Source organism: Sciurus vulgaris, assembly GCF_902686455.1.
Source record: "Sciurus vulgaris genome assembly, chromosome: 8".
Classification (NCBI taxonomy): domain Eukaryota; kingdom Metazoa; phylum Chordata; class Mammalia; order Rodentia; family Sciuridae; genus Sciurus; species Sciurus vulgaris.
In genome coordinates this window covers 146,024,649-146,243,810 of record NC_136468.1, presented here as the reverse complement: position 1 = coordinate 146,243,810, position 219,162 = coordinate 146,024,649, and the positions used below count along the sequence as shown (strand labels likewise).

Genomic DNA, 219,162 nt, shown 5'->3' with positions numbered 1-219,162 from the left:
CCCCCCCATAAGAACATGGTGAGAAGACAGCCCTCTGCAGCTAGGAAGAGAGTCCTCGCGAGAACCTGAACTGACCAGTACTTTGGCCTTGACCTTCCTAGCCTCTAGAACTGGAAGAAAGTACATTTCTTTTGCTTAAACCCCCAAGCTGTGTCATCAGAAAATGACTAATTACAACATCTAAGAAGAAAATGGATATTATTCCAGAACCTTTGAAGAGATAACACAATTGTTGCCGATTTTTTTTTTCTCTCCCTACTATCATTCTCGTCTTGGCCCTCTTACACTTCCCTGTCTTTTCCCAAATAACAGATCTTTTACCTAAAATATTTTTCCTGATCAAATTCACCTAGTCCACCCCGTTCCTCCCCCAACTCTGGAATTGAACCCAGGGGCACTTAAACACTGAGCCACATACCCAGACCCTTTTTTATTTTTTATTTTGAGATAGAGCCTCACTAAGTTCCTGAGGCTGGCTTTGAACATGGGATCCTCCTGCCTCAGCCTCCCAAGCCACTGGGATTACAGGCATGCACCACAATCCGTGCTATATCATGTTTTCTTTATCCATTCATCTGTTGATGGACACCTAGGCTGGTTCCATAGTTTGGCGATTGTGACCTGGATTGCTATAAACATGAGTATGCATGTTTCACTGTATGATGATTTTAATTCTTCAGGATAAATACTGAGAAGTAGTATAGCTGGATCATATGGTGGTTCTATGCCTAATATTTTGAGGAAACTCCATGCTGATTTCCATAGTTGTACCAATTTATAATCCCACCAACAATGTAAAATTGTTCCTTTTTCTCCACCTCATCTCCAGCATTTATTATTGTTTATGTTCTTTTTAAAAATTTTTTGGGTGGGCTGGGGAGATAGCTCAGCTGGCAGATTGCTTGTCTCACAAGCACAAGGCCCTGAGTTCCATCCCCAGTACCGAAAAACATTTTTTTTTTTTCGGGGCTGGGGAGATAGCTCAGCTGGTAGAGTGCTTGCCCTGCAAGCACAAGGCCCTGGGTTCGAGCCTCAGTACCACAAAAAAGGAAAAAAAAATTTTTTTAGTTGTAGATGGACACAATACCTTTATTTTTGTTTATTTTTATGTGGTGCCGAGAATCGAACCCAGGGCTTCACACATGCTAGGCAAGCGCTCTGCCACAGCCCCTTATCGTTTGGATTCTTGATGGCTGCCATTCTGTTTGGAGATGAACTCTCAATGAAGTTTAGATTTGCATTTCCCTAATTGCTAATGACATTGGACATTTTTTCATGTACTTCCTGGCTCTTTTGTATTTCTTCTTTTGAAAAGTGTCTTTTGAGCCGGGCCCAGTGGAGCACACCTGTAATCCCAGTGGCTAAGGAGGCCGAGACAGGAGGACTGTGAGTTCCAAGCCAGCCTCAGCAATGGTGAGGTGCTAAGCAACTCAGTGAGACCCTGTCTCTAAATAAAACACAAAATAGGGCTGGGGTAGGGCTGGGGATGTGGCTCAGTGGTAAAGTGCCCCTGAGTTCAATCCCCAGTACCAAAAAAAAAAAAAAAAAAGAAGTGTCTTTTGATTCATTTGCCCATTTATTAATTGGGTTATTATTTTGCTTTTTTGGGGGGATTTTTTTGCTGTTAAGTGTTCTTAGTTTTTAAAAATATATTCTGGATATTAATCCTCTGTCAGAAGAGTAGCTAGCAAAGATTTTCTCCCATTCTGTAGGTACTTTCTTCACATTCTTGTTTCTTTGCTGTACAGAAGCTTTCTAATTTGATGCCATCGTATTTATAAGGTCTTTTTTGGGGGAAGGGGTGTCTGGGTTCCTTCAACCTGATTTTGAAAGAGACTTAGAAAATCTTGTTCAATTCCCTGGAAGAGCAAAAATGCACACTAGTATCTTTTTTTTTCCGCCTGGTACTGGGGATTGAACCCAAGGACACTTTACTGCTGAGCTACATTCCCAGTCTTTATTTTTTATTTTGAGGTAGAGTCTCATCATGTTGCCAAAGTTGGCTTCCAACTTAAAATCCTCCTGCTTTAGCCCCCAAGTCACTGGGATTACAGGCATGTACCACTGTACCCAGCAACACATTAGTTTCTTTTAACATGAAATAAAATCCCAATAATTTGTGTTGATTGGGAAAATGTCTATCTGAATTAGCGAAAAGTCTGAATTATGATAATTTTGAAAGAGACGTGATTTTCAGCAGTCAAGTTTGTGCAATAACTCTGAGTTATTCATGTTCAGAGGGTTAAAAAGTTGCCCAAGTCCCACACAGTAAGTGGGAAGGCCAGGTTCAAACCCAGGCAGTCCAATTACATGGCCCCTACTTCTAAGTACAACATGAAAAGTAGTTCATCACTGATTTCAGAGCAGAGATGTTGCATTTTGAATAGGCTAACAAGTTGCCTATTCTGGCCTGGTTTACGTGGTTTAATTCCTTTTATCTACTTCCCAGGCAGGGAGGAAAGAATCCTCAGAGCTGACAGAATCCTTGGAGCTACACACGTAGGGTTCACAGACTGTGTTAATGTTTACCTGTTTTCTATTTGAACATATTATTATTTTACATCTGCTGATAGGTTGTTTGCTCTAATGTGACAATTTTGTTTCTCCAATTAGATTGCAAACCTTGAGGAGTAGATTTTTTTTTTTTTTTTTTTTTTTTTTTTTTTTGGTGGTGCTGGGGATCGATCCCAGGGCCTTGTACTTGCAAGGCAAGCACTCTACCAACTGAGCTATCTCCCCAGCCCCAGGAGTAGATCTTGATCTTTGGTTTCTTTGCTATGCAATAAAGTATTGTGTCAAAAGTGCATTGTTGTGCTGGGTCTGTAGCTCGGTGGTAGAGCGCTTGCCTCACACATGCTGGGTTTGATCCTCACCACTGCATAAAAATAAATAAATGAAGATATTGTGTCCATCTACAATTAATATATATATATACAATTTATATACATATATATATATATACATATATGTGTATACCCCATTGACTGAAAACAAGCAGGACTCAGGGAATAAGGAATCTAGGTTCCTCACCATGTATACCTTAAATTGTTTCTTAAAAGATCACCAGAAAGAGACTTTAGTTAGAAAGTGCAGATGTCCATATTTTCCTGCCATGGTAAAATTCACATAACATAAAGTTCACCATTTTAGCCATATGGAGTGTGCAATTTGGTGGCATTTAGAACCTTCACAGTGTTGTGGAACCGTTACCTCTATCTAGTTTCAGTTCATTTTCATCTGGATATGGAATACTGTGTCCACAATAGGTAAATCTGTAGAGATGGGAAGCAAATTGTTGGTTGGCAGGGGCTGGAGTGAGGTAGGAATGAAGACGTTTATTTACTGGGTTATGAGATTTCCTTCTGGGGTCAAGATAATGTTTTGGAATAAAATAGAGGTCATGGTTGCCCCATACTGCACTAAAGGTTACTGAATGGTTCTTTTTTTTTCTTTTTTCATTTTGGTATTGGGGTGCTCTCATTGAGCTTTATCCCCAACCCTTTTTAAAGTTCTTTTTTTTTCTTTTTTTTTTTTTTTTTTTTTTTTTGAGTTAGAGTCTTGCTACATTGCTGAGGCTGGCCTTGAGCTTATGATCCTCCTGCGTCAGCCTCCTGAATAGCTAGGATTACAGGTGTGCACCACTGCATTTGGCTGAATTGTTCATTTTGATGGGGTTAATTTGGTCTGGGGTTGTAGCTCCCTGACAGAGCCTGTGCTTAGTACTTGCAAGACCCTGGGTTTGATGCAGCACCATTAAAAATAAAATGATTAATTTCATGTTATGAAAATTTCACCTCAATTCAAGAAGAGATGAAGAAAAAGAGAAAATAACTATGTGGCTTTGTCTGTTCATTAGCACTTCAAAAATGGACAGGGGCTGGGAATATAGCTCAGTTCGTAGAGCGCTTGCCTTTCATGCACAAGGCCCTGGGTTCAGTCCCCGGCACCACCACCAAAAAAAAAAAAAAAAAAAAAAAAAAAAAAAAAAAAAAAAAATGCACAGAGATGATTTAGGTCAGTTAAAGAGATAACTTAATATGAAACCCAGCCATATGAAACCCTCTATTGAATCTATAGCACAGAACCCTGAGGTTTTTATTTATTTGTTGTTTTAATAGTAGACATCAATTAGGCTATTCTTCAGCTTTGTGTGATAGTACCTTACTTCTCAAATTTGGTCAGAGAATCAGCAACCTCAATATCACCTGGGGACTTGCTAGTCGTTCACAATCCCAGCCTATCCCAGAACCACTAAATCAGAATCGGTATTTTAATACACTTTCCAGGCTGTTCATTTGCACTTTAAAGTTTAAAAATCACAGTTATCAGATGACTGAAGTAGTTCAACCTTATCCCACCCTAGACAACCCAATAAATATAAATTCAGGCTTTTACAAAAATTTTGTGTTGCATCATGATTACCTACTTAACTTTCCATCAGTCATAATTTGTGATCTCCTTCAGGCACTGGAAAATGTATTCACCATCAAAAGATCTGTCCATTATCCTTGAGGAGCTCAGCTTTCAGAAAAAGAGCCTTGATAATCCAAATCATGCTCCAGAGTCCAGAGAAAGTTAAAGTAGCTTCCAAATCAGCAAGAGACTGTTTTCTTGTGTGAGCTACAGCTTGAGTACATTCAAGAAAGTACAGTTCTGTGGTCTCAGCGGTATTCTCAGGAGGCTCATGCAGGAGAATTGTTGGAGACCAGGAGTTCCAAAGCAGCCTGAGCCACACAGCCAGCCCTGTCTCTTAAAAAATACCATATTAAAGAAAAAAAGGAAACATTTTAGAGTTCCACCTCTGAATAGGATTCTAAATGAATGAATTTTACCTGGGAGACCAAAGAATTACAAATGTGAGGCCAGCATTGGCAATTTAGCAAGACCCTGTCTTGAAAGAAAAAAAGAGAAAGAGGGGAATGTAGCTCAGATGGTAGAGTCTCCTGGTTCAATCCCCAGTACAACAGCAAACAAATAACTTCAAGAAGACTCCTTCCTTGGCACGGAGTACCCCCACCTCTTCTGTGTGTCCTGGGCTTCTCTCTAGTACTTCTTCCAGCCTGTGAAATTGAAAATCAGAAGATCCAAAGTCAACACAATAATACTTATATTCCAACTGCCTTTATAGTAGAATTTGCTCGGTTTAGCTTTCCCTCAATAGGGATCCAATAACTAGTATCTTTAACAAGTAATCTTTGCAAGCCAACTGTTAGATTGGAATTTAGGCGACTGTAAGGGGCAGAGCAGAGCAGCTGAGACAAAGGCCAGCCCACCAAATGGTGACTGATCAAGTGGGCTAGAAAATTCCACTGACTCTTAACATCCACCTGTCACTCAGCAGCCCCCTCCCATTCCAGCCTATAAAAACCCTGGGCAGCTGGGGCCAAGCGTGATTTTCTCCGGGTCCCTACTTGAGCTGTACCCCGGGGGTCTGGGAATTTCAACCGAGAGCCAAATTTCAATAAAGCTTGCTTCGGCCACTTTCTGTCCAATTTTATTTGGCCGCTAATCATGCCAAGCTTACACCAACTGCATGCTAGATGCTGTTATAAGTGTGCCCCCGCCCCCCGAGCTTACACCAACTGCATGCTAGATGCTGTTATAAGTGTGGATGTGAAACACTGAGCAGAGGTAAAGGAAATATCAGGACGACATGGAATTTATCACTGGATTGTGGAATGATAGTCAGTTTTACTATTTCTGCTTAATCCTTTCCTATATGTCAAAATTTTTTCTTTCAATTGTAGCTGGACACAATACCTTTATTTTACTTATTTATTTTTAAATGTTGGTAGACCTTTATTATATTCATTTGTTTATATGTGGTGCTGAGGATGGAACCCAGTGCCTCACACATGCCAGGTAAGTGGTCTACCACTGAATCACAACCCCAGCCTCAAATTCACCATTTTAAACTACACAGTTCAGTTACCTCTAACTTTCAGAACATTTTTCATCAACCCAAAAGGAAACATTGTACTGTTAGACAGTTTTCCTTTCTTCCATCCATCAAAAACCCCTATCTAGGGCTGCAACCATGTACAACTATGATGCACCGATTAAAAAAAAAAAAATGGGAAAAAAAAAAAAAGAAAACCCCCGTCTGCTTTCTATCTCTATGGGTTTGCCTATTCTGGACATTCCAAACAGTGGAATTAAACAGTATGTGCTTTATTGTGTTGGCTTCTTTCATTTATATAATGTTTTGGAGGTTAATCCTTGTTGTATGTGTATCAGAACTTTCTTGTCTTTTTGTTCCTGAATAATAATCCACTGTGTGGATTGACCCCACTTCATCCATTCCTCTACTAATGTGCAGCTGAGTCATTCCTGTTTTTTGACTATTATAAATAATGTTACTGTGAACATTCATGTAAAGGATTTTTGTGGACATATGCTTTCATTTTTCTTTGTTATATACCAAAGAGTGAAATTGCTGTGTCAATTCTATGTTTAGATTGTAAACTCTACCTTTAGCTCTATATGTGGCAGGGGTGTGCTGGGGAACTCAGGGGGCGTTACTGCTGAACTAGATTCCCAGCCCTTTTTATTTTTTATTTTGAAAAAGGGTCTCACTAATTTGCTGAGGCTGGCCTCGAACTTGCCATCCTCCTGCCTCAGCCTCCCAAGTTGTTGGGATTATAGTGCGCACCACTGCATCTGGCTCTGTGTTTAGTTTCCTGAGGAAATGATAAACTTTCCCACAGTACTACACCATTTTGCATTCCCACCAACAATATACGAATGTTCTAGTTTCTCCACATCCTTGCCAACAGTTGTTACTATCTGCATAATCTACTTTGGTCATTTCACTGGTGTGAGTGTACCTGTTTATGATTTGTCCATGTCTGAACTACATTGTGAATTCAGTGAGAACCTGGGCTGAACTTGGCACCACTGTTTGACAAGCCGTGTGTGTGTGTGTGTGTGTGTGTGTGTGTGTGTGTGTGTAAAATCCTCTCCAACACACGTATATTTTGCCAGGACTAATCAGAAATATTTTAAAACATAAAACAGTTGATGAAAGGAATGAATTTTGGCATTAAAGTCACCAAATCCAGTTGGTCATGGTAGCCCACACCTGCAATTCTAGATACCTGGGAAGCTGAGGCAAGTTCAAGGTCAGCCTGGGCAATTTAGTGAGACTCTGTCTCTAAATAAAAAAAATAAAAATTAAAGCTCAGTGGTAGAGTGCCCCTGGGTTCAATGCCCATTACTAAAAAACAAAACAAAAAATAACAAAAACAAAAAAATACCACCACCAAATCCAGGTCTTATTTCATACATTCATTCCTTATAAAAATATTAGTATTATTAAATGTATTTATTTAATGATTCCAAAACTGTTTTTTCAGTACTGGGGGTTGAATCCAGAAACTCTCTACCACTGAACTACATCCCTAATCCTGTACTAGAAAACTAACATTTTCTTTTGCTCATTAAAATTTATCAATAAAGCTTTTGCCCTGAGAATAGCTTCCCTGAATGTCTGTTCCCAGGATTATTCTTCTCCAGACATGTGGATGGTGGAAAGCCAGGCTGGAAGGATTCCATAAATACGAGTCCATCTTTAAAGCACTCTCTGAACAAATTAATCTCATTTTTTTCTCCCCTCTCGGTTAATGAGTTCCTTCTCTGAAGACTTTCTCCCTTTTTAAAAAATGTTCATTCTTGGGGTGAGAGGTGTAGCTGAGTGGTAGAGAATTTGCCTAGCATGCATGAAGTTCTAGATTTGATCCACATCACTATAGAAGGCGGGGGAGGTGTTCATTTTTTTATTCATCTATTGACACAAATTAATTTCCTGAAACAAAGTTCCCATCCTTTGAGCTTTACACACAAAATGAATAAAATACCTCTCAAAGAACATAAAATGAGCACAGTACTTGAAAGGTTCTCTGGCAACTTAATTGCTTAATTTGTGGTTTAAGACCATTGGAGGTGTGAAAATAAGCAGTGAAAGAATCATTCAGGTCTTTTTCTTTCTTTCTTTCTTTTTTTTTTTTTTTTTTTTTTTTTTTGGTACTGGAGATTGAACCAGGGGCACTTTACCACTGAGCTACATCCCCAGTCCTTTTTATTTTGAGTCAGGGTCTCTCTAAGTTGCTTAGGACCTCTCTAAGTTGCTGAGGCTGACCTTGAACTTGTGATCCTCCTCCCTCAGGTTCCTGAGTCACAAAAATTACAGATGTGTGCCACATGCCTCACAAGAATCATTCAGCTTTGAAGATGGAATGAATAAAGCTCAGAGGTTCCAGAACCTTATGAGAAACAGGGGCTCCAATCTTTGCTTTGGAAACATGAAATCATTTTGAATATTCTAGTAAATGTGACTTCACAAGAACTTGTTAATCATTCCCTCAAAATCAGGTTAGGCATTAGATCAAGCACATATTAGATCCTGAGTGCTATAAAAATAAGGGTGTTTTTAAAGACTATGTATAAAGGGCTACGGACACGTTTCCAATTTGTTCTGATTTATTACTAAGACTTTGCAAAGTTAAATTCTGACTGATTTCTAATATTATGAAGTTTTATTCACAGCTGACCCCAATTAGAAGTGAGGAATATATTTGGGGGAAAGAATCAAAAAGGAATTAGGACAGTAAATCTAAAGTGATGAAATTTATCCCACAAATCTATTTATGCAAATGTTTTTGTGATTAAAAAATAGTCTCATCTTTTTCTTTTGGCTCCAACCCTTTGCTTTGCTTAAACCAGCTGAGGTTTAAGAATGGACTAACTGAGACTCTGGAGGCTGAGGCAGGTGCATAGCAAGTTAGAGGCCAGCCTCACCAACTTGGTAAGGCCCTTAGCAACTTAATGAGACCCTGCTTCAAAATAATAAATAAGAGGAAAAAAAGTTCCATTTTGGGAATCAGCAATGAGCGGGGGCTTGGGATGTAACTCAATGGTAGAGCACTTGCTCAGTGTGCTGGAGGACCTCGGTTCCATTCCAAGCACTGCTAAAGAAAAAGAAAAAAAAGATGAAAAGGAACTTATCTTGAGTATGTTGGACTTTTGACAATTCTTCATCTTTCCCTGTATCTGGGCTTTTTGCCATGTGACTTTGCAGCTCCTCTAGCTAAGGACACAGAGTCTGTTTTCCCAACCCTTGAATCTGGGCTGACTTACACTTTAAACCAGAGAACGGCAGAAGTGTGGCTGGACTGAGCCGCCTTCACCACAAGACACTCTCTGGCTGGAGGAAGACAGCCACCCCAATTGTCCCTAGCCACATCCAACCTAGATCATCCAGTCAGCCAGCCTCCAGATCTGTGATCCAGTCCCCCCATCAAGAGCAGCAGGGCTCCCTTGCCAGCCACCCCAGATGTGTGAGCAAGCAAGCTCTTTGTTATATCCCTGGCGTTCGTCACGGCTGTTACACAGCATTATTGTGGGAGCAGAGAACTGACATGTTGCCACTATTTGGCACTAGACATTCACCAGACTTCACAGGTCCAGAAACTTCCAAAGTGAAATGTCTAAAATTTTTACAAACCAGGGAATTAACATCCCATAAATAAGCAAAAGCAAGGATCAAATAATGCTTTTACTTCCACTGGATGTTGCCAGTTACTCTAATATTGAGAATAAGTCAGGATGCCCATAAAGAAAATTGTGAAAATTGTGAATTCTCTTTCCCAGATGTTCACTGAAGAGATACTGGAAGGGGGTTCAAATAAGCAAGTGACAAAATTTGACAGTAGAAATGTAAACTCGACTCCAGCTAATTGATTTGTGCATTGATGTGCATTGATCCTCCCAAATGCAGATGGCGATGTCCACTTTGGATGAAATAGGAAGTCCAGAGACAATGAGGAGAGTTCTTTTCCCCAGGAGTGGGGTCCACTGAGTTTGAGAAGCTGGAATGTTACCTTGGATCTGGAAACACTTAGTAACACTTGCCAGGCCAGCCATCAAGTTTCCCTAGCAGTTCAGTTAGTCATCCAGAACTTTCTGTATTGATTGAGCCATGAGACTCTGCACGACTCCCTCAAAATCAGGGCTCATTTTATTCAGTAGGAGTTATTTTCTTCCCTCTCAGCTGGGTTCTTTTGGATTATCAAAAGGCAGCGCTTACGTATGCTCGCAGGAGAACTGGCTCACTTACATTCCCCTTGTTTGGAGAAATCAGAGCCCTGGCCCATTTTCTCTAACGTGATGTCTTAAAATTGCACAACATCGTGGGTAGAGACTGCCACTCTCAGAAGTTTTAGATCTGATTAGCAGAAGCTAACGCGTGCTGTTCTGTGACGCTGCTGGCTTGCCATCTGTGGTGGGAGCTGCATGTGTCATGTCAGCATTCAACTTCTGGCAAGCAACAGAGAAAATGGTTTCTACTCGCCACAGTCCTCGCCAGGATATACCGTGTTCAGAGATACATGAGATCATGACTATAAGCATCCATTACTCACAATATCTTTATTTTTAAACAATATTTTTTCAATGTTGATAGACCTTTATTTTGTTCATTTATTTTTATGTGGTGTTGAGAACTGAACCCAGTGCCTCACTCATGCTAGGTAGTGCTCTAGCACTGAGCCACAACCCCAGCCCCTCAGAATATCTTTAAATCTTTGATAATTTTTATTTATTTTATAACCATGACATTTCTGAATATGATGCATGATTAAATAGTGAGCTAGGTTCCTGGTCCTCATTAAAATGCAGAGGAGGCAAATATAGAGAGACAGAGCGTAAACGTTCAACCAACAGGTACTGATTGTCTAATATGTGCCAAGGGGAGGGTGGTCTAAAGGGTATCCAAAAAGCGCCATCCCAATGGTTGAAATTCAGCCATTCAAATATTACATTTTTTTAAGCACTACTTTCTTTTACGGCCCTTTGAGAAGATTAAATATTTCTGAAATTTGTAGAAGTAGCTTCATAGCATCAAAATTCACAAATTTCCACCAACTAATAAGTGCATAAACAGAATGGGGTCTATCCTCACAAAGGAATATTATTCAGCTACTAAAAGGAATGAATGATGTACTGGGTATGGGGTACTCCTGTAATCCCAGCTACTTGGCTGAGGCAGGAGGATAGCAAATTTGAGGCTAACCTTCTCACAACCCTGTCTTAAAATAAAAATAAAACGGGTTGGGGATGTAGCTCAGTGGTCGAGTGCTCCTGGGTTCAGTCCCCAGTGCCTGCCCCTCCTACACAAATTAAAAAAATCAGACTCCCAAGGTCGCATGTTGTAGGATTCCGTTTATACTAAATATCTCAAATAGGCAAATTCATAGAGAAGAAAAGTGGCTCAAGGTGGCCGGGGACTGGAGAGTGGGGAACACGGGGAGTTATTCCTAATGTGTATGATTTTCCTTTGGGGTGTTAAAAACGTTCCAATAGTAAGTAGTAGTGAAGGTTGTACATTGTGTGAAGGTTGTTAAGTGAGGCTCAATTGTACACATCAAGGTATGGAAATGGTAATTTTATGCTACATGTATTTTTTCACAATAAAAAGTTTGAATAAAAATAGAATAACGAGGGCTGGGGAGATAGCTCAGCTGATAGAGTGCTTGCCTTGCAAGCACAAGGCCCTAGGTTCAATCCCCAGCATGGCAAAACAAAACAAAACAAACAAAAAAAAATAGAATAACAAGTCACAGAATTTTAGCACTAAAGAGGATTTAACATATCATTTAGTCCAAAGCTTTCATTGTTAATGTATCTAACTTATATTCAAGAGAAGACTAAGTGGTCCCCTGAATCAGAGCTAGTTTCAAGACCAAGACTAAAACCAAATGGTTCTGATTCTCAGATGGGTTCTCTGCTCTCTCATCAGTCAAGGATCTATGTAGGTCTAAAAAAAAATAATAATAACCTATGCAGACCTGTAATCCCAGTGACTTTGGAGGCTGAGGAGGAAGATTACAAGTTCAAGGTTAGCCTTAGCAATTTAGCAAGCTCCTAACAACTTAGTGAAACCCTGTCTAAAAATAAAACATTAAAAGAGGGTTGGAGATGTAAGCTCAGTGGTAAAGCCCCCCCTGGGTTAAATCCCCAGTACCAAAAACAAACAATAAGAACAAGAAAACTCTTTGAATCACATTTTCTCTGAGTATGCCTGCTTTTGTTTCTCTTTGTGGACTGGCCTTGCTCTTTCTATGGTAGGTCTTTTTCAGGCAGCAAAGAATATGGCGTCTATATACCTGCTTAGAAATCTCAGAAGAAAGAGAGCACTTCTTTCTCCAGAGTCCACAGAGCAATCCCAGAGAAATATCTGATTGACTGTGGTAGGGCCACATGCTCATCCTTATATCCAGAGGGGAATATTCTGGAACTATGTGAATTAAAGACAACACATTTTCAAGGAGGATGGTAGGGCATGGTAGGCAGACAAAACTAACACACGTTAAAGTCCACTACCAGTTGCAAAGCCTTATTTTCTTTATTGCCTTGGAGAGCTGCTCTGGCAGCAGGTCCTCCTTAGGCTTGTGGAGACAGAGACTGGCTTGTCAAGGCACTTTTGGCTGATGTCCTATGACAGTGTTTTTCCTCTGTGAGGTCAAGTACCTAGTTTGTATATTCACTGCTGTATTCCTAGAACTGAACACAATGTCGAGCACGTAGTATTTACTCCAAAATATTGGTTGAGTGAATAGTGAGGATTTGTAGCACATCTGACTCAAAGGAATCTTGGCAATAGTTGAGCGTACCCTAGATGCAAGGACTGAAAAGCAAAAGCAAAAACAAAGTTCTCACAGTCCATCAGAGGAGGTAGTTACTTATACAACCAATTTTATAAAATTATGCACATAATAAATGAAACATGAAAAGATTATAGAAAGATGCTCAATAATCTCTAAGGAAATAGAGTATATTTCTAGGAGTTAAAATATTTTCAGAGTTTTTTTGGGGGGTGGATATCGGGAATTGAACTCAGGGGCACTCGACCACTGAGTCACATCCCCAGTCCTATTTTGTATTTTATTTGGAGACAGGGTCTCACTGAGTTGCTTAGCACCTCACTAAGTTGCTGAGGCTGGCTAATCCTCCTGCCTCAGCCTCCCGAGCTGCTGAGATTATAGGTGTGTGCCATCACACCAGGCTTTTTTCAGACTTTTGATAATATTTAATGTTCTTAAAATCAGACCGAAGAGTCTCTACTTACCTGTGGTTTTGCTTTCTGCAGTTTCAGTTACTTATGATCAACCATGGTTTGAAAATACCAAATAGAAAGTTTCAGAAATAAACAATTCATAAGTTTAAAAGTGTGCACTGTTCTGGGTAGTGTGATAAAGTCTCTCACCATCCTGCTCCATCCCAATGGCAGCATGAATCATCCCATTGTCCTGGGTATCCACACTGTGTAGGCTACCTTCCTGTTACTAATATAACAGCTGTCTCTGTTGCTAGATCAACGGTCAAGTATTACTGTACTTGTATACTTTGTTTGGCAGTATCTGAGCTTTCAGGCATCTACTGGAGGTCTTGATAAAGGGGGGGCTACTGTATATACAAACAGAGAAGTATAAAACAGGAGTTACCAACTCCAGTGATGGCTGGTGAAGCTGAGTCAGTGGGTAACATAGGGTAAATGTGTGAAGCAAGCTCTCTCTTGGGGAACCATAAAGAATAATGAGGACTGTGGTCAGATGGGAACAGGAGCCGTGAATAAAGATTTCTTTTACAGCTTATATCAGTCAATTGTTAACCATAGAGAAATGAACCATGTTGCCACATTTTCTAATTTTTCAAGTGAAGTTGGACATACAGATCTGGTGGGAGGGGAACTGAAATTTCCCAATTTTAAGTGTTGGAAACATTATATAAGGCAAATAAAAATGTTGAATAGGTCACATTTGGTTCAGAGATCACCAGTTTGCAATTTCTGATCTAGAAATTCACTCCTTTTTGGTCCCCAACACCTAGAACAGACTTGAATACAATAGAAAGTCAGCACATATTTATCGATTAAATGAGTGAATGGCCAGGCCGGGTGGCCCTTGCTTGTAATCCCATCTCTGGGAAGTCCGAGGCAGGAGGATCGCAAGTTAAAGGGTGGCCTCAGCAATTCAGCAAGGCCGTAAGCAATTTAGTGAGACCCTGTCTCAAAATAAAAAAAATTAAACCTGCTGGAGATGTAGCTCAGTGGTTAAGCACCCCTGGGTTCAATCCCCAGTACAATAAATAAATTAATTAATTAAGTAATTAATTAAAAAAATTGAAAGTCTTACAAGTGAGTTAAAATTGTTTAAGATTTTGTAAAATTACTTTTCTCTTTCCATTTGTTAAGTGTTTCTATTCATGATTTTAAGGCTGCCTAGATGTCTGTCCCACAGATAATTTTTGTCAAACTTTATTTAATGCCAAATACAAAATGCAAAGAGGGGGTGGGGGGAAGGGAAAAAATAACAGAATGAATCAAACAACATTGCTCTATGTAAATTTATGATTACACAAATGGTATGCCTTTACGCCACGTACAAACAGAGAAACAACATGTATCCCATTTGTTTATAATAAAAAAAAAAGAGACCAGAAAAAAAAAATGCAAAGAGATCCTGAGCGCTGTGAGTTTGTATGCTTTTTTCATAAAAAGGGGAGGGAATTAAACTGAGGTTAAAAAAAAAAAAAAAAAAAAAAAAAAAGAGGTTATTTAAATATTTAATTTCCTGCGAAAAGCCAGCTTCTCCATTTACAAATAAAAGACAGTTATATCATAATTGTGTAAGGTAACTAAAATATAGAGTTCTCCAGATATGGAAGTTCGCTTGTAAATTCCAAGCCATCACGGCTTGCTTTCTGTGTGTTTTAGCCCATATGTATTCGCCTCCTTTTCTGTTGTTGTGAATCCCACATATCTGTCACAGAAGAGTGGGAAGCTGAAGCTCCAAATCTCAGTTCCTGTGTCCTGAAGAAAGAACACTTACAGTCAGACATGAAAAGAGAATTTTATTATGAGTGAAAGCAAAGGCCAAGCAAAGAACAGTCAGCTGAGAGCCACTAAGGAAACAATGCTGCCTCCAAGTTTACTGCTGTCTGATGCTAGTCCCGAGAGCTGGGTCACCTTCGGCAGTCTTCCCAGCCAGAGGTATAACTTCTCCTTCACATGCATCTAGGATCTTCTCTGGAATTGTCATGGTGACCTTCCTATTTAGGAGGACTTCATCTACAAGTCAATTCTATGTGAAGGTGGGTGCTGGGGTCAATGGCCAGGCAGACTTTATCTTACTGCTCCTGCACCAATAATAAGATTTCGCTTCTGAAATTCATTGGGAAACCCAGGGCCACAAATCCTGAATTTTCAATGACCTCCGCAGACCCTGCCAGGAATTAGCCCCACTGATCTTTTTTCTCTGAGTATTTCTTAATTGTTTCCCCTTGTTTATTGGCAGGTTAGTACACCTGTTTGGTGTTCTACAGTTACGCCATTGTTCATTAAGGGCTGTGTTATCAGTTCACATTTCACTGCTCATGATAGTTATATCTAAATTCTTGATTCATAAACAAATGGGATTGAGGCGACAAAAGTCAGGCACAAGTGTTTGTTTGTGTGTAGGCCAAGTCGAAGAGTCCATCCTTTTTCTTTCAAGGGCCATGAAGACTATTAGGAAAGGTAAAACATTAGTAGTCATAATTCAGGCTACAGAGAACCAAGAGTCTTGGGAAGTGCAGATGAAGGGGAATTACGAAAAATGGGATTGAAACATTGGCTGGGGCTTGATTTTGGAGGATTCTGAATACCAGACTAAGAAGTTTGTAATTTGTTAGGCAGGAAACACGTATGACAGGGAGGTGTTATTCTTTCCCTTCACTTTCATGTAAAGATATATGATGTAACCTAACTTGGCTGTGTGCAAATGACATTTGTGAAATACTGAGAAAAAAACCATGTTTATTCATGCCTTTAAAAAGGCAAATAGAGTCCGGCATAGTGGCGCAAGCCTGTAATTCCAGCAGTTCAGGAGGCTGAGGCAGGATCGGGAGTTCAAAGTCAGCCTCAGCAAAAGCGAGTTGTTAAGCAACTCAGTGAGACTCTGTCTCTAAATAAAAATACAAAATAGGGTTGGGGATTGTGGCTTAGTGGCAGAGTGTCCCTGAGTTCAATCACCGGCACCAAATAAATAAATAAAATAAATAAATAAAAAGACAAATAGTGAAAGAAAATCCCCAAACTTATGAGCGTAAAGATTAACAGAAGAAACTGTATACATAACTTAGAAGTACAAACTTAATTTCCTTATTCCCCACCCTCGCACCCCCACTTCCACCCCCATCGGAGATTGAACGCAGGGAATGCCGCCCGCTAGGCAAGTATTCTACCACTGAGCTACACCCCCAGCCTTAACTTCTCCATACTATCCTCAAACTTTATTTATTTTTGTGGGGGAGTGTTTACTGGAGATTTAACCCAGAAGTGCTTTACCACTGATCTACATCACCAGTCCTTTTTTTTTTTGAGACAGGGTCTCACCAATTGTTTAGGGCCTTGCTAAGTTGCAGAGCTTGGCCTCAAACTTTTGATCCTCCTGCCTCAGCCTCCACAGTAGCTGGAATTAGGCCTGTGCCACAGCGCCCAGCTAATTTCATTGTTTCTAAACACAGCCGTTTTAAAGTTGAACTTGAACTGTTTTCATGTTAAATGAACAAATGGGCAGCCTCTCAATCCTTTCAGTCCGAAACTACAAGCAACAACTCTTCCAACTCTTCTTTTCTGTCCACGTGGACCCGGAACTTGCTCTCCTTTGGCAACTGTTTTTGTAGGGAATCAGCCATCTGATGCACCATGTTTGCCCCACCCTTTCTGCACCACCGGGCATTCTGATTGGTTGTAGCCTTCCCATGTGCCCTATGATTGGCCGACCGCCTGCCGCGAGAGCGAGGATGCTAGTTTCCTGGAATACCGCGCTGGCGGGCGGAAGTGTAGGTCCGGTGGAGGTATGCCCTGAGGCGTCGGCTGGGCGCTGCGCGTGGCGGGTCTCCGAGACTTAGTCTCGGAGGGCCGCCATGGCCAGCGTCCACGAGAGCCTCTATTTCAATCCAATGATGACCAATGGAGTCGTGCACGCCAACGTGTTCGGCATCAAGGACTGGGTGACGCCATATAAGATCGCGGTGCTGGTGCTTCTGAACGAGATGGGCCGCACGGGCGAGGGCGCCGTCAGCCTCCTGGAGCGGCGGAAGCTCAACCAGCTGCTCCTGCCGCTGCTGCAGGTGAGGGGCGCCCGCTAGCTCCTGCTCATTGAGCAAACTTCGCGTGCATCTGCTCTGTGCAGGGCTCTGCCCCGGCTCCGGGGACGCGGGTTTCATCAGGTACTCTTTCTGCCCCAGAGGAACGTGAAAAAACAAAGACAGCAAATACCGCCAACTAACACTTGTTGAGCGTCTAGTATGGGCCAGGCGCGTTATATGCATTATTTTGCAGATTCTCGTCTGGCACCAGTATTTACTATCTGAGTGACTAGGGGAGAGGTATATAGTCTTAGATCCTCCGTCTTCTGTAAAGTGGAGCTACACAGTCCTGAGCGTTGCAGAGCCGGAGATGAATCATAAAGGCTGAGGGGGCCGTAATAAATAGTAATAACGACATAGAACTAATAACGAGCAATGACTGAACATTCATTGTGTGTTCAGCACTTTATATGTCTTATTTCATTTTGCAGACTCAACGCCGTGGAGTGCCACAACTTAACTAGCTGCCACTTGGGCAAGTTCCTCAACCCATTTGGGTCTCAGCTTTCCGTAAAATGGGAACACTAAGGGAAACTTGTCATTATCACATAGTAAATGCTCGGTGTTAACTAATATTGCCATTTAATGTATTCTCCCAGGGCATGTATCTTTCCCTATATTGATTGTGGGTTTTTTTCCATTTATTTGTGTGATTATGTGATTGATGTCTGTTTCTCCACTAGATTGTAACCAAAAACAATACTTAGACCTGTTTTTATTCACCCTTCCATTCCCTAGCACCTGAGTAGTTATTTCTGGGAGGAATGAAATGTGCTCCCCCCCTCCTTTTTTTTTTTTTTTTTTTTTTTTTTTTTTTGGTACCAGGGATGTTTAACCACTGGTCCACATCCTGAATCCTTTTTAAAATTTCGAGACATGGTCTCACAGAATTGCTGCGGGCCTCGTTGTTGAGGCTGGCCTCAAACTTGCTATCCTCTTTCCTTAGACTCCCTAGCCCTAGGATTACAGGTGTATACCACCACATTCAGCTTGATTTGTCCATTTTTAGAGAAGATGGAATGTTAAGCTGGTGGACCTTGAAGGATGAACAACTGTTGGTTGAGAACAGAGGTGGCAGAAACAGATCTGCAATCCTAGGCCCCCAAATGTTAAGATCTTAAGTGATAAGCCTAACAGAATTATACTGAATTGCATTTTTGTCACTCAGTATACTTTATAAAGGGTTTGAAAATCCATCCCAGCAGGGCATGGTGTTGCTGGCCTGTAATCCCAGTTCTAAGGCAGGATCACAAGTTTGAGGCCAGTTTAGTGAGACTCTGTCTCAAAATAAAAGAAGGACTGGGAATGTAGCTCAGTTGTAAAGCATCTCTGAATTAAATCTTCAGTAACACACACACACACACACACACACACACACACACACACACTAAAAAATCCCTTCACCTCACTGTTGCTGAGGCTGATTTTGAACCTGCAGTCCTCCTGCCTTAACCTCCCAAACCTCTGAAATTACAGGCATGCACTCTACTGCATCTGGCTTTAACTCTTTATTATAATAAATTAAGTCTTTTTTTTAAAAGTTTATTTTTATTTTTTTTTTTAGTTTTTGGTGGACCTTTATTTTATTTATTTATATGTGGTGCTGAGAATCGAACACAGTGCCTCACACATGCTAGGCAGGCACTCCACCACTGAGCTACCACCTCAGCCCCAATTAAATCTTTTTTTGACTTATAGGTTCTTTTCATTTTTTCTTCATTTCGAAAAATGCATGCTGAATATAACTTCCCCAGAAGTAGATTTGCTGAATTATCCACATCTAAACTTGTTGTGTATACTGTCAGTTTATGCTCAAAAAAGACTCAATGTTTGCTTTTAAAACACAGCTAGATTATAATCTTGATAGCAGAAGTTTGATGCTCTTTGTCCTTCGTGGTACTTTTTATGGTCTTAGTACATACTATGTGAAAAATGGTACCTGCATTTGTATAGTGTTTTCCAGTTTACAAAGCACTTTACATTGTTTTACCTGATCTTTGCTGCAAACAAGGGAGATAATTATTATTACCTCTGTTTAACTGATGAAGAAAACAATATACAATTTTGAAGTATTAGTTTAATGTTTTAGGTAGATAAGAAAATTCTGATTTGATATTTCATGTTTGGAATGATTGTTAAAGCAGAGATTGGTAAATGAATTTATGTTTGTAGTTCTTTGTCAGTCTACAGCTCTTTAACATTTATCTGTAATCTTTCTATTTCTTCTTTTCACAGGGCCCAGACATTACATTGTCAAAACTATACAAGTTAATTGAAGAATCTTGTCCTCAACTGGCAAATTCAGTACAGATCAGGTAAATTTTATTTTCTTCTGTATATGTGAAAAGGTATCAAGGTAGATGAAAATTACAAAAGGGCTTATGGTAATGAATTATTTAAAAAGTTATTTTTAGGGAGTCTTAAGACAGAAGGATGGAAAGGTTGTCAGCCTGGGCAACTTAGACTGTTTCACAGAATAAATTTTTTTTCCCTCTAAAATAAATTTTAAAAGGGCTGGGTTGAAACTCAGAAATTGAGCAGTTGCCAAACTTGTGCAGGACCCTGTGTTCAATTCCCAGTACCACCACCATCACCAAAAAAAATTTATTTATATTCTAAGGGTTGTTTTCCTAAGTATCTTTAATGAATTTTAAAGAATATTGATACATTAAACATACTGCTTTGCAGCTTATTTTTTTTTTTCAAGTTTTTATTCTATATGCATCTACCTTGTTTTTTTTAATTCATTCATTCATTTATTTATTTTTAATATGGTGCTGAGAATTGAACCCAGTGCCTCACATTTGCTGACAAGTGCTCTACCACTGAGCCCCGTGTTTTTTTAGTTGTTGCAGATAATTTCATTTTCGTGGGCTGATACTTGGACAGATTTTATGATCAAGAAAACAGCAGTGAAGCTGAGGGTGGTGCACATGCCTGTAATCCCAGCAGCTTGGGAGGCTGAGGCAGGAGGATCATGAGTACAAAGCCTTAGCAACTTACCGAGGTGCTAAGAACTCAGTGAGGCCCTGTCTCTAAATAAAAATATATAAAAAGAGCTGGGGTTGGGGTTGTGGCTCAGTGGTAGAGCACTTGCCTGGCACTTGTGAGGTGCTGTGTTCAATCCACATAAAATAAATAAATAAAATAAAGGTATTATGTCCATCTACAATTAAAAGAAAGGTGCGGGGGGAGCTGGGGATGTAGCCTAGTGGTTGAGCACCCTTGGGTTCAATCTCTAGTACTAAAAAAAGAGAGAGAGAGAGAAGAAAACAGCAATGATACTTTTCAGAAATGTGGGAGTGACATTTCAGATTATGAAGTTTGTTTTTACATGCTACTGTTTTATACAAATCTCTGAATCACCTTTAAAATAGATTTATTGAGATAATTCAGGAAAGTGGGAAGAAATACTTAAGAAATATGGAACATGGGCCTTCCTAAAATATGCACCTCACTTTTCTCATTCAGAATCAAACTGATGGCTGAAGGCGAATTGAAGGATATGGAACAGTTTTTTGATGACCTTTCAGATTCTTTTTCTGGAACTGAACCAGAGGTTCACAAAACAAGTGTAGTAGGTATGACACTCTTGTAAGAAGAGCAGAGTATTTTCATTGAAGTGAGCAGCTTTCTAAGTGACACCTTTACTTTGCTTTATCTGTGAACCAACATAGTAGGGATATTAGACATATTATGGTTTGTATTTATTGCCTTGCCATATAAGAATCTGTATTTAAGAATAATTGTGGAAAAGTACCCTCTGTTTTTTTTCTGTAATAGTAAGAGTCCGAGCGTGGTTCTGGGGTTTTTAGGGTTTGCCAGCTCTTTCTTACAGTTCTCTGGATCACTTGCCTGCATTGTGCAACTGTAAGTGAGGGTCACCAACCAAACTTACGAAGAGAGGTAAGTAAAAATATATTATTGTTACAGTATATAAAGTGAGGACATAACTTTTTTTTTTTTTTTTTGGTTATACTTCTCTGTTAGCTTTGTATCCATGCTCCATCTCTCTGGGTTTTTTTGCATGATAATTTTTGTATTATTTAACATCAGGTATTTATTGATCTCCTTTGTGCCAGGCTCTGGATATACACATTTGACATGGATTTTCCTCTAATGGAGGTCATGTTCTGGTGGGGGAAACCAGATGGTAAAAAGCAAAGAAATAAATAAGATGATTTCAGATAGTTAGAATAGCCATAAAGAAATTAAAACAGAGGCTGTGAGGGATGAAAATGGAGTAATGGGGATGGGAGGACAGCCCCAAATAAAAAGAGACCAGTTTTGTAAGAATGAGGGAAGAACATTCCAGGAGGAGGAAACAGCACCTACAAGTGTTTCTTTTTGGTTCTTGTGAAGGAAGAATTGTGCCAAATAGTCACTGCCATTTTGTAGCTGGATTTCAGTTAATGCTTTCATCTTGTCTGTGATCTTATTTTCTAGGTTTATTTCTGCGTCACATGATCTTGGCCTACAGTAAACTTTCTTTCAGTCAAGTGTTTAAACTGTACACTGCCCTTCAACAGTACTTCCAAAATGGTGAGAAAAAGACAGTGGAGGATACTGATATGGAACTGACGAGTAGAGAGGAAGGAGAAAGAAAAATGGAAAAAGAAGAACTTGATGTGTCTGTAAGGTAACTTGGGTTTTTCTCACAAGGATCCTTTTCCTGTGAAATAGTGTAGTGTCGAGTATATACGTCCTCATTGATTTAGAATTCATGTGCTGGCTATCCCCTTCAGATCCAGAAGGGCTGCATTAGTGGGCTCCTTTGCCTCTGTTTTGGGATTGACAGTGGGAGACACAGTAGGGAATTCCACAGGGCCAAGGAGAGTGAGGCCAGAGTATGGATTCACTGGCTTCCTCCTTTTGTGGTCATGGAGGCTGGCCATAGGGTAGTAGCTCTGTCAGGTGACCTTTTCTGCACTCTTGTGGGCATCTGGTAACTAGGAAGAGATCATCACAGGCCTGAAGTGTAAAGATACCCCATTGTTATCAGACCTGGGGACTCTGTTTTCCATATGGCTTCTCTTTCCCCTGCTCCTACTCTTGTAAGTCGTCCCTTGTTAAATTCTCCTCAAATTATCCAATTTAAATGTGCTTTTTCTTTGCTGGGAGGCCCTGACTGGTAGCATTCTTTATATCAACGTGAGTTAACGGGGCTGAGTTTGTAGCTCAGTGGTCGTGTGCTTGCCTAGCATGTGTGAGACCCTTGGTTCAATCCTCAACACCACCTAAATATAAGTAAATAAAGGTATGGAAAAAAAAAGTGAATTAACAATTGATAATTTAGTGAAATTTTATTGAATGCCTCCTAAGGTCTAGGCATTGGGGAAGTGGTATCACTGCTCACCTAATCCTTCAGGCTTGAAACTAGGGGTGTCTTTGGTTCCTACCTCTTCTTCACCCTGAAATTCAGTCCCTCTGCAGGTCCACTCCGTTCTTCCTTCCCATCATGGTCTGATCATCTGCATGTCTCTTCTCCACCAACGCCCTGAGAGTCAAGCTCCACATCTGTCCTGCATGTCCTCACTGTCTCTTGTCTCCCTACGGTCCATCCTTCATGCAGTCCCAGGGAACCTGTGAGAAGGTGAATCAGGCCATTGCACTCTTCTGCCCCAAACCCTTCATTGGCTGTCCTTGGAATTCAGACAGAAATACAAGCTTACCTTGGCTTCAGGGCCTGCCTGACCTGAACTCAGGCTTCTTTGATCTCTTTCTCTTTGTTCTCCCCCTCACACTCAGCAGTCTGACTGGCTTTCTTTTGCTTTCTGCAGTGCTCCAGACCAATCTGTCACAGGTTTCCTGGAATGTTCTTCCTTGGTTTTTTACCTAGTTTGTTCATTTTACCATTCAGCCTAGATGTCCTCACACAGGCCTCCCTTGAGGAGGTATGAGTCTCCCCCAGCCTAAATACTCTCAGCATTACTTCCTTCATAGTTCTCATCACCAGATAGCCTTTTTTTTCCTTACTTGTTTAACTCTTTCTTCTGCCTTCTCACCCCTTGAGAGCTAAGATCCTTCTCTGTCTTGTTTTACCACATTTTCCCCAGTGCTTAGCATAGTGTCTCTACAATGCTTAGTGCAGTGTCTGTGAATATGTGGTGGATGGATGCAGCAGGGAATAAAAATTTATAGTCCATCGCCCACTCTGGTACTGACCCTGAAACATGTTTTTTATTGACTTCGTTCCCTTTGCTATCATACTTGCCCTCTCCCAGGTCACTGGCACCTGGGATCACCTTCCATATAAACTCCTGGTGCTTGGAGGTGAAGGCATTTATGTGTAGGTGCACACACGCCCACTCACAGAGGCATTCCCTGCTCTCAAGGAGCCTACAACTGTTGAGGAAGACTCCCGAGTAAACAGGTGGTTATAATGCAGTGTGGACAGAGCTGGGGATAGGGAGCCCCTCTTGCCCTACGTGGGCTGGCTAGCCCTGAGTGGCTGGGAGATGCTGTGTACAGAGAGGAGCACTTCAGCAGCGCTTCTTTTCCATCCCTGAGTGGCCTGTGTACAGGCATATGGTTTGTTCAGCATATGCTGGGACCAAGAAGAGAGTAATCCTAGTAAGTGCTTCTGAAAACTCATTCCTTCCCCGGTGCTTACAAGTGCTTCTTATAGTGGAAAGAGTGCAGCTTAGGGCTGAGTCTGGCTGAGGATTCACACCACTGGGTGTGAGTGCTGGCTTCTCTGCTTATTCTCTGTGAGATGCTGGGCAAATTACTCACCTTCTCTGTTCTTCAAATTCCTCATCTACAAAATGGGGCTCATACCTCAGAGAGGTGTTTTAAAAATTTAATTTATATTAAGTATTTAAAACTACAGTTAGTAAATAGAAAATATTCAATAAATGTTAGCTATTATTATTCTAACTTCTTCTGTTAATTCCTCTAAGCAGTGCCTCTGCTGCAGTGTGACCCTTGTTCTGGCTACTTTGTTTGCTTAAAGTAAGAAAGTGTCACTTCTTGGGAAATATTAAAATTTAGACTTTTCTTATTTTGTTTTGACTTTTTCTTAATCTGATTTAATTAGTTGTTTGTTGGTCTTGGGACTCGAACACACGGGTGCTTTACCACTGAGCTCCGTCACCAGCCCTTTTTATTTTTGTTCTGAGACAGGGTCTCACTAAATTGTCCAGGCTGGCCTTGAACTTTAGCTCCTCCTACCTCTGTCTCCTGAGTTGATGGGATTACAGGTGTGTGCCCTGTGCTAATTTAATAAGGTTTAACTGCATCTTTTTTTTCCCCCCAACTTAAGAATTCATCAGGCTGGGGAGATAGCTCAGTCGGTAGAGTGCTTGCCTTGCAAGTACAAGGCCCTGGGTTCGATCCCCAGCACCGCAAAAACAAACAAACAAACAACAACAAAAAAAAATTTATGTACATATAATTCAGTGTATTTACTATCAAGATGCATGCTTTCAGAAAATATTGTTCCTTTAGTAAACTGAATTTCATCATGGAAATTAAGGAAATATATTATTTAAATATAAATCCAAGTATAACTCTTTGTCCCAAAACAGGACTTTTTAACTGTATGAGAAGGAAGATTTCAGTTTTTTCTTTCTGTGATTTTTTTTTGGGGTGGGGGTGGGGGTGGGGGGTTGAACCCAGGGCCTCGTGCATGCCAGCCAAGTGCTCTAACTCTGAACTGTATTCTCAGCCTTTTTGTGATCTTTTTTTAGGGCAGTGGGTACTGGGGATTGAACTCAGGCACATCCCCAGTCCTGTTTTTTTTTCCCCCACCGGGGAACTGGGGGTCAAACCCAGGACATTGAGAATGCAAGGCAGATGCTTTGCCACTGAGCTACATCCCAGCCCTTCCCAGTCCTATTTGTGTATTTTATTTAGAGATAGGGTCTCACTGTGTTGCTTATTAGCACCTTGCATTTTACTGAGGCTAACTTTGAACTCGAGATCCTCTGATCTCTACCTCCCAACCGCTTTCTGTGATCTTTTCTGATGTTTTATTGCATTATGAGAAGCCTTTTTTTTTCCTCCTTCCTTTCCTCTTAGAGTTCTTAGAGCTATTGGAGTGTTTTTAACACTCTTCAGGGAAATTATTTTTTTGCCTTAGAAGTTTGTATTCAAGTTAGAAAGGTGAAGAATATGCACATTAAGTAATTCTGCATAGCTTGCTGATCTCCCATCCCACAATGAAATTATTAAATTATTCTTTGAAAATAAGACCCCTCAGAGGGGAGGAAAAACAAACCACACACACACCAAAAAAAGAAAAAAGAAAATGAGAATCCAACTGTGTAGCAGTGAGGGGATAGTCAGTAAATGTCTAAATACAGTATCTTTTGAAAATCCAGTTACAGGAAGGACAGACTGAGAGTTAGCTTGCGTGCTTTGTGGGCTGCAGTTCTTGAGTCCTGTAGTAGAAGCACAGTCCTGTGGGATTACGCCGCACGAGCTGTCATAAAGTCTGGTAGGCTACAGGCTATTCCAGCCACCTCTTCTGTAGACTTTTCCCTTACAAGAACCTCACAAATGTAGGAATTCTCTAGTATTTCATCAGTGGTTTAATATCAGTCTCCCAAACTCATTAATTTATTCAACATAAATTTATTGAATGCTTCTTATATGCAAGGCACTGTGTTAGGTGCTGTGTGTCTGCAGAGAGAAGGAATTTCCTGTTCTCATGCAGTTAGGTAGGATTGGACAGATAATGGAGTATACATATGTAATTTCAGAGAGTGTCAATGCAGTAAAAAAATGAAATGGGAGATGGATATAGAGTGACAAGGGGTAGGGGTGCTGTTAGAGAGGACCTCTTAAGATTGGGAGCTAGGTGCCCCAACACAGGGACAAACTGGCGTGGCTGGAAGAGAGGACGGTGCAACCTGAACGTTGGAGATTTAGAGGTTTTTTTTTTGGGGGGGGGGCAGTACTGGGGAATGAACCCAGGACTGCTGTACCACTGAGCTACATCTGCAGTCCTTTTTATCTTTTACTTTGAGACAGGGTCTCACTAAGTTTTTTAGTGCCTTGCTAAATTAAATTGCTGAGGCTGGCTTTGAATTTAGGATCCTCCTGCCTCAGCCTCCCAAGTTGCTGGAATTACAGCCATGTGGCACCACACCTGACCTGATTTTTTTTTTTTTTTTTAAATACTTACATAATCCTGTACAGAGAAACATTTCTTCAGAGTCATGTTACAAAGGGGTATTTTTTCATACTTTGCTCTCTCAATATAAGATTATTTTATTTGTGCAAATATGGACTTTGAGTCCAGGTGTTTTTTGTTTTTTCAGAGCTGAGGATTGAAACCAGGGTCTTGTGCATAGTAGGCAAGTGCTCTCCCACTGAACTATGTCCCCAGTCCTGGAGTCCAGATTTATAATAATACACTTCTTGTTTATCAGTTTTATGTAATGTAAACTTCTAAATAAATGGTGATTTTTGGGACTGGGGTTGTGGCTCAGTGGCAGAGCGCTTGCCTAGCATGTGTGAGGCACTGGGTTTGATTCTCAGCACTGCATATAAATAAATGAATAAAATAAAGGTCCATCAATATCTAAAAAATATTTTTAAAAAATGGTGATTTCTGAGGAAAAGCCTTTTTCATTCTCTTTCTAGCAAGGAGTTATAAACTCTTCATTTATTTATTCATTTCCCAAACATTGAGTGCCTGACGTTTGCTGAGGCACTGGGTCTGCTGGGTGCTTGCCTACAGTGCAGGTGAGGAACAGCTGTGGTGGTGACGCGTAGGTTCCATGGTGGGCATCACCAGGAGAGGTGGCAGCTCAAATGAGGCACGTTGGAAAAAATTCTTGGAGGATGTGATGTTTGAGTAGTCCTGAATGGTGGATGGTGACCAAGTCCAACAGTGGTTGGGAAAGGGGCACTGAGGCCGAGGAGGCAGTGGAAGCATCTTGTTGGATTGGGGTGCATGAGGGCTGGAATGTTGGGAAAGGGAAGAGGCAGGACCTCTCCCAGTGCCCCGCTCCTGCCTGATGCAGCTTCATTTTGGAAGGTAATGGAATTTTCCTGAAAGATCTTATATCACAGGTGGCATGATAGATTCACTTTTTAGGAAGGAAGCTGTATAGAATTTACATCTGAATTTCTATATGATTATCTTATACAAATTTTGGCAAGTCATTCAACATCACATTTTTTTTCCAATACATTTTTATTGTAAAATACACCTGGCATAAAACTTGTCATCTTAACCATCTTAAAAGTTGTATAACCATCACCAACGTCCATTTCCATAATTTGGATTTTTGGTGCTGGGTGTTGAACCCTGGGCCTTATGCATGCTATACTTATAACTTCCATAACTCTTTTCATAAAACCTATACTTATTAAATAATAACCCTCAATTCCACCCTCAAATCCCTGGGAACTACCATTCTTTTTTTTTTTTTTTTTTTTTTGGGTGCTGGGTATTGAACCCAGGGCAAGCACTCTACCAACTGAGCTATCTCCCCAGCCCCATGGGAACTACCATTCTGCTATTATTTTGATGATCCTAAGTACCTCATGTAAATGAAATCATACAGTATTGGTCTTTTCGTGATTGATTTATTTCATTTATCAAAATATCCTTAAGATATTAAGATATTGTTGAGGCACATGCCAGAATTCTCTTTTTAAGGTTGAATAGCATTTTATTGTATGTATGTATTGCATTTTGTTTATCTGTTTGTCTGTCATTGATATTTGGGTTGCCTCCATGTTTTGACGGTAGTGAATAATGCCATTGTGAGCATGGGTGTGCAAATGTCTGCTTTGAGTCCCTCCTTTCAGTTCTTTTGGGTATATACCTGGAAGTGGAATTGCTGGATCATATGGCCGTTACATGTCTGAGAAGACTAAATTATTTTAAAGTTTTTGAACTCTTTTTATGCAAGAATCTGTGTGACTCTGTGTTATCCTTTTTGCTCTTGTTTAATTTTTTACTATTTTTTTTTATTTTCCAGAGAAGAAGAGGTATCTTGCAGTGGGCCTCTATCTCAAAAACAAGCAGAATTTTTTCTTTCTCAGCAGGTATGTTAATTCTGTAAATTAACATGAACTTAAAAAATTTTTGTGACATTCTGTGTCGTGGCATATGCCTGTGATGTTGGTAGGTTTATCCTTGACTGTGGTCTTACCTTTTCCACTAACAGTGTAGTTGTAGCTGTGTCCCTTCTTTCTGTGATTTTATTTTTCTATTAACATTATATTGCAGATTCCTCTAGTAATGGTTTGGGACTAACAGCCCAGAAACAAATGAGTTAGAAGACTGCTTCCCTTCTCCCAACATTTATTTATTTTGTTTTATTTTTTTATTTTTAGTTGTTGGTGGACCTTTATTTATTTATTTATATGTGGTGCTGAGAATCAAATCCAGTGCCTCACACGTGCCAGGCAAGTGCTTTACCACTGAGCCACAACCCCAGTCCAACGAACATTTATTTTTTATGGACATTTTCCTATATAAAGAAAAGTAAAAAAAGCATTATATGATAAATACCCATAAGCCCTTCATCTTTATCCCACAGTTAATATTTGCTCTGTTTACCAAGTACCTACACATCCTCTAACCAGTTATAAATATCTAACCATCCTCTATTTGATTTCAATAAGATTTTATCTTTTATTTTATTATTATTATTATTATTTTTTATTTTTTTGCAGTATTAGGGATTGAATCCAGGAGTACTTTATCACTGAGCTACAGCCGCAGCACTATTTATTTATTTATTTATTTTATTTTATTTTATTTTATTTTTTTCAGTCCTGGTACACTAAGTTGACCACGCTGGCCTCAAACTTGTGACTCTCCTGCCTCAGCTTCCCAGATTGCTGGGGTTACAGGCCTATGCAGCCATACCCAGCTTTATCTTATTTTTTGATGTATTTCAGGTATATTTGCAGACATCAGTATATTTTAATACAAACATTTCTCTTTTTTTAAACATATCTTTTCATTTTTGTTTATTTACTTCTATGCTGATCAAACTCAGTGCCTCACATGTGCTAGATAAGCACTCTACCACTGAGCAACAACCCAGCCCAGAAATAAACATTTCTTGTTGCTCCTTTTGAGCCTCATGTTTTCATTTTCTTGGTAACATAAGCTGAATATTTTTTCTCCTGTTACTTTCAGTATAGAATTTTTATTTTATTTAAATTTTTTTTTTAGGTGTTGATGGAACTTTATTTTAGTCATTTATTTATTTATACAAATCCAGTGCCTCACACATGCTCAGCAAGTGCTTTACTACTGAGCCACAACCCCAGCCCCTAGAATTTTTATTTTTTGCCCTACTTTTCTAGCTTACCCCAGTTTTGTTAATTTCATTCTGGTTAGGTGCATTAGTACATGCCTGTAATCCCAGTGATTTGGGAGGCTGGGGCAGGAGGATGGCAAGTTTGAGGTCAACTTCAGCAATTTAGTGAGACCTTAAATGACTTAGTGAGACCCTGTCTCAGAATAAAGAATGAAAAGGTCTGGGGATATGGCTCAGTGGCAAAGCACTCATTCCCCCACCCCTCCTCAAAATTTTGTTTCTGCACAAAGATGTAACATTTAGATCTAGATAAAATTTATGTAGTCACTTCTGCAGATTAATTTCAGACAGATTAGAAAAGCCCCCTTGCACGATGGTTAACTCAGGAAAAAGTGCTCGTCAGTTGGATCCTCCCCTCACCCTCATGTCTCATTATATTACAGATGGATTAAAGAGTTAAATGTGAATACTTAAAGCTATAATTAGAATAGGAGGAACTACATATTAACTCTTAAGTGATCTGGGTGGGGAAAGACTTTCTAAACATAAAAGCTGTGGAAGAAAATAAGCAGATGATTTGCTTTTTCAGCATAAAAATTAAAAATGTCTGCCTGTCATAACATGTCCAAACAAAATTAGAAGACAAGCAAAAAATGTGAAAGCATTTACAATAAGTGTGAATGAAAGGGTTAATATTTTTACTTTAGAAACCATTTTCAAAGACTGTTTGATGATGAAACAGTTTAAAATATTATTTGGAGCTGGAGATACAGCTCAGTTGGTAGAGTGCTTGCCTTGCAAGCACAAGGCCCCATCTCCAGCACCACAAAAAAAAGAAAAAGAAAAAAAAAAATTATTTGGGCTGGGATTGTGGCTCAGTGATAGAACACTTGCCTAACATGTGTGAGCCACTGTGTTTGATTCTCAGCACTGCATATATATAAATAAAAATAAAGGTTCATCAACAATGAAAATATAAAAAAAGTTATTTTACAAACAGGAAGTAAAGTTATGTTATATTCTAATCTTGTTAAAAAATGTGTGTGCATGCACATCCACATATGCACACATAATCACATACAGATAAAAGGATAAAATGCATTAAAGTATTATTATTTTGGTGTGGTAGGATTGTAGATTTTTGTTTTCTTTACCTTTTCCATAGTTTTGGAAATTTCTACAAATGATATAATGAATTAAAAATAGAATGAGAAATTTTTACTACTTTTGGAAACATAGGTCTAGACAAAATTGGAATAAATTAGGCATTTAGTTTGAAACTAGTTTTCTACACATGTATTAGCTTTGCACCACTGTAATGAAGTACTTGATGCAGGCTACTTAGGAGGAAAAGAGAGGTTTATTTTTGTTCACAGTTCTGGATTTTCAAGTCCAAGATCAGGTGTCCTTATTGGTTTGGGCTTCTGGTGAGGGGAGCACATCATGGTAGGAATGTATGCTAGTGGTCACATCTTTCACCAGAAAACAGAGACTGAGGAAACAGACTGAGAGACCAGTATTCTACTGTCCTCTTCAAGGGCATGCCCTTGAATGACCTAAGTACCAGGCCTTGTCTCTTAAAGGCTCCCTGCAGCCCTGCCAACCTAGGGACCAAGGCTTTAACACATGAACATTCAACATCTGAACTATTGTAACTTGATTTGTTTAATTGTTATTGATATTACCCATATAAAACAACTGGGGGTGGGACGGGGCACTTGGGTACCACCGGGCACTTTGCAAGCAAGCACTGGAGTTAGAAGGATAAGCAAATGGGCTGGGGAGATAGCTCAGCTGGTAGAGTGCTTGCCTCGAAAGCACAAGGCCCTGAGTTCGATCCCCAGTACTGCAAAAAATAAAAAAAGAAGGATAAGCAAACACATTTGCATGCCTGGAAGGAGCTTACTCTCTGGGGAAGGTCAGACTGGCAATTTTAATGTGGTCTAGGTGCTACAGGAGGGGAAAGTGCAGAGGGCTTGTAAGATCTCACCGAGTCTAGAAAGTGATAGAAGCAGGTAGCTGAAGTCTAAATTGGGACCTGGAGGGTGAGCTGGACATGGGCAAGGTTGGCTAGGCCTGGGAGGGGTGTGCAGATAGGGAGTGGTTTTCAGGAGACTTGGTGTTTTGAGGAGAGGAGGCAGACTTGTGGATGGTGAGGATGAGAATGTGTTCCAGTCAGTGCCTGGAGTGAGGGCTGAGGAGACCAGGGCTGGACCTCAAGGGCTCTCTGGAAAAAAAAATCATCAGGTGATGCTGGTTAGTATGTATTTTCATGTTTCATGTTTATTAACTGTATCTTTTTACTGAGTTGACATTTTTAAATTTCAGGCTTCTTTGTTAAAGAATGATGAAACTAAAGCCCTCACTCCAGCTTCCTTGCAGAAAGAATTAAACAACTTGTTGAAATTTAATCCCGATTTTGCTGAAGCGGTGAGTCTTTTCTGGAATTTGTTGCTGTGTTGGAAGAAGGTCAAGGCTGTTTGGGGTATTAAATAGCCACACAAATGAGGATCAATCTTAATATTGGCCTACGTTTTTGAAAGAAATGTTGGCAAGAAACAGCACCAGTTGCAGAGCTCCTTCACCCTGCCCCTAGCTGTAGGGCATTGCTTAGCTTTTGATGTTCTCTCATTCATCATTCCGATGATGTGAGCTTTGGACAGATGATAGATAGACTGATTAAAAAAAAAAAAAAAAAAAAAGAAAAGGTTTTGGGACTGAAAAACTGTTTTCCTCAACATTTTTTTGTTGTTGTTCTTGTTATTTGTTTGTTACTAGGGACTGAATCCAGGGGTGCTAGCCACTAAGCTATATCCCCAGCCTTTTTTATTTTTTATTTTGAGACAGGGTCTTGCTAAGTTGCTTAGGGCCTCACTAAGTTGCTGGGTCTGGCCTTGAACTTGTGATCCTCCTACTTTAGCCTTCTGAGTTGCGGGAATTGTAGGCACACACCACATCATCATTTTTTATCACCCCCTCAGTACTAGGGATTGAACCCAGGGGTGCTCTACCACTGAGCTACATCCCAGCCCTTTTTATTTTATTTTGAGACAGTCTTGTTGAATGCCCAGACTGGCCTCAATCTTGTGATCCTCCTGCCTCAGCCCCCCAAGTTGCTGGGATTACAGGCATGCACCACCATACCCAGCTGGTTTTTTTATTCTTAAATTTCCAGTAGTTTAATTCCTTAGGATTTTTAACTCGGAAAACTTTTCTTAGTGATATCTGGGTATGACATCAGAGTATTTAATGTGTGGAAATATGCCCATTTTGTTGTAAATTAGCAACAAGGTTGATTCAGTAAATGAAAGTAACTTTAATTACAGTAATTCACTGTGTTTTAACTTGGGTATTTAGAAAAATTAATTTTATACCTTGCAATGAATTCAGGTTTCAAGATATTTAGATTTGAGCTCACAGTGTGCTTCAATACCTGAAGTTGGTGAGACCTGCTGCTCTTGGGTATTATGGATCCTAATGCAACCAGAGGCTTAATGGATGTGTATTTAGGATAAAACTGGCACAAATACTAATATAATTCCCCATTTTCATTTGTTTACTCCCTTTGGGGCAACTGCACTAGGTCCTATAGGGAAAAGATTAAGCTAAACCTTGACTTTTCTCAAGGGTAGGGGAGATAAAGGTGTCCAACCAGTGGTATTCTCCACTGTAGTCTTGCACCCGAGGAAGAGGAACTTTTAAAAATACATGGATTATTTCGTGTTTTAGCATTACCTCAGCTACTTGAACAACCTCCGCGTCCAGGATGTTTTCAGCTCAACACACAGCCTCCTTCATTATTTTGACCGCCTGATTCTCACTGGAGCTGAAAGTAAGAGTAACGGGGAAGAGGGCTATGGCCGGAGCTTGAGATATGCTGCTCTGAACCTGGCTGCCCTGCACTGCCGCTTCGGTCACTAGTAAGTTTATAGATTTTTGTCCATGTAGACATTGAAAAAAAAATCTCAAACGTTGAGATGTGCTTTAAAAAATAAGGAGAAAGAATGTCTTCAACTTAATTTAACTTTTCACTGACTTCAGAGTGAATGGACCCTGTACCTGAGTAGTCTGCCCCCTGGTGTCACTATTTAGCATTACTCTCTTAGTGTCCAGCCTCTGGATTCATTACTTCTGAGAACAGCACAGCCATTCAGTGAAAAGGAAATTAGGTAATTAGACCAGAAATCCCCAGAAGGGATTTTTGGAAGTAATAATGGGCTTTAAAAGCTATTTTTAGTATTTTAAAAGTGAAAAGGAAGTTTTTCCTCTATTGGATGGAAGACTGCACATGCTTGCTCAAAGCGACATGTTTGCTTCAAGTGGAGTCCAGGTAACCAGTAAGGTGACATTGGTTGTTTTCCTTACTAAGCTATATCTGTATTTTTTGTGTGTGTGTGTGTGTGATGCTGGGGATTGAACCCAGGGCCTTGTGCTTACAAGGTAAGCACTCTACCAACTGAGCTATATCCCCAGCCCTATATCTGTATTTTTAATGAATAAAAATAGGAAAACCGATTATCATTTAGTAAATAGAGTTAGATAGATTTTAATAACTTTCAAAACACAGAGGCTATATTGGAAATGAGGAAATAACGTGAATAATGATGAAGGAAATTATTAATTGAATGAGTTATCTTGTCCCCAACCCCTCACCCTGTGTTTTTTTACCATTTAAGAAAACTATCATCTCTGCTATAGGCATCTTTGATTTGAGACTCTAGGGTATGTTAATAGAAGAACGGTATCCAAAGTTAAAGAATTGAAATTTACGTGTGGGCCAGGAGGTACGCAGGGAATTGTTAATTTCTGGTTAGGTTTTATTTATGTTATTTTGTGGTACTGGGGATTGAACCCAGGGCACTCTCCCACTGTGCTACATCCCTGAGACTTTCAGTTTTTAAATTTTGAGATAGGGTCTTGCTGAATTTCCCAGACTGGCCTCAGACTTGGAATCCTCCTGTCTCAGCCTGGGATTACGGACATACACCACCATGTCCTGCCTGGTTGTCAGGTTTTAAAAGAGATGTAGACAAGCTGGAGCTTGTATGGGGGACAGTCTTAGGGTGTTGAGACATTTAAAGCCAGGACACATGAAATATGTGGGAAAGATGTGAGAACATTTAGCCTGGAGAAAATGTTAGCCAAGCATCTGTTAACATCTTCAGGTGGTGAAAGGTCTTGTGAAAAGACTTGAATTGACTGAGGATATGACTGCCAGATAAGGTTGAGAGCTGATAAGTGCAAGTTAAGGGCCTCGTGCTTCATTTTAATGTAGAAGTGCCAGGCACCATGGTGCATACCTGTGATTCCAGCTATTTGAGAGGCTGAGTGAGACCCTGACTCAAAATAAAATACATGAAAGGACTGGGGATGTAGCTCAGTGGTTGAGTACTTTCCTACCATGTGTGAGGCACTGGTTTTAGCCCCCGGTATGGAAGTGTGGGGCAAATTTCTCTGTATAGAACTTTCTGAGAAAGGTTTTAAAGGTGTACTCAGGCCTAGGCCAGGAATGTCATCGAGGGAATTCAAATAGCAGATTGATACCTGCAAATGTTTAAGGATACTCCAAACTCCACGATTTTGTGATATTCCATAATATTTTATAATAACTAATTTTTCTTTCCTTTTTTTTTTGGCACGGTACTGGGGATTGAACCCAGGGCCTTGTGCTTGTGAGGCAAGCACTCTACCAACTGAGTTATATCCCTAGCCCAGTAACTAATTTTTCTTTGCCTAGGTTTTTTTTTTTTTTTTTTTTTAAGTTGTAGATGGACAGGATACCTTTACTTTATTTTTATGTGATACTAAGGATCAAACCCAGTGTCTCACAAGTGAGAGGCAAATGCTCTATCACTGAGCTACAACCCTGGCCCTATTCATTTTATTTTTATGTAGTGCTGAGGTTTGAACCCAATACCTAACCCATCTAAGGCAAGCGCTCCACCACTAAGTTTCAACCCCCACCCCTATCTGCCTAGCTTTAATAACCTCTTGATCAAGGTCTTTTTTTTTTTTTTTTTTTTTTTTTTTGTGGTGTTGAGGATAGAACCCCTAGGGTCTTATATATGCTAGGCACACCTTCTACCACTGAGGTATATCCCTGGCATCAAGGGCCTTTCATTACTTTATGTGTTCATAAGTAATAGTAATACCATTTATAATATTTACTAATAACTTCTTTCTTGGTTTCGTTTTTTGTTGCCAGGGGGAGGCTTCTAGAGATTGAACCCAGGGGCATGTAACCACTGAGCCACATCCCCAGCCCTTTTTCTTTTTTCTTTTGAGAAGGTCTCACTAAATTGCTAAGGGCTGCACTAAGTTGCTAAGGCTGACCTCAAACTTATGATCCTCCTTCCTTAGCCTCCCAAGCTGCTGGGATTATAGACAAGTTCCACTACACTTGGTACCGATAACTTAATATTTCTGTGTTAAAAACTGCTTTCCTGCCAGGTGCACACCTGTAATCCCAGTGACTTAGGAGATTCAAGCAGGAAGATTGCAAATTGAAGACTGGCAGAGACCCTCAGCAATTTAGTAAGATCTTGTCTCAACAGAAAAAGGGGCTGGGAATGTAGCTCAGCTGTAAATCATCTCTGAGTTCAAGCCAAACATTATCCAAAAGTAAATAAATAAATAAAGCTTTTCCTAGTGTTTAGAAATTTGTATTCAGCCTCTGGGATACAAATAATCTTTTGGTCTGCATAATTTCTTTGTGTTCACAATATTGTCAGTGGATAGACAGCGGATGACTTCAGATGAGGAAAGGTTTTTATTGATGTGTCTATTCTTATTATCAATTTGCTCAGCTCCAGTCATCTTTTTTTTTTTTTTTTTTTAAACCAGTCCTGTATCTGTGGGCCTGTGTGAATCTGTCACTTGGCTGAAAGAATCTTGGGAATTTCGTGAAAATCTTGGTCTTTGTGGAGCATCTGCCATGTACTAGGGCTGTTTCAGCTGCTAGGGACACAGAAGAGATAAACTGGTCGTGGAGCTTATCATGGAGGAGATGGACACTATACACAGTCAAGTAGCAGCTCAGATCAGCTCAACCTGACCTCTGCTAACCTAATATTGGAACTAGACTTAAAGGACTTATGGGAGTCGAGTGAGCTGTGGTGGAGATAGTGTTCATGCGAGTGAGAAGAGCCTGTGTAAAGGCCCTGAGGCAGGGTTTATGTGGCACATTTGAGGAGCAAGCAGTGTGGTTGGAGTCCTGTAAGTGAGAAGAAGGGGAAAATGGCTAGGGAGGTGGCAGAATCAGAGCAGTTAGAGTCCTGGAGGCCAAGAAAGGACTTTGGCTTTAAGGAAGCCATTGTTTAGAGGCTACAAACTTGTCTGCTCTGGCATTTGGAAAACAGCAGATGCTTCATCCGTTTCAGATATTATAACCAATTTGCCTCTTCTCTTTTACTGAAAACTCTTTTTAGGATTTCTTGATTAACAGCAATGGAAAACTAAAAGATCCCTTTAGGATTTGTCTGACTTTCCTGACATTTCTGTTGTTAATCTGCATTTTCTTCCTCTCTTGGAAAAAAAAAAAATCATCTCTTCTTAGTTCTGTTTTAGCATACTCTCTGTACAGTTTCTCTTAAAGTCCTTTTTTCCCTGAGCATAACATTATTTGATCATCAATTTTCTGTGAAGTTAAATCAACTGATATTTGTTAAGGACTAATGTGTAGTTATCCTTCTTGACCTTAAGTAGCTTATGTTCTAGAGCAACAATAAAGAGGATTTATAAGAAATACAAAATAGGTAAAATGTGTCTGGTTTCCAATTTTTTTGAGACAGGGTCTCCATAAGTTTCCTCTGTTGGCCTTGAATTTGCAATCTTCCTGCCTTAGCTGGGATTTTGTGCAAGGCCCCTGCCCTGACTTGGTTTCTTTATTTGAACAAACAATTATTGAGGAAAAAAATCAGCACTACCCAATTAAAATTATTTGTGTGAGGTTATTGCTAATGTTGAAAGAAAAGACATTGTGTAAGTCTTTCCTTAAGTAAGTGACAACCAAGAATTTCTGGTTCTGTTTTTAGATCTTCAGTGGCCCAGTGTTTGTAAAGCTTCGCCATTGGGAAACCCAAAATTTAAGAGTGACTTTTGCCATTCAGAGGTTTATAAAGTAATAAATGAAATAAAATTAACACAGGTTTAGCAAATAGAAGACAGTACACAGTAGTATTTAATGAAACATTGCAAAGTGAAGGTACAACTAGAATTTCTGAGGGTGTTTCCAGAAGTAAGCATTCAGCAGGGCTGAGAATAGCTGGCTGGACTCCACAGAAACTGAGAGGTTGGAGGAGAAGTCAGATTTGGCAGGGAGGCACATAAGCAGGAAACAGAATCTTAGAAGTGGGAATCCTCAAAATACTTTTAAAAACTAGTTTTTAAAAAATAAAGCAACAAATGTATATAGTTTTTTAAAAAATCAAATAATGCAGAAAGCAATGAAGTGAAAAGGAAAATATCACCCCTCCCTTTGCCTCTCCCCTCAGTGGCTGACCACTGAAATTAACATCTTAGAGACAATTCATTCCCTTTTTAGTAGACATTCACTTTAGAAGGCACATGATGTGTATCTCTGTAGTTGGAATTTCCTACTGCAGAGGTTGGGGCACACCTCCGAGAACCAACCATAAATAGTTACAAACCTCTGGCCCAGAGTCCTGCTCTCCGATGACTTGTATATAGATGACTTCCTGCTACCATTGTTTGCTCATGTTTGTAATTGTTAATGGTTATTAATGTTTAGTCTGTCATTAGTCAACAGGCAGAGCTCGCCCTGCAGGAGGCAATTAGGATTGCCCAGGAGTCCAACGATCACGTGTGTCTCCAGCACTGTTTGGTGAGGCCGTCCTCTGGTCTTGGGATTTTGCTCATGGGTCGAGGTGGCCTTCCAAAGGCCTCATTTGAACCAAGTTGTTTTGCGTTTGGAGCAAAGGTCTTCAGCAATGAAGGGAAACTACTTAGGTGGTGGTGGGAGGTTCAGAAAGGGCAACCCATGTTTGTTTACCTTTCTCGATTCATGATATCTGTTTCTGCTTTGGGCGCATTTCCTGTCTACAAATTTTAATGCAATTTACTATGATAGTAAACATTAACTATCACATTTAATGTTGGCATTAACAAAAAGATGTATGCTACACCTAGTAACTGCATGAGAAATTTCTCTAAAAACAATCACAAAGTACAACTGGGACACAGAAGTCATTTGAGGATCACCTTTGAATCTCATTTCTCAAAGACTGCATGGGTGCTTTGTCCTTTTCTCTGAAACACCTGCCACTCAGCTACTGTCAGAGGAAGCTTTGGCTTGTTTATTTCAGTCTGCTTTTAACATGATTGATAGATTTCATTTAGGTTCATAATTTGTGAGAGTATTTTAGAGGGGTTATTTTTCCCTTTTTAATTCTTTTGGCCACATTGATATTTCACTAGAACATTAGCCATGTTATGATATAATTTGGTGATTGTCTCTTGCCAGAGCTGGCTTTATGTGCTGGGGCAGAAGAGATCCGATAGCTATGTTCTGCTGGAGCATTCTGTGAAGAAAGCAGTACATTTTGGGTTACCGGTAAGGCTCATCTTTCTGTGAGATTGTTTAAATAAGTGGCGTTGCGCCTTTGTCTCTCTTCCCACCCACCTTTTGTCATGAACCAGTGATAGGGTTAGGATGGGTATTATGGCGTATGGTTTTATTCTTGGTAGTTTTCTGCAACTTTATTAACCAAACTACTAAATTCTGTTTGGTAGGTTTCTCTCTGTTCCCTTTATTAACAACATCTGTGGAAGCTCTATCGATTTGTTAAGAGATCTTTGTTTAGTTTATTGAGCAACATTTACTTAGTACCTAGACACTTAGAAAAATTTTTAGGAAAGGTGTTTTTTAGTGGTGCTGGGGATCAAATGAGGGCCTCACAAGTGCTAGGCAAGCACTACCAGTACCAGCCAAGGAAGCTTATTTTTAAACCAGGGATTGGCAAACTTCACAGCCTCTGGGCCAAATATGGTGCTCTGCCTGCTTATGTATTGCCTTCAAGTTAAGAATGGGTTTTGCATTTTTAAATGGTTGGGGAGGAGGGGCGAAATAAGTATGCAAGAGAAACCAAATATGGCCTGCGAAACTTAAATTATTTGCTTTCTAATCCTTTAGAACAAGTTTGCTCATCCTTGTTTTAAACCATAAACAAAGCCAGGAACCAGTAAACCTGTTAGGCAGATTTGTCCTTTCTCATTTTGAGTGACAGGGAAGGACCTGAGTTATAGTCCTCAGTGACCTATACTGAGGGCATAGTCTGTGTCCAGGAAGTAGTAATGACTGAGTTGAGATTATTGCTTAAAGAACCTCATTCTGTCTCAGAAACATTTACCAAACACCGGATCATAAGAAGTAGGACTGCTTCAGCATCTGTCTTAGAGTTTGCAGCAATCTTCAGTAAAAATGAAAGCCATTATGTACAGTGATTTAGCGTACATGCTTGTTAAATCTGTAAATCGTCCATGTGATTTACTTCTGAGAAAGGAAACTTACATGGAAGAAAGGAAGTGGCTCCTTGAAATAAATGATAGATTTCTTAAGTACAATTTTTGCTATGGATTTAAGCTGACTCTTTCTAGTTGAGCTTTCATCCCTGAAGATTATACCAGAAGTTAATGAGAAGATAATTTGTTGCTCTTGATAGGCATCCTCTTTTGATCTCCTATAACCTAATGTGCCTGGCACTGTTTGACATATTATTTCATTGTAATCCTTACAACAATTCTTTATGATAGGTTTGATGCCCATTTTACAGATGAGGAAGCTGAGGCTTAGCTAAGAAGCTAAGTGACTGGCCCTAAGTCACACAGTAAGTAGCAGAGGCAGTGATTAAGTCCAGGTTCACCTAATGCCAAAGCCCTGGCTCTTTCCCATGTATCCTCTGCTTCTTTTCCAGCCCTAGTTTTTCAGCAACACATCTCACATGGGTCAGGGTTAAGGTCAGGTTGTAGGTACTTTCCTTTTAAGTAGAGCTGTCACTGTGCATGTGCTGAAATGTGAAATCCACCACATTTCTGAAGAGCAAAGCAAATTCTGTCATGTAATCTCTATCTTGGGTCGTGGGTATATCTGTCCCCTTAGTACCTCGCCTCCCTGGGAATACAGTCCCTTGTTCAACAGAGAGCTTTTGCTGGGAAGACGGCCAACAAACTGATGGATGCCCTAAAGGACTCTGACCTCCTGCACTGGAAACACAGCCTGTCGGAGCTCATCGATATCAGCATCGCCCAGAAAACGGCCATCTGGAGACTCTATGGCCGCAGGTAGGTCTTTAGGCATACTGCCAGGACCATGGCGGTGTGAATCCTTTAGTAGGAGCTAGCTCACTGGTTCTGTGAAAGGCCAGACATACAAGGTTTTCTTTTTCTTTTTCTTTTTTTTTTTTTTTAAAACCACCTTTGGAAGCTGTTTATGTAAGGGATTAGATAAAATGCTTTAAAACATTTTGTAGTTTGCACGACCTCTGCAAAGTTTTTTCCCCATGCACGTTATTTGCTCTTGCCATCTGCTCTGTGAATAACTGGTGGGTGATCTCCATTGTGGTTTGCACATCTGATCTGCCCAAGATCACAAATGTAGTTGACCAGTGTCTCAAACACAGGTCCTCTGATCCCAAGCACTATGCTCCTTTGCTTTGAGACAAAAGCCTCTCTTCCAGTTCGCAGGTTGCATGGCCTTCCTTCCTCAAGTTGAGCATCCTCCATTCCCCGCAGCTGTTGTGTAGAGAAAGTTGTTTTTCTGTTACTCAAGGTGTTTTCTCTGGACTGTTTCTAGCCTCATGTTTCCTTTTCCACTTAGCCACCTTTAGCTTGGAAGTAAACTTCTGAAGTAGATTGTAACCCTGGAGCCCTGTCACTAGTTCACCTCTTACCTAGACAATCTGCTGTTTCTAGGAATTCAGTGATGAAAGGAAGTGCCTCTTTTACCAGTCTTGTTTTTGTATTTCAGATAATTTTTTGGCACGGCGTGCTCTGAAACAGCTGCCGACACTGGCCACTGCTTGCATTGCCAGAGCAGCCGGTGCCAGGATGGCATCGGGTCTGCATTTACCCGTGAAACCTAATTAGCATTCTGTGACCTCAGGGGAAATCGAGGGTGGGGAGGTAGGGGGTGGGGGATCAGGGAACTTGGAGCTCCCAGCTCTGCTGTAACCACTCCATGTTTCCTTGGGGGCCTCACATCCAGGATGCTTTTCTGCTCTCCTTGACCTGAGGGCAGGAGAGTTGGTGTTGGGAGGTAGCTGCTTCTACATGGCCTGAGCCTGCAGAGGGATTAATTTCCTTGCGTTTCTACTCAAGATAACTGTAGGTTATGGCCACGGGGTAGTCTGGGTCTGCTGTCTGAAGGGACGTCCTGTTCCCTCTCCTCACCCAGCACTATGGCGCTGCAGCAAGCCCAGATGTTGCTGAGCATGAACAGCCTGGAGTCAGTGAATTCAGGAGTGCAGCAGAACAACACGGAGTCCTTTGCTGTCGCGCTCTGCCACCTTGCAGAGCTGCATGCAGAGCAGGTAGGCAGGTTGTGTTAGCCTTCTGTCTCTGTGACAAAATACCTGAGATAATCAACTTAAAAGGAGGAAAGATTTATTTTGGCTCATGGCTTCAGAGGTTAAGACTGGGGTTGTGGCTCAGTGGTAGCTTGCTTGCCTAGTGTGTGGGGGGCACTGGGTTCAATCCTTAGCACCACATAAAAATAAGCAAGTAAAATAAAGGTATCATGTCTATCTACAACTAAAAAATCTATTTAAAAAAATAGAATAAAAAGGAATCATTGAAATGTGAAATACAGGTGTGTGTTTATATGAAAGGGGAGAATACCTAATGTATAGCTAAAATGTCAATAGCTAATGTTTGTTCACATTTGTTCTGTGCCAGGCCTGTGCTTTGTTCTTTTATGTGTGGGTTGTGTTACAGAATCCTTCCAGTAGCTTCACGAAGTGAAGCTGTTTCACAGAACAAGAAACTGAGGTCTACAGCCACTCCACTACTAGTATGTGTCAGTCTGCTCTCCAGTCAAGTCTGGTTGCCCCAAAGAAAAGTGGTGGGAATTAGACATAACCTTGACTTACAGCCCAAATGATTTTACTTGATTCTTTTTAAAGGGGACGGATTAAAGCATCTCTCATGCTGTGCTAGCAAATTTCCCTTTGGTGAAATGTTTTTTGGAGGGAAAGAAAGAGATCAGGGAAGCTTTCTTTCTCACTGAACGTACCGTGTCTATAAGCACATTTCCATGATCACATTCTTTTTCTTCATAGTTTTGTGGTGTCTGTTATTGTTCAATTGTATCATAATGCTCAGTATTCCCTCATCTGCAACATACAGGTCTCAGGGTGGTTTCCACCCTTTCCAGAAGTCTAGAAAACCTTCCCCTCTACTGAACCTATTTGAGCATTTTACAGTCCTTTTAGTAACTGGGCTCTGGCTCTTGGGTGCCACTGTGCCCCTGGGCTGCCTCCTTCCTGTTTCTGGGGACACATCTCAGGCATTCCCAGGTCAAAAGAGCACAGACCAGCTGTGCTTGCTCTTCATTTTTCCTCAAGAGTGTTGCATGTCCACCTCTTGTTTTTTCCCTCTTAATGGCATTGGAACTTTCAGTACCACTCTTTTTCTCTCTGTGTCCTGGTTAAGTGGAGCATTTGGTAATGAAGGAGTTAGTGAACACTCAGGTGTTTGGAGTGAGCCTCCTGTGACTTTTCCCACAGCTTTATTGAGAAACAGTTCACATGCCACTTAATTTACCTTGAAAGTGTTGTTTCAGGACAGTCCTTTTCTTCCCTTCCTCTGCCTGCCTTAGAGTTTTCTAGTTTTAGAATGTCAAGCATGTGAGTATGCTCCCTGGGTTGATGATGACTGCCACATCTTGAGTTACACAGGTTAGATTTGCACCTGTGAAATTAAGCTTGGCCTACAGTGGAGGAAGCAGCTTTATGATGAGTCTCTGTTTTGTTTCCTTTGTCTGCTTTTCAAGCTCATCTCCAAATAAACTGCATGCTGCACTGTGTTGTGGTGTGGCAGTGCTTGGGTGGAACCTTGGGTGAACCTCTGAACTGCTTTTGGAGCTCCTTACTGCCACCCAGAGCGAGTGGAGTGTGTTCTTTTTCTAAGGTTGTCAGCCCCCTTTGTTTTCTCTGAGCAATTTCTGGGTCCTCTCAGCCTTGGGAGTAGCAGGGTACAGTGGGAATGTTTTGGTTGTACAGTGCAGGGCATCTCTGCTTGACCTGAAGTGGATAGCCCACCTCTAGACCCTTAGCTCCTTGTGGCAGTCATGAAAATAACTGGTGAGGCTGGCCGATTAAGACCAGCCTCCTGGCATACCTGTCATCCCAGCCACTTGGGAGGCTAAGACAGGAGGGTCACGAGTTCAAGGCCAGTCTGGACAACTTAGTGAGACCTTGTGTCAAAATAAAAATGGTTGGGGTTGTAGCTCAGTGGGAGAGCAGTCCTGGTTCAATCCCCAGTACTGCCAAAATGTACAAGCAAAAGGTTGGCCGGTTAAAATCAAAAGAACATAAAAATTAACATAAAATGAATCTTTTCAGTGTAATTTCCACTTGTAGAGAGTGCATTACCTAATAAGAGTTGGACCAAATTCAAAAGCTTTGGGGTTGATAGTATATGAGTATAAAAAAGATAAGTAGTATTCACAGAAAAAGCATAAATGGCCAAAAATCAGTTTCAACCTAGTTGTTGAAGAAATCAAACAGTGGAATAGTAGTTTTCAATATCAGATGAGCCAAGATGCAGAACTACGGGGGAAAAATTGAAGGGATAGTGTACTGGTACGGGAGCAGTACAGCCGTACAGCTCTAGAGGGTAATTGGTAACGTATCAACTTAAAATTCCCATCAGTCCTACTTCTCTGGTTTAATCCTAAGGAAATGATTGGACATAATGCATCAAGATATTCATTGTAGTATTTTTTAAATAGAAAAATTGAAAACAACCAAAATAGCTAAACCTAAGAGGTTATTTTGATGTACCATAAGTTATTTGCCTAATAAAATACTATGATAATACAGATATATGGACACTGGAAAGATTTATTTATTAAAAAAATATTGATATACATAATTGACAAAAATAACATATATAAGTATTTTGGGAATAGTTATGTACATAATATGTATAAACATAAAAGAAGCCTAGAAGGAGGTATGCCAAAACATTAACTGTGATTAGCTCTCTTGAAATTAAAAGAAACATGTCTTATATGTGTAATTTTTTAAAGTTTTTGGAAATGAACAAAATTCATTAGAACCTTTAAAAGAGTGGCCCTTTGAATATGCAGTTTGACATTCTGCCTAGAGTCTTCTCACTGGCTATGTCAAGAGTGAGGGATCACATGGACCTGCCTGTGGTGTGCAGATGTGATTTCAACATGGGTTGTGAGAGTCAAATCCTGTCCTTTGATTTTAGGGCTGTTTTGCCGCAGCTGCTGAAGTGTTAAAACACCTGAAGGAACGATTTCCACCTAATACACAGCATGCCCAGGTAACGACATGACCTTGCATGACATTGGATTTACTTTTGAAAACAGTGTTTTTTACCATAACAGAAAGCAGGATATTCTAGACTGTTCCCTCATAAAAATAATATTGGACTAAAAGGGAAATTGTCAAAGGACACATAAGGGATGATGTTATTTATTAGAACAAAGCTCAAAAAAATACAGATTCCCTGGTTTGGTGGTACAACCCAATAATCCCAGCACTGAGGCAGGAGGATTGAAAGTTTAAGGCCAGCCTGAACAATTTAGCAAGACCCTCTCTCAAAATAAAAAATACAACGGGCTGGGGATGTGGCTCAGTATATGAGGCCCTAGGTTCCATACCTAGTGCCACAAAACAAAGACCCAAAACACACAGGCTTACGCTGTGAGTATTTAAGGTATACATGACATAAAAGAATAGGAATAGGAATGGCAAACCCGGACCGAGTGCTTGCTGTGGAAAAAGTGAGAGGGAAATGGGGTTTGCAAAGGACTCCAATAAGATGTCACAGTACAGTTGAGGTTGTGGCTCAGAGGAAGAGCACTTTCCTGGCCTGTGCGAGGCACTGGGTTCCATCCTCAGCACCACATATAAATAAATAAATAAGTAAGTAAGTAAGTAAGTCACAAGGATTAGAAGTAAATAAAACACCGTGTGAGTCCGTAAAGTTGATTGGTGACACATATTTGTTAAATGTTTGTTGTTTTGTTCTTCAAGCTTTTGTGGAAGCTTGAAATATTATAACTTTTCTTTAATCTCAGAAAAGAATGTGTGTGAATTATTGGAAGGATATTAGCTATATAAGCCAAAATACTTTTATATCCCCATTGATAATAATGTTAACATTTGTCATTAATTTTTTTTCTTATTAGTTATGGATGCTATGTGATCAGAAAATACAATTTGACAGAGCAATGAATGATGGCAAATATCATTTGGCTGATTCACTTGTCACAGGAATCACAGCTCTTAATGGCATAGAAGGTGTATATAGGTAAGAAAGTTGGGAAATTCCAATCCTAGAACAAAATAATTTTTAAAGGGCTTAATTTTCCTGCATTTTTATTTGTTTTCTGTATGCATTGGCTTATTTTAGCGTAAGAAAACACTTCTTTACAGAAAGTAAAAAATTTCGATAAACAAAATGAAGAAAAAACAAATATGTCCCAGAGATAGTCACTAACATGTGATAACTATAAATCTAAACTTTTTTTTCTTGTGTTTTTGTGTGTGTGCGCATATACACACTTTTTTTTTTTGGGTGCTGGGGATCGAACCCAGAGCTTTGTGCTTGCAAGGCAAGCACTCTACCAACTGAGCTATTTCCCCAGCCCCTTTTTTTTCTTTCTTTTAACAGAAATTAAAATTGGCAGTTTTCCCTTTGGGAGGTTACAGTCTGAGGAAATACTCACTCCTGAAGTGGCTATAGTTAAAAAACACTTGGAAACATCAGCACAATCACTTGTATTTATTTTGAATCTGTTTCAGAAAAGCAGTTGTACTACAAGCTCAGAATCAAATGTCAGAGGCACACAAGCTTTTACAAAAATTGTTGACATACTGTCAGAAATTGAAGAATACAGAAATGGTGATCAGGTAAGGGGTCTCTTGTGCCTTTCATGGAGGTGGTGTGGTGGATCTTCTCATCCTGTGTTTTCTGCTTTGTTGTCAGTGTCTTGTTGTCGGTGGCAGAGCTGTACTGGCGATCCTCCTCCCCTACCATTGCGATGCCTGTGCTCCTTCAGGCTCTGGCCCTTTCCAAGGAGTATCGGTTGCAGTACTTGGCCTCCGAAACTGTGCTGAACTTGGCTTTTGCCCAGGTAAGCTGATCTCTGTTTTTTTTTTTTTTTTTTTTTTTTGGGTGCTGGGGATCGAACCCAGGGCCTTGTGCTTACAAGGCAAGCACTCTACCGACTGGGCTATCTCCCCAGCCCCTGATCTCTGTTTTTATAACACATTTGTGCTTGAGAACTAGTGAGTCTGTTACTACTTTTTGGTATTGAAAAGAGTATATTGAGCTTTCAGTTGTTAATATTGGAGTCTGGAAAGGAAGCCTCCACATGCAAGCCCTTGGAGGACTCCTGTAGAGTTGTGAACTTGTTGACAAGATGACACTTTTCAGCGGCACTGCCTTTCCTGATCTGTGTGTTTAGTAAAGGGGACTCCCCTCTTCAGTGAGGATACTTCCATCATATTAATTACACAGAGCCATGCTTGGTGTAGCAACAAAGGAATGTGAATATAGAGAAGAGGTACAATGGCCCATGCCTCTAATCCCAGCTAATTGGAGGTTGAGGCAAGAGGATCACTGAATCAAGGCCAGACTAGGCAACTTAGCAAGACCTTTTCTCAAAATAAAAAAAGGCCAGGGATGTAGCTCAGTAATAGACCACCCTGGGGTTGGATTCCCAGTATGGGGGCCGGGAGGGGGGAGGAAATCAGGTGTATGTTGAAAGTTGTTTTATTTGGTTGGGTTTTTTTGGTGGGGGCGGGCAGTGCTGGAGTCTCTTGAATGCTAACTAAGCAAATACTCTACCACTGAGCTACTCCCCTAGTCCTACAAATTTTTCAGAAGCAAATTATATTTTGTGTGTGTTTTTCTCACCTGGTAAAGTCCATGATGGACTCTGTTTATTCCTGTCTGTATCCCTTGATACCTAGCAGGACCTACACCTAGTAAATATCATTGAGCAGTTGAATCAATCTAAAACCCACTTGAGGCCAGGCATGGTGGCACATATCTGTAATCCCAGTGATTTGGGAGGCTGAGGGAGGAGGCTTGCAAGTTCAAGGACTTAAGCAATTTAGTAAGACCCTGTCTCAAAAAAAAAAAAAAAGGTGGAGGGGCTGGGGATGTTACTCAGTGTTAAAGCATTTGGAGGTTAAATCCCTGGTACCAAAGAAGGACAGAAAGAAACAGGACTCACTTGAGGAATTGGCTAAAGCAGAGGTTCCTCAGACTAACTAACTGTACATTAGAGTTATTGGGGAGATTTTAAAAATATCCACATACCTTGGCTTGCCTTGGAGCTTCCAGAGTTAGAATCTCTACGGACAGAGTCTAGCAATCTGTTCCTTATAAGCCAGCTTCATCAGTGATTCTTATTTCTTAATTAAGATAAATTTACATAATATAAATTTATCATTTTTAACCATCAAAAAATGTACAGTTCAGTGATTTTGAGAATATTGACAGTGTTGTACACCATTGTAACTACTACCAGAGTTATTTTCATGAGACTAAAAGGAAACTGTATGTATTAAATAGTCACTCCTGAGTCCTCCGTGCTTCCCATCAGCCCTTGGCAACCACTAATGCTTTCTATTTCTGTGTATTTGCCTATTCTAGACATTTCACTATGTGGCCTTTTTGTGTCTCACTTCTTTGACTTAGCAGACTGTTCTTAAGCTTCATCCCGCTTAATGTCTGAATCATATTCCACGGTGTGTAGAGACTGTATTTTGTTTGTCCCTGCATCAGATGATAGACATTGGGTTGTTTTCACCTTCTGGATATTATAAATAACTGCTCTTCATGTTCAAGGGGAAGTTTTTAAAAGTTTGAGTACTTGTTTTCTGTTCTCTTGGGTAGACACCTCTCAGAATGGAGTTGTTGGGTTGTGTAATTTTATGTTTGATTTTTTTTTTTTTTTTGAAAAACTGCCAAAATATTTTTGGCACAAATGGTGTTAAATGGTACATAATGACTGCATCACATCATTTTATCTTAATGACTGCATCACATCATTTTATATTCTGACTGGCAGGGTCAGAATGTAATCTCTGCAGTCTTGCCAGTGCTTGTCATTTTCTGTGTTTTATTGCTATCTCCTTCCTAGTGGAGTGATATCTCATTGTGCTCTTGTTGTTGACTTCCCTTGTGACCAGTGATGTTGAGCATCTTTTCATGTACTTATTGATCATCTGAATATATTCTTTGGCAAAATGTTTATTCACATTCCTTGCACATTTTTTAAATGAGTTTCTAGTCTTTTTGATGTTCTCTTATAAGAGTTCTTTGCATATTATGAATTAGACAAGGTCCTTATCTGATACCTGATTTGCAAATATTTTCTCCTGTTTTGTGGGTTGTCCTTTTGCTTTCTTTTATGAATCTGTTTATACATAAGTTTTTAATTTTGATAAATTCCAGTTTACTGTTTTTCTTTTGTTGCCCCTTTTTTGATATCTAAGAAATTACTGCCAAATCTGTTGTCATGAAGATTTTCCCCTGTTTTCTAAGAATATACTTTTAAAACTTCTGCTTGGGTCTTTGGATCATTTTGAGTAAACTTCTGTGTGTGGTATGAGGCAGGGGCCCAGTTTCATCCTGTTGTGTGTAAGGATCAGCCATCATAACCCCATTTATTGAAAAGACTTCTTTACCCAGTAAATGGTATTGGCACCTTTGAGGAAAATCAGTTAATCATACATGTATAGGTTTATTTCTGAACTCTAAGTTCTATTCCATTGATCTATACCAGTAGCACCATGTTTTGGTTATTATAGTTTTGTAGTAGTGGTTTTATTTTTTGTTTTTGAAGTATTCGAAATTAGATGTAGTAAATTTAAAATCAGGAAGTAAGACTTCTAACCTTGTTCTTTTTCAAGATCATTTTGGCTACAAAGGGTGCTTAAAATTTCACATTAATTTTAAAATCAGCTTGTCTGTTTTGTAGAAAAGGTAGTTGAGCACTTGCCTTCTGTTCTTAAGACCCTAGATTCTATCTTGACCCCCACTCCCTCCCCCCGTAAAAAAAAGAAGTTGGTATGGATAGGGATGCATTTGAATCTGTAGATTAGTTTAGAGAATATTACCTTTTTTTTGTACCAGGGATTGAAACCAGGGGTGCTTAACCACTGAGCTACATACCTAGTTAGCCTTATTTTTTTTTTTTTTTTTTTTTTTTTTTTTTTTTTTTTTTTTTTTTTTTTTTTTTTTAGAGACAGGGTCTCAGTTACTTAGGACCTCACTCAGTTGCTGAGACTAACTTTGAACTTGTGATCCTTCTTCCTCAGCCTCCCAAGCTGCTGGGATTACAGGCATGTGCCTGACAATGTTACTATTTTTTTTTTTTTTTTAATATTTTTCTTAGTTGTCGATGGACCTTCGTTTTATTTATTTTTATGTGGTGCTGAAAATCAAAGACAGTGCCTCACACATGCTAGGCAAGCACTTGATCACTGAGCTACAACCCCAGTGTGCAATATTACTATCTTAAACTTGTCTTTCAAACTATAAACACAGGATGTCTTTCCATTTATTTGTGTTTTTAAATCTTTTCAATAATGTTTTCCAATTTTCAGTGTAAAAATCTTCCACCTACTTGGTTAAATTTATTCTTTTTTTTTTTTTTTTTTTTTGGTGCTGGGGATCGAACCCAGGGCCTTGTGCTTACAAGGCAAGCACTCTACCGACTGAGCTATCTCCCCAGCCCCCAAATTTATTCTTAAATATTTTTATGCTGTTGTAAATGAACTAATTATTATTATTGTTTTGGTGGTATTGGGAATCAAACCCATGTCTTGCAATTGCTAGGCAAACATTCTACTTGAACTGCATCCCCCGCCTCCTTTTTTTGCCTCTGCAGTGCTAAGGATCAAACCTACAATCTCACACACATGCTGGGCAAGTCTCTACCACTGAGCTGCATCCTCAGCCTAAATTTTTTTTTTTTTTTTTTTTTTTAATTTTGGTTTTGGATTGTTTATTACAAGTGTATGTTGATCTTATGTTCTGCAATTTTGCTACTTAGATAGGTTTTAGGGGATTTTTAAAGGCTTGTCTAAAATCATGTGATTCCCAAATACAGATAGTTTTACTACTTCTGTTCCCATTTGGATGCCTTTTCTTTCCTTTTCTTGCCAGATTGCTTTGGGAGGAACATCCTTTGAAGGAAATGTTTGACAAGTGTATATCCTTGTCTTGTTCCTGATCTTAGTGTGGAAGCTTTTAGTCTTTAATCATTAATATGATGTTAGCTGTGGGTTTTTCTGGGATGCCCTTTATGTTGAGGAATTTCCCTTCTATTCTCAGTTTGTTAAGTGTTTTTGTCATCAAAGGGTGTTGGATTTTGTCACATGCTTTTTCTGTCAGTTGAGATGATCACATAATTGTTCTTCCTTTGTTCTGTTAATATGGTACATAACACTGGTGGATGTTTTATTTATTTATTTTTATGTGGTGCTGAGGATCAAACCCAGTGTCTCACACTGCTAGGCAAGTGCTCTACCACAGAGCCACAACCCCAGTCCCTGGTGTGCTACTATGTTCTTGGAAATTTTTGCATATATGTTCATATATGTTTCATTTTCTAGTGATATCTTTGTATGGCTTTGGTATTAAAGTAATAATGACCCTACAAAATGGGTTAGGAAATGTTCCTTCCACTTTGTTTTTGGGAGAAGTTTGAGAAGAATTGGTATTAAGTCTTTAAAAGTTTGGTAGGGTTTGCTGGTAAAGCTGTCTGGTCCTAACTTTTCCTCGTTTGGATTTTTTTGTTGTTGTTTGTTGTTTGTTTTTTGTAGTTGTAGTTGTAGATGGAAAGAATGCCTTTATTTTCTTTGTTTGTTCTCATGTGGTGCTGAGGCTCCAATCCAGTGCCTCACATGATAGGCAAGGGCTCTGCCACTGAGCCCAGCCCCAGCCCTCCTTTTGGTTTTTGATTTGATTTCTTCCCTTCCTTTCTTGCCTCTGCTCACTGCTGCTGCCATCACTTCTTCCTTGTCTTCCAATTTCTTCCTTGCCGTAGGTCTGTTCAGATTTCCTGTTCTTTTTGAGTCAGTTTGGTAGTGTGTGTCTTTAGGAATTTGTCTGTTTTATCTGGTTTTATTTGTTGGCACATAATCATTCATAGTATTCCTGTATGATCCTTTTTATTTTTGTAATGCTGTTTAAATCCCCACTTTGGGGCTGGGGTTGGGCTCAGTGGTGGAGCACTTGCCTAGCATGTGTGAGGTGCTGGATGTGATTCTCGGCACCACATATAGATAAGTAAATAAAATAAAGGTCCATCGACAACTAATATTTTAAAAATAAATAAATAAATCCCTGTTTTTTATTCTTGGTTTTTCTTGTATTTCCCTCTTTTTCTTGGTCAGTCTCAGTTTGTTGATTTTGTTAATCTCTTTGAGGAACCAGTGTTTAGTTTTATTGATTCTCTGTTGCTTTCTTATTATGTATTTTGTTTGTCTCCATTTCCATCATTATTTCCTTGCCTGTGTTAGCTGTGGGTTTAATTTGCTTTTCTTCTGCTAGTTTCTTAAAATGGAAGATGCTAGGTGCAGTGGCCTATGCCTGTAATCCCAGCAGCTTGGGAGGCTGAAAGGAGGATCCGCAAGTTCAAAGCCAGTCTCAGCAACTTAACGAGTTGCTAAGCAACTCAAGGAGACTCTGTCTTTTCGAGTTATTTTCTTAGTTGTTACTCTTCCCCCAGTAATTGATAAGAGTTCAAACTCTCAGAATCACCAGTCTAAAGAATATCAATTCTGAGTCTTTTTGTGAAGACAGAACTTTTCCACGGTGTGAGTGACCACTCCCTACTGTAGGAGTGTGGTGCCTGCTGTACTGCAGTACATGTCAGGGAGGAAATAAGCCAGAGTCATTCAGGAGGACAGCCAGAAACCACGTCCTCCCAGCAGAGGGTGGCGGGTGTGGTGTGTACAGTGCCATGGTGTTTCTTTTCAGCTCATCCTTGGAATCCCAGAACAGGCCTTAACTCTCCTCCACATGGCCATTGAGCCCATCCTGGCTGATGGGGCTATTTTGGACAAGGGCCGTGCCATGTTCTTAGTGGCGAAGTGCCAGGTGGCTTCAGCAGCTTCCTATGATCCACCGAAAAAAGCAGAAGGTAGGAAACTATTAAAAGATTATTAGGTATTGTCATTGAAGAAAGTTTCTAAAGTTCAGGACTCAAAAAAGGAAAAGACTGTTAAATTGGGGAAAGTTCTAAGTGTTCACAAATATTTGTTAAAGTTTTATGCAGCATTTTAAAGTGCTTTCAAATGCATGTTTAGTAGGAGGATTAAGGGTAAATGATTGGTAATTTTAATCTCAGATCCAAGGTCCAAAGCTAGAGATCAGGATTAAAATCCTGCTTTAAAACTTTACTAAGGGGACTGGGATTGTAGCTCAGTGGTAGAGTGCACTGAATGAATGAATGAAGTTAGTTAGTTAGTTGTGTCCATCTAAATACAACTAAAAGTATTCTTTAAAAATACCTTACCAAGCTGGTCATGGTGGTGCATGCCTATAATCCCAGTACTTTGGGAGGTCGAGGCAGGAGGATCAAAAGTTCAAAGCTAGCTTGGCAGATTAGCAAGACCCTAAGCAACTTAAGCAAGACCCTATCTCAAAATAAAAAATAAAAAGGGATGGGGATGTGATTCAGTGGTAAAATGCCCCTGGGTTCAATCCCTAGTACCAAAGAAAAAGAGAGAGGGAGAGAAAAAGAGAAGAGAAGAAAAATATTGAGTAAATGTATGTGACCTTTTACCCCCTCTGTCAGCTCTAGAGGCCGCCATCGAGAACCTCAATGAGGCCAAGAACTATTTTGCAAAGGTGGACTGCAAAGAGCGAATTAGGGACGTCGTTTACTTCCAGGCCAGACTGTATCACACTCTGGGGAAGACGCAGGAGAGGAACCGGTGTGCAATGCTCTTCCGACAGCTGCATCAAGAGCTGCCCTCCCATGGGGTGCCTTTGATAAACCATCTCTAGGGAGGACATCCCTGCTGGCCAGAATTTAAGATGGACTTTGCTCCACCCTCCATGTCAGTGTGCATCCATGACACGCTGTCTTGTTAATAAACTATGTTCTGATTGGTTGGTCTTTTTTGATTGCTAAAATACATATTTTTAAAATTCCTCCTTTTATTTCCTTTTGGTAGCAAAGGACGCCAACCTTTAGTTAAGTAACAGCTGATTTGCCAGCCAGTTAGTGCAGGTGTCTTAGATTAGGTTTTCTCTGGGCAGAACTGCCAGTATTATAGGAATTGTGCACAGTGCATCTTTATATAAATCTGTTTACTTCATGTTCACAGGTAGGAACTCTCTGGGGAGTGGGCAGGTCTCCCCAGAGGCTCAGTGCAGGTTTTCATGAGGCTTGAATTTCCTTCTGAAAGGAAGGAAATTTTATGCAGCATATGAAGTGTTTTCACATGTATGTTTGGTAGGATGGTTGAGGCAAATGAATGGATTTTCCTTCCCTTTTAGTTGGCCCAAGTTGGGCTGGTGGCTCACAGGTACTCATGAGTACATGTCCACCCCAGAGGTCAAGGACAGGGGAGCTGAGTGTATAGCTCAGTGGTAGAGCGCCTACCTAGCATGCTGGAGGCCCTGGGTTTCATCCCCAGCAGTGCAAAAGAAAAAGAAAAGAAAAAAAAAAAAAAAAGGAGGAGGAAAAGAACTTTTAAAAAATGATTTTTAGACCAATGAGAAGAATCATATTGCAGGGCTGGGGTTGTGGCTCAGTGGTAGAGTGCCTGCCTAGCACATGGAGGCACTGGGTTCGATCCTCAGCACCACATAAAAAAATAAGAGGTGTGTCCATCTACAACTGAAATATATATGTATTTAAAAAATCATTTCAATAATTTCTTGGGTGTTGACTTTTTTTTCAATAACTTCTGTATGGGTGTGCTTTTTCTATATTTATGAATAAGGGGTTTTGATAAATTAAGGTGATTATAAATTAAGAGAAGGTCCAAAGCTCAGAGGCATGTAGTCTCACCAGATATACAGTGTGTATGATTTACAACCCATCCCTATAGTTGAGCAGGGCCAATTAATGCTGTCTAGTCATGAATTTCCTATTGAGGGTTCACAGAAAAATGCCTGTATTTTAGGTCCAAAGCAGCAGCTATCCCCAAACAGCCCTTATAAAGCAACGAGCAACTGACCAAATTTTGCAGCTTTGTCATTGGCTTTTCTTCAGTTAAATTTAAACTTTCTAATGAGAAACAGTTTCTCTCCAGAGCTCTCTGAAGCAGTGAAAAACAACTCACATCTATTAGCTGTCTTCTGGCCAAAGACAGCTGCTCTGGAAACAGACTCAGTGTAGAGATAGAAATATTAATTTGGGGTGTTGACGTTTAAAATCTTTCTTTAAATTTATTTGGAGGTTATATTTGTAGGTGGTAAAAATTAAATATTAAAGACTATAGGAAAAAGTATTCTAGGAAGTAAATACTATTAGTTATACTTTATTCTTTCAAATGTATTTTCTCCTCTGGTATCTTTTGAAGAGATATGGGGTTACTGGGGATGGAACCCAGGGCCTCTCATGTGCTAAGCTAGAGCTCTACTACTGAGCTATCTCCCCAGCCCCATGATGCCATTTTTGGTGAATGCATTTTAAGTAAGATCCAATCCAAGAAATGGCTGTAACCACTCTGCCTCTCCAGAAAGAGGTACAAGAAGTGGAATCAGGTTGTTAGCTGATCCTATAGGTATCAACATAAAAGCCAGAAATCATCAAACCCAACCAGGACCAACTGGGGAATTTATGAGGGCCAATGGAAAATAAGAATGTAAAGCCTCTATTAAAAATGAGAATTTCAGAGTCAGACGTGGTGGTGTAAGGGTGTCATCCCAGCTGAGTCAGGAGGATTGCAAGTTCAGAACCAGCCTCAGCAATTTAGTGAAGCCCTAAGCAACTTAGCAAGACTGTCTCAAAATAAAAAGGGCTGGAGATGTTGCTCAGTGGTGAAGCACCCTGGGTTCAATTCCTGGTACAAAAAAAAAGTTCTCACAAATTACGTGTGTGTGCGTATGGCATGAACATACAAACCCACATAAAATTTCAAGATGGCAACAACAGTCTTAAGCCAAGTACTGGGCCCTTCTGAGCATGTATGGCTGGCACCCATAAACCCTGTCCGTGTTCTCAGCTGACTACATGTTCATTTTGGCTGGGAAGCAAAGCTTGAATCCAAAGCTAATAGAGTTGGCCCGTAGTTTCCTGCTGTCGATGACAGACTTGTTGGCTGGAGCCCATCTTCAGGAGGGAATAGTGGGTTGAATGGAAAGTGGGAATGTCAGCGACCCCTGGATGCAGAACTTTCTAGGTGGACGCTAACTAGCTTTTTTTCGCTGGAGCATTTGGTGGGAGAAGAGAGTAATTATATAGAGGTATAATTATGCACAGGTTAATGTAGGGGTTTAGGAACTGATCATCTGGTTAAAGGAGAAAAGGGTTTGGTTGAAGCTTATTAGCCGATAGGTATTTGGATCTATACCAGAGACCTTCAGAATATGTCCTCAAAGGAGGAGAAAAGAAAGCTTTTCTGACTTAAAGGGCATGGCGGGAACACTATCTGCTGAGAGTTTCCTGTCCTGAGGTAGATGGCAATAGCTAATATTTGCAAATTCTTCTCACATATGAACACAATCCTAAGAGGTGGGCAACAGCATTTAATTCCCTTGATGAAGAACCTGGGCATAAGAAGGTTAAGATACTGGTTCAAGTTTGTGCATCTTGTGGCTTGCACAGTTGTGATTATAATCTACTTGGTGTGTTACCCTAATCCTGAAACTGCCTGCTTCCCAAGTTTTGAAAAATACTGAACTTTTTCTGAACATCCTCTTTAAGTTTGTTGAACACCTAATATTATTTATCTAGCACCCAGTGTGACCCAGAAAATGCCAAGTGTTTTCACACATACCATCACTGATGCTTGTAAGCTCAATTCCATCCCCACTTTACAGGTGAGGAAACTGGGCCCTAGAAGTGTGGCCTGACAGCCCCTTTAGGGATAAGGACTAGAATTGGGTTGTAGTTACTAGAGGCTCCACAGACTCTTTCACCACCAGCCTGCCTTTGCAGTCACCTAAATGCCTGGAATATTTATGCTTGTTTCTAGTGTTTTAATGTCCTGACATTTTGGGTGTTTTGTGTTTGTTTGTTGGGTAATGAGGATTGAACCCAGGGATGCTTTACCACTGAGCTTCATCTCCCAGCCCCACTCCCTTTAAAATTTTTTTTTAGTTGTCGATGGACCTTTATTTTATTTATTTATATGCAGTGCTGAGGATGGAACCCAGGGCAAGCACTCTACCACTGAGCTACAACCCCAGCCCTCCAGCCCCTTTTATTTCGAGACAGTCTCACTAAGTTGCTGAGGCTGCTGGCCTTGAACTTGCAAACCTGTCTCAGCCTCTTAAGTCGCTGGGATTTGGGTCTGGATGTTCACGGCCAGGGAGGTAGAATATTCCCATGCTCAACAGGTGTAGAACACAGAGCAGCGCTGGGAAGAAGGACAAAGCCTGGGCAGAGGTCATGATGCCATCCTAGTGGGTGAGACAATTTTCAAGTCTTACATTTCTGTCCCCTCCCCGTATTCCTCAAGTTTTCTTTAAAAATAAGATTCAGAAGCTTTGTTTACTTATTTTCTTGACAATCTGTGTTGTCAGGACAACAAGATCTGTTTGCCTAGAATAGGATTTTCTGGCATTTTTTGGGTGGGAGACCCAAAAAGCAAGGCTAATTTTTATTTTCATATTTCTAAGAAGAAAATGGTTTCCTTGTGTGGGATGATTCCTATCATAAGAGGGGCTCAATGTCAATGACAGGCAATTATGATGTTCTGTACTTTGTTCTAATTCACTTTAATAAAAAGGCAGATAAATTGATGGGATTTTTAGCCCTGTGCTAAGTATATTAATAGCACCAGTGAGCACTTAAGTGCTAGGCACTGAGCTAATATCTTTACACACATTATTGTATTTAAACCCCATGCCAAGCCTGTGAGCTAGGTACTATAATTATCCCCATTTGACAGCAGATGAAACCAACCTGGGACAGATCAAGTCACTTGCTCAAACCCACAGAGCTGGTAACTAATGGATCTGGGATTCGAACTAAAGTCTATCTGACTCTCAAATCACACCTTTCAATCACAATGCTGACAGCAAACAAATGTTTTGGGTGTTGTATCTGCCTGGATGCCAGGAATTTATAGCTAGCTCTATTGGCAAGTCAGAACCCTGAGTGAGTCTGGAGGTGTAGCTCAGTGGTAGGGCACTTGCCTAGCATGCATGAGGCCCCGGGTTCAATCCCCAGTGCTACAAAGAAAAAAGCAAGTGAAGAAGGAAAGAATAAAGATGGTAGTTGAGCATCAAATAAATGATACAGTCCTTGCCTCAGTAGATCAGAGAGAGAGGTCAAAGAGGACCTGAGGGTCACAATGTTTCAGGAGACTTCCAGGAGGAAGCAAATCTTGGAATGGGTTTGAATTCCTACCTGCACTTTTTATCCTTTCTTACTTGATTAAAAAAAAAAAAATTTTTTTTAAAGCTTTTTTAGATGGACACAATACCTTTATTTTATGTATTTATTTTTATGTGGTGCTGAGGGTGGAACCCAGTGCCTCACACATGCTAGGCAAGTGCTCTACCCCTCTTACTTAATTTTTAAGTTTAAACAGATACGCCTGTTAACTACCGTGCTGAAATAAAACATAGGCTTTTTAGTAACATAATAGAAATATATGGAATTGCATATTTTAACAAGTAACTGAAAAGACACTAAAATCTATATTGGTTATCTTAGGAAAGTAGGGTTGCCAAAGTATTTATTGCCCATGGTCCAAATCTGGCACACCACCTAATTTTTTTTTTTTTAAGACTAGCTGGGGATGGCTTTTATATTTTTAAATGGTAAAAAACCAAAATAGTAATATTTTGTGACGTGAAAATTATATAAAATTCAATTTCCAGCATTTATAAATAAAGCTTTATTGGGACCTCACCACATCCATTCATTTACCACTATCTGTGGCTGTCAGTTGAGTCATTTCCTGGGAAAGCATATAGCCTGCAAGCCTGAAATATTTCCTATCTGCTCTTTACAGAAAAAGTTTGCTAACTTCCACCTTACAGTCATAAATATTCCAAGGGAAAAAACATTAAAAAAAAAAAATATATATATATATATGACTGGTTGTGGTTGTACATGCCTGTAATTCCAGCAACTCAGGAGATGAGACAGGAAGATCTTAAGTTTGAGGCCAACCTGGGCAATTTAGTGAGGCCCTGTCTCAAAATAAATAAGCCAGGCATGGTGTCATATGCCTGTAACCCGAGCAGCTCAGGAGGCTGAGGAAAGAGGACCTCAAATTCAAAGCCAGCCTCAGCAATTTAGCAAGGCCCTAACCAGTTTAGTGAGACCCTGTCTCTAAATAAAATATAAAAAGGGGCCTGGGGTTGTAACTCAGTGGTAGAGTGCTTGTGTAGCGTGTGTGTGTGGGCACTGGGTTTGATCCTCAGTACCACATATAAATAAATATAACAAAGATCCATTGACAATTTTTTAAAAAGTATTTAAAAAATGTATAAAAAGGGTTGGGGATATGGCTCAGTGATTAAGCACCCCTGGGTTCAATCCCCAGTACCAAAAAAAAAAAAAAAAAAAAAAGGAAAAATACAGAACTATGCATCCACTAATCAGAATTGTTAATTGGTGATTATTGGTAAATATTGGTAATATTTTGTCATTTGCTTCATATGCATTTTATTAAAAAAGGGAATAAAACTTCACAATGTTCCTCACACCCTTTGTCCCATTCTCTGTCCCTACTCCCCTGTCCCTCTTTTTTTTTCTGGTGCTGAGGATCAAATCCAGGGCCTTCTGCCTAAGTGTCCTACCACTGAGGGACACCCCCGACCCTGTATTTCCTTCTTTGTGGCAGAATGTTATGAATTTAATACATATTCATTCCCTTTGACTTTCAAAAAAATCTTGTATGTAAGCATGTGTCCATAAACAATATACACAGTGTGGGTTTTTAAATATACACAAATTGTGCATTAGACTGTATTCCATAAGTTGCTCTGAACTCAACATTTGTGTGTGTGTGTGCTCTCTTTGTATTGACACAAATAAGTCTAACACATACTTTTAACTGTTGCATAGTATTCCACCAAATGACTATAAGTTTACTCATTCCTCAGAATTCGTACTCAGGAGGTTGTTCCCAGGTTTTTGCTCATATGAACAAGTGCATCAGAAGAGTGCATTGGAACTCTTGCCGGAGTCTTTATCATCTCTTTGGAATTGTTTGTCTCTGCAGCCTGAAAATACCAGAGAAGCTTAACTGAAGGGGGCTGGTAATCCATCCACTTGTCAAGACGGCTTTGAACCTTTAGTTTGTGTTTTACTGTCTTCTGAACTCGACTCTTGATTTCCCTTTTGGCTATTTGGGAACATCCAGTGGGTAACAATCTGGTCTGCGTTGCCTGATCCAAGGCCAGCGGGTCTGGGAGCCCATGAAATCCCACCCCCTCTCTTCTCCTGCCCCTGCTGTTATCCAGTTGGGAGACTAAACACACGCTAAGGCTCCAGCAAAGTTGGGAACCACAAAGAGGAGAGTGCATGGGAAGATAATGTGTTTCACAACCATTTCTAAACAGTCTCGTGGAAAAGCCAGAACTTCAACGGGTTGCCTGTAGTTTGGTGCATCCGGGTGGGGTGGGATTGGGAGAGAACTTGCCCCCGCCTTTAGGGCCGCCTGGAGCACCCGTCAGTTGAGATGTGGCTGCGAAAGGGGCTCCTCTAATGGGTGGCGCCCCGAAATCCAGGCCGCATCCATCTCCAGCGCCTGGTGCAGGGACCAGAGCCAGGCCGCAGGGCGGGACCCTGGCCTCCCCGCGGGCTGGGGAAACTTCCCGACACTTGGCCGCCGCCCTGCGGTCCCCGCGTCCGGCTAAATGAAGCGAGCGCTGGTGGCGCGTCCCGCCGGCCCCAGGGTGCCGCGGCCTCGGCGGGGAGACCCCGGCAGGTGTGCGCCGCGGGCGGAGGCAGTGGCCGCGCCGCACGCCCTCCCACCGGCAGGTCTCCCCTCGCGCTCCCGCCGCGCCCTCCCGCCGGCTCCGCGGGCGGCCTCGCTCCCCTCCCTGTCCTCCTCCGCCTCGCTCCTCCCCTCCTCACCCCTCCGCTCCCGAGCGTGGCCGAGCTGGCGGGCGCGCGCGGCCCGCGCAAGATTCCAGCGGCCGCGGCCAATCAGCGAGCATCCCGGGGCGACTCCGCCTCCGCCCCGCCCCTGACCCCGCCCCCGCCCCGCCGGCCGCGCACGGGAGCGCGCGCAGCGCCGAGGGAGAGGCGCCGAGCCGGGGGCGCAGAGCGCGGGAGGCGGCGGCGCGGAGCCCAGGTGAGCGGGCGCGGGCCGGGCCGGCAGGGGACGCCGCACCGCGGCCTCGGACGCCTTCGCCTTCCCGGGGCGGGGGCCCCCCGAATGCCACCTCCGGATGCAGACAAAGCCCGGAGGCCGGTCCCGGGTTCCCGGCACCGAGGGGACCCCACGTGCGCCGCCCCTCGCCCCGCCACGTGCAGAGATGCGGACCCCTCGCCCTTCCCCCGCGTCCTCCGGGACCCCGGGGCCTCGGCGGCCTCTTCCCCGGCCGTGCCCGTCCCGGGAGGCAGGGCGGCCCGGGAGTTTTGTCCCGAGGTCACCGGGCGGGGGCTGGCCGGGGGCTGGCCGGGGGCTGGCCGGGGTCGCGGGGCGGCCTGGGCCCGGCCCTGGCGTTGACAGGTGGGGAGGCCGGGCCGCGCGGCGAGAGGGCCGGGACCCGCGGCGTCCCCGCCCCCGCGGCCCGCAGGTCCCGCAGGTCTCGGGGGCGAGCCCAGGCCCGGTGACGGGGGCAGCGGGTGGCAGAGCCCTCCAGAGCCGTGGGGCGCGGGGTCCTTGCCGCTCCTCAGTCCGCCTCTGACCGCCCCCACCCGGCCCTTCTCAGTCGGCACCTCAGGGCGGAATCGGTCCTTTTGACCTAAATTTACCTCCGCCGAGGAGCGCCCACCCGCGCCCGCAGCCTGACCGGGACGCGGGGCCCAGCCCGGCTCGGCACTGGGTCTTGGTGCCCGGGGGCAGCCTTTTCTGGCTTCTCCCGCCCGCTGCCGCCGGCGTTGGAGGTGGGGTGATTTCACAGCTGCGGCTGCTCTCACTTGGTGCTGAGAGGTGGCACCTGGGCCCTCCATCTCCCCGGGAAGGTGCAGGAAGGGGGATGGAGCCTGTGCAGGGCACGTCGGTGCCATGGGCGAGAGAGGGGCAGCCTGGCCTGGGGATGGGACGGCAGTGCTCACCTGCGTAGGGACAACGGCTACCTTCCTCAGCCTGGTGTTTGGCTGCCCCGGGTCCTGGAGTAGAAACTTCAGGTGCCCTAGGGCTGGGCTGTGCGCCTTTCCTCCTTCCCCGGCTCTGCCCCCAGAGGAGCGGGAGAGGCTGTCTGGCCCCAAAGCTCCTTTGTTCCTTGGAAGGGGCAGGGGCTGCAACTCTCCCAAAACCACCCCGGAAGGCTTGGAGAGGTGGCTCAGTGGAAGAGTGCTTGCCTAGCATGCAGGAGGCCCTGAGTGCCATCCCTGGCACCACAAGATTTAAAAAGAGGAAAAGAAAACCTGCAATTTTAGAATGGACAAAGTGCATGCTATGTCAACAGCTTAGGGTGAGTCCCAGACCCTCCTTCCAGATTAATGAGTGATAACCTTCACTTGGTGAGCCCCCACCTTGGGTAATAGGAATGTTAATAACATTTTTCCCCCCCCCCTTAGTGCTGGGGATTGAACCCAGGACTTGGAGCATGCTGAGTTTGCACTGTACCACTGAGCTACACTCTCACTCCTAATAACTAACATTTATTGAGTTCTTGCTCTGTGCCAGATCCTGTGCTACATGTTGTCTGCATTATCTCATGGAATGACTACCAAAGTCCTTTGAGCCTGGGATTTTTATCCCCATTGTAGAGATGAGGAGATTGAGTCTACAACAGTCCTTTGGTGTTGCTAGGATTTAGCCGCATTTTACAGGATGGCTCAGAGAGGTTAATTAACTTTCCCAGGGTCACACAGCCAATACGGGTATGTCAGGCTTACCATCTGTTCTAGAGCAGAGTCCCTTTACAAGGCTTCCTGGACTTGTTTACTAAGCAGCAGATGAGGACACAGATCTAGGCAGGCCCTGTGGTGATATCCATGGCTTCAGGCTTGTCTTTGCCTCCAGGTTGTTAGTGGGCTGGTAGCCAAATGTATTCGCTAATAATTATGCAGTAGTTCTCATCAGGGAATGGTCCCACCCTCCTGGTGAGCATCTGAAAGTGTGGGGGCGACTTTTGGTTGTTAAAATGATGCCAAGCCCTCCTGGTTTTTGGTGGGCAGGATCTGGGGCTTCCAGCTGTCCTGTAAGCAGACCAGTGCCCCAGCAGGAGGAATGGCCCGGCAACACCACTGGTGAGAAGTACTGGGGGACTGGCTGGAGGAGGGGGCCCTCAGAGTTCTGGAGAAATCTCTTCTGGTAGGTGTGACTCTTGGGAGGCTCCCTGCAGGCGCTGTCATTTATACTGAGCCTGGAAGAATGGGCTGAAAAGTGGGGACAGGGACTGAACAGGACAGGACAACTCAGCAGAGAGAACTTTGTGCAGTTACCAGTTCCTGCCTTGAGAACCTCGGCCTGGGTGAAGAGGGAACTGCCCAGGCACCTCTCAGGGGGAAGGGCAGCCGGGTGGGGCAGGCCAAGGCTCAGTTCCTGGCATTGGGGCTCAAACTTTAACATGGGCCCTAGAGTCACCCTGCTCAGAGAGGCTGAGTCACTTGCTCAGGGTCACCTGCCACCCTCTCCCCGGCATGCCTCCTCCTGGCGGCTGTAGGAAGCATGTGGATCTCATTTCCTTTTGCCATCCAGGGGATTGGGGCAAATGCTACTTCAGATTTTCCTTTGAGTCAGAGTGCTTCGGGTAGCGATTTTTCTCGGCTGTTTTGCCTTCCCATGGCTGCTTCCCTTTGGGCCGGTAAGAGAAGCTGGAGCGGGGTTCGGGGGGCAGCTCAGGGCACTGCAGTGACCTTCATCCTCAGGCCTTGCCTCTTTCTTGGAAGTTGGGAAATTGCATTTTCTCCCCCTCCCTGCTTCCTCTGCTGGGGATGGGACCCAGGGCCTCACTCCCATTAAGCTGCGCTCTTTCCACTGACCTATATCCATGGCTCTTTAAGTAATAAGGAAAAATTCTTGTAGCATAAATCTAACTTTTAAAGTGAACAGTCAAGTGCCACTTCAAGATGTTCACGGTGCTGGGCCACCATCACCTCCATGAAGTTTCAGAATATGTTCATCGTCCCAAAAGGAAACTCTGTTACTTATGGAGCAGCCCCCTCCCTGTTGCCAGTCCCTCTGCCCCAGCCCCTGGCACCCACTGATCCCCATCTGTCTCTAGGATTTGCTTGCTCTTAATTTGTCACATAATGGGTCGTATAACATCTTCCGCTTGGTGTCTTGCCCCAAGAACCACAGCTCCCCTCGGGCTCTGAGGCCTTCCATTCTTTCCAGTCCTGGCTGTTGGTTCAGTGCAGGTCCACGTTGATTTTATGGGTCTGTATCTCATGAGACTGTTTTCAGGTAAGTGAACACAAAACAGAAAACCTCACCTGACGGACAGTGCTGGGAGCCCAGGCTGGGCCTGAAGTGTCCCCGGTCTTTCTCAGTAGCAGTGCGGGGTGCCCCCACAGGAGTGGGTATGGAGTAGCCAGGAGGCTGAGCCAGGGTGCCTTCCCATCTGAGCTCTCGGCTTCCCTGGGCTTCTCGTGCTGGCAGATTATGTCCAGAGGTTAGCTCGGGAATCATCTTCACATAGTTTTGCTATTTTTTTTTTTTTTTTTTTTTTATAAAAAAAAAAAAAAAAAATTTTGAATTATTTTTCTTTCCTCCCTGATAGGAGCCTGTCCTCAAAAATGACAAAAAGCGGGGCTGGGGAGATAGCTTAGTCGGTAGAGTGCTTGCCTTGTAAGCACAAGGCCCTGGGTTCGATCCTCAGCACCCAAAAAAAAAAAAAAAAAAAAAAAAAAAACAAAAAGCCTTCTTTAAGGTGAGCGCTGAGACTTGGGAAGTCCCTGGCCCCTGGTCCCCTGCCTGGATGTCCGTGATGAAAATGGGGAAGGGATCATCTCCATTGCCAGTGTTTTTAATTTCATTCGTGTTTGTTGTTGCTGTTTTTTTTTTTTTTTTTTTTCAATTACGAAACATTTAAAGCGGAGAAAAAAGCCAGAGTTTTGTTTGGGTTGTTTTTTGGACTGGCTTATATTTTGGAAGTCTGGAAGGATGCCCGGGAGGTGACAGGAACAGGGCAGGGCAGGGCAGGGTGCTGCCTTTACACAGGGCTGACTCTGGAACCTCCATGATCCAAGATTATTCACTTACCGCCTCTTTTGGGGGGTCTGGTGACAAGTTCGCCCTGGGGAATGAAGCACACTGGGACTTGGTCCCTGTCCCAAGGAGCTTCCAGGTTAGTGGTCCGTGACTTGTTTCGAATCCCTTTGGAAAAGAGGGATGAGTCTGGCATCGTTTTCCTTTGAACAAGGAGAGAAAGAAAATTAGAAGATTCTGTGGTGCCCCTACCCCCACCCCATCTTGGAAGTCGCTATTTTTATGTTGCCTCTTTTTATCCCAGTGGCTTCTGTAAATAGTTGAGAGATGGCAGTTGCAGAGATAAAAATGCTAATTCCAACCTGGAAAGGAGATGGATGGTCTCCCGAGGAAGTGGGGGTGGTGGAGCGGAGGCTGAGGTCTTGCCCCTCCGCCCCCATGTCTTGGGCAGAAGGTAGGAACTGAGCCATGGGGACGGGCTTGGTGGGGGTGCCTGAGACACTTCTATTGGAGAAGTTTAAAGGGGGAACCAGTGGTTAGGTGCGGGGGCAAGAAGGGGAAGTACATTCATTCCCCTTTGAGCTTTTGAAAGTTCACTCAGCCCCAGTCATGGTGACACATGCCTATAATCCCAGGTTGAGTGACTGAGGCAGGAGGATCACAAGTTCAAGACCAGCCTTAGCAATTTAGCAAGACCCTAAGCAATCTAGTGAGACTCTGTCTCAAAAAATAAAAAGGGCTGGAGATATGGCTCAATGGTAGAGCACCCCTGGATTCAGTTCCCAGTATCATATAAAAAGTCACTGGGGTTTTGTATTCAAGTCCTCTGGTGGATAGAGAATTTATTTAGGTTCCTCCCAGATGTTTCCTCTGGCTTCCAGGTCTAGTGGTGGGGCACAGAGTTGGCCCTGCAGATCTGGCTCCCAGGTCCCTCCTTGCCCCTCTGCTGGGGTTGTTTGTGCTGGAGGCAGGGAGGGAAGGATCTAGATTAAGCTTCACCTTCAGAAGGCAGGGAAGAGGAGGGAGAGGGCCTGTGGGTGGGCAAGGCACGGATGCCCGTGGGTGCCAAGCTGGCCCCCTCTGTTGATTTGCCAAGCTGCAGAATTTTGGAGAGGAAGACTTTTTCTTTCCATTATAAATTGAATTTTTATTTGTTTCCCTGCTTCTTCCTTGGGTTCCGTGGAAGACTGAGAGGAATTCGGTGGGAGAAGTGGAAGGAAGTAGGAAGGGTCCCTCCTCATATCGCCTCTCCCTTCGCCAAGACCACTGCACTCAGCCACTCAGTCCTGCTGCCTGGATATCAAGGCTGGGCCACCTGTGCAGCCTGGCTTTTGATGCCTGACTGCTGACCATCCATTCTTTCAATGATACTTCATTATGGAACAAATCAAGGGTCCTTAGTTGCCCTGGGCTGTAGTGTCAGGACCTCTGGTTGTTGTCCTGGGGCCTGCCCAGCCATGTTGGCACGAAGGCTCTTGAAACATACAGAGGCAAAGACATGAGATGACGTGGATGCCACATGTTCAGTCTTGTGACAAGCCATGCATGGACAAGGGTTCGAAGATGAAGACAGCTGAGTTAGCATGGTGGGATTAAAGATTTCAAAAGCCCAAACTTGTTTTAATATGAGTTAAAGCCAGTTGAAGAGGCTTGACTTGATACTGCTTGAAGTCCTCTCTTGGCTTCTGGTTAGTGATTGTGTACACCTGTACCCTCCCGAAGTATTCTTTAGCTGGGTGATCATGGGCAAGTCACTGAGCCCCTCTGCTCCAGGGTCCTCACTTTAAACTCTGGAGGTTTCTGCCACGTCCAAATGGATGAGAGAAGGACTGACTGCTAGAGGAGGATGTTGGCTGTCAGTCACCCATAAACTCTTCTAGTCAAAAAACACATAAGAGCCAAAACTTTTTAAATGAGGGGGCGTGACGGATTGGGCCATACCAGCTCTGGCCTCACAGCATGGAGTAGCCCCCCACTCCTTTATTTATAGTCACACTGGTAAAGGGTCCTGGACGGGAGTGACTGCTTCTGTGATGCACAGGATGGGGTGGAGTTAGGAGAAACTATCATATAAACAGACGGTAAGCCACTCCCACAGTGTCACATACCCCTGGCGATCTGGGGCAGCCCTCCGTGGCTGCTAGGTCCTGGGAGTCAGGCCTCAGTATCTGTGGCTCAACCTGGTCTGATAAGGATGGCCTCTGTACTAACGGAGATAGAGGCTTAGAACAGCGCCAAGCAGTCACAGAGTTCAGCCACAACTGCATCTACAACCACAGTGGTTGCTGCCACAGTGATGGGCTTCTGGTTTTGAGCATGGTAGCCATTTCCTTTCCCTCATCTTGTTCATCAGCCCTTCCCTTCCTTCCTTGATTCTTTTTTAAGATTAAAAATAATAAGATTTTGGAAGTATTAGTTTCTGTCTGTCAAGATGAAGGTTGTTCCTGGACTGCCAAGGAACTTGCTTATGTCCAGCAGTTTTGGCCTTAGGATTTAAGGACTGAATGTTTGCAGGAAGCTTAGTGGAGAAGCTTTTCTGTCAATCAACTCTGCTACTCGCAGGTCAAGACCTTTGATTTGTGCTGGACAAGGTGGCGTACACCTGTAATTCCAGCAGCTTGGGAGGCTGAGGCAGGAGGATCACAAGTTCAAAGCCAGTCTCAGCAATTTAGTGAGGCCCTAAGCAACTTAGCAAGACCCTGTCTCTAAATAAAATATAAAAAAGGGTTGGGGATGTGGCTCTGGTTAAATGCCTCGGGGCTTAATCCCTAGTACCAAAAAAAAAAAAAAAAAAGAAAAATCTTTGGTTGGTAACAGAAAGCTAATCATAAATAATAGGCTTAAACAAAAATGGGAATATATTGGCTCATGCAGTTGAAAACTTGGGATTTATGGACTTCAGGCATGGCTGCATCTAGGTGCCAAATCAGTTGTTCTTCATTGCCTCTCTTTTCTCTCTGTTGACTTTATTCTGAGGCAGAGTTTTCCCCTTTCTAGTTACTGAGGAGTATATCCTCAGAGCTCTAACTTCAACAGAAAGAGGGAGATTCTTTTCAATACTTTACCCAAAAAAACCCTCAGAATGGGACCCAGCAGAGTGAGTTGGGTCACATATACTCTTGATTCTATTACTTGACCAGAGCTGGTGCCCCCTAGCCAGGGTTGAGTCATGTGTGAATCTCTGAAGCTGGTGGTGGGGTCAGCCCCACAGGGCCACCTTTCACATAGAGATGGATTCCCAGACAGAAATGGGGCTCCTGGTCTCAGAGTACAGGGATGTAAGCTCTAGGCCAGCTAAAGAGCACTTCTGACCTGGGTGGCCTTGGGACAGATGAAATACATGATGACTTCCACCTAATATTTATCAAAAGCCAACAGTGTCCTAGATCTAGACCTTGGAGTTCAGCAGTGGACGAGAAAGACAAAACCATGCTTCCTCAAGTCAGCCAGCTTGAAGTCTCTGCCTCGTCCCATGCTTTCCTTCCTGAGCTTGTCGAGACAGGGCACCTTTGCTTTCTCTCCTGTTGGACACAGGGTGAGGTCCCAAGAAGACAGAGGCGTGGGCTGCGTGCCTCCTTTGTTGGAGATTTTGACCCAACCTGGAGTTTATTCAGGATACAATGTATGGTCATTGCAGGGCCATCCCTGTGATTTTTGGTCCTTTCCTGAAAAATCAGAGCAGGGCTGGAGGTGTAGTCACTGGTTGAGCACTTGGCTAGCATGCCCAAAGCCCTGGGTTCGAGCCCCAGCACCTCAGAACAAAACTAAACAAAAACTCAGAACAGTTTTCCTCTGCCTGGAACCACTGTGTGACTTTGGGCAAATTGGTTAATTGTCATGAGCCGGCATTTTCTCATTGGCAAAATGAAATGTTTGAGACTAGTGACCATGGAGATGTGCCCCTAGTAGCACTGTCATCCAGTGACTTTCAGAGTTGGGGCCGCAGACTCAGATGCCTGTAGGGGTAAAAAAGGACATGGGACATGGCCAGCAGCCTGTCCTTGGGAAAGGCATTGGGGGATGTGACTGGGGTATGCTGGCCAGTGTTTCCCTGGCCAAAGCTGCTGGGAGTTGGTGCCAGGCCTAGTACCAGGTGCTCTACCGGTGAGCTATGTCTCTAGCCTGAGATTCCGGAAATTTTGACTTTTTTGAAATCTCCTGGCTCTGGAACATTGGCCTTCTCATTCCAGTAGTTTAAAACATGGTGCATGCCAAGGAAAGCATGTCAGTGGCCAGATGTCACTCGAGAGTCACCATTTGCATTATTTTTGCTTTAGGGACTGTGATGGGTCTGTGTACTCTAAAGCTAGAAATCTCTTTCCTGCTGTCTCACACGGGACAGCCTTTGTGGACACTGAGTTTTGGTGCCCCTAAACTCAAAAGTGTTTCAAGGAGCCAGGCATGGTTGTGCACGCCTGTAATCCCAGCAGCTCAGGAGGCTGAGGCAGGAGGATCACAAGTTCAAAGCCAGCCTTGGCAATTTAGCAAGACACTAAGCAACTCAGACCCTGTCTCTAAATAAAATATAAAAAAAGGCTGGGAATGTGGCTCAGGAGTTGAGTGCCCCTGAGTTCAATCCCTGATACAAAAAACAAAAAAGTATTTCAAGGAGAGAAGTGGGGGCTGGGGTTCAATCCCCAGCACCGCAAAACAAAAACACAAAAAACAACAAAAAAGAGAGAAAATGGTAAGAGCCGACATCACTGGATCTAGTGACTGAACCAAGGTGTTGAACCTGGAATATTCCACCACTGCCTGAGCTGGTGTGGCAAAGCCTCTCAGGCTGCCCTCTGAGTCTCCCTGCAGAGGCAGCCAGCTTCTTGGAACCTCCCAGGCAGGGTGGGTGCCACGATACTGTCCTAGGGCTGCTATATCAAGTCCTGCAACCCAGATGAATTAAGCAACAGAAATGTATGGTCTCATGTTCTGGAGGCTGGAAGCCGGAGATCAGAGCATTAGCTGGCTTTGTTCCTTCCCATGGCTGTGAGGGAGAGTCCCAACTTCCTCTTCCTGGCTTTTGGTGGGTGCCAGCATCTCGTCTTGTGAGCATCACCCCTCCCTAGTCCCTGTGTGCATCTGTGTCTGTCCACATTTCCCCTTTTTCCTAAGGACACAGGTCCTGTTAGCTTAGGGCTCACCCTGATGTTCCCATTTTTACTTAAGTTTGTAAATACCGACCTCCAAGTAGGGCACATTCTGAGGAACTGAGGGCTACAACTCCAGCATATTTTTCCTGGGGGGCACATGTGAACCTATGGCGAGGCCTGAGGGATGGCTGCCCCTCTGCTCTCCTCTTTGGCTTCCTATGAAGCTGTGGTCCTTCTGGCTTCCCCTCTCCTACCTGGCTCTGCTCCTGGCCTCCTTCCTGTTCCATCCACTCTCCCACCTCTTTGGCTGGCGGGGGGGCCTGTTCAAGCTGCTTCCTCTGCCTGGACCAAGTTCCTGCCCCCTGGACACCTGCTCAGCCTGAGCAGCTCCAGCCAAGAAATTTCTCCAGGAGAGGCCTTCCCTCACGGGCTCCCGCCATGCTGCCAGGGCACCTCCCAGGGTGTGCTCGTGGAATCACTGGCATTCTTTCTTTTAAAATGCTGGTATCCTTCAGAGGCTCTTTTCTCTCCAGGGCAGCAACTACTTTTGTTTGATTTTCCTGGTGCAGAGTAAACCCTCCAAAATTGTTAGAACAACAAAGGAGCTGGGCATGGTGCACATCAGTAATCCCAGCAACTTGGGAGACTGGAGCAGGAGGATCTCAAGTTCAAGGCCTGCCTGGGCCACTTAGCCAGACCCTTCCTCAAAATAAAAAATGAAAAGAGCTGGGGATGGACCTCAGTGGCGGAGCACTTGCTTAGCATGCATGAGGCCCTGGGTTCAGTCTCCAGTACTGTAAAACCAACCAACCAAAATAAAAACCCCACAAATTAATGAATGAATGTCTTTTAGGACCTCTTTGGGCCTCCAGGTGAGAGAGATGCGGCTGGCTGAGCCTGTTATCCCAAGGGAGGATGTTGTCCCTGGCCTTAGAAGGATCTTTGGGCCTGTTTTGAATTCCTTGGTTGTCCTGTAGGCCTGGGATGAGGGGACCTCGGGATCCTGAGCAGGGTGCCTCTGGGCTGGGGTCACCTCCCCAACCTACCCACTGGCTTCTTGCTGTGCTGCTGCTCCAGTGGCTCTGTCCTGGAGCTCTGTGTTTGTTGGGCAGCAGGCGAAGCTTAGAAGCAGCCCCCAGGAGATGGGAAAGCATTTCCTGGAGGCCTGTGCCACTTGGCTTCCTGGCAGAGGAAGGAACATTCTCCTGATCCTGGCTGGGGTCCGGGTCCATCTGCTGCAGCACTGGAGGGGCAGAAGGCACAGGGGTGAGGACTCAGCATTTTGTCGGACCCACACAGTTTTGCGAATGGACTTCTTACCCAGGGTCCCCTGAAATCAAATGCTCTGCTTGCTACCCATCCCTTGCAGAGGGCCTGTCCTGCAAGCATTTTTTTTTTTTTTTTTTAGGTACCAGGGATTGAACTTGGACACTGAGCCACATCCCCAGCCCTTTTTAATATTTTGAGACAGAGTCTCACTGAGTTGCTTAGTGCCTTGCTTTTGCTGAGACTGTCTTTGAACTTGAGATCCTCTTGCCTCAGCCTCCTGAGACCCTGGGATTACAGGCATGTGCCACCAAGCCTGGCTTTTGTCAGATTCTTATAGGATCTGTGACCCCCAAACATTAACGCTGGCTTAGACCCTGTGGGGCAGGAGCCATCTTGCCTGGCTGTATCCTGAGTGCCTGAGGCACTGAGGCCCATGTCTTGAGACATGGACACACCTGTCCTCCAGCACAGTGACCCCTGACCTAGGTCTGAGCTGGCACTTCTCTCCTCACTCCTCCAGACCTTGAAGGCTGAGGCGATGTCAAAGGCTCTGAGGGAGGCCCAGGCCAGATGCCAGCTTGCCAAGGAGGCTGATTAAAAGCATCTTTGCTGGGGGTGGCTGGCTTGGTGTCCTTGGCCTGGAGTAGAGATCAATAAGCAATTTTTCTGTTGGCATGAAAAAAAATTCTCCTTTGACTTTCCCAGGCACTGGAGGCCTAGTTTTCTTTTCAGGAATGCTGCAGCACTGTCAGAGGTGGCTCTGGAGCAGGGCAGGCTGTTCGCCCTGCCAGGGTTGGGAGCACACACAGGAGCAGGTGGGCTCTTGGGTGGTCAGTGTGTCACAGGAACATGAGGATCACAGCCCAGTGGGTATTGGCTGAACGAATAGCTTTTGAGCACCTGACCCTGTGCCAGAAACGACTCACAGCGTCTGGCTTACTCGAGGCTTCTGGCCACTGGTGGGTGCCCGTTTTGAAGATGAGACAACTGAGGCCAGCCAGGAAGAGGAGCAGCTCAAACTGTGTGACTTCAGGGTCCTGCTTTCCTCTTCTGGGCAGATCATAAAAAGGATATGCAAAGTAACAGCAGCTGGGGCTGGGAAGACTCTTTCCTTTAAAAATACATTTTTGAGCCAGACGCAGTGGTGCACGCCCGTAATCCCAGGGGCTTAAGAGGCTGAGGCAGGAGGATCGAGAGTTCAAAGACAGCTTCAGCAACTTAGTGAAGTGCTAAGCAACTCGGGGAGCCCCATCTCTAAAATACAGAAAAGTGCTGGGGATGTGGCTCAGTGGTCAAGTGACCCTGGGTTCAATTCCTGGTACCAAATGGAAATGAAATAAATAAAAATACATTTTTGAATAGCAAGTGTATGCATGTGGCACAAAAGTAAAGGTGGTGAAAAGCTAGCTCCTCCCATCGTCCCCCACCCTCAAAGCAGTTATTTCTCCTTTGAACCCCTGTTTCCATTTTCTTGTGTATCTTTCCAGAAATCCACAGAGCACATGCAACATAGATGCACCTGTGGACTTTCCTCTTGGGCCAGCAGCAGCCACAAATGCTTTGGTTTTTCCACGAACAGTGTGTCTTGGCTCTAATTCCTTTGAGGCTATATAGAGCCACCTGTCTAAAATGCATATTTTTCTCCCTGGATAGAGGTACCTCATTTTATTTTCTCAGTCCCCTGTGGTTGGCATTTCAAACCATACTGCCAAAATCATCTTGTGTCTACACCATTTTCTACATGTGGGAGGTTGCCTGTAGAGGAATACCCAGGTGCAGGCGTGCTAAGTTCCAGGTGTGTGCATTTTAAATATTGACGGGTTTCCCTCCATGGGGGCGGCACAGTTCACACCCCAGCAGCCATGGATGAAAGCATCCACTTCCCCACAGCTGAGCCAGATGTGCCAATCTGATAGATGTCAGAAATGTGTTTTAATTTTAGTTTTATTCTTAATTTTGATAAGATACCTGTAGCATAAAATTTACCATTTAACCATTTTTAGGGTCTAATTTGTGGCATTAACTATCCACTGTGTCGTGTGGCCATCACCATCTAGTTTCAGAACTTTCCATCATCTGCAAAGGAAACTTTTTGCCCCCGTAGCCTGGTCACCTGCCTTCTGCTTTCTTCCTCTGCCCACTAGACTCTTGCAGGTGCCTCCTGGAAGGCTTGTCTGGTGGAGCATGGTATCTTCAGGGTTCTTCCTCGTAGCGTGAGTCAGTTTCCTTCCTTTTTATGGCTCTTGTAGTTCCACCACATTCTATCCATCCATCCATCGATGGCCTCTTGCGTTCTTTCCACCTTGGTGGAAAGGTGGAAAGGTTGCACTGCTCCGAACACAGCCTCACCAGCGTTGGAATCCTGCTTTCACTTCTTCAGTGTGTTGACCGGGGAGAGCAGTGGCTGCTGTCACACGGTGATTCTGTGCTTGACTGTTTGAGGAATCACCTAGCGACTGCACTGCAGTTTGAGTTTCCACCATCTGTAAACAAGGCAGAGCCTCTGGGCACACGGGTTTGTTGGGTTCCTTCCCCACCAGCTGTGTTCATCGGTGGGGCCCACGCCAGTGCTGGGGTGTGGGTGTTGCCCTCACTGCTTTTCTCCCTGGACTTCCCTGCCACGTGGCCCCACACGGGGGATGTCCCATAAATACCTCTGGAAGGAGTGCCATGAGGGCCAGGTGATGGCCCCCTGTCTCTCCATGGGATCCTCTGCCACCCTCGCACCACCTCCTCTGTGTGTCATTGAGAGATGTCACTTTAGTACTTGTGACCTCTTCTGAGCACCACTCTTGTCTGGGGATCTGGGTGATGAGCGTGGCGCCACCACCACAGCGGTGATGTGCTCGCTGAGTGCTAGCGGCACCTGTGACATTTGTCCGGCAGAATTTGTCAAACATGAACTAAAGGTTAATATTCTGTCCCAGAGATGGAGAGAGTTGACAGCTGAAGGGAGCTTGTCAGTCTCTCTCTTTTTTAAAACATCGAGGTAAGAGTTCACGTAACCTTGGTATGTGTGTGTGATGCCGGGGATGGAACCCAGGGCATGCAAGCCCTTTGTCATTGAGCTGCCTCTCTAGCTCTGAAACTCAGCATTTTAAAGTGGATGGTTCAGGGGTATTTAGCACAAGTTATGCAGCGGCTGCCTCTGTTTAGATCCAAAACATTTTTGTCACCCCAAAAGGAGGCCCCAATACCCATTAAGCAGCCACTCCTGATTATTCCCAAGGTTCTCCTCAGCCCTAGGCAACTATTAATCTTTCTGTCTATGGATCTGCCTCTTCTAGAAATTTTGTATCAATGGAATCATACAATGCAAAGCTTTTGCTACTTTTTTTTTTTTTTAATGTTTTAAGGTTCATCCCTGTAGCATGTATCAGTGCTTCTTTCCTTTTTTATTTTTTATTTTTTTGGTATTGGGGTGCTTTTGCCACTGAGGTATATCCCAGGTCATTTTTATTTTTTATCTTGCTAAGTTGCTGAGGTTGCTGTGATCCTTCCTCCTCAGTCTCCAACACCCCTCCCCTGGCTCACACACCACTCTCTTGGTGTGTGTCCTTCCTCTGATAAGACTCTGACCCCCACTCTTTGGATGAGAATCATCGGCCTGAGGCTAAGCCAGACCAGGCTGCTGTGTGTGCCCCTTGGGCAAATCTCTTTCTCTTCCCTGGGTCCCAGTTTCTCCATTTATAAAGCAGGGGTATAATAGCAGACTCACAACCTAGGGTGCTATGACATCACGCTGATACATGTAAACTGTAAAGTGTGTCTGGATTGTTGCCTTGTGAAGCATTGCAGCCTGGTGGAAATGTTTCACTTGGCCTGCCCAGCATTTTAAAATATTTGAAATAATTGCTGAACAACAACTGGGTGGAGCCAGAAGTAGCTGCCAGTTCTGCAGGGCTGGTGTTCTCTTGGAGGTTTTCTTATACTTGCTCCTCCCGGAACTGAGTTTGGACTCCTTCCTCATCATGGTGTGTGAGTGGACCCAGCAGGAGGAGGTGCAGAGATCACATCATGTCATGTTTTGCAGGATTTTTTTCTTTTTTTTCTTTCTTTTTTTTTTCAGGATGTGGATCCAAGGCAGAAGTCACGCCCCAGCCTTGAAGCCAGCGGGCCTTGCTGCCTGACCCTTCCTTTCTCTGCAGGTGGCACTGCTGCCGGATGGGAGTGCCTGGGTCTGTTGGATGAAGTGGCTGTGCACACCATGTCATCATGTGTCTCTAGCCAGCTCAGCAGTGACCAGGCCGCCCCCCAGGATGAGCTGGGGGGCGGGGGCAGCAGCAGCGAAGGCCAGAAACCCTGTGAGGCCCTACAGGGCCTCTCATCCTTGAGCATCCGCTTGGGCATGGAGTCCTTCATCGTGGTCACCGACTGTGAGCCAGGCGGTGCTGTGGACCTCGGCTTGGCCCAGGACCAGCCCCTGGAGGCCGATGGCCGAGAGGCCCCTCTCGACGCTTCGGGGCCCCAGGTCCGGTCCCACCTCTCGGGTCGCAAGCTATCCCTGCAGGAACAGTGCCAGGTTGGGCCAGCGACCAGCAGCAGCCTGGACACGAATGGCCGCTGTGTCTACCCGTCCCTGCCCCACTCGCCTGTCAGCTCCCCGCAGTCCTCGCCGCGGCTGCCCCGGCGGCCCACCGTGGAGTCTCACCACGTCTCCATCACAGGGATGCAGGTGTGTGAGCTGGCCATCCCCCATCTCCTTGTCAGGCTGGGCTCCCCAGAAGGATTCTGGTGCAACCCTGGAGCTGGAGGGAACCCCAGGAAACTCTGGCAGGGTGGCGGGGAGTGAGTCAGCTGCGGAAGGAAGTCAGCACAGGCCTATGGGCCAGCGGCAGCGGAGCCCTGGTCACAGCAGCCCCCAGCCTCAGCGGCCTGCCTGGCAGTGAGGGAGCCCCAAGTGTTCGTGCTCAAACTGCCATCCGTCCTTGCGGCGACCGCTAGGATGGGGGGGTGATGTGTGTGGGTGTGACCAGACAGCTCCAGGGCCAGGGGGGCTCCCTCAAAGAGAGGTAGGTGCTGGGCATGTGCTGGGCACTGGAGTGTGTGCTTCTGCAGGAGGCCCTGGTCTGTTCCCAGCCCGGGGCAGAGGGCAAAGGTGCAGGTGCAGATGCGGTGGGTCCCGAGAGCCCCCTGGCCCAACAGCACACCCACTGCTGCAAGTTTGAAGCAGGCAGAGTTCAGCACTTGAGCAGCATCTCAAGTGATCCTCACCACAGCATCAGGGAGGTGGGTCCAAACTCGCACTCCTGCCGAGGTTCCTGGGCCCTGTGATCTGCCCTGACCCTTCTCCCACCCCACCTCCTGCCATTCTGCTGCTGGCTCACCAAGGCCAGCTCCATCCAACGTCCTTGTCTAAACTGGTGTCCCTCCTGGAGCAGCCCAGCCCACTCTCCTGTGGCCCTGTGGCTCCTCAGCTTCTCATGACCTGTGTGTTTCTTGGTTATTTACCACCTGTTTCCCCACAAGCGGAGTGCAGGCTCCCTCAGCACTGTGTCTTCAGCAGCTCACCCAGGCACTAGTGCACAGTAGAAACTTGAAAATACCTGTATTAAGAATGAAGAATCTGGGCTGGGGATGTAGCTCAGTTGGTAGAGTGCTTGCCTCACAAGCACAAAGCCCTGGGTTCAGTCCCCATTACCGCAAAAAAAAAAAAAAAAAAAAAAAGCAAATGAAGAATCCGGTCGCAGTGCTGCACGAAGGCCTGTAGTCCCAGCAGCTCAGGAGGCTGAGGCAGGAGGATCGTGAATTCAAAGCCAGCCTCAGCAACTTAGCAAGGCACTAAGCAACTCAGTGAGACCTTGTCTCTAAATAAAATATAGAAAAGGGCTGGGGAGGTGGCTCAGTGGTTAAGTACCCCTGGGTTCAATTCCTAGTACCAAAAAAAAGAAGGAATGTAAGCTGCCATGTAATCCCAGTGTCTTGGGGGACTGAGGTAGGAGGCCAGCTTAGGCAACTTAGCGAGATCCTGTCTCAAACAGTAAAATGTGCTGGGGATGTAGCTCAGTGGTAGAGCATCCCTGGGTTCAATCCGTACTACTACAACAAGAAAAAAAGTTTTTTGACTTAGGAGGAAACTCAAAATTGGCTGATTTTGAAGGGGCAACAAGCCTATAGGGACTTTTGAAGGCTAGATGGAACTTTCGTAAGATGTGTACATAGGAAGCCCAGTGTGGGGAGTTTGCAGCCTGAGCAAAGGCCCTGGGGAGGAAGGCATGATGGGGGGGGAGTCAGGAGTTTAGTTAGCTGGAATGTGGGGTGTAAGGAGGGGCAACGTGCTACAGACACTCCCCTTTCCCAAGAACAGTGGTTTTTAGGCAATTCAACTTGTTTATCATGCAAAACGAGTCTGGAGCCAGGCATTCTGGCACTTGGTGTGGTGGTTCTACAGTTATCAGGTTCCCACGGTTATCTCCAGAGGATTATCTGGCTGTATCTTCACAGCTTTGTTCCAGGCAGGGAGAAGGGCAAAAGGGGGCTGCCTCTTACACTAGTCCTCTTATCTGCAAGTTCTCTCCAGCGACTTCTGCCTACCTCCCACTGGCCAAAACACAGCCACGTGGCCCCCCTAAGCTGTAAGAGGCTGGAAGTGAAGTTGGTCAGATGGGACATTGCTACCCAGAGCTCTGTTTATGAGGAGGAAAGGGGAGACTAGCGTTTGGTGGGCAATTAGGTGACTCTGGCAAGGCCAGAGCTTCAAGGGGCCTCGAAAGCCAGGCTGTGAAGTCAGCCTGCAGCTGGGAAGCAGCAGCAAGCCAGGACTATGAGGTTGGAATGGACTCTTGGGACTGCCTGTCACATCCTTCCAGGGCTCGGGAATGAAAGCAACTCAGGAGAGGAACCTGGAAGCAGCCTGAGCCAGTGGGAGGGCTCTGTGAAACCTGGAAGTGACCTGGCAGGCCAGAAGATGCAGGTGCCATCTTGGTACCCTCTCATGAGAAAAGGAAGTTGAGAAATGGTGTGGGTGTGCCACTGCCTGTGGCCCAAGCCCCTCCTCAAGTGATACTGCTTTCCACAGGGCAGTATCACCAAAGAAAGACTTGGAGTTTACATGCCAAACTTGTATCGAAGTTCCTGAAAAGGCTTAGAATCACGAGGGAGGAGAGTGAAGGGTGAAATCAAAAGCTGCATATTTCAAGTATACAAAAATTAGTTTTGAGCCAGGTACGGTGGTGCATGTCTGAAATCCCAGTGGCTCTAGAGGCTGAGGCAGGAGGTTCGCAAGTTCAAAGCCAGCCTCAGCAACTTAGCAAGACCCTAAGCAACTCGATGAGACCCTGTCTGTAAAATAAAATATAAAAAAGACTGAGGATGTGACTCAGTGGTTAAATGCCCCAGGGTTCAATTCCCTGTACCAAAAAAAAAAAAAAAATGTTGATACTTGACTTCACTTGTGAAACCATCAATACTACAAGTCGTTTTGGGCTTCTCCAATGCGCATAACGGTCCCTTCCCGACTTCTCATTTCCCAGGTAGCTGCTGATCGGCTCTTTTATCATCAGAGATTCATTTGCAAGTTCTATAATTTCATATAAGTGAGATCATTTAGTATGCACTCTTTTTAGCTTAGTTTCTTTCCCAGCATGGTTTTGTGATTTATCCATGTTGCTGTGGATAGCGACGGTCCCCATAGCTGCAGTTCAACCAACCTGGTATGCCAAAAGAAAAAAGTACACTTGTACTCAGTCTGTACTATCTTCCCCCGCCTTGTCATTATTTCCTAAGTAATACCATATGACAACTACTTACAGAGCATTTACATTGCATTAAACATAAGCAATGTAGAGATGATTTAAAGCATAAGAGAGGGACATCAGAAAGTTGTATGCAAATACTATGCCTGTTTTATACAGGGGACTTTTGCATCTGCAGATTTCAGTATCTGCAGGGGGTCCTAGAACCAATCTCTTGTGGGTACTGAGGGACAACTGGATCAGTAGTTGGTGCCTTTTTATGCCAAATTCTTCCATTGTATCAACGAGGCACCGTTTGTGCATTCGCCTGTTGATGGACGTTTGGATTGCTTCCAGTTTTTGACTTTTACCTGTAAACCTGTTATGAACATTTACATACAGTCTTTGTAAACATGTTCTCATTTCCCTTGGGTAAATACCCAGGAGCAGAATGTCTGGTAGTTGTGGGTTAAGAAACCGCCATATGGTTTTCCAAAGAAGTCACACCATTTGTCTTTCCACTTGTGGCGCCTAAAGGTTTGGTCTGCTCTGTGTTCTTGCTAAGACGTGGTCTGGTCAGTTTGATTTTAGCCAGCCTCTTCTGTGTGATTTTCCTGTGCATTTCCCTGATGACTAATGATCTTCTCATGTGCTTATTGACCACTTATTTTTCTTCTTTGGGGAAATTTCTGTTCAAACTTTTGCCCATTTTTTAAATTGGGTTGTTGGACTTACTGAGTCATAAGAGGTTTTTTTTTTTTTTTTTTTTTTTTTTTTTTGCTTGTTTTGCTGTGCTGGGAATGGAACAGAGGGCCTTGTGGTAGGTAAGCGCGCCAAGCCACGTCCCAGCCCAGAGTCCAGAGTTCCTTTACCTTGGATCCATTGCTTGTCTGATGCACGTGTGATGAATCGTCCCTCACAGCCAGCGTGGGCCCTGGCTTTTCTTTTTCTTTCTTTTTTTTTTTCCTCCCAGTTCTTGGGGTGGAAACCTGGACCTCACATGCTATGCGGGTGCTCTACTGAGCTTTAAATGGTGTCTTGAGGTACAAAAGCTGTGACTTTGGTGAAGTCCAGTGTATCATTTGTTTACTTCTGTGTTTTGTATTTTTTTGTTTGATCTAAGAAACCTTTGTCTACCTCCAGGACTGCAGAAATTTTCTTGTATCCCTTTGCATTTCTGCAGGACAATGTAGGCATGACAGCTTTTTTTTTTTGGTACTGGGGATTGAACTCAGGGGTGTTTTGCCACTGAGCTATATCCCTAGCCCTTTTTATTCATTTTATTTTATTTTTTTATTTTGAGACAAGGTCTTGCTAAGTTGCTGAGGCTGGCCTCAAATTTGCAGTCCTCTTGCCTCAGCCTCCCAAGTCACTGGGATTATAGGTATATGCCACCACACCTGACACATGAGTACTTTTTAAATTTAAAATTTAATTTTCGAGGGGCTGGGGTTACATCTCAGCAGTAGATTGCTCACCTACTGGGTTTGATCCTCAGCACCATATAAATAAATAAAAATAAAGGTGTCCACCTACAACTTAAAAAAAAGTAAAATAAATAAAATTTACTTTTTGAAAGTGGCAATGATCTTTTCAATAACAGACATTAGAAGACTGCTTATTATATGATTACCTTGCCCCCACCTTTTTTTTTCTTTTTTGGTGCACTGAGCTGCACCCTGGACTGTGTGATCATAGTTGAACAAAGCCAACAATGAGGAAGATCTGTGTCAGGATAGTGGTCACTCTAGACAGGGGTCGCCAGCAGGAAGGCGTTTCTGGGGTGTTGGGAGTGTTTGTTTTGTTCATTTGAATCCTGGTTGGGTGTGTGTGTATTTAGTTTGTGGAAAATGTATCTGTTGCAAACCTAGAATTTATTTCCCTTGTCTCTACTTTTTTTCTAGGACTGTGTGCAGCTAAATCAGTACACGCTAAAGGACGAAATTGGAAAGGTAAATACCCCAGCAGCACGGCTGGTTTTCCACCTCAACCAGTGACGTTTCAGGCATTGTGGAGGGAGCTTAGCAGAGTGGAAAGCAGAGAGGATTCTTTGGAGGCAAGGCTGGTGGGGTGGGGTCATTAATGGTCTAGTGGTTTTTTTTTTTTTGTATCTTAAAATTAAATATGAGGGCTGGGGATATAGATCAATTAGTAGAGTGCTTGCCTGTCAAGCATAGGCCCTGGGTTCAATTCCCAGCACTGCAAAAAAAAAAAAAAATATATATATATGTTTCTGCAAAAGCTCAGAAAGCTCCCAGAGCAATCCCATATGGCTGTGGTGATGGTACGCATCACATGAGTGGACTTTTTTCCTCCTTAAGTTACTCTCACATCTTTATTTTTCTTTTGTTTCAACCAGTGAGCAGTATTATTGCAGGGTCAGAAGCCCAAATGCCAGTAGAAAACAGGTTAGTGATATAAGTGGGTGTGGCATGTGGGTGGAAGGTAGTAGGGAGCAGCGAGGACTATGGCGAACCATTCAGTTATGGAAACAAGGGCCCTGTGAGCAAGGCAGGCTAGGTATGAGAGTGGGGAGCAGTGAGGTCTGTGGTGAACCGTTATGGAAATGAGATCTACATATGGTTAGACCTCCGATTTTTTTTTTTTTTTTTCCCAAAAGAAGCCAGAGATATGGGTTTTTATATAAAATCTTCAAATGTTGTCAGTTAATTCAAACTTTGTAAAAACTATAGGTCCAACAAAATACAGTTATAGGGCACATTTGACCAGTAGGCTGTGGTTTACGAGCTGGTGTTAGGTTCCTCATTGTGCAGCAGTGTCACGGGCTTCTCCCTTCGCCCAGGGCTCCTATGGCGTGGTCAAGTTGGCCTACAATGAAAACGACAACACGTACTATGTGAGTGTCCCCCCACCCTCCACCCCCTGCCCATAGCAGAGCCCTCTTCCTGTGCTCAGCTCCCGGGAAGGGATCCAGTGACTCGCCTTCTTAGGGCATTCAGAAGGGAGCTGTGTGCCCGTGTTACAGAGGGGAGGTGAAGTGACGCGTCCTGCCTCCGCCGTGGCACCGGGCACAGGGCAGTGGCTGGACAGACGGCCTGTGGCCAGGCTTTGGAGTTGGCCCAGGGTGGTTTGCACCTGGCTCTGACAGTGCCAAGCATGTGCCCTTGGAAGAGGTGTTCCTTGGCCCTTGGTTCCCCCGTGTTCAGCAGCCATCGTACCCCTCGCCATCACTGCAGCCGCTCAGCTTTGATTCGGGGCGGGGAGTCAAAGGCTTGGACCCCCTCAGTTGGTGAGCTCACCGCAGTGTCCCCAGGCTGCCATGGCGCCAGGAGGTTGGGCAGGCCTTGGTGTGGAGGGAAGCTTCCCTCACCCTCCTGCCTCGCAACTTTACCTGGAGCTGGAGTCTTGTCTTCTGCAGGCGATGAAGGTGCTGTCCAAAAAGAAGCTCATTCGCCAGGCCGGCTTTCCACGTGAGTGCGGTGGGCTGGGGCCTGTGTTCTGAGCTGCAGGGCTGGGACAGCACAGAGCAGAGCCCACAGAACGGTGTCCTCTAGAAGTTACCCCTCCCTCCAGGGCTTCCCTGGAGACAGTGCTGGGCCTCCTGCTGACGTTCTGTGTTCGTTTTCATTTAAGAACATTTACGAAGGTCATGTGGGTGTATTTGTGAGCTTTCCCATCACTGTGGCATGATCGGTGCTTTGATTCTGAGCCTTCACATCCTGTGACCTTGTCACTGGCATTCACTGCAGGCCAAGCAGTGAGCCAACGGCAGAATGTTTTCTTTTCTCTCCTTGACCTTTACTTCCTTTCCGCTCCTGGTCTCTGTGTATCTGCTATTTCCATGAATCAGGGAGGTGAAGGATGATGTATGTGTCCATTTCATGAAGTGGGAAAACCAAGTCCCAGAGGGGGAGTGATGGACTTGCCCTGGGATATTGAGATAGCTGAGCAGGGCCTGTGATCTCAGTGAACTACTGCTCATCTTGACGCTGTTTGGGGCTTGTGACAGGAAGGACAGGATTACTGAATTCCAGCAGCAGAGACAGAAGAGGAGGCTGTTTAAAGCTGCTCCAGCCCTGCTGAGGTCTTCCCCTCTGCAGGGGAGTCGCCCTGACCCAGGCTGCCTTGTGTCTCCTCCAGGACGCCCCCCACCCCGAGGTACTCGGCCTGCCCCTGGAGGCTGCATCCAGCCCCGCGGCCCCATTGAGCAGGTGTACCAGGAAATTGCCATCCTGAAGAAGCTGGATCACCCCAACGTGGTGAAGCTGGTGGAGGTGAGGTGGGGGTGTGGAGGGGGCAGTGAGGGAGGGGCATTGAGGGCCAGCCTCGCTTTGTGAATACCCAGATGCTTCATCACTGGTTTTCAGGGAGAACCAAGTCACACAACCCAGCCCAGCATTCTGCAGAGCCAAGCAGTCTTTTGCTTCAGGCTCTCTCACAGTTGTTACTGTTGCTCACCCTCCTTACTCCCATTTTACAGATGGAGAAATAGAGGTTGAGGGCCACTCAGGCTTGCCCTCGCTCATGTCTGTCTCTGAAGCTGGCTCCCTTTCTACTACCCCAACTATGGGTAGTTGTGCAAAAGCAGCCACACGGTTATATAAATTCCAATAAAACCTTATTTACAGAAGCAGATGTAGGTTGTATTTGGCCTGCAGACTGACCTTTGCCAACCCCAGCTGCAGATCAGCAGTGCTCATAATCTTAATCTCAAGACTCCTTTGAGTTTAAAAATAATGGCTTTTCCCATAGCCATTATGGGCTTCCTTGTAGAGTACTTGAACTTCTTACATGACATTGATTTCCCTGTGTGAGCACTTAGAAAGACAGAAGGGGAAACCTCTGATCTCTTCCAGCCAGAACATGGCACAGAACCACTTCTACCACATTCCATGGGTCAAAACTGTCACAGAACCTGCCAGATTTCAAAGGAGGAGACTTAGTGAAGTACAAGAGAGGAAAGGTGTTCAGCTGCGAAGTAAATCCTACCCTCTATTATAAAAGCTTTCCCTTGATATTGACCTAATCTGTAATAATGCTTTAAAATACAATCCAAACAGAGACCCTGGACCATCTTTTTAGGCAAAGAGCCTACACACTAAGAGATACCACCTATGTAATAATTAAAGAGCTTGATAAGGGGCTGGAGTCGTGGCTTAGTGGTAGAGTGCTTGCCCGGCATGCGCGAGGCCCTGGGCTTGATCCTCAGCACCACATACATAAATACATTAAAAGATCCCTTGACAACTTAAAGAAATATTTAAAAAATAAAATTAAAAAATAAAGAACGTGATGAAGATTTCAAGCATCTTTGTGAATAAAAGAGGTTGTAGCTCCTCCAGCTTCTCCAGCTGTGCTCCATCTTACGACCATAGGATCCTAAAACAAGATTCTACTCTTGCTGGTTATAAAAGATCAGATGTGGAGCAGAATTAAAGTGGACAGCTCCCAGTACTCCCCTGGCTGGTAGCACTCCTCTTCAGCTGAAGAGAGAACTTTGCAAAAAGGATTGGTACTTGGGCACCATGACAAAGCGAAGGAGGATCTCACTGGGAAAGAGATGCCCAAGATGCTGCAGGTGGCAAAATTGAGAGCCGCACAGAGAAAGTGGAAGATCCGTATGTGGACTCTTCTGATGGAAAACGCTTGAGAGAAGGGCGAGAAAACGAGACGCAGCCAAATGCCTCTGAAAACAAAATAGAATTTGGAAATAATAATTCAAGTACGTGCAGTAGTGAGAATGAAAAAAATTAAAAATAATAATTGAAGAGGGGCTGGGGTCACAGTGCAGTGACAGAGCACTTGCCTAGCAGGTGTGGGGCACTGGGTTCAATCCTTAGCACCACATAAAAATAAACAAATAAAATAAAGGCATTGTGTCCATCTACAACAACAAAAATGTAAAAAAAAAAAAATTGAAGAACCCCAAATCACTGTGGTCTAAGCAGGTTGTATTTATTCATACTTACCACATAAGAATGTAAAATGAGACATTTAAAAACTGTTTATGAATTCATTTAAAAACAGCAATAATTTTGCCAGGCGCTCTGGCACACCATGTAATCCCAACAACTTCGGAAGCTGAGGCAGGAGGATTACAAAGTTGAGGCTAGCCTCAACAACCTTAGCGAGACCCTGTCTCAAAATGAAAAAACAAAAGGGACTGGGTGTATAACTTAGTGGTAGAGTGCCCCGGGCTCAGTCCCTGGTGCGACAAACAACAGCAACAAAAAACAGTAATCCTGTCCTATGTGAACATGAGTAATGTATTTTTATGAAAATATTTTCTGGAACAAAAAAGACAAGTGACATGGTTTCTTATCTTTGCACGTTTTTTAAGTGATGTTTGGCGTAGCAGGAGCCACCTGGATTCTCAAGGCTGCTGCTGTGGCAGTACTCGCCTTGGCACCTGGAAATCCTTGTGTGCTAGGGAGGATGGGGCTGAGGACAGACCACACTGCCTTAGCTTCAAAGTGAAAACAGCTTTCACCTAGTAGGCTCCCTGAACGTGCCTTGGGAACCTCCAGAGGGCCCCGGGTCACATGTGGGGCACCCGGCATCTTGTGAACTGGGTGCAGTAAGGTGCTGTGGGCCGGGAGGTGTGCAGCAGAGCAGCCGAGCAGCCAGCTCAGCCTGGAGGGCTGGGGAGGCTCCTCAGAGGAGGCGGTGTCAGAGGTGGCTCTGGCTGTTCCCAGTTGGAGATAGGGAAGAGCATTGTGGGCGGGGTGGGGAGGAGGGAGAAATATCGTGTGCAAAGGGCTGAGGCCTCTGGGGAGCGTGTCCCGGCCTTTGGTAGGTGGGAGGCCACTACCACACCTTGCCCAGGGCCCACACAGACCCTGAACCCAAGGTGAACAAGGCCTGGGTCTGACTTGCCTGCAGGGTGGGGCACAGGGCTCCAGATGGGCAACCCGGCTCTGCCTGGGTGCATCCCTTTCCGTCATGCCTGCTGAACTCTGTGCTCTCAACTCCAATGCTGGAATTGTCCATTTTAGAGGAAGCCCTGGGGGCACTTGGTTTGCAAGTGATGCTGAGTCCTGGCAGGACCTCCCTTCTCCCCACTGCTCTGTGGTGTCTGGTCTTTGCCTAACAAGACTCTGCCAGTCTGGTGGCTTGTTTATTCATCAGGTGTCTCCTGAGCACCTACAACGTGCCCAACCCTGTATGGGACACCACTGACATAATCAGGTGGTCACACCTGTGCCTGTCCATCGAGGGAGGCAGTTCGGCAGGCAACGTGTTTCCTGCTGGGGTGGGGAGGGATAAGGCCACCTCATGGAGGTGCCAGTGGAGCCCAGATGGGATCTGAATTTCATCCTGAAGGCCAGTCTGTGTCTCCTGGGGGTGGACTGGATTCTCACCCACATGTGCCACAGTGCACAGAGGAGGGTCTGCCGCTCCCTGTGGTAACCTCCTGTCTACGTGTTTGGGACCCTTGAGGACTGGGTGGGGCTGCTTACTCTGTGGGTAGCTGTTTGGCTCTCAAACTGAGGATTTCTCCGATGCCTTCCATCTGCTTCCTCCTGCTCATGTCTGTTCTCTCTGTCCTCTCCCCTGCCCTGCTCTGTGTCCTGGCTTGTTCCTGGTGGCTGTGCCAACAGGTCCTGGATGACCCCAATGAGGACCATCTGTACATGGGTAAGAGATCCCTTTCCTTCTGCTTCTCTCACTTAGGCAGTTGTACCTGCCAGTTTCCAGGTGTCCTTTCAAGGCAGCCATGCCCCAGCCATGTCCTACCAAAGACAGCTCCTCCTTTCCTGGTCCAGCGGGACCCTGCAGTGAGCTCTACAGAAGGCCACATCCCTGGCTCAGAGCAGGAGGTGGAAGGGAATTCTTGCTGAGACTATTAAAATCCGCATCTCCTATTCATTTGCAAATCTTTATTGAACACCTACTATATGCTGAGTGCTCTTCTAGGCACAAAGGATTCTGGGGGAAGTAAGAACAAGGAGGCCCCTGGTCTCATGTAGTCAGGGAAGACAGTGTCAACAAACAGACAAACCAGAGGACTTCAGGCGCTTTGAGGGAGATCAGGGTGATCAGAGAGAGAGTGGTGGACAGGCCACTCAGTACTTGAGTGTCAAGGACACAGCCCTGTTACATTTGGGGAATGGCATTCCAGACAGAGGGAACAGCCGGTGGAAAGGCCCTGAGGCTGCACGAGCTTAGCACGTTCAAGAAAATCGTGGCTGTGTCTGAGTAGAGCGGGGAGAGGCATTTGGGGCCTTAGTCAGGGGGACCAAAGGTTTCGAGCACTGGACACAGAAATAAGAGGACTCGGTGTGTCCTCAGAGACCCCATTAAAAAAACAAACAGGACATGAGCCAGCTCTGTCAGCTCTCATCAGTGCTGAGGAGGGAAGGACGGAACCCACTAAAAAGTGGACTGCAGACTGTTGGCTCAGGATTGTGTGACTGACAGGTCTGGTACCAGGGACGTCCAACTTGGGTGGGCCATCAGGTGAGCCTGTGTGTTTTGAGCATGCACAGATGACAGCCTGGAGAAGGACCAAGGAGATGAGGGCAGGGGGTGTGGCAGGCCCTGCCGGGATCAGAAGTCTCCTGGAGGGCCACACAGTGACCCTGGTCTACACAGGGAGTGCTCAGAAAGTCATGAGTCTGGTTTGAAAGCAGCTCAGGGCATGACTTCCCCTAAGGTCGCTGCTGTGGTTCCCTCCTAAGGATGCTGTTGTTGCTTAGGACATTATTTTTTCATTTGCCCTCTATAGGTTTTTATTATGAAAATGTTAAGCCTACAGAAAAGGAATAGCCATCCAGGGAATAGTCCAGGGAATAGCCGTCTACCTGCCGCGGGTTCAGCAGTTAACTTTGTCATGTTGACTTGATCGGCCTTGCTCTCTCCTCTGCTGTTTCTATTTTGCCAAACCATTTGAAAGTAAAATAGGCAGCTCAGCACTCAGGACCCTGCGTACTGAAGTGCATCACTTAGTGAGGATGTTCTCTTACCTGATCCAGGACCCAACAGGGAGTTACCCCTGTTCCTTGAGAGCATCTCACGCAGCCCACATTTGAATCTTAGAACTTTGACTTCCTTTCGAAACCAGTCAGACACTGGGTGCAGTCACCCACTCCTGTAATCCCAGCTACTTGGGAGACTGAGGTGAGAGGATCGCAAGTTCAAGGCCAGCCTGGATGACTTAACAAGACCCTGTCCAAAAATTAAAAAATTAAAAAAAAAAAAAAAAAAAAAAGGAACTCTGGTAGAGCAACCCTAGTTTCAATCCCCAGCACCAAATAAACATGCAAACAGAAAGTATGTGAGACAGTTTGGGGTGGTACAATGAAAACATTTTAAACACTGTTTTTTCTGCATTTAATTCAAAATTGTACAGGAAAAACTATAACCAGTACACTAAACTCATGGTTTAGTTATTATCTTCAGCAAGGCTGGAAAGATCAGAAACCAATTTGACTTCAAGAAAAACATTGAATAAATAATTATTTACACCGATCTGTATTCATCCAGTTATAAACCTAGTAGGTGAGGGAGCGCGGCTGGAGGAGGCTGGACCAGGCGTTTGCACCCAGAATGGCACCCTGGCATTATTTTCTTAGAATCCACTCCAGATGGCTTCAGGCTGTTTCTGAGGAGGTCCTTTGTTCACTCAACAAACATTGCAATGTGTCAGGAACAAACTTGGGACATTCACCTAAGTGTTATGTGTAGACTTTGAAGGTGAGGACGCTATAAAAAAATAACAAACCCTCAGAAGGGTAAGAGGAGCTGGGAGTTCCAGATTGGGGGATGGGAACTCGAATGACTTCTGAGGGGACATCTAGGCAGGAGAGTGGGAACCAGGTGGCAGAGGGCATTTATACCATTGTAAAAATTTGGCTGGGCACTGTGGCGCCCAGAAGCTTGGGAGGCTGAGGCAGGAGGATCACAAGTTCAAAGCAGCCTCAGCAATTTAGCAAGGCCCTAAGCAGCTTAGCAAAACCCTGTGTCTAAATAAAATATAAAAAAGGGCTGGGGATGTGACTCAGTGGTTAAGTGCCCCTGGATTCAATTTGCAGTACCAAAAAAAGAAAAAAAGAATTTGACTTTGACTCTGAGCTGGCTGGGCGTCATTGTGGAGTTTTGAGCAGGCGGAGGAGAGGAATGGGTGTGGAGTGTGGCCCAAGCTTCACGAAGGACTTTTCCAAGCTGCTTGAGCCAGGCAGTCGCATGGACAGCTTTCCAGTCCTTGGGCGGCAGCGGGAAAGGAGCCATGCTAACTCCGAATGATTCTAGCTGTTTGGAAAATCCCCACACAGTAACTTCTTACTTTCCACCTCGGCCATATGTGCTGAGGACAGGCCGGCCAGGTAAGGTAAAATCTCAGGAAAGGTTTTGAACCACAGGTCTGACCTTCAAAAGGCAGACAGTGCGACCTATATTTCTGGAGGTTAAAATTCCCACCCACCACTCAGCCCCAGGAGTAGCTGAACTATTGGTGACTGAAAATAGACCTGTTTCAACAGGCCAGCTTCCCCCAGCCGACTGACTTATGGTGCTGGCTGGGTGGGAGGAAGGTGCAGAAATCCATGGAACTTGTAAGTGAAGACGTAAATAACCAAGGCAGGAAAGGCCGAGCTTCTCAGCACAGCCTGGAGTTGCAGCAGCTCTGCCTGAACTCAGGCACATGGTGCCTGAAGTTCTGGGTGTGACAGAGGAGTGTCCGTCACATCCCTGGGACCTCCAAGGTGCAGGTGCGGGGACAGGAGGGAGCTCAGGAGCCCCCGCCCTGCTTCCTTCCCCCCTGCTTTGTTGCTTCACCCATGGATCCTTGGCCCTCTTGAGCACCAGCAGTAAAGCCAGGCTGGCGTCCTGGGGACGACAAGTCTGGTTGAACTTGGCAAAGCAGGACGTTGAGCAGCTCGGGTGTGTGGGCTGGCTGTCTCTCTGGCTCCCCAGCGTTGGTTCCTGTGCTGCTTGGGGTTTCTGGAGGTGGGCAGGAGGTGGGGAGCGTGGGGAGGGAGGTGAATTTCCAGTTTCCCAAGGTAACAATTGATGCCTTTCTTATCCTTGCAGTGTTTGAACTTGTCAACCAAGGGTGAGTGTCCCTGCTCCCAGGTGTGATGCCCGAGGCTTCATGACCTGTGAGGCTGAGGGAGGCTGTGCTGGGCTTTTCTGGGGAGAGGGGGTGAGGGCCAGCAGGTTGGTCTGTGTGTCACATGTGTTGACTTCTCAGGCCCGTGATGGACGTGCCCACGCTCAAACCCCTGTCCGAAGACCAGGCTCGTTTCTACTTCCAGGATCTGATCAAAGGCATTGAGTACCGTAAGTGGGGTCTCGAGAGGACACTGACCCAGGGGTGGTCAGCATTCCCAGCTGGTAGGCAGAAAGTGGGAATTGTCTTATGTCCCTCCTGGTGTTCAAAGAAGTAGGCAGGAAGCAAAGTTGTGTGAACTGCAGAGGAAGGGACAGCTTCAGATAGCAGTCCTGGGGTAAGCCCTTCTTCCTGCCACTTACAAAAAATGAAGAGCAATAGTAAGCATGAGCGTTTCTTTAGCGTGTTCCATGTGAACCAGGCATTGTTAGGGGTGCTACCTGCCTCATCTCTTATTCCTCCCAAGGACCCTGGGACCGGGGTCCTGTTAACCTCCTGCAACGTAAGTTTTCTCATCTGTAAAATGGAGACAAAGTATTTCTCACCAGGGTTGAGATCTTACATCAGTGGCTCTGATTGATAGGTGTCCTTTCTACTCCTTGTTGTTAAACTTTTCCATTCTTATCCCTGCCTGTCACATAAGATCATTGTGAGGTTTAATTGGGATAAATGTGACCCATTTAGCCCAGAGCTAAGCCCAGGACTGGGTGCCCAACAATGGCATACTCCATTCTTGTTGATACCATGATCTTTATCATCACCACCCCAGAAACTACACTTGGGGCTTCCAGACTATAGCACTGTCCAGTGCCATCAGCTGACACTCAGACAGAAACCATGAGCCAAGTCCTTAATTCTGGTTTTCGGTTCCCACTTCAAATCAGGCAGCTCCGGTCATTGTTGATCTGGTGAATGTGTATTGGCCATTGGTATTGCCATGAGTCTTGAGTCTCCTAGCAGGGAACCAAACTCAACAAAAACTTTCCGCACACAGTCACCTGTATAGGCAATTGCTGTTTGAGAATGGCGTCCTTTTGAGAATGGGTATTCTTTGAAGACACTTCCTCACTTATCTTTCAGGGAATGGAGGTGCTCAGCAGGTTTGGGAGGGGAAGTTTGGGAAAGATCTGGGCCCGTGGCAAAGGAGGCACCAGGTGATGTCATGTGGTGTCTCTGAACTGTGTGGCCACATGCAGATCCTCATAGGGTTTTCTTGCCCCCTTTCTTCCATTGGTGCCACCCTACCCCAGTACACTACCAGAAGATCATCCACCGGGACATCAAGCCTTCCAACCTCCTGGTTGGAGAAGATGGGCACATCAAGATTGCTGACTTTGGTGTGAGCAATGAGTTCAAGGGCAGTGATGCCCTCCTGTCCAACACCGTGGGCACACCTGCCTTCATGGCTCCTGAGTCGCTCTCAGAGACCCGCAAGATCTTCTCTGGGAAGGTAGGTTTGGACCTGCCTGAACTGCTGAGTTCTTCCTGTGTTAGGGTCATTTTTGTTGTAAGTGGTAGAAATTTAACTCAGCTGAGCTTAAATAGCAAATCCATTGGGTTGTACAGCTGAGAGTGGGTACATGTGACTTTGGGCTCTGCCAGATACAGTTATGCAGAGAGGAATTTGTCTTTCTCCGTCTTCTGACTGTGTTCCTGAGTTGGTTTCCTCTGCAGTGGATCAGGCACCAGCAGCTCCAGGCTACTTTCAGCTGACCAACCTTAGTAGCAAGAGCATTCCTCTTTCTAAAGAGCACAGCAAGAACTCGGGCTGGTTACAATTGGCCAAGTGTGGGTCACATGCCCATCCTTGGACCATCCTGTAGCTGGAGAATAGTGCTCTCATTGGCCATGCCTGGATCATGTGCTCTCTAAAGAGGTTAGGGGACGAAATCAGGCCCTCCCCAGCTGCACGGACTGAGAGTGGAGAAGAGGTGTTTCTCTAAGGGATGCTGGACAAGCAAAAGCAGGAGATGCCCTTCCCTGCCCCTGGCCACACCTGCTAAGCTCTTTTTTTCTTGCAGGCCTTGGATGTTTGGGCCATGGGTGTGACGCTGTACTGCTTTGTCTTTGGCCAGGTAAGAGGGTGGGTGTCCTGTCTCCTGAGTGCTGCTGGGTGATTCTCTGGACTAATGGTCACCCTTGCAGGGAGATAACACTTATTCATTTGAAAGTTATTTATTTCCATGACTAGATATGAATATGAAAAAGGAAGCCCACCTAGATATACCTATTTATATATGATACTCAGATCCGTGAAAAAAATGGTCTGAGAGAACAGAAGGACTGGCAGACTGGAGTGTGCAGGTAGTTGGTAACTTTAGGGCAAACACAACAAATACACCACCTCTCCCCACCCCTGGACTCGAGACAGGCATCACTAATCAATAACTGCGTTCGTTCCTCCTTTGCCACATACTGCTTTGAGCATCTTTTTATTAGGGTGTGCTGAGACCCTATTGTCGAGGACAGGACTGGAATGGGAATTAAAATCCATTTGATGTTTTTTGTTTTTTTTTTTAGCTATGGATGGACATAATATCTTTATTTATTTATTTTTTATGTGATGCTGAAAATCAAACCTAGTGCCTCACACATGCTAAGCAAGCGCTCTACCACTGAGCCACAACCCCAGCCCTCATTTGACATTTTTGACTTAGGAAGTGCTAATCTGTCTTTTTGTCATTGTGACTCTTGTTGTGGTGGTGGTTTCAATATTATTGGTGTTTAGGGGCTTCTCTTTCTAACTGTGAAGTTCAGTTTGATTATGAGAGCAATAAAAATGTGAAATTTTCCCTTTTGTGAGTTGGTGCTCCTATTGAAGAAAGCTTAAGGATCTAGTTCTGGGCTGGGGCTGTGGCTCAGTGGTAGAGCATTTGCCTAGCACGTGTGAGGCAGTGGGTTCGATTGTTAGCACCACATATAAATAAATAAATAAAATTAAAAAAAAACAAAAGAACCTGGTTCTGTGCACAGTAGGGAGTTTGTAACTATCTGCCCTTACCCCCCACCAGGATTTGTTTAGAAAATTTTCAGTCACATGACAAAGGTGAAAAAATTGTGCATAAATACCCAGGATCTGCTCTACCACTGGAGTCTGCCGTGAATGTTTCACTCTACCTAGTTTATCATGTGGCTCTCCATCACTCCACCATCTTATTTTTTAGTGCATTACAAGATGGCTAGCACCTCTGCCCTTCTTCCAAGTGCTTTAGAAGGCAGTCATTAACTAGAACTCCATATTTAGCTGAGTGCAGTGGCGCACGCCTGTAATCCCAACAGCTTAGGACGCTGAGGCAGGTGGATCTTGAGTTCAAAGCCAGCCTCAGCAATTTACCAAGGCCTTAAGCAACTCTACAAGACCCTGACTCTAAATAAAAATTTAAAAAGGGCTGGGGATGTGACCCCCTGGATTCAATCCTTGTTATCAAAAAAAAAGAACTCCATTTTATCTGTGGTTGCTACCCCACCTTGGAGGGACAATTTATGTACAATGAAATGTATAGCTCTTTGGTGTTCTGTTCCTAATGTATTCTGCCCAGCAGACACTGAGACCCACACTCCTATGTCAAGCCACTACTCTTAACAAGGTAGTTTTCCTTGGAAGTGGAGTGGGTGACTTTGTCCTTTCCCACCTTCTCAGTGTGCTGTGTCAGTTGTATTTTTTTTTTTTTTTTTTTTTTGGTGGTGGTACGGGGGATTGAACCCAGAGCCTTGGGCATGCTAGGTAAGCACTCCACCAACTGAGCTATATCTCCAGCCCCAGAGTTCTTTTTTTCCCAGCATGCAGAACCAGATTCTCTGGGGTCAGACCCTCTACCTGGTGAGGGTTGATTTGTCACCTGGGAGGTGGTGCAAAGTCCCATTGAGGTGAAAAGCCCACTCTGTGCTCCTAGGGCATGTGACCTTTCTGAACTAATGTTTTTCTCCTCTGTAAAATGAGCTTAATACTTATTGTTTCTTTTCTTTTTATTTTAAAATATTTTTTTGTTGTAGATGAGCACGATACTCTTATTTTCTTTTATTTAGTTTTTTTATGTGGTGCTGAGGATTGAACCCAGTGCCTTCTGCATGCTAGGCAAGAGCTCTACCCCTGAGCCCCAACCCCAGCCTGTTTCTTTTCTTTTTGGGTCCTGGAGATTGAACGCATGCTGATCACATGCTCTACCACTGATCTCTGCCCTCAGCCCAGTACTTATTATTCCTTTTGGTTTCTGAGGGGATGGAGAGAGATAATGTCAGTATTCATGAACTGAGGCCATGCCTTGTGTCAGGAATGTCCTGGACACTGGCGAGTCCACAGTGGGCAAGACAGACACAAATCCCTGCCCTCCTGGAGCTGATGTTCCAGTGGAGAGGTGATGGGGAGGACATGATTGGCAGGAATGGGGTGGGCAGGGAAGGTGAGCTTGTCAGGCACCTGTATGACGAAGAGAACAAACCATGCAAGTGTCCCTGGGAAGATCATGCTGGGTAGGGGGATAGCAGATTAAGTGTTGGTCACAAAAGATCTCCTGCAGAGCCTGGGCCAGATTGCTTTTGTCTCTTAGGACATCCCTGGTCTTTCTAGAACTTGAGAGGATGGGAACTCTCCTTCCCCAGACTGGGCCAGGGCTGTTGATGTCTCTGCTGTAACTCATGGGGAGTGGCACATCACGGTGGCCTCTGAAGGACAGAGGTGGCAGCTGGTCACTACTACTCTCTCCCTGGCCTCTTTTTACAGTGCCCGTTCATGGATGAGCGGATCATGAGTTTACACAGTAAGATCAAGAGTCAGGCCTTGGAGTTCCCAGACCAGTGAGTGTTGCCCATCTGCCCTTCTTCTCCCGGTCTGAGTCTTTGGCAGTCCTGTGCGTTCTGTCTCCTACCTCTGATGTCTGCACCCCAGGCCTGACATAGCCGAGGACTTAAAGGACCTGATCACCCGTATGTTGGACAAGAACCCAGAGTCGAGGATTGTGGTGCCGGAAATCAAGGTACCTGGGAGACACTGCTAGCCCCAGAGGCTGACACCCCAGGTTCAGCCTGCATCCTGTGCTTGGAATTGTTGGCTCCACCCTGCCTCGGCCAAGCCCTACGCCCCTTTGTCCACAGCATAACACCCTCTTCCACACTGCTGCCCTGGGCCTCTGGGCTACCAGGGACTGGCAAGGAGTGGGAGGAGGATCTGGGGGTTCTGTTCACTGTGACTGTGATTGTGGTTCTGTGACCAGTCAACCAGGCAGCCTGCTCTTGCTCCATGATGGGGCATCTACCCTCTGTGGACTGATCTGGGGCCTTTGTGTGCTCCATACCCTGGCTGCTAAAACTCTGGGTCTTTTCCTTGAACTTGACCGTCAGAGATGTGGGCCAGTTCCTTTGAGGAATTGCAGTGAGGGAGTAGGAGGGAATTTGTTGGCACTTCCACCTCCCCAACCTTCCAAATTCTACCCTGTTGCAGAAAACACTTTTAGGAGAAACGCGCATCCATCTGCCACCCGCCTGTCAGTGCCACGAGCACGTATCTGGCCCTTTAGGAATCCTGAGATGTGCTTTGAGGTCTCCTAGGCACCTGGGTAACTAGCACTGAAAGGTGTCTTAAGAGGGGGCAGCCCAAAAGGTCACAGATAAGGCCTTGGACCCAAGGAGTCGGGTGGGGGCCAACTCTGGCCTGGGTCCTCCTGATCGGTCCTTCCAGCTGGACTCACTGCCTCCCCAGACCACTGTTTTCCCTTCTGTGAGATGTGGAGCCTGGTGCCTGCTCTGAGTGGAGCTTCTAGGTATCAGCCAGAGTTGCTGGGGAGTGATGGGCGCTAGTCCCTTCCGCCAAGGTCTGACCAGATGGAGAGTGGGGTCCACGTGCTCCTCAGCCCCGTAGCTCCTCCATTCTTGTCTCGGCTTTTCCACATTTCCTTCCATCTCACTCACCTGCCCTCTGCCTGGCTCACCAGCTCTCCTGCATGCCTGGCCGGAGGCCCTGCCTCTCCCTCCCGCATGCCCTTCTTGGCTCCGCTCGCTGGCAGGACCTTCTGGGAGGCAGCCACACCTGCCCCTCACCCCTCCTGTCATTCGTTGAAGCTGCACCCCTGGGTCACGCGGCACGGGGCTGAGCCATTGCCATCGGAGGACGAGAACTGCACGCTGGTCGAGGTGACTGAAGAGGAGGTCGAGAATTCTGTCAAACACATTCCCAGCCTGGCGACCGTGGTAAGGCGGATGAACCACCAACCAAGAGCAGGGCCTGAGACAGCCTGAGGCGCACCGGCGAGGACAGGGCCGGGACACAAGCAGATGCCTGGGAAGCAGATGGGGGCCCAAGAGTCCGGAAGTGGCTGGGAGCTGTCCCAGCCCACAGCCGCCAACCTCTGGGCCTTGGTCCTACATTAGGCCAGGTGTCCCTGTGGCCCCTGTGTTTCCATAGAGTGGGGCGGCCCCTGTGTTTCCATAGAGTGGGGCAGTCCCTTGGCAAGATCACACCACCCCTTCTAAATTCTTGCTTTCAGAGCATGGCAGGGGAGTGGAACCAGTAAGAGGAGCAGGCCCAGGCAGGGACCAGGGGTGGCTGGAGCTGAGGTCTCATCAGATGAGATGGGAAGCTCATCTGGAGCTTCAGTTTCCAGAGCAGACAGCCAGCAGGTACATCTGTCTTGTGAGCTATTCTTTGCATACCTCAGAAAGTTCTTCCCAACTCTTGAGGGTGGGATTTAGCTTGAGAGCCACTGAACCCCTTTTGTGCTCTTGATTTTGGGTCCTGCCTGACAAAGAAAGAAGGAAGCAGAATGGGAAGTCTTCAGCCCTAACCTTGGAGATTGTGGGAACCATCCAGTCACCAGGCCACTGCCTAGGAGGGCGTCTGGCTCCAGGAGGGAGCCCAAGGGCCTGGGGTCCAGACATCAGTCCTAGCTGACTGCCCTCTGTGGCCACCATGAAAACCCTGGTTGCATTTGGCCAGCACCAGCCCCAGCAGGCAGGGAGGCCCTGGGCTCTGGGAGAGACCTCAGAAACTGCAAAGACAGTGTCCAACCTGGAGGGACTGCTCCACGGGGAACTGAATAATGGCTCTTTCTCTTGTAGCTTTGCACCGCCCACTTCTGCTTCCCACACTGCCTTCTCCTTCTAAATCCTGAGCCCCAGGGCACTCATCCATGTCTCTTCCTCCCCACTGGGGCCTCTGCATGACCTTCACTATTACAGACTCACCCACACCCACTCACCCTCATCCACCCTTCCACCCACCAACCCCTGTCCTGTGCCCGTGGCAGGGGAGCAGCTGGTGTTGGACTCTGTGCCTCCTGTGGGTTTTTCTGTTCCCAGCTGTGGTCCTGATCCATGCTTCTCCCTCTGCAGACTCTTGGGAGAAAGCCCCTGATCCCAGAGGTCTGGAGTAGGCATCTGCCATTCAGGAACCACTTCTTAAACAGAGTGGCTTCTCAGGCAGGGGCCCAGTGATGAACAAAATTGACAAAAATTGTCTCCTGGAGAGACAGGTGCTGGTCCGGCTGCCAGCAGACACATGCACAGTGTAACAGGGAGGGCCCTGGGGAGTGCACCTGATGCCGGGCACCTGGCCCACGTGGTGGGTTGGAGGTAGTTTCCTGGAAGAAGTGTAAGTGCACCAAGAAGGGCAGGTGTTGGCCTGGCCAAGAAAGGGGAGCAGGTCAGACAGCCCAGCAAGAGGGAATAGTGTAGGCAGTGCCCACTGTCGGGAGGGAGCTAGGCCAGCCAGAAGCTTCTAGAAAGTCCCGGGCTGCTGAAGGCAGGTGTAGAGACAGTGCAGCAGAGATTTAAATCTGACCCTCCTGGAGCCAGATACCCAGAGATTTAAATCTTGACCCCAGGGGCAGGAAGTTCCTTCAGGGTCTGAATCCTGGCTGGGGCAGGGGAGGTGGTTGGGAGTTTCAAGGTCTAGGCCCCTCTGTGTGTTTTTCTGCCGGGCTACAACTGTGGGAACCTGGCTGGGGTCATGGCCTTCGTTCCCAAAGTGGTCTTCTTGTTTTCCTCTTATTGAGGCAGAACTCAAATTATTAAAGTGAACAATTCGGTGGCACTTAGGATGCTCACAGGGTTGTGCATTTGTCACTTTGATAGTTCCAAAGTGCTTTTATCACCTCAAGAGAAGCCTCTTACTCCTGAAGTTCCTCCCCAGCCCTTTTCCCCCTCATCCCCAGTGACTGACCGCTGGTCTACTATGGGTCTCCACAGTGTCCCCATCTGGACATTCCATATTAGTGGAGTCACACACTACGTGGCCTTTTGTTGCAGCAGGTGTCATTGCTTCATTCCTTTTTGTGGCTGAATAATACTCTATTGTATAGACAGACCGCAGTTTACCTGTTCTTCAACTGAGCAGCATTGGGCGTTGCCGATTTTTGATAAATTAGTGTTTTAAAAATATTATCAATTTTTAGCGGCAAACCCTTAAAAAAAAATGAGAAGCTCAGTGAATCCATAAACCTGCTTACAGAGGCACCACACTCTGGTTGAAGGTGGGGTGAGGCCTGAGCCTGGCTTCTCAGTGACCCCACTTCTTTGACAATTTGTTCACAGAACAAAGCAGGCAAAAGCATAGCCATGGTTTACTCCCTTGCCTCAGAACTTTCCAAGGCTCCCTGGATGGTACAGGCTAAGTTCCAACTTCCTGTGGGTGAGGGATTCTAAGTCAGGGGCTGAGGCTTCAGGATGATGTGGGACAGATTAGGAGAGAGAAGCTGAGTAGGAACTGAGGGACGCGGGCGGGCCTTTTCTCTATGCAGCCTCCGAGCAGCTTCTCTGCCAGGCTTGTACCTGGTCCTGGCTAGAGTGGGCAAGGCAGGGGACCAGCCTGGCCTCAGCCACTCCAAGGCTTAGCCGGACCTTCTGGGGCCTCTGGGGCCTCATGCCCTCACACCACACCAGTCTGTGACCTGACCGTGCTCCATGTCTGGGATGTTTCTCATTCTCCACTGAAAGGCACCCTCCCAAGAAATCGCTCCCACAGTACCTGGCCAGGGCGAGTGTAGAATGGTTCAGGTTTTGTAGAAAACACCCTGGTAGTTCCTCAAAATGTTAAGTACAGTTATAGGATCCTGAAAGTCTACTGGTGTCTATCCAGGAGAAACGAAAACACTGTGTTGAAAATACAAAAACATAGTGGCACCCTGAAGCAATCCAGAGGTGCAGCAGATGAATGGGTGAGCAGAGTGCAGTCCATCCACACCAGCGCACATTATTGGGCCATGAAAGGGAAAGAAGCTGGTATGTGCTACAACACGCGCAAGCCTTGAAATCATGTGCCCAGGGAAAGGGGCAGGTGCCAGAGGCTGCGTCTTGTCGATCCCGTTTATAAGGAATGTGAGCTTGTGGCTCACAAGTGACAGGCAGAGACGGGAGGCAAACCTCGGATCAGCAAGCCTTCCTTTATTCTGCAGCAAAGCCCATGGATCAGGCACGCAAGGGCCCATTTTCTGGGTATGGAGCTGGCTCCAGGTTACAGAAGGAGTCTGGATTTTATCGTTTGATTAGAGACCGCGGACATGCAGTCTTGACAGGGGCTAGTTGTACAGGTTAGAACTTTAACTTAGAAGGGTGGTTGTAAAAAGGTTGCAACTCATTGTTATCTGGGGGGGATGGGAGTCCAGATTCCAAGGATGAGTACTCAAATCTTGCCCGTTGTTTACCTTCTCTGGGATCCATTGTTTCCCAGAGTTTTAATCTCTGCTGTGCCTTTGATTAGGACTAATTTGCGATGGGGGAAGGTCAAAGTTCAGGGTCCAGCATTCAGTATTTGCCTCCTTCCTTCAGGATGCACTGGGGTTGGGAAGGGGTGAATGTTTGCTTTTGGTGGAGATGCTGGGGATGAACCTGGGAAGGGATGAAAGTTTGCTTTATCTCCACAGAGCCCATTGTTATTGGGAAAGGGCACGCTGGGAGAGGATGAATGTTTGGCCAGTTTCCCCTCCCTCCTCCCGAGCCATACTGTCCCTTCATTTTTCTTGAGGAGCTGTCTTGTAGGAATATCATTTTCCATAATCCTTCAATACGCAGAAGAGGTAAATCTATACAGACACCAAGGCTGGTTGCCCGAGGTTGGAACTGGGAGTGGCTGTTAACGGGTTTGACCTTTCTGCCCTCTTTCCCTCCTTCTTTCCCTCTCTCTCTCTCCTATCACTGCACATGCTACGCAAGCACTCTGCCTCTGAGCTATACCCCCAGACTGGCACGGGGTTTCTTTTTGGGGTAATGTGAATTTTTCCAAAATTAGGTAATGGTGATGTGAAAATACTAAAATCCACCGGATCGTATATACTCTCCCCTCCGTAGGTGTGCGTTCCACGTCTGTGGATTCAAACATGTATAGAAGATATTCAGAAAGAATCATTGCTTCTGTATTGAACATGTATAGACTTTTTCCCATGTCGTTTCCTGAACAACATGGTATAACTATTTACATAGCATTTCTATTAGGTGTAGGTCATCCAGAGATGCTTCAAAGCATACAAGAGGATGGATGTAGATTATCTGTAAATGCCGAGCTGTTTTATATGAGGGGCTTGAGCATCCACAAATTTTGGTAGCTGGTGTGGGGGCGGGTTCTGGAACTGATTGTCCTGGGCTTTAAAATGGTGAACTTATGGTATGTGAATTATCTCAGTTTTAAAAAAGCATCCTCCCCCACCCACCCCCAGAATTGTCCTGGGGAAACAATGGTTTGTTTCTCACTGGGGCTGTCACAGCTGGCTTTCACTGAAAAGGCCTTGAAGATGAGACAGGTTGATAGTCCGGGAGGACCATCTAGCAACAGCTCAGGTGGGACAGATGGTGCCAGGCGTGCCCAAAGGACTTGCAGGCCAGCTATTATGGAACCTGGGGCCTGTGGGGTCAAGTAGATTGGGACTAGATAAAGACAGGCTTTGCATGTTAGACCAAGAAGTCTGGACTTTAACTTGGCCTCCAGGAAGCAGGGAGTGGACCCACCAGAGATGGGGATGGGTCTGGCTGGTGCATGTTGGGGCCACCCAGTTTCTCACAAAGGCCTGCCGTCAGTTGAGAGCTGCAGGAGCTGATGGCCTGGCAGGATGAGGAGAAAGGTCGTTGCCTGGAATCCCAGCTGTGATTGAGCAGTCACCTGCCTCCTCCTCTCCCTCTTCAGATCCTGGTGAAGACCATGATTCGGAAACGCTCGTTTGGGAACCCATTTGAGGGCAGCCGGCGGGAGGAACGCTCACTGTCTGCTCCTGGGAACCTGCTCATGTGAGTGTCCACCGCCTTCCTCTCAGGGCAGGGGCTGGAGGGTAGGCTTGGGGCATCCCTGCCCAGACCACTGCATGGGTCATCCCTGGGCCAAATCCATTGGAGAAATTGGGAGCGCCACCCTGCACACCGGGAAACCCGTGTTCCCTGGCTTCGGTCTCTTCTGCTGGCTCAGCCCACCGCCTTGTGTTGGTAGCTCCTCTGGATGGAAGTCTCACCTTTTTTGTTGGAATCTCTTGACAATCAGCACTGCTGTCTGGCTCTCAGCACAAGTGCCTGAGAGTGGGGTTTTAGGCTGTGTGATGGTTGAGCACTGAGGTCTTGCTCTGGGGCACTGAGTCTTAATGCAGAGAGGTGTCCACCCACCTGCTTATAAAGACCACCCTGGCCTTGGCTGTGCGAAGTAGGCGTTGGGTCTGCTGTCTAGGGGGCGGGGGATTGTATCCCCATGGTTCCTTCTCACTTCCCTTTTCCCTCCCTCTGGCAATTCCAGCAAAAAAACAACCAGGGAGTGGGAGCCCCTGTCTGAGCCCAAGGTAACGCCTGCCTGCCTGTGCGTAGCCTCTGCGGGGGCCTGGGGGCGGGAGCAGGTGCAGAGCACGGGGTATCTCCACCAGGCGAATGTACCTTCCAGCCACGTTGCTGTGCCCGGCTCACTGCGGGCCTCTAGACCTGGGGGTAAAACCAGGGGCCTCGAGGGGCTTGGGCCCGATGGCCGGTCATGCATGTGGGCTGGGGCTGTGGGTGCATGGCGCTCCACCGGAATGCCTGTGAGCTCACCCAGGTCTTCAGACCCAGTCCCTGCATACTCAGTGCACGCCAATGGCCTTGAAGCTCTGTCACAGGCCCAGGGCTGCCCCTACTGAGCGCAGTGATCAGAGCACACATCAGGCCTGCTGCACCCTGTGGCTTCTCTGCTGGCTTAAGATCTAGAAAATAAGTCCCCTTTTGCCTGTTGCAAAGGAGCGTAAGAGTCCTGTGACCTGAGTAGGAGCCCAGCCTTTTCTTTCCCGGTTGGCCGTCCCTCCTCCAAAAGTACATCCATGCCATTGTTACCAGCACCTCCCAGGACGATGAGAATTCTTGTCCCTAGAAGCTTTGATTGGCAGCACCATTGCACATTCCCCAAGTACCTGCAGCAGGGTGGTCACCCCAGTGTCATTCCCACAGGGTTGAGGTGGCCACCTGATTCTCCACTAGAAACACCAAACAACCATTTCTGTTGTTAAAAATAGCTTTATTGTGGCTGGGGTTGTAGCTCAGTGGCAGAACACTTGCCCAGCATGTACAAGGCCCTGGTTTCGATCCCCAGCACACACACACACATGCAAAGCCTTTACCAAGAGATAATTCATATACCATAGTTTATCCAGTTAAAGTATATGGTCCAATGACTTTTAATATATTGTTAGCAGCCATCACCACAATCAGTTTTTATCAGCCCAGGGAGAAACCCTGTACCTCTGAGCTGTCTCTACCCAACTCCCTCTTTCCCCAGCAACTACTAATCTACTTGTAGTTTTCTGTGGATTTGCCTGTTCTGGACATTTCCTATAAATGCCTTTGAGTCTGACTTTTTTTTTTTTTGGTATTGGGGATCAAACCCAGGGCCTCACATAAGCTGGGCAAGCCCTTTACTACTGAGCTGCATTCCCTGCCTTTTTAATTTTATTCTGAGAAAGGGTCTTGCTAAGTTGCCCAGGCTGGCCTCAGACTTGCAATCCTCCTTCCTCAGCCTCCTGAGTGGCTGGGATTACAGGCCTACACCACCATGCCTGGCTGTGTCTGGCTTCTTTCACTTAGCATTATGTTTTTGAGGTTTCTCCATGGTGTAGCATGGATCAATGCTCCATGACTTTTTATGACTTAATAATATTCCACTGTGTGGATGGAGTACATTTTGTTTATCCATTCATTGGGTGATAGACATCATTTCTATTTTTTAGTTGTTTAATGAATCCTGCTGCCATGAACAGTTGTGTATAAGGGGAAGCCATTTCTGTGGGTTGGGAGTTGACTTAGGAAAGGAAATGTATTGGCTACCCATACCATATGAACCAGATGCTTATATGATAGTCTAGGAGGGGCCCCACTTTGAGAATGTGCTTTTGAGACAAGTCTTGCTCTCCAGAGTAGAACAGGGGAAAACATGTTGGCATTAGCAACCAGGTCTGGTCTTCTGCAGCCCGAGAAGGAGGCCCGAGTCCCTGTCTTATTCCCAGATAGCCCAGAAGCCACGTGACCAGGCAGTTCTTAGGTTTGAGCCTCCCAGGATTACAATAGAAACCTGATGGGCTGATCTTTCCTTGGCCCTTCTCTTCTTAGCCTCCCTCTTAGAGTCTGCCAGAAGTGTGGCTGTCTCCCCTCTGTGAATGAGTCTATTCTTTTTTTTTTGGCATGGAGGATTGAAGTCAGGGGTGCTTAACCACTGATCCACATTCCTAGCTTTTTATATATTTTATTAGAAACACGATCTTGTTAAGTTGCTTAGAGCCTCACTAAGTTGCTGAGGCTGGCTTTGAACTTGCAATCCTTCTGCCTCAGCCTCCCGAGCTGCCCAAGACACTGTGCCTGGCTCTCTTGTTTCTTTTTTTCTTTTCAGTGAGTTCAAAATTGCAAGATATCAACAGACTGAGATTAGCACAAGGGTTGTGCTGCTTCTTCATTTCCTCACCTCTAGTCCTAGAAACACCTGGGAGTTGCCTGCTGGCAGCTGTGGATGGGATGCCTTGCTCTGGGAGCTTTAGAGCTTATTGAGTCACAGGGGTCCTGGACCATGGGATACCGGCTATCTGCAGTGAGACCCAGCCAGTACCAGCAGGTGGCATTAAGGGCAGAAATCAAGGGTCTGATCAGACAGCTAGTGACGGCTCCCTCCTCCCTGGGAGCCTTTATGCCGTGTTCTTTGTCAGAAACAAGAAGCCAGCAAATGTGATTTTCCTAGGGAAGCATAGGCACCGTGATTTCCCTGCCTCTGTGCAGGGACAGAGGCTCCCTTCTGGACAGGGGCACCCAAGTCTTTGCTGGGAATGATGGACAATAGCTTTGAGTGGCATGCTCAGCTTGGGGATGGTAAGGTGCTTGGCCCCCTCCTTAGAGATTTCCCCTCCTACCACCTGAGACTCAACCCCAGCCACCACACCAGTCAGCTCCAGTGAAGTGGGGGGCTCTTCTCCCTCTCCCAGCAGGGAGGGGCCTTCTCTTCCCTCCCAGGTGGTTTTCCCTTGAGCCGAGGGCCGTTGTTGTGGCCATTTCAGGAACACCACTAGGTGCCAGTCCAAACTGGGCAGGCCCCGCCACTGCCCTGCCAGGAGCTCACCTTGGTGGACTGAAGACAGATGCCATAGTTCCTGTCCTGCATGAGCTTTGGCCTCCTGTGGAGGGAGGGGTGAGACTGGCAACCCCCGGAGGCAGCCCACTGCAGGGGCCCACCTCCTGCTTGCATCTGCCCACAGTTTTATATTTTTGGCCAAAGCTGCTTCCCCATTTACAGAGGATGCAGTGTCCTTGGGAAAAATTTAAGTGATCAAGAACAAAAAGAGGAGAGAATCCAAAAGAGCAGGTGACGGTGATCATGTTGCTGGTGGTGCGAGGAGCCACACCTGGGCGAGTGGTGCCCCAAGGTGGGAGACTGGTCAGGGCCCTGCCATCGTCCCTCCGAGCCTTAATGCTGGTTTTCTGTTCGGTGAGCAGGAAGCAAGGCAGCGAAGACAACCTCCGGGGCCCCGAGCCGGCCCCCGTGGGGGAGGAGGAAGTGCTCTTGTGAAAGGTGGTCCCTGCCTGGAAAGTTGGGGGGCCCCTGCCCCTGGCTCCCCCGCACACATGCTTCCACTGCAGCCCGAGGAGGCCATGGAGCCGGAGTAGCTGCCTGGACCGCTCGACCTCGCATGCCTGGCCGAGTCGCCCTGCACGGGGCTGCTGCACCCGCGTTTCCATAGCAGCATGTCCTACGGAAACCGAGCACGTGTAGAGCCTTGACCGTCATCTCTGGTTATTTGTTTTTCCTTTGTTGTTTTAAAGGGGACAAAAAAAAAAAAAAAAAAAAAGACTTGACTCTGTGACGTCGACCTTGGCCGCTGGCTGGCTGGACCGGCGGGTGTGAGGAATTGCAGACCAAACCCACGTGCGCTTTGGGACAATTGCTTTTTAAAAACGTTTTTATGCCAAAAATCCTTCAGAACCATGTCAGATATACCAAGTGAATGAATGGGTGCGGGGTTTGAAGAGTGCAGAGAAATGAGCGGGAAACTCCAACGGGACTGGGCCGCGGGGCGCATTGCTGTGTTTCTGAGGGAGCGGGAGGCTCGGTGTGACTCCTGCAAACTTCCAACCGTGGCACCTTCCAGAACTGCAGATGAGCAGGGCTAGCTCTCAGTAGCTACAGAGAGCTTCAGTGCAACTTATTTGCAAGAAGGACTTTTCAATTTTTTTTATGGGTAGATTTGTAGTCAGGAAAACTGAAAGGGCTTGAAGTTTAATTGCTTTTTGAAGGGAATTTGCCAACCCTGGACGAGCCCTCAGCAGCCCTCGTGGCGAAAGCTTTGCTGGAGGACTGAATGTATCTTTTCATCCACCACTCAAAGCGGGTTTCTGAAATGGTTGGCCGGGCTCTAGTAAATCTTTGTTAAATTTCAAAAACTTCAGGGTGAAATCCTACACTTCCATGTACATTACATGGCTTATGATTCAACACAAAAATATTTTCAGTTCTCTAACTACACTGAACTCTAGAGAAGTTCAGAGGTCATGTAGAGCTTCCAGGACACGTCACAGCTTTCACCATGTGATCGGAGTTAGAGCCGATGAAACCTAATGCCTGTATATTAGCAGCTTACCTTGTTTATAACCTGTGTATTTCAGAGACTGCTGAAGTTTCGTTTGCATCTTAAATGCTTGCTGGTTGTAGTCAGTGGAACACTTTACCTACTTTGTGGAGGGCCCCATGGGAAATACTCTCACTCGGCTGAGACATAATGATCTCGTTAGCATCAAAGCTTTGGTAGGATCTGCACAGTGACCTTGGGACACCCTTTTAGGAAAGATTGTTGAAACCCTGTGCATTCCTCAGGGTGTGAGGGAACCAGGTGTAGGCACAGATGTTCCCTCCTTTAGCTAGGAAATTTGATCTTTTGACTTCCAACCAAAATAAGTGTCCTATTACTGGGAAGTTTTGTTGAGGTTTGGATGTGACTGTCCAGAGCCACACACGGGTGAGTGTGAAGTCCAAGGGGTTGGAAAACCGGAAGGACTCTGTGCTGGGGGGACTTTGCTCTTCTTCACAGTGCTCTGGGAAGATTGGTCCTGGGAGGTAAATTCAGTGCTGGGGCTCCAAAGACTGCTTTTTCTGTGGTTTCAGTGTGATGAGCCCTGGCTCAAGAACTTCGTGCAGAGACAGAAGCAAAGTCTGTGTCCCCTCCCAGCTATTTACAGAGCCTGGGCATTTCTTGGCTTCCATAGATTTTCTTAAGCTCTTGATTGTAGTTTAGCCAGCCTTGCTTGCTGTTGTGTAAGCAGTTAGGATTAGGGAGTGCTGGTTCCAAAGAGCACAGACTGATGTAGGAGGGTTGTCTTGCCTGCTTGCTTTGTCTTTGTAACCTAGTATTTGCGCTTGTCCTCCGCTGCTTTAAATTTAGGGGGAAATGACCCAGTAGCTCCACCCCTTCTGGTAGCAGATGGGGTCTGGTGAGTTTGCAATAAGCACCTTGCAGTGGTTAAAGTCTTGGGTCCTCAGGCTCACCTCCAGCCTGGGTGCCTGGACTCTGCCTGGCTGAGTGGCCGAGGAGAGCAGGCAGCATGCAGGGCTCTGCAGAACTCCTCTCGTGTTTACACGCCGCATCGGGCAACACCATTTCTCCCCACCTCGGAACGTTCCATCCAGGATGTATTATGTGGAATGCCAGTGGCCAGGCAGCACCAAGCCATTCCCATGGGTGGGCTGGGGGAGGTCCACGTCATAATTTTTTTTGTTTTTTTAATAAACACCAAAGAAAGCTGTGGAAAGGAACTCCTCCTCGTGGAAAGCATAAGTAGACATGGCTATAACTAGGGCCACCACTCTCAGCACAAACTTGGAGTTTTTAAAAGCCACGTTGGCCAGGAAAAGGGAGAAGCTGTCATGAGCAGCTTTTCCAGGTGGGCAGAAAGAATGCCTGTGCTTCCTCCCGTGGCTGGCTCCTCTGTGGGACCAGTGTGGTGTGAGCCGCCTGCAGCTTACACCTGTGGCCTCGAGGAAAGCACAAGTCTTCCACATCCTTTTCTTTTCCTCTGCCAGTTTCCACCTCCCCAGTCCATTCCAGAGGCTGCCAGTGGCCCCGGAAACCTTATCAAGCCCCTTACTGGCATTCAGGGCTTTGGAGGCCATTTCTCTACTGGCCTGGCTTTTTCACAGGGTGGAGCTCCTGTCTGCACAGCCTTTCTGGAACAAGGAGAACGCCTGCCCAGGGGGATGTGCGGGCCAGGCTGTGGCTCTCACCCATCTTCCAGAGGGGACCTTCATGTTGCTGATGGAGAACAAGGGTCTCCACTTGCTTCCAAGGTGCTAGGGAAGGTCTCACAGTCATTGGTCCCATCTCTTTTCCAACTTCATGGGCCGAGGCTCATGGGACTTTTGACTTTTCTATTCCATGATCTCTTCAATGCCCGATGCTTCTGTTTTATTCCTGATCCTTTCTACTATGCATTTTCCTTTTATCAGGTGTACAAAGTTAAATACTGTGTATTTATCACTTACAAGTATATGAACTTAAGAGAAAGATAAGCCTTTGGTGTTTTTCCACAAATGATTAAGCTTCTCTGTAAACTTGAAATAAACAGCAAAATGGTGCAAAACGTGGGCCTCAGGTGTTTTTGTTTTTGTTTTTGGTTGGTTGGTGTTTATTTTGGCCATCTGTCCGTGTGTCTGCTTTTCTTCCTTAGGTGAACAGCAGGTTGCACGTCCCGTCAGTGTTAACATAGCCAGCAGATCCCTGATTTAGGGCAAGTCCTGGTACATCGTTGCTCAGTGTGACCTCAGGACCAGCTGTTCAGTAGCACTTGAGAGCAGGGCAGAATGCATATGCCAGCCCCTGCTTACACACGCTTACAGGTGACACCTGCAGGTTGAAGTTTGAGAAGCACTGCTCCAGCGGACAGGTAAGGGCAAGATGCTAGCAGAGGCCAGACAGGTGAGTGGTTCCATCACATGGAATGTGTCCTGTGGGCCAGGCCTGCTATGTCACCCTTCAGCCCCGGAGGTGGCTGATAATAAGGATCATCACCTATGAGCTGAGGTTCAGAAAAGTTAAGTTAGTTGTCCAAGGGCTTGAATTGTCAGCAAAGCACTCGATCTTCAGTTTCGAGTCTGGGTGCTTGCCAGTTCTCAAGGCATCTGGTTACTCCTCTAGGCCAGAGGCTGAGGACTCCTTCATTTCATGTGTGGCTCTAGCCCTTGGAGTTGCTCTCCTGGCTTTGAATTTCATTTTTCTGTTACCAGGGGATAGCAGGCAAAGTCTAAGAAGTTCCCATTCCATTGCCACAAAAAAGCATCAAAATACAGGCCCTTAAGAATCAGGAGCCAGGGGTTGCTGCCCCAGGACCCCACTGAGAATCTGAGGAGAGGGAGAAAGTGCACACGGGTGCAGCATGGAGCAGAGCTTCAGGGAGCCCGTCCACAGAGGCAAGGTCAGAGGCAGCACCAGGGTGTGCCAGTGAGAGGGGACATGGCCAAGAGCAAGATGAGTGAAATCAGTGGGGCCACCCAACACCCACCCCTCACCCCAACTGGTTTTTGCATTCCATTTCAGAAAAGAGGAGGCCAAATGCAGCCTCCTATTCCAGAAGACAGCTGCCATCACTCCTCAGATTGCAGGATGGCAGACAGACCATTTGTCTTGGTCTGTTTGTGCTACTATAACATAATGCCTGAGATGGGGTAATTTGCAAAGAACAGAAATTTGTCACAGTTCTTAGAAGTCTGAGACTGAGGCACTGGCTAGTTTGGGGTCTCGTGAGGGCTGCTCTCTGCTTCCTTAGGTGCCCAGAAGATGGAAGGGCTGGCAGGGGATGAACTGCCTGTCAAACTCTTTCTGTATGGCACCTAGTCCCATTTATGAGGGCAGGGCCTAAGACCCAGTCTCCCTCCCAGGCCTGTTGCACTGGGGACTCAGTTTCCAACACATGAATTTGGGGGAACACATTTAGATCATATCATCATTCCTAAGGATTCTAGCTCCATTGACCCATGTGTTCAAATGAGCTGAGGTTTTTGGTTTTTGTTTTTGGTACTGGGGATTGGACCCGGGGGTGCTTAACCACTGAGCCACATCCCCATTCCAAAAGAGCATTTTTAAAAAGACCACATGAATCAGCTCCTCACCCCATCATACTGTAGGTTGAACCCATGGGTGCTCTACCACTGAGCTGCATCCCCAGCCCTTTATTTTGGACAGGGTCTTGCTAAGTTGCTGAGGCTGGCCTCAAAACTTGCCATCCCCCTGCCTCAGCTTCCCGAGTTCCTGGGATTTCAGGTGGGCACCACCACACTTGGCTTGAACCAGAACTTTGTTGAAAGTATTTAGTAAACACCCTCCCTTCCCCAGCCCCTAGTGGAGAAAAGTCCAGGTCGGTCATTTATCCAGCAGAAGCAGCGCACTTCTAAAATACCCTTCTCTGCAGTGGTTGGAAATGAAGTAATTCATGAACGGGAAGGGCAAGCGGCTTCCTCTGGAGGACTCCTGAACCCCTGATGCAGAGTTAAGTTGCAGCTGCAGCTGGAAATAGCTCTGTTATCATGTCACACCTGTGCCAAGAGAGGTGTAGGTGATCCTGCTTTGGGCTGGAGGTTTGGGGAGTAAACAGAAGAGGAGGAGCCACTTCCATGTTCCCAAAAATTGTGTCACCTACAGAGTACTACTGCCATTTTATGCAAAAATGCCAGCACAAGTGAGATGCCACTAGGAAAAAAAAAAAACATGTACAACTCAGTGAAGATCAAAATGAGTCGGCTTTTAAGAGAAGAGCAAAGTGGGGGAATGCCTGAGTTCCAGAGACGAACCGTCTCAGAGGCCTTTCCTGAGGACAGGGCTGGGCAAAAAATGGATCTACTTGAAGTTGTCAACCTAAAATAGAGTTTATTTGGGGATGACTGCAATCCAGGCTACCTGTGCTGTGGCATCAGGGGTGTGTATCCAGGGAGGCTGAGGCCTGGGGGAGCTTTGCAAGGCAAAGAAGGAGAAGTGCACCCAGGATGTTTCAAAAGAGAAGTTCTTTGGTTGCGGGGGCTTATCTCAGGCCATGATGGGCGTACAGCTGTTGCTGGGAGAGGTCTCGGAGAAGTGATCTGACCAAGGCTGCAGTTAGGACTGGCCGTTCCAGGAAGTGGCCTTCACTGCAAGGTCGCGTGTGGGCAGAACCGTTGGTAATCATTCTTGTCATCAGCAAGATGACAAGAACCTCCCCTGCCTCATATTAACTTCCATGAATTAAAAGAAAAGGAAGGAGAGTTCGAGCCCATGCTAGGAGATGACACGAGGATTAAGAAAACCACTTGTTTTAATATTTGATCTTCAACCTTTGCTACATAGCTGTTCTCAAGGGAAGAGAGCTAACTCTGTGCAGTGTTGCCAAGGACAATGTTCCTGGTTTGGGAAAGAGGAGCGGCAGCCCAGGCCTGCTAGATGTCCAGGGAGCAGAAGCCTCAAGGCTTTCTCTTCCTTATGAAGTGCTTCCCAGAAGCCCGTCCCGAGGGGCCCAGAGACTGCAGCTTTGGAGGAAAGCCAGCCCTCGAGGCCCCGAGAATGCCCTAGCAGCTCCCCCAGCCAACAACACTGGCAGTCCACTGGGCTGAGGGACAAACAAACCCGACGCACCAAATGCAGGAGCTGCTGGGCAACCCTGAGCACCCGTGGAGAGTGAATCAGAATCTGGAATCTCTGGGGTGAGACAGCAGCCATTTCTCCCTTCTTCTCACTGTGCTTTGATGGCTGTGGGGAGCCCAGTGTGGGGTAGGCATCACTGGTCTGTCTCACCACCAAGACCCTGCGGAGAGGGAAAAGGAGGGAAGTGTTCACCCAGCAGGCACTGCCACCAGGCATGCTCAGATCTCTGGGCAGGAGTCGGGTGTTTTTCCTGAGGACCTCTGGACAGTCGAGGACTCCACGTGGTTCTAGAGTAGGGGTGTCCAGCATGGTACCCAACCCTTGTTATGTGAGGTCAATTTAATTACTATGTGGATGTAGATCGTCCAGAATCATGACTAACTTGAGATAGTCACTACTGCAATGGAATAGGTTTTGAAGTCTCAAGTAAACACTAGAACAGGTGGTCCAGAGACCGGCATTTGACTGCCTGCCTGGGGTGACGGGTCGACAGCTGCCAGAACAGCACCAGCCGCTGTCCAAGGGCCTCCCTGGATGGGCCCGGGCCCAGGCCCAGACCCAGGCCCCAGGCTCCTCTCCCCATCGGGACGAAAGGCTCCCTGCCTGGGGAGCACAGGAGGTGCCTACCTGCTCGTAATCTTCCACATACTTGTACTTCTTCTCCCGATAGTAGTATTTCTTCTTCATGCAGTATAGGACTATGACGTCACACAGCACTGTCGCCTGAAGGTGGCATGAGTGGAGAGAATGAGCCAGGCGCTTTAGCTCCTGCTGCTCTGTGCACCTTCCCTCTTACTGGGAAGGAAAGGCACCTCCATCTCTCGGGGAAACGCTGGCACGGGCAGCAGTCTGGGAAGAGGGACAGTAGGGGTGGGGGCAGGGCAAGGAAAACAAGCCTGGAGGCTCCAGTCTAGAAAACGAGTCTGAGGTCCAGAAGGACAGGGCCAAGCCTCACTGTGCCGCTGACTGCTGAGGGAGGCCCAGCCCTGGCAGGGGGAAGGGAACGGCCCAGTCACTCACCACCCCCAGCAGCGCCAGGCCGGAGCCAATGTTGATCATGGTAGGGATGATGTCAAACTTCCCAGCCTGCATGGGACAGAAGAGAGAACGCTCTGACAGGTGCCGGGGAGAGCAGATACAAGACAGGGAGGCGCCTGTGTCCTTGCCAGCGGGGACTGGGTGGCAAGGCTACCTTCCCAAACACGATGATGTCGAAGCGGATGCCATATGCCTTGATGAGCGTGCGCTGCTCGAGGCCGGTGAGGTCCCGGTAGTACTTGGCAAACCTGGGGAAGGAGGGCCGGTCAGAGGAAAGGGATGGTAGAGCAGGATGCAGCGAGTCCCTCAGGGAGGGCGCCGGGGCACCAGGAGACCCCTTCACCCTTTCCTCCCACAAGGTGGCATAAGCCCAAATGTCCTCGCTGGCAAGGCCCTTCCTGATATAGCTGAGCCTCCTGTCTCTCTCAGGGGACCTGGCCACTAACTGAGAAGGTGACCAGCCAGCAGCAATCTCCAAGATGGCATCGTTGCCATCACGAAACTCAGCATCACCTTTTAAAAAAAAAGAACCAAGAACCACCAATTCATCCACCGATGAACAGATAAATGAAATGTCCGTACACACAGTGGACTATTTGGCCATAAAGAGGTGAAGCGCTGATACCTGCAACAACGTGAATGAACCTTGAAGACACGAGGCAAAGTGAAAGCCAGTCACGGAGAGACACATGGTGTGAGTCCATTAACAGGGAAGTCCAGACTGCAACCCACACAGACGGAAAGGACCGGTGGTTGCTCAGGTCCGCCGGGGTGGGAGGGGAGAGTCACTGAGAGTGGTCCCATCCCTTTAGGAACCGAGGCCTAAACCTGAGGCCCAGGATCAGGCTAATTCACAGCTTTCATGTCGGGGGCTCAGCGGGGCTGGGGCTGGCTGAGGCTCCACCTGCTTCTCTCTGCTCTAGGATTCTGACCCGAGCTTGAGGTTTCCATGGTGGTTTCTACAAGAACGGTGCTGGCAGAGAGAGAGCAACATAGCTCTAACTCCCAGGAAAAGTTCAAATACCTGCCCTGCCACCCACCAGGGAACGGGATCAAAAGGACAGCAGATCTGCAGATTCTTACCATCTGATGCACGTTTGATACCACGTGCCACCACTAGAGGGAGACAAGAGCAACAAAAATGCTGCTGACTGTTCGGGTGTCCCTTGCAGGGCCAGGTTTATAGGAGCGAGTCCATATGGGGAAAATGCCTCAGGGGGGCATTTGAAAATGTATACAGCAATGGATTTTGCTGCCTCAAGGAAATGGAAAATATGCTCCTGGCCCTCTTACCAGATTACCAGCTGTCCTGGGTTAAATAGTGTCTCTCTGCAAATCTATGTCACCTGGAACCTGTGGACGTGACTGTAATGGGAAAGAGGGTCTTTGAAGGTGCGATTAGTTAAGATGAGGTCGTACTTGATTCAGGTGGGCCCTAAATCCGATGTGACTAGTGTTCTCATGAGAAGACAGAAGCAGGAGTGGAGGGAAGGCCACATGGGGACAGAGCCAGAAGCGTCACATCTGCAGTCCAGGCATTGTAGGAGTCATCGGAGGCTGGAAGAGGCAGGGGAGGATCCTGCCTAGTGCCCTCAGGGGGCCTGAGTCCTGCAGACACCTTCATTTTAGACTTCTGGCCTCCAGAAGCAAGAGAACACCCCCCTGTCAAGGCATTCAGTTTTGTGACCACAGCCCAGAGAAACTCATGTGACAGCATTTTCAGCAGGGAAATGCAAGCAGAGGCCTTTATTGAGCCTAAAGCCTGCACCTGCTGCACTTTGGAGAGCCCGAGGCAGGCTCAATGTGAGAGCAAGACCCTGCTCCGAAGACTTACTGTTGCAGAGTGGAGATGCGCAGCCTGCCCTGGGTGCTGCCCAAGTGCTGGCCTTTGGGGGCACAGGTGCCCTCGTGGGGGAATAATTCATCCATCACCACACCTCAATAGTGAGTGGTGGGTCCAAACTCATGCCCACCTGAAATTGTAGCCAGGAGACACATTGTGGTCGAGGTCCCGGGTATCGAGGCGGCGGAAGGAATACCTGGGCAGGCAGAGGGAGGCCGCTCTGTCTAGGTTGCAGTCCCAGTTGACCTGGATGCCCATGATGCCTCCCTGTGGGACGAAGAGCAGAGGCACAGCCAGCTCTCATCAGAGGCTGCTCGGGTACGATGTGTGCCCAGGCCCTGCACCTACCTCAACGGCCATGTCTTGGAAGCTGTGTCCTGCGTTCTCCACAATTTTCCCCAGACGGAATATGGGACAGAATGGATCTGTTTTAGCATCATAAATACACGATTTGAGGTAGGTGGTGGTGATGTTGGGAAGGATATTCCTCCTAAAGCAGAAGGAAGCAGAAAACCATTGTAAGGAAACCCTCAGAGAAGGGCCAGAAGGTTTTTGAAGACACTGGTGAACTCACACACCTGGCCACCACTTACTTGCTGAAATTAAATTTGGGATACCAGATGTTGTTCTTAACCAAGAGAGTGAAGTTTTCTGCAGCCTTTAAAAAAGCAGGTCTGAAAAATATATGGCAACATGCTGTTATTAAAAGTAAAAAAAAAAAGTGTTTATACACACATTCACATAGCTATGTAATATTTCTAAACACAGACATGATTTACAATGTCACATTGTCAAGACAAAAGTGAAGTGAGGCATTCTCTTGTACAGAAGCACTAGGTCTAGAGCTGAGTCTAAGCTGGCCTTCTGGATCCTTCCTCTGGGAGGTGACGGGAAAACCTGAGAGATTGCTAAGCAGGCTGCTGTCTCGCAGCCTCCGTGGTTGCTGCTGGCTTCAGGCTCACTCGGGTGCTCTGGGGAATGAATGCTAGACATAACTGGTTTCACAAGTCACAGCAAAGGTGAGTTTACCTGCAGGCTGCGTCCTGGCCTCACCTGAAAAGTACACAAAAGTGCTGCCACCCGCTGGCACACCTGCCTCCTCCAAAGGTGCCACGTGGGCTCCTGGCTGAATCTGTCCCAAGGGGACTGTTTCTTTGGTGGACTTGTCTATGGGGGAATCCAGCACCACAGGGCTAAGTCTTCTGCAGGGGGCCAGGGGGAACTTTCCTGAGCCAGGTGTAAACCACAGAGTCACAAATGACATCAGTGGTCTTTCCAGTGTTGGGTCAGAAGCGAGGCCATTGACAAGGCGGAAAAGGCCCTGCTGCCAAGAAAAGACCTGGAGCAAGCAGGTCCCTCAGGCTCCAAGGGCCCACTCCCTCAAGAGGCAGGGATTACGGCAGATCTTTTCAAATGTTTGTCATTTTCTACATCTTTGTACCTCAACTGCGATACTCTCAGATCAACTCACCTTTTAAAGCAAAGTCAACATGGAATTCACAGCATAAAATCAACCATTTAAACATGAATCAATTCAGTGGCGCTTAGTGCATCTGCAACCTTGTGAAACCATCACCTCTGTCCAGAACATTTGCTTTGCCCCAGAGGAAACTGCACACCCACTAGGTAGTTAGTGCCTCTCCCCCAGCCTCTGCCCTTGGGAACCCCAATCTACTGTCTCCAGGGATCTGTCTATTCTGGACATTTCAAATGAATGGAGTCAAATAACATATGGCCTTTTGTGTCTGGTTTCTTCTACTTGGTGAAGTCTTAAAGATTTGCCCAGGTTGTAAGAATGTGTCAGTGCTTCATTCCTTTTTATGCACATACCAAAATTTGTTTACACATTTTGCTGATGGACATTGGAGTTGATTCCACCTTTAAGATCAACTCACTTTTTTATTGATATTTATTTTACAATGAAACTTCCTCACGACCATAAAAATATCACTTGCACTGGGTGTGGTGTCATGTGCCTGTAATCCCAGCTTCTTGGTGGGGGTTTAGGCAGGAAGATCACAAGATTGAGGACAGCTTGGACAATTTAGCAAGACCGTGTCTTAAAAAAAAAAAAATCTTAAAAAAGGGCTGGGGATGTAGAGCACTTGCCTAGCAGGCACAAGGTCCTGGGTTCAGTCCCCAGCACCATGCACACGCAAGTCATGCAGCACAGGTGAGACAGCATTATTTAAATAAACATAATGGAATCAAAACAATGTTACTAAAACTTGTAGTTAATACTGTTATAGGCCCAAAGTTACTAATCTGGGGCTTGTTTGTTGTGGGAAGAGGAAATAAGCAAGTGGCAGGTAATGAAGGCACCCCCACCCAGGATTTCCTCCTTGATATGAAGGAAGGGGCTCAATAAAGATGGAAACAGGAATATCTTCCTCACCATATAACTCAAGTGTTATTTCTCGCATCAGCATGCTTTCAAAAATCACCTCACTGGCTTAGATCTACAGCGCAGTCCGATATAAATGTACTGTGAGACACAACTACAAGCCACCTTAAATAAAAGTTTCCTGGTAGCCACATTTAAAAATAAAAACAGTGATATTAATTTTATACAATAACCCAAAATATCCACAATATTACTTCTGCATGTAACCAACATAAAATAGTACATACTATATTCTTCCTTTTTTTTTTTTTTTGTCATGCGGGGGATTGAACCCAGGGCCTTGTGCATGCAAGGCAAGCACTCTACCACCTGAGCTATAGCCCCAGTCCTACATATTATTATTATATTCTTTTTCTCCATAATAAATTTCCAGAACCTACAGCTTACTTCACACCAACAGAAGACCAGCACATTTCAAGTACTCAACAGCCACACGTGGCCAGTGGCTCCCTGGCTGGAGCGCACAGTTTTGGGCCATCTTTCTGACTCTGCACCGCCAGGATCCCCTTCCTCTCAGTATTGCCCTCCTGAGTCCCAGCTGCCGCCCGCTGCCTTCTCCAGGTCCGCACTCTCACGTTTTCTTCTGTGGCAACACAGAAGCTCCCTGCTCCCCTGGGTTTACCTGAGCTTCAGTCTGATCCCTGGGTGAAAAAGCCCCCGGCTACAGCAGTTCTCAAAGGATGGGCTTAAATTCCACCTGTTCAAAGTGCAGCAAAGTGCAACTGGGAAGAATGTTATCCTGGGGCAACCTTGAACCTGCTCAGATTTACAGAACACCCTTTGGCAGATTTTTATTATTTCCCTGCCCCCCTTTCCGGTAATGGAACCCCAGATTTCCTTTGGAAGTCACGTGTCCCCTACTCTCAGCCTGTGTCATTGGATGAGGTTGACCCCAGCCCTAACTCTAGAGGTGGACATGTGACGCAGGCCCAAGCTGAGAAACAATCATCGCCCAGCCACGGTGACAAATCTAGGGATGTGGCCCGTGTGTGACTGTGGACAGGTCCAGACTGCACGACCAGGAAGGGAGCTTCCCCTGGGACTATGCCAGGGGTCCAACAAATGAAGCCGACATGGAGAGAGGCAGAGGTGGGACAGACGTTCTCTGAGCCTCGGAGGGAGCCTGCAAGGTCTTTTGACTGGTCGAGTGACAAAGGATCATGCTCTGCATGTGTGTGTATCCAGGATAAGGTACTGAGAGCTGTTTCCTGTCGGTTATCTGCAGTTGACAGAACCCTTTAACACACATTAAGTCAAACTGTACCCTTGTCACAAGTGACGGACACTTGGGGCCCACCTCACCACCGAAGGCCGATGCTCTGTGGTTAAGAACCGCTGTCCCAGACACCCAGACACCAAGAGCACACAGACAGCCCAACATCTTCCCTGCCACCTCCCTCAGGTGGACAGCCAGTGTTTGGGGCGATCTCGGGCAGGACTCACTTTGGCACGTGTGTGTCATCCTCCACTGGGCACCAGGCTGCCACCTCACAGGTCTTCACAGACCCATTGAACGGCACGCATCTTCCAGTCTTGACTCCTACAGGGATGTGGGGAACCCAGGTCCACGGGGGTTTATTTCCTACCTAATGAGGTAGGGAGTGGCCCCCCCCATAGCATCCTCTGCAGCCAATCTACAGCGACTCTGATTCTGGGACTAGAGTGTCCAGAAACTGGAACCGGAAGAAGGGGGTTGCCTTGGTGCTGGACACCTCTGCTTTGCCATCTCAGGGCCAAAGTGACACCAAGTCACAGAATGCAGCAAGACCTGGGCTGGCTTCTGGGGCTCACATGACAGAGGGGAATGTAGAGGGTCCCTGGGTGCTCTCTGCCATCAGGCTCACCAGGGTTGTGTGGCATTGGAGAATGGGAGGAGGGGTGGCTCTTTTTCCGGTGCTAGGGATTGAATCGGGGCCTCAACCAGGGCCCCACCTCCTCCTCTGAGCTCCACCCCTATCTGCTGGGGTAGGGGGGATTTCATTCTGACCCAGATATCTCTGTGTAGGGGCGGTGATCTTGTCAAGAGCTGCCCTCCTGAGGCTAAGCATCTGCTGAGGGGTCACTCCTGCCCACTCCTACCATTGCTGTGGGTGCCGGTGGACCCAGCAGGGCAGTCCGTATCTGATTCGCACACAGTGGCCTTATCAGGAATCTAAACAAAGCAGAACGAGGGAAAACAATTTCCATGTGGTCCAGCCACTTGCACAGTGGGGGCTGTGGAGACTGGCATGCAAGGCCAAGGGCTTTCCCAAGGAGCCACCTACCTCGGGACAGGTAGCCTGCGTCTGGTTCATGGTGATGATCATGTTGGTCATGATGAAGAGGGAGTTTTCCTCCTGCAGAGTGAAAGGGAGGGAGACCATCAGATCACCCTCAGAGGAGTCAGGCAGACCCATTAATCAAAAAGCTAATATGGTCTCCTGTTTTTCCCATGAGAGTTTATAACCTGCTGAAATATAGGGACTGTTGGGCCCAGTGTATGCCTATAATCCCAGTGATTTAGGAAGCTGAAGTAGGAGGATCAAAAGTTTGAGATCGGCCTCAGTAACTCAACTAGACTTTGTCTCAAAATAAAAGTAAAGAGGACATCCCTGAATTCAATCCTCAGTACCCAAAAAAGAAAAAAAAAAAAAAATTTAATCTTCTATTATGTGAATTTTATCTCAGTTTTTTAAGGAGTCTACAATCTGAAATAGTTCCTCAGCAAATCTTGGCTTATTAAGGGAAAAGAGCCAACAGTAGCTCAAAACAAGCTCTGCCAACCAGTGACCTCTGAGGTATAAAAACAAGATCCCCAAGGCCTCAAATTTGACTTTTTTTTTTTTTTCTAACTGTTATTTAAAAGGAAAGAAAACATTCCAGAGACAATTCAATCAGGGGCAATAACTGACATTTCTGTCCTTGATAAGGTTTTGTTTTCTCCTTGAAGGTCTGAAGGTGCCAAAGCACTGGTGCAGAGTTTCTGGAAAGCCATTCGTGGGGCTGATACTGAGGAGTTGCTAAGTACTGCCTGGGACGTGGCGGGGCGGCAGAGACCTTGCCTAGTATATGCAAGCCCTGGGTTCCATCCCCAGTACTGCATGCACACAAAAATGGCTAATTATGATCTCCTAATGTAAGGAAATGACCCCAGAAGGTTTTGGCTGGCCTCCCCACCTCCACTGGGCACTCAAATTTTAAAGAAATGCCAGAAGCTTCCAGCACTTCATTTTACACTCTTCCTGGGAAGAGCAGAGTCAGCTCTGGGAACCGTCTCAGGGACCAAGGTCACTGTGGACACCCCCACACCTGAGAAGATGGTAGAAGCTCTAGCAATGGTTGGCATCTTCCTATTGAGACAAGGGAGTGGCCACAAGAGGAGGCCAAGGTGGGAGTCTCCCCTGATGCCCGTCATGTTCCCAGGTGTTGAGGAGATAAACACAGCCCTTCACGTGTTGATGGAAGGCTGCCCCTGAGCCTCTCTAAGCTGGACTCCAACAATTCAGTGTGGTCTACTTTTTGTTTCCTATCTCTTATCCATTTTGAATTTAGGGAAATTTCAGTCTGAAGATGAGCCAAATATATATTGAAGCACGAGGACATGGTAAAAGTAGAGAGCCCAAGGGACTCGCGCGGCCCCCAGCCCACATGAGTGACAGGAGGCAGAGCTGCTGGGTGGTTCTTTCCACCCAGTGGCAGAGGCAGGGCTCATTCCTTTCTTGGCTAAAGCAGACTGAGTAGGACAGTCCCGTAGCTTGGCAGGAGGAGGCCATGCCTGCACAGGGAGCACGGACAGGTGTCCCCAGGATCACCCCTGTTCTACTGCACCCTTATGGCTCTTTAGCTCCGGCCTCTCTCTGGACCCCACCAGACCATTCTCTTGAGAAGCAGGGAAGAGGAACACATCAGAGATTTTGAGAAGTCTCTGTTTCCCTCTCGCAACTCTGAGCCCAAAGCTGGCAACTTATTATGCACCAATTAAAAAACAAAGAGTTGGCAACTCATCTGAATTTGGCCACCGCAGGCACTCAGCCATCTGGAGGGGGTACGCTGGGGTTTGGCCGTGTGGCACATAGCTAGAGTCAATGTTTAACTTGCTTTGGGCTGGGGATGTGGCTCGCTGGTGAAGTGTTTGCCTCGTGAGGCCCCAGGTTCAATCCCTGACACCATAAAAAAAAGACCAGAATATTAACTTGCAGCTTAACGAGCTGGAGACTAGAATGTCACCTCAGTTTCATCCCTGACTTTGTTTCTGACGGAATCCTGTGCTACTTCCTTCTAGTTTGGGCTTTGGTCTCTCACTGTGGTTGACACTGACAAGATTTACCTTGTAGATATAAGACATTCAAGCAAATGCAAAATGTAGGATGGGCTCTTTCCCCCTGAACTTCTCCCAGGATTTAGATGTTTGCTATCTCACCTTTTAGAGCAGGGGACATCCCGAGATGTCCACGTGGAAGGACATCTGAGGCCGGCCACACTTAAGAGTGGGAAAGCCATAGCTGACTGTTACCCCTTTGACCTGAAGCCCAAGAGACCTGGTTGCACTGTTTTCTGGGGCTAAAACAACGGGCCTCGGTGTTGCGATGTCAGAACGCTGGCCGCTGATGTTAGGCAGGTGTGCCAAGTCATACAGAGGAGTGAGAACTAGAGGCTTCAGTATCAGAAGTCTCAGCGGGAGACATACCTGAGCTGGAATCACATAATCGGCCACATCCCAGATCCGGAATCCTAGTTTAGAAGTGTTGGTCACAGTCACGCCTTTGGCCTTGGTAGTAACTGAGCTGACCACAGAGTCCATTTCCTGGTAGCCCTTTTCCCACACGAACACCCACCTATAAAATAACATAGGCCTCTTAAGTGGTCATTAGGATCCTGAGAATCTGAATCGACACCAGGGAGCCTCTGGCAGCCAGAGGCCGAGAGTACCGGGATGTTTACGAATTGTGACTTTGTAAAAGCTGCTTAACTTCTGCAGGCTCCACCTCCATTTGTGCAAGAGGGGCATGGTGGCCCCTTTTATTTATTTTGTGGGAATTAAATGAGGTGATGCAGGAAAAGCACCAGTCCAGTGGTCAGCAAAGGAAAAACTCAATGAACACTGTCTTCATTACTGGATATTTGAGCATTTTCAATATACTGGGGCCCCTGGGAGTCACCAAGAGATAATAAATTATGATACTAATTGCTTCCATTTGAGTGATTATAGGACCAGGCACTGATTTAAACTCTTGATATGTATTAACTCATTTAATCCCGACCACTTCATGAGGCGAGTATCATTATTATTAGAGGGAATGGAGACACACACAGGTGGCCACCCTGCTCTGAGCATGTATGTCAGACTGGAACTGAATGGGAGCTTTACGGCAGATGAATTTCTAGAAACCCCAAAGAAGAGGACTTGTCAGGGGAAAAGCCCACCTCTAGGATGGACAGTCAATCTGGAAACCGCTCAGATCGAACAAACCCCAAAATAACCCAAACTTGTGAATGTCTCAAGTCTTAGCATCTAGTACTTCTAAGGAGGGGAAGCGGATCCTTGTACTTCTCAATTTAGAAATAACAGCAATAATAGTCTGTGGCAGATGTTTAACAAGAGCTCTGGTGTACGAGCTTCGGTTGCTATAATGTTCCAGTGGTAGGTTGAAACAAACATTATTCTAAGCAGGTGACACACACTAACTCATTTAACCTCATAACAATGGTAAAGTTCTATGCCCATTTCTATCCGATAGGTGGGGAAAACTGAGGCACAGAGTGGTTTAGCAACTTGGCCCAAGTTATGCCTAGTGAGCGGTGAAGCTGAGCTGAGCTGTGAACGGAGACCCTGTCTCTCCAGCCTGTGTTTGGTGTCTTAACCACTACTGCAAATGCCTTCATATTTTTAATTATTCAGAATAACAGTAATGTCCTCATTTTAGAAGAGGGAAGCATACATGGAACCTGAATTCTTGGGAGAAAAAAAGAAACTAGTATAAAAAGTTCCTTGAAAGGTTTAGTATAGTGGGTAAGAGAAGAGGCTTTTAAGGGCTTCTGGCTCAAGTTCTGACTGCCACTCACTAGCTGTGTGACATTGGATTATTTATGGGTTTATTTGAGCTGAGCAGTCCTCAAGTTCACTGCCCATCCTAGGGATGGGCTTTCCCTTGACAAATCCTCTTCTTTGGGGCTTCTAGAAATTCAGCTGCTGGAAAGCTCCCATTCAATAGGAAGGCCACTATTATTTTACTACCAAGTACAGGGAGTTGCTCAATCAGAGACAGATAGTTTCATACCAGTCATTATCATGTGATTATTTCCATATCATGTGCCTGATAACTGAATTAGATGACTGGGGACTGTGGGTTCAGTCTCTTTATAAGGAATAGTTGTCATATGGGAGAAGAGACCACAATTTCACCAAGATTAACTGGATCAGGAAGTTAAAGAAGTTAAAAAAAAAAAAAAAAAAGCCCATTCCTCAGACCTGAGTTGGCTCCAACTATAGCAAATGTCTAAAAGCAAGGCATTACTGCTTAAAAATCCTCATAATCAAGGCAGACAACACTTGTAAGGAACCCTACAGAACTGCACTAGAAGATGAGGTGAAACATATTGTGATTTAAAAATTTCTAGTGCCCATATTAAAAAGTAACGGTACACCTTATGTAGCCCAATATGTTCAAATTATTTTAACATGTCATCAATTTCAAAAAGTATTGATGTGATATTTTACTCTTTTTTGTACTCTTTGAAATCCAGTGTGTATTTTACAATTCCAGAGCATCTCAATTTGGAGTAGAAATGCATGAGGTGTTCAATAGACAACCTGTGACTAGTGGCTACTTTAGGCACCAGACTGGAGATACTCTCCATAGTCCAGAATTCTACAGGTACCCAAAGGTTAAAGTGATCTTCCTATGAGAACAAAAGTCAATAGCTAAAAGCTGCCTGAGAACTTCTGATTCCAAATTCTGCAGGAGTGCCTCACAACCATTGTGGGGGAGATGCCGGACATACTGAAACTACTTCATCCTTGAGTCTTACTGAGTCCAAACCCACATATGGGCCAGGGAGTTCTCCTATTGAGTCCCTACCTGGATTTTTAAATTTTTGGGGGTGCTGGGGATGCAACCCAGGGCCTCATGTATGCTAAGCATGCACTTCACCACTGAACAGTACCCCAGCAACAGTACCTCTACAACACTCAGTATCTGCTGCTGCTGGTCTGATTGATACTGGAAGCCAAACCGGCCAGATTGAATTCCCGTGGGCAGTGTAAACAGATTCCAAACCCCACCCCAAGGTGGGGGACTCTGTTACTTTTAAACAATTCCTCAGATGATCTTTCATAATCAGGTAAATTTGCAAAACAGTGGTCAGTGGTTCCCCAACTTAGATGAACATCAAAATCAGCTGGGGAGTTGGTCATATTCCACAGCAGCATCAGAAGGTCTGGAATGGGTGTCAGCAATGAATGTTTTCTACAGATTCCCAAATGGTTCCAACTAGCAGTTTGGGGACCACTGCTCTAGGCCATTTAGAGAAGTGACAAAGCCGATAGACCTGTAAGCCCAGCATCTGTGAACACCATAATGTTCCAAGTGAACCTTGAAAGTGGGACCAGTTGGCAAGGTAACTGTCACTTCCGCTCCTGGGTTGAATTACATTGTAACAGGTGCATTCACTTAAATTAAACGTTTACCGAGGCCTGACCCGAGGCTCCCTGGGAATGACCAGGCTAAGGCAGGTATCTGCACCTCACCTCCCAACAAACTCGTAAAACAAGGTCAGTGTCCTTTAAACACTTTTGGGAAGTGCAGCCTCTCCACTATCTTGGGTTACCACATGGCGATCAAAGGAAAGCCACAGACCCAGAAGAAACCAAATGGAAATCTCAAGTCTTGGTTTTGTCAGCGGGTCGTCCGAATGGCAAGAGAAGAGAGAAAACCGAGACGTTTAGGGCAAAGTCCCCACAGCCCAGGGCCAGCATGGAGCGAGGTGGAAGGTAAAGCTGCCTGCGAGGCGAAGATGGTCAGGCCAGGCTTAGGACCCTCAGGACCCTCAATCCACGCAGCCTCCTGTCGCCGAGGCCCCGAGAGCCCGTTCGAGGTGCCCTGAGCCCCGGGAGGGTGTGCGCACCGCGCAGGTGGCCAGGTGGGCGGGTGCACCGCGGGGAGGGGCTCCCCGCGGAGGGCGCCCGCGGGGCGCAGGGACCCCGGCCGTCGGGCCCCCCCCGCGCCGCGGCCCCCGCTGCCCGGCCGCGCGCTCACCCGATGACGTAGGCCAGGATGAGCAGCTGCACGCCGCGGTTCATGAGCCCCACTTTACGGCTGCGGATGAGCACGATGCGCGGCGTGTCGTACTCGAACAGGAAGGCCGCCAGCACCGCGCAGCAGCCCGCCATGGCCCCCGCCGCCGCCGCGCGACCCGCCGCCTGGTGCCGGCGCAGGAGCCCCGCCCAGGAGGCCCGGGTGCCGCCGCCCCGCCGGCCGGCCGTCGCGGGGGAGGGCCCGGAAGAAGGCGGCGCGGGACCCGGGGCGGCGTCACCTCCCGCTTGGGGATGGGGTTGCGGGGAAAGGGTGACTTCCCCCTCAGGGTCCGATGACCGAAAGACAGGGACAGGGGCGTAATGGCAGCCTCGAGAGTGGCGGGCGTGGGCTATGGGCGATGACCCCATCGGAAGGGCTAGATGGAGTGAGAGACCCTCCCCGGGAGGACGGGGCCAACGAGGAGAGCGCCCTCCTCCAGGGAACGAGTTACCCCGTCCAGGGGCTGAGGTCGCCTAGGGGTAACCACCGACCCCCTTAGTGACCTAGGTAAGAGTGACATCCGTAGAGGACCCGGGGCTGTAGAGAACAGCCGCCACCAGAAGGTCCAGACTTGTGCAGGCTTTGTAGGGGACCTGGGACGGTGCTGCTTTCTAAACCTCTGGGAGAAAAGCCCAAGTATTGGGTAACCTAGGAGCCGTGGGCTGGGAGCCTTGGGCTGGAGCCTCATGCTCAGTAAAATGCTCCTGCTGGAATCCAAGCCAGGCCTGCATCCCTGCTCCAAGTCACATGCTTCCTCAATTGCAGGTCAGAGGAGGAAGTGCAAGGGCCAGGAGAGGTGTTCCTGTGGCCATCCTTGGACTGAGAACAGTTTATCGGAACTTTAGGGAGAATTTGAAAATAGAGGGCAAGTGAGGAACCACCACAGTTCCACTTCTTGACCAGTTTTCCTTATGAATGTTTGTCTCTTCCCTTCAGCTATGTTTTCATAATGTTTAACATTTAGTTTCACTAATACAGTCAACAAATATTAATAAGCACCTTCCATGTGCCAACAACTGTCCAGGAACAGAACAAGCAAAATATCCTGTCTTCAAGCAGTGCAAATTCTGTCTGGTAATTGGTGTAAGATCTTAGTTTGTAATCAAAGTCAATGGCTGTCCTCTTTATTTTTTGATGCATACGTCCCAATTTCCATGTTACCATACACTTATCATAATGATGACTTTTGATTTGTGCACGATTTCTTCCAGACAGTGTGCCATGATTCCCCTAAATGATCCCATCTGATTGATCCCTCCCCAGTGCTGGAGATTGAACCTGGCACATGTCAGGCAGGTGCTCCATCCCTGAGCTACATCACCAGGCCTGATTGCTTTTTAGTTTGTAGATTCTATACAAAATTGTTGGTAGAAATTTTTGTTCTTTACATGAATGTAAGATTCCTAAGCCACACCATCATGTTTTCCAAATATATAAAGGTGCGTTAATAAGAAAATTTGCAGAAGACGACATCTGCCCATGTACATAGAATCGTTAAGTTAGAGGGAGGAACAAAGATGCCACCTGTCTCAATCCAAAATGGTCCCAGGAAAAGATGGTGACAGTTTAAGTGGGATTTTATTCATTCATTTGTCAGACATTTGCTGAGTGACTGCTGTGTGCTTGGGGTGTTCTCGATGCCAGGGATATGGAGGTGATAGACAACTGAAGTCTCTGCCAAAATGGAGGTTGGTGCTATTGGGAGTGCTTAAGTTCTGTATGGAAAAGGATTAGTCCATTTTCTAAATCCTCATTGGGAGGTGACTTAAAAATGGTTTTCCTTGAGAATCAAAACACATGTCCAGCCCTTGTAAATACTTATTCCACAGTAATGAGTTGATCTCAGTCCTGAATTTAAGTGGTTTGCTTACATTTTGGAGCAAGATCAGTTAAGAGAAATATAAAAAATTTCAAGAATCACTAGTTGGTGACATCATGAGGCCCAAGGTGCTGATCCTAAAAAATGATTAGGAAAATAAAGTTATTAAACTTATACTCTTGCTACGTCCCCAGTCCTTTTTCATTTTTTATTTAGAGACAGGGTCTCGCTAAGTCGATTAGGGCCTTGCTAAGTTGCTGAGACTGTCCTTGAACTTGCAATCCTTCTGCCACAGCTTCTGGAGCTGCTGGAATTACAGGTGTGCACCACCATTCCTGGCTTACCTTTTTTGAAAAACAAATTTAGGGGCTGGGAGTATAACTTAGTGATAGAGTACTTGCCTAGCATGCACAAGGCCCTGAGTTCAATTTCCAGTGCTGTAAATACCACCACCAAAACCAAAAACTTTATTATTGAGGTATTATTGATATACAATAAACTTCACCCATTTAAAGTATGCACTTTGACAAGTTTGGCATATGTATACATACGTATAACCCAACCAAGACAGTCAGCATATCCATTGTACTAGCCAGAATATTCTTAGTGTACATATAAAGTAAAAGGAACTGATTACATGGCTTTTCAAATGCACATATCCAAATCATATTAAGTTGCTGTTTTATTGTGTGCTTGATTGTGGTCAGTTGTTGAACAACTTTGGGAATTTAGTTCTTTAAATAAAGGTGCAAGAACATTCAACAAGGAAAGACTAGACTTTAGCAAGTGACGTTTGACCTCTGAATATCTATATGCAAAAGAAGGAAGTTGGACTCCGGCCTCCTGTCACATATAAAATTTAACTCAAAATGGATTAGAGATCTAAATATCAGAATTCAAACTATACAACTCTACAATGAAGACAAGATGCAGATCTTTGTGACCTTGGATTACAAAGATCTGGTTTTTAAGAGGATGCTAAAGTACAAGCAGCTAAAGGAAAAAAATTGTACTACTTTGTCAAAATTTAATAAAATATTTGTGCTTCAAAGAAACTGTTAAGACAGTAAAAAGACAACCCACAGAATGGGGAAAATAATTGTAAATCTGATAAACATTTAATGTCTTAAATCCCTGAGAATTCTTACAACTCACCAATAAAGTGACAACCCAATTTTAAAGGTGACAGAAGTTAATTGAATAAACATTTCTCCAAAGAAGATATATAAATGATCAATAAGGACCTGAAAAGATGCTTGATATCATTAGTCAATAGGGAAATGAAAATCAAAATCACAGCAAGCCATCATTTCATCCCCACTAGCATGGCTCTAATAAATAAAAAGGTAGACTATAAAAAGATGGCAAAAGCATAGAGAAACTGGAATCCTTATGTATTCCTGGGGAACATAAAGTGGTACAGCTGCTTTGGAAGACAGTTTGATAATTCAAAAATGTTAAACGTAGAACTACCACATGAGCCAGCAATTCCATTCTTAAGCACGTACCTCAGAGACTTAAAAGATATGTTCATACAAAAACTTGAATGTTCACAGTAGCATTCTTTAAAAAAAAATTTAGTTGTCAGTGGACATTTATTTTATTTATATGCGATGCTGAGGATCAAACCCAGTGCCACACACAAGCTAGGCAAGTGCTCTACCACTGAGCCACAACTCCAGCCCCACAGTAGCATTCTTAATAACCCCAAAGGGAGAATGGCCTAAATGTTGAACAGTGAGTAAATCGCTAAAATGTGGCTTGTTCATACATTGGAATACTATTCAGTCACAAAAATTAATCAAGTCCAGATCCATGCCATACCATGAACAGGACTGAAAGCATGCTGAAAGAAACCAGAGGAGACCACACATGGCAAGATTCTGTTTATAGGAAACATCCAGGACAGGCTAATCTACAAAACTCAAAGTAGATTTTTGGTGCTGGGGCAAGGAGAAAGGAGGGATGGGAAATGACTGCTAATGAGTGGGAGGTTTCCATTTGGAGTGATGAAAAATGTTCTGGAAATGAAATAGCAGTGATAAGACTAAAAGTCCCTGAGTTGTGCATTTTAAAAGAGCAAATTTTATGGCCTGTGAATGACACCTCCGTAATACAGTAAACAGGGAGTGAACAATCAAGGCCTCAGTGAAGAAAGTTGGTAACAAAACTTTGGTAACAAAACAATGGGACATTATCCTCCTGGCCACAGTGGATTAGACCACAGGTGGCAACCCATGCCAAACCCAGCCAGTCTGATTCTCTCTGGCTGTGGCATTGGAATTGAAGCAGCCCTTTGTTCTCTGTAGGTGACTGGAGCAGAGTTGATGGGACCATCGTGTGCATGCGGAAGCCAAGAAGAGTCTGCAGAGGGGAAAATGGATCAGCTGGGCAAATAGCTGCAGAGGTGAGTGAGGTCAGGAAAAGGGCTTCTGGGGATTCTGCTGAGCTCTGTGTTTCTGCACCCCCGGTTCACCTTCACCCTGGAGATACCTCCCTAATAATAATAAGTGCTTATTTATTATTTTACTTACTCTGGTACCCTTTTGAAATTTGGAATTGAAACGACTGCATTTATGATGCTCAGATATAACAAATGAAAAATGTCACCAGAAGGTATATATAATTATAACGCACCAATAAAAAACAGGGAAAAAATGTCACCGGTAGTGTAGGCATTAAAACAAATGTTTGTGTGAATGCAGAAAGAATGAAATGAGAGGCATTGCCAAAGCCACTGATGGCAGCAATAAATAAATGAGTGGCCCATAAAAAGACTGAAGTCCCTATAAAAAGCAGAGCAGAGAACTGTAAAAAGCTTATCAGTCTAGGATCATTTAGCTGAGCGACCAGCAGTGACAGACCCAAGTGTTCTTAGGGCTTCACTATGTTATAGAGCGTGGTAAGACTGATGTTTATTACGATGGCCTTTAGCATAAAAGCCCAGTCAAATGAGAGGAGATCCTTTGTTCTTGAATATCTCCCACAAAAATTGTTTATATGGGTTGGGGATGTGGCTCAGTGGATAAGCACCCCTGGGTTCAATCCCTGGTACCAAATTAAAAAATTGTTTACATGTTTAGTTTAGGCATTTAGAAAAATAAGATTCATTGGCACACAGATATTGTGAAATGTATCAGTTTATAACATAATGAAATACATGTGCAAATACATATGTACCTATACACCCAGAACTAGAACAGCTCCTCAGTAAAGAACAAGATGATAGTAAAAGTGAGGAATATTTTTAAAATTTTGCTGTTTTAATTAAGCTGCATCCGTGTATGAATATACCACAATGAATTCTGCTTTTATATATATATATATATATGCATGTATATATATATATTAAAATGCACAAATTATAATAATAGGGAGCTCAGTAGAGAAGAGCAGGCAGATGAGGGAGGGGAGGGGGAGGGAAGGGGAAGGTGCTGGGGAAGGAGATGAACCACATCTGCATGTGAATATGGCATCCTGAATCCTACTATTATGTGTAATTAGAATGCATTAATAATTTTTTTGTTTTTCCCCATGAGTTCTTGACTGAATTTTATTAAAAAATATTTTTATTTGTTGTTGGTGGACCCTTATTTTATTTATTTACATGCAGTGTCTCACACATGCTGGGCAAGCGCTCTGCCACGGAGCTGCAACCCAGCTGGCTTTGCCTGAATCTTCTGTGAAACAGAAGTGAAACCCACATGCCGATCACAGAGAATTATCTTTGTGCTCCCTGCTAGATCAGTGGGTCTCAGTCCTTCAGACTCAATGTCTGTCTTTTTTAAATTTGTTCTAATTAGTTGCATATGACAATAGCATGCATTTTGACATACATAAATGGAGTATAACTAACTTCTCATTCTTCTGGTTGTATGTGATGTAGAGTTACACAGGTCATGTAATCATGTATGCACATAGGGTAATAATGTCCAGTTCATTCTACTATCCTTCCTATCCCCATATCCCTCCCTTCCCCTCCCTTCACTCCCCTCTGTCTAATCCAAAGTGCCTCTGTTCTTCCCTAGCCACTACCCCAACTTATTGTGAATTAGAACCCACATATCCGTGAAAACATTTGACCTTTGGCTTGGGGGATCAGTTTATTTCACTTAGCATGATATTCTCTAGTTCCATCCATTTACAACAAATGCCATAATTTCATTCTTCTTTAAGGCTGAGTAACATTCCACTGTGTACATGTACCACGTTTTCTTTATTCATTCATCTGTTGAAGGGCATCTAGGTTGGTTCCATAGTTTAGCTATTGTGAATTGAGCTGCTGTAAACATTGATGTGGCTGTGTCACTGTAGTATGCTGATTCTAAGTCTTTTGGATATAAACCGAGGAGTGGGATAGCTGGGTAAAATGGTGATTCCATTCCAGGTTTTCTGAGGAGTCTCCATTCTGCTTTGGAGATTTGCAGTCGCACCATCAATGTATGATGTACCTTTTTGACCCACGTCCTCTCCAACGTAATACTGGGGATTGAACTTGGGAGCACTTGACCACTAAGCCACATCCCTGTCCCTATTTTTTTTTTGTATTTTATTTAGATACAGGGTCTTACTGAGTTGCTTAGTACCTCGCTTTTGCTGAGGCTGGCTTTGAACTCAAGATTCTCCCGCCTCAGCCTCCTCAGCCACTGGGATTACAGGTGTGCACCACTGACAAGCTCATTTTTTACTTTGAGACAAGGTTTCACTAAGTTACTCGAGATGGCCTCAAACTTTAGATTTTCCTTCTTCAGCTTCTAGAGTCCTGAAATTGTAGTGCATCACTGTGCCCTGCAAAAGTATTTTCTAATATCCCTTTAGTTGTCCTGAAATAAATTAATATGGAATATAATCTTCCTATACTTAAAGTCTGTGTGTGTATGTGTGTAGATACATGTTTGGTTTGCATTTTCATAATGATTAATGAGGTTGAGCTTCCTTTCACGTGCTCATTGGCTGTTTGTCCATCTTGTTTAGATTTTTTGCCCATTTTTTCATTTGGTTGTCTTTTTATTTGTAAAAGTTTTTTTTATATATGCTACATACAAGTCCCTCCTCAGATATATGAGCTGCAGATGTTTCCTGCTACCCTGTGCGTGGGAGGAATTGTAGATTGCTGAAATGGAGAAAATGAGAGGGATGATATTCTTGCAGATGAACTGGACTTATTTTAATAACTGTGTCTTGAAATCCCAGCACATTCACCATTCAGTCTCTAGGATGTAAGGAAACCTTGGTGACCACGTCCTTTGACAGGCAAAGCAGAGCAGAGGAGGCTGGGGGAAGAGAGCGAATACACGAGGCAGTGGGATTCCTTAGACCCATGGGAAGAGAGTGATGTTCTGAGATGAGAGGTGACCCGAATTTAATAATTCCCACATGTGACTTTCACAGCAGCTTCCATCATGGCACAAAAATGTTTTAAATACAAGATTGCAGGACTATGAAATTATATATCATTTTTACTGTTGAACATGTATAACATTTGTGAGTCCAAAGGCAAACTATTTAAAGTTCTTTTTTAATTTAAAAAGATTTTATTTTGTTTAAAACTATTTAAAAGATATGTTCACATTGCCATTCCTGCCATTCTGTTCTCACCCTCCATTCTGTTACCACCATTTCCATTGTTCTTATCCTTCTGGAGTTTCTTTTCTTATTGTTCGTTTGTTTTGGTTCTGGGGAATAAACCCAGAGGCACTCGACCACCGAGCCCATCCCCGGCCCTTTTCTATGTTTTATTAGAGATGGGGTCTCACTGAATTGCTTAGCACCTCACGTTTTGCTGAGGCTGGATTTGAACTCTCCATCCTCCTGCCTCAGCCTTGGGAGCTGCTGGTATTACTGGCGTGCCCCACTGTGCCCAGCCTTCTGCAGTTTTTTTTGCAAATACTTTATAGTGTGTGTGTGTGTGTGTGTGTGTGTATGTGTATTACAGGAGAGAGAGAGACATAGACCTGTTATTATAGAAAATGTACCATATTGTAGTATTTTATTCTACTTTTTTTTTATTGTAAACAAATGGGATACATGTTGTTTCTCTGTTTGTACATGACGTAAAGGCATACCATTTGTGTAATCATAAATTTACATAGGTAATGTTGTTTGATTCATTCTGTTATTTTTTCCCTTTCCCCCACCCCTCCCACCCCTCTTTTCCCTCTATACAGTCCTTCCTTCCTCCATTCTTGCCCCCCTCCCTAACCCTAACTCTAACCCTAATACTAACCTATCCCTCCCCCCATTATGTGTCATCATCCACTTATTAGCAATATCATTTGTCCTTTGGTTTTTTTGAGATTGGCTTATCTCACTTAGCATGATATTCTCCAATTTCATCCATTTGCCTGCAAATGCCATAATTTTATCATTCTTTATGGCTAAGTAATATTCCATTATATATATATACCACAGTTTCTTTATCCATTCATCAATTGAAGGACATCTAGGTTGGTTCCACAATCTGGCTATGGTGAATTGAGCAGCTATGAACATTGATGTGGCTGTATCTCTGTAGTGTGCTGATTTTAAGTCCTTTGGGTATAGGCCAAGGAGTGGGATAGCTGGGTCAAATGGTGGTTCCATTCCAAGCTTTCTAAGGAATCTCCACACTGCTTTCCAGAGTGGCTGCACTAATTTGCAGCCCCACCAGCAATGTATGAGTGTACCTTTCTCCCCACATCCTCGCCAACACCTGTTGTTGCTCGTATTCTTGATAATCGCCATTCTAATTGGAGTGAGATGGAATCTTAGGGTGGTTTTGATTTGCATTTCTCTTATTACTAGAGATGTTGAACATTTTTCCATATGTTTGTTGATTGCTTGTAGATCTTCTTCTGTGAAGTGTCTATTCATTTCCTTAGCCCATTTGTAGATTGGATTATTTGCATTCTTGGTGTAGAGTTTTTTGAGTTCTTTATAGATTCTGGAGATTAGTGCTCTATCTGAAGTATGATTGGCAAAGATTTTCTCCCACTCTGCAGGCTTTTTCTTCGCATTGCTGAAAAATATGGAACGCTTCACAAATTTGTGTGTCATCCTTGCGCAGGGGCCATGCTAATCTTCTCTGTATCGTTCCAATTTTAGTATATGTGCTGCCAAAGCGAGCACTCTACTTTTCTTTTTAAGCTGCTAAATTTTTTTTTTTTAGTTGTAGATGGACACAATACTTCCAATTATTTATTTATTTTATGTGGTACTAAGGATTGAACCCAGTGCCTCACACATGCTAGGCAAGTGCTCTACCACTGAGCTATTCCAGCCCCCTTTTAAGCTTATTAACATTTAAGAAATAACCTTTTAATAAAATTTAGGAACATTTCTACATTTCATAAGGTATCCCATCCATTTAAAGTATTTGGGTCTAAATTAGTTAAACATAATCCTAAACTGGGCATGGTGATGCACACCCGGGGGGAGGGGGCAGGAAGATTGCAAGTTCAGGGCCAGGCTCAACAATTTAACAAGACCCCATGTCAAAACAACAAAAGGACTAGGGGTGTGACTTAGGGGTAAAAGTGCCCCTGATTTCAATGCTCAGTGCAAAAAAAGAAAATCCTCAAATCTCTATTACACATTTGCACTTAATAGGTTCAAGTATAAGAGTTACAGGTGTGTTTTTTTTTTTTTGTCAGCTTAAAGGTGATATTGCTTAATAATTTAAATGTGATGTTGCTGGGATCCAGGTTTCTTTGGCTCTGAATAGCAGTTTGGGTTTTGAAGGCCACCTGCATGGGAGCGGTACTCCGGATCCCATTCTATAGTCGAGTCCAAACTCAAACTCTTTGAGCCTGGGTTGTGGCTCTGGTAGGGCGTTTGCCCAGCACGTGTAGGGCACTCGGTTCAAGCCTCAGCACTGCATAAAATAAACAAACAAACAAACAAATAAAGGTATAAGCAAGACAACCCTCAAATGCAATAGTTGCAAGTTTCCTCACTTTTCCTGGTTCACTGTGTGTCCCTCTATTTACCATACGAAAATAGTTGATAATAGTCTTCTCTGAAAAGGGTCCCAAGACCCTTCAGCCTCCCAAACTCTCGAGGTGTTATTGTATCTTCAGTTGTTTGGATATGATAAGAATAACATCTAAGTCCACATAAGCAAAGCACAAAGCATCTCTAGGGATTTTCCCAATTCTCTCCTGCCCTAAGTGGAGCTGCTAAAAAATCAGAACGCTGCAGTTGTGTAACTCTCAAGTGTCAGGCGTGCGTGACGTGGACTGTGCTGAGTTGTGCAGGGCGCGTGGTGAGCACAACCAGCAGGAAGTGCTGGTGGAGCACAGCACCCTAACCCTTTCTTCGTTTGCTTCCCCTTTTCTGTTTTTTTCCATCCAGTGAATTCCACTCTGTGCAGTAGGAAATCAGTGGGAAGCAGGAGGACAAAGTGCGGCCACTTTCTTTGGGTCAGTTGAGGGTAAAAGTTGCCTCTTTCCTGCCCTGAGAATTATCCAGCACGCTCACCACCTCCCTTCCTGCCTCCAGAGTCTTTACCAGGAGTGAAACACAATTGGCCTAAGCCCCTGATTGGCCCAACTTTGCCATTTGACTTTGGTTTTGGCCTCAGCCTCTGGAGGTCAGATAATCACATGCCTACTTCAACATCAGCTCTGGCATCTCTGAACGTGTGGGAGAGCAGTGATTGGGCATCGTGTAAGGAACCATTGTTGCCAATAAGAGCATCGCCGTGAGGGAGGCTCGTCCGTGGATCCCTCCATAGGTGAGCATTGGCTTTCTGATGTGGGCGAGCATTCTAGTTCTGGCTGCAGTGGGAAAAAAATGTCCTCAGGACCTTATATGTTGAGAGTCTATAGTCAGATGACATTTAGATTTATTATTGCTGTAATAGAAAAAGTAGAAATTGATGGGAAACATTTTCAAAATAATAACTAGGAACTTTCTAACAGTGTGATAGAAAAATCAGTTGACAAGACGGGAGAGATTTTGTTGACTACATAATAATTTAAATAATCAGTAGATGCAAAGACATTTGAAATTCAAAATGTGAAAAGAAATCATCTTAAATTGCTCATGAAAACATTCAGAAAATATCTTCAAAGCTTTCAGTTTGTTGGATTGCTTCGATGAAATGACATCATCACCAATCCAGTTTCCAAGTAGTGGGGTATAAGAGGAGGCAGGTCTTTACCATGGTCAGGGGCTATCTGGTGGGAAGGAAAACTTAATGGGTTGGTGGTGGCTTCATCCATTTGTATTCCTGTGACAGAATACCACAGACTGGGTATTATAAAGGACAGAGACTTATTTCTCACAGTTCTGAAGGTTGGGAAGTGTGAGGTCTAGGTGCTGGCAGAGTTCATCATCTAGTGAGGGCTTCTCTCTGCTTTCAAGATGGCGCCTTGAAGGCTGGGTCCTGGCAAGTGGAAGGGCAAGCCAGCCACATGCTGCGTGCAGCCTCTTGTATTAGGGCTCAATCCTAATGAGGGGGGAACCCTCCTGGCATAATCACCCCTTAAACACCCTGCCTCTTGATACTATCACTTGGGCAACACCTGAATTTTGGGGGGACATGTTCTGTCATAGCAGATGGCCACATCATTATCAGTGGTGTCCCATCCTGGCAGAAAACCTCTTAGTGCCACCTTGGAAGATTTGGAAGAGTCTCTCCTCAGTATCCAGATGTTCATGAGAGCCATCCCAGGAGCAGGCCACAGTGCTAAGGGTTAATGCTCCTACTTGAGAAAAGTCAGGCTTCAACAATTGATCTGTAAAATAATTAAATTAATTAAATAATTAAACTCCTGGAAAAAATTTCAAGATTTATTCTTGTGCCATGGCAATTTATTCTAAGATAGTAATATTGAGCTTCAACTGTTGATTATAACACTCAGTCATTTGGCCAAACGTGGATTTGTTACTGCTTTATTCTTCATTAATTTATTTTCTTTCTATTGAGGTGAAATTCACAAGACATAAGATTAACTTCCTTTTAATTAATTTTTTTCAATTTTATTGTGACAATAACACTTAACATAAGATCCACTCTCAACACAGCGTTCAACAGAAAATTAACCACTTTAAAGTGAACAGTTCAGTGGCATTTAGTACATTCACAGTGTTATGTAACCACTGCCTCTGTCTAGTTACAAAACATTTTTATCACCCCAAAAGGAGACCTTATACCCACAAAGCAGTCATTCAAAGTCTTTCCTTTTCCCTGAGCCCCTAGCTTTGTTTCTTTGGAATCACCTACTCTGGATGTTTCCTATAAATGGAATCATAAACTGTGTGACCTTTTGTGTCCATCTTCTCTGATTTAGCATACTCTACTGGAGGTTCCTGCATGTTGTGGCATGGATCAGTACCCCTTCCCTCTCCTGACTGAATAACCCTCCATTGTATGGATAGGTCACATTTTGTTTATCCTTTCACCTGCTGACAGACATTTGGGCTGTTTCCACCTTTTGCTGTGAACAGTGCTGCTTGTGAACACGCGTGAGCAGATTTGAGTACCTATTTTCAGTTCTTCTGGGTTTGTATCTAGGCATGAATTTGCTGGGTTATCTGATAATTCTTTGTTTGTTTTTGAGGAACTGCCAAACTGTGTTCTCTCTTCTCTTTTCATACCCGGGCCATGTGCACAGTGTGGTTCACTGAGCCAGAAGTTCATGGTTTCTTTGAATAGCTCAGGCAATAACCGAGGCCAGAAGCACTGGGCCACTGATTCCATCAGATCCCTTCCTGTCAGGATGGGCTTGCGGTCGTCCTCTGAAGACAGATCACCCGAAGACAAACCAAACATCAATTAGGAAGGACTTGTCTGGCCTCATCGTGCCAGCTCGTTGGGATGTTGACCCTTGTGTTCATCGGAGTAGCTGTTGGTGCTAAGCTGGGCAGGACTCTGTTCTTGGGGCTTGGTGCTTATTTGTGAGCCAAGCAAAGTCCTTGTCTCAGGGAGCTTATATTCCAAGCCAAGAGGCAGACAATAGACAATGAAGAGAATGAGGGCAGGCCCGGAAGCTGCTCGAATTTAGGAAGCTGCTCGAATTTATTAGCCAAGTTGTTTGTAATAGTATCTTTAAAAAATTCTGTTGTGACTAGAGTTGCGCTCTGTTTTTTTAATTCTGTGGTTTACTTGCTTTTTTTCTTTTTCTGAGCAAGACTTGCAACTTATTTATCTTTTCATAGGACTTTTGTTTCATTTATTCTGCCTCTCACTGATCTCTGCCCTAATATTTATTATTTCCCTCATATTTCTTTGAGTTGGTTGTGTGGTCCTTTCTCCAGGATTTTGGGTTGAAGGCTCAGCTTGCTTTTCTTCTGACTTTTCTGGTTTCCTGATAAATGTGCATAATACTGTACATCCCCTTTGAAGCGCTCTTTTACCTGCGTCCCACCAGTTTTGACATGGGGCATTTTTTGTTGTTCAGTTCTAAATATTTTCAAGAGTCATTTAGCAATATCTTGTATAGGGTTTCCCAACATTTAAAAATCTGCTTTTAAATGAATTTCTAGTTTCACTGAAATGTGGTTGGAGAACCTGTTCTGTGTCATGATGCATGTCGGGATGTGTTGAGGAAAATCCATGCTCTCCTGCAAGTCTGTTTTCCTGCATGTTCCATGTGCCCTCTAAGAGCAGGGACATTCCTGGCTGGGTGCTGAATTCTCTCTGTATCTGTTAGCTTGGAGGTAGCCCTCTCTGAAAAAGTGCATTTGGGCTAATTGTTAAATGTTAGGAAAGATCCATTTTTTTTTTTTCTGAAAATCTAGGGGGGGAAAGTATTCCAGGCGGAGAGAATAATAAATGTAAAGGCCCTGAGGTAGGGACAAGCTGAGAGAGCGAGAAGGTCCGTAGGAAAGGAGCATAGTGGGCAAGGAGGAGTGCTGTGAGCTGAGGCCCTGAGGGGTCGTCAGAGGCGATTAAGTAGGGCCTTCAGTGTTGTGGTGGGGACTTTGATTTGACCTAACACTGCATCCGTTTACTAGGTAGTATGCCTAGCAGTTTGCATGAGCTTAAGGTCAAGTGCGTGTTGATCTCATTTTACACAGTGGAGAGAGTATTTTGGGATTAAGCGTACCCAATCGTGGGCTGGGCTGTGGCTCAGTGGCAGAGCGTTTGCCCAGCATGTGTGAGGCACTGGGTTCGATCCTCAGCACCACATAAATATAAACAAATGAAATAAAGATATAAAAAATACAATAACATTTAAAAAAAAGGGGAGGCACCCAATCCTTTCCTTTTGCGAATAAGAAAGCTGAGATGAGTTCTAGGGAGGTCTCAGCTTCTGAGCTGGGCTGTGTACAACCCACTCTTTGGTAGAGAAGCTCCTAAAAAAGAGACTCGGTTTTTATCATTTTATTCAAATGTTATTAAGAGCATCCTATCTTGTTATTAGTCCCTTGGTAAAGCCAAACCCACTCGGCCCATCCATTCACTTGTTTTGCAAGTCCAGATTGTTCTAGATCAGGCTACCGGGGTGGGTTTCCCGCAGGGGCTCCCTGCCTTCTGGAGCGTCCTGCTGCTCTCACCTTCCCCTCGGCTCGTCCTCTCCATTGGCTCTGCATCTGAGAGGCAGCACCTGCAGCTTGTGCCGAGTTCCCTCAGGTGCCACCTTCACTTCCAGGACAGCGTTTCCAGTGCTCTTCTGATGGGGCCTGTGACACATTCCAAAGCCTCCACCGGCCCGACACTCACAGTAGTTACCAGTGAGGTGGTCTGAGTGGCAGGTGTTCCAACATACCCTCCTTGGAAGCCGAGCCCCGTTCCTCTCCCAGTGACACAGGTGCTAATAATACACGTGAGACAGGAAGCAGAAGACGCTTCCAGGGGCCACGCTAGGCAGTCCTCCAACCCCTCGGCCAGCACAGGGGCTGGCGCCTCCTGCCCACAAGCCGCTTCAGACTCCGCTGCAAGTCCTTGTCCTTCAGTGCTTTGTCTGAGCTGAATGCGGACCTGTTGCCCTCAGGTCAGTAGAAACTGAACGGAGGTGGCCAAGGTAAGGTCAGACCTTGCATTTCACCCCAAGAAAGTTGAAGGTCAGGCTTATCCCCACTGCTTACTGGCTTGGGCCTTCTATTTGGTAAATCACTACTCCTTCTCTCTGAAACTGTTTGCTCCCTCATTCCCCTGGTTTTCTGGTCAGGTTGGGTTCCTGGAATATTTTCTTTCTTTCTTTTTCAAAAAATTTGAACTTTTATTTATTATCAAAATAGATTATTAACAGGAATAATAAAACCCTATGGGATAAAACTGAATATTAAGATTAAAAAAAATACCACCAGTTTACAAGTTTATAAACATGAATTATTTCTTAGTGAATTTTTTTGTAGGTCATGGGGGAATTGTTAAAACTTGATGAAAGTTGTAGATTCTCGTCCCACTAACTGAACTTAAGAGTGGAAGAAACAGGGCTGGGGAGATATCTCAGTTGGTAGGATGCTCGCCTCGCAAGCACAAGGCCCTGGGTTCGATCCCAAGCACTGCAAAAAAAAAAAAAAAAAAAAGTGGAAAAAACATGTCCATTTTCATATTCCTTCTATGCTGTTCACAGATCCCTGAAACTCCCACTTTCAATCCAGGTGAAAACAGAATGAAACCCTGCTTTGGAGTGAATTTTTGAAATAGTATCTCATGACATGTACATTCAAGTGGTAAAATAGACTTAAAACTTGCCTTACCAAAAATGATTTTTGAAAAATGTAATAGTTTGGGCTCCTTGCCTTACCCGCACCCCCAAATAATAGAAAAGACTCTGAGGTCAGCAATCATGAAATTAAGTCAGAGTGACTAGACCTGTGATCTACATGGTCCTCAAAGTGGGCTGTAATGAGCTGTGCTATTTCAGTGCAAAAGATCGTACAGTGATGCAGCCACATCAATGTTCATAGCAGCTCAATTTGCAATAGCCAAACTACGGGACCAACCTAGATGCCCCCCAAGAGATGAATGGACAAAGAAAATGTTCAGTGGAATAATACTCAACCTTAAAGAAGAAGGAAATTACAGCATTTGCCAGTAAATGGATGGAACTGGAGACTATCATGCTAAGTGAAATAAGCCAATCCCAAAATACCAAAGGTTGAATGTTTTCTCCGATACTTGCATGCTAATTCACAATGGGGTGGGGGAGCCAGGGAAAAACAGAGGTACCCTGGACGAGGCAGAAGAGGGTGACAAGAGGGTAGCGGGTATGGAGGTAGGAAGGACAGTAGAATGAATCCAACGTTACTACCCTATGATTACATGACTGGTGTAACTACATCATGTACAACCAGAAGAATGAGAAGTTATACTCCATTTATGTATGGTGTGTCAAAATGCATTCTACTACCATGTATAACTAATTGGAACAAATAAATATTGGTGTTTTAGATGCCTGAAACTTGTGGTTGCTAGTTCCAACCTCAAACCTAAACTAAGGGAGTTGGCCATAAGAGTAGAAAATAAAAGAACTCCCCAAACTTCCAAGTCCTTTGGAATTAAATCATAAAACTCTCAAAATGTGGCAGAGGGCTGGGGATATAGCTCAGTTGGTTAGAGTGCTTGCCTCGCATGCACAAGGCCCTGGGTTCAATTCCCTGCATCACCAAAAAAAAAAAAAAAAGCAAAAAAAAAAAAAAAAAAAAAAAAAAATCAGAATAGCCCTTCCTAAACACTGAGAAGGCTCGGAGGCCTATTTGAGCAAGGTGCACCGCCTCTGACTAGGGTAGACGACTGGGGCCTCCCTTTGGGTTGAAAGCATATGCCTTCATTTCAGTCACTCAACAAAAGTTTCCCTGAAGGCTTATTCTGTGCCTGCGGAGTGTGCCCGAACACCCAGTTCACCTAGGGTGTGCAGCCTGTTCCTACCCAGCCCAACCCCTGGTCTCCAGGCGGCCCCTTGTGGGCCTCTTCTTGCACTTATGGTGTGCGTGCGTGTGCAAAAGGACCTCCTCCTGGCTCCACCTACTCCACGCTCACACGTGGCCTAGGGAGGCAGCTTTGTTCCGGAAAGTTTCCAGGGAGGCAGAGCTCGGTTTCTGTGGCACAGGCTGGCGTAGAACTGGGGGGATACTCCTGGGATGCTCCCACTTCAGCGTCCCGCCTGCAGGGTCTGTGTGAATACCAGGTTCCCATGCAGAGCCACCAGAAAGCGCCACTGTGGGGGTGTCATTCCTCCACTTGCCGCTGGAGAGCTGGGTCCTTGGAAGCGGCCTCGACCCTGGCGCCTTTGAGCCTGAGCACTTGGGGGGCAGAACAGAGGGGCACCCTTGGAACCCCCGGTCCCCCCTGCTCTGCCCGGGATATTTTCTCAACAAGATATGTTAATGTGCCTTAGGGACACAGGACATATGTTCAGCAAGCTGTCCCAAGCCTGCGACTGAGACAGACCCAAAGACTGCAAAACAGTATCTTTTTCTCATCACATAAAATGTCAAAATCTCACAATTGTCAAAGCATTAAAGGTTTTTTTTTTTTTTTTTTTTGCAACTTAAAAAATTGTGGTCAATATACATGACACAAAATTACAGTTCTAATCATTTTAAAGGGTACATTTTAGTGCCATCAAATATGTTCACAGTATTTTGCAACCATCGCCATTATCCATTCCCAGGATTTTCTCGTCATCCCAAATGGGTGCTCTGTGACCATACTAACCCTGGGCTGGGGACGTAGCTCAGTGGTAGTGCTTGCCTGTTGTACACAAGGCCCTGGGTTCAGTCCCCTGTTCTGTAAAACAACAATAACAAAATAGTAACCCTCATCCCTTTCCCTCCACCCTTGGTCCCCACCATTCTTCCGGCCTCTCAGAATTTGTTTGTTGTAGGCAGTTCATATCAGTAAAATCATACAATATTTGTCTGTTTTGGATCTTGCTGATTTCACTTAGCATGTTTTCAAGGTTCATCCACGTGGTAGCCTGTGTCAGACCCTTTTCCTCTTTTGGGAGAATGGTTACTGAAGATTGAGCCCAGGACATGCTAGGCAAGCCCTCCCCTAGTGAGCTTCCATCCTCACCTCTTTTTAAATTTTATTTTGAGACAGGGTCTTGCTGTCCAGGCTGGCCTAGAATCTGGGGTCTTCCTGCCTCAGCGTCCCAAGCCACTGAGATCACAGCTGTACCCCACTCTGCTCAGCCAGAACCTCGTTCCTTTCTGTGGTACAATTCCACCATGAGGAAGGACTGCATTGTGTCATCTGTTCCTCTGTTGAGTTGTTTCCACCCTTTGGCTGGTGTCCACGTGCTGCTGTGAACATTCAGGTACAGGTACCTATGCACCTGCTTTCAGTTCTTCAGGGCATATGTCCAGAAGTGGAGTTGATGAATCATATGGCAATTATGCGCTCAACCTTTTGAGGAACCACCAAACCCAAGCATTAGATTTTGTATTCAAAATATATTTGTCACAATTCAGGAGAAGGAGGAGAGGTGTAGAGCTTACTGAGCTACCGACGAAATTGCAGTAGGGGAAGACTCAAAAGGTGGCTTTTAAGTTGAATTTCTGGATTTCAGGAAATGCCAGTCACCCTCTCTGCTATCACCGAATGACTGAATTTGTCTTGGGAATATATCTTTATAACACGTTCCAGTGAGGAGCTAGGTGATTCGTATCTCCTTAACTGTGCTTTCAGGGTTAAAGGTTTTTAACAACTATCTTTGCAGGAAAAAAAAAAAAAAGAGAGAGAGAGAGACCTAATTAAAGGCTCACAGACTCCTTAAGCAAGAAGCATTATCACGTTGTGTTTTGCCTCAAATATCCATCCATGCCATTGGTCACCCTTGGGTGGCATCATGTTAAATACTGCATACTCCTCTGTTATGTGGAAGTGCCTTCATTTATTTAATCAGTCTCTCACTGTTGGACTTTTTGGAAGTTTTAGAAATTCCTTTTCAGCTTCTTCCCTTTATCTCCATCACTAACACTAATTCAGTGGTCAGCGTGGCTTACCAGTCATTCCCATGTGATCCCAGCAGACCTCTGAATGACGTCCCTTCCCCAGAGCTTCTCCTTCCACCATTATCCCCACCACTGTCTGAAAAATGGTCTTACGTCACTGCTTTCTTGGTGACACCTGTTAGGCCAAGAATGACTTTGGCAACTTTACAACTGGCTCACGCACCTTAGCCTTTTTATGGGGGGGGGGCGGTTTACCAGGGATTGACCTCAAGGGCACTTGGCCACTGAGTCACATCCCCAGCCCTATTTTGTATTTCATTTAGAGACCGGGTCTCACTGACTTGCTTAGCACCTCGCTTTTGCTGAGGCTGACTTTGAACTCACCATCCTCCTGCCTCAGCCTCCCGAGCTGCTGGGATTACAGGCGTGTGTCACTGCGCCAGGCTTGGCCTTTTTCTTTTTAAGGTTTCCCCAGTCAGTCCCTCTTTAACCCTCATTCACTTTTTCCCCAGCCTGGAGCAGAGTCAGGTCCATGCGTGGTCTCGGCACTTCCTCTGCCACTTCTTTCTGGGCCTGGCTCATGTGGCTGGCCTGCTGGATTTTGCCTCTGCTCATCCTGCTGAATGTCCCAGTCTGTTTAGCTCACGAGGCTCCGCTCACATCTCACCGGCTTCCCAAAGCTCCCAAGAGTATGCTTGACTCTGTGGATTTTGCCTTTCTTTGAGCTTCTGTTTTGGTGAAATGGGATCTTGCGGTTTATGAGGCAGTAAGAAGACCACCATGCCCGTGCCCTCAGTGGGACTTAGAAGGCAGGGACTGTGTCTTAAATGTGCGAGGCACTCTATCTTTTCCTGGAGCACAGTCGTTTCTTTTTACTTTGCTTTTCTGTCCCTTTGTTCAGAATGCCCTTCCTCCAACTTGTCACAGCTGGCTCCTTCCTGCTATTCACATCTAGCATAAAGGTCACTTCCTTGGAGAGGTCATCCCTGACCTGACAGAGTAACTCCATCGCTCCTATCATGTACCCTGCTTGTTGCTTTGAAACTCTTGGCCTCCGGCTATCCTCACCCTGCTTCCTTACATGTGAATTGTCATCTCCCGTCTTGCTCACCTCTCTATCCTTAGCACCTGCTTGGTGCCAGGGTGTCAGCTGGTGTTTGCGGAAGGAACTGATGAGACTGATGGAAGGGGGAGGAGGAAGGGGATGGCCAGGGTGTGCTCTGCATTTCTGGCTGAGAAATTGAGCCAATGGTGGGTGGTACTACTAACTGCTACTTGAAAGTTCTGGAAGAGCATACGGGGGTGGGGTGAAGGAGCAGACATTGTGCTTCCTCTCTCCTGGATGTTCAAATTGCCTCTAAACTATCTGAGTAGAACATCCAGAGCTGGCTAACTGTATGAGCCTGGGCACCATCCAGGTAATAAACACTTGGGTGGTTAGACATGATGAGCCACCTGAGGCTCCAAGGCTAGGTGACCAAGCCAGGATTTGAACCAGGTGGCCTGTGTCCAGTGTCCACTGCACTCGTGCTGATGTAGGCATGCGAGGGACATAAAACCAAGATGAGCTCCTTGCCATTGAGGAGCTTCTCCTTTGCTGGAGGAGATAAAATGGAAACCCCCGTGACACTGCACTTAGCAGGCTTATCCATGCCAGTCAAGCGTGACAGTTATTTAGTTAAAATGGCAAGTCTCCTTGTCGGCCACCTCCTCTTCCTCTGATTCTAGTAGACTCAGACTCAAGGGAGCTTGATAATTCATTAAAAGAGCCCAGGATGTTAGAAAGGCAGGATGCTCCCTATGGATTCATCTCTTAGGAATCGTGATTCAGAACCCCCTAGGACTGAGAAATAGACCAAAGGGGCCAGAGGAGAGTGCTTTCAAATCCGTTCAAAAGAGAGAAGTTGAATCGGGGACCCCCAGGATTCCCAGGGTGATGGCTGTTCGGAATTTGAATATGGGCTGAGAAACATACAAGCAGCAGAGATGAACCGCCGTGGGTGCAGATGGATCATTTGGGTGTGCGGGGGAGTGGCCGCCGTTCCTGGTCGGCTTTATATAGACGATGACCTGGCAGAGGCGAGCCAAGCCTCTGATTTCTGAGGGTTCCTGGTTGGGCTGGGATCAAGGATGTTTTAATCACTCTTCACTCATCAGTGAGGAAGGAGGGAGGGATTCCCACCCTGGGTCATGCGGGGAGCTGAGCAAACAACACCCCATGCTGGACAGGCGCGATGGCAGCGGTTTGTTAGTCACTCACACTCGGCTTGCAGGAGCACTCAGGAGCAGTGAGCAAACAGAGCCAGCGGGAGGCGGGCTGTGCATCCTGACGGTGAGCTCCCCGCCCCAGCCATTCCCACGGGAGGAGTGATGGGTTGGTTTGGGCAGTTCCATGGGAGAAGCAGGAACTGAATGTGGTCTGCTTGAGGAGGCTGGCTGTCAAGTAGGTGATCTTTCCAAGGGAGGACTTGGGAGAGGAACTGTGTGAGGCCTGGCCAGGCCTCCTGGTTTCCCTGGGTGCCGGGGCAGTGGGTGACATTAGACCTTAATTTTAGGCCTTCCACCACAACGTGGAACACTGCAGCAGTTTGCCCACTTCCCTTGGACTCTCCATGAGGTCCACTCCTGTCCCTGGCCTGAAGCTCAGCAAGTGGCCTCACCCCACCCGCTGGGTCAGGGAGAGTCTAAAAATCTAGGCTCACCAAAGCTTTTCCTCCTCTTCTCTCACTGCTGGTCCTTTGGCGACTTCCCCAGAAGAGAGAAAAGAGAATCAGTGCCTTTGGCTGCATATTGGGGCAAACGTCCCATGAAGTGGGAAAGGCCGAAATGAAAATTTAAACCGGATCTATCACCACTCCTAGTTTCCTTCCCACGCAGCAATCTGAGGTGTCTTAAAATTAAATATGATTTTCCCAGGCTTCTGTTTAAAACGCTTCATGACTGTCCCTTGGATAAAGACAAACTCTACCATAGCCTACAGGGCCTTGTTTCATGTTGTACTCCCCATACTATTTAAGGAACAGTCATATAGGTCGCCTTCAAACCCAGCAACCTGCTGCGCCTTTTCTGCCCCGGGACTTTGCACATGCTAGCCTTCCTACCTAAAATGCTGTCCCCCCGCCTCCCACTTCACCTAGTTAATAGTATGTATTTGTCAGATTTTAGCTAAACTTTGTTCTTTCCTCAGGGACTTTTCTGATTTCCCCAGATAGACCGGATTTCTCCCATCATAGGCTCTGAAATGATCATTTGCCTTCTTCATCTTAATACTCATCACAAATTGCAAGTTGGTTTTGCTTGGATGAGGTAATCTACCTTCTCATATCCCCACAAGAGCAGCAATCGTATCTATCATTGGTCTCCAGCGAGGGCCTCAGTGAATATTGTGTTAAATGAATGTGAAAATGAATATGTTACCTCTGATTTGGGGACCTTCTAGAAAAAAAAAAAGGAATTAAAGAGAAGGCTTAAACAAATTATCCATCATTTTTTTAATTATCAAAAAAGTTAAGAATATCTGCATTGCCAATCTAGAATTAGGAAGGGTTTAACACAGGAGAGGAATGCTAGTCTGTTATCAGTTGCACATGAAGTCAGCCTGTCCACAGCAGGAAAGCAGCCCTCCTCCCTCTGACAGGGTGAAGTGAGAGGGGGTGGTGAAGCTGGGCAGTTACCACGACAGGAGAAGGCCCTTCACCGTGAAAACATCCACAGAAGGTGGGCTCGGCTGCCTTCGGCTACAGCACCGTATGTAGTAGACTAAACATAGAAATGGTAATGTGATCCCGGGTACCGTAGGAACTTCAGACATTTCACATAGTCCAGTAGCTCATCGCTTCTCACCCAGAGCGTCCGAGAGGAAGGTGAAGGAAAGCAGAAGGATCCAGTGATTATTTGCTATTCCAAACTACGGCTCCACCTGGGGCCTCAGCAAAGTGATAGAAACACACCAAAAAGGCACCCAAAATAAGGTAGAAAGACTCAGAGGTGATCAGAATGGAAACCAGTAGCTGTTACATAGAATTCTTAGAGTAAAAAGTTTCAGTTCTTGGGCTGGGGTTTAGCTCGGTGACAGAGTGTTTGCCTAGTACGTGCAAAGCCCTGGTGCCATTCCCAGCAGCAAAAAACAATAAAACAAAAAAATCGAAGTATGAAGTTAAACATAATTAACTTTACAAAAATATCTCTGAAAAGGTAGTAAAAAGGAAAGTGCAATCTGGCACAATTAATTTGATTCCTGAGTTTAAAGCCAGATAAAGCCCTGGTTCAAAAAAAGTATTAATTCATGCTGTTTGCATTAATACAGTAGAAAGCTGCTGAGTTTTTGAAAATATCAAAATGGAAAGTCACAAGCACTCACAGATCATCATAGTATTCCAATGCCATTCACAGTGGTCTCCGAACAATTCTTTGAAATAGTTGTTTGGAAGTGAATAGCCAATGGTCATGACGAAACCGTGGGAAGGAAATCCTGAGACAGACCCAAACCCATGACTATTTGTTTCCATATCCTTGGTGGCCGATGTATAGACATGGTGACATTTGGGGCATGGGTTGCTTTCAAAGTCGCATCCTGACTGTGTTTATTCTGACTGCAGAGTCTAGGATGTTCAGGCACAAAGGCAGCTTTTTCCAGTGACGAGGACTGTTTTGTTGGGTAATGCACAGCTGGATTTGGTGGCTTCCTGGGCTGGTCTGGTGAGCTGCCTGATTTGGTCTGTGGCCTATGCTCCCGAGGGGCTCCCTGTGAACCTCAGAATCGGGGGAGGTGGGGCTGTGTCTGTGACCCCAGGCACCTGTTACTCAAAATCCAGTGACTTGACACAGCAGCTTGGTTCTCTGGGTTGACTGGGCACTTCTCATGTGGGGTCTTGTGCAGTTTCAGACATAGGTTAGTAGGGTCTGGAGTCACCTGAAGGCTGCTTCTCGCCCAGGTGTGGTGACTAGGCATGAGAGCTGGGGCTGGCAGGTACTTTCTTCTCCATGTGGCTGCTTGGGCTTCCAGCAGGGTGGTCTTAGGATAGTTAGACTCTTACAGGAGGCTGGCTTCCCCCTCAGCAAGAGTTCCCAGAGACAGGAAGTGGAAGCTGCCACACTCTTAAGACTAACAACATCCTGAAACTGACAGTGTCACATCCACTCTTCAAGAAAGCCACCAGAGCTCCCCAGACTCAAGGGGAGAGACAGAAAACTTGGATCTCAAGGGGTGAGTGTCAAAGAATTTGTGGGCATCTTTGATCCTTGTTGGGTCCTCCAGCTAGGACCCCAGGAGCCTGTTGCTAGTTGGACATTATCCTGGTCCAGCCTCATAATGAGGTGCTCTGCGTTCATGGAGTTCTCTACACACTCACAAGAGTTCACCTGTACCGTCTCAGGCTGTCTTCACAGTAGCTCTGAGACAGTAGGTTGGTGACGAGGAGACTGAGATACAGATGATAAAGGTTTAGCAGGGTCATACAGCTTCTAGGGACATAGTGGGGACTTAAATCTGAATCACCAGACTTTGGGGCCGTGTAGAAGTTGGTTGGTTGAACGTGCAGAGCCGCAGGAGAGGAAAGCTCATTTCCCTCCGGCTGAGAATTTGGCCACAGATCTTTGCAGGTGACGCTCCGGGTGCTAGCAGCAGTGACGTTCATGTGACTGCTGCAGCCGCGTGCTGTCAGTAAGGACTCCTGAAGCCACTGTACTGCCCTTTACTCTTGGGGAACTCTCTTCGGATCTGCCAGCGGCAGCAGCTGGGCAGGATGGCAAAGTCGGCCATGTCCTGGGAGCCGAAGCGCCATGTGGTATAGCACCTGTAGGCGCAGTGCCGCAGGCGACTGTTGGTGTCCTCGGCCTCCAGGGCCAGCAGGGGCTCCTGGTAGAGCAGGAGGCACTGCAGGGCGTGTCTGGACAGCACGAGTTTCCCGAACAGCTGGGAGGTGGTGATGCAGGCCCCCGGCTTCCTCCGGCAGCACAGCTCCTCCAGACACCTGCGACTCTCGGGGAGCTGGGACGGGAGGCAGCTCCCACACTGGCACCAGCTCGGCCTGTCCCTGGATTTAGGAGTCACCTCTTCACGAAGTGGTTGCATCTCCTCTGGTTGTCCAGGAATGGGGGGTGGGTCACGCAGAGACAGGGGCAGCTTGGTCAGGTCTGTGAAGTCCATCGGGGGCCTCTGAAAAAGCGAAGTTACCACACCCGTCAGCCGTGACAGTCCCTGGGACAGTAGATTCTTTAATTTTACTAACTTATAACATGATATTTAATAATTATATTAACACTTGTTGAATATGTGTATCAGGACCAGACTTGCATTCAGTTTAAGCCTTTGAAGAACCTCAGGAGATGTGAATACTTGTCTCCATTTTGCAGATTTAGAAAAGGAAATTCAGAAAAGCAGGCCTCGGTTCAGGTATCACCTTTTGCCCTGGCCACCCCAGCTGGTAGCACCCCTCTCAGGTCTTCTTATATCATGATATTTTACATGGTTCACAGGGCTTACCACCATCTGAAATGGTCTTACTAATTTATGTTTACCTAATTACTGTTCTTTCATATGAAAGCAGGACCCTGTCTGCTCAGTTTACCGCCATGTCCCTGATGCCCAGGACAGTGCCTAGCGCACAGTGGACAGTAAATATCTGTTGACTCGTTTCTGCTCTTTCCTGGACTTCCAGACTCTCTCTACTGCCACATCCATTTGTTATCCTCTACGAGAAGTTGCGGAAATTGCTATGATAGAGCAAAATGGAAACTTTAGCAGTTTAAGAGCCGACAGGCTGTGGTTTTGCACACTGACACACTGACATTTAACCTGACAGGTACCTGCAAAAGATAACTGCAGTAGCAGAAGCAGGAAACAAAGCAACTGGGACAGAACAATCCCCCTTTAGGCTTAATGCAGAAAAAGTCCCTAAGCTGTCAGACCTAAGAGACCGTGTGTTGACAAGCTTGCATCTGTATGAGAAATGTAGAATGCACCGTGCGATAGAACTGCACCAACTCTCTTGTCTTGATGTAACCCAAACCTGCTTATATGTAAAAGCAAAAGCCCTGCTGTGCTCGGGGCTCAGACTTTGGAAATTATCCCTCTGGGCCATGGCACCACTAAGAAAGTGTTTGTTAGCACAAAAAAATCAGGCAGGATGAAAACCTCATGTGCCATCTCAGCTCGTTATGCAGGGGAATGAAATGGTGCCCCTGGACCCACTCTCCTGGTGGAAAATGAGCCACTGAACAGAGAAAGGGACTGGGCTTATATAGGTTATTTTTAGGGGTGGTCTAGTGAACATGTATCAGTTTGCTTGGACCCTCAGGAATATGAACCTTTTGGTCAAGGTCTGTGGACAGTGTCTGAAGAGGATTTACTTTGGAGGAGATCAATGTCTCCTAGAAATTGTTTCTTTTGAGGATGATAAAACATCTCCTCTCTGACTGCAACCAGCCTCTGGAAAACGTTTGTCTTGGGAGGTGAAAGCTGTAATGCATGGCCTTCATTTTTTACTCCCTTTCCTTCTTCTCAGACCTCATTATCTTGGGAATTTTTTATTCTCCATTAGTGTTGCTTCCAGATCTTGGTGTCCTGACTCTCACTTCCCACTACATTGCCTTGTCTATTATTTGTGAAAAAGAAGGCCTCGATCAAGTACATTAAAACAGCAGTTCTCATACATGAGGGTTAGCAGGAGCACTAGGCATGATAACTGAAAGGTGGAAACACCCCAAGTATCCGTCACCCCATGAGTGGATGAAAACATGTTCTGCACGTTCAGGCACAGGATACGTGCTATGAAAAGGTGCTAAGTGAAAGAAGCCAGACGCAGAGGACCACAGAATGAGTGATTCCATTCATTCTAAATTTCTAGAATAGGCAAATCACTAGAGATAGAAAGTAGGTTAGTAGTTTCCAGAGGCAAATGGGAATGGGAAATGAGTACGGGAAGTAGCTGCTTAATGGAGGTGAGATTTCCTTTTGGGTGATGCAAAGCTCTGGAGCTAGCTGTGGGCAATGATTGCACAGAATTGGAATGTGCTGAATATCACTGAATATCACTTTTAAAGTTGTTGAAATGGTTGATTTTATGTTATATGCATAACGTAACAACGTGGAAAAAAGTTTTGGTCAGACTCTCAATCAAATTGAGCTGTCAATTCAAAGAATAGTGCGTCACATTCAAACTGAGTTTATTTCAGGAATGCAAAGTTGGCTTAATATTTGAAAATCAATCAGTGTAATTCACCACATCAGAGGGATTAAAAAAAAAAAAAACCCTCATGCATCATTTCAAAAGAAGCAGAAAAAAACCCATTATTTTAAAATTAAATATTCATTTCTGAAAAAAATTTTATGTGGTGCTAGGGACGGAACCCAGGGCCTCCAAGTGCTCTACTGCTGAGTTACATCCCCAGCTCTGTGATGAAAATTCTTAGCAAACTAGGCCCAGCAGGGAATGTTCTTAATCTGAGAGAGCATTCTTTAAAACTTATCACAAACACTGTAATGACTGAGAAATGGGAAATGCCTTCTTCTTGAGACAGGGGATGAGACAAAGGTGCCTGCTGTCATCACTTCTGTGTGGTACCCTACCTGGGGTCCTGGCCAGTTCTGTAAACACCAGATGCTAGGCAGAGGTGAGGAGGGATCCTTCCTGCAGCCTCCAGAGGGAGCAGGGCCCTGCCAACACTCTTGTTTCAGACATCTTGCTTCCAGACTGTGCCAGAATGGATTTCTGTTGTTTTAAGCCCCCTAGTTTGTGGTAACTGGTTATGGCGACCTTGGGAAATGAATACAGCTAATGGAGACGCTCAGCCACCAGACCTGCTGGGGAGAGTGCGAACAGCCGTTTTGGAGCGCTGTCTGTTAGTATCTGCTGAAGCCGAACACATACCTGCCTTATGACTCAGCGTTCCCCTCTTGGGCAGCCAACCCAGCAGAGTACCATATGTTTACCATGGCAGCATGATGGGCATCGCCAAACTAGAAATCACCTAAACATCCACTGACAGAAAAATGGGTACCTAAGTTGGATGTTTACTAAATAGAAATTATACAGCAGTGAGAACCTTGTGGGGCCACGTGTGGGGTCATGGATAACACACAAAAATAACAGTGAAAGGAGCCAGGCACTGAACGGAGCAGATGCTGAGCACTTAACTATGTTTCAATTTTTATAAAATTCTGCAACAGGTAAAACTAATGTTTGGATACAGGATAATGACTACTTTTAAGGGAGGGTAGCGATTGGGTAGGGCCATAAATGGGACTTCTGCTAGAAATACTTTTTTTTTTTTTTAATAGGTAAAGGACCAATTTCTCTTTATTTTTTCCCTATTTTTTTTAGTACATAATGATGGGATTTATATATGCAAACAATATTACAGTATAATATGGGCAATATCATTCCCCAGCTGGGAATTGAACCCAGGGCCTTGTATGTACTAGCTAAGAGCTCTACTACTTAACTACTCCACCAACCAAGAAGATTCAATTTTTTTAATCTGGGTGCTGGTTACATGAATACATTTACTTTGTTAAAATTCATACAGATTTCTAGATATATTTATATTTAAAAGTAAATTAAAAAAAAAAAAAAGGAACTAAATCTTTTGACTTACTGGGACTTCTTGGCCCTTGACATGTTGTAGACTTTTCCCAAGCAGCTGCTTGTCTATCATCCGAATGTGGGATTCATCCACAAAGGACACATACTTTAACGTCTAGGAAAAGAAGGTTAAGAAGTTTACACATTTATGTATAGAACATAAATAAAGGCAACATATCTAAACATATCTTAAGGCAACAGTTGTTCCCATTTACCAAACGACAAACTGTTGAACATGCTCACTCCAAACTATTGTTAGGCAAGAAGGAATGAGTTCTGAGACTAGAACCCCTTGCACCTTAACATGATCCACCTCCTACTGCTCAGTGCTTAGTGCCCCTGAGCACCATGGAACATTCCCGTGTGGTGTTCTCTCAGTTGCAGTTTCTCTAGATTCAGTATCTCCAGGAAGTTAACAATACTGCAACTTAAAGTGTTTATATGTTTGTAAAATTTCATATCATCTCTGATCATGAAATGGCAACTACCTTTAGTTGCAAGAACTTTTAGTTGCTGAACTTGCATTTCAGTCGTGAACACATGGACAATAGACAATGGGTTGTGGACTCGGCTGCTGGAAGAAGACAGTAATGTTCTTGGATGAGGGAAAAACAAAGGAAGCCTCTTTGTTTTTAGGTGCTAGAGATTTCTCTTTAGGTGGAAACTGTGAAGTTGAGTTTAGCCAACCTGCTTAATGAAGTCCAGATTAACCGAGTCAAAACAATACAGATGAGGCTAAAATTCCCTGTGACTGTACTCCTCATCCTAAGGTCTTTTCCATAAGCATCCACTGTATGTTCCATAGTACCTTTTTATATATATACACACACCCCCGTACATATGTGTTCATATATATGTGTACATGAAATAAACATGCAGAGAGAACATGTGGAATTAGTCTATGTGTGCAGCCAGTGTTCTAACCTCCGTATCATGCCATATTTACTGTTCTTCCATTTCCTTCCCCCCTCTCAACAAAGTGTCCTGGAAGTCGGCCCATGCCAGTAGCTGTAACTTGGTGGTTATGAGCATGCGTTCTGAGGCCAGCCTGCCCAAGTTGGAATTTCCTGTCCACCACTTACTAGCTGTATGACTTTGAGCAAATGATCTGACCTTCCTGTGCCTCAGTTTCTTCACACACAGAAAGGGATAACAGTGGTGCCTGCCTTACAGGGTTGTGTGAAGGTCGAATGGGTAAGGTATACCCAGCACTTAGATGTGCTGTATAAATGTCTGCTGCTCTAACTATCGACTCATTCTTTTAAGTGGGTGCCTGGCATTGCTTGCTTTGGGCTTACTTTAGTCTCTTTCACCATTCACCTGGTGGACATTTGGGTGGGTGCTGTTTCTTTGTGGTTAATAATCATTTATTAATTATTAATAACTTAACAAACAGTGCTGCACTGGATGCCTTAAGCACTCATGGGAGGGCTTCTCTGGGGTGGGTGTGAGGAGGTGGACATCCCCAGCTGTAAGGTGTGTCTCATCTAAATGTTACCAGTCACAGCCATATTGTTCTCCGAAGTCACTATGCTATTCTGCGGGGGCCGTCCCATTTAATAAATAACAAAATTGGCAAATCCTGGAACATAAAAATTTATCTTCCCCACATATCTTCTCCATTTTATTCCTGTTCTTCTGCGAGACCAAAGGATTCATCAGTGAAGTGGTCACTGGGGTAGTCCAGGGACTTCCCAACTGTGGGGTTAAACCTGTGATCGGGCTGAATTTTTAGGCATTCTTAGCTGCCTAGTTGAGCGTGGGGACCCTGGCGTCCCCGGGACCTAGCATGCCTACCGGCTTTGGCTCCACGATGGGCTCGCACTTCTTGCGGTAGTAGTACTCGTTGACGGCACACGGCTGGCAGCACGTGCAGCAGGGGTACACCCGGGATCGGCAGACAGGGCTCGAGTACGTGTTGATGAGAAAGTCAATGAACACAGTGGCCTGGCGGGAACCAGACAAGCGCCATGGCAGTGAAACTTCTTTCTGCCAAACCATTTCCTTAATGTGTGGGAAAGGGAAGCTCTTACCAAGCCAAAGTAGGAGAGGGTGGATCCCACGTACACCACCAGCTGGATAATGTCAAATTTTCCTCCCTGGAAACAGAGTGGGGATGTTACTCAGCCGAGGTCCAGAGCTCTCTTGCTCTCACAGGCAGTTGTTGGTCCTGGTAGGGAGCAGAGCCTCTTGCTGTGACCAACAGATGTACCCGTGTCCACAGCAGCAGAGTGCGGGTGGGGAATGTGACTCTGTCGTCCTGTTCTGCTGTCCAGGTTGTGCCTGGACTATGAATGTCTTAAGCTAATGCCTTAAACCACCAAGGCTTGTTGACCATACAAGTTGATGGTTTCAGACAAGCTTTCCTTAGAAGTGGCCTGAGGTGACTTCAGAAGCAGGAGGAAAGAAATGTCTGCAGAAACTTTAGCTCTTCCTGGGGGCGTCCCTGTGGTCTTTATTTTCAATGGCCTTTTCGGCCTCTCAGCTGTATCTTATTGATTCTTGTGGTTCAAAAGAATCATGTTACATAAGTCGTATGCTGTTGAGCAGGGTGCTGGGGTGCTGGGGTGCTCGGCTGACTCTCCATGTCTGGCATCCTCTCCTTCCTTTTTCAGGAGCCAGCACCTCAGTTTTCTGTTGGAAACCATTTCTCTCCCTGAGCTAGGTCAAGGCTCGTTCAAGACCAAGCCTTGTGAGAATGGCAGAACCAGATCACAACCATTAGGGACAATTAGGGCCAAATTGGTATGTGGCCCACCCTAGCCAGTCAGAACCAGCGGCTGCTGCCTCAGTCCTTTGCTGAAACTTCTGGGAAGGAGGTGTTCTTTTTTCATGAAGGTTGCTAAACTGGTAAGACATTAGGAACTGCCTGACACCACCAGAGATAGCCAGCCTGAGAACAGTGCCCAGGCAGAGAACAGACAAAAGAGACAGAGGTAGACAGATTCCTGAGGATCTTGTTTGAATACCTGGATCCAGCCATATCTGAAGCCTGAATTACCTCTGAACTTTCAGTTATATGAATAACAACAAACAAAAGTTTCTTCTAAGGCAATTTGAGTTGGATTCTATTGGATTCTATAAAACATTTTGCAGGGAGACAGGGATACACACCGCTTCTATTCAACATCCTTGAAACTCTAGCCAGAGCAATCAACAGATGAAAGAAATTAAAGGGATATGAATAGAACAACTCAAATTATTGCTGTTTGCCAATGACATATTCTATATTTAGAAGATCCAAAAAATTCCATCAGAAAATTTCTAGAACTTATAAATGAATTCAGCAAAGTAGCAGGATATAAAATCAATATGCATAAATCAAATGTATTTCTATACACAAGCAATGAATCCACTGCAAGAGAAATTAGGAAAACTGCCCCATTCACAATAGCCTCAAAAAAATAAAATACTTGGGAATCATTGTAGAGGTGAAAGAAAGAAAGAAATTGAAGAAGATCTTTGAAGATGGAAATATTTCCCTTATTCTTGGATAGGCAGAATTAATATTGTCAAAATGGCCATTCTACCAAAAGTGTTATACAGATTTAATGCAAGTCCTATTAAAATCCTAATAGAACTAGAAAAAATCATGAAATTCATTTGGAAAAATAAGAGACCTAGAATAGCCAAGGCAATCCTTAGCAAGAAGAGTGAAGCAGGAGGCATCACAATACGAGGCCTTAAACTATATTGCAGAGCTATGGTAACATCAATGGCATGGTACTGGCACCAAAATAGACATGTAGACCAATGGTACAAAATAGAAGACACAGAGACAAACCCACATAAACATGGTTATCTCATAACCATGACAAAGGTGCCAAAAACATACCTTGGAGAAAAGATAGCCTATTCAACAAATGGTGCTGGGAAAACTGAAAATCCATAAGTAACAAAATGAAATTAAACTTCTATCTCTCACCCTGCACAAAAATCAACTCAAAGTAGATCACGACTTGGGCACTAGAACAGAGACCTTGTGCCTAATAGAAGAAAAAGTAGGCCCAAATCTTCATCATGTGGGCTTAGGACCTGACTTCCTTAACAAGACTCCTAAAATTCAAGAAGTAAAATTAAGAATCAGTACATGGGATGGATTCAAACTAAAAAGCTTCTTCTCAGCAAAGGAAACTATCAATAACATGGAGAGAGCACCTACAGAATGGGAGAAAATCTTTGCCACACGCACCTCAGATAGAGCACGAATCTCCAGGATATATGAAGAACTCAAAAAACTTAACACCAAAAAAAACAAATAATCAACAAATGGGCTAAGGAACTGAACAGATACCTCACAGAAGAAATACAATTGATCAACAAACATACAAAAAAATGTTCATCATGTCTTGCAATTAGAGAAATGCAAATCAAAACTGCTCTAAGATTTCATCTCACTCCAGTCAGAATGGCAATTATCAAGAATGTAAGCAACAATCAGTGTTGGTGAGGATGTGGGGAAAAAGGTACACTCATATATTGCTGGTGGGACTGCAAATTGGTGCAATCATTATGGAAAGCAGTATGGAGATTCCTCGGAAAACAGAATGGAACCACCATTTGACCCAGCTATCCCACTCCTTGGTTTATACCCAAAGGACTTAAAATCAGCATATTACAGTGACACAGCCACATCAATGTTTATTGTAGCTCAATTCACAATAGCTAAACTATGGAACCAACCTAGATGCCCTTCAATAGATGAATGTATAAAGAAAATGTGGTACGTATACACAGTGAAATATTACTCAGCCTTAAAGAAGAATGAAAATTATGTCATTTGTGGTAAATGGATGGAACTAGAGAATATCATGCTAAGTGAAATAAACCAATCCCAAAAAACCAAAGGTCAAATGTCTTCTCTGATAAGCGGATGCTGATCCACAGTGGGGGTTGGGTAGGGAAGAATGAAGAATGGATTATGCAGAGGGGCATGAGGGGAGGGGTGGGGCAGGGGGATGGGAAGGACACTGGAATGAGACAGACATTATTACCCTATATACATGATAATTACACTACTGATGCAACTCAGCACCATGTACAGCCAGGGGGATGAGAAGTTATGCTCCATGGGTGTACAGTGTGTCAAAATGCATTCTACGGTCATGGATAACCAAGTAGAACAAATAAAAACATTAAAAAATATTTTGTAGGGGACCTTCCTTCCTTCCTTCCTTTTCTTTTTCCCTCTCTCTTTCTCCCTCTATGTCCCTCTCTCCCTCCCTTTTTCTCTTACCTTTCATTCTGTTGACTCTTTTTTTTTTTTTTTTTTTTTTTTTGGCAGTGCTGGGGATTGAACCCAGGGCCTTGTACTTGCAAGGCAAGCACTCTACCAACTGAGCTATCTCCCCAGCCCTCTTGTTGACTCTTAACATTTTTTTTTTCCCAGTCCCATTATGTATCCTCCAGATGGCTTATCTGTGGATAGAACCCTAAGAATGTTTCTTCCCCCTCTCTTATCCCACTGGCAAAATGCACAGCACCATCTAATGACTATGACTCAAAAGGTCCACTCCCTGGAGCTACAGCAGCAGTAATAGGGGCACAGTCATGGAGGTGCCCAGGACTGGAAAAGAGACTTACAGTGCCAAAAACCAGGATGTCAAAACGGATCCCAAAGACTTTTATCAAAGTCCGTTTTTCAACATTGTTTTCCTTATAGTACTTGGCATATCTGCAGGAGAAAAAGAATCCATATTTACAAAGGTCTCTTTGAAAGGGCTGGGATTTTATGGAGAGAAAACCCAAACCAGTAGCCCACCCAGTCTTCCTTGCCCGCCTTCTAGGTCTGATCCAGCTGGTGGAGAGAACACAGTCAGAGGGAATTCTGAATACCCAGAACCGCAGAGCATCCCCAGGCTACCTGCTCTGCTTCCATCATCTCAGAGTGGTAGGAAATCGGCTTTTAATTTAATATTAAAACAAACAAGATTTTAACCAATACACGATTAGCAATAAGCAGAGGAAATTAAAAAATAACTTCAAGCGATGTGATTATTGCTTTAGAAAGAAAAATAGTGTTGGCTTCTAGAGCAAAGCGGGGGGGAGGAGGGGTGGATTTCGGATGCCCGTTACTGGACTGAGGACAGGGTCCTTCAGCACTCTGTCCTACTGTATTTTCTTGGATTCTGGGTTTGTCTGTCTGGCATCCATTGATCACCGAGCCAAACTAAAGGCCCACGTCGTTTACCTCTTCCTTGAGATCCAGCTTTTGAGTCCATGAAAATCGTCTCACAAACCTCCAACCAGTCAAGGCCCTACCCCGGCCACCCCTTGTGTCTAACTCAGACACCAAACCAGTTTCCCTCCTGCCCTCAGTCACCCAGGGCCAGGAAGGGCCAGCACAGCTGTGCCCAGCCCGGCCCGCCTTTCCCAGGGAAGTCACAGGAGCATGTCTGTGCCATGCTCCCCTTGTCCCCCTCCGGGTCAGAGCCTGCGTGACATTGCCTGCTCCGCCTCTTAGGAAATGTATGTACTAAATTCTCAGCAGCAGCATCCTCTCACCATTCAGTCACCTTTGTGAATTAAGGCCTGGCGCCAATCACAGTCACTCCCCGTGTGCAGCTCTCCTAGGGCTGAAGTCAGGAGAAGCGCTAGGCTTTACTTTTTGGAAGTCACCAGGAACACGTCAAGGCCGCGGGAAACTTTTAAGTGCATCCTCCCCCACCACATTCTGCTGGTGAGAGGGAGGAATTCTGCTGTTTTGAGATACAGGTATGTATTTTCTTTCTGAATTATTAATTCACCGTCTACTTACAGTTGCAGGGAGAGAAGAAAACAGAAGACAGATGCTCCGCCAAAATAGAATGCAAATATCTGAACCTTTATTTGAAGGTCTCAAAATCTGACGCTGAGACCAGTTAGGTATTCTCAGTGCCTGTTTCTGGCTGGAGGGGTTTCAGTTTCCTTGCATCTAATCGTGCCATTCCAAGACAGTGCTTCCTTCTGCTCTATTGAGAGGTTCATTTTTTTTAATATTCAAGCAAGTCTGAATCACTACCCCAGGCCCTGGGGCTGGCATTACGGCCCTATGCAAGCTGGTTTGCCTGAGAAGCCAGCAATGTACAGAAGGTACTTGAATTTCTGCTTCCAGTGCAGAAGTTGGTGCAGTGGTTCTAAAACCAAGAGTGAGAGTCATGTGAGGAGAATGTGGCCAAAAGGAAGACTCCTGGGATTACTCCAAAGTGTGGTTTCAGAAGGTCCAGATGTTTCTAGGGGTCTGTATCTCCATTGAGGATCAGCTGGCCACACTGTGAGCATCACTATGACTAGACAGGGAGCTTTCGTGCACATTGTAATGGGCTGAATACTGGCCCACTAGTGCCCATCTGTAATCCCAGCTACTCAGGAGGCTGAGGCAGGAGGAATGCAAGTTCAAAGACAGATTAGGCAATTTAGTGATACCCTGTCTCAAAAATAATGAGGGCTAGAACTGTGACTCAGTGGTAGAGCACTTGCTTGGTGTGCGTGAGGCTTTGGGTTCAACCCCCAGCACTGCCAAAAAAAGAAAAATTCAAGTCCCTAAATCTCAGGACCTATGAATATGATCTTATTTGGAAGTAGGGTCTTTGCAGATGCAATTAAGTTAAGGATCTCAAGATGAGATTATCCTGGATTTAAGGTAGGCCCTAAATCCAATGCTTGGAGTACTTATGAAATAAGAACATAGAGCCACAAAGGAGAAAACCATGTGGAGATGGAGGCAGAGCTTGGAGTGATGCAGTACAAGGTAAGGGATGCCTGGAGCCACCAGAAGCTGTCAGAGGCAAAAGAGATTCTCCCTTTGAACTCTCTGAGGAATTATGGCCCTACTGACACCTGATTTCTGACTTTTGGTATCTATGAGAGCATACATGTCTGTTGTTGTAAGCCATCAAATTTGTGGCAATTTGTTATAGCAACCACACAACACTAATACACACAAATACTGTTTTAGACCTGACATGTGCATTGTGCATTCAGTGTGGGCCTGTCCTACTTCACACTTATTGAAAATCAGCTAAATCACACGTTGTCGTTGAAGATAAAATTCTGCAATTTGACTTCTTTAAACTTCCTGTTTTAGAAAGTTATATTTTCTCATTTTATACTTCATCTAACATGTAATTTCCTTCTCTTTTGTGTGGCTATTTGAAAATAACTTGTCCATTTACCCATCAGATCTCAACCATTTATTTTTGGCCAAAGATTTCTTCTGGTGCAGATTCCAGGCAGCAAATGTGCTAACACTTTGTTCTAAAAGAACACCAACGTCATAACCCCCTTGAGGCTTCAGAAAGCTCATATCCCACCAGGAGCTGATGTTCTTAGGCTTAGCTGAGAGACTCAGAGAACATTTGCTGACGTCTGGTTGGGACTTTGCTCTGCATGCTTCTGCTGACTGTTAAGAAGACAGCCTGGAAGGGCAGCCAGGGGACCGCCGATCCTGTCCTCTCTTCTTGTTAATTGCCATAAGCCCATTCAGCAGAGCAGCAGGGGATGATCCAAAAATTACCTAAGCTTGGAGCTAGTTTCAGGGCCCTGGCTGAAACACCACTGACCCAGAGGAGGCAAAGAGCACCAGCCACCTTTGAGATGGCGATCTTGAACTCAAATGCCCACAGGGCCATGCAGATATGAGGCCAAAAGGAGTGACAACCACCCAAACACATGCACTTCCTAGAGGCCTGTGACACTCGGCTCCAGCCGTGATTGCCAGGTGGAACGGGGACTCAGGGCCCATGTTTTTTATCTCAAATAGTTTAATTTTTCAGGAAAGGCAAGAAGTTCTGATTTTTATGTATTCTACAAATTTTAAAGTTTATGTATTCTCAAGTTTTAAAACACTATCCAGGCTGAAACAAGTAAACCAAAGTGAGAACACCATCAAGGGCTGCCTGCCGGTTTGTGATGGTGCTTTGAGTAAAATATGAAGAGACTCGACCCCTTCAAAGTCAGCGAGGATGCCAGCAGGAGGGTTAGGAGGCAGTGTGTGTGTGTGTGTGTGTGTACACAGGTGTGTGTATGCGTGCACCTGCGTATGCAGGTACAGCTGAACTGGTCATCTTATTTCTTCAAGGAGCTCAAAACCTAGCTGTAGAGCCAGAATGTCATCAGGTGAAGCATCTAAGAAGGAAGAAGTCCATTTGGGATGTCAGATGATATAGTCCAGACTAGCAGTTCTCAAACCTTAATATGCACATGAATTTCCTAAGGATCTCATTCAAGTACAAATTTTCATTCACTGAGTTGGGTGAGGGGGTCCCTGTGACCTTCTGCAGCGTAGCAAGCTCCCAGCTGGGGCCCCTCGTACTGGTTCCAGGACCTCACTTTGAGGACCCAGGGTCTAGATCAATGGTTCTCAAACTCGAGTGAGCAGCACATTCCCATGGAGAGGTGAAGATGCAGATCCCTGGGCACCACCCCCAGATCAAGGGTGGGCCTGAGAATGTCCATTTCTGAGTTCCGTGGGATGCTGAGGCTGAGCCACACTTTGAGAATTATCAGTCTAGACTGTAAATACCAATGAGATACTTGAATGTTAAAAGTCTTTCCAAGTTGCTTCCTAGAAGCCCAGTTCTTGTCTGTACAGTTTGTCTTTGTAACTAGGAGAGCACAGTCCTCAGGAAGGGGAAGATGCCAAAGGGGTCCTACCCACCCTGCTGGGAGAGGCCTTCCCTGGTCTCTCTGCCCCATCACGCTGTCCTGCTTGATTTTTTTCACGGCACTTATCCTCATCAGAAAAGGTCCAGCTGGATTTGCCCACCTGTTCTATTGAGGCCTAATTTACATACAGGCAAATGCACACGCCCTACAAGTCCTGTTTAACGAGTTTTGACAAATGAGTTCAGTTCCCAGTCTCCAATAAAAGTATAATCTGTATCCCTATCAAAATTCCATTACCTCCAAACATTCCCTTGTCCCAGAAAACTCTCTCAGACTCCTTTCAAGTCAAGTCCTAGAGCACGCAGCAGCCCCCAGCCCAGCACGCCATCCTGTCTTCTATCATGAACAACGACTTTTGCCTTTTCTTGAACTTCAGCTAAATGACGGGAGTATGTGCTTATTTAGGTCTGGCTTCTTTCACTCACTGTCTGTGGGGCTGATTCATCCATGTTGCAGCATGTACCGGTAGTGTGTTCCTTTTTTTCTTTTTTATTCCTTGAGACAGGGTCTCACCCACAGGGAGTGATTGGTCATGGAGACCATGTTAGGGCTAAGTTACTAACAGAGTTGTAGGAACAGGCCAAAAAGATGCTCCAGAGGAGGTAAGATGGAAACTAAGTTCGGAAGGCACAGGCTCATTACCAGGCAAGAGTCAGGAGCAGGGGCGTGAGGAGCTGCACAGAGGGTCCAAATAGGCATGAGTCAGCACCTGGCAGCAGGAGGGCGTGGGAATGCAAAGCAACCAGAACAGGGGTGAGTTCATAGGGTCGAAGTCCAGAAGCCAGAGGCACACACCATGCACTGCAAAGAAACTTCAAAACACCACATGAGGATTAGATGTGGACCATGAGACCAAGTCTTCAAAAAGTTCTTAATTAGCCTGGATGAGGCCCTGGATTCGGTCTCCAATACCAAAGCAAAAGAAGAGTTCTTACTAAAGGGACTTCCAATCAAGATGGCAGCCTGCGCTTGCAATGGTTACACTTGAGAATTTTTGACTTTATGGGGGTGTGAAAATCATACGTGTTCTGTAGAAACTACACTGGACTTTGGATTTGGATCTTGTCCTGGGCCAGTGAGATACTCTCTCAGAGCTAGGCCATGACATTGAGTCCCCATCCCTGTCATGAAGGGAAACAACCTATACTCTGCTGTGTACTGCATTTCTAAGCTAGGTGTTCAGTTGGTTGAGCGCATTCAATGCATTTTCAACCTGTGATATTTACAATGGGTTTATCAGGACATAACCCCATCATATACCAAGGAGCCAGCTATACAGGAAGCCCCACCACCTTCTCATACACATGGAAGTGAAAGACAAAATATCTGGGGGTGTAGCTCAGTGATAGAAAACTTGTCTAGCACATACAACCTGCAGCGCAGGAGAAATAAAAATACCAATATTTTTATTGGTATTTTTACCAATAAAAAGAAGGGCACTTTTTCAGGTGCTCAACATGGTAGTGAGTGGGGACTGAAGTCATGTGACCCTTAGCAGCCAACTCTGGGGAGCGGGAGTTTGAGCACGCTACGGGGAATGGGACTGGAGCACGTGGTAAGGGAGCAGGAATCTGGTTCTTTCAGTAGAGTGAAAAGATCTCAAGGCCAGAAATTAAACTAAAAACTGGTTCACAGTAGATAATGCCATGTAGTCCCCACAGCAACAACACAGAATGACACAGTGGCTCCAGAGGAAGGCCGTGAGGTCATCCCTGCTGAAGGCAAGCCCCCAGCAAAGATCCCAAAACCCTCAGGGAGAAGTCCACCCAAGTTACTTCAGAGGATAGGCCGATATGAAAGCGGGGGACACAGCAGAGCGGGCAAAGAGAGTAGGTGCCGTAAGGTAAGAATGGACCTCACTGAAGTTGGTGACTTTGAAAAGATAAAAATCCTAGAAATAAAAATATGCCATAGGAAATCTTTTAAAAAACATTTTTAGTTGTAGATGGACATAATACCTTTATTTTATTTATTTATTTTTATGTGGTGCTGAGGATCCAACCCAGTGCCTCAACCCCAGCCCAGAAATTTTTAAAAATCTAAAAGCCAACGATAAAATGTTCATAACTTTTGACCTAAGTATTCTGCTTCTAGAAATGTACCTAAGGAGATAACCTGGAATTCAAACAAAGATTTCTGTGCAAAGATGTATACCACAGAGTCATTTAGAATAAAAAGCGTACAAGGAGCCAGCTGTTGAGTGATGGAGGAATGGGTGAGGGAGGCATGAGATGGAAGGGAAGGGGTGTTAGTTTGGAGGTAAGGGGACCGGGGCTAGATGTATGGCTCTTAGCTGGGGGTCTTGGGCTTTCCCCCCACCGTTGCAGGGAGGCATGGGGAGGGTCCTGGTGAGTGCCTGGTTTGTAGAAGACCCTTCCTAAGCTGTAGCCATTGATATCGGACACTGCACAGTGGCATGTCGTGAACATCAGCGTGTGAAGCGCCCGGGTGTCAAAATAAGAACAATAACACAAATCCCAAAGAATACCCAAGTGTGCATGTGCTATGATCGCTTATGAGCCTCATGGAAGAATTGGTTACAGACGAAGAAATTCACCCTTCCTCTGTTTCCCAACTTTGTTTGTGATTTACAAAGTGGGTGCCTCACACTGAGTCTTCCAGGAAGCCTCCTCTCATCCTGCTGCCTCGGGAAACTCAACTGGCCTGACCTCTAGGATGCAGTTCCGCCCCACCCGGCAGCTCCCTGGGGCCAGCTCCTGAGACTCGACCTGAAGCCCTGTTACCTGAAGTTGTAGCCAGGGTACAGGGACTCATTGGTGGTCTTGTCGTCAAGGCGACGGAAGCTGTATTTGGGACGGCAGTGATGGGACCAGCTGTCCAGGTTACAGTCCCAGTAGATCTCAATGCCCATGATTCCTCCCTGGGGGAGTCAACAAGAGAGCCTCTAAGTCGGCTGGACTGGGGTTACGCAACCACCAGACATCTCCCTGCACGGGGTCAGCGCTGCAGGACAGGTTTTCTTTTTAAAGGGAAAATGCAGATTAAAGGTTTTCCGAGCCATAAAGGTGAGCTAGTTTACTGGGGCAGTCCCAAAGGCCTCTCCCCGTTCTTCCTCTATCCAGAACACACCACCCTTAGACTTATTCCTAAAATACAACTTTAAACAAACCTTTCCAACATTCAAACACCTTTAATGACCCTCGCATTAAAAATAAAGTTGAAAAAAAAAAAAAAACAAATATATAATGCAAAATTGAAAAAAAAAAATAAATAAAGTTAAATCTGGGAACAGTGGTACAAGCCAGTAATCCCAGCCACTCAGGAACCTGAGACAGAGAGATGGTAAGTTTGAGGCCAGCCTCGGCAATTTGGTAAGACCCTCGGAAACTTAAACACTGTCTCAAAATTTAAAAATAAAAATAAAGGACAGGGGATGTAGCTCAGTGGTAAAGTGCACCTGGGTTCAATCCCCAGATAGCACCTCCCAAAACAAAACAAACTTGTTAGGGTACCCCATCAAATACCTCTTCTGCTTTCTCTCTCAATTTTTAGAGGAAGCTCCTGGCATGTGAGTAAATTAAGGTCTTGAGCTAGCGAGGTTATCTTGGGCCACCCAGGTGGACCATAAATGCCCCCTCTTATACATGCTCCTTCTCTGAAGGTAAGTAGAGAGGCAAGGGACACCTCAACTTCATCTCAGTGAAAGTAATTTTGGACTTCAGACCTCCAGAAAGAGGAGAAAGTGTGCTGTCTTAAGCCATCCAGTCTGTGGTCGTTTGTTACGCCAAGCAGCTCCCTCCCAGCACGGAGCATTAGATACAGTGACATAGGTACAGCCCTTGGCAAATACGCAATAAACTCAGCCATATTTTTAGGCCTAGGGGCCTGACCTCTTGACCCCTTGACCTCTTCCATCCTTCCTCCTCTGACTCGCATCTCCACCAAACAAAGACAAGACACGGCCCACCTGGATTGCCACATCTGAAAAGTTATCTCCTGTTTCCTGGAAAATGTCTCCCAGTCGGAAAATGGGACACTGTGGATTCTGAGTCTTGTGAAAGGTACACGTGATGTTCAGACCTGGCAAGATGTTTCTCCTGTGCAAAATCGAGAGCAGACAGACATCTCAGGGAAACAGATCCCTCTCAGGAGTGAGCCAGTGCGGCTACGAGGCCCCTGCTCCTAGGGACCCTGTGGGGCATCACACTGTGTCAGGCCTGGGCTGTGTGACCAAAAGCATGTGGCAGAAACCACTTCCAAAATGGTGGCTTCCATCTTGGTCATCTGCTTGTTCACTCACTCTCCTGAACTGCTTGCTCTGGGAAAGCTAGCCACCATGTCCCAAGCTAAGGCAAGTGGTCCTAGGGTCAGATCCTCTTGGTAAGGAACAGAGGCCTCGTGCCAGTAACCACGTGTGAGCCTGGAAGGGGATTCTAGAGATGACTAGAGATGACTGCAGCCTTGTGACAGGTTGAATTTAACCTAGCAGATCAAAACTTGAACCAGAACCACCCAGCAAATGTATTTCCGGATTCCCGATCCACGGAATGAGAGATGATAAGTGTTGGTCATTTTAGAAGGTTTCTTTGTTACACAGCTATAGATAACTGCTATACCCAGACATTCTGGGCACGTACGTGGTATAGTTGTGGCCAGGGAAGTCAACGTTGTTCTTGATGAGCACAGTGAAGTTTTCAGCACTGCTCAGACGTGCAGGCCTGGGAGAGAAAAATAAGGATCAGTGACCACGGAGAAAGGGAGTCAGTGAATCAGTGAAACCAGAAACTTCTGGTTTTATGCTTTAGTCCCAGGGATGAGATAAGAAAAATGGATGTAGCAATCTAGTAGACAAAAGCTTCCAAAATTCTCCATGAATCCTCTCCAGCTTCTCCCAAGAATTTCTTCCTTCTTGAGACCCCATGGCATTTACTGCGTCTCTTCAGTCACTGAAATAATTGTATATTTAGCTATGTGCAATGGTGTGTTGGTAAATGTTTAACATCCATCTCTCTAAGGGGGAGAAAAAAGGCCTGATACATGTTTGCAGATTATCATGGTGTAAATACCCCTACCATGGCTAGTTTCAAGCTGAAGGGATATCATGAACTTGAAATTGAGAGGGGCTGAGCATAACTGGCTTTGAACCTACCAGCTAGTTCCAGCACACCCCATCTGGGGCTTTCCCAGTAGGCCTAGAGTTCCTCCATGGCTGGGACAACAGCTTTCTAATCCTGGTATGCTCAGCCTTTAGAACAGGGCCACACACAGATAGCCAACTGCATTAGTCATTCCTTAGAAGCCAAATAGTGTACAATTCTCTGAGTTAGAGGAGCCCAAATTCCAACCACAGGAAGCCACCCACTTCCTTCCCTCCATCCATTCAGAAAATGTTTATGGTATTGGGCTTGGAACTGGGCACTGGGATATAGTGATGAGCAACTGTTAACATTTCTGCCTTTTTACACAAGCATGGCCTGCCTTTATTCCAGGACTTCTGGCACCTGGTTTTGCCTCGGTTTGTGGGAGCTACCATGACCCCTGTCTCTTTTGCCTGTCCGGCATCCACTCCCCTTCTGACGGTACAAGCTCAGCTTTGTCCCTTTAGAGAAGCCAGCTCTCCACGTCCATCCAGAGAGGTCTAAGGGGATGCTTCCACTTCCGTCCTTTCCTATGCTCCTGCATGGGCACGTGACCCAGGGCTGGCTAAACTGTGTGCTCCATTCCCATTGGCTATCGGGTTGGTTTAGAGATGGTCACATGACTTGAGCCAATGAGAACTATCCAGGGCTTTTGTGGGAACAGTTGGAAAAGAGAAACTCTTTTTTGCTGGATTGTTAACAGTACGGATAGTATAAACCTGGAATTCCCTGGACTGCAATGCAAAGAAATCCAGAATTAAAGAAAAAATAACTGAGAGAGGAGTGGGAGAGGAAAGAAGAGGGAAAGAGACTCTCACCAACATCATTCGAAGCCTGGACCAAGCTTCGCCTGAAGCCAGGCCCTCTGATGCCTCAAAAAAAGTAACACCCCACTTTTTTCTGAAGCCAATTTAAGTTGGATTTCTGTCATTTCCATTGGGAAAAAATTTTTTTTTTAAATTTATTTGTATTGTAAACAAATGGGATATATGTTGTTTCTGTTTATACATGGAGTAACAAGCATACCATTTGCATATTCATACGTTTACATAGAGTCATGATGTTTGATTCATTCCGTTAGGGAAAAAATCTTGCTGGGCATGGAATCCCAGCAACTGGGGAGGCTGAGGCAGGAGGATCACAGTTCAAGACCAGCCACAGCAATTTCATGAGTCCCTGTCTCAAAATTTTAAAATGGGACTTGGGGTATAGCTCAGAGCCTCCTGGGGTTCAACCCCCAAGCCCTGCAAAACAAAACTAGAAATTTTAAAAAATCTTATTTACAACAGATACCTGCTAAGTACTGGACTCTTACCCCTAGAACATTCTAAACCTCACACTTCCTGGACAACATTGTAACAATCAGAGGACTACAGGATCTGAAACTTTAAGGATCAAAGCTCTTCATTCCTTTCAGGTGACATTTACAACCTCGTCTTGAATGACAGATCTCTGCACATGTGTCTCACCTCTTCTATTAGACTGGAGGAGCCCTGGGACTGCTCCATGGCTGAACTTCCTGTTTCAAAGAGAACTCGGCTGTCTCTTTACATCATCACGTGTGAAATACCTAGGCCTACCACGTGGCGGTGGCGATGGCGAAAGAGCCATCGGGGCTAATTTTCACATAGCACTCAGGAAACTGAAGTGCAGTCAGAATGCAGCCCAGGGACAGGCAGCTGGGGACACTCGGTATCTATGTGATGAATGAGTTGGTGGCAGAGTCAGAACTGAAAGCCAGAGCTAAGCAAGGGGCCCCTTGTCTTGAACCAAGAGCTACTTGGATGTGGGTAGATGTCCCACCCACAGCTGGGCAGTCCCTTGTGACCAAGAAACTTCCCTGACCTAGCAATGAACCCGGGTGAACACTGCGGGCCAGAGCGGGCAGCACTGCCTCGGCACTGAGGACCTCGGCTTGAGCCCTCGCGCGCCAGCTTAGGCAGTGTCTCCCTTGCCCTGGGAGAGTGGCCCTGAGTCCTTTGGTCTAGGCATGTATGCTATTAAATTTAAATTTAAATTAATTAAAATTCAGTTGCTCCCTCACCAGAGCCAAGTCTCAGGTGGTGGCTACCACATGGGGCACGTGGTTACACAATAACCATGAAGAAGGTCTACTGGACAGTGCTGGCCTGGAACCGGCACACGTCTAGGGACAGATTGTGAATGTGCGCATGAGCAAACTATCTGTAAGCCAGGTGTGGGGCTCACTTCACAACTGTACAAGTCTCATCTCATTGAATCCTTACAAATGCCCTAAAAGGTAGGGGCAATTATTATTCTCATTTCACAGATGAGGAGACTGCCACTCAGAAAGGTTAAGCCACTTGCCCAAGATCACACAGCAGAGGTGTCTCAGAAGGAGGATTTAAAAGCAGGTCTTTCTAACTTTTCTCTGCTGAAATTCATCAGCCCTTGTGGTTTCTAAGATTTAACATTCTGACCTGTGTGTTAAAGAGAAATATCAGTATAGGGAACCACCAAATCTATGTCAAGTGAGTGTTCGAGAAAACTCCTCCCATTCCATGTCTCTCCTTCCTTCCTCTCCCTTGTTCCCAGCCTTACTCCCTCAGTGTGAGCACTGGTGTGTCAGAACAAACCCTGCTGTGGCTCTAGAGGAGGGATCCAAGGTGCCCTGGAAGGGTGCTCTGGGTGGTAGCCATGCACCGGCGGGTACAGAGGTATTCTCCATGTCAACAGCCAGCTCCGCCTTCCCGGGGACAGGGGTGTGTGCCTGGCCTGGGGGCCCTGAAGCAGAAAGACCCAGGACTTTGTGGGGCTGCTCTGGGAAAGAAAAGCCCAGGCACCCTGGCAAGGCGTCACCTGGTCACTGCGTCTGTCCCCACCCTGCAACTCACCGGGGGGCCTCTTCCACCGCCTCGATGGGACACCAGGCCGCGACTTCACAGGTCTTCTGGTCCCCTTTGTACACTACACACCTGCCAGTCTGGATTCCTGTGGGGTCGAGAGGTGAATGGACCAGGGAGGGGACATTCTCCAGGGGGCATCGTGGACACCACCCGACAGCAGCCTCAGCTCCTGGGAGCCCATCCTGGCCACCAGGCAAAGCAGATGAGCAGGGTGCCGGACAGTGAGCCCTTTAGAGAGGAGCAGCCAGCACAGGAAGATCTGGGGACTATCAGCCCTCGGCTTCCGTATGAGGAAAGATGCCTGAGCCGCGAGCTGATTGGTGTGCTCCCTCCTGGGCACAAGTGGACTAGGACTTGGCTCCCCAGATGGGCACCTGGGTCCCCCGTGGGGCACACAGCCTGCCCCTGGTGACGGGTGATGGATAGAAGGCCACCTTCCTACGCCTCTGGGAGCACGTGCATCATAACCACTGACTGGTTTTTCAAGATTATTTTTTGTGGCACTTTTTGTCACATTGTCCAATGCCTTTTTAAATTAAGACAGGAGATTGCCCAGGTGAGTACTGGTTTTGTGCCCAGGTTCCCGGGGAGTCCGAGTTTTTCCACCATCGGAGACACTCAGGGAGCAAGCTCAGAAGACCCAGACGATGTGAGGGGCCGGGTGATTTTCACCCGTCAGATCCCGGACATGCCTGGTTTCAAGGAGCTTCTCTGGCTGGGAAGTTGGGTCCAGTCCCCAGGCTGCAGCTGATCTGCTTGGGACAGGGCCTAGGCCCAGGGCAGAAGGGCTCACCTATGGCTCAGTGGTGGTGGAAGAAGGCAGTCGAGAGCCAGAGGCTGAGGACCCAAATGGGGCACTGTGAATGTCACCAAAGTGCCAGACCACCCCCCGGGACGCCAGGGGAAAACCCAGAAGGTACCTTTGCTTTGCGGGTCCATCCATCCCTTTTTACAGCCCCGGTCAGAAGAACAGAGCGTCCTGCGCGTGGGATACTGCAGGGAGAAGGACGTGTCATTGAGACATGGAGAAGCCAGTGTCTGCTGCGCAGAAACCCGCACATGAGTGCTCACAGAGGGCCAGGGAGCGTACACAGGCCACGTGGCCACCAGAGGTGAATGGACAAATGACACAGGTATGCTCCTCTGTGGACTCAGCGGTAAGAAGGAATGAAGCAGACACGCCACGTCACACATGAACCTGGAAAATGACACTAATTCAAAGAAGCCAGACACAAAAAGACTGTAGGAAATGTCCGAACAGGCAGAGCCATAGGGACAGGAAGCAGCTTGGTGGCTGCCAGGCACAGGGGGAGGAGGGAGTGGTCTGGCTCTAAATGGGAATGAGATTTCGTTCGGGGTGACGGAAGTGTTCTGGAATCAGTGGGGATGGCTATACGGTGCTGCAAGGAATAAAAATTACCAAGTTGTTGCTTTAAAGTGGGGGGCTTTGTGGTCCGTGAATGATGACTCAGTAAAAATGAAACCAAATAAGAATGCGAACAGCAGGTGTCGGGCAGCCAGGGGCCACCTTCAGGGATGGCCCTACAGGTGGAGAGCAGGTGGCCCGGCCCAGGCAGCCCTGTGGCTCAGAACTGAGCAACACAGACAGGTGCCAAGATGCAGCAGGCAATGTGGAAACAAGGGACATCAGCCAGCATGCTCTCCTGGCCAGAGAAATGAGGTCAGTCGTATCTCAGGGCAGAAGGACACGGTTAGGAGGGGAAGCAAGATGATTTGGTCTGGGTGAATCCTTCTTCACTCTGCAGGAAGCAGGAGCGATGGCCAGATTTCGGGAGGTTGGAACACGACACAGGTGTGGAACAGCCTCTGCTCAAGGCCCCCTGGGCGGTTTGTGGCTTCTTCCAAAACCGAGGGCAAGGACCCAGGTACACCTGGCTTCAGTGGCAGCTGCTCTCTCAGCCTCAGTTTTCTCATCTGTAAAAGGGTTCGTCTACACAGTCACTGTGAGGATCAAAGCAGTTATGAAAGAAAGGCCTCTGCACGTGTGCTGCTCAGTGAGCTCTGCTTGTGCTTTCCAAACTCCGCCACGTCTCTCTCCTTCCCAGGTTGCCCTTCTGTCGCCCTCCAGGCCCCTGGCTTTTCCTCCTTTTGACCGCCCCCCACTTGAGGCTATGTACCCTTCATTAAAGGTGAACCCTTGGACCACAAAGCCTGGGTCATGACTTTGGTTGACACATAGTAGGTCCGACGAACATGGAGTAAATGAATGAATGATCATCTTCTGTGGCTCAGGGACAGTTATGTTTCCATGATCAACTGCAAAGAATTCTCAGGAAAGAATATAAATCGATTCAATTTTGCTTTCCAGAATAAATCGTAAAATTAAGAAAAAAATTGCTTTTATTCTCTTTTGTGATTGTTTCGTGGATTAAAGACGGCCACAAGTTCTTGGTCACTGTCCAGGCTAAGAAGTGGAGCATTCCCACCTCTTCATTCCCCTTTGAGGCTGGATGACCCTGGCTGCAGGGCCAGCAGGAAGCAGCAGAACCAGCTCAAGGCTCAGCCTTCAGAGGGCCTGGAACCTGCTGGGTTTGGGCTTTGGGAACCCTGTGCTGCTGTTAAGTCACTGCGCTGCTAGAGAGAGCATGTGGACAGACCCTCCAGAGAGAAGACCCCAAGTGAGACCAGCAGAGGAACTGGCTGGGTTCAGGCCACCGCTGAACTGTGAGTGTCACACCACCAGGTTCAGAGTGGTTTGAACAGATAACTGGAACAAGTATAGGACCCTGTGCACGGAGGGCTCAGCCACGTTCCCTGTGATGACCAGGGATAGAGTGGGTGTTGATGTGCAAGGAGAGGAGGTGAATGTCCCCTTACACTGACCCGAGTCAGCTGGTTAAAGTCCTAGAGAGCTTCCTAGGCCTCCTATCTGCAGCGAGGAACCCTTTGACCCCTCACAGCGCAGTTTGGAGTGTCTTGTCTCAGGCACGTCATGGGTTTGCTCACTTGTTGCAGCAACCCCGGGAGTGAGGTTTTGTTAGTGGCCCCTTTCTTGGATGAACACACCAAGGCACAGAGGAGTGAAGTCACCCACACAGCCACCAGGCCAATAAGTCAGGTTGCGAACGGTTGGCAGCCTGCGTCTGAGCCCAGCCCCTTCCCCTCTGAGCTGTCCTTAACTTCTTGCAAGTCTCAGTAACTTGAAGAGCATTTTTGTGTATACATGGGGGTAGAGTGAGACCTGGAGGTGACCAGAACGCAGGGCAGAGGAGAACCAGGGCTCCTGACTGGCCTGGAGACTGGATGCTGCTGGGCAGGTAGAGGAAGGGAGGGCCCAGCGGGCTGGCCGCGGCTGCTTCATCAGAGTAGCAGGGCGCTGGTGGGTGGCTGGGGGTGAATTCCAGAGGCCTCTGCAGGGGGAGTATCACTGACATAGACACCAAGGGAACGTCAATTTGGTCCCAAGTTTGGGTACAAAGGTGACAAAGACTATACAAGGAGAGAGCACTTGTACTGGGAATTTCTAGACACTGAGAAAACTAGGCCTCGTGGCCAGAGGGATGGGTGAGCAAGACCCAGAACCAGGCTGCTTCTGCCCACAGGCAGAGGGCCTGTGGAAACATGGCCACCATTGGGAATGGTCCCCGGTAAGGCACAGGTATGTCACCAGAGGGGGAGGAACAGGCAAGGCCTAGTGGTGACTCATTGGTGCAGACGAACTTAAGAACAGCCAGTTCATCTTACTGAACAGAGCAGGCCCTGAGAAAGTTTGATAGAGGACGTTTTCCAGGGGCAGGTAGGGAAGGTCAAGAGCACAGAGGTGGAAAGACTGTGGGGCGGTGAGGGCGGGAGGCCTGATACAGAAACTGAAACCTAAGAAGTGGGATAAACGGGCCAACTGGAGCCGCTTGGCACTGTTCCCTGGGACCCGCCCTGCGGACAGTTCACGGTGGACCCTGGCAGAAGCTGTGAGCCTCGCAAATGCCAAGAATCACGTTGTTTGGAGATCCCAGGAAGCTATGGAGGGAAAGAGCAGGTCTCGCTGGAGACCCAGAGAGACAGGCAAAGATCTGGCAGCTTCGCAGAGAGACCCACGATGCTTTTCCGACCTTCTCCTCACACAAGAGGCAGGTGCTCAGTGGACATCTGTGGGCCGAATACATCCGGGACCATCCCCCTTGCTGCCTCCTCTGACCTGTCTCCCCCAGGAACTCTTAATGAATCCATCCCCACGGCCCCCCTCCTTACCTCAGGGCACAGCCGCTGCTCTTGGCCTTCTGTCTTAAGAAAGTTCGTCATCACAAAGAAGGAGTTCCCCTGCAGAGGAAAAGCAGGAGCCGGGGACTGAACGGCTCGACCACAGTATCCCGCTTGCTAAGCACCCGGCACACCCTTCCAAGCTTCTGGAAACCAGAGTCCGTGGGCATGTGGAACGTGTGGGGGGCTCGAGGGCAAAGCAGGAGGAGCTGTCCTGCTGGGCCGAGGGGGAGCCAGGGAACATTCACACAGAGGATTTTCCAATCCAGCCTCAAAAGCGGCAGATTCAGTCTCTTGACACAGTAAAACCCCATTAATCAGAGACTCAGGAGACCTGGGGAGGCGGGGGCGGGCTGTTCAGTTCTCCAGGACTTTAATGAAAGGGCAATAGGGCGTCCTGCCAGCAGGGCGAGGGCCGGATTTTAACAACCCACTGCTAGAAACAAGCAGATAGCGCTGGGCTGCAAACATGCCCTTTTGTTCCTCATGTCCCCCATCTGTTCCCAGGCATCCCAACCCCTCTGTAATTTCTCCTTTGTGATAACTGTGCTTCCAGTCTCCTGTAAGCTGAGAAGTCACGTGCCTGTTCCCTGTGACCCACACCTGTCCTTTCTTACCTACATCCTTCTTTGGCATAAAGGGTATAAATGTTCCCAAGAATGGCTTCCTGGAGATCTTTGGGTGACAAAGGTCACAGAGACAATGAAGAAGAGTTGGCACCCCCCAGGTGGCAATTTCTATTTGCCTTTGGGACTGTGGCAGACCTTGCTGCCATGGCGGCCTGGCTTCTGAAGAGCCAAGGAGGAGGAGACGTCAGTATACATTGAGCGAGCGAGCGTTAGGGAATCAGTTCGTGTTTGAAATGCGCCAGGACATGCTGCTATTTTGAGAAACCCAGTAGGACTTGATAGAGCAAAGAACCGTCTTCTTTGAGCTGCTGGATCTGACCCAGTTTTGCAATTTTTAGGTTTTCTCAGTAGGGATTTTCACGGAGCTTTTTAAAATAGGGCCAACATTCATTTTTCTGGAGTGGGGTTATAGGTCCCTGGGGAAGGACGTGAGGCTCTGGTGACAGTTTCCAGGGATGAGTCCTGGGCAGAAACGGCGGATGCTCACCTGCAAAGGGAAGGTGTAATCCGCAGTGTCCAGGACTCTCTGCACCAAGCGCTTCATCCCGTCCTCCACGACCTCCTCCTTCACCTCTGCTATCCCTTTCACCTTGGTGTGCACAGAGCTGATGACAGGCTCTTTCCGCTGGTACAGCTTGTCACTCACCAAAGCGAAGCTAAGTGGCAGACACAGAAAGGTATCAGTGGCTTTCTCCAGGGGGGCCTGGTGCCGTGGTGTGGGATACAGGCCCTGAAGGTCACATCCTTTCAAACGCTAACCCTGCTGGGTGACCTGCTTCTTGGTGACTCTCTTTCCCTCTCTGCAAAATCGGAGCAACAGTCATACCTACCACATGGGATGGTTGTGAGGCTCAAATGAGATCCTGTGCGCAAACTCCCTGTAGTATGTGGTGCATGGTGAACGCTCGCTGCGGAAAACAATTGCCCCACCTCTTCTTTACTATCACCTAAAATAAACCTTCGTTAATGGGACAGCTTCTTGGGTACCACGGTGCAGCTCCGCCTTGCTTCACCACCTTTGTCCTGGGCTCAGGAACATGTCAGCACTTTCCTACCTAAGATTGTGTCTGGCAGGTCAGCAGCCTGCTTTCAGAAACCCACCTGCTTTATGAGTAACGTCCATAACAGCAGCTCCTCTTTACTGTATGCCACGTTCTTTAAATGCATCAACTTTTAAGATTCTCTCAACAATATGAGATAGTTACTGGAATTATCACTCATTTGTAGATAAGTGAATGGGCTCAGAGAGGTGAAGGAACCTGCCCAAAGTCACACAGATCATGGCAGAACTGAGGTCCATGATCAGTCTACATTTTGCCCAGAGCCAACCCTACTGGCGGGGGCGGGGAGGGTGGAGGGAGAAAGTGGGCTTAATAATTAAAAATGGTAGGTTCTGTCTGGTGCAGTGGCACACACCTGTAACCCTGGCCACTCTAGAGGCTGAGGCAGGAGGGTTGCTAGTTTAAGGCCGGCCTGGGCAACTTATCAAGACCCTGTCTCAAAATAATAATTTTTAAAAAAGGGCTGAGGATATCGTTCAGTGGTGGGACCCTGGCTTAGTATGCCTAAGTCCTGGGTTGATTCTCCGTGTTCTCATGTCTCTTATTGCCCTGAATAATTAAAAGTGTATTTCAAATGCTTTAAACAAAGCATTTACACATTCAGCATCTATTTGTTTTGTCCCTTCTCTCTGCCCAGCCCCTGAGTGAAATTCTTAGGACGTACGCCTAAGTCCAGAGTTGCCCACTATGAGCTGACCTTGGGAGGCCAAAATACAGTGGACAATGACATGCTCCCAGCTGTTCTCAACCTTGGCTGAGCAGTGAAATCACCCAGGGAGTTTCCAGAATGGAGGCTCTCCAGTCCTGCCCCTGGAGGCTGATTTAGACAGGCCGGGGCGGTTATTTAGATACTCATATAGTTCTTAAAAGTTCCTCAGGTGACTAAGGCACAGCCAGGAGTGAGAACCACCAAGAGACTCACGAAAAGACAGCTCATACTTGGCCACATCAAGTACATTTGGAAAAAGACGTTCTCTAGGGCCCAGCAACGTCACTGTGAGGTATCTGCCCCAGAGAAACTGTCACATGTGGGTCCGAGGAGTTACCTATGAGAATGTTCAGGCAGCACTGTGAGAAGGAAAACTGGAAATACCCTAAATGTTCTCAAACATTGAATAGATAAATAAATTGGTGGATTCACAGTGGAATGCTCCGCAGCAGTGAAAAATGAGTTGTCTAAAGCTGCTAGGTCAACATGGAAGTAATATAATAAGTTTGCTGAGCAAACAAAGCAAGCTGCAGTAGGATATAAAACTTGAAGAACTCCAAAGCAATGCCATCTACTCACACAAATACTTGTACAGAAAGCCAAAAGATAGAAATAACCCAAATGTTCATCAACAGATGAATAGATAGACAAAATATGGTCTATAGGTACAATGGAATATTAATCAGTCATAAAAAAGAATGAAGTACTGATACATGTTAAAATGTGGATAAACCTCAAGAACATTGTCTGCTAAGTGAAAGAATCCAGACACAAAAGGTCATAGCCTATGATTCCCTTTCTATGTGAAATATCCAGAAAAGGTAAATCCATAGAGACAGAGTAGATTGGTGCTTGCCAGCGGGTGGGGGAGGGAGAAATGAGGAGTAACAGCTATTGAATATGATATTCCCTTGTAAGGCAATATTAGTATTTGGGAACTAAATAGAGGTGGTGGTTGTAAACATGGTGAATGCACTAAATGCCACGGAGTTGTTCACTTTAACACGGTTAATTTTATGTTCTATGAATTTTGCCTCCATAAAGAAAGGTTAAAAACTACATATTTTTTACAGACCTTGACATATGTCTGTAGAGCTATCAAAACAAACGAGGGAATACAAACACCACATCCAGGATGATGTTTATAAGGAGAGAGGAAAGAATGGGATGATGGATGGGTTGGCAGGGGGCAGAACTGGGTCAATAACGTTTTATTTCTTAAGTCACAGGGTTGTACCTGGATGCTACGTTATTCACTTAGAGAGAAAGATCGTCAAGGACTGGGGTCGTAGCTCAAGGGAGGAGTGCCTGCCTAACGTGCTCTAGACCCCGGGTTAAATCCTCAGTACTGCCAAAAATTAATACGAAAAAGAAGAAAGATATTGGGGAAAATTATGTTGGGGCTAGTGATCCAGATTTGGGACCAATCAGCACGTGTGACAGAGATGACCTCTGATCAGCGATACATCCCCCACCCTGCCAGCCCTAGAACACACACATGATAATGTAACGATCTGTTTTTGAGTTGGATATTGCAATACTGTCCCAGAACTACACTGGGTCAGTTTGACCCGCCATCTGGGGGGTTCAATGCTGATCTCTCGTGTTCATTCCAGAATGTGCAACACATTCTAGATCAGCTTTAATAGAACCCGACCCTCTCATTATCAGAAACCTGTATTTGGATCATGAGGAAAATGCAAATTTTAGGAATTAAAATGTGCCAGAGCTTTGTCAAAGAAAAAAGAGGGAAGGAAAGAGAGTTTACAGTATTCTGCCCTTTGGAAGGAATATTCTCATGAGCGTCTCTTGCTCTTGCTTGGTGACTCAGACAAGCTGCAGCGCTCCTCTGGACCTGGGTTTTAGTCTCTGAGGGGCAGATAACTCATGACCTTTCAGCTCTAAGAAGCTACAGGTCTGTGTATTCTCCAGCAGGCAAAGCCATTGGTCCCTGGAACACACACAGCATGAGAAGCAGGGGATTTGACTGGGCCCGGAAGGATGTTAGGTAAGACGGAGGTAGGGAGAATCTGGCTGAAGAAGAAAGCTGACATGAGAAAAACCAGGGCCATCCCAGGGCCTCTCACAGGCAATTCCTGCTGAAGAGGAGGACACGGAGTGGCAGGCAGGGGGAGGTGGAGGGAGCTGGCTGTGTGGCCCTCGGGCTGGCGCACAGCCCCACTCACCAGATGTAGATGCAGGTGCCCACCAGGAAGACGTTCTTCAGAGTCCCAATCCACACGCTGTGAATGCGGAGGACTCTCACAGAATTATACCCACACAGCTGGCCCCTGGCCAGCATGGCGAGACGGTTCTCGGAGCTGGGCAGGGAAGAAGTGCCTCTCAGCCAAGTCTGCCTCCAGCTTACAGGGCCTGGGTTTCCAGAGCAAAGGTAACTCCAAAGTGAAAGGAGAGCCCTGCAGGTGAACTGCTTTCACATCTGCTTAACCCATGCCCAGCCCAGGGCCTGACCACTGTACTCACTGTCCACCATCTGCCCATGTCACCAGGAAAGCTCACACAAGTATCTTCTCCATCTTCTCACACCCAGGCACTAGCTCCTGAGGATAAACATCCGGTCAAAGGGCGTGCACATGGACAGCTCGACTCCCTCATCAGACCACAGAGGACCATGCTTCCACCAGCAAAGGAGGGGTGGGCACACCGCCTTTGAAGAGGCTCTCGACAAACCCAATGGTGGCCACGGGGGCTTGGCTGAGGTGGACAGTGGGAGGGGGTGCTGGCCAGAGGGATCGGGGATGTTAGTGCAGCAGAGAGGAGAGACGTGAGCAGTCTGGAGAGTGTGAGGTGCAGGAAGGCCTCAGGACTACGGAGGGGACAGGGTCCGGCTCTGTGTCCAGAGGTCTAACAGCGGGGTGTGGTGGTGCTCGCCTGTAATCCCAGCAGCTCAGGCAGGGAGACTGCGAGTTCAAAGCCAGCCTCAGCAGCTGAGCCAGGCCCTAAGTAACTCAGTGAGACCCTGTCTCTAAATAAAGTATACAAGAAAGGGCTGGGGGTGTGGCTCAGCGGTTAGGCACCCCTGGGTTCACTCCCCAGTACCAAAAAAACAAAAAGCGTAACCATCAGAGCAGTCCCAGAACAGACATTCTGGTGGTTGCTAGTTGGTGACTGTAAACATAACGATGATGACGATGGTTTCCACTTGTTCCCATCCACTTCCCCTCCTCTCCTGTTTCTTCACCATCTGCATTTAAATATCACTTCTCGTCTTAAAAATAAACCCTCGCGCAGTCCCACGTTCCTGTACCACCACCGATGCCTCTCTGCTCCCCTGTAGCCAGCCTTCTGAAAGAGTGAGTCACCACATCCATTTCCGCGTCCCCGTTCACTCCTCCACCCCTCCAGTCTGGCTCCCACCCCCACTGCTTCTCCAGGGCCTCCCTTGCCAAGTCATTTCCACTCAGTCCCACAGACATGGCCGGGGCCTGGTCTTCCTGAGGTGGCTGCACAAATCTCAGAGGCAGCTGACTCCGGTGACCAGGTACCACTTTCCTCCTCTTCCCTTAACTTCCAAGAATCCACATACCCGCCAACTTCTTTGAACCTCTGTGGTTTCCATTCTCAAGATCCTCTGGGGACTTCCGTGCTCCCAACCCGTGAAGGTCAGTGCTGCCTGGGGCCTGCTGCAGGGTGTCTTGTTTTCTCATCTGCCTCTTCTCCTGCTGGTCGGCTGCAGCTTCTTCCAAGTCTTTCCATCTGTGTGCTGGGCATGGAGATCTACAGCCACAGCTCTGGACTCACTACCCCACATTGGCTCCTTCTCCCACATCTCCTATCCCAGGAAATTATTCCACCAGCCATTAGTGCCCAAGCCAGAAACACGGGCCACTGCCGGACACTCTGGTCCCTCATCTCCCTCATCCACTCAATTACAAATACTGTCCTGATCTCCTAAGAGTCCTCAGCTACCTTTCTCCTCGACCGCTGTCATCTCCTCAGCCTAGGCGTCCACCCACTCCCACTTGGAGGACCAGTGGTCCCCAACAGGGTCTCCCTCCCTGCAGTCTTGCCCTGTCCCCTCCCCTCTCTGCACTGCTCTAGTGAGAGTAGGACTCTGGGTGAGGTGCTCAGGTCCCATCTTGGTCTACCTCTTGTTAGCCTTGTGACCTCAGGTGAGTTACCTGAACTCTCTGAGTCATTGTTCCCTCTTCTAAAATTATATTGGGCAGCGTTTCTACTTCTAAACAACGGAGTCCACCCTGCAGCGTTTAGGAAGAAGCACTGTCTTAAAAAGGCAGATTCATAGAGGCAGGGGGTTAATCAGCGGTTGCCTTGGGATGGACAACCCCTGGGGACGGGAGCCAGGAGTGGCTGGCAATGGGCACGAGGGGTCCTAATGGGGTGACAAAATGAGCTGAAACTGGCCTGTGGCCTCGGTCGCACAACCTGATAAATTTACATAAAGTCATTGAAGTTCATACTTAAAATGAGTAATTTTACAATATGTAAATTATACCTCAATAAAATGGTGAAGAAATAAAGGAAAAGGGGATTTTAAAGGATGTTAGGCAGTTCACACAATCTCGGTGGGCTGAAATCAGGTTTGCTCAGACACTACACAGCCTGGAGCAACACCTAGGGAGCAGGTACTATTCTAGAAAAAGATTCCTGCCGGCCACAGCCCAGCCCCCATGTGGGAACTCACAAAGAGGGAGCCAAGCATACCAACAGTGTTTGGGAGTGGGGGCCATCAAGGTCACCCTCCTACAGTGGCTGAGTAATGGCCACTAAGATATCGGGTCCAAACCCCTGGAAACTTATCCGGGAAAAGAGTCTCTGTAGATATGACTAAGGGTCGAGCTTCTACTGGTTTATCCAGGTGAACCCTAAATGCCATCACGTGTCCTCATGGGAGGGACGCACAGAGAGATCGGACACACGCAGAAGGTCCCATGAAGAGAGCAGAGAGCGATTGGAAGATGCTGGTCTTGAGGACTAGAGTGATGTGGTGGCCACAAGCCCAGGGACACCGGCAAACAGCAGAAGCTTAAAGAGGCCAGGAAGAGATTTTCCTGGAGACCTCTAGAGGGATTATGGCCCTGCTGACATCTTGATTTCAGCGCAGTGATACTGATTTTGGATGTCTGGCATTCCTGAACTGTGGAAGAATAAATTTCTGTTGTTTTAAGCAACCAAGTTGGTGCTTAATTGTTACAGCAACCTTAGGAAAATTATACCTGGGCAAGAGAATAAGCACAGGTCGATACGCCACATGTTTAAACATTTGAAAGCCATAAAAATCTTTAAAATGAGTTTGCTCGTCTATCCTGACAAATATACCTGCCTTACAACCTGGAAGGCCAGATTCAAATTTAGAATTCTTAGGCTCTTTAGAATTCTGTGCTGGAACAAAAAAAGTGCTGGTGGAAGAGGTCCTGGCCCACGGCCCACCACTTCTTACTTCCGGATCCTTCTACACACGTGTGCGTGTGTGTGGATGACCCAGACCAAAAGCCCACACTCCCTCCATGCCTTCCACCTAGTGTTGCCCACTGGCTATCCCTGGGCCCAGAAGCCTGCTCGTGGGCACTGTGGTGTGCTTTCAGGAGGATAAATCTGGAAAGAGACTCAGGCCACTCAGGAAGAAAATTGTGGTGTCTTGGGTACTTGGACTGTAGGGGAATGAGTGGGCACATTCTGCCCCTGTGATGGCGGAATTCTAAGATGGCCCCAGGATGTCCTGCGTCCTGGTGTGCACACCCTGCATCATCCCCAAAACCTTGAGCTGGGATGGATATTTTCCTCCCATGATTAGGTTATGTTGTATGGTACAGTTGACCTTGTAACTGGAGGATCAGCTTTCTGGACCCCAAAGAATCACATGAGTCCTTTAAAAGCAGACTGTTTTCTTCACCTGGTTCCAGGAAAGCATGTGAAGCATGAGACCTTCTTGGCACTGCGTGGAGGCTTGAGGGCCACGTGGTGAGGAACGCAGACGGAGGCTGGATCCAACAGCCAGCGAGAAAACAGCTGTCAGTCCTGCAGCCTTGAGGAACTGAATTCTGCCAGCTGCCAATGGGCTCTGAGGTGACTTTTTCCTCGTCTCCAGATAAGAACTCAGTGCCCTGACATCTAGCTGTCCACCTGTGGGGCTGCATTAGATCCCATTGTTGTGTAACAGATAGAAGTTAATACAGCTTCACATGCCCTGTAATCCGCAGGGAAGCTCACTGCCAACAGAGGAACAGAACAGGACCTGCTAAAACCTGGGGTGCAGGGAGGGGCTCTCTAGGTCAAAGGGCAATACTTAACGTTCCTATTTGAATTCTGCTCATACCCACCCCCGCTGTTGGTCCCTGCATACCGCAGTGCTGCATGGTACTTAGATTTGAAAAGCTGGGGTCTCAGGCTACATCCTAGCTGCAAGGGAAGCTGGGAAATTCAGCTGCAACCTCTATCGGAGAGATGGAGCTTGGAAGGTGGGATTTCTCCAAACACAGGCCGGTCAAGTCACGATTACTCACTTCAAGAACCTGTCTTACAGAATTACCTGCGAGGGTCAAATAGGCTAACCCACGTCCCGTGTTAACAAGAGAACTTGGCACACGCCAAGCACCCACAGTGCCCAGCAGGTATTATTACATGTGAAGCAGGATGATCACTCTAATACGAAACTGCGGGTACGGAACCCCTAGTGTTGTGTGTTTGAACATTTTCACGGTGAGATGTGGAGGCGTGGGGGTAGCTCATCCTGCTCCCAGCACCTGGCAGAGCTCAAGGCTGTCCACAGCCTGGGCCCACCTCCAGCCCGCCCTGGCCTCCCATTTCAGGTGCTGCACACTCCGGCCAACTGACATCCGTGTGGTCCATAATCCTCTTCTCGGGCTGTGCTAAAGGCCCAGGAAGGCTGGGAGGGTCCAGCTCCAGGTGGGAGCCAGGGTTGCTGCCATCCCCAGAAAACTGTTCATCCAGAAGCTTCTGCCATTGAGCAGCAAAATAGGAAACGTCCTCCAGGCAGCTTTTCATAAAAGTCATTCCCCTGAAGGGACCTTGCTTGCCAAACACAGGGATGCTCGCCTGCAATCCCAGCTACTCAGAACACTGAGGCCGGAGAATCCAGGTTCAAGGCCAGCCTCGGCAACTTAGCAAGACCCTGACTCAAAGCAAGAAATTCAAAGCAATGGGGATGTAGGTCAGGGGGAGAGCAGCCCTGGGTTCGATCCCCATTACTGAATCTTTTTTTTTTTTTAAAGTACAATGCTCTTTTGTGGTATTTTTTTTATTGTTTTCCAGAGGTTTTTTTAGTGCTTTGGTATTAGACATTAATAAAAGGATGCTGACCAATGTAGTAGGTGGGGCATTTTAGCTGCTGGCTGGACACCCGTAGCAATGCTGCGTCAGTCCTCAGCTCGCCTCTCCCGGGTCTTGCACGTGGGGGAAAGGGCACCGTCCTCATCGCCCACAGGATCCCGAGTCTTCCTTCGCCTCCCAGCGAGTCCACCAGTGCTGCCCTGGGAGCCCATCCCCACTTGGCCCACGTCCTCCCAGCTCTGACATCCCTCCCAGCCCAGCGCCATTTTCTCCTCTGGGTGACTCCAGCAGCCTCTCACTGGTCCCTACACCTCATTTTTGTCCCAACTCAGCACAGTGGCCTTCAGACGCATGAACGAGATGGCTCCACTCCCCGGTCAGGCTGTGCAGAGGCTTCCCGTGCCACCACATCAGATTCCGATTCTCTCCATGCCCTGACCCCTGCTCCGCCCTCCTCTCTCACCAGGTTCTGGAGCATTCCTTCCTTCCCGCTGTTCCTGTTTTGCTTCCAGGCCTTGGCAATTCCTGTTCTCGTGGTTCCCCGTGTCACGTGGTGGGATTCTCCTCCTCCGACAGAGGTCTCCTCCTGAAGTGGGCCTTGTCTGAACCCATGGCTCGGCAAACTCAACTGCTCACCCAGAATCAAGGGTGCGTTGAGCATGTGGTGAATCTCCTTGTGTTTCTGTCCCCAGGGGTCACAGAGGCCATGCCAGCATTGAATTTGCTCCTCCCTGGCTTCTGGTGCCTCCTCTATCTCTGTGGTGGCCTCACTTCTACTCAGTTGGAGGAGGCCCAGCCTCTCACAGGAGGCTTGGTTTAGATAATAACTCAGCAGTCACTAGCAAACCAAATAGGGGTCAAGTACCAGGGTGAGTCAGCAGCCCCCATGGGCTAGTGGGGAGCAGGGCTCCTGGTGAGACTGAGAAGGGGCTGAGGTAACCGTATGAAGGTCCCAGCCATGACAATGACCGGAGGCAGAGTCTTCACAGGCCACTGCAGGACTACAGAAGTAGTCTTCAGAGTCCCCTGAATTTCCAGCTTTTAAAACGACCTTGTAATATATATTTTGTTTTTTCGTGTGGACCCTCTCCAAGTCCTCTTCCCATTTCTTTTGGTAGCAGAATTCTTTCCTAAGGCAAATCCAGTGGCAGTGGTTCAGGGAGGGCTCACTCTGCCACCTTCTCCCTGATTCCTGTCCCAGGAGCCAGCACATGACCGAAGGCTGGCCATTCAGATGACACCATCCCTTTAGCTACAGTTATTGGTTTAGGGATGGGACCCCTAACTCAGATCTGACCAATCAGAGTCTTCCCTGGGACTTTCATACCAGAGTTGTCAGGAATGATTTGTTTGTTCCCCTGAAGTTGCTGGAGAGGATGTGAGAATATGAATGTGCCATCACGCTACTTAGCCTCATCAGGAAGGAAGCCACGTACATGATCCCAACTTACCAGTGATTTGATTTATGAGTTTTTGACTTTACAATGGTGTGAACAGGAATTTAGTAGAAACTGTATTTCTAATGTTGATTTTTTTCCCCCTGAGCTACTGATATGTGGCAGAGCACTCTCTCTTGATGCTGAGCAGAGGCTATGAGCCTCAACTCCAGACAGGTGGCAATCATAATAACAACTAACCTGTATGGTGTGCTGTGTTGCCAAGCTAAGGTGTTTGATAGGACAGGTGTATTGAATATATTTTGGACTTAGTATATTTTTAATTTTCAATGGGTTTCTCAGGACATAATTCTATCATAAGCCAAGGAGCATCTGTAGAGTCAAATAGATATGGGGAGAGAGACCCATCCCAGTGACCTAGTTTAAGTTCATGTTCCTTCATGTCTGAGGACAGCCCCATCTCTTTGATTGCCCAGTTCCATGATCCAATAAATTCTACATGGTGGCGTTGTGATTAGCTTGAGTTAGGTTTCTGTCACTTACTACCCCAAACCCTGACGGACAGCATCCTGTCCCATGATCCTGCAGCCCTGCAGGCTGGAGCTGCCTCCCCGCTTTCAGCTCCAGACATGGACTTGGTTGGGAGAGAGTGAGAAGTTGATCAGGCTCTTGCCTTACTTCTCCCGTGGGCAGCCCCTGCCTGTTACGCCATGCTTGAAACCGAGGCCCCATTTACTCCTTAGCCTTGGTCTTGGCCTTTCAGCCAAGAGCCCAACCACTAGCTGCTGTCTCCTAAGCAATGCTTGGCTTGTCTGGACTTCCGCCTGTGGTCCGGGTCAGTCCTCCCTGGTGCCCACTCCCTGCCCCAGTCCCAGTGCTCCGTGGTCTGCCACGTCACAGTGGCCGAGTCATGGCCGCGTCTGCTCAAGGTCTCACAGTGTGACGGAAGGCAGCATTCCCAAGCTGCATGCCACGAGACCCCCTGTGGTGAAACGTCCAGAGACACTCCACTAACAAAGAGGAACGGAGCAATCAGCAGTACTTTTTCTTCAATTTTATATTTTTAAATAAAAGAGTATAAAATTAAACCCGTATCTCTCACCCTGCACGAAACTCAACTCACAGTGGAACAAAGGCTTAGGCACCTAATAGAAGAAAAGGAGGCCCAAACCTTCACCATGTCGGCCTCGGACCTGACTCCCTTAACAAGACCCCAAAGCACAAGAATCAATAAATGGGATGGATTCTCGGCAGAAGAAACAATTGCTAACATGGAGAGAGTGCCTACAGAATGGGAGGAAATCTTAATCACCCGCACCTCAGATAGAGCATTAATTTCCAGGATCTATAAAGAACTCAAAAAACTTAATACCAAAAAAAACAAATAACCCAATCAATAAAAGGGCTAAGGAACTGAACAGGCACCTCACAGAAGAAGAAATACAATCAATCAACAAACATGAAAAAATATTCATCATGTCTTACAATTAGAGAAATGCAAATCAAAACTGCTAAGATTTCATCTCACTCCAGTCAGAATGGCAATTATCAAGAATACAAGTAGCAATAAAGGGAAAGGCAAGGATGTGGGGAAAATTCCACTCACACATTGCTGGTGGGACTGCAACTTGGGACAACCATTATGGAAAGCTGTATGAAGATTCCTCAGAAAACTTAGACTAGAACCACCATTTGACCTAGTTATCTGACTCCTCATTTTATACCCAAAGGACTTAAAATCAGCATACTACAGTGACAAAGTCACATCAATGTTTTAGCAGCTCAACTCACAATAACTAAACTACAGAACCAACATAGGTATCCTTCAACAGATGAATGGATAAAGAAAATGTGGTATATATTCACAATGGAATATTACTGAGCCTTAAAAAAGAATGAAAGTATGACATTTGCTGGTAAATGAATGGAGCTGGAGAATATCAAGCTAAGTGAAATAAGCCAATCCCCAAAAGTAAATGCTGAATGTTTTCTCTGATATACGGATGCCAATTCACAATAGGGGTGGGCAGCTAGGGAAGAACAGAGTTACTTTGGATTTGGTAGAGGGGAGTGAAGGGAGGGGAGGGGGTGTGGGTGTAGGAAGGATAGTAGAACGAATCAGACATTATTACCCTATGTACATATATGACTACCTGATTGGTGTGCTTCTACATCATGTGCAACTAGAAGAATGAGAAATTACACTCCATTTATGTATGATGGGTCAAGGTGCATTCTACTGTCATGTAAAACTAATTGGAACAAATTTTTTAAAAAGTGGGGAAAAAAACATTTTCTGTGGGAGTTATCTTTTAAATTGGTATCTAGGTTAACAGGTGGAGGAGCGAGATGCTCTTTCTGATCTGTGGGAGCAGAGACAAACAGAGGGAACTCAAGCATACCACGTCAGGCTTACTCCAGGGCACCCAACTGCTGAATCACTGCACTGCTTAAATCATTCTCCCCGGGCTGGGGACGTAGGCGGGTGTAGAGCTCTTGCTCAGTGTGCATGGGGCCCTGGGTTCCATTCCCACCGTCGCTGCAAAAAGTAAAAAAATAGTAACTAACTGACTACATTGTTCTCTCTCTCCATGCCCCTGTGGAAGCTGTCTAACTGAATTTGAGGGCGTTCGGTGCATGTAAGATATGATTCTACCTTATGAAAGAAAAATAATTATCATGATAAGGTATTCTCATAGTTATCTGTTTTTACAGACAATTTGTGTGTGTGTGTGTGTTACTAGGGACTGAACCCAAAAGCACTTAACCCCTAAGCCACATCCCCAGCCCTTTTTGTAATTTATCCAGAGACAGAGTTTTTAGGGCCTCGCTAAGTTGCTGAGGCTGGCTTTGAACCCCTGAATCCTGCTGCCTCAGCCTCCTGAGCTGCTGAAATTAAATAATCTGCTTTTAAGAAACTGTGTGGGGGCCAGGGCTGTGGCTCAGTGGTAGAGCGCTTGCCCGGCATGTGTGAGGCCCTGGGTTCCATCCCCAGGACTACAAAATATATATATGTATGTATACATAAATACAAATAGCTTTTAAATAATAAACACGTGAATCAAACCATGATAATCCTAACGATGGCCTTGTTCTGAGCAGGACAAATACGTGTGGGGCTTGCTGTGTGCCTTTCATCTCCCCAACAGCTCCGCGTTTATCAACTCGTTTAATGATCCCAACAATGATCCCCACTTTATAGATGAGGGAACTGAGGCACCAAGACGGAAAGAATCTTTGAATCTACATTTTGAGATCTCAAATCATGGCTTGGATGTGGCTACTCTGAGACTCAGAGGAGAGGATGCCTAATTACTTTCACAGATGTGATTTTTAAAAATAACCGCCAGTTAGTGGAGCTCCTATCCGAGCCGGCCAGCATCATAATCATGGTAAGGGGTGGTCATGCCTTCTTTTTTTTTTCAGTACTGGGGAACTGAACCCAATGGAGCTACATCCCCAGCACTTATTTATTAATTTTTTGAGACAGGGTTTGGCTAAGCTGCTGACTACATTTCATTTCCTGTCTGACCCAGTAATGATTTGAACAGATGCAGAAACAGGTTGTTAAGTGACTTGGCCAAGGAGAGTGCCAGGATTATAAGAGAGATGCTCTCTTAGCGGACTACAGTGTCTCCCTGTGCGGACACAACTTACCATCGTCACTGTCACCACCACCATCACCACCACCGAGAATCAGGGCATTTGCCTTCAGGGAAATGCAAGTGAACCACAGCGAGACACCGCTCCGTGCCCACTAGGCTGGCGATGATCGAAAGGCACAGTAGTCAGTGCTGGTGAGGGTGTGGAGAGACGGGAGCCCTCGCCGCCGGTGGGAAGGTGAAGAGTGCCACAGCTGTGGGCACCGGGCCAGCCGTTCCTCTGAAGGTGAGGAGTCATCAGCATGTGATCCAGCAGCCCACCCTAGGTGTGCATCCGAGAGACACCAGATCACACCGCCACACCTCGACCCATGTTCCCCGCAGCATTGTTCATAAGAGCCCGAAAGAGAAACAAGCTTAATGTCCATCGCTGATGAATGGATAAGTAAAGGCGACCTATCCACGCAACGGACTGCTATTCAGCCATTAAAAAGCATGACGTCTGATACATGCTACAACACGGATGAACATTCAAAACATGCTGAAAGAAAAAAGGCGGTCGCAAAGGACCACGTTTGCCTGATTCCATTTATGCAAAATACCCGGAATAGGTAAATCCATAGGGACAGAGGGTGAATTAGTGGGTGCCTGGAGTTGAGGGGGCACCAGGGGGCTGGAAATGAAGGCTAAGGGGTGTAGGATTCTTGGGGGAAGAGGAAAGTGTTTAAATTGATTATGGCGATAATCACACAACTCTGTGGGCACACTGAAAACCACTGAATTATACGTTTTAAATGAGCAGATTGTATAGTGTGTGAATCTCCATAAACTGTTTTAAAAGTAATAATACAAGCAGGGGAGGGGTTGTGGCTCCGTGGTAGAGCCGCGCTTAGCATGCACAACGCCCTGGGGTTGATCCCCAGCACCACACCCACACACAAATAAAAAACAAAACGCAAAGAACCTACAGAGACATTTACAAGCCTGGTCCTATTCCTTCCCCAAAGCAAGGTGATTCAGACGCCAGCAGTATCACCAGGTGTACCCTGGAATCCCTGCCTCCTCCCGGGAAATCCGGGGTGTCGCGCCGGTTTCCCACCTTCCCCAGGCATGCCTGCCCTGCGCAGCCTGGCAGGTTTGGGCTGGAGCTGAATGGAGCCACTCTCGCCTCCCTCCTGCGGCTTCCTCCTCCCAGATTTGCTGAGAAAGCGTCCCTCAGGCTTGAAGCCACAGGAGAGTCAGGAGGTGCACCTGAGGCTGCAGAGATCTGCGCGCCCCGCTCGCCACTTACCACACATAGGAAAAGACGATCACGTGCAAGACCCACTTAATGGTGCCATAATTCGTGCTCTGGATCCGGGTGACTTTGTTGGTCTCGTACTGGAAAACCTCACTCCAGCTGCAGCAGGCCGGCATGGTGGGAGGCTCGCTCCCTGCTTAGGGGCTTCCAGGGAAGGCCACTGCGAGTCCCCACTCCCCGCCAGGAACCGCAAAATGAAACAAACCGATTCTTAGCGGGAGCCTTCGAGTTCCTCCAATGACCGCAGACTGGGGGCGGGTCCTGGCCTCTGCCCAGATGTGACTGGGATAAACAAGAAGCACCAAGTCCTACAGGCCCGGCTGGCAGAGGACCCCGCCCCAGCTGGCCTCCCCCAGACGCCTGCACAAAGATGGTGTTCAGAGTGTGCGCATTTTTAGAATTCTCCTTTTCCCCTCTTTCCATTCGCTTTTTTGAACTGGTTTCCTTTGGGAGAAAGGGGCAGCCCTTTAAATGTCATGAGACCCAATACTTCCATTGTGCCTCAGGAAAGGGCCTCCATCTTTCCATGGCCTCAAACCCCACTCATAGATTGACTGGTTCATTTCTACACCTCTTTATTCAGCCCCAGATGTATGGGAGCATTTCTTGAATGAAATTGTCCCCTTTTCCTTCCCCTGCCCTTGACAATACTCTGGCAGATGGTGGGGCAACCAGCTTTGTTGTTGGGTGGGGTACTTAATTTCTGTGCTGAATCTCCCAATTGATCCTCAAGTTTTACTCTCCAGACCTCCTCTGTGCCCTGGGAGGTGGATCCATGACAACCCAGCCAGCCTCAGATCACCAGGAGCTAAGTCACTGTAAAGTCATCGTCCAAGAAAACTATGTTTGTCTCTTTCAATGAGGGAGACACCCACCATGGGAGCCCAGGACATCACCAAACAAGAGAGGAGATGAGGTCATTGTAGGATTCTGAGGAAGGTGGGGCTGTTTCAGTAGAGGAAAGCAGGCCACTTAAAATGTAGATTGCAAGGAGACCCAGGGCCTGTCTCCTGAGGAGCAATAAAGCCAAGATCAATGTCACGCCTTGCATCCAGAAACCTTTGTCTGAAGCTCTGCACCTGCGTACTTCTCTGGGTCAAAGTAACTTAGATCCTCCAAGCAACAGTGAAATATCTCGTTCTCAGTCATATCACTGCAAATATCAAAGTTTCTGACCACGTGTGATTTCAGAGGCAGTGTTTCTCAGGGAGAAAGAAAGCAGAAGTCTGTCAGAGGTGGGGCCGGGGTATTATCATTTCATAGCTACAGAGACATATTGTTTCCTGTTATCTTTGTGGCTGACTTTATCCCTGGTCCTGTTATTCCAGGCTAGTAAGTAGCCAGGAAGATTTTAACTTTTCCAGTCTAAACTCATTTGTTCTTTTTCAGCCAGATAAGCTGCATCAGGGCCTCCCTGGCTTCTAGGTCAGGTGACTGGAGAATTGGATTCGGGGCTCCTGGCCCCTCCCTGCTCAATTGCAAATCGGTGCCACATCTGGACACCACTCCCTCCTTGCCTGGAGGTGGTGAGGGCCCCCCACTGCTGCCAGCCCAGCCCCACTGTCCATCAGTGCTTTTCCTTGACTCTGCCCACACCTTTGTAAATGGTCCCATCATTTGTTATTCCACCTGAGTATGTGACAATTTTCCTGCTGGGACTCTGAGTGACACAGCAATAGTTTTCTTTTTCTTTTTTCTTTTTAATATTTTTAGATGGATACAATGCCTTTATTTTATTTATTTATATGTGCTGCCGAGGATCAAAACCAGTGCCTCACACATGCTAGGCAAGTGCTCTACCACTGAGCCACCACCCCAGCCCAAATAGCAATCGTTATCTGTAAAAACAGGAGATGAACAGGACTCAGATAGGGCAGTAAAACCTAGTGGTTAGAATGCGGGCTTCAGAAGGATAGCCACCTGGCTCCCAGTCCAGCCTTTATCCTAACGACTCGGTTAGCAGACCTTGGACTGCTCTCTTCATTCATTCATTCATTCATTCTCAAGATCACCAGAAACTGGTGCCTATATCTATGACCAGGCAGACAAGTCAAACGTCCATCCACGGATGAATGGATCAACAAAGCATGCCTCGAATCAACATTTTCAATGAAATGTGATTTAGCCATAAAAGGGATTGAAGTGCTGACACATACTGCAACATGGGTGAACTTGAGGACATCATGCCAAGTGAGAAAAGCGAGACACAGAAGGCCACATCTCTTATGATTCAATGTATAGGAAACGTCCCCGGGTGGCAGAGCACTTCCGCTCGGCTGCTTCAGCCCTCATCCCATTTCCCATCACGACCACGCCAGGGGTGCTGTTCTCAGTAGGGAGACCTACAACTTCTCGGTTGCCAGATTGCACGGTTGTATTCCGTTCCTTGTTTTTATTTGACCCCTTGGACACATTCAGCATCATCTACCGCTCTCTACTTCTTGAAGCAATTTCTGTTTGGTTTCTATGACCCCCCTGGGTCCCATGTTCTCCTGGTTTCTCCCTTTTATCTCTGTGATGCTGTCTTATCTTTCTGCAGTCCTCTTTTCTCCAGAATTACCAATTCCAGCAATTCTTTCTGAGTACTTTTTGTGTTTCTATCAGTCAAGACAGGGCAGATCACACTGCAATAACAAAGCACTTTCAGAATCTCCTGGCTTAAAACAGTGATGACTTATTTTTCAATCACCTTCCATGTCTGTTATGGGTTACCCAGAAGCCTCTGCTCTCTGTCGTCACTCAAGAACAAGGCTAATGGAGCAGCCGCTGTCTTCCACCCTTGAATAAGAACCCTGGGGAGCTCACAGAAGGAATTACATGCTGTGACTTAGAAATGATGCACCTGCTGGGCACGGTGTGTAATCCCAGCGGCTTGAGAGGCTGAGACAGGAGGATCATGAGTTCAAAGTCAACCTCGCCAATTTAGGGAGGCCCTAAGCAACTCAGGGAGACCCTGCCTCTAAATAAAACACCAAAAAGGGCTGGGGATGTGGCTCAGTGGTTAAGTGCCCCTGGTTCAATCCCAACTACCAAAAACAAAGAAAGAGAGAGAGAGAGAGAGAGAGAGAGAGAGAGAGAGAGAGAGAGAGAGAGAGAGAGAGAAGAAGAAGAAGAAGGAGGAGGAGGAGGAGGAAGAGGAGGAGGAGGAGGAGGAGGAGGAGGAGGAGGAGGAAGAGGAGGAGGGAGGGGAGAAAGTATAAAGAAAAAGAAACAATGTACCCATTACTACCTGCAAATCACTGACCAAAATTAGTCACTGGGTCCCACCTCACCACAAGGGAGCCAGGAACTTTGATTACACCATGTACCCGCAACATCCAGAAAGAGAAGAAGCAAAAGTATTTGGTGAACAGCCCTAACGACTATCACATCCTCTCCCTGGAAAGTTTCGTCCATACACATTGTTTTAAGAATTACTAAAAAGGGATGGGAGGAGGGGCAGATGTGTATTCCCTGCTTAATTTCGCATGGAATATGGCTGGAAAAAGAAGCTATTGCATAATGCATGAGAGTGCAAGATGGAAAAGTGGAGTTCCCCATTAAAAAATCAAGGCTCTCGAGATGACAGCAATAAAGCACTAAATCAAGCTCAGCTTCCTTCTAAGCATGGGCTGGCCCCCAAAGTGACTGCACAGGTCCCCTGCCTGTGAAGCTAACAGCTGGAAGAACACACCAGGTGGTCCCTGGGAGGGAAATGAGCCAACTTGACAGGAGACTTATCAGCCTTCTCAGAGCGGAACTTTCTCCGCCATCCGCATGCATGACTTCCTTTTTCCAAAACAATGAATGCAAAATCTGTATCTCCAGACGAACCCTCCCTTCTGAGCGCCACCCTGGCAGTCTCAGAAGCTCTGGGTCTAGGTATCCCAACACACTTCAGATCACAGCTTCCCAGCGGAATAGCTGCTTACAGAAGGCTCCTTCAGGTGAGAGGAGAGGAGACAGCGGGACAGGCCTGTTTCTGTCAGCTTGGCCCTGAGGGGAAACCGGCAAGATCGGTTCTTAATGGGGCCCAGGGAGCTGGGGGAAGATTTGCAGGGGAGAGGTAGTTAAGATCCCTCTTTGTGAAATAGGAAACCAGGTTGTGAGTGGAACAGGGATTGTGTGTGTGTGTGTGTGTGTGTGTGTGTGTGTGTGTTTCTGGTTACAAGTTTCTGAAAGTCAAGTGACTTTCCTTAGTGGAAAAGGAACGTTTTTGCTTTGCTGTTTTTTGAGAGAGTGATCACTTATCTCATAGAATTCAAGTGCAGGAGCCAGGTGTGGTGGCACATGCCTGTAATCCCAGCAGCTGGGGAGGCTGAGGCAGGAGGATCCCAAGTTCAAAGCCAGCCTCAAAAACTTAGCAAAGCCCTAAGCAACTCAGCAAGACCCTATCTCTAAATAAAATATACAAAAGGGCTGGGGATGTGGCTCAGTGGTTAAGTGCCCCTGAGTTCAATCCCCAGTACCAAAGAAAACAAAAACAAAATACAACCATCAAGTGCAGGAAATGTGGCCCAACCACACAAAAACCTATTAATAGAAGCAGAAGCTGAACTACCCTGTACTGGGCTTGCTCTTCTGTCTGTGACTGTGTGGTCCCTCTTCTGTCTCTCTGGACACCCGCTGCCAGCACTGGCTTTCTTGGCCTCTCTGAGGGCAAGAAGCCTTCAGAGTGGGGCATCCACAGTTCCGTGCAAGCCCAGATCAACTGCCCAATTCCAAAGTCTGGGGGAGTGAATCTGATGGGTCTAGCTATTGATCTGTGGTCCAACCAGAAGTGGTGTGGGTAGGACACAGAATGGACTTGGCATCTGGGGCCGCCTTCATAAGGGGAGGCAGTGGGAGGGCCAGAAGGGAGGGAGGGAGGGAGGAGAGACAGCAAGACTGGAGCACCGCTCGTTAAATGCCCAGTTCCTCTCTCAGGTGGTCCGCCGGGCGTCTGGCCTAGGCCATCTCCCCGGGTCCCAAGTGGGACTGAACCCAGATGCCCCCAGTCTTAGCTGCCTTTTCTGCTTCCTGCACTGGCAGTCTTCTCCCGGGCCCATGCCCCCACTCCCTTCCTGGTGGCACCCCCAAATAAACTACTTGCACCCAAATCCTTTTTTTTTAAGTTTCCAGGGTCCAGTCACCTGCGAGTTTTTGGATGTGTGCTCCAAAATGAAAGACAATCTCTTGATCTTGGGCCCCATGACAATCTTGACGGGGACCCCATATTGTATAGAACATCTTTGGAGAAGCAACAGCTTGCCAGCTTTGAGCAAAGCCTAGAGATTCAGACCCTTCTCAAGTTCTACCTGTCTTCAGCAAAAACAACCGTCACCTGGCCTCTTAGGTCCAGGACATCCGGTGGCGTTTGACATGTCTGTGGCAGAGGGGGTTGGAGCCTGGGGCAGACCCAGCATAAGAAGCAGAATGAGGGCCACAATATACCTGGCCTGATGGCATCTCTGTCCTTCTCCTGGGATCAGACCATGTGATTGTCTTGTTGTCATGGACAATACCTTTTAAAATTTAAATATAAAAAACTTTAGAAGGTCAGATAGGTAATATAACATTTACCATTGTAACCATCTTTCAGTATCTAGCTCCGCAGCATTAAGGACATCCACATTGTTATACGACCGTCCCCACCATTTATCTCTGGAAACTTTTCCTCTGGAAACTCTGCACCCATCAAATAGTAACTCTCCCCTCCCCCAGCCCCTGGCAACCACCATTTTGCTTTCTGTCCTTGAATTTTTTTTCATTGTACACAAATGGAGTACAACTTTTCATTTCCCTGGTTATACAGGATGTAGAGTTACACCATTCGAGTGATCACACGTGTACAGGTGGTAATGATGTGTGTCTCATTCCACCATCTTTCCTTCCCCTGCCCCGTCTCCTCCCCTCATTTCCCTCTATACAATCCAAAGTTTCTCCATTCTTCCCTTACCCCCACCCAACACTCCCCTGTTATGTGTCAGCATCTACTTATCAGAGACACATATGGCCTTTGGCTTTTTGGGATTGGCTTATTTCACTTAGCATGATATTCTCCAACTCCATCCATTAACCTGCAAATGCCATAAATTCATTCTTATTTATGACTGAGTAATAGTCCGTTGAGTATATATACCGCAGTTTCTTTATCCGTTCATCTATTGAAGGGCATCTAGGTTGGTTCCACAATCTAGCTATTGTGAATTGAGCTGCTATAAACGTCGCTGTAGTATGCTGATTTTAAGTCCTTTGGGTATAAAATGAAGAGTGGGATAGCTGGGTCAAATGGTGGTTCTATTCCAGGTTTTCTAAGGAATCTCCATACTGCTTCCCAGAGTGGCTGCGCCAATTTGCAATCCCACCAGCAATGTGAGTGTGCCTTTCCCCCCACATCCTCAAGAACACTTATTATTGCTTATATTCTTGGTAATTGCCATTCTATCTGGAGTGAGATGAAATCTTAAGAGTAGTTTTGATCTGCATTTCTCTAATTACTAAAGATGTCAAACATTTTTTTCATATGTTTATTGATTGATTGTGTATCTTCTTCTGTGAAGTGTTTGCTCAGTTCCTTAGCCCCATTATTGACTGGGTTATTTATATTTCTGGTGTTTCGTTTTTTGAGTTCTTCATAAATTCTGGATATTAGTGCTGTATCTGAAGTGCATGTGGCAAAGATTTTCTCCCACTCTGTAGGCTCTCTCTTCACATTATTGATTTTTTCCTTTGCTGAGAAAAATCTTCTTAATTTGAACCCATCCCATTTATTGATTCTTGTTTTTATTTCTTGGGCTTTAGGAGTCTTGTTAAGGAAGTCTGGTCCTAAGCCAACATGATGAAGATCTGGGCCTACTTTTTCTTCTATTTGGTGCAGGGTCTCTGGGCTAATTCCTAGGTTCTTGATCCATTTTGAGTTGAGTTTTGTGCACCCAGATCCTTGGTGGTATGTATTGGGGGTCAATCTCATTCAGATTTATGTGTGTCAGGAGTCAGGAATTTATCCTAAGAGCAGTAGGTGGATGTAGGGGGTGGATTAAGAGGAGCTCATTGGCACCCTTGTCAAACCCTCCAGGCTGCACTGTGGAATGAGCAAGGGGAGCAAGAGTGGAAGGTGTGGGTATGCCCGGTCATGGGTGCAGTGACCCTGAGGGGACCAGAGAAAGACACCAGCGCCCAGGCTAAGCAGAGGTCCTGGGGAGGGGAGCAAAAGCAAAGGCTGTGTGCACCAGAGCCCATGGGGAGAGCATGGCGTGAATAAGCTGCAAGAGGTCCCCCAAGCCTGGCTAAAGCTGCGCAGGTAAGGCAACACTAGCAAGCAGGTGACAGACTGACAGACCAGGAGAGGCATGTATTTGACACAAAGATAGGTGGGAGCTTGGCGTGTGATAGAAACATTTAAAATCAGCAGAGAAAGAAATTATTCCAGAAAGGACGCCGGAGCCAGTGGTCAACCATGTGGAGGAGCGGGGACATGGTTCTCGAACTTGTCAGATTTGAAAAAGTAGGTCAGTGTTGGGGATGGCATGGAACCACCAGACCTGAGCTGAATCTCTAGTCACACACATTCTGTACGAAGGCAGAAAAGCCAAGACGAACAGACGCCCTTTAAAATAACTCACCAGCAAGGTCTCACGCCCTCCTCCACCGGCTGGTGTTTGGTTCTTCCTCCTGTTCAGACTCTGTCCGTGTCAGTGCTGGCCTGGCTTTGTGGCAAAGGCATGAGTCTCACGGTCCCTGGGGCGTGACACCTGTCAGTCACGGTTCACTGTGGCTTCTCTCTCAAGAACCGCAATGACTAAAAAAGGTCAAAGCAATATTTTCCCCTCCGTATTTCTCAGTGAATGTGCCTTTCCAACCCCTTCTTCCTTCCTTCTCACCCTCTAATTCAGAATTTGTATCAAAGATGGGTCAGGAGTCTCCTGCTTAGTGGTGTCAGAGGGTTAGCCGAAGACCCAGCCCTCTGGTCTTCAAACATGCTTTTCTCTTTCTCTCTTGCTTGTGGCTGTTCATATTTAAATTAATTAAAATGAGATGAAGGGAAAAAATCCAGCCACTCAGTTGCACCAGCTCTGTCTCAAACCCACGCGTGGCCGGTGGCTGCCGTTTAGACCGTGCTGATACAGAACACTCTGGCATTGCGGAGTTCTACGGACAGAGATGGGAGGGAGGGACAGGCCAGTCCAGATGTCCCTGGAGACGTTCCAGGCAGATGGCCTCAGTTTCCTGAGTGAATGAGGAGGAGGGTTGCCCGACATGAGCGAAGGGGGTGGCCCAGAGCAGGAGGGGGACGAGGGCACAGGATTCAAAGGAGTTGCTCTGGAGGGCGAGAGGAGAGCGTCATCAGGGAAAGCAGGAGCTCCATGCAGCCTTGAGACTTAAGACCTTGTGTCTGTGGGCCCCCCCGCAAGCCATCCGCTGCCCCCTCTACACCCAGCCACCCACCAGGACTTGCGAAGTGGTTCAGCTGGTGTAGGATTTGTGGTCACTGGTATCATCCCTGTTTCTTATGGCCATCTACATTTGTTCCTGAAACAGCGTAAGCCAAGTTATGTCCCTCGACTAGCCAGGCCCAAGATATAGGAGCTTCTAGAAGGCTGGCTGTATTTCTATGCCTCCCTTCCCCCTGAGGCACCTTTCTCTGGGTCTCGCCATCCCCACAACGCAGGGCAGAAAGCTCCTTTTTGTCCCCTAACTCAATCCAGCCATGGGGAATGGCTTGGCTACTGCAGGTTATTCTGGGTGTAATTGCTCTCTCCTTCCCGTGAATACTGGATTTATCCTAACCCCACGATCTCGCCTCCACTCCTCAGCACATGAACCAAAAACACGTGCTAGCCTCGGAAACTTAAGCTAATCTGTCTCCTCATCCAGACAGCCACCCATGTCACACAGTAACTGAGGTGCTCTGTGACCCTCAGCACCAAGGCTGTGGGGGGACCAGCGGGGACTGAGGCTTTCCTGCCGATGGTGGAGGGCAGAGAGGCATCTGGCAATTCTAGGGGATGGAGGGTCTGTGGTTTTCTCCATCTGTCTAAGCAGGACAGGTAGGAAAATAGAATAAGAGGAAACTGGGATTGAGCCAGAATTAGGTTTTTGCTGCAAATTGAAAATGATGTTATTTAGTGTGTTTTTGTCTGAAAGAGCAGAATGCTTGACCCAAGCTGACCTAAACAGGAACTAAGTTATTACCACATGGAATAGGGTATCCTGGGGGAAGGCAAACTTTAGTGGCTTGACCACACAATCAGTGGCCCAGGACCTTTCTGTCCCTCCACCCTGTTCTCCTGGGTGGTGAACTCATCCTCAAAAAGAAAGGCCAGCTATTATTCTGTCTTTCCATTGGGAGATCTTTCAGAATCCTCTTCTCTCCCATTACTATCCTCTAGTGCTGAAGCCAGCCATGTGCTCTTCCTCTCCAGGTCAGAGACAGGAAATGTCCATGATCAACTTGGACTAGTCGCGGGGGTTGAAATGGCTGTTGAGGAGTCCCTCACAATGTCCACCATCTGGGTACTGGCAGGAAAGTGGGCAAAGTAAGGGACACGGAATCTACGCTGGACCAGGGAAGGGAGAAGAGAAAGCATGTTACTGAGAGGGAGAAGGGAGAAGGACCAGGGGCCTCTGCTAAGCCATAATAACCAAAAGAACAGAGGGTCCGAGCCTGTGGTCAGGCCAACATAAGAATTTGGAGGGCTGATGATATAGCTCAGTTAGTAGAGTGCTTGCCTAGCGAGCAAAAGGCCCGGGGTTCGATTCCCCAGCACCAGCACCACCAAAAAAAAAAAAAAAAAAAAAAAAAGAAAGAAAGAAAAAAAAGAATTTGGAGAAGATAGTCCCAGGTGGCAAGAGAGGTGGTAGCTAGAGTAGGATGGAGGCAAAGGTCATTGGAATGAGGAAGGACAGGAGCTGAGGGGCCAGGAGGTTGGCTGGTCTCACAGTCACTGAAGTCATCCGTGAGGTGGTAAGAACTGGGCGGGGAGGAAGGACGGGCCATTCCAAAGGCCTCTGAGCAAGCGGCTTGACTGGTTGGTTGATTGGTTGATAAGTGGACATCATCAAAGAGAAGGTGTAAGAAGGTGGTGCGACCATGTGCCATGAGTTGACTCAGGATAGAGGACGTGGCTCTGCCAGGACCCCGGGAGCATCCTCCAGGCGGGGGCTGCAGGAAGGAGCCAGGTCTTGCGAGGTCAGGAGGTAGAGAGGCCTCCGCGAGCCCAGGCCACCCCCTTCTCTTTCTTCGTCTCATAGGCTGGAAGGAGAACCTGGAGACGAGCCGTCTTTGACCAGACTGAGAAGCACATGCATGCCTGCAATCCCAGCGGCTCGGGCGGCTGGGGCAGGAGGATCGCAAGTTCGAAGCCAGCCTCAGCAAAAGCGAGCTGCTAAGCAACTCGGTGAGACCCTGTCTCTAAATAAGATACTAAATAGGGCCGGGGAGGTGGCTCTGTGGCCGAGTGCCCCTGGGTTCAATCCCCGAAAATAGAAATAAATAAAATAAGGCCAGTGATGCTATCACGGAGTCCCCAGCCTCTTGACACCTTCTAATCCTAACAATCTCCAAATACCATATGAATCTGGGGGTTCAGGTTCCCACTGCGAGCTTTGGGGGACACATCCACACCGTAGCACCAGCCATCTCCAGGTCTCTTGTCACCCCGAACCGGAGCTGAATACCCTCTGCGCCCTGCCCAATACCAAGCTGGCAGCACCACTTGGCCCTCGGCCTCCACGAGCCTGACTCTTCTGGTGCCTCTCGTGGTTGGAGCGGCACAATCTGTGCTCTGCGTCCGCGCTTCACGTGGCGACGCCGTCCAGGCTCATGTGCCATTGTGTGGATGCTCCGTTTCCTTTGTCCGTCCATCTGTCCGCGGACATTTCGTTTCTGCTTTTCCCGGCCGCTGTGAACGACGGTGCCGTGACCGAGGGGCCACGGATTTCTGTTCAGGGCCCTGTTCCCGTCCTTTGTGGCCATGCAGCCACCAGAGGCACTGCTGGATCTTGTGGCGATTCTCTATTTACGGTTTCTAGGGGGACAAGTGTTGTTTTTCTTTTTTCTTTAAACTGCCACAATATCCACGTGTGCCCGACAGCCTCTCCTTTTTAACCCCGGCGCCGAAAACCTCGTCCTGGGGAGAGGAATGTCTTCCCGGCCTCAGGAGACACCCCCTCTCTCATTAAAGCAGGGATGAAAGCCCTCAAATTCCAAGAGAGAGAGAGACAGAGAGAGATAGAGACAGAGAGAGACACGGGAGAGGGTCCGAGGTGGGGGGCTGGGGCAGGAAGGCCGCCCACCCCGAGGCTCCCTGGAGACAAGTGCCCCCAGTTCTGGACTCCAGGACCCCCTGCGGCTTCCCTCCTTGTTCTTCCATGGTGCCCCCTGAGCGCCCAGGGAACAGGCCCTCCTCGCGGGATGCAGTGCCCCTGAGCATCGCTGCCTGACAGTGACACTTCACTCAAGCGCAGCCTCTTTCTGAGACACCCCCAAATTTACAGTGTCAGTGACGCCGACTTGCTGGGGACTGTTTTGTTGAGTCAGTGACGTGACGTGACGGTCATCAGAATACTCCCTGCCCAGCTCGAGAGCTCCAGGCCAGTTGGGGAAGCCAATGGAATAGGAGGATTGGGGTGATGTCACCAAGCGGGGCCACAGAGAGGGCACCATGGGATAAAGCAGGTTCAGCAAACAGGAAGAGAGACCAGAGCCAAGGAGCCAGAGGAGGCCGAGTTCGGGATCCCTGGAGGCCCCAGGAAGAAGGGGTGCAGGAAGGACCTGGGCTCTGACCGTCCGCTGGCAGAGGGGAGGGGCGGCCACGGAGCCTGGGCTTCCATCCCTGCCCATCGGTTGCTCTTAGCAACACTCCCTCTTCCCATTGTCCGTCTTCTCCAGTCACATTGAGCTCCCCCTGGCGCTCTTCCTCTCTCTCTGGCTTCTTTCCTACCGGCCCCCATTTCCCTTGTGCCTGGAACAGTCTCCCACTTAGCATCTGCCTCCCTCACCAGCTCCGCCGGCTTCTCTGATTGAGTGCGAGTCCAGTAACCCTGTGCCCTTCTTTTCCCAAAGCGTGCCTCTTAAATCTTGAGGGAAGAAAGGCCCCTGACCACCCGGGTTTCATAAAGGGAAATGTGAGGTGAGGAAGCCCCGTGCCTGATACCTAATAGTGCTCAGTGAACTGCAGCTATTAATAAATAGAGAGATGACGACAATGATGATGGGACAGAGGGTCTTAGAAGACCAGCTTCAACTACCCAGAGTTCTAATATTTAGTTAGAGCAAAGACCAATAGATTTTCCCACCACGCCCAACTTCCCCTTCCAGCTCAGTCTGAAACAAGCCGACCTCCGTCCACATCCTCAGCCCTGGCTCGCCGGACCAGGGTGGACGTCCACCCACGAGGGCCAGACTCTTGGCCACTAGTGGCCAGTTGGGCCTTCACTATGGAGAAGGCAAATTAAGAGACAAAACCCCAAAGGGATCACATAAGCACAAGAGCGAAGGGCCTCCAATGGATTGTTGAGCTCTGATTCTTGCCCTACCCGGAGCTACAGTTTTTCTGGAAGATTCCATGAGCACTGTGTCCTTATGAACATCGTTTGCTGGAGCCAATTTGAATAAGTGGTTCTGAGCTCACATCTCAACCCAGTCGCTTCTGTGTGACAGAGAAAGTTATTTAACCTCCCTTAACCTCACTTTCCTCATCCATAAAAGACGACAGTGCTACCTGCCTCGTGGTGTGTCTCAGCGATGGGCCGAGGGAGCACACCCTCCCGCCAACTTTTATCAAGGGTGCAGCATCTTTACGTCTTTCCCCTCTCTCCCCTGGGGACAGTGGGAATGTTGGGATACAGGCCGTGAGCTCAACTGCACGCTGTACAGACCGCAAGTAGCCGTGGCCTAAGTAAGGTACCAATGTCTTTCTTTCTCACATAAGAGTCTGAACAGAGATGGTCCAGAGCTGATGTGGCAGCTCTAGGCAATGAATTCATCCAAGAGCCCAGCTCCACGTCTCCAGGGTGACGCTCAGATGCACGATTCAAAACAGCTCCCCACCAGGACCAAATTCCAAACAGAAGGCTGGAAGGAGGACAGGGGAAAGGGCATGTTCCCCATTGCAAGGACATGCCCTGCCATGTCCACTTGCAGCTCATTGGCCAGAACTAGTCACATGGTCATACTTATCTGCAGTCCAAGGTGGGAAATGTAGGTTCTTATTGTGTTGACCGTGTTCTGTGCTGAAAGCAGGGTGACATGAAGTGAGCACAGCCAAGAACTCCGGCCACCAATCAAAGGAAACAGGAAGAGTTCCTTGGAGCTGGGGTTGTAGCTCAGTGACAGGGTATTTATCTGGCACTGGGTTCAATCCTCAGCACCACATAAAAATAAACAGATAAAATAAAGATATTGTGTTCATCTACAACTAAATTTTTTTTTTTTAAAAAGGAAGAGTTGCTGATGACATCATTTTAACATCCTGATCAAGCCATACCTGAAGCCTGTGCTCCAACCTGAGCAGGCTACCATATACTTTCTCCTACTTGTGTTGTTGTTTGTTTGTTTGTTTTTAGGTACCAGGAATTGACCCAGGAGTACTTTACCACTGAGCCACATCCCCAGCCCTTTTTTTTTTTTTTTGAGACAGGGTCTCTCTAAGTTTCATAGGGCCTTGCTAAGTTGCTGAGGCTGACCTCAAACTTGTGATCCTGTCTCAGTCTCCCAAGCCTCTCGGATTACAGGCGTGTGCCACTGTGCCTGGCTTCCTTACTTATGTTTTTAAGAGCATATTTTTAGATACTGACACTAAGCAGAGGAATTAGAGTCTAAATCCCAGCTTATTTCACTGAGTTACTTTGGGCAAATTTCTTAACCTTTTTATTATTTTGCAGTGTTGGGGATTAAACCCAGGGTCATTCATGCTAGGCAATCACTCTGCTACTGAGCTATATCCTCGGCCTTCTTAACCTCTTTAAATTCAGTTTTTTCCTTGTGCTTCTGTACTGGGGTCAGGATTCAACACTTGTGTCGGTAGGAGAATTAACAATGAGAATATACATGAATGTCATCCGCACATAATAGGTGCTCAAAAAAGTCTTCCTTCTACTCTCTTCTCATCATGTGTCTGCCCAGATAATACCATTTGGGGCTTTCAAAAACCACAAGATTCTTCTGAATCATATCTTTAACACAAGTTGCCATGACGTTTTGCTTTGCTTTGGTTTTTGGTGGTAGAATGCAGACTCTGAGGTCCCAGCTCACGTGTTGACTAGCTGTTAGACCTCAGGCAAGTGTCTTAACCTCTGAGCTTTCGTTTCCCTGTCTCCCTTACAAAGTAAGGACCCAAGATCATTTTTGTAAAGCACTGAGCATTCAACATGACTTTGGACCTCAGGGCCATGGGTGGCTTACCATGGCATGAGGAAAAGGAGAAGAAGCCAAATAGGTTTGGGTTGGAAGGGAACAAAAGGAGACAAAAATCGCGATCAGTATTTAGAAAACCCTCAAGAACGTAATAAAAAAGACACCATAATGGGTGAATTTCCAATCTCATTTTTCTGCCTCTAGAAAAAAACAGAATCAAGAGAGTCATGTTCAAAACTCCAATCTGACCCAGAGGACCTCTGTGCCCTTGGGCAAGTGCCTTTGCCTTTCTGTGTGTCAGTCCCCGCGACCCAAGTCCCTGTCCAGGGGTCCTTTCCTCTCGGTAACCACCGGTGGTACCACCACTGACCAGCAGAGGGCAGCAACGCCCCAACATTGACTGAGTGTGTTGCCGAGGCAAGAAAATTGTGCTGAAATCATTTTCAGAGTCTTCGTTTGTCCTCGGTGCAGAATCAGAACAAGGTCTTGCCCTAGTGTACAGCTGGGAAAGCAGCCTTAGAGGCACAAACTTAGAAATGCTTCGTACAAACCATTGAGTGGTACATTGATCACACAACGTCCTAAATGGAGACCGTTTGAATTATAAAAGCACATGGCTGTGGGTCTGGTCTCAATAATCCCACACCTACTTTAGGGCTCATGAAGCACATTCTGCTCCTCAATATCAGGAAGTTCTCATCTTATTCCCCCAGTTTACAGGTGGGCAAGCAAGCTTCTAGATGTCATGACACTTGGCTTCGTGCTTTCTTAATTGATCCATCTTAGAGCGAGTGAATTCTGAGAAATATTTGCTTAATAACAACAGAACTTGGTGTTTTGCAGCAGTTTTGGTGTGATGACATGTTCAAGGTTCTGGTCCACATTACTGTTCCCTGTTTTGCAAAAGAAACGGAGCACCTTTCACAATCTCAGGACCCTCGCCAGTTGTTAGCAATGCCTTAGGGGAGCTGGAATAGCCTTAGATTAGCAGCAGTCCTCGAAAGAGACTGTCCCCAGCTCCAGTTCTGATACCCAAACCCCAATCACACACCCAGTCAGTATGGGCGATGTCTCCAACAGACTCCAGGATCCAGTAAGGTGCTGTAATAGAAAAGCAGGGCTCGAATGAGTTTAAGCACTTAAAGAACATCGAGCAAACGGCAAGGTGCCCCAAGCAGCCACTCATCAGATTCTTTCTGTCTCTCCTTCATCCTGAGTGAACTCCCTCATGGCTGCAAAATGGCAACTGCATCCCCAGCCATCACACCCAAGGAAGTTAAGTCCTGAGGACCACCAGACACCATCTTCCTGCATCACTTTACCAAAGCAACGTCCCCGCCCCCCCCCCCCCCCCAGCCTGTTTGTTCTCAGGTCTCACTGGCCAGAAGTGGATCACATAGCCCTGCCTAAGCAGCCACTCACCAAGGCAGTGGGATTGGCATGCAGGCTTAGACTTCTTGTTCTCTTAGACGTGTCCCCAGGTGACTCTTGGAAATGTCTGGGCACGTCTTTGGACATCACAAGTTGGTGGGGTGCGGAGGCAAGGCTATGGGCATCTACTGGATAGAGGCCAGAGAGGCTGCTTAGACACCTTCCAAGGCCCAGGAGGCCTGGCTGGACCAGCCTGAGGGGGCACCTCTAGCACAGGCACGGGCCTCACAGCTGCCTCTAAGAAGCAGGTGGCCCCAGGAGGAGGGAAGATCATCAATAGTGGGGCTCAGAGAGCAGGAAAGAGGTGGGTGTTGGGGAGGCAGTCAGCCGTGTCTGCCTTACGCCCTGATGCTATTAATTTAGCTCCCAATAAACTCCCGCTCTACACTGTGTGCAGGCCCTGCCGGGGGGAGCTGGGGGGTGACAGGATCAGCCTGGCCCTGGCCCGTACATGGCTCACAGGCTGGCTGCTGCATTCCCCCTTGTGACTGTGACTGGGATCCGAGGCCACACTCTGGGGATCCAACACGTTGTGCCTGGCCACTCACCCTAAAAATCAAGCAGAGAAGCTAAGAGGGAAAATATGAGAAGAACTTTAACCAGTGCGGCTACAACAGAAAGAAAAGGGGCGCCACCCACATCCTTATTTTGTGCTGAGCCCCGCCTTCGAGGGCTGATGGCGACTTTGAAGGTTTAGAGGAAGGGGATCGAGGGCAAGAGTGGAGGTTGGCGCCGCCAGAGGCTATTTACAGCTGCCCGACCGGTGACCCTGATCAGGTGTGCTCTGGTCCATCGTGATCTTGGGATCGGCCAGCCGGGCCTGTCCACCATGAGGCAGTGGCTGTGCCTGAGGCATGGCTTCCGCCAGGGGAGTTGGGTCTGGAAGGCTGGCCCTGCACCTTGAGGTTAGTTTGAAGAGGACGTAAAGATGACCCTCCAGAGGGCAGAAGAGCACGCTCCAGAAGACGCTTCCGAAGATGGCTGCGGAGGGGGTCTCGCTGTATCCAGCTTTCACGACCCAGAGGAGTCACTCCTTCCTCCTGGCCACCCTCAGCTCCTCGGAGTCCAGGTGGTCACCTGACTGGAGGCTGGTCAGTCCCACTGGCTAGTGATTGCTTCACAAGGGGGCACATGACTGGACCAACCAAGATCAGTGAGGCTCAATTCCATTTGTCGGAACTGTCTGGAAGGAGAAGCTCTCTTCCTGTTGGATTTGAAGGTGATGACTTGACCGCTGGCAGCTGCCAGGAGAGAGAGCATGCTTGAAAGTAAAGCCAAGACGGTAAAGAGCCGTGTAGACATGGGAAGGAACGACAGGAAAACAGAGGAGCCCCTCCGTCCAGCTGTGCTTGAGGTCCCTGGTGCCCTTGGATTTTCCAATGACGTGAAGCCATTGCCCTTTTTCTGCTTCAGCTGGGTTCAGTTAGCTTTCTGTCTTGTGCAAATAAAAACTCCAACAGCCTTGGTCACTCAGACTACTGGGGATTTCCTGGACCACTACTAACCAGCTGTGTCTTTGAATAAGTCATTTCATCTCTCCAGACTCAATTCCCTAAAGTGGAGGAGATCATATGTACCTTTGGGGGAAAATGGAAGGAGCACTGGTCTTCTGCAGCCAATATCGCTTTGTGGAGGTGGAGGGAAATAGAAGTGGAAGAGGTTCTTACAAAATGGCAGGGATCATTTCAGGACAGATTCCAGAAGGGTTTAAAAGGACGTCAAGCTAAAGGGTAACCTCAGAGACTATGGGAGTTAAGTGGTGATGGAATCAAGTGCAGTGGGTGCCGGAATAAGGAAGATCATGGGCTCTTTGGTGTACGTGAGACAAAGCAGTATTACTGTAAGAAAAATAGGAACACAAACACGATGATAACCATCAGCTGACATCTGCTTTAGGGTCAGAGACAATAGGGAGTGGTGGGGACTGTGGCAAACCGGCTAGTGCATGCCCCATTGACAGCGCACAGCTTCTTTTCAGCTGCAGTTCATCTATGCCACAGAGTATAGCCAGATTTTCTACTTTTCCAAGGAAGCTTAGATATTCAGGTTCTTACATGAAATATCTTAATTTTTAAATGTTGGTTCCTTTTTTAAAAAAAGCTGTGATCCGAGTACTATTTAGCTATCTGTCAAATTTAGGGCATGAAATGCTCGTGAATGCTTCCTTATACAGGTAGAGAGAGATGATTCATAGTTGGAAGGATGAGAGTGCCTGGCAGGGAAACGGTTCTTATAAAACTGAGGAATGGACATGCTCTGAGAAGAGATGTCCAGTCCACACGCTTTCACCACAGGGCTCACGGAGGGCCCTGTGTCCAAGCTACTAGAAAGTCATCCCAAGAATATCCTCTCTGCTGCCCACTGGTGGCCCTCCAGCCACAGCTGGCTCTCAGGTCCCTCAGAAGCTCAGGAAGCCCAGGTGTGGCAGAGGTGGTGAGCTGGGGTGGGCACCAGGGATGTTGCCTGGTGGTAAAGTGCTGAAAACAAACAAAAACAGACTCTCCAGATGGTGCAAGGGAAAGGACAGTTTTTGCTTCGAGGTGCCCACCTGGCTTTGTCACCACCACGTCATGGGTGCCTTTTTGTCTCCTTGCCTGCAGGCGAGTGCCGTTAATGCACAAAGCTTTGGTGATGTGGCAGTCACCATGTGCACTGGCCTTGTCTTCTTGTAGGGAGTCTGGTGGACCCCAGTCCTTCCTCCTGCCCCTCTGGACCTGCCGAGTTCATGCCAAGGCCACACCCCCAGGCTGCTCTCAGTCAAGGACGGAGCATAGCGGAAGTCTCTGCTGCGGGATCTGGGATTCCTCTTATGGGTACCCCCAGAGACCCACCAAAATGCTTTCACCTCTGCGCTGCCGTCTGAGGCTCCGCCCACCTCTGCTTCCTTCCCACCCCCTTTCCCAGGGGCCAGTCCTGCGTGGGAGGCTCAAGACCGTTCTGCCCACTCCTGCTTCCCACCCTTGAGCCTTCCCTCTGTCGGTCCTCTGACGTCTGCGTTTCGGGGGAGCTGAACGAACACGGAACTTGTGTCTTGTGGAATGAGACAAGGAAGTTGACAGTTACCCAGACTCACAACCATCTGCGTGAAGGGACTGGGGTTTCACACTGTCATGGCGAGGACCGTGGGTTTTGGAATCAGACGAGTCGGGTGTGGATTCTACCCACCAGTGGAATGACCCGTGAGCAGTGTCTTCCCCCACCCAGGTCTCTGCTTCCTCATGTGCAATCGGTGATTCCTAACTGGAACCCACCTGCCCCCAGGAGACGCTTGGCAATATGTGGAGGCATTTTTCGTTTGTCACGACTGGGAGCAAAGGAGGTGGCTGCTGCTGGCATCTGGTGGCTGGAGGCCAGAGATCCTGCTTGATACCCTGCAGCCCAGAGCTGCCCTCCGCGTGCATGACCAGGGCCCACCCAGCCCTGGCTGTCCACAGCGTGAGACCTGTGTCCCATGGAGACGATGATGGTACCAGCCAGAGGGTCCCCATGGGACCGTTTGCTCGACATCTGGAGTTTCTAGCTTCCCTCGCTCTCCATGCAAACTCCACGGGGCCAGGGAGCAGCGTTTGGTGTCATCCGCGCCTGGAACATGGACGGTTCCAAGGAAGTCATTGCTAACGGTTGGATCAAATTGTGATCAAATAAGAGCAGATCGAAGAGCGGTAACTATCACCATCATCCGCACCGTCTTTCCAGTCCCTGGCTCCACGATGGGTCCCTGGTATCTGTTGAACGAACGAATGAGGAAGGAAAAGCCGTCTAATCAATAACCACGCGCTCACGTGCTCAGGAGAGACACTGAATACTCTTGAGAGAGTGGTCTGTGCCTTTTGCTCTGCCGTGCAGAATTTGGTTGGTCAAAGAAAGAGGTCGGGACCTCTGCCAGCCAGGCCGTGGAGCCGGGGTCAGAATCAAGGTCCCTGGAGTCTAGGACACACATCGTGCTGGCTTACGCAAAAAAGGAAAACGGGCCAGGCTTTGTGGGCCATGCTGTGAAACAAGAGCTGTTTTCAGGGCCGGGGAACACGCTCTGCCCCATGTCTCTGCCCCATGTCTAATTTCTTCCATCTGTCTGGTATCTGACCTGTGCTGCCCTCAGCCCTTGCCACACATTGTCTGCATGTTCCCATATAAGGCGATCTCTCTCCCTCTCCTCCCACCCTCCCTCCCGCCCTCCCTCGCAGGGCTGGACAGCACCAGCGTGGCTTCCTTCACTCTGTTCTCGCTCTCTGCCTGCCCTGGCAGACTCTGCTGCCCCATGGACGGCTGCAGAGCGGGAAGGGGCAGGGGGCTGCCAAAGAATGTGGCAGGTTTATTTTTACCCAGGCTGCATTCTTTGCCGGGCCTGTGGGGCCCCAGCCACTTGGGGACGTCACATGGTCGATAAGACAGTGGGGGTGACTGAGATCTGTGGCTCAAATCTGCAACACCCCAGGTGTGAGCCATCGTCACGGAGTTGAAGGGAGGTAGCGGGGAGCAGAGACTCTGAGGTCATGGGACTTGCTCGTTCCCACTGCCCTGGGTCTGATTCCCAGAAGCAGGAGTTTGATCCTTCCGAGAAGCAATAGCAGGAATTGAGATCTGAAACAACGTAGGACCACCTCTGGGTGAAACCCAACAACGCGGCGCAGTGAAGAAGATCCAGGCATCAGGGTAAAGGTCTTAGCCGTGCGACCTTGAACGAGGTGCCTGAACTCTCTGTCAGTTTCCTTGTCTGTTTGATACTGTTCTGGTGTTACAGTGAAACTACATTCCGTGTCTGTTTTATTTCCTGTTGTTGCAACAGTAGCTCTATTAGCACTTGGCATATAGTAAGCACTCAAATACATATAGAACGAGTTCCATGAGATAATACTTTTCAGTGCTTATCACCCAAGAAATGATAACCGATCCACAACAACCTACTCAAGAGCAACAGATGTTTATTAAGCACATATTAAGTGTCAAGCCTTGTTAGGTGTTGGAAATACAGCAGTGAACAAGATAGACAAGATCCTGCCTTCAGGAAGCTTCTATTCCAACAAGTGAGACATTTAATAAAGTAAACAAAGTTCAGAGAATGCTAAGTGCTATGAAAAAAAAAAAAAAAAAAAAAACCTTTTTAAAGAAATGTTTCTTGTGTGCCCAGCTCACACACATGCATATTTATTAAAATGAAATAAAACTTTCACAGAACGATTGCAAAGATAGCTGCCCTCAGGCTGCTCTGCCATCAGGAGGTGGGGCCAGCCCTCCTTCCCTGGAATCTGGTCAGCTTTTGTGAACTTGCCTTGCCAATGTGGACGCAGCAGAGGCCTCTCTGTGCCGGGTCTGGCTTGAAGAGGCCTGGCAGCTTCCACTTGTGCGCATGGTACAAGTGCAGAAGCTCGGCTCAGACCATGAGAGATTGTTCCCTGAAACAGAAACAGCAGCCAGCACTACGCTGGGAAAGGAGGAAAGTATAATCCCAGCAGAGTTCACAGCAGGATGCATGTGAGTGACCCCAGAAGATCCCACAAGGAGCAGAAGAGCAGCCCAGCTGAGCCCGGCTCACCCACGGCTGGGGGGTGGGCTGGGGAAATTGTTTAAGTCAATAAATTTGGAGCAATTTGTTAGGAAGAAAAAACTTCTCCTTTTTTTTTTTTTTTTTTAACTAGGGATTGAACCCAGAGGTGCCCTACCATTGAGCTACACCCCCAGATCTTTTGAGAATTTTCTATTTTGCCCTGTGCAGTAGTACACGTCTGTCATCCCAGCGACTCAGGAGGCTGAGGCAGGAGGATCACAAATTCAAGACCAGACTCAGTAACTTAGCAAGGTCCTGTTGCAAAATTTTAAAAAGGATGGAAATGTGTTTTCAGGGGCGAAGTGACCCTGGGTTCAACCTCTAGTACAAAATACATACATATATATGTTTTGAGACAGGGTCTCACTAAGTTGCCCAGGTTGATCTTGAACTTGTGGAACTTGCCACCCTCTGCCTCAGCCTCTCTAGTAGCTAGGATCATGGGTGTGCCCAACCACCCTTGGCCTTGCTTCATTTTTAAAAAACGTTAATCAAGACCTACCAAATTGATTTCAAGATCCTCTAAGAGACCAACGTGAAGAACAAGACTGGGATGGAGAATGAACGGGTAGGTGGGTCCCTTCAGCAAGAGGTTCAGGAAGGGCCTCATGGGAAAGAAACATTTGAGCTGAGACCTGAATGTGGAGAAGGACCCAGGCTGGGTAGACCTGGTGAAAGAAGAAAAACAGCAGTGCAAAGGTCCTGGGGCTGGGACAGGTTTGGGGCATTTGGGGAAGGAACAAAGTAATGAAATCAGGCCAAAGTCAAGCAGCGCCTGGGACTTCAGCCAGAGAGAGCAAAGCCGGCGTGGAAGTCGCGAGGTGCCCTGCTTGGCCTCCCATGACCCTGCCCACCTTTTTATTATTTATTTTTTAATTGAGGTGAGGTTCCTGTGACATAAAATCAACCGTTTTAAAGGGAACGATTCAGCAGCACCAAATGCATTCACGATGTCATGCAACCATCGCCTCTACTTCCAGAAGGTTTTTGTTGCCCCAGAGGAAATTCTGTTCCCACGAAGCACCTGCTGGGCTTTGCCCCTCCACCCAGCCCCCAGCAACCACTGATCTGCTTTCTGCGTCTATGGCTTTGCCTCCTCCAGCTATTCAGGCGTGGAGTCACACCTCGGTGCCCTTTTGTGACGGCTTCTTTCCCTGGGCCTAGTGCCTTTGAGGTGGGCACGTGGCGTGGCCGGGTCAGCAGCTCATTTCCTTTAGGAGCTCAGTCCCTTTCCACCTGATGCTCCCGCTGTGATTTGTCTATCCACGCATCCGCTGGCCCACCACTTCCATTCTAGAATTCCATCTATGGTGCTGTCACAGACCTTGATTTGACGTCACCAGCCCAGGAGGATGAGAAGGTCTTGGCAGCGTGAAGGACACCACCGTTTGTGTCCTGCTGTTCTTGGCCTTTTCTCGTCCCCTCCCATCAACCTTTTCCTGCATGATCCTGAGTTTCCTGATGGCCCCAAATCCAGCTCCGCTGCCGGTTACCCTTAAGTGCTCCCCCTGAGTTCTATAAATACACCAGACATTCAGCTGGGAAAAAGCCCTTGAAAGGCATCTGAAATGAAAATACACTTTTTTTTTTTTTTTTTTTCCCATCGTGGGCTAAGCGTTCTCTCTCCATCTTCCCCTGCTCTGATTTCAGGTCAGTGCCTGGGATTTGGAACCAGTAGCCCAACCTGGGGAGAGAAGAGTCTCCTGGCCAAGCATCTGGAGGCAGAGAAGGCCAGCCAGCGTGTTAACACCAGCCCTCCTGTGCCCAGGAGCCCTGCCCCGTCCACTCAGCAGCTGACTCCGGTCCTTCTTCCAGGGTCTCCTGAGCCGGTTTTGAGCCAGTTTGGTGGGTTGGTGAAAATGGCCCTGAAGTGACCTCGACTCCTGTCTGAATCTTGGTTCGGCCAGTCACCAGCTCTGTGACTGTCAGCTCCCCAGGCCTCAGTTTCCTTAATCGTAAAATGGAGGGGAAACACGGGGCCCTTGCAGGTTTGTTGTGAAGATTTCATGAGATGCTGCAGGGCACAGGTTGTCTGCTGGAACCAGGCCCCCGCGATGCCTGGCCTCAGGGGACGCTGTGAGGTGGACTCATGGACTCGCAAGGCCTCACGGCCACAGGATCCAGTCTTTACAGAAGCACCTGCACTCCAGATCCCCGCTCTGTGCTCTTCTTCCCTCCTCTCGTCCTGGGGGGCATCTGCATGGGCAGCCTCAGGGGAGCTCCCTTCCCCTTCGGCTGGCTGTGGGTTTTGCCACCCTGGGACCAGGCAAGAGATCAGAGAGGGTGTGAGGAGGCAGCGTAGGGCCAGCTGCGTGCAGAAGCTCCTCGGGCTGCTCCCTGCATTCGGTGGCTCTTTGGAACTTCGGGTGCCTGTCGCTTCTCTTCTTGCTTCAGGCTGAGGGTCAGCCATGGCTGCCTTGGTCATTGGTCCCTTGTTGGTTGCCCTAAACCCTGTCCACACCTTATAGAGAGTGCCTTACTAAGCTCTCCCCGGTTACCTGGAGTGTGTCGTCTTGTCCCTGGAAGGATGCCTGTGGAGAGAGATCATCAGTTTCAGCCCATGACTCAAATTCCCAAGAAGAATGGCATTATTTCATAATGTGCTGAAATCCATTATCGCCCCCGTCGTGCGAGGGAGGAGAGGGACGTAACCTCATTATCGAGCATCCACCCCACACACCTTGGACACACGTGGGTCCCTGGGCTCTACGCAGGGGCAGAGCTTTGGGGTACCACTCGGGGGCTCACTCTCGTGGCTTGTTTGGTCACCCATCAGCCCAGGCTGCAGGTCCTTTCAGGTTGAATGGCACCAATGCCTCCACGTCGGATGTGGGACAACCAAAGATTCAGCCAGACTGGAAGCCACGAGGCTCATGGCCGAGCATCTCTGCCTTTTCAGGGCCGCTCTGCTTTTACCAAGGTGTGTCCCTTTCCTAGGAAGCTTCTTAGCATCTCTCTTCTCTCTGCATCCCCCCCCCCCCGGAATACAGCTTCATCCGATTTTCCACTTGCCAAAGGCGAGGCTACGGAAATTGCTTCAACACACGAGTGCACATGTACATTAATATTTGGATAAGTTCCGACACACAACGTGAAGCATTTGAACAAAGCTCCTGATGTATAGTAAGTGCTCAACGGTGATGACACAATTCCAACTTGATCCCAATGGGAATGTTGGGGGTACCCTGCATACATCCACACTGACAGCCAGGGAGTCAATATGAGCTGCAGGTTGTCTTGACTACTCTATATTGCCCATGAATCTCATCAGTGATTTCCAGTTTTTGCAAACCGTAGTCTACTTGCAAACACAAAAGTCATCTAAAAAAACTATTTGGCAAAAATGTAGTACCAGGAATACACTTATAAGGCCTCTAGAATTGCATCCATTTAGTTGAATGTTTCACATGTTGTTTATCGTTTTACCTTTTAAAGAAAGCACATTCTGCTACCAAACACATCCACAGGATGCAATTGCCAGAGCAGAGACATTTTAGGATATCTGCAAACCTCAATTCAAATTTCCGTTTAAATTTAATTTCTTTCATCTCCAAGTAACCTAGATGGCAAAGGCATTAAATGACAATTAAGGGGTACTGGAGTAACCCACTTCTGAATTTCTTCCTGTGTCTGGGTCATTTTTCCCAGTCTTGATAGAGTGAGACATCGTGGGCAGTGTGCAGAGCCCCAGATGGGATAGCATCTTGAACACTGGCGTTCGCTGAATGCTCGTGCAGGATCCAGAAATATCTCATGGTCAAGATGAAAGGTCTAAATTTAATACCAAAAACAGAAAATTGGCTTGGCTTCCCTGTTCTCTGCATAGGAAAGTTCTTGTTTGGAAGTTCTGAAAAGAGAAGGGGCTGGACACATAAAGTTCATGGCATCCTCAGATTACCATGGGGATCTGGGGGCAGGAGGGGGTCTACTGTTGTCCCAAGACCTCATCTGGCCCTCAGTAGAGTGAAGACAGAGAATGCACTGGAAGGAAATCAAGAAGGAGGTGCTCTTTAATACAGATATGCCCACAATCAGGGCACATTTCTATCATTTAACTTTAGATGATATATTTCTTCTTCTGGATTTTCTTATTCAGCTTTTAAGATGCAACAGCCTCCCCTGGCTATCTGGATGGGATACCTATTGTTTTTGTTTGCACAGCATCCCGACCTCTGCTAACAACTATGGGCCTTCCTTGGGGTAGTAACCCTCACCTAGTCTATTACCCTAGCCATCGGAGTTATAGCAATTAGTTCAAAAGTGGTCTGACACAACTCTCATTGGCTCTGGGAATTTGCTGAGACTACTGGAGAAAAGGGTTTACTTTTGCACTAATTGCTATGTTGATGGAATGTAGAACTGTTGCCACTAGCAACCTATTCCAGAGGAAAGTAGAGATGAGAGGCAGAGAGAGAAAGAATATAAAGATGACATCACTGAGCTCCTAGATCAAGCCATACCTGAAGGAAGTAATAACACTAGATTTCATAGTTACACAAAAATTTGACCTTTTATCTAATTTTTTATCTTATATTAGACTAAGTCTTGAAAAGCACTGTGATTTTGCCCCCTCTGAATAACCAGAGCAGAGGTTCACAACCTTGGATAATCCTTGCAGTATCTATAGTTAAACAAGGAGGTGGAAGGGGCAACTTCCAGCCTCTCCAAACTCCTCCACACTCTCTGCCACTAGAAGGTGGTAACTATTTTAAGCCCATTCCACACAAGCAGCATCTTCTTATCAGAAAGCTTCTGTTGAAAAACAAAATTCGAATTTTGGTGTTTCAATAGCAAGGGATAAGATGGTTTCAAGCAGGTCTGTTGTTACAACCAAAAACTGCTAAAGAATCCACATCTTAGGTCCTGTAGTCTACAACCATGGGCACCTAAGAGGCCAAAGCTTAAGGACAATTGAGAAGACAAGACGAACTCTAGGAAGCCCCCCAATGTGTCCTGTTTCTAGTCCTTGCGGTATCTACATAGTTAAATAAGGAGGTTGAAAGGGGAAGCTCATCTGGCTCAGCCAATAGAATTTTTACCCACTAGAGGATGAAGGTATATATGTGAGTGTCCATAGCAGCACATCATAGCCTGGAATGGGAGCAACCCAAGAGTCCAGCAACAGATATGTGGATAAACTGAATGTAGTCTATCCATACAGTGGAACATTATTTTGCCATAAAAAGGAATGAAGTACTATGCATACTACATCATGAATGGGCCTCAAAAACATACTAAGCGAAAGAAGCTGACACCAAAGGCCACATGTTTTATGATTGTATTTTTATGAAATGTCCAGAAGAGGCAAATCCGTAGAGACAGAAAATGAACTAGTAATTGCTGGGGGCTGGGGAGGGGGCAGTTTTTCACTGCCCATTGGGGGGTGATGGTGGAAGGGTGCAGGGTTTCTTTCTAGAGTAATAAACATGTTCTGGGATCAGACAGTGGCAATGCGCACACACCTCTGTGCACAGGTCGAAAGAAAACACTGAATTCATATTTTGGGCAAATTGCATATCTCAGTAAAACAAATAAAATTGCATATCTCAATAAAAAGAAGAGAAGGAATGGAGTGGAAGGAGAAGCTTTCAGAACAGCTATCACCTGTCCAGAACTTCCCTGCATCTATTAAAAAATGTCAAATATGATTCAGCCAAAAGGCATCATTAGGGGCTGACACAGAAGACAGCATAGTACCTAAGGGAAAAATCTTCACATGGGTGGCTGAACTTGAGACAAAGTCAGCAATGTCTCCCTGTCGTGGAATTGTGAGAATTTCCTCTTAGACCAACCCCCACCCCCAGTGAATTCACCCCAGGTTTTATCTTTTTATAAAATTTTTTTTTTAAATTTGTTTTAATTAGCTATACATTTCAGTAGAATGCACTTTGATACACCACATATAATGTAGTATAATTTCTCATTCTTCTTGTTATACAAGATGTAGAAGCCCACTGGTCATATAGTTATATATGTACACAGGGTAATCATATCTGATTCCTTCTACTATCCTTCCTACCCTGCAAGGTTTCATCTTAAGTGAATCATGAGATGGGTAGTAAACCTGCCTTTGGCTTATATCCAGTCTCTATAGATAGGCAGGGACCCAGTATGTCTCTCTCTCTCTCTCTCTTTCTCTCTCTCTCTCTTTTGCTTCAAGTTGGAATATAAGTTTTTCAATTCAGGGATCCCAGGAAGCATGCTGAACACCCTCACATTCTTCCCTGTGTCCCAGAGCAACCGTATTGAGCACACAATTCCTTCAAGTTTGAGTACAAAGAGTGGATTCCATTGCTTACTGGAAATTGACGGAGGATTGTAGATTCACAACAGAAAAGAACAGAGTTTACATGATAGGAGCCACAGGTGGAGAAGGACTAAAAACTGCTGGATAAGTCACTTTTCTAAAGCCTATATCTTGTAGACCTTATAGGAGAGACAAATCTAACCATCTCATTTTTAAAAAAGAAAAGCAAAAAGGCAAAAATATCTCCAGCTTTTACCTGTATCAACTCAGTCTTCATGCCACCCCTATTGAGGAAAGAATTATTTTAGTCTCATTTTATTTATTTATTTATTTTTTTGGGTGCTGGGGGTCAAACCCAGGGCCTTGTGCTTACAAGGCAAGCACTCTACCGACTGAGCTATCTCCCCAGCCCCTTAGTCTCATTTTACAGATGAGGAATACACAGAGGTGTTAGGAGATTTCCCAAGGCCAACACAATGGCAGATCCAGGATTCAAACCCAGGAAGCCAGAAGCATCTCCTAACACACTCAACAGCATCAATTAATTACATAATCCCTTGTACAAATCTGGTAATGTTTCTCCCAGGATTATTTAAATTGTATACTTTTTTGAGGATTTAACTGTTGCCTCCCCTAATTGGTGATGAGCATCTGTGAGCTGGGAACAGTTTCAGTTTTTCTCCAAGTGCCCTGCAGAATACCTTCCCTTGATTATTCCTCAATAGTCAGAAAGCAGCCAGCAATAGGACCAGTCTTGGATGTTCTGTTCCCTCAGCCTGAAAAATTCCCCCTTATCCTGTTT

General features: G+C 46.3%; 4 protein-coding genes and 1 long non-coding RNA gene across 24 annotated transcripts; 3 read left to right on the top strand and 2 right to left on the bottom strand.

The window, feature by feature from the left end:
• Positions 1-16,851: 16,851 nt before the first annotated feature.
• ANAPC5 (anaphase promoting complex subunit 5) lies at positions 16,852-53,781 on the top strand. Of its 3 annotated transcripts, none has more exons than XM_079149527.1 (17): positions 16,852-17,169; positions 19,423-19,502; positions 20,659-20,768; positions 21,634-21,826; positions 28,128-28,194; positions 31,752-31,853; positions 33,153-33,343; positions 38,184-38,265; positions 38,905-38,994; positions 40,579-40,721; positions 41,833-41,968; positions 44,877-44,951; positions 45,823-45,944; positions 46,439-46,546; positions 46,623-46,770; positions 52,638-52,800; positions 53,458-53,781. In XM_079149527.1, the coding sequence occupies exons 1-17, from the start codon at positions 16,963-16,965 to the stop codon at positions 53,667-53,669; spliced, it is 2,229 nt and encodes a 742-aa protein (XP_079005653.1). In that variant the 5' UTR covers positions 16,852-16,962; the 3' UTR covers positions 53,670-53,781. The 3 variants fall into 3 exon arrangements, with proteins under 3 accessions (XP_079005653.1, XP_079005652.1, XP_079005654.1); XM_079149526.1 differs by having other exon boundaries at positions 40,540-40,721; XM_079149528.1 differs by lacking the exons at positions 16,852-17,169; positions 20,659-20,768 and having other exon boundaries at positions 40,540-40,721.
• A 7,219-nt stretch (positions 53,782-61,000) lies between these two features.
• On the top strand, positions 61,001-121,140 carry CAMKK2 (calcium/calmodulin dependent protein kinase kinase 2). 11 transcript variants are annotated; one of them, XM_079149562.1, is made up of 18 exons: positions 61,016-61,096; positions 63,094-63,229; positions 75,573-76,099; positions 81,002-81,049; positions 81,901-81,954; positions 82,477-82,528; positions 83,199-83,332; positions 86,660-86,696; positions 90,090-90,111; positions 90,250-90,338; positions 91,419-91,618; positions 92,190-92,243; positions 94,889-94,962; positions 95,054-95,141; positions 96,223-96,351; positions 101,273-101,373; positions 101,867-101,909; positions 105,067-108,205. In XM_079149562.1, exons 3-18 carry the CDS (start codon positions 75,632-75,634, stop codon positions 105,235-105,237), a joined length of 1,764 nt encoding a protein of 587 aa, XP_079005688.1. In that variant the 5' UTR covers positions 61,016-61,096; positions 63,094-63,229; positions 75,573-75,631; the 3' UTR covers positions 105,238-108,205. The 11 variants fall into 11 exon arrangements, with proteins under 11 accessions (XP_079005683.1, XP_079005688.1, XP_079005687.1 ...); XM_079149561.1 differs by having other exon boundaries at positions 75,494-76,099; XM_079149557.1 differs by lacking the exon at positions 63,094-63,229 and having other exon boundaries at positions 61,001-61,096; positions 75,494-76,099.
• Positions 105,344-124,985, bottom strand: P2RX4 (purinergic receptor P2X 4). The gene is made up of 12 exons (XM_079149588.1): positions 124,747-124,985; positions 121,179-121,326; positions 118,777-118,848; positions 118,592-118,664; positions 117,956-118,052; positions 114,702-114,782; positions 114,457-114,598; positions 114,239-114,375; positions 112,420-112,513; positions 112,248-112,313; positions 111,855-111,950; positions 105,344-111,387 (listed from the first exon to the last, which is right to left on the bottom strand). Exons 1-12 carry the CDS (start codon positions 124,878-124,880, stop codon positions 111,361-111,363), a joined length of 1,167 nt encoding a protein of 388 aa, XP_079005714.1. The 5' UTR covers positions 124,881-124,985; the 3' UTR covers positions 105,344-111,360.
• A 169-nt stretch (positions 124,986-125,154) lies between these two features.
• On the top strand, positions 125,155-155,677 carry LOC306667204. Of its 3 annotated transcripts, none has more exons than XR_013765468.1 (4): positions 125,155-129,011; positions 131,162-131,262; positions 154,002-154,220; positions 155,637-155,677. It is a non-coding gene; the product is annotated as an uncharacterized lncRNA (long non-coding RNA). The 3 variants fall into 3 exon arrangements; XR_013765469.1 differs by lacking the exon at positions 155,637-155,677 and having other exon boundaries at positions 125,155-126,923; positions 128,914-129,011; positions 154,002-154,796; XR_013765470.1 differs by lacking the exon at positions 155,637-155,677 and having other exon boundaries at positions 154,002-154,796.
• P2RX7 (purinergic receptor P2X 7) lies at positions 148,167-199,023 on the bottom strand. 6 transcript variants are annotated; one of them, XM_079149569.1, is made up of 16 exons: positions 198,404-199,021; positions 196,233-196,303; positions 179,734-179,810; positions 179,436-179,622; positions 175,967-176,135; positions 174,842-174,910; positions 171,553-171,625; positions 170,621-170,717; positions 167,265-167,345; positions 166,595-166,724; positions 165,411-165,547; positions 158,605-158,695; positions 155,055-155,120; positions 154,819-154,968; positions 153,035-153,136; positions 148,167-149,594 (listed from the first exon to the last, which is right to left on the bottom strand). In XM_079149569.1, the coding sequence occupies exons 3-16, from the start codon at positions 179,741-179,743 to the stop codon at positions 149,097-149,099; spliced, it is 1,860 nt and encodes a 619-aa protein (XP_079005695.1). In that variant the 5' UTR covers positions 179,744-179,810; positions 196,233-196,303; positions 198,404-199,021; the 3' UTR covers positions 148,167-149,096. The 6 variants fall into 6 exon arrangements, with proteins under 6 accessions (XP_079005695.1, XP_079005694.1, XP_079005698.1 ...); XM_079149568.1 differs by lacking the exon at positions 196,233-196,303; XM_079149572.1 differs by lacking the exon at positions 196,233-196,303 and having other exon boundaries at positions 179,436-179,645; positions 198,404-199,017.
• Between the last annotated feature and the right edge of the window lie 20,139 nt (positions 199,024-219,162).

Bases quoted from the DNA above. Each gene is read 5' to 3' on its own strand.
- ANAPC5 (XM_079149526.1), top strand. From the start codon at position 16,963: ATGGCCAGCGTCCACGAGAGCCTCTATTTCAATCCAATGATGACCAAT. The intron at 38,995-40,539 runs GTAAGGCTCATC...CTGTCCCCTTAG, and splicing joins CAGTACATTTTGGGTTACCG to TACCTCGCCTCCCTGGGAAT. The intron at 52,801-53,457 runs GTAGGAAACTAT...CCCCTCTGTCAG, and splicing joins TCCACCGAAAAAAGCAGAAG to CTCTAGAGGCCGCCATCGAG.
- CAMKK2 (XM_079149553.1), top strand. From the start codon at position 63,587: ATGTGGATCTCATTTCCTTTTGCCATCCAGGGGATTGGGGCAAATGCT. The intron at 82,529-83,198 runs GTGAGTGCGGTG...TGTCTCCTCCAG, and splicing joins TCGCCAGGCCGGCTTTCCAC to GACGCCCCCCACCCCGAGGT. The intron at 83,333-86,659 runs GTGAGGTGGGGG...CTGTGCCAACAG, and splicing joins ACGTGGTGAAGCTGGTGGAG to GTCCTGGATGACCCCAATGA.
- P2RX4 (XM_079149588.1), bottom strand. From the start codon at position 124,880: ATGGCGGGCTGCTGCGCGGTGCTGGCGGCCTTCCTGTTCGAGTACGAC. The intron at 118,849-121,178 runs GTATGTCTCCCG...TTCACTCTGCAG, and splicing joins ATTATGTGATTCCAGCTCAG to GAGGAAAACTCCCTCTTCAT. The intron at 114,376-114,456 runs GTAGGTGCAGGG...TTCGTCCCACAG, and splicing joins TCCAAGACATGGCCGTTGAG to GGAGGCATCATGGGCATCCA.
- P2RX7 (XM_079149569.1), bottom strand. The intron at 174,911-175,966 runs GTGAGCATCCGC...TTTCCTCTGCAG, and splicing joins ATTACACCTTCCCTTTGCAG to GGGAACTCCTTCTTTGTGAT. The intron at 171,626-174,841 runs GTAAGGAGGGGG...TTCTCCCTGCAG, and splicing joins AGCAGCGGCTGTGCCCTGAG to TATCCCACGCGCAGGACGCT.